We start from the raw sequence: 213,648 nt of genomic DNA on the forward strand, positions 1-213,648 counted from the left end.
TGGTGCTGCATATCTGATGTTTGTCAGTTCAAAATCATAAAATAGTTAGTGTTGGAAAGGACCTTAAGATCATCTAGTTCCATCTGCCCTGCCATGGGCAGGGACACCACACACTAAACTGTGTCGCCCAAGACTCCATCCAGCCTGGCCTAGAACGCTGTCAGGGATGGAGCATTCACAACTTCCTTGAGCAACCCATTCCAGTGTTTCACCACCCTCACAGTAAAGAACTTCTTCCTTATATCTAACCTGAACTTCCCCTGTTTAAGTTTGAATCCATTACCCCTTGTGCTGTCACTACAGTCCCTAGTGACCAATCTAAGAAAATAAAAGCTGTCCCCTTTATTAATAATTTAGTGCTGTTGTAAAGCAGTTTTTTTGTTTGTTTTTGGTTGTTTTTTTTTTTTTAACAAATGCAGGTGATAAAATGATCTTTCAAGCAGGAAGGGATGGTAAGGGGCTTTGCACTGCCAGAACATGAAAACGGATCTTGTGGTCCTTAGAGAGTGGAATATCCTGATGGTGTGCTCTTTGAAGAAACCTGTGTCTAATAATGCTGTCCTGCCTCTTCCTAGGGGGAAAACTTAGGATGTTTATTGGACGGTTAAGTTCCTGGTATAAATAATGCTGTCTTTAGAGTAGAGGCAGCTGGCAGCTTTTTCATTCTTCCTCCAGACTTATTTGTTCAGCTTATGGGCCTCTAATACACAAAGTGCTTGCAGTTACAAGATTGATTTCTAGCCTCGTTTTTACAAATTGCCAGTGAAAAGAACTGGTCAGCATCTCCAAGGAAGCATTTTCTTTTAGGGTGAAAATTGTGTTTGCTGCTTTAAATTCTCCCTTGTCTGCTTTGGATGTAAGTTGTACTTTTATACAGAGAGAAGTGAACTGTTTTGCTTTTACACATCAATAGCAGATGTCAGGAGTCTGACAGCTGATTTCCCACTGGAAGGAAAATTGGTGACACAGACCATAGGAATCATCTTTTTAGTAGACTTTTATGTTAAATGTGCAAGGCTTTGAACAGATGTAGAAACCAATGGTAATGCAGGTAAAAGAATCCCATCTCCAGAGATGTCAGTCTGGAAACCAGTGTTTCACTTGCAGAAAGCAACACTTTATTGAAGTTTATAGCAACTTAACTAAAGACACAGTGTCACAGGGCTACTAACACCTCATTTCTCAACGTCTATATCCTGCTTACATCCAAAGGAAAGTAATTGGTGAGACTTGTGTGCGGGAAGCATTGTAATTATGTGACTGTGGTTCTCAGAAATGCACAGTAAATGAACACAGTGCTGTCTTAGAGCATGAGCTTCCTCAATTATCTTGTATGTGTTGTGTGCTATAGATGTACCCTTTGTAAAAGTACTGTTTGAATGATTCAAGAGCGATTCAACTTGTTTAGTCTTTCCTCCTCATTGTCTTTGAAGGTATGTGGTGGAATTCCTTGTTTCAAGTGTTCTTTGTTTTTCTTTTTAAGGAAAAGGGAATGAAAGTTTTATGAGATAAGAATTCTTCCTTCTGAATCCTCTGTCAGGGAGAATGCAGCAGGAGCAGTAGGAAGAAGCTCAGCCCAGTGTATGCAGAGACTAGTGTGGGAGCCTTCCTGTTATTAAGGTGTAAAAGTATTGAGAGTAAGTTTCTTTGGAGGTCTTTCAGGAGCAGACCCTGAAGGAGAAAATGTGAGAGAAGGGAAAGTTACCATGGGAAAGCAGTCTCCATATTCCAGTACATTCCGTAGAGGGTACTTGTGGGTTCTTTGCTTTGATGGCAGGGGAAAGGGTTTGAAGGGAAGTTAAAAAGATGCCAACCGACAGATACATAGTCTCATAATGATACCGCATGTCATCAACTCATGTCTTGGTTACTATTTATATACTGTTTCATATTCTGGATACTTCCAGATGTATCATTGTGGCCGTAGCCTTAAATTTTACTGTTAGACTACTGGGCTTTTGCATATGTATATTGATATTTATGATGGACCTTGGCATTGCCTGCCACTGGAATGCCTGTTTTACATCTTGTGGATGGCACCATAGACTCTCTGCTTCATGGAGCCTTTCTAGGACCTGTTATACTCACTACTTGTTTTCTGTGCACTGAATAGAAGCCAGGACAGTGAACTGTGGACAGTTATAATTACCAGCATAGACATCACCCTGTAGATTTCAGTTCATGTGCCTAGGTGCAAAAGTCTGCCTATAGGAATAGCACTACAAGTTCTGTCCTGAATAGAATCATAGGATCATAGAATAGTTAGGGTTGGAAAGGACCTTAAGATCATCTAGTTCCAACCCCCCTGCCATGGGCAGGGACACCTCGCACTAAACCATGTCACCCAAGGCTCTGTCCAACCTGGCCTTGAACACCACCAGGGATGGAGCATTTACAACTTCCTCGGGCAACTCATTACAGTGCCTCACCCCCCTCACAGTAAAGAACTTCATCCTTATATCCAAACTAAACTTCCCCTGCTTAAGTTTTAACCTCTTACCCCTTGTCCTATTACTATAGTCCCTAATGAAGAGTCTCACCCCAGCATTCTTATAAGCCCCCTTCAGATACTGGAAGGCTGTATCTATAAATTAATAAAATTAACTTTCTGCACAGTTTATGATCTATCATTTATTTGTAGCTGTGGAAAAAAAGCTGTAATAAAAAGGTATTTTAGACCAAGACATACAACACTTACATACAAAACAGTTAACTCTTTCTGGAAAGAGATATTAGATAAATCACTAAATTAAAACAAAACTGCCAATACGGTAGTCTTATTCTTAGCAGTATTTTGTAAGGTCTTCAAAAGTCTAAAGATAACTGTAACTGCTCATGTACTTTGTGGAACTGAAGCAGTAACTGTAGCCTATAAAATTTAATACATCCTCAAAACATCCAAACAGTACCAGCCGACTAAATGTTAGCTTTCAGCTTAATTGGGTGGATGTCAAAAAAGAGGTAGGATATAGAAGATGGGTTTTGGGCTTGGTTGAGCTATCATTTCCCTGAGCAAAGCCCTTTCTGATCAGGAGCTGGAAATCTCTGCAGGTCCCAAGGAAAGAAGAATAACGGAAGTAACTGTCTGTAGGATAATGCAAATACCATACTATAACCTTGTGGGAAATGAGGAAGGGATGTGAGAACTCTGTATGAAATGGTTAACAGCTTCCAGAGGCTCTAAGGGGCTACCAGACCATGGGGTTTAAGCACTATTAATTACCCAGCAAGGTGGAATTGTGTGTGCTGTGTAGTTTTATTTTTTTATTCCATCCCTCCCCCACCAACAACTGAGTGTAAGTCGACTAATAGCATTTAACTTGTTTTCTTTATAAAACATGCCTGCTTTCATAAACCTAACAGACAGTGCAATTATGTCAGCTGGTAGGAGCATCCTCACCTTCAGTATTGAATCTATTGTATCACCTTTGTTCAGACTGTCAAGTGTGAAAGAAAAGGAAAATACAGATGATCACCAAGTGTGTGTAAGGTCAAGGTCTAGGAGAACTGTGACAGAAGTGATATTAAATGGAGGGCATTGCAAAGTGATAAGTCAGTGAAGTAAAACTGCTCCTAAAAGTTCTGGATAAAATTAAAATAGCAGATTAATGTCTTTATAGAGTGTAGCTCTACATGTATTCTGTGTCCGACAGAGAAGTACTTCTGACTTGAGGAGATTGTCCTTGTTCTTGACTGATAATAAGTAGTTCAAAGACTGAAGTTATATATGCAAAGTTAGGATTGTTTAATGTGTCACTTTGTCACACATTTTACTTGCCGTTTAATGTCTTATGAGTCAGTTTCTCAATCTCTTACTCCATCCCTTCCCCCTCATCTTCTGAAAACCTCCAAAACAAAAAATGGGCAAGGTGACTCCTGCTGAGTTCAGTTATGTGGGAAGAATAAAGTTCAGTTCCCAGGCTTCTCTGCAAGTCAATTGGAAATTGTCACCAAGAGCCTCTACCACCGTACAATGCCTTTTCAATAGGTGACCTGAAGGGAGCTTGCATCCCTTGGAAAAAATCCATTACTTCAAGGTTCCCATTTCTAGTTCTGATAGAACAACTTGGAATGCTCTAGAAATGTAATATGACTGATACTAAATGGTTGCAGGCTTTCTGCATCAGTGCCAAATGGTTTGGTGAAAAGAAAAAGTGTCACTGGAAAGACACGTCCCTGATTTCTTTCTGACTGTTGCTGGTAGTGGCAAGCAGTGCTACAGGAACTGGAGATGTTATTAAAAGTTTTGCATGCAGCACATCCACAAAGAATGTGGCTGTCCCTTAAGAGGATAAGAACTTGTCACTTGCAGGTAAAAATAATGTATTTAGGCTTAGCTAATGCTGCAGAATGTGGGGTTTGTTATGCTGCTGGCCTGCAGTGAGCTGCAGGCTGCAAGGTGTGGTGCAGGAGAAATTTCCGATTGCTTGCTGACTGTGTGCCATAAATACATTCTATGAGTTGTCACAGTGGATATAATCTAAGGATATAAGCAGTGCCATAAAGATATTGTTTTATCTAAACTGTACTAGTCTTAACATGTTGGGTGTATCCTATGCATTAAGAGGAATGAACTAATAAATGTTCCAATTTAAAGTCGCCTCCATAGTATTTCTTAAAACATTAATAAGTTTATGCTGGCTTGTGAAATCAGCTGTTTCCTCTTTCATTTTCTAAGTTCATACACCTGACTGTCATTTATGTTGTGTTTGCATGGCAGCTTTGAGATGATGGCACCAGGGTCGCTAAGGAAGGGGTAGCTAAGTCATCATCAGCTTCTGGCTGCATAACTGGCATGGCCATATCTGCATGGAACACTGTCAGAGACAATAAATCCTGTTTGATAGCTAAGGAGCTCCTTTCTTGTGCTGTGTTATTTGCAGCTTTGTTCACCTGTCAAGTTTATAGTGAGCATGATGCTTGGCCAGTGGAGTTTGTTGTGGTAACTTGGCACAGCTTGCTCTGGTGGCCAAGCAAACAAGCTGTAGACAGCTCCAGATTTGACGTGCGTCATGGTGTAGCTAAAGAGTAGGCAAGATTGGCCATAGAGGAGGAAGACACACCCTGATAGATCTGATGCAAAGCCTATTTAATTCTCTAGAATTATTTTTTATGGCATGGGGATTAGGTGCTAAATCCTCAAATGGCATTTAAAGGTTTCTTAGATAAGAACATTTAAATCTCCCAAGACATACAAAGTGCACCTCTTCAGCTTGTTTTGCTGAACCAAAACAAATTCGTTGACTTTAAAGTATCAAAATAATATGCATGGTAGGGCTTTTGGTAGTTTATAGGTATTCTGGGTCAGACATGTGACTACCTAAATTAATCTGGAGGATTAATCAGGCACTGTCTTGTTATTTTGGGGTGTAGTAACTTGACTGTCCTTTAATATTCCTGATGTTAATGAGAAAATTACCAGACTTCATTTATTTGTCTTTTTCACTGCATTTTGTTTCAACCTGCCACACCACAAAGAGGAGAAGACTCTTTGCATGTCCATCCCTTTCCATGGATGGTGTTCTGGGTTGGTTACTGCCGCTGGCTTTTTGTCATCCTACCCTGCTGCCCATTGGTGGCTGGTTCTGGTGTGAAGGGCTGGGAAGGCATTAGCTCTGTATCCTTGGACAGCAGAAGTGTCCAGCCTAGCTTCTAAAATGCTTGAGAGCAGTGCCAGATGAGTTAATGCCAAAGCCAGTGACAAACTCTCACCAGGTTATCCTTTCCACAGGGCAGTCCTTCAGGCTGTGTCCACCTCAGTAGAAGCTGGTCTAAGTGGAAGGACTTGAGATGTTGAGATTGCTAAAGAAGCTGGTGGGGTTCTTGTTTGTTTGTGTTTGTTTTTTTCCTGAAGGCAATTGTTTGGGCTGTTTTGTTTACCCTTTGTTATTGGAGGAAGAGGTTTTTATAGTCTGGGGGTGAGTGGGGAAGGCAGCATTAACTGATTATGTTCTTATTTTTTCTACTTTAAGGACAAATCTGGAAAGGACATCTTTAAAGACATCTTTAAGGACATCTTTAAGGACAAATGGCTGGAAACAGTGCCTTAAAGTATGGAATTTTAAAATAAGAAGTATTGGATCTTGAAATCACAAGTTTGCATTTGTCAAGGGTTTCCACTGGCTGATATTGGTGTTTTTGGCTTTTTTTTTTTGGGGGGGGGGGGAGGGGGGGAAGGGTTACAAACTGAGTAACGCTTTCTATATTTATGAAAGAAATTGGTTTAAATACTGTAACTGTCTGCTTTGCGATACAAGACTTCAACTAAGTAAGTGTCTTGTAAGCTGCTTTGGCTCTATGGGCTGTGACTAGCAAGTCCCATGGTATTTGAGAGACAAACATAGTAAATCCTGAGTGACCCTGTCTACAGGTTGTAAATCTTTCTTTGATCATTGTATGGTGAAAAATTCAAACTTTACAGAGACGTGTACGGATTTTCATTGTTCTCTTACCTGATTTGTCCTCATTAAAAATTTTGGCATGAAAATGCTATCTTCTGTGTAGGTGTTTTGTTCTTCACCTGAAGCATCATCATCATCCCTGTAAAATCAGAGTTGGCTGCTGTATGAATAATTAGTGTTACAAACAGAACTATGATTTCAAGTGAACAGAGCTGGAGCAGATAAAATACTTCAAGAACTGGCTTTCAAAGGAGTATATCTACACTAGTAGAGATAAATTAAAACTAATAATGCTGTGTCTATAGCACTGATTATTTTGGTTTTTAAATTGTTTTCAGCTCTAGTTTTGAGATTGTCCCAAGGCTTCCAGCCTGACTTCAAAGGTTAAACGATACTCTGCAGTCTGTGTTCACGCTTGTGTGTGCATGCCTAAATGCTGGAGAGGGACTCTGTGTGTGTGTGTGTGTGTGTGTGTGCGTGTGTGTGCACGCATACAAAGAATGGTCAAAACAGAAGTCTTGGGGTGTAACCTCTTTGTCCTGGTACCCGTAGTTGCTGTTCTGGGGAAAAGCTATATAGAGATAGAAGACCATGTATATGATATGATAAAAAATAAATGTACCATTAAGGTTGCAAAGTCAAGCCTTCAAAAAAAAATAAAATAATAATTTAGACAATGCCAGAAGAAAGGTTTTCCTCAGAGGTTTAATTCGGCTCCTTTACGTGCACTGCATTAAGAAACAGTTTTCAGTTGCAGGGCTGCATCCATTTTCTCTCCCCTCTGCCCAGCGTACATCAGCAGAGGAAACCCAGAGGCTGGCAGTGTTGGTGGTCCCTCCCTGCTACCTGGTGCAACAGTAACTTCTGGATGAGGAACAAATACTGCAAGGATACAGATGAAAACTGGGGGATTGCATTGCTGCATTCCAGCAGGTTTCTGATGGTATCTTTCATGGCTTGAGGAGTTGTGGATGGTTTTTTTTACACAGAAAATTTGTAAAGCTACGCACTTGACACCAAATTCACTGAGTGGTTTGTATTTCAAAGCTATAGGTATACAGTCGCTGAACTGTATTATTGTTAAATGTAAGGTACCTTGTTTACTCTCACTGTTGGAAATGCTTAAGTTGTTCAAATGCCAAAACTTATCAACTCCTTTACCTCATTTCCCCTCTACCAGCCCTGTTTAAAGCCAAACCACCTGCCCTAAACCCCACCAAGCCTTCTCTCAGTGAAGCCTTTGGGCTGGAAGGCCCGGGGTAGAAAGACATGTGCCTTTCACTGATGGCCAGCTGGGTGAGGCTCCCACCCGTGTCACACCACACAGAAGGTGATGGATGCCCAACCCTGGGGAGGTTTTCCATGTATGGGAGAGCTTGGGAAGGCAATTTGCTGTGGGCAAACACCTGAATGCAGAGCAATGGAGAATTATATTATTCTGCAGATATATAATGTTCTTCTGAAGGTATAGCGTTCTTCTAAAGACCATTATACCTGGTACAGCTGAAAGGGAGCGTTGTTGTGCGAGTGTGCGGTTTTTTTACTCATTCATTTGGTTTTAACTCCGATGAGGAGCTTTAATAGTTCATGCAGGGCCGCGGCCGACCGGCAGGGGGCGACACAGCGCCAGGCCCCGCCGCAGGTGAGCCGGGTCGGTGGGCGCTTGTAGGGGAGTGTGAAGCCGGAGGGGTTTCTGTGGCCTTAAACCATCGTCCCCAGAGGTGGTCACTGTGCATAAAACACATGGAGTTCAGTTCTGACAAGCGCACTGGTGGTGTATATCTGGGGAGTCAGCACATAAATGAAGCAATTGCTGGGTAGTAGAAGGATTATGTGTGTGCTGCTGTGTTCGGGGTATCTTTTTCTTATTAAGACCAGCTTTCATAAAGAAATACCATATATGCAGGTGAAATTCTGCACTTATGGATATAAAGAAATGCTAGTCCTTTTCAGGCCAGAACTTCTTAACTTTTAACCCTGACTTTAGATAGTACCAGTTTATCTGCTGGGTTGGTCTTATGAGAACAGTACATGAAAATGTGCACGGAAGACTTCAGTGGCAGCATGCATGTGTTTTAAAACCTCTGTATAAACGTAGATGATGTTCTGCTTTAGTTTACACCACTATAAATGCAGAATAAATCTTACTGGAAGTATAAACTGGATTTGATTGTGACAATGTTGGACAACCCTTTTCCCTGTTGAAGTCAGCTTTGGCAGAACCAAGCCTTTGGGTTAGAATTGCATATTACAGATGGGCACAGAACCTGACTGGCAGGGTTTTCTTCTGTTTGTTTTTGACATCTGTAGCCCAAACATTCACCTTAAGGACACTAAAGCTAGGCCCCTGAATCCAATAACTCCCAGAGTTACCAGACAGGAAACACTAGACACAGTGACCCATATGGAATTTATGCTGTGTGAATCTAGGCTTACACAGCTATATTGCAGCACTCAAAAATATTCTATTTTGCTTTTTTAAAGTCTCTTACAGTTAAGGGCCCTTTGCCCTTAGTGATTCTGCATTAGCTATATAATCCTACTCTGATTCTAGATACATTCTTTACAATATCCAAGTCCCAGCATCCATTGCTTCCTAAACTGTTTTCCAGACCTGTCACATACCTGTGTTGCTTCTCTTCCCAGTCTTGTTTCCACAAGGTATTTAATAGCAGAGCTTGTCTTTAGCAAATTAATGGTATCAATGATTAGGCATAGACAGATGTTTTAGTGTCTTGCTGAACTAGGGTCTGCTTTTCTTGATATGATATTTGAAAACAGTGTAGGGCTTCCATAAGCCTTTAAGCAGAGGTATTAGGATATTTGTATAAGAATATGGTCTGGAAATAAAGCTTTGCAGGTGGGTTAGAATATATATTTGGGGGTAAAGGGGGAAGGAATATGCAGTGACTGCAAAATAAATGCCTATTGTCCCAGCATTCTTGATATTATGCTAACAAGCAGGCCAGACTTGGATGTCCTCAGCAGTCCAGTTTGGAATAGCGCCCAGCTTTGGACTATAACATGCTTACGTTTGTATCTGGAATACAAGTGGGATTCTCATGTTCAATAATCAGAAGGAGGGAGTGTGAGTGAGGGAAACAGCTGCATGTCACTGGCATTGCGTACTGACCCTTGTTGTGTAACCTCCGTGCTTCAGAAGTTTGAATCCATTTCAGGAGGTGGGCGTTTATTTAGCTGGGAAAAGTGTTAGCTAGTGAATTATTCCAAGTATATAAATAGAGTAAGGGAATCCATCACTTGTCTGATACGGGAGTGATATTAAGCAATAAGCACCTCTCACCCACAGCAAATGCAAGTACATTTCAAACAATTCTATGCTATCTTTCCTCTTCCCCCTAAGTGGATTTGGCCAATGCCTATGCCTAGAAGAATGGTGCGAGTGGATAGTTGTGATTGCTGGGAGAAATTATTACTGTGTGGGGAGAGAAAAGGTTTTAATCAAAAGAACTTGGAGAAAAACTAGCCAAAGGCTAGGAAAGAGTAAGAAGCTGTTGCAGGGCCAAAGGGGAGTGCAAAAGAATGTGGGGCAGTTATGCTTGCTGGTACCATTTCTGAAGAGTTGTAAACTGAGTAAAGATCAATTGTAAGGCTTTATTTTGTGGACACTGGCTGCATAAAGTTCCTGAATGCTGGCTTCCCACTGCTTTCCTTTACAGTGAGATGCTGATGCTTGCAGGAGCTAGGAAGGGAGGATCTCCCCTAAGAAAATAGTTTGTTCAGCTATTCTGTTTTGTGCAAGATGGAGCATTGCAGCAGCAGCTGCAATATTGTTCTTTGTAAACATTTTTATTCTATCAAAGTTGTTCTTATGCCTTTAAATCGTATTTCATAAGGGCTTTAGCCATAGACACCAGATGGGAGGAAGCATTCTGCTGTGTGTGAGATGGGCAAGCCTTTTGGGTTTTGCAAGTGAGTGCAGAATTCATCACATACAGTCACCTGTTAAGGACAGTGACTTAACAGGTAACTGGTCTTGCGCTCAGTTTTATGAAGCTCTGCTCAGTTTAAAACGTGTAGTGCTTGGTCATTACTGAGCATGACAGGTGCCAAAACATGCTAAATGCTATGAAGTTTCCTCAGGTATCTTTAATGGGAGTTTTTCTGATGTTGAAGATGCCTGTGTCTTCTTTTTTGAATGTCCAGGCTGGCATGGTCCTAGCTGGCTGTTGACCTTTAAAACAAACAAAACCCATCACAAACAGGCACTGGAAGGAATAGAGAGGTAGGGAACTTGGAGTTTCTGCATGTGGCACAGTTGGCATGATGGAAGTGTGAGCTTTATGTGACAGTGTTGCATTTAGATTTGTACTCTGCTTTCAGCTCTTGGGTAGCAATCCTTTCTGTCCTGGCAGCCCGAGATCTGAAGTGTGTGGTATATGAGAGTGCTGCCTGTAGCAATGTAGGGGGAAGAGTGTGTAGTTCATGACTGATAAGAAGCCTGAGCCTCTGTGGCCTGCTTGAGCTTCTGTGGTCTGCTGGAGCCCACTGGTAACAAGTGTTGTGTGGGGTTTGGATAAATCTACTCTTTTCAGGTAAAAAACAGCAGTCTTGGGCTAAATAGTAGCAGTAGCAGAGCTGAAGTCAGTAGGCCCATACTAGTAGTACACATGAAAGATGTGAACCTGGCCCTAAGTATATGCCTGGTAAAGACTGCCTAGTGCAGAATAATAATAAGCAGCATCAGTGGTAGTGAAAATACGGGCCTTGCATCAGACACTATCCCATCAGCCTTTTTCTTTGCTTGGAACTTCCTAATAAACTTTGACAAGCTCTTAGTTGTTTTCTGTTGAGGCAGCACAGAGTAACGGTGTCAGGAAAGGCCTGTCAACTCCAGCAAAAGCCTGAGCTTTTGTAGAAGGCTTGACACAAAGGCTTAGATATGAGAAAAATAATGGCTGGGGCAAGAGTTACACAGCAGAGCTTCTTACTGGAGGGGTGGCTTCTTCATTAGAAGGAGGTGTCCTGACAGCAAGGCTGCTCCTCCCTTGCTTAAAACAACAATCAAGAACACAAATGGAAACCCCCCAACAAATAATGCACCACCCTTGGCAAGGTTGTGTCTGTATAAGGGATGTTATCAGTGTGGCTATCTCTGTTAAAAAGCATCAGGGACATTATTCTGAAGGGGAGAATTCTGGCCTGAGAGCCTGTTTGGATTGGGGAAATATGTATCAGATTATGTCCACAGGTGCAACTGTTGAGGAGATTTGGGGTAAGTAAATCAGGGCTGGCTCCATTGTGACATTGACTGCAATAACTTTCTCTAATAGATTCCCAGGATCAGTTTTGTGTTACACCAGTACTGCACGTGTCCACTGAAATTTGCAGTTGTCAAGCTTTAAAGTTAGGCTTGACCTGATTTTTTAGGCAGGTCAGTCCATACCTTTCCGTTGTTTTCTTCCTCTACCAAAGTAAAGTTGGATGGCAAATGGAAAAACAATTTCATGACACTTTTAAAGCTGTTTGTTTGTTTGTATTTAGCAGGATTCAAAGCACAGCTAAACAAAAGGAGACTTATTTCCCCTTACTTGCATTTTCCTGTGGTGTTTGACCAATCAATGCAATAAAATGAGCTAGTGCCTTCTTATCCCCTTACTAATTCCAAACTGCTGTTTATGTGGATGTTTTGCTTTCCACCAAAACAATCTTGTCAGGTTTTATTTTTCTTAATCTGAACTTTTACAAAGTGGAAAATATTTTTAAGTTACAGATTGTTTTGAAAATAATAGAACAAAACAGAGAGAAAAAAATTAATACTGCAATACTCTGATTCTTTTGTATTTATATGGAAGAGGGGGTGAAACCATTGAAGGTGTTATTAAAATAATAAAATATTGAAAATAAAATTACAAATAATATTAAACTACAAAAAGGCAGGTGAGATTTTCTGGCTAAATCAAATTTTCAGTGTAGTTAAGAAAAAAAAGGCTGGTTTTGTTGTAAGCTGTATAACTTTTTTATGAACTACAAAAGTAGCCTACTTACAATAGTGTTTGTTCCAAAGACCAAAATATACTTTATAAACAAGGAAGCTCAAATATTGAAAGAAAACAAGTCGTTACTCTCAAGCTGTGTCTGGGCAGCTCACTTATGCATGCTCTATTAAAAAATATTATCCGTAATGGAGTCATCAGATAGTCACAGTGAAATACTCATTCATTTCTTTGAGGTGGTCTCATTGGTAATGAAGGAACTCTGAAGCTGTTCAAATCCACAGCAAAAGTTGAAGTTAGCACTCTCTTTGGATGAATGTGGCAGTTTATGTTTTTCTCAGCTGTTAATTTTCTCCAGTAGAGAGCTATTCATTATGTTCAACCCAAATGTTAAACCTATCTTAGAATTGTAATTACGGTGTGTGCTTTGTGCTTATTAGAGATAAGATTGATTAGCAAGGTATTACATTCTGTTTTCTACTCATGGGCAAGAGGAACTCATGCTGCAGCACTCTTAGGCCACATTTGAAATCTGTGTTTAAAGGTGGTTAATACTGTAGGTAGGCAGAATCCCCAGACTCCATCCACAGTGGTGATGAGGAACTTTTCCAGTGGGTCAAATCTGTCCAGGTAATTATGTCCTAATCTACACAGTCTCCTCCCTCCAAGATTTAAGGCACTTCTGAAACTCCCTTTCAGCCCCACGCTAGGAATAGATAGAGATGGCACACACAGCATTATCTCAGATGAATTAGGATACCACTCCTATATTCCATTCATGGATGTAGATGCAGAAATACTTTGTCCTGTCTTTAATGCAGGAAACAGTGAAAAGGAGTCCTAAAGGATTCACTTTTTTCTTTTTTTCCCAGCTCAGGCAGACCTGTGACTCTGGACATGTAAATCTTGTCCTTTGTGATGGGAAAAAAATGTTGCTATAGCTATAGAGGGGAAATTTTGCTTAAAAATGAAACCAACCAAACAAAACCAACTAAATTTTAAGTCAGCTTTTAAGAATGCGATTCCCCAAGTTGCAAAGAATGAATCGTTGGTGCCAGTTTTTATGCTGTGTAGCTCCATAGTTATCTTTGTTATGCTGATTGTGTAAAATTTTTGGTGATGTGGCTGTCGAGTGTTGAGTCTGCAACACTGACACTGATATCTTTCCCTCCCCTTTCAGCTCACCAACTATTGGTAAAGATCAAAGAAAGTGAGGAGTAGGGCTGACAAGAAACAGGGTATGAGAGATGTCTGCACAGCTTTAAATAAAAAGCGGTTAAGACTTCAAATCTGTTGCAAGGTATTTGTGTATGTGGGGCCCTGTTTTGCTGTAACAAGCTACATTCCAGCACACAGAGCATGCTGTCATTTGTTAGACCTGGTCCTTGGAATAGTAATGTATTTGAAGAAAATGAAGTTGCATATCAATGAAAATACCTGGGAATAACAAAGCTGAGAAGGACATGTGGCTCCTGGTAGACTAACAGCTGTTTGTCCTGTAGGTTTCCCTCCATAGCAGAATTAGATTTGTGGCTTTCAATGTCAGTGTCTAGTTTGTTTCACTTTCCAGTTTAAAAGAGCTGAGGAACGTGTAAGTAAAACCTAACTTTCCCTCCTTCAAATGAACAATTCTACATTAAAACTTAGCAATGTAAAAAGGAAAGCAGGAGACAATAAATACCGGGTAAAAACTCTTTCACAGTGAAAGCTTCTCAGCTGTGTGTTTGTAGCTGAGTGTGTTTCAGATGTGTTGGTCTTGTTGGGTGTAAAACAACGGTTACACTCTTGATCAGTGACTTACTGAAATCCAAAGAAAAATTAATCTAAAGATTTGGTTCCTAAATGATTGGTTGATGGTAGACTGGGATATATATGAAAATGGAGGTAACCATGGTGTGGCATAAAGTTTTTATTAACATAGGTTTGTGATGGTCCCTTTACTTGCAAACAGTGAATAAGTTATGCAGTTCATTACAGCCACTCAGTGCTCCACGCCTCTTTTCCAGCTAAAATGGTAATCTAATTTGTGGAATTCTACATGAAGCACACTATAGGAAAACTATATGGATACCTGAGCAAAGCCTGGCGGATGTTTTTGTTACCATGGGCGAGTCTTCCCACAGCTTTGTCCTTGGGCGTCCTGGATGCTTCTTTGAGGGAGGCAGTGCTGTTGACTGGTTCTCCTGGCCAATAACTTGCCCGTCTGGCTGCGAAAAGGGCTATCAGCCACCCAAGGTCATCTGTGGCTGTTCTCCCTGCTTGTTGCTCTTGCTGGTAGCTGATAAAGGCCCAACATCTGAAAAACAGGAGCAGCCGGGGAAGCACATACAGCTTAATCCCATTTTTGCAATACAGTCCCTGCCAAGCAGCACCAAGAGCTCTTTGCCGCAGAGCAAGAATGGGCCTATATATCCAACAAACAGGACTAGAGGGACTTATTAAACTCCTAAAAATGACCTCAATCATTTTTTTTTTTTAATTCTCCGAAAATGTCACCAGTTCGCATTAGAGTATCTCAAGGCTTTCTAGAACTTGGCTGAATTTTGGTGCCTTCTCTCAGAAGCACAAATCTGTCTCCAGTTCTGCAATGTGGCACAGACCTAGGCTATCTTTTTTTCTTTTGTGTGGATCAAAGTTGCTATCCCAGGAATATTGCCTGTCCTAGGATAAATGCTAAAATTTGGTTGATGTTTGTTTTTAATATTGTGGCAGTAAGGACAGTCAAAACAGAAAACCTTGTTGTAGTGAGTTATGATACAGGTCGCTAGTTCAGGGTCACCAGTTCAGGTGCATGCAAAGGCGTTTCTTCCTTTGCTGCATGAACATCAGCTGTGTGCTTGTGAAAATGTGGCAGTTTGTGGTTAGCTTTTCCTGTGAACAGTGAGTGAGAGAGCACTGAGCAAGAGGGTCTTAAGTCACACTCAATGTCACCTGGGCTACTACCATATTAAATAATATAATGTAATATGATAATGGAAACATTCTTAAAGATTGCTTCCCAGAAGCAATGTTTTGGGATAGATCTCAGCATCCTGGCAACTCTCCAGCTGACAGAAAGCTTATTTCTTCTGAGCAGTGCCTGTAACCAAATGGCTTAGATTGCTTTGATGGAAGAGCTGATTCCCTCCAGGGATACATGCTTGGCACAGTACCCAGGCTGACCAAGTAGCTGGAGCAGGCAATGTTTTGGAAAGAGGGACCCTAGGCAGATCTTAGAAAGTTTAACTTCTTTCAGATTTCTGATGTATCTTTGTTGAATGGGAAGCTGCTGCATTGCTCTCCCATCTTTACTGTGGGTAATAATTTCTCTTTCTGTTCTTTTTGTTTTTCTGCCCCAGTATTAGGAAGTTTTATTTTGTCAAGCAGTTGAGAGAGATGTTTTGGTTGTCTTTGCCTTTGCCTAGTTCAGCCCACTAGCTTGGGAAGATTGCTATTTCTCCTTCTGTTAGCACCTCAATATCTCACAGACATCATTACTTCCATTTTTTGATTCATTAAGTTGTGAATTAAGTTGGTTCTGTAGTCTCTTTTACTGTTTTGATGTCTGTGCATTTTAACTGTCTTTAGCTGATTTCTTCTGATTATATTAACGCAAAGAATGGAGGAGCAAGCTTGGTTTTGGTGATGGTTGTTGATGTGTTTTTTAAAAGGGATAGAGGATGCCTGAAGGGAGGCAAGACCTTTTAGAGAGAGAGAAGTGTAAGACGACAAAGCTTAAGGTAGTATCAGACAAGAAGAAAACTTCTTGGTTTGATTCTGCTCTCGTTAGACCTAATTTACACTGGTGTAATTTTGCGAACTTCAGTGGGTTTACTTCTGAGAGTGAGATCAGGATTGACAGCCTCTTAGATCACTTGGGTCACGCTCCATAATTAATTTGCAAGTCCTTTAATGATTGCAGGTAAGCCTGGGCTTCTGGAGTTTGCTGCCTCCCCAGCCATGGGCTCTGCCTGCGCCCTCCGCGCTCTCGGGGTCCAGCCTCCCGCTCTCCGCGGGGCTACACGTCTGGTGGAGTGCGGCTCAGGGTTCACGCCACTCTCCTTGTGCCGCAAGCCGAGGGTACGGCTCCGGCCGCGCCAGAAGTTGCTGTATGGCGGAGCCTGTCGCTTGTCACTCGGTCGGTCCGGCCGCCGTGCGTTATGTAAGGGCGCAGGGGCTGCGGGCAGGGATGACGGACAGGGCGAGGGAAATTCCTGGGGGAGGGGGAGCGGGAGCGGAGCTGCCCTGGAGCCGCTGCCAGCGCCGGCGGCTTCTGGAGACCTGGAGGGGAGCGCGGCTCTGGAGGAGGGGAAAGCAGACGGGGGAGCACGCTGCCGTGCAGCGTGAGGAGCGAGCGGGGCAGCGCGGCTCGGTTCCTCGCGGGGCACGGCGCCTGGGGAGCCAGGGGCAGCGGTGCGCAGGGGCAAGGAGAGAGCCCGGCTTTGCCTCTCCCGGTACGTTACATTGCAGCCGCAGCCGCGGAGCTGCGGGCCCGTCTCCCTCTGCCCGCCTTCGTCCCCCCCCCCGCCCCGGGCTCGGCGGCAGCCCCGGCTATGGGCGCTGCCCCTTTAAGACCTGCTCGCCGCCAGCCCCGCGGAGAGGGAGTGACCTCTGGGCTTTGACAGCTCCCCTAATAACTAGAAGAGCCCCGGCCCCGCCCGCGGCGCCGGATTGGTCGGCGGGCCGGTATGCCGCGCTCTGATTGGCTGGCCGCTTCCCCTGAGCGAACCTTTAGAACTCCGAGACACAATATTCTGTTACATTGTAGCAAAATGGCGACTGTCATTCACAACCCCCTGAAAGCGTGAGTACGGATCAGAAATGAACATATTCCGCGTGGTTTCAATATGAAAAAAGGCGCCTTTCCGGCGGCGCTGACAGCGCCCGCCGCCTCCCGGCAGCCTCCCGCCGCCGCCCTCCCCCCGCTCTCCTTTCCGCCCCGGCGGCGCGCTCCGCCGCCTTGTGTGCAACACATCCCCGCGGCTCGCGCCGGAATTAACGAGCAGAAGCGGTTCGGTTCGAGCGCCCGTTAATTAGCGCCCGGGCGGGGAGCGGGGGGGAGGCGGCGGCGCGGGGCTGCCCGCCCGGTGCTCCCGGAGCAGCGGCGCCGTGGTGCGCGCACTTGACAGCGTCCTGCCCGCGTTCCGGCGCGGAAGGCGGCGGGGACACATACACGTATCGCGGACCGGCCCGGGGCACGGGTGAAGGGTGTCTGTGCGCGGCGCCCCCGAGCTCCGGCCGCGGCGTGGAGGAGCCGCCGCTGCTGGAAGAGTTTGGATGTCCTGACGAGCCGGGAGGGAAGCGGCCCCCTCGCTTCTCGGCGGGGAGGTGGTGGTGGTGGTGCTGGGGGGGGGGGGGGGGACGACGACACTGCCGGCGCCCCTCGGTGTTTGCAGGGAGAGAGGGAGCGAGAAGGGAGGGAGGTGAAACAGACTTGGGCGAAATGAATGACTCGGGAGTGCCGGTCGTGGATTTGGGCAGGAAGTCCGGAGATCTGTTTTGCATATGACAGGCTTTCGCTTTTGGAAGCGGCGAGAAGAGTTGATGGTGTTTCCATCCTGAGAGCGGGCACCCGCAGCCACGGGCTGCTCCGACGGGACCTGCCCCGCTGCTACAGAGCCCGTGAGGCGGGAGCCGGGAGTGCGCTGGGGGAAAGAGGGAGACAGGAGCTTCTGCGGCGAGGGTCCTGTCCCGGTCCGAAATCCGGCCGGTCTAAGAGGGGGACCACGGGAGCTGGTTGTCGACTTCTGGATCGCGTCCTTTATTTTCCTTGTGGTCGGCAGCGCACGCCGCTAATCCCTGAAGGCATTAGGGAGAGTGGGATTTGGCACCGCGCGTGGGGAGAGGAGCTGTCTTAACCTTTGTAAAACGACTGCTCTGCTAACGCGGGCAGCGCTCTCGCTATTAAAGTGGGGAAGCAGAGTACCTGGCGGTGACGCTTCGTCTGCACTTTCTGGCTGCGCTGAGTGGGTGTTTTTATACCCTTGAGTTTTCAGAGATGAAATTAGGGCTGCGAGGGTTTGGGTTTTTCTTTTCATTCTTTTTTTTTTTTGTTGTTTTTTCTTTTTCTTTTTTTTTTTTTTTTTTTTCCGCCTCGACTCGAGTCTCTCCAGCTGGAGTTGGAAAAACACTTGAAGGTTTTTCCAGGGATTCCTGCCGCTGTCTCTCAGCGATCCGGAGAGAAAGGGAAGCCTCGAGCTGGGAAGGGGTGCTGACATGTTTATCTCTTTCCTGCTCCGTCCTGACAGAGAACCTTTGCTTTCATATATCTGTCCTGTCTGTAGCACCTTATGAAAATCCGCGGGGAGAGCGGAGCGCAGTTGCCAGGGGGTTAATCAAAGAAGCCCGAGTATCCTCGGCGGGGGGGGGAGAGGGGCTGAACACACTCTGGAAGCAGCCCGTTTGACGGCAGGTTTAATGCTTGTGCAGGCCAGAGCAACTTCTCCCCGTGCCCCTCCCGGGCGCTGCGCTGGCTCGGGCTCAGGCAGCGCACCCCGGGGACCGGGCAGCGCGCCCACAGCGCCCGCCGCGCAGCGCTCCTCACCTGGGCTGGGCTAAGCCACGTACGGTTGTGCTATCCGCGGGCAATGCCGGCTTCGGGGACCCCGGGCTTGGTGGCCTCTGTGGCTGGCGGGCGGGAGGCGGGAGCGGCGGGCAGGGCACGGAGGAGGACGGGACCTCGTCTCCTCGCCTCGCACTTGGTGGCACCGCGGGGCTCCCGGCAGCCGCGGCGGATCGCGGTGAGGGCGAATCCTGTGCCGAAATGATCCGGGGGCCCGATCCCGCTGCCGCTGAAGTCGGGGGGGTGGGGGTGGACGGGACAGGATTAGGCCATTTATAATTAGCTCCCTTCTCCTCCCCTCGCCCCTGGGGGGTGTGAGAGGAGGAAACAATAGACATCAAGTGCTGGATTCGCTTTTCTCTGCGTACCTTTTAAAGTACTAATGCTATCTGGAGGAAACAGAATTGGTGCTGGCCGTCTGACACTCAGCATTTTTTATTGACTACTTGTTTAATAAAATATTTTAGAATTTTCACTTATTCTTGAAAGTTGCTGATCGGGAAACAATACACGTGTAAATAAATTATGCATGGGATAAATTAGGACAAAAGCAGTAGGACACATAATAGGGGAAGGGATGCAGTGCACAGTATTTTATCCTCATGTGTCCTTCCTGACAATGAAAAGGAGCTGAATGACATTTGCATTTCCTCTGTCTGCGTTTTGATTGTATCTCAAAACCCACAAACGCCCCCTACAGAAACTGGCCACACAAAGGTTTTGCTCTGAGATGGGGACAATGTGGAGCCTGAGAAATCCTAGCTCAGGTATCAAGCAGCTCCTTGTGTGTGCTTGTGCATTTAAGTGCATCCACTACTCGGTTTATCTCTGGCACTTGGACACACACATGCTAGACTAGTCTCTCGGGATAATGTATTCCAGAGTACCTGAGCATCTGTGGGAATACATTGTATAGAGTAGTATAAACATACAGTATGTGGAGTCCCGTATTAATGATTGGCAGCTCCTCGCACTCAGCTTGTGTCTGTCTCCATCTAGTGCACTCTTCTCACATTCTAGTTCTCTTGTGGTGCTTTCATCCCTTTGCTCTTCTACCCTTCTCTTCCTCTGATGAGCAAATCTACCTGGCATGACCGCCCATTATTTCTGCCATTTAATATCCTGTTTACCAAGATGGTGCTACAGGCAGAAATACCAGACCCAAGTTTAACAGATCTGCAGGGGAAAGGTGGCAGGTGTCTTGGTAAATACATTCTTCATCCGCAGGAAAGTCATTATTTGGGTAGCTTTGGTGCGGCAGCGGTGGATTTGAACTGCTGGATTTGTTGGGTTGGGTTTTTTTTCCATTAGTCTGTGTACCTATCTCCATACTTTCTTTTTTTTCCCATGTTCTTCTTTTTTGGATATGTTAATATGGAGACATTTGAGCAGTGCAGTAGAAGAAACAAATGCAGTTAAAAAGTATTCTGAATTACCTCAAATGTCAGACAGAAATCTCAGTGGAGTTTGTAAACATTAATTAATTAAACCTCTCAACACCCCTATGAAGAAATGATTATTGCCTTTGTTTTATGGATGGCTAAGCTAGGACAAAGTGGTTCAGAAACTTCTTGGTTTGAAGATGAAGTCTAGAATGCAGCCATTCAACTTCCAGTGTTAGGCATCTAGTCCCATTTCCTCCATCCTTATTAGCCATGTGCATATGGTACCATAATACATTTAATGTAATTAAGATCTTGCAATTTGCAAAGTCTTGTCTAAAAGCAGAGCTGGTTTCCCCTCACCCCTTCTCTGTCTTTGCTCCTACATATGACTTTTATTTCAGGTTGTCAATTAAATGTACTCATAGTCACATATGTTAAGCTATTGTCTTTTCTGCATGTGAGATTCCTGCTGCCATACAGTGCTCTGCTCGAATGCTCACTGATGAAGCTGTTGCCTTCCAGTAGTTTGGCCTTGGAGTAGCAGTGCTGGTGCTCTCCCTTTCTTTTCCTCAAGGCAACTTCTAGGACAAAAGAGACTAACTCAGGCTCAGCTCCTAGGCTAAGTCACTCGCATGCTAACTGTATTGTCGGATAACTTTGATGTGCTTGGGGACGCTTATTCCCTGCCAGGTGTTTGGGGACCAGATCATTGGAGACTTGTGTGTGCAGTGCTAGAGCTGACCTTATAAACCCTACCAGGCCTGTTCTGTCTCTGTGTTCCTGCTGCAAACACACAGCAGCGGTCGGTTTTCCAATTGCTGTACCTTCTCAGAGAAAATTGCCTTGACATCCAGCTCCGACCCCTGGGCTGCCAAACGGCCGTCCTTGTACTGATGAATTCTGTGGTATGAGACACCTGTGAAGGAATGATCTGTGCTCACATCCCTGTTTCATGTTGGCAACAGACCAGCATGGGTCTTGGGGTCTTGTGCGGCAAGAGTATTTCATTAGTGATACTCTGGCTTGAATTCAGTCTGGGGAATCTTTACGGGAAGGTCCTGTATCACATTACACATCCCTGAAACACCACTATGTCATGATTAAGTGCTTATGAAGACTCACTTTTTCTAGGGGGATGTTGTTGCTGATTTTTAATATTAAAGTGAAAGTATAGTGTGCAGTGCTGCTTTCAGCAGGTGGAAGCAATAAAATAGATAGTTAGGTTGCCAGTTCAGTGTTTACAAGTGATGTGGAGGTGATTTTAATGTGGCTTTGCAGAAGGGAATTTTCTTCTGCTTGACAGAGCAGGGTTGTTGGGCACATTAATTCGTGTACCAAAATCTCTACAGCATTTCCAGAGTGGCTCTGATGTCATTTAGAACCATAAATGAGCCCTAGTGTGACACATTTCAAACCAAAACTGTTGTCCACATGAAACCTATGTTTTCTGTATCTCAGTACCATCCCTCAGAGAAAATGAGGGATGAATGTTACTGTATTTATGCAAGGATATATAAGCATGAACCGAAGTCACTGGGGGGCAGAGAAGCCAAGTTAAGAAGACCTGGGGATATGCTGGTTTGAATATGGGTGAGTCTGATAAAAGGTACATTACCAGTTACAGTGTTACGTCTGGTTTCATGAGTCTTTTGAGCATGATTAGTTGTTGCAGTGCTTTTGTAGTTCTGTTTTGTTGTTGTTCCAGCCTTTCACAGTGCTTTTGTAGTTTTGTTCTGTTGGTGTTCCAGCCTTTAACAGTCTGTCCAGTTGTGTGGATGGATGGATGGATGGATGGATGGATGGATGGATTGTATCACAGAACTGTCGCTGAAGAAAAAGTTTTTAAAGCTGACTGTTTGTGGTGTGTGAAAGCAATATTGAACCATCTGGGTTGTCCCACAAAGGCCCAAAGGTATGATTTTTTTTTGGAGGCTGTAATAATTTCAAGGTAAGCACATGTCCAACGGGCTGTGTGCATAATGCCTATTAGATAGGATTCTCAGTGTCTAAATGGGAATAGTTTACCCAGACCTTGCAGAAGCACAGTACACAAAGCAAAATGGGGCTCTGTCTTCAGTCTGAGTCATGGTGAAGGTAATGTGGCTCATCCTTTGTGTAGCCTAATGAAAATTGATTTCCTCTCTGCTTTCTTAAAACTGAAAGTGTAGTATTTGGAACTTGCTCTCAAGAGCAGACTTTGTCCATCTTGCATATCTGTCTTCAGCAATTTATGACACTTGGCTGTACCTCTGCAGTCCCCAAATGAGGAATTCCAATGCCCCCATTGGCTGTGAAGAAACCATCACCATCTTTTAAGATTATAATTTGCTAAGTCTAGTGCTTTCTCACTGTGGTTTTCTTTCATGTCAAAGCTGAATTTCTTTGCTTGGTAGATCAATTTTACAATCTTGGTATTTATTCTGAACTCATCACTGTGTTGTCTGTATGTGATGTTGCCTTGAGCAAGAACCATCCCTGTACTGTTTATCCCCGAGGACTTGTAGGAGCGGAATGAATCTGTTTCTGGAGTTGACGTTTTTCTCCCTTGGACAGACCGACCTCTGATCTGAGGATTCCCTGTCTGGGGTGACCAAGGCAACATTGCTTAAGGCCTGTTCCAAGGGCTTCATTAGGATTGTACTGCTCTTCTGGTTTTGCCTGGCAGTTTTGCCCAGGATGCAGTGACTGAGGTGTGTTAATCACTTCCTTTGCAGGTCCCAGTTTTAACACTAGTTTGTTTCTTTCAAGAAAAGTTATCAACATAATCTAAAAAAACCCATACTTTTAAAATCCTTTTTATTTTTAAAAATTTTCAGATGAAAATGCTTCTTTCTTGTCTTTAACAACTTCTCTACAATTTGTGGAAAAAAAATGAAATACACTGGACTAGTGCGTGAGAAGCAGAAAGTGGTTTTCCTTTCTTCTTTCTTCTTTCAAAAGAACAGAATTGCCCAATTTATTTTCACTGTCTAAACTGACTGACATGTAACATAAATATCATAAGTGAGTGCTTGAATACTAAATGTTTAAAATTCATACTTATCGTTAACAGCCTAAATTATTAGAAGCATGATATTATTGTTTTTAATTGTTATATATGTTTTATTTCCCAGCAGAGCATATTTTAACCACAGATTCCCAGCAGATGTCTCAGAAAAGAATAATGCAGTGTCTCAACGGCTGCTGGCAGATATTCTTCTCACACCCCCGTCCCCTCCAGTATTGGAATAGCAGGAGTATGTCAGCGTGTGTCTCAGTTTTCAGGTTACCTGCCTGAGCCGGGTGCGGTCCAAGAGTTGCAATTCCAGCCACATGGAAGGTTTTACTGGCCCCAGCACTGAGGGGAGGCTTCACTGGGAGTCAGTGGAGCAGAGGGAGCAGGGCAGGGACAGGTACTGATGAGTGTGCGCTAGGTAGCTGTGATCAGCAGTGTGTGCTTGCCAAGTCCTGATTCATTGGTTTTGTGTTCTGCTGAGCTGTAGCCAGGAGAGAGTCCCCTGCTCAGGTGTTGATGGGGACACTGACTACATCAGTGTTATTCTTCTGGTGAGAAAGCCTGGAAGTGGTATTTAATATTGCAGTCCCTTGTGACAGAACTGATCCAACCTAACTGAGGATCATCTCTCCATTCATATGAGACTGTGAGTTGTATCAGTCTTTGACATCTGATAATGCTGTCTTTGTTTTTTGATAATTTTAATAAATGAATATAAAATGCTAACTATAAGATGCATTGCAATCTTAGTATGGAAAAGAAAGGAATCCTATGTAACTTAGGTGCTCCCCCTTGTTTCTTCTCAGATTCCATGACAGACTTGTGACACACGATACTTGGCCTTGGTTAAGACGTGCTAAATTATCTACAAGCACATGGCTAAATGCTTCCTGCCTTTTAGGTCTCAAAAATCTAAATAGGATGGATAGTGCAAATAAAATCAGGTGCAGTGCAGTGAAATAAGGCCATGCCCTGAGTTGGTTAATTCCAGTCTGCCCTACCGCATCAGCTGGCAGAGCTGATTTGATCTGATCAGATGTGGGCATGCTACTTCTGCCAAAACACAAAGTACAGTGCTTATGCTGCTTTTATGCTTTGACTTGGCTTCATGCTAGCCACGGGAAGATAGATTATGCCTGCTGGAACAGAATTTCCCTTTGAAAATGTTTTGGGTGCTTTTCACGTTTTGGAAGAGTAAGTGAACGCCAGCTCAGTGCTTTGTGTCATGTGGCTGTGAAATTTTTGGTCTGGTTCTAGGAATTTTGCAGTTTCTAATGTGATTAGTCACAAAGTTGGGAGAAAAAAAATGAAATGGCTGGAGTTATAGCCCAGATAGTTCACTATCCATTGAACAGTACTATGGGGAAACTTAAAATGGAGACACAAAGTTAGTATTATTTCTTCAAGGGAAAAGTAATGTCCATTTTTCCATTTTCTTCAAGCGCAGTTCTGAAGAACATAATCCATGGATTTGTGACTGTTCAAGTATTTTGGTCTCAGTATTGCCTCCTGTGAGGTTGTGTTTAGTCAATGACAGGGACAAATATATTTTATGTTTAAAAAACGCATGCAATCTGAGTAAGGAATAAAGGGAACAGTGGTTCAGAAGGCTGTTTTACTGCTAAACTCCTCTTGTCCTGACCATGAATAAAAACTGCATCATGTTTGGAGCTGCTCTTCTCCTGGGTGTTTGATAAATCACTTACCAGTGTCCAATATCGGAAATTATGACATGAACTCACTTGCATCTACAAGCTTACCCTGATTAGTTTTGTAGTTTTTTTTAAATTTTCTATGGATTCTTTATCCTTGGAGTTTCCAAATCATTAGCATGATGTGAAATGTAGAGTAAATCAGGAGCATAATTTTAATGCAGAGCTTAGTACCTTGTGTAGTTGGGGTACTGCAAGTTAAGAGGCATGTGGGGTGTGATGGGTGAGGGTTGGTAATGGGAAGACTCTGCAGTGGGCTCTTTCTTCACAGGTGTGGAGAAGCCCTCTTAACTGCAGCACTGAGATACTACTTCTGCTGCTTCATCCTATCTGACTGACCCTTTAATTTTTAGGAGCTGCTTCTCCAGAATGGATGTGTCCATCTGTTAATTTTGGTGATGTTAGTCCTTACTGACCAAATGGCGTGTGGATGAAAGTGACGTTAATACCTCTGCAGGTAGAATAGGGCCCCAAAGACTTCTCCTTTCTCCTCTCCCATGCTGATACATATGAATGGCAACTTGGTCAGGTTAGTTGGTGTTATGTTGATGGCAAGCAGGCATTCCTAAGGTTGAAATCTAACCAAAAAATGTTGATGGGAGAAATATGTGGAAACCCCTTCTCCATTTCCTGTCACCAGATCTGGTTTGTTTTTGTCGATAGTCTCAGCTAAATGTTTTGTCTTCTCCTAGCTTTCCTCTCCCCTGCCTCCCAATCTCTTTCCCCCATTGACCTCTACAAGTGCAGTCCTAGCTGTTGATTTATCAGGCCAGGCTGGCTCAGCACTGTGTGGAGATTGCTTTTAATTAACTCTCTTCGTTTTTCTAACCTTCAGGGAGCAGCAACCCTTTAATGATTTTAATATTTTATCTGGATTTATATCCACCTTATGTATTGTTTGTTGCTCTGCTTCCTCACATATTCTTCCTGAGTCATTTCCCCAAATGAAATGTTTGTTTCAGACCCCTCATACAGGATGAGGAGGAGAGATTTTAATGGCTTCTGGACTGGGACAATGGACAAGGATCTACCCTGGTGTGTTGAAAGAGGATGGGAAATATGAGGTGGTACATTGTGGTGCGCTCACTTCAGCATTCCGCCTTCATGCACGGGGAGAGGCAGCTTTGTTTCATGGTTGCAGAGTGGCAGATCAGAGCCTACTGAATTAAATCTGACCCTTGACTTGTTGTATGGTATAGGTAAGTCATGAGCTTATTTTCACAGACAGGTACGACTCTCATGCTAGTCAGGGTGAGTAGAGGAGGCATTAATGTAATTACTTGTTGCTAAAATGTAGTTTACTTTGCACGAATACAGGTCTAAGGGAGAGTCCCTCTTTGCTTGCAAAGGTTTACCTTTGCCTGCTGAGAGTAGCTCTACCAAGTGAGATTTCTTCAGACTGAGCAGAAAGCAGCTATACAAAATTTCTCCCACCTGGAATTTTCCCTTTTCATATCCTGCAGTGAGGATTTTAGGAGTTTCAAGCATGAATCAGGAAAAATATATGTTACGTATAGTGTAAAGTATGTGGCACTTTCATGCCAGAGCAGGAAAATACTTCATAATGGTGCTTAAAGTAAACATCACAGTCACTGTCATGGGATTATTTTCTCCATTGTTTTGATGGGAGGGATGGCGTGCACTGACTGACTGGGTGATGGTCACACTAGGCACACCATCAACCATTGACAAAATTGGAGGTTTAGAAGCCACATTGCTTTGCTTTTGGTGTTTAGTGTTAGCATATGACTTACGTGTTGAAAGTTAATGGGAATCCTCCTTCTTAGCACTTCCAGGGCCAAGTTGAAATTAGGGGAACAGAGAAAGAATGGGAAACTGAGTTAAGATTGTCTGCCTGGTTCTGATGGAAGAAGTTCACCAATAAATATCACTAAAGCATCCTTAATGGCAGTGATTTATGCCTAGAGCTGATAAAAGCACCATTTGCGTGCAAGGATTTTACCACAGAAATGAACCAAGGGGCAAGTAGTTTTGCATTTCAAAACATACATGCTGCACAAGAGACAGTCTGTCCAGTACAGTTGGTTCATAGAATTCAAAGTCACTGGTGTGAGAACAGTTTGACTTAATTTATTTTACAAGGCTACTTGTATATGTAAGTGTATTTAAAGTTGCTTTGTTAAAATGGCAGAAGAAATGAAGTTCCCTAGTCCTGCCTTACTGAGGAAAGGGACTCTGAGACACTAGCTGAAAGGAACACAGTTGTGGGTGCTACTTGCCAAAATACTGGCAGCAGATCACTGCATAAGATCGTCTATGTCATCTGGTCCGTGGTTTCTGTTTGTGCCTTTCCTATCTTCCTCTGCAATATGCTTTAATTAAAAAAAAAAAAATACTTGTCCGGGTGCATTTTTTCCATGTTATTGCTGTGATTCCAGAGTAACTAACTCCTGGCATTCTCATCTGACCAGACTGCGAATGTATCTGGTTCAGGTATTCATTCTGCTGAGTTGATATGAAAGCAAATTCCCTCCTCTACTATTATTAACTTTCTAGTTTTGTTTCCACAACTAACTTATCCACAAAGTGCTATGGTTAGGAGAGGCTGTCTCTCCTGACACGTCTTCCAAATTCCTCACTGCTAAACACACACCATGCAAAGTTGAAACCTGGCTGGTCCTCAAAGGGCAGTCTATTTCCCAGGCTGCTGTTTCCAGCTACCTTCTCCTCCATGCAGCCCTTGGAGCGGAAGAGGAGGAACAGATGAGGGATGAGCACTCTGCCTTTGGGAAAGGCTCTGACCTGAAAGTGGATTGCAATTCCAGCCGAATGGTTCCTTCCCTTGGTAACAGAATTGCACGCCTGGGCTCTGAGCTCTTTGCATTAATTCCATCTCTGCTAAACTTTCCCAGTCAATTAACCATGTCCATCTCCTGCTCTAGCAGCCACATGTGCCTTTTCTGCCACAGCAGGGTTTTGGAGCAGTGACTCCCTGCAGCCTTAGCTGCAGCAGTTTTCCTCTAGCAGCTTCCTTCAAGCATGGTTATCAATCAGGACCTGTCAGGTTTTTCCCTCCGACACATCTATTTTCAGGGCTGTAGGACTTTGACCTTTTGCTTTTGTCTTTATAAGTACTATTTTTTTCCAATAGGGGCCAGTTCAAATGCTGAGCATTAGGTCTTTACACTGATACAAAAGCAGCATGAAAATTTCAGTCTGTGAGGAGGTTCTGCTAAACCTGGAGATTTCTTTTGGTTTCTGTCATTTTGCCTCCTTTGAGTTTTAATTTTGCTGGTCAAAAAGGCCTCATTAAGCTGGCCAGTAGTTCTTGTGAGGTGTTGCAGGCAGCATCTGCAGTGCAGCGGTCTCCTCTGAGTAGCCAACAGGACTGGATGAAAGAGTAGTGAGTTCTTGGAGGCTGAAGTGTCTGGGAGATGCTCACCCATGGGGTTTGATAAAGACTACCTTTGAAGGGAATTTGGCACACACCTCTGGAAGAACGGTTTGAATGCTGGCACTAGTGGTCCCTTGGCAAAGCCATGACAGTGCTTTGAACATGATTTTTTTGCATGTGCTACCATCAGACGTCAGGTTGGGCTAGAGTGCCTATTAAAGCAAGAAACTGTGCTTAATATCTTGAGTGTGTGGGTAAGTCTGGTCCTGTTTCTAGTGGGTAAGTACCTATATCATAAAGACTGCCATCCCAGTTGGCACTAACTGGTTCCTGTGTGGATACTTTCAGATGAGATGACAAAGACTAAATTGGCCTCAGAGGCTCAATTAATAGAAGTGTAGGTTTAAAAGAGGGTTCCTAGGTCTTATGTCCAGTTCCCTGGTACCATGTCAGATAATCCCTTTCATAAACTGAAAAGTCCTCGTCTTAAATCCCCACTTAGACTGTTTGTTCCCTTTACTCCTCTTGGGAGAGTTCCAGAACCCACTGCTCTGATGGCTGGAAATAGCATTTTAATCCCTAGCCTAGCCTACTTGTGACCAGTTTATACCCATTTGTTCTGGTGCCAGCACGGAGTTGTTAGTTTAAATATGCCTGCTCCCTCCATGTCTTCCTCTCCACTGTCTTGCCTTTGTATGATGTTATTATAAGCCTTCTCAGACTTTGTTTTGATATACTAAACTGTCTGTGCTATCTTTTCCTTTCCTTTGATCGCTGGAGTATTTATTGTCTTTGCCTTCTCTGCTCCAGCTTAGATTACTCACATTCAACTTTCTTGAGTGTGAGTAGACAGAATTTTACACTGCTCCAGGTGAGGTTTTGCCCTCTAAAATAACTGTATATTTCACCTCTTTCGGAAGCACCTTGCTTTTGCATTTGCTTGTGGTTGTATTGTGCTGGCAGTTCATAGTCATCTTGTTACATAATGTTTCTTCTCCCATACTTCCAGCTGTTGCTGTTAAGACGATGACCTCCAGGGTATTAAGTGAAACTTACACCTTATTCATTCCATCTAATTCTTCTTGTGTGATCTTCTTAATATTTTTGATGTGCCTTCAACTTTTGTGTCTGTTTTTTATCAGCAAACATACTTTTGGTGACAATATCATCAGTGGAAATACCGATGTCAGTCTCCAGACCAGTCCTTTCTAGAACTCCAGAGGTAACCTCCCGTCAGCCAGTTACTGTCTCTGTTAGGAGTTTACCTGCGTCCAACTCTTTTAGTGGTTTTTCAGTCACATCACCATTCTTCTATACATCCTCATTGTCTCCATGTTCACAAATTTCTCATAGAGCACTGTATGAAACGTCTTCTGAAAGTCCAAATAGCTAACAAGATGTCTGGAATTTCAGTGTCTTATGAAAGCAGGATGACAAGATGCTCTGGCCCAAAGTATGGATCTTGCATCTTAGTCTTTCCTTGTTCAAGAGTGTCTGTGATCATTTTGCACTTAAAAACTGCATGTGAGTAAACTCTGACCCAGTTAACTTTACTGCAGTAATTTGCAAGGCTTGTGTTCTAAAACAGTTAACAAAGAGAATTTAATTTTGCTTGCAAATTACTTCAATAGTATGGTAGAAACCATGATTTTCAGTGTCTGTTTAAATAACTTGCTGGTAGATGCATGGTTTCATGTCACAGTTCTTGGGCAGAGATTATTCAGAATTGATGCTGGAACTGCACAAATGTCTTTGTGACTTCCACCTCAGTCATCCCACTGAAGCACAGCATTCTTTTAGTTTTTGGCCTGTTCCTGCATTATATTTAATCTATGTACCATTCTAGCTGCAAAACAGCAGAACTTTCTTTGATCACGTTTATTTTTATGTTTGAAGAATATTACTGTTTTTCAATAGCTTTTTCAAGTCCCAACTCTTGACTTTGGCAATTCTCCCTATACTTCCTGACCTTTAAGATCTGATTTTTTCTTCTGTTACTGCTATTCTCTGTTCCTGAAAGGTGTCTGTTTAATTCTGATGTCCCTTTCCAAACTAATTATTCAGCCCATAATTTCTCCAGTCTTTCCTATGAGTTTCAAACAATTCTTTCATTTTAATGTTAAAGAAATTCCCCAAATTCTTTTGTATTCCACTCCTCCTGTGCTTACAGAGCAGGTTTGAAGCACTCAGGCACAGGTTTGAAGTAATTTGTGATGGTGATGGGAATTGTACAATTTTGTACCTATTCTTGGACAGCAGAAGACTTTCGCCATGTTGATCTAAGGCAAGCAGGGGCAATTCTGCTTAATGTTGTTTTCCTTAATTAGATCATTCCTAAATGTGGCTTTCAAAGGTTTATCAATGTAAAATAATAGTACATTTTGCACCAGAGCTGCAACCATTAGCTTAAAGTCCAAATGAGCAACATACCTTTTTTCTTAAATCACCTCGTTCTGTTTTTCTCTGATGTTATTAGTTTGTTATTACTTAGAGAAAACTGTGTGCATGCACACTATTTGTATAGGCATATTTGTGTGTGTGTGTGGCCAATATAGGAAAGAAAGAATGTGTTTACAGATGGTGTTTAGGAAATCATGTTATTGTTCGTTAATCAGTGTCTTGCCATTTTAAACGTTTCCATGTACTTCTTACTGATTTATAGCAGTATATAATTGAAGTCTTCCCTACTGCTCAGTTTTACAGACTCATATAAATAGGAAAAATAAAGAGACATATATACTTTTTTTTTTTTTTAATCTTTCTAGGGGGCTTTAGTAACTTTTAAAATATAAGAGCAGTCTATGGATCAATGCATATCCCAGCAATCCCTTGCATAAGTGACCTAAAATCGTGTGATCAAACCTCTTCTCCCCTCCCCATCCCTAGAGAGATATTTGTAATTAGATAAAATGAGGACAGAATATGCATAAGTATCTGTTATGCTGGGATTCCTGCCCAGAAAGGAAACTAATGGCCTGAGCTGGCCATAATCTTTTGCACCCCGTGTACTATTGACAAGTACAGAGATATGTACTGTGGCTTGAGATGTTGGGAGTTCAGGAGCAGATTTTTGCTGCTGTCTTATGGTAACCTTTCTAAATCGACTGTTTTCCAAAACGAGTGTAATCATACAACCTATATTTTACCCGTCATTTATTGTTGGGAACATTTTGCCTGTAAGAGAGGGCCTGATCCTTCAGTGTCATGCCTAATGCAGTGGAATTGAGTGTAAATTACTGCTTCTGTGGTTTGGAAGTGTTTCACGTTGACTCTGCCCAGATGTAAATGACCACATGAAGTGCAAGACAGTGGAGAACTGGGAGTGGAGTTGTTGGTTATTTTTTTCCATTTCATCTAGGAATTACTGCTTGTCTGGTTCTTCAGAGGAAGGGACAGTGGGGTTCTGCGGGCAGATTCATCTGTCTCTAATTAAAGTAAGAAGCCCCTTTGAAGTCTATGTGACAGGTTGTGTAGCACTGCAATACTACACAATGCAAGAGGATCAGATAGGTAGTACTTCAGAAATCTGGAGGCTGTTTTATGTACTGTTGCTGGTTTCTTTCTCCCAATGTGTATGGTAGGTGTCAGCTCACCCCTCACACAATTGTCGATTTTAGTCCTCTGCTAGATTTGTGGGTTTTGTCTTGTGGCTTGGCAACAGTGAAACACAAACCCTGGGCACTTATGAATCTGTCAGCCTTCCTCAGATATCCCAGTCGTTGATAAATCCATCGATGAAAAGCTTTTCTTAGAGCAGGCGGGCAGACTGTATGCACATCTTCCTCTCTTGCTTTGCTTCAATGTCCTTGGAAGTAAATGTCAGTGAAAGTAAGAGAAGTGCTTTGATAAAAGGCGGGGCAAGGTCAGGTAAAAGCATGCCCTCATGCACGTTCCCGGGGGAGGTATCTATCCATCATTGCCATTGCTCTGCCCAGTGTAGCTAAATCAGGAAGTAAGAGATCCAAAGCCACGCTGAAATGTGATTCTTTTTTTTTTTGAAATTATGTCCAGTTTGGCATCTTTTTGAGCTGAGAAAGTTTGGCTTGCTTTCCTGCCTCACTCAGTAATTTGTGGAGTGGGACATTTGGGGTGAATCTCTGTTTTCTGTGCTTACAAGGCAGCAGGAGTTTCTATGGCTGGGCTGGAATGTGTTGTTTCAACACACTGAAAGTGAAAAAAAAACTTTAGCTTTATACAGACTGTGGTTTTTGTTTGTACTCAGTCAGTGTGATTTCACTGAAGTCCAAAAAGCTATGCCAGTGTGAGAAACAAACCAAGTCTATGTTATTTCAAGACAACTGTACTACCAGAGAAAAATTCCTCTTAGTCCCCCACTTAACCTTTCAGAATCTCCCTCCACCTCAGATGTTCAGTAGCGCCCGATGCTTATAATTTGGCAGCAAATGTTGACATCAGCAGCCACGTATGAGATCCTCACCAGAAGTCTATGGCTTAATGTGCAGGACAGGCAGCAGATGACTTCTTAGCAACAGAGATGGGTCAGAATAAAATCCTGGATCTCAGCACTTCTTGCGAGCTTTGAAGATTGAACCTGGATCTGAAGTTAAATGTCTTTAATGGACAGGATCCAAACACCCACTTGCTTTGGCAGAGCTCAGATCCAAATTTTGTCTACCTAAAGAACCAAGGTTCTGTTTTCATGTAGATTCTTTTACTAGTGAGAAGCAAGGGAAGGGATAAGACAGAAAATATGACACATTGGCAAAATTGTTTTTCAATACTATGTTTTCCAAAGTTTTTTCCATGAGTCGTCAGCAGCTCTTAAAAATCACAGGGAGAGCTACAGCTGTCAATGAGCCAGAACGGTTAAATGCTTTTAAATATTTGAGTTGGGTTATTCCTTCACCTTTCTTTCTCACAAACATGTCTGGTAAAACTCCAGTAATGAAAACACTTGCTTGAGAAGAGGGATAAAATCCTTTTCAGCAAATTATGACTGTGACATTTTAATCACATCATAACAACATGGTTAGCAATGGTTTAGGTTTGGCATTGAACATATACACAATGTTTGTTCTTTTATGCACTATTGGTATTACATAGTAAAAATAACAATTGCAAAACTAATTTCTTACCCTTGTGCCAACTTTGTTCATCTGACAGTTGCTGTTTGAACTTTTAAAGCAGTGTTTCATCAATACGTTAATAGTGACTGCATGATTAATTCTCTCTGCTTTTCCTGTGTCCTACAGACCTGCACAGCAGCTACTTCCCAGTTTGAGATACCTGCAAAACCACTTCTGTCAGATAAACTGTGCTCATCCTGAGTGGGTCCATATTTCAAGAGGGTAAAGAAGAGCCACTGCCTTTAAATTTCCCAGTACTTTCCTGCACAGAAGTTTGTTATAGGTGCTTCACTTCACTGAGGCATTTCAGGATGGTGCTATTCAGAAATATTCATCTTTCTAGTGAGAGATTTGGAGCTACTCTTTGGAGCTACTCTGCAGTGTTTTGGATGCTAGATATTCTCTGATTATTTGCTGTCTGTGAAGGATGCGTATGATTTCTCGAGTTACTTAAATAACAAGGTTTTGATTTTAAAAATGAAAGAAACAAAAGAGGGCAAACCAAGGCTAAGAGCATCCATAGGTGAGCATTACAAGTGGTGTTGTATAATAACAGGTGGGAAGCTGTCATGATGTCTCCACTGGATCACACTTAAACTAGTTTCAGATTAATAAAGTCAAAAAATGCTGGTATATGGGAAGTGGGAAGAACTGTCCGCAGGTGGAATGGTACTCCCATGGCAAGTTACTAGCTGGAAACAGGTTGACATACAGATAGACCTGCTGTGGCATCCTTCTGGAAAGTTAGAATTCAACTGAAGAAGGCATAAGTAGATTTTATTTTAAAAACTTTGAATTCTACCTTGTTCCTACTGTTACAGTAAACCCACACTTATTTTAGGAAGGTCGTTGTTGTTTTCTGCATTTACTTAACAGTTTCTTGGTTGGGGAACTTAAAATGGGTAAGAAAGAATCAATATGCAAGAGTTTGTATGTAGACTAGAATCTGATCCCAGAGAGAGAAGTCAATGGGCTTTCACACTAGGAAGGCATCAGAAGGGGTACATTTAGAGAGATCAGAGGGGAGCCAAAAGTGATGTTGGTCCTTAAGAAGTACCTCTTACCTAGGAGTTACGTGGAGAGATTTTGTTTTCTGACATGCCTGCTCAGTTTCACTCAGTGTTTCCTTTTATGTATTTATAAACTTATCAAATGTTTACAGATGACAGTGAACTTGATTGTTATGACTGATATTAGACCCAATCTTTATTTTGTCCAAAGATACCACTAAAGACTCCTGGAGCAGGTAGACCTTTGCTTAGTTGGAGGTTGTTTGATGGTTACTTCATAATAAAACTGTAGCTCGACTGTAGGGAGCAGTGCTTGTGTGAGATGTTTGTTTTTCTGCTTTAAGTTGGCAGCACACTTATACAGCAATAATTCTTGCAAAATCACTCTTCAGCATGTTTATGCAAGGTATCACCTGCTCTAGTTGCAGCAGTGCTCCCAGGGACTGCAGATGCTTACGCTCTGAAGAGTCTTGGGGCTTCCCAGCAGTGGAGACAAAGCTGCATTTTACTTTTCTAAGATGAGGGACAAGGCCACTGCTATTCCATCTATGGGGAAGGAAGAAGTAGGAAGATCTGGAATGGAGAATGGGGGAGGACAAGGCTTGCTTCTCCTTTTCTTGATGGAAGGGTACAAAAGATGGGAATGGCACCTGCAGCTCTGGAGCAGAGCTTTCCTCCAGCAGCAGCAACTCCCACTCAGCAGCCACCGCAACACTCAGCCTGGTTTCCTAATAGCTTTGACAATGTTTTTCTCTAGAAGCTTTTAAAGAAACTAAAGTGCCTTGGGAAGTCCTCTGGAGGCACAGTTGTTTAAAAGCCTGGAAGCATAGGCTAGGAAGAACTGGTTGGGTCACCTGTGGAGACCCAGCTGGATCAGTGATTGGGCCTGTGACAACTGATATTTGCAAATGATCTAGAAAAGAAAGTTGAGAGAGAGATGGCAAACTTAGCTGATCATACTAAGTATATTCCAGGTGGGAAAAACACAAGGTTGCTGCAAAGTGTTGAAGAAGGACCTCATGAAACTGAATGATTTGGCTCATTCAAGTGGCTGATTATGTTTGATTTAATTAAATGTAAATTAGGACATGTGGGGAAAACCGATCCAAAATTAATGTATACAGCAGCAGGGACAGAACTTGTTACTGACACTGAAGAGAGAAGTTGTAATAGATCTACCAAAATATGAGCTTTGTGCTCAGTAACACTAAAGATAATAAGTAATACGAAGAAAGAGAGACAGACAGGAAGAGACATAGGCTGAATGATAGGAGTTACTATGAAAGGAAAGAAAACAAATGTCAGTGCTGTGACAGTATATTTGACATGTTATTGATCTTAAAGGTCTTTTCGAACCTAAAGGATTCTATGATTCTATACAAATCCAGGGTTTGCTGCTTGTTGAATACTGGGAGAAGTTTGGTCTCCTTCTCATGAAAAGGATACAAAAAGCTCAAAGGTGCACTGAGAAGAAAACAAGGATAATCAAAAGGAACAACCTCCATAAGAGGAATTATTAAATTGATTTGGGTTTTCAAGTCTGTAAGAAGATTTGTGACTCTCTGCATGAGAGAGGTTCATGAGAACACGGGCATCAGAGAAGGGGCAAATAGGGGATGAATGTTCATTCTCTCTCTTGAAGCCAGAAGTTAGGACATCAAACAAGATTACCAAGAGGTTAGTTCAAAAGGAACAAAAGGGGATGTTTTTTCACTAAATATTAAATAAAGCTGTGGAACTCTACAGTGGGATGTACGAGGTATTAAAGTTTACCTGGGTTCAGAAATCATCAGCTTCACAGAAGGAAAATCCTTCAATGGCTATTGAATACCAAGGCATCAGAACTACAGTTTGCCAGCTGTAGAGAGGATATACCAGTAAATTTCCTGCAGAATATCACTATATTGTGTCTATATTTTGTGCACCTCCGTCGGGATTCCTTATCGGCTGAAGTTTGAGACAGAGTCCTGTGTTAGACGGACCTTCGGTCTGACCTGGTATAGCCGTTTTTCTGTTTCAAGGGCCCTGGCAATCACATAGTACTGAGCAGTGTTGCAAGAAAGGCCTCAACGTTTCAAAATAAGAGACCCAGAAATGCAAGATGGAATTACGATTGCTGGCTGGGTAACCAGAACTTTATTTCGTTCTTTGCAACGTTTGCTCCTTCATGTCAACCCTAGGGGGAAATCTGTGTGCCAGTTCACCCAGGTCTTGCAACAACCTGAGACAACCTGTTTATTAAACATACACTTTGGCTGCTGTACAGAGGAAATGGCATGATCCAGGCTGGTAATGCAGAGACTTGCATTTAGTTTCTGCCTACACCGTTGACTTTCTGTATATTTCCAGCCAAGTCCTGTACCTTATTGTCCCTCTGTTTCCCTATGCAAAGAATAGATAAAATCCTTTGTATTTCTCCTCAAAGAGCAGTTTGAGATTAATGGTTGTAAAGTGCTAAATAAATGCTAAAGGTTGTGAGTAAATGTGAAGTGTTTGATGCTGATTTGTTTAATGGACATTGCAGTTGAGAGACTTGCTATCTTCAGTGTCTGTTCATAGGCCCCTCATGCAGACTGGCTAAGAAACCTATATTCAGATTCATTCTAGAGGGAAAAAAATCAGAATTACTTGTTTCTATAATTAGTTACTCATTGGTTTGGGGTGTATATGTCAGAACTGGCAGGGTGAACCCCTGGGAAATCTGATCTGACTAGGGAAAGCGTGATTTTTTTTGTCCTTTCTGTCCTGTTGCAGTTTCTTTTTGTGTTTGTGCTCCCACTAGGTCACCGTTGATGGGATGAAGTTTCTAGTCATGTCTCAGATTCACAACCACATGTGACCTTTGCTCTTTCATGTTGCTCCCTTTCTGCTCCTCTGGTCATTTGCAGCCATGCCTTATAAGTTATTATTTATAATGAAAGGCAGCTGATGGCACTTGCACACAAGATGGTTGTCCTCTGCTCATGCTGTGTAGTAGCATCCTGACTAGAAGACAAAGAGATGCTCTTGTTCAAAATTAAAATTATCAGAGGCCCCAGAATTTGCCTTAGCATTTGGTGCTGAGCTAGATGATACCACATTTCACTGCAATCTGCAAAAAATTCTTGTGGTCCAGCTGTTGTGTCGCAGGTACTTGCCATTTGCTTAAATCAGGTTTCAGCAGGGAGGTAGATACATAGCCATGAACATAACAAATGCTGTTCCTAACCTTCTTTACACATGTTGCAAAAATTGAATGCATTATTTAAGGCTTTCACTCCTTTGGACTGACTAAAATCTGTCAGGAGAGGTGACTTGAATCTGCTCAATTTCTGAATTTCTGAGGAGTGGTTTGATTCCTGGCTCTCTCTGCTATTACATCTGATCGCTGTGGTCCTTATGCTCCTCTGGTATAGTTGGGGTATGTGGGTATTTCAGCTCTGCCTTGACTCTTTCCCTACCCACAAGCCCTTGTTTCACTCCCTTTTCTAGGGGAGGAGGCCTTCTAATTTGCTGCATTGCCACACTGGGGTTCATCTGCAGGAGACCTGTCTTTTCACAGGAGCGGCTGCTGCAGTAGGTTGGCAACTGATAAAGAGTTGCATATGAGACACTTGATCAGGCATCTGTAGATGTTTCCCGGATACTGTACGTACTGGGTAAAAGGCATTTAAAAATCCATCTTTTCCAGTGCACTGGCTAGGTATTAACACAGATTTCTACAGTCAGGAGGAAGCTCTGATGTTCTCCTTTTATGTATCAGCATTTGAGTTCTTAGACCCGATGTTTTTGAGAAACCTTTGGAGATGAAACACAAACTTTGGCAGCATGACCCACAAGACCTACATGATTGCCTTTACTACTGGGATTTAAATACTGGGATTGCATCAGTCTTCTCCCTCGGAGCTGTTATGGGTCAGGAAATATGGGAGAGGACCCAGGTGGTTGTGCAAACCTCCTCTAAGTTTCACTAATAAACTTCCACATACTTTTCACATGAAACAGCTGGGACTGTGACTTTCCTATGGAGAACCTTGTTGCAGCAACAGGAATTAGGAGCTCCTGTTATATCTGCTTGGTTCTCGTATGTGGAATAGTCCTATTGGGTATGGGGAGAGTCACAATGTGAATGTGAACCTGTATTGTAGATATGAAGGTAAAAGATGTGGAATTGCTTCTTGATATTATTGCATGTTTCCAATGCTTGCTGATGGGTTCACAGGGCCACTAAAGACTGCGGTAGTAAGCTGTCCAGATTTAATGCAACACCCGTCCCCATACATCTCATTTCATTCATGCTGCTCACCCTGGAAATCATTTCCACTTACCCTCTAAGAGACTTGTGTGCCAGTTGCAGCTACTTTTTAACTTGGAAAGAAAATGATTTGTCTCTTTAAATTTTATGTAGTTTCCTGATCCCTGCATGTAAATTCTGTGTGAAGGCCACCATGCCCTCTTGCTCTTTGCATAAGTGTAGAGAGGTACCTAAACGTGACTTAGCAAACAGTTATTCTATGCTATGCAAACAGCAACTCTGAGCAAAGGGCATTTACCCCAGCCTATGCTGCCAGTCATGATGCTCAAATGGTGGTCTGTCTCAGGCTTTCCTTGTTAACTTTATGTCTGATGGTCTGTGTCCATTGCACTGCTTCACCATCTGTCTGGAGACCAAAGGCATCCTGTTATGAAGTACAATAACTGATTAAAAAAAAACCAACAAAACAAACACACAAAAACCAGTCTAGTTTAAGATATGCTGCCTTTTTAGCCCAGTACTAGGGTGTGCATTGAACAGTTGAAACAGCCACGAAAATGGAGTGAAATGCATGAAACTAAAATAGAAGCATGAACTCTAATTCAATATCAATATGTCAGTTTATAGGGGTACTGTACCTTAGTTTCACTTTATACCTTTCTCTGTGTGTAATCCCAGTTATAGTTCAACATTTTCTGTACTTTCTGGGTGCCTGAAAACTATCTTCTGGCACATTTAAGGTAGTTGATAACACTGTGAACGTGTTAACTTTGAAAGTCCACTCCTCCACTTTAACCCTTCTTTTTGAGGGGCCCAGGGACACTCTTCTTGCTGGTTTTCCAAGATCTATCCATTTTTTTTCCCTTTTTCCTCACCTGCTGTTATTTTTGAAGAAAATAGAAATATTTCTAGGTGCTAGGGCTTTCTATTTCTCTAATTCCTAGAAAGGCCAAAGTGAGATGGGAGAAGCTAAGCAAACCCCCAACAAAGGGAAGTGATGAGTTACCGCTGTTGAAGCAGGGCGAGAGGTCAGGATTGAAGGAAGGATTGGAAAGAAAACATATGCATTTGTGTGCATACATGTCTGTGCTGCTTTGCTTTGAGAACAAGTCTGAGGGAAGGACTGCAGGTATGAAGACATCCCATCCTTCAAAAAGTTTGCAACATTTTGATTTGAAGAAACTGATATTCCCATGGGCAAAGGGATATGTGCTGTTTTTTCCCATCACTAAACTCTTGGCTTTGCTCTAATTGCAGTAGGGACACTTCCAAAATGTAACTTCATGAGTCAGCGCTCTCCTCATATGCTAACAAAAAGTAAGTTGGTAGTGGTTGGGGCAAACTTTCAGCTCCTGTGGAGGGTGTGAAAGCAGATATAAAGGCTTGCTACAAAGTGTGGTGACACAGTAAGACTTAGAGAGAGCCATCGTCTGAGTTCTCAGGAAGAAGTGTTTTAGTGGAGGAGGGCTGATAGGGAAGGTTCTACATGGGGAAGTGACTGGCAAAAGCACATTGGGGAATAAATAGGAAGCATGGTAAGATAGGAAAAGAGGTTTTGTGGGCCAGCAGGGAAAATGAAGACACAAAAATACAGACTGTAATGAAAATTAAAGCCATTTCTTAAATTAATTCCTTCAAAAATACTATTAACTAGAAATCAGTATTGTAAGTGGCTCCCACTAGGCTGTGATTTCATTGGACTAATTGAAGAGTTTGTGACCCAAAGAACGTACAGCTGGCAGTTACCATTGCTCCTTGCCCCTGCTAAGTAATGGGGTGGGCATATATTAGCAGATGAACAACATGAGAGCCCTTAGCTATCCACAGTGCTCCTTGGAAATGTTAGCTTGTGGGGCCTGCTGTGATATCCTATGTGCAATGTTGGGATTTTGGATTAGAAGGCTGGGATTTGGAAGAACAACAAGACCTCTTTTCCAGGTCCAATGTGAAAAAACAGCAAGAAGGAGTTTGGGAAGGTTTGCAATGTGAACAGCGGGAGGGCATTCTTGGCAAAGGGGAGGAAAACAGCTTCATCAGTACGTACCAAAGCTACTGATTGATAATTGTATTCCTGTTCCTGAGCGGAGGTGTGAGGCAGAGACCCTTCTGTGCATTTGGGTTTGAGAGACTACATGGGTACCACAACTCAAAGAATCTGATCACTCTTCCTTCCACTGGTAATGGAAGGAGATCCCTGTTCCTCCTACTCCTGCCACTGAAGAAAAGAGGCAGGGCATACGGTGGCAGCCTTTCTGGGAAGGGCAAGAGGCAGTGTCAGGGATACCTCTGCACCAGTCCATTGCAGCGTGGAAGAAAAATGCACCACTGTCACATTGAAGCTTTGGGGTTATTGTTCTGGGAGGAAGCAGAAGCAAGGATCCTTTTGCTGCAGCTCATAGGCTTAACCCTTGAGTTGCTAAGCAGGATTTGTCATACCAGATCAGACCTGTTATCTGCCTCATCCAGAATCTTCTTCTGGCAATAGTTTTCTAAGCTGGATTTTTAGTGTCTTCTGGGGGTCTTCAGTGAAAGCTTTACCATGACAGCCCAGCTGCTTAGGCTAAAGAGAAAGTGTATGCTGTCTTCAGAGGTGCTGTTTGCTTAAACAGATGCCTTCTCCTGTGCTGTTTCCACTCCCTTCTATTGGGAATTTATGGGGACTGGGAAATGTAATCCCATTATTTATTTTGCTCATGGGTACAGAACGGGTTCTGTGCCTGCTGAATTCAGCAAGGAGGTCCCGAGGGGAAGCCTGTGAGAGTAACTCCCTTGGGGCCTGCCTGCATGTGGGTGGTTAAACTGATCTGACCACCTCTTCCCTCTTTCCTCCTCTTGGACAAACTTTCTCCTAAACCTCCTTCAGCCTTTGTGTGGCCTGAAATCATTTAGTCATAAGTGTCCAACAACAGCTCTCAACATACAGCATCACCAAATACAACAGAGGCAGTTTCCCACCCTTACCATCAATCTGTGCTAGAGTCATCTGAGTAGTTCCCTATTTTGTGCCTTTTTTTTTTTTTTTCCCCTGACTTGATCAGTATAAATCAGGATTTGGTAAGTGAGCTTCAGCCTTTGTTGTTTTCCTGATACAGTGGTTTGTCCACCAAGGGCATGTAAAATACTTCAGTTTGAAACCTGTCACATTTTAACCAGGTGTCAACAGCAGTGCAAGGTGTGCCAAGATGGGTGAGATGGGCCTCAGGCTCTGTTAGTATATAAAATTGGCTTAAGAATCAACTCTCTTCTGTCCTAAATGACTGTTTCACCTTTGCATTCTCATTTTTGAGGCAGTGAATAGCACACACAAACATATTCTTTCCTCTCACATCATAGATATGAGACTAAGGGATACAAAGTCCAGCCCAAGATGCACACATAAAGGTGGAGTGATGGCATCATGCCATTCATCTTCAGAAGACAAATAAAAACAGTTCAGTGTCAGGAAGGGTTTTCTGGAAGGTTGGCATTTGCAAAAGATGTTGCAGTGGTCCTAAAGACACCCTCTTCCAGTTATGGTTTGGATTGGTGCTTGTCTATTGCGTACAAAAAAAAACATACAAGAAAGTGCTACGTAGTTTCTTGTATAAGTTTGGTAGATGTCTTTATTGCCTTGCTTTGTTCTGTCCTCTGTCCAGGACAGGGCTTCAAAACTGGCACTGGACATTGTGCTGATGGCCAGGGCAGTTCTACAATAGGAACCTCTCCATCCTGTGCCATGAGCTTCAGAGACTCTTTTCTCTACCCTAACATACTTCCTTGAGAAAGGAGCCACAACCTGCCCTATATTTGCTTCTGTTCATTACAGACTCAATGGTAGGGAGACACACCTCCTTACACTCACTGCTTAAATACTACTGGGAGTTGCGCTACATGCACTCAGAACTACTGGTGGGATTTTAGTTTCATGTAGTTTCTATTTTCAACAACTGTGCAGCCAGTAAAGATACTTCACAGGCTTTATACTGAATCCAGTGTGTGCTGGGCAGGATTTTGCATGTTTAATCATTGCTGTGTGACTGTGCGTGTAGTGCAGAAATAGTCCAAAAAGTGTGTAATTATGATACACCTCATTGTCCACTCTTCATGACTTGAATTAAGGAGCTCAGAGTAGCAGTTCACATCTTCAAAGCACCGCACCAGCTCTAATACATGAAATTCCTGTGACTAGGCCAAGCGATGCTATTCCCATTTTTAAAATGAGGGAATTGAAAGAGTAGAGATGGGAGAGAAAGAGGGAGAGAGTGGTGAAGTCAGAAGCTTGGGACTGTAGGAAGATTTAGTAACATTTAGAAGTTTCTTGCCCCTATGCTTGTCCTGAGCATGACAAAACATGTCTCTGTCTGGATATTATTTATATAATCTTATATGTGTATTACAATTCCTTATGAGTGTCAGTCATCTTGGAGACACGGCTTGTTAAGTGCCATACTAAAGTGTTCTGATACAGGTTCACCTGCTTGCATCATTTCATCAGACCCCCTCTGTGACCCTTGTCAGAGCTGGCTGCTCTTCCCTTAATGTGCAAGCTAGGAAATAAATACAAGAGTGTACTATAGTCTGAAAGGTGACATTATTGACGTTCCATCTCTTCAGTTTCTTTTGCATAAATGCTGAACATGAGAATTAAAATAACTTTTTCTTAATATTCCGAAAAATCACAATCTAATGCCATTAGATTGGAGACATTAGGAAGACCTTTTCCTGTGAGGAGTGGCTGAGGGAAATGGGCAAGTTCAGGCTGGAGAAGAGGCATCTTTGCGGGAAACTAACAGCAGCCATCCAGTACTCACAGAGAGGTCATCAGCGAGATGTAGCCAGGCTCTTCGCAAAGCTGCGTGGTGGGAGGATGAAAAACAATGAGTATAAGTTGAAATAAGCAATTCAGAATGCATGAAAGGAAAAGCTCTTTCACCCTGAGGACAGTCAAGTAGTGAGAGAGGCTGCCCAGAGAGGTTGTGCAACCTCTATCCTTTGAGTTTTTCAAGACCGAACTGGAAAAAGCTCTGAGAAACTTGGTCTGACCTCACTGCTGACCCTTGTTTGAGCAGGAGGTTGGAGTGGAGACTTGGAGATCAATTCCAACCTGAATAATCCTTAGATTGTTATACAGTACTTTGCTTTGTGTGCTACAAACAAACCAGTGTTCATACCAAATTTCCAGAAGGCTGTGATGGTAGAGTAAAATGCTTCCCATTTCTGAAAAGTTTCTGGGTCTCCTTTTTTGTAATGGAGGTGCTTGAACACAAGAATTTGATGGAGAGGCTTGGTGACAGTCTTGTGCCTTGGAACTAGCAGAGTGAAGAGCTCCTTTAAGCTTTCTGCAGCTATAAAGTAGTACTCTGTTTCAGATGGTGCATATAATTCCTGCTAACATTAAAGGTCTGTAGCTCATTCTTTCCCCTTCTCTCTCCTTCCCACCAGAAGCATTGCCTTGGGGTGACTCTTTTACGGTTGATGGCTGTGAGAAGAGGTGGAGGAAAATCCTCACAGCTCTTTTCTCTGGGTGGAGCACAGCAGTGTTTACTTACAACCCCTGTTACCTCCAGTGACCATTGTTTGTGGTGTATGACATACACATTTTCAAGGAATAATTTCTTTCCTAAATTGTATTTTTGACTAGGGTAAATGAAGACTGTCTAGGCCACAAGTGTTTGCTTTGGAGAATTTATATATACGCTCTGGAGAGAGATTTAATGAAAAAAAAAGTAGTTTTTGCAAATACTACATTTTGGGAACAGACTAATATTAATCACTTAATACCCTTTCCTTAGAAAGAAGAACGCAGGCAGTATGTTTAATTTGGTTAGCTTTCTTTTGCTCAAAACTGTTGATTTATTTGCACCTCACTATGTCAATAGAGCTACTTTAAGTGAGTGCTGGAAGCGGTAGGTTTTGCGTGGGATAGGATGCTGTATTTTTCATTTTTGATCATGTATTCTGATGTGCCAAGACTTGAGTTCAAAACAGCTATCCTGCACGGTGTGGAGAAATAAAAAGTCATCATCAAAGAAGAACATAGTGCCAGACAAAAAAGGTACAGCTATGGAGTAATCATTGTTGAGCTGGATACACTGTAGGGAGCAGCACAATGATCATGGCTTCTGCCTGGAGCTCCTGATCTGAAAAGGGCTCTATGAAGTCTTTGCCACACTTTACCCTTCTCTACCTCATTTGGTGTCACTTTTTGGACATGTTGCCTAACTGTTCTTACTTTCTGTGAAAGCCAGGCTTTTACATTGAAACAGAACCTCTGAGTCTCTCACCTGACACCCAGTAAAGGTAGATAGCATGAGACTCTCCACTTATCATTGAACATCTGAAGCTGTAAGAGCTCCTTTGCTCTCCTTTGCTACGTTGAGGCTCCAAAAAGCTTAGCGACCTGTTTCTCTTTTCTCTTGAACTCCAAGAATACCATTAGGATAGGAAAATTGAAGCTGATATAAGTATAAAAAAGAAGAGTCTCATTCCTTCTCTCTAGCCAAGTTGGGCAGGAAAATCCCTTTGACAGTTCAGATAATGTGTTTCCTGAAAAAGTTAATGAGCTCTGTGAGCTGCCTGGAGAAACTAGCATGAGAAGCATGCCTAGCAGTTAGATTTCAAGCACAATGAGTCAGAACACCCAACTTGTGTTTGTTGCATCCTTAGTATCCTTGGACAGGTTGTTTAACTACTCAGCGACTCAGTTTCGCTTCCTTTATAAGGAGAACAATAAACCTCACATGCACTAAAGTGTTTAAGGATTAGTTGATGCATACTTGTAAAAAGCCTTAAAAGGGCATATTGAGAGGCAAACTGTAATTATCATGTGCATCATGATTACTTGAGACTGCTTCTGTGTGTGTACATGTATGTGTATGCACACAATTGATTCAGGTATACAGTCTGCTGAGGGCACCTGATCAGTAGAGATTCAAAAAGGGGTTCTTAGACTTGAAAGATGGAGAACTCTTCTGCTGAAGTTAAATTATTTGCTTCAGTGGGAGTTGACATTTACTGAAGTATTAAATTTAGGCAAGGAGGGGGTGATGAAGGAGGAAAATAAGTGCTCCCTATATTTTGGTGGTTGCAGGTTCTTTCCTTTATCTACAGCAGGCTTGCAGGCAAGATCTTACAAGACTCCTTCATCTTGCCTTAAAAAGATCAAGGGATCCTTCATTCAAAGGAATGAGAAGATATTTTATGCTCCACAACCCTTTTAAGCCTATGGCTTCTCTCCAAGGGAGGTAATTCTAATGGTGTTTCTAGTGATGTGCCTGCTTGTCCACAGGAAATTAAATCAAACTACTTCTCCCCCCAAGTTCACAAAGCCATGCACACCATCCATGTAAGAGTAGGTCACTGCCAGAAAGAGCTGTGTGGAAAAGGCAAAGATGAATTTTGGTGACTGTGCTTTTATAATAGATGTTTAACAGAGAAGTGTTGATCTCAGGTGGGAGAGACAAGAAGTACAAAGAAATGAAAGGTGTGGTTGGAGGTGGAGTCTTTTAGTAGGGCAGCTCTTCCTCCTCTTGATCTCCCATGTATTTTTAGTTTTCTTGCTTCTGAGACCTTGAAAAGAAATAGAAGCCTTCAAAGAAATACTGCTTTATTTTTTAACCAAAATCTTTAGATATTCACATGTCTATAATCAAGGAATGCCTAAGGCCCATATAATACAGGACTGGCCCTCCTAGTTGGGGGTGCTACCTGAACTCTCTTTAAGTTGTTGCTCAAGAGTAGAATGCCGTGTGCTCAACTTGTGAGGTGGGTAGAGAGAGCAGGGAGTTTCTGGAGCAATACTTTGAAAACTAGAGAAGGCTGGGCAATTTTTTCACTGACTGTTTTGAAGTATGCCAATTCATCAAAACCGGTCTGGTTCACAGACCACAGCTGATTTTTGATTCATTTCTTAAATCAACGAATTAAAGTTGTTTTTCAGAAAAGTTTTAGAACATGTAGAAACATTTCATTTTGATGTTTTCCGATTTATTTCTTTTAAAGTGGAAATTACTTAATAATTTAAAAGGCCCTAAAGGTTAAAATCAAAGTGAAGCACTGTAATTGACTTAAAGACTTTTTTAATGTATTTGCAGTTTATGCACTTTTCTGAGATTTTAAGTTTTTGTGCTGTTGTGGGAGGGGGCAATGAATTTCCTCCAGACCACCAAAGGTGAGAAAATAATGTCACAATCAGATTTAGTAAACTAATCATAGTTCTCTGAATGTCCGTGCTGTGTTGAACGAACTGGGACTACTGCTGCTTAGTTTCAAGGTGTAGGGTTGCAGTACTGCTAATGCGAAAACTGCGACACAGACAGATGCTTTTCTCTTTATTCCTAAAATTATGGGGTTTGAGTATTTAAGGTGCAAGTCCAAGGTACTCTGTGCAAATCCAAGAGTTGGAAACACTTTTATATCTATGAAAGCTATGATTGTGTAAATCATATGGTTCTGGAGTTGAAATTTGAGGAACAAAGTCACATTACACAAAATGTGAAATCAGTCCATGGGAACTGGTAAGAGTTGCTTTATACTTTTTGTGATATTGCAAGTGAGCTGTGAACTGATGGCAGCTTCCGAGAACCAAGCTAGGAACTTGACTATCCCTGATTCCTATTTATGGGCTGACTGACTACACAGCAGGCATGTGGAAATGCATTCTTGTTTATAAAGTTCCCTGAAGTTGCAAAGAGAACGTGATTTGTGCAGATTTTATTAGCTTTCATTTTCCTGTGATGACAGCCTATTTCAAACTGGAACAAAGTGAGGCTCTTTCTTGTTTGCCAGGATATATTTAATTTTCCATAACTTATTCACCTGGTTTGGAAGCTAGCTTGTTTGTTTTTTTCAGGAAAGGTGCCTGCTTTTGCCCACTATGATGGGTAAACAAAAATGCAAAGAAGATGAGTGGCTGATACAAGGTCACCCACTGAATTATCTGCTTAGCTGATTTTAGAGCTGTAGACCAGTCTGACTCATGGTCAGGCCTGAGGACCAGAAGTATGTATGCTCTTCTTCCTCCATTTCCAATTCCTCACATGCAAATCAGTCCCCTCCATAGTCAGGGATGACTTGCTTAGATTTGGGTGTTTTGTCCAAAAGGCACCAGAATGGGGCATTAATTCATGGGGTGTTTCCTGACATTTGTGGTAGGCTGTCCTGGGTTCAGCAGTAGCAGTCATTTTTCTCCTTCTTAATAGCTGGTGCAGTGCTGTGTTTTTGACTTTCAGCCTGGGAACAGCGCTGATAACACCGATGTTTTTAGTTGCTGCTCAGTAATGTTTACTCTGACCAAGGACTTTGTGAGTCTCATGCTCTGCCAGGGAGGAGGGGAAGCTGGGAGGAAGGAGAGACAAGACACCTGACCCAAACTAACCAAAGAGGTATTTCATACCACAGCACGTCATGCCCAGTATAGAAACTGGGGGCAGTTACCCAGAAGGGCTAGATCACTGTTTGGGTCGGACTGGGTACTGGTCGGTGGGTGATGAGCAGTTGTATTCTCTTCCCTTGTTATTTCCTTTATCATTATTATTATTGGTGGCAGCAGCAGTGATTTGTGTTATACCTTAGTTACTGGGCTGTTCCTATCTCAATCCATGGGAGTTACATTCTTTTGATTCTCCTCCCCATCCCTCCAGGAGCTGGGGGAGGAAGGCGGGGGAGTGAGCGAGTGGCTGCGTGGTTTTCTGGGTTGCCGGGTGGGCTTAAACCATGACACAGGCCTACCTCCAAACTCAAACAGGTTCTCTTTAAAGCATATATACTCCATTGTGTGCAACTTGGTTTACAGAGTGACTGTTAAAAGATTAGGTTCACTATAGAGGCTGAGGTGAGGAACTGTTGTTGATGCAGGGTGAATAATGCCCTTGTGCCCTTTGGAGGAGCAGTTTCAATCTCCTCACTTGGCGCTTTTGCAGCGTTGTGCTGGAATGGCATTTGCCTGGCTGCTGCTGTCCTAGCCTGATCCCTGCTCCTTCAGCTAGGTCACCCTTTCAGCTGGTGTTTTCTGTTGGGCAGATCAAACAGTATCCTGTTTTATCTGCTGTGCTTTATCTCCTGTCATGAAAATCAATTCTCCCATCCCTGTCTGAGAATAGACTATTCCCCTGTGAAATGTCTCATGTCTTTCTCCCTCAAACTCTTACTTTAACTTGTTCATGGTTTGACCAGGTAGTTTTTTATATTGCCACATGCGGTTTATACAGCTGGGCCTCTGAGAGGGAAAAGAACACCCCTCAAACCTGCAACTTACATCTCTTTTTCTCCACCTCCTCTTCCTTCTCTCCTCCCTCCCCCCATACCGGAAAAATATTCAACTAATCAACCGTTGCATCTATTAAAATATTAGTCTGTGGGATACTACATGCAAGAGCAAATCCTACAGAAACTTCTTGCACCTGCAGGGGAAATGTTCCATATACGGTATGGAGGCTGGCAGACTCTTGATTCAGAATAAAATCTAAATGATTCTGGTCGTTTTGCCACATCCTGTTTCTCTCATTTATGCATGCACTATTTTGATAATCAGCCAAAAGTTCACAGTTTGCTAGAGCTAAAGATAGCCTTGCATTGTAGCACTAGTATCCTGCTTCTTCAGAAGTGCTTAGGTTCTCTCCCCTTGGGGCCAGCCTTAAAAACTGGGGCAAGCCTGAAGTTTCCTTTCAGGCCTTTCTTTAGGTATAGCACAATTTCATAATTGTTTTTAAAGTGTTTCAGAGTAACCCAGACATGACAAGCTGCAGAGTTTCATTCTCTGGTTAGTCAAATGACCAGTATCATCTCTCTCTTTGTTTCTTGTGATCCTTTGTTTTGTGTGAGATATGAAGTAGCAGGAGAAAAGCAGTTGGTATGCTTCAATTTCCTGACTCTGCCTGGGGGCCTCCCCCAGTTAACTCTGTTTCTAACAGTAGGTCTTTTTTGGCACGTAAACCGTTCTGTAGATCCCTTGGCTGATTTTGGCACATCTTGTTTTTACATCCTGTTTTATTCCTCTCAGACCATACGTGTTTTAATGCCAGAGAGAAAATTTGATCTTAAGAACACTGTTAGAAGCCGCAGGAGAAATCTTGATGTGGACCCCCTGACTAACATGGCAGCTATGCCACTTTAGCAGTTTCCTGCTGCTATCCCTTAGTACTGCATCTCGCCCTGTAACAAACCATGGTGGTTCAGGGTGTTCCTTCAGTCTTCAGCTATGTTTGAATGTCCATGTTGTCTCCTTCACCTCTTCTGCAGACTCAAACAGTAGTTGGATTTAGAATCCAAAAAGCCAAGCCACGTATGTAGGATTGGATAAATCCACCTACATCTTTCAAATTTGCAATGAAGAAGGGAACATGTCAAGAAGACGCATCAAGGCCCATTGCTTGCATGTACTTTTATTTATTTAACTTCCAAAATTGTTTGGTCTATTTTGTATTGAAACATTTTTCAATACAAAATAGACCAAAAAACTTTGAAGTCTTTGGAAATCATGCAGTCTGTGGAAAAAGCAATGGTGCTGTTGGAAAGAGTGATGCAGTTTTACTTTCAGTTAGTAAACCCATACAGAGCTCAAATATGAGAGAAAATCTTTATGAAAATGTGGGGTTTTCTAGCCCGTTAGCTGTTCAAGTGAAGCGGTGAGTAGAACTTAGAATTTACCTTGATCTGTTAACGCATTAATAGTGTAAATGCTTTGTCTTGGAATAGTGTTTTCCTAATGAAGAAAAGAGGTAGATTACAGAAGTTAAATATCTGGCAGGGATTAAAGTGGGAATTTGATAGTTTAACGGTGCCCCCCTGCTGGAAAATCCCAGTATGGGCTCCACACACCATGCAGTTGATGTGTGTGCTCAGGAGCTTACATGTGCTGTTGGATCCAGCCTTTATGGATATAGGCCTTCGCTTGAAACTGAAATCTAGTCAAAATCAGTATTTGGTTACTCTCAAATCTGAAGAATGAGCAGGCTGGTATTCTGTGCAGTTCCATCACACTTTTAGAAAACAGAGTTCGTCCTGATATTTGTCACTTTCTGGGCTTTTCACTTAACGTATGTTAAACTGAATCAGGCTTCTATGCAGGCTGTTGTGCTTCCTCAGAGAGATAGAAAAGGTGTATATTTTAACTAGATATTTATGGAAGATTTCAGAGGACAAAAATGGTAAGCAGCTCCTTCTACAGGCTTATTAACTTCTTCATGTTTCTTTTCCCTGATCTATTTGGAGATGCTAACTTAATACACTACAGTCATTTAAAGCTGCACACAAAAATACTTGACTGTCCAATGCCCAATAGCGAGAACGCTGCAGCTCCCGTGTGGCAGATGGGAGCCCAGCACAGGGCCCACCAACCATTATCATCAGTTATTTACTATTTGTAGGTAAGTAGCATCCAGTATAAGGATGAAGTCAGTAAGACCTCTCAGGTGAGCAAGACTCGTACTTTGGGGTGCCTCATGCTCATCAGCAACCCTGGAACTACTCAGCTGTGTGAGGCTAGTAGCATTTCACTGTGTGTGCAGAGAGTTGTGTTCTTTCCATTAAACAAAACGTGACCTCTACAGGTTCTCCTTTTCTGGTGTAAGCATGATGTCTACACCGTCTGGGCATCCTCTGTACTAGTGCTGCAGATTCCAAATAAAGTAATGGTGACAGGACCCTACCCAGGAACTTACTCTGCCAAATTCATAATGCAGCAGTACAAGAAGATGAACTCATTGGACCAGATCCTCACAACTGTGTAAATCTCAGTCGCCTTACGGACTTTGCTGGAAGTGTGCCAGTGTACACAAGGAAACAAATGGGGTCATTCTCCTTAATAGAATTCCCTAACACCACCATGTATATTTTATTTTACTTTTAATACCTGTATGTGACTGATGCTCTTTCTTGCAGGAAGTCCTTTGCTTGCTTATTGTTTTCTTCAGTGGTACAGATGTGGTTTGTTACCAAGTTTCAGTGTGTGTTGCCCACCCCTTCCCCTTTTGCCTCCTTTGCTGCATTTTGGAGCAGATGGTGCTAATTCCCATGGTGGCTCTTGATGCAGCTGAGGTCTCTTTCCTGTTGCCTCTACTGTATCATGGAAACTCCCTATGGTCTTTTTGAAGAGGAGAACACACAGTTGATTATTGTCTTTTGTTTATGACTTTTAAGATACTATTAGCATTATATTTCTTTACGCTACTCTCTTCTACCTCCCCTTCCAACCTCTCCCAAAGTTCTTCTGTGTGAAACTCCCTACATCTTGGGGAATATTGCTTTTCATTACTGTTGTTTGTTATGTTATTTTGCATTCTTACAGACACCCATCCACCACGTGTACCTTTGTAAGCATTTTCCCTTTTTGATTGTGTTTACACTTATTTTCAAGCAGAAATGCTGACTCTTTACATATAACAAAGGTCATTCTAATGTTTTGTGTTTCAATTTAGAGGCTGAAAACCCACTAATTGCCATTTTTAATTAGCCCTTTCTTTAGTGACCCTTTTCTCATCCTTTGGGACTCTCCCTCTCTTGTATTATACAACAGGATGAGTGCCAAAACCCATCTTCCTCTCCACTGGGCTGCCAGTGTATTCTGCCCACACCTCTTGGACTCTTGGCTATGATTTTTGGTCTCCTTATCCGATTCTAATACCACATCCCTGTCTTGAGCGCATGGCATTGCTCTCTCCAGACCTTTGTGATTCTTTTAAACTATATTCTTTCTTCTCTGTAATTAAGTCAGTGGTTTTATATTGGTGAAATGAGGAATAGAATTTCACCTTGTATATCTGATTGCTTTATTTCTTGTGCAGCTTCTCCTAATTCAGCTTGCTGCTGCTCCAGCATTTTCGTGACACATCTCTGTGCATTTTCATGTATCATATAATGATGCCTCCCTGACTCTGTGCATTGTGCTACTCAACTTTCTTTCAAAGCACTCACAGAATCCACTTCATTTAAGTTAGCCTTCCCTTGCTGTTCTCCACCCTTGCCTTTTATGCCAGATATGAAGCCAAATCCTGACGCTACTGAAGTCATTTGAAATGGTGCCATTTGCTTCCCTGAGATGATGACTGAGTTCACTGTCTGCAGATTTAAATATTATGAATGAGGGGAAGTGGGGAATGAAGCGACACAAGAAAAAGAATCATCAAGTTTGTTACACCCGCCGAACAGATCCTGTGAGCTCTCACTGTTGTGGTATGTGTCCTCCTGTGCTGCTGTTTTTTGTCACCCTTGCTGTGCTATGCTTAGTTTAGACTCTAAATTCCTCACATCAGACTTTCTGTTCCATTTCTCCTTGATGTAGCATGCCCATCTATGGCACTGTGCCAATGTAGCAACACAAGGAGAAGATGTAGTCTTCTGAGAATTTTTCCCACTTTAAGCAATTTAAAAAAATAATAATAAATAAATCACCTTCTCATAGTACCAAACAGGAAACCTCTGAGCAGTGGTCAGGATCTCAATGGAAAGTCTAGCTTCACTGTGTGACAGGACATGCAGTGACCACAGTAAGGGGCAGGAGAGAGGCCTGTGGAGGAACATTTTGTTCATCAGCTTTGTATCTGTGGCAGGCTGAGCTGTATTAATCCTTAAAATTCTTTGTATGGGCAGAAGTACTCTTCTTTTGAAAGTATGCTCACAGAAATTATCTCGTTAGAGTCCTCAGCAGGCATTCACCCTGGTGCTGTGTTATGAGAGAGGACAAGCAGGGATCTTGTGTTTTCTGTTACGGTAGTGTGTATGGTCTGCTAAACTCCATCAGCCTTTCAGGTGAATCCTTAAAGGCCTGAGCAGTCCCAGTGACAGAATGTTTTAGAGTAGCTGTTGTATTGTAGAAGCCATTGGGCTTGGTCCAGGCGGTGCTAATGATGTGCTGAGTGGAGGTCATGTCCAAAAAGCAGGCAAGAAGTGCTCTGTACAGCTGGAGCTCACACTGGCGGTGGGGGAGCGAAGCAGACTGTTTCTGGGGAGCTGCATGACTCTGCTGGTCACCTTCTTGTTCATTAGTAAGTGGCCCATGGCCTTTGTGAGATACAGAGCCATGTATTCTAGTTAGATACAACTCTGATACTGCCTAATAGCCAATGGCACAATGGATTTGACTTTATTTTGCAGATGTCAAAAGCTAATTTCATTCTTACTGAAGTCACTGGCTAAACAAAGCCAACATTCCTCTCTGATGTGTCTGAGATTACTTCCCTCCCCACCCCCCCCTTCTTCTTTCTGTGCTTAAAGTCCACTTTAAAACACAGAAGACCTGATTCTCCTCTTGCTCCAGGATTTCACTGGTTCAATTCCTACAGCTTGCACTGCTCTTAGTTTAGAGAGGTGATAAAAGAAAACCAGAGTCTCTTTTATGTCATGTGACAAGCCAGTGGTGGCGTGGTGCACTGGGAGAGCTGCTCTGAGCATTGGCTAGCAGTGAGGGTCTGTCTGTCTTGCTGCATCTGTTTCTTTGATGTTTGAATAGGACTCTTTTGAGGCCCTGTCACTCCTTAATTAACCTGTTACTCCGGGGAGCAGAAAAAACTCAACAGAAAAAACCTGGGATGGGAATCTAATCTGGCTTTCCTGAATGACAGGGCACAGCACAAGGCTGGCCAAAGGAATACGTATTTAAACAAAACGCTTCACATTTACATGTTAAACCTCAAGTGAGTGTCTTGTGTTCCTTAAGAATCTATTTTGTAATTGACTACTTTCCCATATTTTGCTAAGGAAAGTGAAAGAGCATATATGGGAGAGTACAATCATTCATGTGTTTCTGCAATTATTCCTTCTATCCTGTCTTTTCTGTGCTAGAAATCCTCCTCTATCTCACTCCCAGACAAGTATCTCAGAGTAGAAACCTTCTGTTCTGACCATTCTTAGTGTCCTGTAGTCTAAGAAGTAATGGTGGGAAGTGGTTTTAGGCAGGAATTTCAGAACATCTCCTGTAAGCATAAAGATGCTCATGAGAATAGTGGCGAAGGGAGACTGTGGTCAGAGATCTACAGCAGGAAGACTCTCTGCCTCACACTGTCCTCTAAGAATGATGGTTAAAGTTTTGGATGGCTGATTTGGAATTCATGTTTCTCCATAAGATGGGCTCACCTGTACCTGAGAAACAGCCTCACTCACTGTCCTTAGGATCTCCACTAGAGCAAAAGGTATCACAGGAGTAAGTGAAGATTTTAAACCAGGCTGGGATGTCCTGCTGTGTGCAAGATAAGTTTTAGTGAGAGCCAGTTACAAGCTTCAGAACATGTTTGAGCCAAGGATAAGAAAGGCCGCTGTGGGAGTTACAGTAAATGCAAAACACAGGCTTGCTCATTGTTTCAGTCACTTATGAACGGTGAGTAGTCCATTCATTTAACTCTCTTAACAGGTGTCTCTTTTCTTGCAAGAGATGAGAATTCATGTTTTCAAGTACATAGCTCTCTTACAGTGCTTTCAGCTAGTATTTTAGCTAATACAAGTACAACTACTCTGCTACTCTGCAAAACATGTGATGAAGTCTTGTACCTTGATTTTTTTCCTAAGGTCATCTGCCACTTTAATTTCTCTACAACTTTATCTTTCCTGCGAGAAAAGATACCTAACAGTTTCACTGTGTGAAACCTCTTTGTTTTATTGCTATAAAATGGTGTTTTCTCCAAACTGTGTTTAACCAGAGTGTTCATCTTTGTCGTAACTCTGACTTCACTGGAATTACAGCAGAAACAAATTTTGTCTCTAGAAACCAAATAATGGATCAAAGATTTATAGTTATATCTTGTACCCTGTGGTCCTGTAAAAGTTTTCCACATCAGAGGCAAGGTCTTCATTAGGATAAATGTGATAATACACTTCAGGCTTGTAGTAGCCATATAGGCTTTTTTGTCTCCCCATTTAAACAGATTTAAGTGAAGTCAGTTCTTGCTGCTGGATTTTCAGATTGTTGACTTAAATCTCCTTCCTGATGAGCCTGTCCAATATTGTCAGTAGGAATGGAAACTTTCCCACGGGCTGTCCTGCTAATCTGCACCAATACTAGGCCTTGAACATGTGAGGTAACTGAATCCTTCTTATTCTTTCAGTTAGAAAGTAAAATGGTAAGCAGTTGGTTTAAGGTAAATCAATGTATTACCTATCTAAAGCAAAATAAAGCCATATAGAATGACACTGTGTTAAACACCATCTCAACTGAACTTAACAGCCCATGCATGGGAGCTGTGGCACTCCAGCCGGATGGCAAGGGAGGAAGGAAACCTGCTCTTAAAGCTTCAGTGGTCCCTGTTCTTGTCTCCTTAACAGGAGAAGGTAAGGGGCAGGAAGGCTCTGGGTCGTGTCAGTGGTATTTGCATCTATCAAGACAAAAAGGTCTGGTGCAACCTGAAGACATCAGAGGAAGGAGCTGCCCACAGGTACCCAGAGGGTCTCTCTGTCTGCATTGGGAAAACCGAGGGCAGAATTGGGTGATATGGTTTAGTGTAAGGTGTCCCTGCCCATGGCAGGGGGTTGGAACTTGATGATCTTAAGGTCCTTTCCAACCCTAACTATTCTATGATTCTATGTTTTAGCCAGCACAGTTAGTTTAGAGATGGACAACTTTTAATGAGTGACATTGAAATGACAAGCTGTTTGTGACTTCCTTGCTCCCAGAAATTACTGCTGTCCCAGCCTCCTAGGAGAGCAGTTTGTGTGCAACAGCTTTCATCTTACATGAAAACAGTTGGTTTGGTTCTGACCACCAATTTAAACTATTTAAGCTAACCCAGTTTCTTTTGCTTGACGCAAATGAGGAACCTCCTTCAACAAAACTGAGTCAGTAACCTCTGATATGGTGCTGTAACCATTGCAGCTGGAGCCAGATGAGGACTTCTGTGCACAGCAGAAATTAGTACAATTTCCTGGATAACTTGTTCTTCAGAAATGCTTTTGGCACATGTGGTCCTGAAGAAATAGGCTCGTTGTGGTACAGGTGCTCATGGTATCATTATCTGACCACTACTAACTGATTCTAGACTCCCAAGACACTATGTGAGGATGCAAGTTTCATGAAATTGTCTCAAAGTATTTCTCTCTGTTTTTTCCCAAATCCCTTTTATTTCAAAATGTGGCTGATGAGCACCGCAAATTTTGTTAATCTTCATTACAGATCTATATATCTCAGAATTTGGGCTTTTCATATGTCACAAGGAGGGTATTACTTGCCAGTAACACTTTTTGTTGTTGGATCTTCATAGTTATCTATGAACCATATCAAGAAAAATATGATGCTCAGAGTGTATGTTGACTTACACCAGCTGATGGTACTCTAGCATCTAACAGATGAAGTGTAACTCTGTGTTCACTCCTCACTTATCCCACTATTATAAAGAACAAACATAGAGAGGCAGTTGTGGAAATTATCATTCTTGTACTCTATGTCAGGAGAAGACTTAGTAAGAATAGTGCAAACAAGTTCAGATTTAATAAGAAGCAACTTGAGCTTTTACCAGAATAGACCCATCTTGGATGACAAATTTCTGAAAAGTAAAAATTTCCTCCTGTATTGCTTTCACATTCCAGCTTGCAAAAGTAAGTAGAAAAGCCAAAATAGAGTGAAAGTGCTCTGTGGGTTAGTGAGCCTGCCGGGAAGGGAGACATTTCTCCTGTCCCAGAGGAAGGCTGTGCTCAAGTGGAATCTTAGCTCAGTTGTGCCAGACCAGGCAGTTTGTGTCCAAATCACAACTGAACCGGTTTGCTAGTGAGATTCCAAGGTGGTTGGCTAGAGAGATGCAGTAAAGCTTCCCAAAGCAGGGCATCAGTCCTGAAACAATTAGCCACCTTTGTGTGTCTGCCCCAAATGCAGGTGTTTGAGAAGATGTTGTTTATTTTAGTTCACAGAGATATCTATAGACTAAAATTTAGTTATGGATATCCTATATAGGGCTTATTCAAGTATGAGTGTATGTACATGATGAAATATTTATAAGGATGGTTACAACATGGAAACATGTTGTCTGTTTCTGGCTGTACAAGTTTTGGAGGAAGAAGATGGAAAACTACTCTGAATTGGAGGAATTAAAGGGACTACTAACATGAAACTCAAATTTAGTAGAAGACTTGGACATTAGATTTGCCTTATACTTGTTTTTAATTGTTTTTCTATTTTTCATGTACTTTTTTCTCGTCTGTTCTGTATGAAAGATGTGAAAAATGGTGATATCTGTATATGAGTAAGGCATTGTCAAAACTGCAGAGTAGGCAAATGGAGGAGCATTAGTTTTTCTTTTTTTTTCCCTAATGTCTTCCTTACAGTGACCTTCAATATGACTTATGTTAACAGGAGGTTAAAAACCTTCTGGTAGGAATGAGACTTTGAAATTGGCCATGTTCCATTTACTGAAGTCTTTGTTACAAGAAACCCTCAGCCTTCCTGCTCCACTGTTGAGAGGCCTGGCACTGCTGTGAGGTTTTTCTTGTGGATGGAACAGAAGGTGAGTGCTTTCCCCAGGAGAGTTCACAGCCCATTGTGAGTATTACAAAATCACTACACTAGTCCTCTTCCTTCACCCCATAGGAGTAAGTTTGTACTCTGTGTTCAGAAGGTCAAAGTCACTGTTGAGTTTTAGTGGAGTGTGGTCCATCTTAGTATGCATTTGACTTCTATGATAAAGTCTGTAGGATCTCTAGAAATCATGGTGTGTCAGGATCTACACCTCTGCTGATTTGGGCATCTGCTCAGTGTTCCATTAAGTTTGGGCTTTGATTCAGTAGTGATTCACTGATTACAGAGCATTGCTTCATGAAGTACCAGCTATGCGCTCTGTACTGCCTGAGGTTTCAAACCAACCCATAGAAACACTGCCTTTGAAATGTGTGCCCAAGCAGTTCATAATACAGTGATGTAAGGAGGGTAAATACTGGGAACCAGTAGCCATACTGGTGAGAAATCTTTTATAATTGCAGACCATCTCAGGACATTCTGATTTCTTCTGGAGCCAATATGGCTTTGGCAGTTAGGGGCTAGTTCTGAGAACCCCCTCCCTACCAGTGACATACTTGAGACATCACTGGCAGTTCTTTGGGGTTGTATTGGATGTAGTGTGAAATGATCCCGAAGAAGCAAAGGTTCAGTCTATTTGTTTGTTTTAATGTATCAGAGAAGATTGTTGAGGCTACCAAGAGCATTGGAGAGGAATATTTATTTATTTATAGACACACTGTTTACATATTATAACTTGATGAAAGGCTGAACTCATTACACTTGAACTGAACATGTGACTGTAGTTATCTGCATCACACTGGGTGGCTGTAGGCCAAGTCGATACATGTATGTGTTATGAGCTGCAGTCGTGCAGCTTGTCTTTGCCTCTCTGCTGAAAGTTAACACCCCCTTGGTGTGCCACCTAAGCTCCCCCTTTTAGATATCTCTTTAAAAGATAATTTAGTTTAGCATGAATAATTTAAGCAGTAGATCTGTTTACTTGGGTTTATCTCAACTGGTGAAGGTTAGGGTATGCTTGCACAGGCCCTTTGACTAGCAACAAGGGTGGTAACTTCTGGCTGAGGCCTTGGGGATTAAGTGGGGAGCAGCAGACTCTCCATGTATTATGGTGGCACTTAGAGACATGTGACAAAGGCATTTCCCTTCATAGTTCTTTATTTAAATCCTGCTTTGCCTAAGTAATCTCCACTGGCAGCAACAGTAATTGAAATGGAATACACTGTTCATAAAGGTTTCTTTCTGAATCACCAACTGTGATTTAGTATAATGGGTTTCTGTAGTATGCAATGGAGGAGAGAGTGGGTAAAAAGACAAAGTAGATTTCTGCTTCTAAGCAGAGTGAAGCTGCACCATATTCTGATATGGTGCATCCAGCTTGAATAATACCACAGGGGTTACGGCTGCTTCTTACGAACAGGCTTTTTTGAAAGAGAGACACTTTATTGTGGATATGTTATGTTGACAAATGCACAAGAGTAATTGTGCTTCCTGTTGACAAGGTAGCTTATGAGTAGCACATAGACTATATATTTGGAAAGAATTTCTGTGCAGTCTTACTAAACACTACCTCTTCCTTCTTTGGAGGCTTTTCTATTGGTGTGCCTTCACAATATCATCTAAATGAGCAGGGAACCACATTTGGGCTTGTGTAATCTCTTAATGAGAGGTCTAGCCATGTTTTTTATTATCTTTGCACTTGCAAGTACGTTAATGACTTGCATACCAAACAGAGAAACTGGACAGAGTGGATAGAACAATATATGGTTGACAGCACAGCATAGGAGAAGAAAGTGGGCTGCAAGAAGAAATAGCACGAAAGTTGAACTTTGCAGCCTCATGGAAAGCCCAAGGTGGCAGGCACATTAATATTGACTAGTCTGTTCCTGGGAAAACTGTCTTGTCTGCTTCAGCGGGTCTGTATGATCACACTTCATTTGCAACATGGATGGCAGAAACTTTGAAGGTGCTAACAGAGGAAAATGGGACTGAAATAACAAATTCATGACTTCTGAGGGTGAGAGTGAAGTTCCTGCAGGTACGCTGAAACAACAGGGACAACTCCTATAGCCTTCTTGCTCCCATCTTTTTTGAAATGTGAAAAAAAAGTTACTGGATCAGTAATTTGAAGGATGTGTAAGACTTGCTGACTGAAGGTGTAGGTTCATAATTGGTTTAAGCCAGTGCTGCAGTCTGTCCTCCTACTGTCCCTGACTATATGTCCCAACCCCAAAACTACTTTTTCTTGTATCAGCCAAGGAGTAGTTCAGGCCAGAGAATCAATTGCACTTAAAACATATACTTTCTTTTTACATCATTGCTTTGCATTTAGTAATTATGCAAGACCTTGTGCTGGCATAATGGGGAAAGCAGTGGGAACACTGGCAAGAGAAGGGTAGAGGACATTTATTTTGAGGTCAGTGCTAGCTATTGCTGGCTTAAACTGATTGTGGAACTATGGCATAGAGTGGTCATGTAGTAGGCAGGGAAGGAGATAAAGAATGCGTGGTTGATTAAAATAGTGCAGGTGTTAAAGCTAATGTAGCAGGTCCTGTGCTTGGAGATGGTTCATGTCCTCCCTGTGCCTTTAGTTACTCTATCAGCAAAAGTGCAGATAACTCCCTCAAGGGGCTCCTGTGGGGTTTAATGCAGTAAAGCATTCCTCAGGAAGGGAGGTCTATAGAGATAGGCAGTGTTTGTAGATTGTAACCAGGTGCCTGTGCTGACCAAGAAAGTTTGCAGCATTTACACTTCGTTGGAAGTGTGCAGGTTTCTCAGGCCTGGCTGGTGTAGACTTTCCTTCAGAAATGGGGATATCAGCTTTGTAATGCTGATGTTGTGCTGCATATTCTGGCCTACAGCCTTCAGTGATGAGAAACAGGGCGAAGGCAGTGTATGTTCAGAGGGACAATGCTTGCAGGGAACAAGTGCCACCTTGTCCTCGGTGATGTTTGCTGATTGCAAATTTGTCCCTACGTAAGTAGCAGAGCATTGACTTTCACTGAGACTCTACCCTTAAGTAGATTATATCAGGTAACACCTGCATGATAGAGGAGATGGTGCAAAGCAATTATCTAGCAGCCTCTCAGCTGGGAGAGCAAGAGCAGGATATTGTTTGAAAGGTCTTTAGTAGTGAAATTTGCTTCCTTTTGGTATATTGTCGTAGCTCTGTCTTATCTCCAGACCCTCCAGAAAGGGAAGAATAAGCCACAGTGACAGCAGGGAAAATTTGTTGATGATGCTGAAGCGTATGAAGAGGTGGTGTTTCTTTTTATTTTGAATGGGGACTATTGTAACACTAATGAAAGTGCACAGAGGTCTGGAGAAGGAGCCTACCTGTTTTCACCTGATTTCTTGTCACCCTGCTAAGCAGACATCTTTCTGGTTACTCTTGGTTTTCCCCACTAAAAGGTCACATGTACAATAATTTTGTTTAAATCTGTTTCTGTCAAGGAGGGCAAAGAAAGAGACATCATTAGGTCTCATAGAACCTGCTAGGTTTAGAGCAAAATCTGAGGTCTAGGTTTTACAAGAAGATTGATTCCTCAGTTTGTTTCTGTGTATTTCCAATACTTCTGCTCATTTATATGTCTCAACTCATGTATCATTTACTATTTTAACATAGTCTCAGGTCAAACACTGCTTTTGAATATAATATTGACTGTCATAGAGTCATAGAATCATTTAGGTTGGAAAAGACCTCTACGAATGAGTCCACTGTAAACCTAACACTACTAAGTCCACCACTAAACTGTATCCCAAAGCATGATGTCTACACACCTTTTAAATACCTCCAGGGATGGTTACTCAACCACTTCCCTGGGCATCTTGTTCCAATGTTTGACAATTCTTTAAATTTACCTCTTCAGTGAAGAAGTTCTTCCTAATATCCAATCTAAACCTCCCCTGGCGCAACTTGAGGTCATTTCCACTTACCTATTACTTGTTACTTGGGAGAAAAGACCAACACCATAAACTTGCTTCCTCATGGAAGATTCCCCTTCTCTCCTTTTATCTACCTGTCATATAACAAATGCGCTTTTACCTTCCCTTGGTCAAATAGACGGGCCACAATATTGTAAGCATGAAATTGTGTTACTTTGCCCAAATGTCCTGCTCTCTGCATAACTTGAGGGAGCTCTGGTTTTGTATCTGCAGCTCTTTTGTTCTGGAGATGTTGCCAACTTCCAGCAATACAAATGTGTGAGTGGAGGGGACGTCAAATACCATAGTATTTGGTGTACTTTTATATCTGGCTGTTCTTTGACTCTGCCTTCTACTACGTTTTCTTTAATGTTCTGATTCCTAGAAGAACATCATTCAAGTCATAATTTGGTCTCAGAACAGTTTGTTACCCCTATTTTAAAATATCTCCCAAGATGGTATCAGGAAAAACTATTTTAGTATTTTTTTCCCCAAAAGTTGTTAATCTAACAGCCCTTAACAGCACTTACTGAGTGTGTGCAGGAACGGTGGGTGAGAAGCAAACATACAAAAGTTCTTGCAAGAGGCGATGGCATGGAAAGTGTGGAGCATCCTGCATGAGGAGCCTGCCTGGGCTCTGCTGGACTTCCTGTGCCTTACTGTGCTTCTCAGCCAAGCCTGCCTGGGCCCCCAGTTCAGTGGGAATGATGAGCAGTTGGTCAGCACTTGATTCCTCAAGGTTTTCCACATGAGAAAGCCTGTGGTGCTTCTGGGTTGGCTTCCTCCCTGGTTCTCATCTGAGTTAAGTCAAAAAAGGATATAGGGACAGAGTGATTTCTGCTGAAAAAATGGAAAGCATGAGAATTAACCTACCAGACATTGCTTTGGCCAAAGCCAGAATAGGGGAAACAGGAGGGAAATTACTACTTCTTCTAGGAAATCAGAAGACATTCATCAAAAGGCAGTCCTGTGTATCCACCTGGCAGGAACACATAAGTTTATTTTTGTCTTGGGGAGCTGGTTTTGGATCTTTGAAATATAACCCTTGTTATGGCAAGTTTGAGAAGTTTGCAGAGTATTGGACTGCTGAGGAATTTGCTTTGTTACATTTTTGTCTCCTTCCTTCTGCTCCTCCCCAAGGAAGATAACTTTTCAAGCTTCTGCCCCCTCCCAAATACCGTAGTAACCACCAACTTTGCCAGAAAATGCTTAGCACATTAGCGGGTTTAAGTGTCATAGTTGTAATCACTCAGAAGGCCACAGAGCTGCATAGATTTCATTCCAGTGTCCTTTCCAGCTTTTTGACAACACCCGGTGGGCAGAGTTACAAACTCACGAAGCCTGTGGTACAGATGAAATACGAGTTGCTGCACTGCGCAGGGAGGATAGTCGTGTATGTGTGGATGTGGCAGAGGGAGGAGTGTTATGAGATCAGCTGGGTGTCTGTAGTGAGAGAAGTGTGAATGGGAAGGGTAAGTTTTCCATTGCGGAGTGTCCAAATAAAAATGGTTGTTATTACTGAGATTATCTGTTCTAGAGTTAAACAAAAAAGGGTCAGCACTGCCCTATCCAGCATTCTCTGTAAATAAGCTGTATTTATGCCCTATTGTTTTGGCTCTTTGGCTCTCTTGGATAATCCTTGCCTCCTGTAACTTACTTCTGCAATTGCCTGTGTGCCAGATTCTGCTCACAGCTTCAGGAGCATCACATCAGGAACCATTTTTTGTTTTAACCTGGGGCAACTGAGAGCACTTCTTGGTCACTGTCTGTATTAATACCTGTTAGCCAGAACAGAGAGGGCCCCATGCTGCTGAATGGAGCCAGACAGCTGCTTATCTCTCTTGCAGATGTTCCTCCCTTTTTGTCTGCTCAGTGTGAGAAGGGATGATGGAGCTCAGGAATGTGTCATATCCTTTCCATTCCCCTCCCTGCTGGTTTGGGGCAGCCAAAAATGAGAGGGGACTAGGGATCCATTAGCAAAGTGAGTGAGCGAATGCTTAATAAGTCTATTTTCTTGAACATGGGATTTGACTTTTTGGCTGCAGGCAGGGCTGCAAGTGGGGATATGTACAAAGAGGATGGGTACCTCTACATTCTTTTCCCCACATTAAGATACTGCAGGTTTTTGGTGTGCTTTCAGACTGTCTGCTGGGTTCAGGCAAAGCCCTGCTCTCACATCCCCTTGCAGGACCTTGCAGCAGGCTGGCTTAGGATTTCAGAGTGCTGATGTTCGCACATTTGATGGGCAGAACCTCACTTCTTCAGAGCCAGTGGTCCTGTCCCAAGTTGTTTCCAGCCTGGGAGCTCCTCCCTTGACCAGGGCAAACTGAACTTTTGCCTCCATGCAAAACAGTCTCTTCCAGCTCCCTTTGCCTTTTGAGCTCCGATGGAACCTGGATTTCTTCTCCTACAAAGGTGAGATATTGCTGGTCATTCTTGCACTCAGCAGTGCCACACATTTCTTGCTAAGTTCAGCACTCACCCCAGCCTGTATCAGCTGTTTCTGGGCCTACACAAACTTAGCAACAGCTCTGCACTCTCCCACAGAGGTCAAACGCTACCAGAGGTATCCTGCTTTGTGTAAAGCAGAGGCTTCTGGATTCCCTTTCCAACTCTGAACACTAGATGAGATCTGAATCCCATTAGGGAACAGCACTCTGAGTGCTAGGCTGCAACAGAGTCTGTTCACTACTGGGCCATAAATACCTTTAATAACTTTTCATTTTGGCATTTCATAGCTACAGAGCACAACCAGCTCAGTACCTCTGAGGATGTGTGTCTGGCCTGGCAGGGAAGGCAGGGAAACTTTACTAGGAACACTCAGGCTGCACAAAAATGACATGGCAGGGTCCCACATGGGGTAATCTTTGTTTTGTTAGGAGCTAGGTGCAGTGTTCTGGAGGGAACAGGTCTCAATCTGTCATGTTTGTAGGGAGGAGCAGAGTCCACCTAGAAAGAGCAAAAGAAGAGGTGCTTATCCTAGTCTGCTTTTTTGCATGCTCCTACATGGTCTAACCTGCGGAGCAAGTGATAGAGTTGCTTACACCAGGTTGTCATATTTACCCACTTTCTATACATTAAAAATCAAAAAAATCAAGGAGGAACATCAAGATTTTTTAGAATTGATAGGCCACTCCAGTCTTTTTCTGTTACTCTGGGACAAAAGCAGTGTTTAATGCAACATGCCATCTCTTAAAACAAAGAGCAGAAGCAAAACCCCACAATTCCAAGTCTTTCTTCCAGTATTTCCCCAACATTGCATAACACTACAAATGTGTGTGTTAAACAGGTGTAGAGGTGTGCCTCACTGCTTCCTGTATTTCAGTACCTGCTATCTGATTGGAACGAGAGTGCAGGTATTGAGTGCCTGTGTGCCCTGTGTCTTGGTAACAGTTGATTATGCATTCACTGAATCACCAGCTGCTTGGTTTTCTTTGTCCAGAGCTGGAGTACATTTTGGAGTACATCTCCATCCACCTTTCTCATCTCCCACTGCTTATACACATGGTGCAGCCATGCACTGGGCAGAGCTCCTGCTTGTGCCAAATCCACCATGCTGTCGAAGGAGGATGTTACAGTGCTGGAACCAATTGCAGCATAAAGAAGCCAAGAAATGCATGAAAAAGGGAATTGTGTTTAAATCATCACATCAAATAAAAGAAAAACCCAAATAAATGTGAAGAGAACATGAAATTTCCTCTTTGATGTTCTGTGCTGGGAAGGTTTCAATCTCTTTTTAAAGCTCCACCTCCACTCCCTTTCTTCTTATGGGATTGTATCCAATATTCCAATGTTCATGTAATGCCTTGACTTTGCTATCATTCTTCTTGGGATAATTATAGGTTAGTATAATGTACCTATTGTTCTGCTCCACAAAGCAGCACTGTCATACGGATGGCAGGGGTGGGGTGGGGGGGATCTCTGTGTGTTCCCCTGCATCCACACTATGTCTTTAATTAGTGTTCTCCCTTCTCTTTCTTTTTTTTATTTTAAACGTTTTTACTTCCCCTGGTGAATGCCAAGCACTTCCTTTCTCTGACTGTTGGTCTCATTTTCCAGTTACACTGGTGCCCTGTTTTTTGGTTTTGGCTGAGTTCATCATAACAGGTTTGCCTTTCAGATGAAAATGACATGAAACCCAAGTAATGAGCTATTGGTATTTACAGAGAAAGCAGATAAATGATTCTTTCCCAAACCTCATTAGTTGAGTCTCGTATATTATCTTGCTTGATTTTTCCTAAATTCAGGAAGAAGAAGAAACCTACCCTGTGCCCAGGGGCTCCACTCTGCATTTGGGCCCTGCTGCACAAGGCACTGCATAAACATGTACTAACACAGTCCCTGACTATGAGTGCTCACACGATTTTCTATAACAGCATTTGTCTTTGCCCTCCAGGTGCAGGTGTGGGAGACTGCTGTTGAGTGCTGTAAAGTGTTTCTGGTGCTGGGGCTTTGCTTGTGTTCACTAGAGAAGGTGCTGAGTATATTACTGGTTGCTTGAGATATATTAAGGCTGAAGAACCCAGTTAAATCGCCGTTGTTGTCCACAGGAGATAAAAGTTGGTTCATAATCGGTGGAGAAGCTGTGTAATCAGTTGCTCGCATTCTGTTGTTGCCACCTCCAAGATAAACAATATCCAGGGCTGGTGCTGTATTTTAGCCATTAAGGCTATGTAAGCAAATAAGTTCATCTTGATGAGCTGCTGTTTATTTCACTGTAAACTACTTTTTGCCTTTGAGTCAAACAAGTGGTCTGGAGAGATGGTTCCTGACTAGCCCATCAAAAGAGAACAGTAGTGGGGTGGTTTTTTAGTTTTCAGGACTTCACACAACTTCCTCCACTTTGAATGTGGGTTTACCAGAATGATGAAATGGGAAACCTCCAAACCATTGCATTTTTAAAACCTATTGTTTTGAAGGAGGAGTTATAGATTTTGGGAGAATTTGGATTAAAATCCTTCTGCTAGCAATGAACATGCCTCAAGTGCAACTTTCCTGCTACAGAAGTAGACAAAAGTGTGTTCAGAGGTCAGAACTCTGTCTCCTCTTCTCTTGAACATCTCTTGTAAAATGCCCGACATGAGTCTTGGAAAGATAGGAAGGTTCATCCAACACTGTCATTGCTAGGCTGTTCTGTCACAGGGAATGACTTCTAGTGTAAAGCCTTTGAATTTGTCAAAGCCTCTGTACACCTTTGCAGATTTAAAAATCTGAACAAGTTTAGTGTCCATTTGTGAGTGTGTGGAATGGAGGAAAAGGGACTTGGGCGATGGAAGTGGACTTCTTCTTGTGCCCTGAGAATGTGATCTTTCTAAAACAAAAATTAATCTCTTTCATAATGATAATTTATAGAATTGTGTCTCCAAAACAAAAGAACCAACACAGATGCACAATTTGGCAAGCTGCAAATATTAAACAGCCGACCTCTTTCTCCCTGGTGTAATTCCGTGGACTTCAAGGGAATTACACCAGTGACAGTGAATCTGGCCTAAAATGCCTTTGACTAAAATTTGTTGGTTGTTTTTCCCAAGTAATGCTGGATGAGATCTGATGTTTTAGAAATGGATGAAATCTCATGTGTTCGGTGGGGCATGCTGAGAAGCACACTATGTGTGAGCACACACATGTCCATGCATGTGTACACATGTGATTGCTTTCTGTGGATGTTCCCAGAACTAGCCAGGACATGCTAGCCAGGTGTGTTTGCAAGTCAGCTCTGGCTGTGTTGCATGTGTTGGAGACGCACAAGGATGCTCTTTACAACTGCTGCTTGGCTTCTGCTTATTGTATTTCTCCTTTGTATCCTGAAGTGGAAACCATAGGTTAATCCCAGTCAAATCTTGTAAATGATTGCCCCTGTTGGACCAGACACAGAAAAATTCCTTCCCCTGGCTTAAGCGTATTTACATACCACAGGTCATTACAAGTTGGCGCTCACCTTTGTATTCATTCCCACGTGTCAAAGAACAGATATTGGTTCCTTTTTCTTTTTTCTCTCCAATATATCTTCTATTTTCTAGGTTACCTTTTTTTGAAGGAATAAGAAAGCCCAAGGCGTGATCCTCACGGGTCCTGACATCTGCTGCAGTTCATTCTTACTGACTCAAAGGAGACCTAGGGAAGGAGAGGGAGCAGTCTGGCTGCAGTCTCTTATTGTTTCTCTTGCGTGGGCCCCCACCCTGCACCCTCCTGGGCCTGCAATCCACTAACTAGCTCCTCCTGACTCCAGCTGTCATTTTTCCTTTTTATCTACTCCTCTCTCAAAGAACCAAATGTCATCTCTTGTTGTTCCCTTAGCTGGGGTCAGAGACTCCTTTATGTGCTTTGCGCTGATCAAGGGTTTTAAACTGGGAATGAGAGCGGTAATCAACTGCATGGTTGGGGAAGGAGAGAGATTAAATCTGAGAATTGCCAGTGATTGCCCCACATGAAAAACAGCAGCTAGCAAAACACATGCTATCATTATGCTCTTATGATTATTTTATTCCCTTAGTGACAGTAAAATGCTATCTGTAGCAGAAAGGTAGGACAAAGTCCATCCTTGCTTAGCCCTGTGGTATTCAGTGGATTTTCAGTGGGGTAGAATTGGCAAAAATTTAGTTTTTACAGTGAGGAGTGACTCATATTTTCAGCCCCTCTCCCTGAGAGATTTTAAGAAAGAGAGAAGGCTAATCAAAGACATATTTGTGTTCTGAATTGAGGACCCACTTTTGTTGAAAAAAGGGCAGCCATTTTTATTTCCAGTCTTGACTCTACAGCTACAGGGAAGTCATTGGAAGGTGTAGTGGAATGTGACTTCTGCTGCATCCTGACACTTCCACTTCATCAGCCAGTTTTGGGGCATGCTGGCTTGAATAAATGTGGGGACAGGAAGGGTTCCTGGCACTGTTTCAGTCTCTGCCCATGGTTTATTTGTCTGGTTTATTCAAGACAAAAATCAGGTTCCAGGGACCGCAAGAAATTGCAAAATGTAAGTTGCATAGTCAAACCTAGCAAGGCGAAATAGTTAACAAATGGGCAAAATGATGAGAATTATCTTTGGATTGATTAATTTCTTCAACTTTAGTAGTCTAAACTGTTTCATTCAATAGTCTCTTTTTAAAGTCTTGCCAGTCCCTCTAAAATGTCTTCTGCTGTTACAGAGCTATAGGAAGAATAGTACAAAGTGTCCTGATTCTCCTTTTGCACTGATGGAAGTCAAAAGTACTCTGAAGTATGCAGGAACTGAGTCAGCCGTCTTCCAGAAAAACGTTTTCTGCACAAGAGAAAATCAGGCTGTATTTAGAGTTTGTTTAATTAAAGGAGACCTGGCCTGGTGGAGGAAGAGGTTTCACTGAACTCAGATTGGCAACTTTTGCCAAGAAGTGTTAGGGACTAACACTCTAGTATCATTCTGTGTTTATTCTCTAGGCATTTGACAGTGATTTTTGTTAATGCTTTCAAAACTTGTTACTTTCTTAGCAACACCAGCTCCTAGAACTGATCAAAAATTTCAGTTTTATAGCTGAAATTTCTCGTTCTGCTTGCTGTAGAAATATCTACATCTAAAAAAATCTACCAGTTCAGGAACAGGACCCAACTCATGATACTTTGAGTGGTTTGATTTGGAAATACCGTAAGTACCAGGTGCAGGTGGTAGCTGGAATAAGGAGAAAAAATGGGAATATCATGGTAAAAAAATGCTTGTTTACTGGAAGTCCCGGGTTAAGCTTCTTGAACTTGGGCTTCACCGCCTTCCTGTCTGTTTGTCCAGTTAAAACAGGAGATGTGCCTGAATCTCAAGTTTAAGATGGAACCTATTAGTGAAATTTCAGTCAAATGCTACATTTTAAAGCTCCCAAATCTGGGCAGGTGTGGAGTTGTGTCTGACCTGACTTTTCATCCATCCCTCTACCAGGATGTTTCAGCTGTAGCCTTTGGAATGGGCCTTTATATATGGTTTTGAGGCCTGATCACCCCTTTTATGCCCTGTGATATGAAAAAAAGGATGGATGAGAGGAGTCCACAGCCCTAGAGATGCTTGTCAACTGTATTCTTGGTCTCCTCCTTTGCCTTTCTCTGTAGCATGGGATATGAATCACCTCCTAGAACCTTCTAAGCACATGCATCCCATGAATGCCTTGGAATTGTGCATGCCCTAGAACACTAATGATGCCCTTTTTTTTGTCTTTCTGGGGCAGATTGTAGTACTTGAGAATACTGGTCTTTTTTACTATAGACTTTAAGGTTGTTTTAGAATACTTTGAATTTGTACCCAGTTTTTTGTAGGCCTCTCTGTGCCAAATACCTTGCACATTATTTTCTGGAGTTGCTGGAGACTGGTCTCCATCTTTCAGTTTGTAATTTCCAGTCCTTTGTTGTTCAAAGCCACACAAGTCCCTGCTGTGTGCTGTTCCATTTACTGCTCCCTTTTCAGTCTTTCCTTGCCATCATTCCTTCCTAATTCAAATTTTTCATTCCCAGTGGTATTGCTGTTTTGTTCAGTGGGAGCCATGATTAACAGTTTCCCCATTGGACTGATTTGGATTGACACCTGTCTTTACAACCTAGCAGTCTTTGAACAAATCCCTCAGTACACAGGCAAAAGCCAGCACCAAAACTGCAGCCTCTTTCTTCTATCTTGTGTGTCTCTTTACCTCAGCAAAGTGGGTATAAAATAATAGGAGAAATAAGGATGGAGAGCTCAGCATTTGCAAGCTTTAATAGCAGCCAGGCGTACAATTGCATGGAAATGATGTTTCTGAAGTTCAGATTCAGACCTTGTACCCAGAGTGACGTTAAAACATTATTTGTTGTAATTTACCTGCAATATTAAATGTTTTAGAAAGTGAAGTTCTATTTTTTCTGCTTCCATATTTCTTTTTTTTCTGTGCTGTTGATGTACTCAAATGTATTGACAGTTGTAATCACATGGAAATATTCTACTACAGTAGCCAGTTTGGTTCTTCATTGGCATATCATAAACATGTTTTTCAAGTGACTACAGACCATACAACCCTGAAGGAAGCAAATAACTGCAGAAACAACATACAGTATTTTTACTGCCATTTTTTGAACACTAACAACTCTCAAAGAAGTGGATATTGCTAGAAATTGTCCTCTTCCTTCAGCAGAAACACATGCTCTGGGATTCTTCTCCAGTATTTTATCAAGATTTTCTCTTTTCTGTAGGTAGAATTAACAGAAAACAGAGAATCAAACAAACCAAAGAAGTGGTAAATGCTCCATCCCTGGCAGTGTTCAAGGCCAGGTTGCCCAGAGCCTTGGATGGCATGGTCTAGTGGGAGGTGTCCCTGCCTGTGACAGAGGGGTTGGAACTTTGGAACTAGATGATCTTAAGGTCTTTTCCAAGCTAAACCATTCTGTGATTCTGTGATAAAAGCATGCGGAATAAAGATTCTGAAAAGTGTTTGTTTCTGTATTTAAAAACAATCTCAAAAACAAGTCAGCCTATACTAAATTATAACCATACATGCTACCACCTTGAATCCTTCAGGAATTTTTGCCACAGATGCTTGCCAGATGCTGCAGCAGTTTCCATCTGTTTCTCCACTTTTGGATGCACCAGGCAAAACTGAGAAACCTCACCAGCTAATGGACAAACTTATGGAGGGTAAAGTGATGTAGGAGCTGCTTAGTAGGAACAGACAGAATTTCATCTAAAATGATGCTGACTGAAGACACAAATGCCAGCTGTTTATCAGCTGGCTTCATACTGAAAGTTCATTTAACTTTAGCATGCTCTGTACTTGTACTTTCCCTCCTTCCTTCAGTCTTTTGCTTTGCTAGGAGTATAAGAGAGTGAGATATGAAGTTATTCATATAAGTGTATAATTTGCTTATAATTGAACTACTTACTTTCAAGAAGTCACATGGAAAGCAAGAGAAGAGGTGTCTTAGCTCTTCATTACCCCTGCAGCAAGAATGACCTGTAAGGGATTGTATCTAAACACATAAAATGTCAAATAAACCTCAGTTATTCTTTGCATTCAAAAGCCAAGCATAAATTCCTACGGCTCCTTCAGAGTAAAACGTTAAGTCATTCATGGCAGCCTTAAAAAAAAAAATCAGTGTGTCAGTGATTCATTTTTAAGTATATGCAATCTGTCTGTGTATAGGCAACATTATAGATCTGTGATAGTCAAACCCGAAAAGTTTGATTTTTGAATGGACCAAGAGGAAGCAACATAATCAGCAGGGTGTGGTGACCTGACGCTGTGCTTGCTGGCTCTGATGATTTGTCGTCATTGTTGCGTATTGATGGTAACCTGTGAGCAGATGCCTTGGTGCAGTGTCATATCCTCACACCATGATTAGGTTGTAGAACTCTGCAATTGTGTTTTCTTCCTGACTGTTGGTTAAAGTGTTGCTTCCCATCTCTCCATTTTCCTGCCTCTCTTTGACTACATCAAAGAGTGAAGAACAATCTCTAGTGCTTTGAAATATTAGCCAAGCCTTCTTGTTTGTTGAGCAAAGAGAGGTTCTGATTAAGCCTACAGTTTCCTCCAGAACCCATGTGTGATGGCTTAAGGAATTCAAGTTGAGCATTGTTTATATTACATAGATTACAATCTATGTAATACATTAGATTATTTACTGACTTCTGCAAAAATGTCCCATATTTCACTTAGTGACATGGTGCTATGTCCTAGTCTTTCTCTTTATAAGATGCAATGTGTAGCTGTTTAGTGTACGTTACACAGAAACTCCAAAGAAAGACTATCTGCATGGCTTTACTCTCGTACCTCTAACCAAATGATGAGAGTTTTTACTGTTCAGTGCATATGGCTTGTAGTTCTTTTTGGAGAGAAGTGGGGAGAGTGTACCCTTGGAGAGACAGGAGATAGTCATTCTGTTGTGCATATGATAAAGCCAGCAATGTTGCTGTCAAATACTAGTGGTTCCTAATGTAACTACAATGGAGAACCTCTGGTTGAGGACTGAGGAGACATTATGTCTGCTTTGTGCTCAGTGGCAGTTACACCAAGATGATTTATCTGTGTATGATGGTCCTCAGAAGGAGAAGACTTCTGTGCCCTCCTTGTGTTGTGACCTTTTTGCAAATCCTTCTACTTTCTTCCCTTCCCAGCTCCTGCCCATGGAGGCACTCTTCCCTTCCCCCTTCCATTGCCTTGGAGCTGTTTTGCTTCTCCTGATGAATGTCAAGTGCTTTGGGCTTGCAGCCCTAATGGGTGGGGGTTAAGACTTGGATCTACCCCTGAGACAGAGTGGAGCCAGCAAAGACGGGTTACTTTAAATTGTGTGGTGACAAGCCTTTTTTTTCCTTCCCTTTTTGTTCCCAGAGGATAGCTGGGGAAGTTTGTTGTGCCAAATGCTTGGAATGTGGTTTTTCTCCTCTTCTTCCCCTTCAAAACAGAAAGAGAAAACTTTATGCTGTGAATTATGTTAATTGGGGAACATAAATCCCAACTGTAGTGCAGCACTGCTGGGCCTAGGCACCTACTGAAATTTAATGAGGGAAGGGCAGCTTTCTCTTGCCCTCTGTTCTTATGCTCTCCCCACATCAAACTCTTTCTTGTTCATATGGGAGCATGGGAATGCCACGGACAGCATGTACATTGGTCCAAAGTTCTCACAGGTCTGAATGCAGTATGTGACTCCTTTAAAATAATGCAGACAGAGTAAGGCATGGATGTTCTCCCAGGCCAAAGTTAGTTGTGTAGCCAGAGTAGGAAAAAAGAAAGAGAGATTCACCTGGGTACATGACTGAAGTGTTTGCAAGCCTGTGTAAGGCTCATCCATGCCACAACAGAGATTTGATGATGTGTGTGCCCTGACCATACACTTCTGGACTGATGACAGCATCCATGTAACATGTTACATGACTGATAGTTTCTCAGAACTTTATGTTGAAGTATTTTTCTCATGGTTACTGACTGGCCGAAGAGATGTCTCGTTATATTTACAATGGAAAATAAGAATCCTTCTTCCTATCCCAGCCACAGTACTGGGAATAAGTTGGTGCCCATCAGCTTATACAGGATGTAATGGAGTCTTATGCAAAAAGCCAGCCTAGAAGGGCCTTGATCATAGCATGAATTTGAGTATAATTACACAGAGTGTATTAATGTATACTTTAACGGAGATGGACAAGTCCATCTGAAATGGCTCTGGAGCAAATGCCAAAAGAGAAAGTTTCCCTTTGGCACCAATGTTTCAAGAAGAAAAGCAATTCATAAGTGGAAGAAAGGTAGATTGGGAGGGTAACAGTAAGAGAGCTTAGAGGGCCCTGGAAGTCCCAAAATTTAGTAAAACCAATACTGACTGGCTCTGAGGTCTGCTGCAATAAAACAGTAAAATTTGCTCTCAGGTAAAAATGCTTCTTATGGTGGTGCAAGACCAGTATTCATCCCTCAGTTCTGGATAATATAACGTTACTGCAGGTGGTATTTTACCTGCTGGTAATATTGCACTGCTTTTGCCCACAAGCTCATCAATGTTTGTGTAGCATTAAGCATTAAAAGTCTTATTTTCATTAGCTTCACCAGCCCTTGCTGATGCAGCACTGGAGGTCTGGGAAGAACTGCTTGCTTTTGCTTTGAGAGATGGGATGAAAGGTTAGAGGGGGTGGATGGTGATTGCATGAGCAATGCAGGTCAGGTTACTGGTGGATTCCTCTTGCAAGATAACTGAGAGCTCTCTGAAAGGTAATTATTGGAAAGCATAAATTCCTGAGATAACCTGTCCAAGAAGAAATACTGACAGGAGCAGAGGCCATGTGCTAAAGGCTAGCCATTACTCCAGGGCAATGGGCTAACCTCTCTCTCTTGATTTTTCTGTAACCTCTCCTTGCTCTAATAGTTGACTCCCTCAGTTCTTTTCCTTCAGTTACTTGTCAGTCTTTTCCTGGTTTTTGTTATGGACCACTGTGATACTTGTCTCCATTCTGTATTAATTGGGGTGCAGACAAGTGAAGCCTCAGTATGAAGTTTAGTTCCAAGTCCAAATCCTTGTTTAGTCATTGTCTTTGCTTGTCATTATCACTGCAGTGTTCAGGTAGCTTTTACAACATATCTAGAAAAAAGGAAAGGTTGTTTTTGTATTTCTTTTCCTGATTTTTGTATAGAAGAGCTTCAACTAGCTTTCAGGGATGACATGGAGTCAGCTTTGCTTCTGAATGAAGAAAATTGCTGGATTGCAGTTGGAGAAGGATGTCTTGAAGACAGAAAAAATTCAGAACAAAAGACAGCAAAACTGGGAAATAAGAAAAGAGCCTTCTCTTTCTCTATGGCTTTGTTATGTAAACTCTCTGTGTTTTGTCTGTAATGTAGAGATAATGATATTTATCCAGCTCCTTTTTCCACTGGTTGATTGATTATTGACTGTCTCATGATCCCTAGATTACACTTTTGTGACCTACAGCTTTAACTAGTGCAGTGTATTAGATCCCAGAAAAAAATGGAAGCAATGCATTAGCTGTGGCTACTTCCAGCTGGGAAAACATGATAAACTGACCTGAACAGGCTTGCCTACGTGTACCTGCTTCTAAGACCTCATTCTAAAAGTGCACTGAAGCATATGCTGTCTGTTCAACTGCCATCTCTGTTCAGCAAGGCATTCAAGTATCTGCCTAACTTTGAATTGAAGTGGACCTGCATACTCAGTGAGGTGCTTTGCTAAACTGGGACCTAATGCTTAGTCACAGCCAGGGTTTCATCTTGAGTCTTTGAAGACATCAGTGAACAAAGAAGACCGAAGAGGAATCTGAGATCTCCTCTAGCATAATTGGGATATGCATTGAACAACTGAAGTCCTTAAGAATGGTGACACTTGACAAAAGAGTAAGTTGTCTGAGCAGAAGAGAGGATCTTTATTGTGCAGTGGTAATTGCAGGAGCACACTTCTGCAAGCTTTGCTAATTGCTAAGTGAATTACAAGGCTTTTCTATTTTCTTTAGTTGTTCTACAGTAATCACCACCTCAATCTGATACTTAAGGTGGTGCTGAGAACACGAGGCAAGCTGGAGGAAGAGCATATGCAAGGAAAGTTGGTGTATAGGGGAACAACCATCAGATATTTGACTTTCTGAAAGCTAGTTGTGGCAAGTGCTTTTTCTTGACTTTAATAAAGAGTTCCTCTTATATGCTGCATAAGTATCTACAGAAACAAAGGCACAGGTGTTTGAAACATGCCTCCTCAGAGTTAAGCAGTGTGTGTATTTGCAATGATAGTTTTCTGTGCTTCAATTGGATGTGCTCCAGGTGCAGAAGATCCTGTACCTAGTCGTTTGACTTGGTTCAAGTGTGCTCTTAAGGCAGGACATTCTTTATTCTGAGGCAATCGTGAGATGATGTGTTGGAAGACACAGTGCATCTGTTTCACCTCTTCTAACTTTCATTGTTTCTTTTTGAGGAGCAATAACGATCCTTCAGCAGAGGAATGCCCGTAATCTGCCCTACTTGCATTTGTGGGTGGAGCTGGGGGGAGGTGAGAAAAGGAAATCTAATTCACAGTGCTCTTGGGAATTCCCCTATGTAGCATGAGTCAAGTATATCCCTGCTGTACGTCTGCTGAGGTCAGTAGATTTATAGAAGTGATTGTTCCTGTGTATTCAAGAGAAATAATGACTCAGAGAAACATAACTTTAATTATGTAGGCTTAAGATGACTTTGGAGAGAGCAGAAAGTATGATTTCCCGTTGTGTTTTGTGTGGTTAATAATTATTGACTGGGTAGAGTAGACTTTTGTGTTTTCTTACATGTGTATTCTATTTGTCTTATGTATCTTGACTGAGGAACTGAAAGTGCTACCCATTCAAGACTGGTAACTTTAAAGTATTTGTTATAGCTGATCATTTTTTTCCAAGCCTGGCCTCAGAGGCAAAGTAAACCCTAATAATTATTATTTTAGATCTATATAAATCTCTGCTTTGCTTGTGTGATCATTTCACCTGAGCAAAATGGATTGTTTCCTGTAGTGGGATTTCCGTTGCAGCAGGAGATACAAAGTTCCTGCAAAGGAGGCAAATCAGCAGAAGAAAGTGAGCTCACGAACTCTTTCTAGTCAAAGGATAAGAATAACATAAAATATTAATGTTATTACAGTTCTGTGTGATAGGGAAGCTTGCCTGTCATTTAGGAACATTTCTACTACTATCCGCATGTTTATTTCGATCTCTTCTAAATTCTGCCATCTGGATTGACTGGCACTGTGTACCTGTCTACTCAATAACTACACAAGGTGCAGAGGAAATCCCAGACTGGGAATTTCCAAGAGGGCTAACAGATATCATTTTAGAGCAGGACTGTGCTGTAGAGCTTGGACAGTTGTGACTCTGACATGGGTAAAAGCATGCAAAACCCTCATGCTCTCTGCTGGCACCTCACTGTCTGTTGAGATCTGATGGAGATACATGGCTTCGTGAAAGATGAGATACGTATCGGCACATGAAAAGAAATGCTCGTCAGCTTAGCTGTTGTCATTTTGGCCGATGATGTAACTGTGGTGGGAGGGAAAAACTCCTTCCATTTGTATATGCTGTGTCTCCCAGGACAGCTGTGCTGACTGAGTGAGGTAGCTGTCACCACTGGCAGCATGGACAGGCTTTTTCCCATTGCAAACAAACAAGTGTACTACATGAAGACTAACCCTAGCTGTACTGCTGGACACTACCTTTGGTGGCAGAAGGGGGTTTGTGAGTTCACCCTCAGCTCCCCCAGGCAATGCCAGCTGGGTTTGCTCAAACAGATCAAGCAGCCTTTCCTGAAGTAGATCAGGGAGCACTGGCAGGAAGTGTGGGAGAAGTAAGCTTTAGGAGACAAGCAGTGAAATTGTGACAGAATAGGAGGGAAGAGGTAACATTTTTAGCCAGCACAACTAGGGTTAGGAGAACATGTCCGTTTATGATCTGAGAATCTTTTTGCATAGATAGTGCCTAAAGTGATGCACATGATTTATTAGCGAGGTAAATGGAGGATGTTACTTGCTGTCTACAGGGGAACTGTTAAAGCTACAAAGGAAGTTATGGCAGAGTAATTTGCAGAACTCTGGTTTGCTGGCTTCCCAGTGCCAGCTTGAGTAATAAATTGTTTTTTACTAGTCTCCCTTTCTCCTGGATGTGGGCATGCAAAAGATAGGTCCACTCTGGGAAATCAGGACTGAGGGAGTTGAATGGATAGATTTTGTCTTTGACTACCTCTGTCCCCTAAGGTGGTGGCTGCACTAAACCAAACAGACTTCTGGTGACCCCAAACCCCAGCAGCTTGAGATGCTTCTTTAAAAACACATATAAAAAAATATCTCTTGAATGTTGTCCTGTCTGATCTAATACTGTTGCTGAAGTTTTCATTAGCTCATTCCTTTAGTAATTGGAGAGATTTTTTGACCTTTTGGTGGAGGTTAGGACCAAGCTGAATTCTGACTGCTGTCTTCAGATGCAGAAGAGGTCTAGGTTATTACCTTTCACACCTGTTGTTCATTTAATTGGATGATGCTGCATCTCTTTAATAAAAACAGAAACCCTGGCCTGAGAAAAAAGAGGTGCTCTGAGATATCCCCAAGGAGTCTGCCTCTGAGATTAACCTAATTGGTCACTGTGCTGAGTCTAATAGAGATTGTATGCAAGTCTGTCTCTGGAAACAGCTGAGATAGCCCAGTATATGGCATGGAAACTGTTGCTGTTACTTCTCCATGGAAATGGAAGAAAAGAGGAGAAGTGGGCAAATTACTACAAGCACTGTAGTATAATTGTTCACAGTCCACTATATCTGAATGGGCCTGAGCAATTAATCTTCTAAAATACCTCAGCTAAGTACACATCATCTTGTACTATACAGAGATATCCCTTGTATCTAGCCATTAACTCGCATACTAACTGCTGAGTAAGATGGGCATACTCAGCAGTTAGAAGCAATCCCACTTTTTTGGCTTTGGGAGCTGGGAATGTTGCTGCAGACTTTGCGTGAGGCCATGAACAACTGCAGGAACACCTCCAGCTCTGGTCCTTCCTGCACAAAGCTGCAGCATCTCCTGAGCCTGAAAGCCAGATTCGGCCTGCAGGCTGCTGTCAGCAAAATGCCGATGCACAACACTCTTCTTGGCAGTATTAACTTGTGCTGCTGTTTCTTTTCTTTAGATGGAAGTGCTGGCAGAGTTGTCATACTTTCACAATACTTGTGAGGATGGGGGTAGTCAGATCCATTTTCCCTCAATGTAAGTTATGCCTACCTTTTGTCGTTTTTCCTTCACAGATGGGTTTTGTTTTTTTTTTTGCGTGAGATGATACCTGTAGTTTCACACTGGATTAATTTACAGTCTGAGGCTGTTTCCGGGGTAGTGAATTTAGCTCATTCTATAAGGTTGGGTTCTGTTATGATTCAGCATCACACCAAGATTCAGGCAGTGATAAGCCTGTTGATTCTGCCACAAATAGCCAGTAGGGATTTCCAACCTACTGAGGGAAGTCTGCTGATAAATGCCTGGCAAAAGGGGATCCCTCTGCCCTTCTGCACATAGGGTATAGGATAATACTAGGTGCTCAGAGGAGGGTACTGGAAAATCTCACATTACTCTTTCACTGATGTAGGATTCAACCTAGAATTGTAGCTCAGAGCACCTCCTTGACTGTTGTAAAGTCTGGGCTGTGCCAGTGCTGACCTAGGAACTTGTCATCAGTTCTCTGATGGCTCCTAATCTCTTGCACCACATACAGACTATGCACCTGGCACAGTACTTTTGAACAAGTGCTTGAAAGCTTGTCTATTTTGACCTGGCTGTATGAGTTCTTCCAAGGAAAGGCATTAAACTCTCCTTGAAAGCCTTTCCTTTCATTTACCCTTCAATCACTGGTGCTCCAGCAACACTGTGTCTGCTTGCAGCTGTATACTGCTTTGTTGTCTGATACGTGTACTCTGTCTACTACTGAAATAGTTCTACTAGCCATGTTTTTTCTCTGACTCCCATGGTGGGAAAAATTGTACAGGCCTCTTCTTTCGTCCATCAGGTGAAATTATTCAATCTGTATAAAAATGAAATAGATGTCTCAATGACTGGCTCTTGAAGAGTCTGGGATAGATGTGTGTTTGTGGGTCTTTACAAAGCTGCCAAGTTTATGTAAAAAACCTGAAAGCCCAGAATGTTTGAGTCATCCTGTAGCACATCTGGAAATCCTATTTTGCCTTTACTTATATTCACACCCTTTACAGTATCAGAAGATGTCGTGCAGGGACAGACGCAACTGACCATTATGAGAAAACTGATTCTGCACATTCCTGCACTACCTGCTTTGCCCTCAGAGTTTGTAGTAGATTCTGAGCAATCTGTTACACTTCACCTAATATCAGGAAAGCCATTCTGTATTTCTGTTGAGTCTCAGTGTCCTACCTCTCTGCGGTTGCAAAGGGTCCATAATTGTAGCATGCAGGAGCTGCCTACACGCTAGAAGTTCAGCCAGAGGAGGGGGCCAGCCAGGCTTTGGTGGTCTAACACTCTTGAATATGTCATATTTTCTTTAGCTTGGATCTTTTGATGAATGTTGTGTTAGCATCTTGCAATGTAATGTGAGGATGAGCAGAGCGGAATACTTCATCTCCTCTGGGAAGATGCTCTGGAACTGGGGGTCTGCTGTCCAAACGTGTTGCAGGAGGCTGGTGATACTGGGCTCTGCTAAGCACAGATTTCCAGTTGCAGCTGCTCTTCTGGGTCTAGAAAGAAGAAGCAGCTGTTGAAGCAGTTTGAAATTAGTCCGCTGTGCCCTTTGTGAAAACTGGTGTTCAGAGCATATGAAGAAAATGCATGAGGACAGGCTGGGGACTACTCATCTCTGGCCTGCTCTGCAATAGAGTAGGTACCACAGTTTTGCAACTAATTCTGTCTTCATTGCTTATCTGCTTTAAGGTAGGGAATCATAGTAGCCCAGCCCACATGTGAAAAACCCACATGAGCATAACCAGACCACTGCATGAAACAGAATTATGCTGACTGGGGGGGAAGGCCCTTTTAATGATTGTGTCTATTAGATTGTCCACATTAGGGTCTGCCTCTGAATCATAAGCAATGTTAGCTCATAGTTTGTAACATTTCCCACTTCCAGGCAGCCTCACTACTACCTCTTCTGACTCTGGGAGCTATGCTACCCTTGCTTTCAACACTGAGAAATCTGGGAGCCAGCAGTCTGCATGAAGCAGGGGGAAAGATACATAAAGCTGTGTGTCATCAACATAATGGCTGGCATTGCTGCCTATATTCTTCATCATATTCCCTAGAGGTTTTGCACAGATATTAAATAGAAGTGGTGGAAGAATTAAGCCCTGTGGCATTCTTCAAGTCAAGGCTCAGGGAGAGGGGGAGCAGTCTCCTCTCAGGGGCCTCCTGGGATCTAGTGGAAGGAGCAAGTGTAGCCAGCTCAGCGCAGCTTTTCAGCACTTGCCAAGACATGTGGTTGGTCAAGTTGTACCTTTGGTCTGCAGTGTTGTGGGCAGCTGACAGCTCAAGCAGGGTCTGCATGATATCTTAGTCTCTGTCCATCTGTGTGAGAAGGCCCCATTGGTGCTTCATTTACAGACTCACTCATGGATGTCTCCAAAGGGAGAGTGCAGAGTACTTTCTGAAGCTGCATTGCATCACTTGTTTCCTACCACTTCTCAGACCTTGCCCAGTTTGAAACTGGATGGCAGTGCTGCTGAAGAACAAAGTCTGATTTAAAATGTCTTTTTCAGTTGTCCTCAGTGTTCCTCACAGTATCACATGATCTAAAATACAAGACTAGAGGCTAAAAGTATAGTAAATGAAAACTACATGGTCTTGAGGAGAGCAAGTCCCATATTTTTGATCATGGCTGAGGACCACTGCAAACTGTGGAAGGAAAAGCCTGTTGCTTTCTGTTACATGATTAGTCATTTCTTTCTGTGCTATCAGCTCTTTACTTGCCTAGTCATGTAGTGAGCATGGTTTTAGAGGGAAATGACTAGAAAGGGGCCTGGCCTCAGGAACTGGAGACAATCTGGATTCATACTCAAAGAATATGTTGAAAATTTAAGAGCTGCACTTACGGAGGACTGCTGCTTTGTTATACAAATTCTCCAGGGGTGATGTGGGCCAGTAATCATTGCTGAGCTTGGCTGGTTTTATGTCTTCAGTGAGTGCTCTCCTCTCGATCCTAACCTGAAACATGAAACTTGGATAGCTGTGACTTTGCGGGATGGGCAGGAAAGCAGTGGTGGAGAGCTGCTTTGCTGCTTTCAGGGCCCATCAGGATCCCTTGTCATCAGGGAAATAAATGTCCTGGAGCAGCTGGAGTGAAGCCAGGCTCTTGGCCCTTGTTGCTCACTTACAGGTTTATAAGCCAGGCCAGTTCTTATTGGTTTTTGGTGTTTTTTTTTTTTTTTTGTTTAAGGCATGCCTAGACAGAGGAGTACAGGAGGTACTGTACAGAACAGTGGTATGACAGAGTTTGATCAGAAAACTTCTGGTCTAGTTAAAGCAGGTAGGCGAAGGTTGAGAGAAGGGAAGGGTTGTTCTTTGCCAACTTTGTTATTAGGTGACCTGATTCTATCACAGAAAACCTCAGTCTCTCAATGCTTAAAAGGACAGTGACCTCATGAAAGTCACAGGGGACGACCCTCCATCCCCGTGCATGCTCTCATGCCAGTGACAACCTGTAAGGCTGCATGGAATTGCACCAGTCTCACATCGCTGTCCCAGGACCCTTGGAGCTGGTGGTGCTTTCAGAGTGCTCACCTCCCTGTACACACTACATTTCTGGTGCTCCAAGCCTGCTGTTTAGTTTCAGTCCCCTCCTTTTTCACATAAAAAGAGCCACTAACTACTAGTAGACATATACCTCCCCCATGCAGCCTTGCAGAGATTCCGGGTGTACAGGTTGTTCTTTCCAAGCCAGGGAGCTTTTCATAGTCATCCAGAACCAGGTTATTTTAGCGTCCTTGGGCTGGAATGTCAATGCAAAGCCTGTGTGTGTGCCAGCGGTGTCATCCTCCCACCTGCCCCAAGCATCTGGGATTTCATCTGTGGCCTTGCACTGAAGGGCTCTGTGCTTTTAGTAGTGTGCTGACAACTGTACTCTGCGTTTCCAGTTGTGCTCTTTTCAGGATGATTTGCCTTCCTAGACATGCAGTTGTTCATGTCTGCTCCTTAATTTTGTTTTCCCCAGCGTCTTTGAAATCTATGCGTATGCTGATGATTTTGTGTCATTAATATCAATCTAGGCAAGTCTGTGTGACCTTTCACTCCCGTGTCCAAAGGGAAGGATCGACCCTTGCAGTCAATCACAGCACAGCACTGACTCATACATACTTTTCATAAAAATAATGCAGAAATTCCCCATAGCCTTTAGATATTTTTTTCAGGAGATGAAGTGTAAGTGTTCCATAGCAACACAGCTTGGGAAAACTATGAAGCATGTAACATCAGATAATTAATCTTTCTGACATATCATACACTTTTTTACTATTCATATTGTCTGTTTATTTTTCTTTTTTGTTTTGTGTATCTTGCTTGCTCAAACTCAGTTGATCCGTTTGAGTTTGATTTGAGCTCTTGTACTCTCAAGTCTTATTCCCGTCCTTGTTCTCCAGCTCCATTGTAAGCCTCCTGGGAGGGCACTGGTATTTGTCCCACCTCCAGGAATTCACAATGATGAGCACAATTGGACTGTACTTTCCCTCTTTTAACCCAATTCTAATAATACTTTTTGCTTTTCCTGCGTAAGGCCAAATATACTCTGTTTAGATATGTAGCACAGAAAGTAAAGAAAACAAATCTTGAAGTTTAAAGTTCCTAAAAGAAAAAAACCTAACTGAAATTTGGAATGAGTGGGAGTCACTCCAGTGAAGTCTAATGGTAAAACAAAACAACCAGCTACCCAGAAGTAATTTCAGAGAAGCTGTTTTCCACTGAGATATGACTGTCATAAGGAAATATTGTTCCTTTATTTTCCTATATTTGATTATTTGTCACCCTTTAAAAGTTCCATTTATAATTAAAGTCAGGGCAAATCCTCAATGTCCCAGTATCTGAATACGTTTCCAGTGAATACTATAGGTCTGGGGGTTTTGATCATGCTTGCTGTAGTGGAGCCAAGGCAAGCTTTCTTAAAGTGTGGAGATGACTAAATGCTTCCCCTAAACTATTTTTCTTTAAGGCAAAAGATGCATATTTAATATCTTTAACATAAATGTAATGAAACAGCTAGATTACAAGACTGTGTCAAGACTGAATGTGACCTGTTAACTGGGCAGTTTCTCTCCCATTATGGTTAAAAAAAAAATCCTTTCTCTCTCTAATACAAATCTGAAATTTGATTTTACAACCACTTGAGTGTGCCATTTAAAGCCAAATATTTAACATTCTAAGATTTACGGTTATTTTCAGTCTTAGAAGAATGTGGAAGCTGAGGTCAACTCCAGCCAGATCCTGTATCTGGGCTGCTGAGACATACTGGTTTTGTTAATATGGATGCTTTGTGGTGCAGTTACATTCTGATGAGTGGAGTGAGTTTTAGCATAAAGAACACCTCTGCAGGGGTGTCATTTTGTTGTCCCACACCAGTGCTCATCCTTCCAGTAAACTCCTTGGAGTTAGTGAGCATCTCTGGCCTATTACAGGGGGAATATGACATAGCTCTGTGGAAGCTCAAGTGTTTCTGGAAAGAGCTGTTAATCTTTGATCAACTGGAGTCTCCTTGTTACTGACTTTGATTACACAAGTGTACAACTTTAATTACAGCTTTTAATAAGCTTTCATTTCTTCCTAGTCACATTCTTTGTGTAGTAGGGCAGCTTATCTTTTCCTTTCTCCTGCACTTCCCTTTCATCCCCCCTGCCTTTTTATGGAAAAAGGGGTTTGAGGCCACTGTGGGGGATTCAGTGTCCAGAGGGATCCCACTGTGCTCGCCCATGGCTCTGCCCTCTGCATGTTAGACCAGAGAGCTCTCTCCTTCACCTGCCCTGCAAAGATCCCTGCACTGGCTGCTCCCCAGGAGCTGGTGGTCAGCAGTAGGGGGACAGGTCTGTGAGGCACCACATACACACATTCGCTACTGCACAAACCCACTGAACAACCCTTAGAAAGTCTCTGTAGCCAAGGGACATACCGACTCCTGAGTGTAATTCCTGCTCCCTTCTCTCCCTTGAGGACGCTTTGAAATGCAGCAGGTGAAGTCAGAATAGCAGAAGGCAGCAGGAAGCTGGTGGGCTTTAGCATGCAGACATGGTATTCATTCCACATCCAGGGGCTCAGTGTGCTGGATACCCTCTGCTCATTAGAGAAATGACCTGGTGGAAGCTTTGTGAGAGACTTATGGACTTGTAATTATACATAATTGAGATATGGCTTAAAATAAGCATAAGAAAGTGGGTTTTTCACATGAATCATTTCAGCTGTGGAACTCATCACCCTGCAACATTTTAGGTATGAAAAAGTTAAGTGGTTTGAAGAGCTGGTTGGATAAATTCAAGGACAAAAGAATCACCGAAGTATTAAACGTAATATTGCCACCATTGGGTAACCTGAGACTTGGGGAAGCTAAGTTCTGATCATTAGACATGAGAACGGGGAACTAGAGGTGCCTCCCTCTGTATTTGCCCTGGTCTTGCACTCTTCCCTGAGCCTCTGCTGTTGGCCCCTCTCAGCAAGAGGGTATTGGGCTAGTACAGCCTAGGGGAAAAGAAGATGGCTTCCACGGAAGTCAAAAGGTGCAACCAAGGAGTGACTTAGAAGGTGTGAGTCAGAAAAAAGACACAGAGGGTAAAACAGAGCAAGTTGCCGTGATTTGACGTTCAGAGGTGTGCAAAGGGAGTATACTTTTAAAATACCAATTGTGCCTGTGGAAGAGGATAGTGGGGAAAACAGCTAATAAACCAGGAAAGGGAGCCTCTTTTATCTCTGTGCATGCATCCCTTTGGCTCCCTTGCTGTGCGTGCTATACTCTTTTTGCACACTAATGAATATCAGAGTCAGAGCAAGTTATGCTATGTATCACTCTACTCCTATTTTCTAATGAACTTACCCCTAATGGGTACCTTTCCTAGCTATTTCATGTCACGACTCAATTTCACCTTGACAACAGATCAAGAATGAGGTTCAGTAGTGTGGCCCACCTACTTTGCAATACTCCAGCATGACAGCTGCTTTGTGTCCTCAGGGTAGCTTTACTTTGATGCTTTTCCCTGTTTAGAAACATTTGGAGGGAGGATTTTGGTAATCTCCAGCAAGCAGAGTTTTTAAACCTTTCTCAAGGGAAGATGAAGATTCTATGGAATTTTTGAACAAATAGTTATTTACAAAATAAGTGACATTGTCTTTAGAACTGTCCGTCCCACTGGGCCTCAGAGGAAAGCAGCATTTGCCAAGCTGGATCTTACTGGTCATTGTTGTAGCCTGCTGCTGCTGGTGCCTCAGGCTTGAGTGTGGCAAACTCTGGAAGGGTTATGACCAAATGTCTAGTCTGACCACTGCAGACATGGCCCTAGTTGTTTTCATACCTCAGAAGCACTCAGTATGAGGACTATGCCCTTTCCTTTTATGGGCTCTCTGACACCAGAAATGCTGGAGTAAAGTTCTGAGCTTGGCTGGCTTTCTGGTTGCTCAAAATATAGTGCAGGAGTTGCTGTTAACATGGGGTTGAAATGACTGGTTTGCTGCATTGGCTGGACAAACCACAGGGGAAGAGAAACAATAGAATGAGCTCCCTGTGGTGTATGTGTTGCCTTACCCAGGGTCATGGGCCAGTGTGGTTGCATCATTGGCTCATTTGGTAGCTGTGCCACTGCTGAAAAGATCTGTGTCCAGTTCCTGAGTGTCTGATCTTTTGTTGGCACGTTCTGCATGATCTGCTCCTCCAGTGTCTCGTGTCAGCAAGCTTTGCATGTCATCAGGGAAATTTTTTCTGCTTGTGCACTTATAAACCAACCTGATGTCCTCTTTTTCCTCATCTTGTTTGAGGGGACGGTGCAGTCTCTCTTACTCTCTGCCCTGTCTCTTTTGGCAGACTCGGGGACCAGTTCTACAAAGAAGCAATCGAGCACTGTCGCAGCTACAACTCTCGGCTGTGTGCTGAGCGCAGCGTCCGCCTTCCCTTCCTGGATTCACAAACGGGGGTAGCTCAGAACAACTGCTACATCTGGATGGAGAAGAGACACAGGGGACCAGGTCGGCAGCATTGTGTGTGTGTATGCATGTGTGTATGGGGGGCTGGCCACCGAGCCCTCATGGGGTTTAATTAATAGGAGCTCAAACCTGCTGCAGGCCACACAGAAGAGAAGCTGCCTAAACCTCTGTGCCTGCAGGGGATTTCCTTTGGTAACTGCAGAGAGCTCATCCTGATTATTCTCCCTCTACCCAAAGAAGTGCCTGGCATGGTAGTTTCTAAGGCTGCATTGTCACTCTATTCATGCTATTGATCCCAGTCTGTAGCAGAAGACACAATGCTTTGCTCTAGGTCAGACTGGAATTGTCTTCAGGGTGGGGAGGTGGAGGTGGGAGTTTCTCAGGTGAATGCTGAAAATAAGGAATTATATAGGGAAGGATATAAGGCTGATGTAAAATAGAGGAGAGTTCAGTTATTGGAATGAATGTTTTTTTGGTGGTTACAAACATATCTATAACTCCTGGTTTATGTATGTCCTTAAAGAGCTTTGGCTAATGCCTGTTCCAAAGCTCAGTGAAGCCCAAGGGAAAAGACCACTGTTATTTTTTTAGACTTTGGTCAGTCTTTCCTATGTTAGAGTAAGTTCTTCTGAAATCCGTGTTTGAAAGGCAAAGGACAGTCATCAGTTCAAAGGCTGTAGGTGTTAGTCAGAAGTCCTCCTGAGCCACAGGAGAAATTTTTGCAGAGTATGGCTCAGTGTCTGACGCACCATTAGCTCAAGGAACAGTTTTTTTTGACAACACCAAACTGGGGTTCTATTATTTTGGTTGTTTTTTTTCAGGGGCAGACCAGAGAATGCAGGCAGGGAGGGTGGTAGGGTGCATGGGCACTGGGAGCATGACTTGCACATATGCACGTGTACACATGCCAGTTCCTATAAATCATACTGAAAAAACTCCCAAAACTCCAGATCTGGAATTACAGGAAGGTACAGCCTGCTCTTACCTCTTCCACTGGACAGTTTGCAGGAATGGCAGGAATACATAGGATATTTCCCACCCCTCCTGGGGCTAACAAAGCAATTGCTGCTTCTGAAGAGTGCTTAGCTGAAGCTTTCCCTCTCCCTTTCCTAGGATATACTGAGGGAACAATCCTTGCACTGCTTCAATTGCTGAAATATCCGAAGTAGGTTTAGTATTGCCTTGCAGTATTATCAGAAAGCTTTTTCTATAGTAAAACGCAGCCAGTTCTGGTGCAGGAGGCAACAGGTGTTTTACCAGTGTTAAAAATACCCGAAACATGTCTCAGCTGCCAAATCTACTGGGGTAATCTGGGACTGCTGAATGTGGTTTACAAGCTGGGAGTTGTCTGAGGTTCTGGGCTAACCCTTCATTTGTAGGTTGCTTCATGACCACAGCTGGGTTTTTATTTCAGCCGAAAATTCCCCATTCCTAAGAGATTATGCCTTGGCAAAACTAGCTTTCCTTTTTTTCTTTTTTTTTTTTTATTTGCTAATCTATTTACCCAAGGAACTTCTGTTCTTTTAGCATCTCGTTGAGTAAGGGGCTGCTATTTTTACCATTTTGAGCACAGTCATAAGTAGGTGTACATCCACTGTATCCACAAAGTAATGTTTTGGCAAGAGCATCTGCTAAAAGATAGACACAGGTAGACTTGTATGGGTCTCACTGGTGTCTCCACACTTACAGAAGAAATCATCATAACAGCATTATGGCATCACATCAGGAACCAAGAGGTCTTAACACTTTGCCTTTCTCAGCCACAAGCTGTCTGGACTACCTTGAGAAAATTCACTGTGCAAATCTTTCATTCCTCACTTCTGATAGTGAGCTATCAGTTTACCCTGCCAAAGGGGATCACTGGCATTTCTCCTGCAGGTCTGCAGTGGAGACAATGGAACATTCTTCACAGAGAGTCAGTGTGAAACATGCCTCCCACATCTGCACTGGCTACCAGATCTGTGCCTTTGTTATTTAGAATTAGAATAATCAGTGCGAAATGAAGCAGCCCTCCTCCCCCATGTACACTTTCCTCTTTCTTGTTTTTTATTAGCCCATTTAGTGCTCCCTTGGGTGTCTTTGCATCATCTATTTCTTGCAATATTATGGTGGGTCAAAGCATCCCTCTACAGCTTTAGCATGCCTGTTTTCAGGCTGTACAAAGGCATTTATGTCCATACTGAAGGGCTCTGGAAAGTCTCTGCCAACCACCCTGTATGTATCTGTCTTGTGTATTGTGTTCAATGCCATTTACTATCCCTAATCTGAAAAACTGTACAAAGACAAATGGTAAAACTCCAGGACCTCTTTTCACTTAGGCTTGAAAAACAGAGAGAAGAGTCAGGATATCAGCATATTAACCTGGGTTCTTGCTGTCCTGTTTGTTAAAGGAGTCAGAAAACTGCATTTCATGATAAAGAGTTCAGGGTTAATTTCACACAATACTGCACATAACTCCCTCCTTTTCCCCTCCTCCCCCAGCCTTTCACACCAGCTTTGAGTTATGACTCTCCTACACTAATGAGATAAACAACATAGCTCACTGTAGGTTCTGCTATTCCATCTATACGCAAATGGCTGGAACCTTCTTTGGTTGCCCTATAAGGCACCGGAAGGAGAGACATCTGAACCAGTACTGAAGACAGTAAGACCTGTATATGCATCATTTCCATATGCACTGCAAGATCAACTGTGGATGGGCTAGATTCAAAGTATTCAGAACTGACCTTTTCCTCCTTGATCCTCCTTTGTGTAAAGAATCACAGATCCACACGTCATGTGAGCCAGCACAGTGGAGGTCAAGGTGGAAAACCGAAGGTAGCATTTTATGGGTTTTGATCAAGCAAAAGCTAGATATGTTTTTAAGTTCACTGAATGGCTGTGTATTAATGAGCAAGGGTATTGTGAATAGAAACTGAGATCTTGCCTCAAGGGTTGCAGAAATGGATGTTGGATCGTCCATCTCTTAGTGATCTGTCTGCCACCTGGAGTAGGTTGTAGGTCCTCTAGGGAAGAGGCTTTCCCACCTCTGCTTTTTCAAGGCTACTTGCTTTGTTTCTTGTTGGGCTTTCAGTATTTGTGGTTGACTTTCACTGCCCTGCCTGAATCCAAACTGCTCTTTCATGTATGCGCACTCAGTAATTGAACATGAACAGATACTCCCCAAAAACCGCATAGATCCTTGTTCCTCCCTGTCTGGGACTAGTGCTCAATGCTGTGGTGCTTATTTCATTCAGATGACTTCTCTGTGGAGGCTTCTGCAATGGAGAGCTGGTTCTCTGTCCTATTCTTTGGTCTAGCAACTGCCATTTCAATGTTGTGAGCAAGTTCTTGCAGAGGACCTGCTGGGAAAGGGTGAGGCTTCTTGCCTCCACCTCTCTAACGACTCACATCAGAGCCAGGCACAATTCACCTCATCATAATAGCAATTGTTTGCAGTGGTTAATGTTTGCAAAGTGCCATGAAGAAGTGTGTCTAAACACTGCAGAAGTGCTAGTTATTCACAATTTTTATTTCCCAAACCAGTCCTAAGTGCCCTGCTCTGAAATCTATCTTTCTTAGGGTGGGCATAATGCCCAGCAAGCTGTGCAGCAATGAAAGAAGGGTGTGAAACCCCACCATTTGGTAGCATTGTGTGTCCTGGAACAGCCAGGATCTCATTTGGCCATAACAGGCAGTGTCCTGTAGATGCTTAGTTTATGCACCACAGCCTTAGAGGTAGGTGCGAAGTGCTGGGGTCTGAACTGGTATTTCCAACAGTTGAAATATTTCAAACCAGGAGCTTAGGCTTCACTTGCAGAATTTGATTGGCCCATTCTCTTGAGGTGAATAATTTTGTTGTGTCTTTTCCCCAAGTAACAGGATATTGTTGTTTTCATTATCCTCATTTGGTTTGGTGGATCAGTTTTGTTCTCAATCTGGTCCACTCTCCTGACTGTTTCAGAAGAATGAGAGAACACTTCAGCCATCATGTTGCCCTTGAGCTGTTCTACTTCACTGGCACCCAGCTGTTCATTGTTGGTGCAGTCTTGATAGGTAACACCAATCCTGTCCTTTCTTATGCGATCTTACCTGTTTTCTACCAGCAATGAGTCTGAAATTGCAGTCACACTGTAGCCCCTTCAAGACAAAGCAACAGCAGAAGGACAGAAGAGCCAAAGCAGAATTGGTGGATGGAAAGGGTAGGCGGAGCAGGGAGAGAATTAAATTCTTCCAACTTTTCTGTGTCTTACTGGGTATTTCTCTGTGTCATGAGTATCTGGGGCAGTTGAGGACACTTTGAAGCACTTGGCAGTGTGCTTCTGTGTCCCTAGTAGCATTCACGAAGCCCTGCTGTGTTCTGAATACAAGAGAGCAAAGCATAGCTTGAATGTTGGCTAAGGGGTGTCTGTCAGGAGAACCAGGGCAGCTCAGAAGCCAGTGATGCCAAATGTGATTCAATGGAGCATGCAGTAATATAAACATTACTGCTGTATCTCCTCCCACATCCAGGATGTTGGCATGAGGAGGTAATAACTAGAATGAGGTATCTGTCTTCAAGCAGAAATCCAGAATTCAAGCAAAAATACAGAGTCCAAATAGAAGGACCTCATGGATATTGATTTGTTCCCACTTGGAAGATGAAAATTTCCAGAGCTGCTCTGTGCATCAGGGCCTTATGATTTGCATGTCAGAACTTCATCTCTTCCCTCCCAGGGGGTTTTCTCTGCCAGTGGAGGAAGCATCACCCCTGTAACCCAGGAGAGTCTGAAATTCTATTTACCCTCAAGAAATCACAAATTATTTATGTGCAGCTCTGGTTTCAGTGAGCTGAGTGAAGTGTCTAAGTGAGACCTAGATTCTCGGTAGGCCTGATCCCAAGAGGTGCTGAGGAGCCTCAGGAGCACTGGATGCCTTGAGTGTGTAGTTCTGCCTCATGATGTGCAAGATTGAACCCTCCAACAAACGATATGCTGGAAGGGCAAAAACAAAGATGCTGGAGACAGCGCTTGTGGTTTGCAAACTGAGATGTGATTATATTTATCTTTTGCCTTTTACCTTCAGGCCTGGCCCCAGGTCAGCTGTACACGTACCCAGCACGTTGCTGGCGCAAAAAGAGGCGTTTGCATCCCCCTGAGGATTCCAGGCTGAAGCTGCTGGAAATTAAACCTGGTAAGTATTTGTTTGCCTCTCTCCCTCTCTCTCTCCTGTGCTGCAGAGCAGCTGGTATACGTGCAAACTTGGCATTTAGACCTTGGACTGTATCTTTTTGCCCCTCTCCAACCATTTCTCTGTACATCTGTTGCGTCTTACTTGATTTGGTGTAACAATATACACTAAACTCTCTGCATGCAACTTATCCCTTACAGAAATGTGTGCAACTTGTATTCAATGCATTGGGAGCTGAATTTACCTTCCACAGGGGTGAATCCTGGCCTTTATTAGCAAATTCATAAGGATGTAAAGGATCAATGTATTTCTAATTATTTCCTCAGTGCGTTATTAATACAAAATCTCAGTCTGGCATCTGCTGCCTCATCTCTGTGAAAAAGACTGCTGTGTGTGTGGAACACTCTGGTAAGATTTTTCATAATGGGGCTGGGGACCACGGGTGTGACCAGATTATAAACAGAAAATAATAAAAATTACTGAGCATATGCCACATTTGTATATGCGTGTATGGCTGTATGTGTACCTTAGTCCATTCTTCTTTAATTCTTATAGTTCTTGGTACTCTTCTCCTACAATTAAACTACGTGAAGTGATGAGTCTGAATCCTGAATGAGTGACTGTAAAGCAGATGTGAAGGAGGTACAGCTGTGTCAGAGCATGGTGTTGTGCATTCTTCCCTGCAGTTAGTAATAAAGGCTTGCTGTCATTGGGGTCAGCTATTACAAGAAAGAGAGAACACACATACTCACAGCTGCATGTGGATTTTAAGAGATGAGACACTGCCAGTATGGAAAGGATGGGATAAAAAATACCCCAAAATACAAATTAAGAATATTTAAAAAACCTGTCTGTCTGACAGAAGAAGGTGTCTGGGAATGGAGCAATGCTCAGCAATACTGATGGCTTTGCTTCTATGCAGTAGTTGGTGAAAAGAAAGGAAGGCAAGTTCTAAACCCAGTAAAATCAGAGGCAAAATTCATCTTGATTTTGGCAGAAACAGTTTTTGAAGGCTTTCTATCTTCAATATAGAAGATGTCAGCAGGGAAATGGACAAGAGGAAGAAATGCCCGTAACTGCTCAGCAGAGCCCCTCAGAAAGAAATGGTGAAATCAGTCAGGTACACTGATGGAAATGGGACTGGACTCTAGGAAGAGGATGATATTGTACCATAGAAATGTCTATCTTGGACTTTGTGATAATGCAAATGCTGCTGTGTCTTGGCAATTTAGTAAAGTGGTAGTGTAGAGTTTGACTCTTCTTTGTTTGCATTATGCTTCTTTGCTGTATTCACTGAATGCCAAATTAGCGCATCCTACATGCCACGGGGCACGAAAGGCAATTACCACAAAGTTATCAGATAAAGAGACCTCAGCATGTCTGTGTCTGTGTTGTTTTCCCTGCTATAAACATTTCTTCTGCATCTCAGGAGTGCTACTTCTGTTGCATTGCCGGTGGCAGCCGAATAAGGCAAGTTCTATTGCTCTGCCATTTAAATCTGTTTTCCAACCAATTTCTATCTAGCGATTAACTTTCCTTATCAGGTACACCACAAAATAATTTCATTCCATTTGTGCATATCCAGAATAAACTCACTAGCCAAAAATGTGGTTTTTCCCTTCTCTGATTTGAAAGTGTAAAACTTATGGGAAGCATTGGATCTCTATTTAAAGATATCTTTTGACAATTTGAGAATAAGATAGTTTAAATGATTTTCAACATGGACAACAGAAATACTGTTTGGTTCAGAGGGGGACATTGTGGGAAAACCTAATGGTGAACTTAGGAAGCTACCTTGTGCTAGCCTCTCTCTTCCTCAGTCAAACGTTAGATGACTGTGGGGCAAAGATTTCACAATTTAAGATCCCCTAAAAAGCACAGAGATGAGAATTGTAGGACATTTAAAATAAATTTGGAAGAAGTCTAATCTAAATGTTCCACAGTTTCACTCCTCCTATGGCTTGGATATCCTAGTCATGGCCTAGAGCTGTTCTCTGCAACCAGAGAGGGCTTGTGCTCGATTTTATGTAGGAGTCTGTTGAATTGGTTACATACTATATAACATACACAAGCAGTGCAATTCTACATCAAACTAGGGCTAAACCTCACTTCTATTATCTTTTATATTTATTGTTTAGTACTTCTCATAAGACTGCTGCTGTAGCAAACACAGAATGGGATCTTAGTTCCAAAAGTTGCCAATCCAGCGGTCGGTGGGATCAGCACTAGGGCAGTGAACACTTGCTTGGACTGCATCTGGGCTTTTGAAGGAGGCTTATTGTAGTAGCAAGCTGTATCCAGAATGTCAAGACTTCTGCATACTTCAGGAGATACGTAGACCTAGGTTTTTTGTTTTGATAAGTCATAGCTAGTCATCAGCTGGTAGAAACTAGAAGCAAACCATTATCTTGCTAGCAGTTCAAGGGTATAATAAATCACTTATTAATTATATAGTATTTATATTTACAGCTTTTGTAGTCTTGGTACCTCACAGGTTTAGGTAGTACATGAGACAGCTTAGTGAGTGAGAGTTTCATATTTGGTAATACCAAAACCTGATGAAGAAAATAATCAGGCTCTAATGGTCTCCTGATTTTTTCTAAAATGCAAGTGCACTATAATGTTTTTCTTGGGGTCAGTTGCTACATGCTTCTTAACAGAACATGGTGTTTTTATTGTCCTGGTCAGTTGCTTTTATTTGAAGTGGAAGTGTTTGGTTTTAAGAATAGTTACAGCCACAGTTGTAAAGATCAGAACACTGGAATAGGTGTTACTGATGCAGCCTTTAGAGGTCTGTTTTCCTCTGCCACTGTACTCAGTTACATGTGTGGATTGCCCTAGTAGAGTTATTTGATCAAATATCTAGCAATGTTCATGTTAATGCTATTTCTAAGCATGATCCATTCCACTCAGTAGCCTATCCAATAGATAGGAAGTAGAAATAAAGTATTGCCAAAACTTACTTATGATAACTGCTTCAGTGACAATACACTCAATATTATTACCAGACCTTTAGGAATTACACAAAGTATTCCTGACATTTACTTTCACATGGGCTGGTCTTCATCTTTCAGTGGTATATTCATATCATCAGAACCAAGTGTTATGGCTCTAATGCAGCCAAGTTTTCATTGTTGTAATGGATATGATCTGTTATATTAGTCATTATAGTGTAGCAGTCAAGATTCCTTTGAGCAGTGGCATATATTTGAAACAAATCCCCAGTCATGGCAATATTGACATGCTGCAAATATTGTGATTTTCTAGGTAGAGTGCTAAAGTTATTTGATGTTAATACTCTCATAATACTCATGATACTAGATTTCTGTTCAACCAGGTATTAGCAAATCTGATTCTCTGCAGAAAAGGCACTTTCCAATTTCCAGCTCTCCTCCCACCACCTTGAACTGCAAATGCTGTGAAGGCAAATAATAGAGTTCTGGCCCTCGTTAATATCAGAATGGCAAGAAAGATGAGGGTTAGAAATGGAAGAGATCACCAATTACCCTCAAGGACCCTTGAAATCTTAATTGGTCTTTGTCCTATATGCTCAGTGGTTTTGTGGTGCTGGGTGCTATCACAATTCTGTGTTGGGTTACATACCAATATTGTGGAAGTGGTATTACCTACAGTAAACCCTGCTGACAATCAGGTATTACTGAAGCTTTGCAGCTATGTGGATGATAACAGATAGGGTGTGTATGGCCAAAAACTCCGGTGGAATTTAAATTGGTAGTATCCTACTTCAGTTTTACATGATGGCTAAATATGGATGTGTACGTACATGCACAACAGAGCTTTTATTTCGCGTAGTATGTAAGTGTAAAGAAAGTGACTGGGAAGCTTTTGTCTCAATTCACTGCCATCCTTTGGTTTTGGACTGAAAGCCAACAGTGAGGTCTCACAACGGGCAGCTTTCCCACCCACTTGGAGGGTATGGAGTAGAGTTTCTACCATGGTGAGAATGAGCTGGTGTCCTGTGCTAGTGTCTGTCCTATTACTTATCTCTGGGCAGTCTAGTGTTCAGTTGAGCTACAGAGATGGCTTTTTTTCATTACCAGCTGTTGATGAAGTGACAGTAAACAAAAGTATTTTTCATTTGCTATTATGAGCCATGGTAGAGTAGTTTGAGGCGAGTACTGATAACAGATTTTTAGATGCCACTTAAGCAATACCCGATCTCTTTTTAATCTGACATGTGGGATATACCTATGTGAGTGTGCTTGTGAATGAATGAATGGAATGCTTACAGATTAGCTATTATCTCTGTCAACCATCTCAATTTGCCCTGTAAAGCCTGTGTCTGTTTGTACAAGACACTTTGTTTCTCCTGGGAAGTGATGAGTGCCCTCAACTCTTACGGGAGATGTTCAGCATGTCTGCGGAGGCCCATGCTCTTTAAGATGGAGCACTTCACCAGGACAAAGTTAAGATGAAATAAAAAAGCAAAGGACAGAATTTGCATTACTGTCACATATGTGATAGTTTTAGAGACTCAAGCAGCATGTTAGATCATCGTCCTGAGAGTTGTCGTAAAGGCTTCTTACAGTCTGCTACAGTCACTTACTAAAGTAGATTTTAGCCAAATATACAAAATATAGTAAAGGAAGGACTTTGATTCCAAAATGGAGAAATGAGCAACAAAGCCGATAAACTACTTCTTTGAAGATTTAACTTTAGGTTTGTGTCAGAGCTGGAAATCAAACCCAAGAACACAGAAAAATCTCAGCTCTCCTGAATTCCCTATTCTTTTTTCTTTCCTTGGTTGCTTTGTCCACTATCAATGATATTAGATCCTAAAAAAGAATTCAAAACACTAATGAGAATTTCCTTGTATCATTTTTCTCAGATAAGCCAATTATTATTGACTACTTTCACTTTTCATTTCAGCAATTTACACACATGTTGGTTCTTGTTCAGTGCTACAAGGCAGCAGTGTTGTTTCGCTATGAACACTGTAAGGAGTGGTGCATCCTAACAAAAAGTTTTGCTTCTATTTAATATATGGGGAAACTTCTCTGTGATTAAAGGTTAGGTTCCTGTTATATTATAAAACTTGCCTGTACCTCCTCTTTAAATCTATTAAGACTGTGTTAGGATCAAATCTGGCAGAATAATAGCGCTGCCAAATAGAACACATTTGTAAAATACAGATGAGTTGGATATGCTATTCCTGAAGGGGGCTAATAATATCAATGTACTGATTGTTCAGACTTCTGACAGGTGTCTGCACATGTGAATTTACCAAAGATACTTTTGTGTAGAGGTTATTTTTTAATTGTTCGTGGCTTTTATAAACACTTGCTGCCATGAAACCTAAATTTGGGGTGGAGATAATATGATGACAGAGAGAAGCAACTTTTATCCTTTGGTGACTTGGTCTAGATTCCTCATGTAAGATGGATTTTAACAGCCTGTTATCATCTTCTGTGACTTTTGCTGTCTGCCCTCCAAAATATTGAAATTATTGTTATTATTATTATTATTATTATTATTATAGTAAGGGAAGTTGTGGATGCTCCATCCCTGGCAGTGTTCAAGGCCAGGCTGGACAGAGCCTTAGGTGACATGGTTTAGTGGGAGGTGTCCCTGCCCATGGCAGGGGGGTTGGAACTAGATGATCTTAAGGTCCATTCCAACCCTAACTATTCTATGATTCTATGATTATTAGTTTTAAATCTGCTTTTTATTCAAGTACTCCTGCATTCTGAAGTGCTTTGGCTTTTAACATAACTCTCCTCATTCTTTAACAACGTATTCTTCCCTATTTTAAAATATCACTGATTTTAGGAGTTTGTTTCCCCTTTATCCTCGTTTTCCCCGGTTTTCCCAGTCCCTATCCAGCGTTTGGCTGCTGTGGGACCGACGATGGGCAGCCGGGGAGCTGCGGGCCAGCAGAGGGCGCAGCGGACGGCGAGCGCTCTCGGCAGGGGCAAGGCCCGTCCCCGGGTCACCCCCGCGGGGTCAGTCACGGGCTCCTTCGGGAGTGGAGCCGTGAAAGCAGGGATGGGACGGAGCGAGCTCGGTAACACACCTCCTTCCTGTTCCTGCTGAGGCGGGAATGGCCTCCTTTAGCGTTATTATGTGTTAGAGACTGGCCTTGGTTTTGGTAGGTGGTGCCAGAGCAGCAATCCTGCAGTGCGTTCGGGTCAAGTGTTCGGTCAGACATCAAATAACATCAGCGTGGACAACGATGAGCTTCATGATTGAAGAATCTGAGTGACCCACGTCAAAGAATCTTACTGAGCAATTCCACATGTATCCTGTACTTTCCGGTTGAGCTAGAGCAGATCTTATTTTCACCCATTCCCAAGAAGCTTTATATTTGGCACCTCACATAGAAGAAAACAAAAGAAATCCTTAGCTTTTTGTGACAGGGAGAGTGGATAATTTTCACTCCTCGTTTGGTGATTTGATCATCATTTGATGTGTTCCAGTGCACATCTGCACGATGTCCGTGCTGAATCCTGACATTGGTCTATCATGTACCTGTATGTGTCACATTTTTGTAGCACTTTGAAATAACGTGAAGTTTTATATTGTGAATCCAAGACCGGGAGCCACAATGCTGGGTGGTGGTTTTGGTTTGGTTTCTTGTTTGTTTGGGGTTTTTTTAGATCTAGATAAGAAATTTCAATGTATGAGAAAAAGGAAACATTCATAATGGCTGCAGGAATTCCTAAGCACCCCAACTGTCTTTTTCCGATTGTTAGTAAATTTGGAACCTCTCATGCAGATGGAGGGAAAATTAATTTTTATCAACTCTAGCTTTTATTTAAGCCAAACATAATACTGATTTCTCCTAGGCCTTCTCTTCTGGGTGTCTTATCCAGCAAAGTACCTAAATATTGGCCTAGATTTAGGTAGGTGTTTATTCATCAGCTAAGCCTGCAGCTTACAGATGAGTCCATCAGTGCTACTGAATTAAAACAGTAGGCTCCAATTCCCCACTAATCTTGCCTTCGCAGCAGAATGTGGCACGACAGGCAGGAGCTGCTGCTCTATGGCCCTTATACATCTAGCTATGTCTCGGGTTAGAAAAAGTGACTTTCTGTCACTGAGAGAGAACTCATAAGTGTGCGACCTCCTTGCAAAGCAGCTTCTTTTTACACACATTTAACCAGACTCCATGCCATCTCCTCCACCACCTTTAAATTCTTCCTACAGTGGGGACCTTCGCTGGACCAAATCTTTGGCCAGATTAAGTCTGCTTTCCTTTTCTTACGTAGCACTAAGAATACCAGAGAGCCTGTCTCTGCATGTATTCACGGACACTGAATCATGATGTCGAAGTCCTGCAGTGAAATATCTTTGTCCCATTGCCAGTCTGCAGTAGAGGTGCCAACCTCTGCCTTTAATGTCCTGCCCCACTATCACATGCTTGCATCACCTGCATCCCATACAGGAATACACAGCACCAGGGACACTGGGATATCTTTTCTCTCAGCTTCTTGGAGTATAACATGGAGGTGCTAAAACATTGACCTCATTGGTCTATTTCAGAGAAGTGCCTAACAGATAGTTAATAAATCCTTTTAGAGAGTTTGGGAGGGGTACGGGAAAACTTTAAATAAAAAGGAATGTATGAATAAAGCATGCCACTTGCCAAGCCTTTTAAGTGCCAGTATTAAATGTTTTAACCATCAGCATGAAGCCTTGCAAAACTGGTATGAAAGTGTACCAGCTCTGGTGCAAAACCTGGGCTTATGTGTACAGGGATGGTGATGAAAAGAGCAATTTGTTACACACCCTTAAATACAAATAGAGAGACTCACCGTAGACAAATTGTTGAGTCAGTTTTTGCAAGGCTGGCTGTGCAGGGTAAATGTTAGAAAGATATCTCAAGGTTTGCACAGTGTAACTCTTCTTGCTTCAGTTTGGCCACCGATAAGCTGGCCTTCTACATGTCACAGGCCTGTGATTACTTCTTCAGATCACGCACTGTTCTTCCTGGGTATTGTTACATGATAAGCCGCAAATTCTCAGACTAATTCAGCTCAGTGAGTGTGAGTGAATACATGTTTTCCCCAAATGGGATTTCATGATTTTGCAGGTATGGAAATAAAAGACACTCATTTCTAGAAAAGCAAATACTGTTCTATAAATAGTCCAGTCAAGAAAACAAAAACATTGTTGCTGCTGCTTGGCTCTACAGTCATGCTGCTAGAATTTACAAGCTTAAATTTGTGTAAATAGTTTCTCTTTCATTTGTGGGATCTGGAACAGGTCACTACAAGTATTTTATATGCACAGTTTTACCAAGAGAACTGTGTTAGCCAGCTAAGATTGCTCCTATGAATCACCTGAGATTACTCCTGGTTCTGGTTTGGCTGAGCCAGTTTGCCACGCTGCCAGAAAGCTGTGTGAAGAAGCCATTGGGCTTTGGAACCTCTCTGGGCTTTTATCAAAAGCCCATTGAATCCAGACCCCTCTGGCTCTGGTCATCAGGCTAAGGCAGAAGTAGCAACTGAACAAGATAAGGCAATTCTGGAAACTTAAATCTCTGAGTTCTCTGGGTCTCATCTCTGAGAGTGGGAATGTAGGCTGCATGTGCAGCAACCTGCAGACACAAGGCTGTTGTTATTTCAGAAACAGCACAGCCACTTAGCAGTGATTTTCCCACCTGTGTGTAGACTCAGCTGTATTAAGTATATCTGTGAAAGTAGAGTTACGATGACTTTGGGGCTAGGCTGTTTTGGTCACTACAGTAGGCCATTAAAGCTGAAGGAATGGGTTGTGCTCTTCAGAGCCTCTGCAGTGTGACTGCAGGTCATCTCAGGGCTCAGTGTGTGGAAAGCTTGGATGGCTCAGGCAGCTGAAACGTCATTGGCTTGAAATACCTAGGCTGCTTGAGAGGGACCTTACTTGTAGTGCTGCCACCCTTTCTGTGTTATCCAGCCCATTGTTTTGCTTGTTTGCTTTTCTTGGCTACCGTGTGTTTGACCTACATCTGGCTGCTAGCGTGCATCTTTGGAAAGAGGTTTTACAGCATGTGCCTCTTGAGCTGCCAAGGCCTGATCATGGATGCTGTGTCTCTAGGAGACATATTATTCCTCCTGTAGAGGGAAAATGCTGTGGGATTTATCCCCTTACTATAAAGTTAACATTGATGTTTTTTAGTAACTATAAGGATTATTTATTTCTGAAATAAACAGATTTAAACTTAAAAAGAGGGGAGTGTGGTTAGGCTGAGGATGAGATTCTCTTCTTAGATAAAAAGTGGCTTTGGAAGAGTGTTTCAAGCAGATCCCTAGAGGCTTCTCAGAAGGAAGGGGTGTGGGAATCCCTGGGGAAGCGCCAGGGTATAGCACCTGAGGAGGTGCTGGAACCCGGCAGATTTGTTTCCCTCAGGCTCAAATCATCAGCTCTCCAGCACAGGGGAGGGGTGGCTGGAAAGCCATCTGCCCTGTAGGAGTCTTGCAGCTAGAGCTGAACCTGAACAGCTTTGCTGGCAAACCTCCTTGCCACTGTTCTTAGTACAGCTGATACCAATGCCTGGAAAAGAATAAGTGGCACCTGAAAAAGGATTTTTGTAAAGAACAGAATAGTTTAGGTGCAAGTACTGGACACAGGATCCTACAACATGGGTATCTTCTAATTCACTGCGTCTATTTTATATGTCCTTGTGGGTAATTATGGGAGCTCTCCAGTAATCACATGAAAAAAGGTTTATAGGATCAAGTCCTCTGGGTTTAGTCTTATAAAATGCCAAGCTGTCTAACCCCAGACAAGGGAAGCACCTGAGCTTGGGCTTTAAGAACATAAGTGATCTTTTTGGAATTAATGGCACTTGCCACATGCTTAGAATTAAATCCACATGTAAAGTACCAGGTTGGACTAGACTTGCAGGTTTGGTACTTGGCATCCTGCAAGGCAGAGCCCAATAAAGGCACTGGGCTACTAGGTCAACTGTAAAGTAGCACTTGTGCACTATTCTATTTTGTAGAAGAAAATGTTAACAAAAAATAGCAAAGATATAATAGAATATCATTACATTCAAAGTATTATTTAAAAAAATCTTTGATTCAGTTTTATTGTTTTCCTGACACACAGAGAATGAAATTGGTTTATTGTACAAAATATAAAATTTATAGCAGGTGGTATTTTTTCTGGTGTGTAATATAAACGAATGAGCAGTAAGTGTTAATATAAAGTCCAGTTTGAAATCTTACAAGACAAGCTTTAGAGATCTGTTGAGAATACAATAGTGAGTGTGATGGCTTCCCATCCCACACCCCACCACCTCCCTTGGTGTAAGCCTTCAGTCTGTCATTCCATTCTTTGGAGTAAACATTTTACAACCTCATAATCATCTTGTACCTGAGAGATACTAAGTATGTTTTTACTAAGTTACAAGTAATTTCAATATTCCCTACATTTTCCATTTGATTGCCCAATAGTTTATTACAGGTATTTTATGCTTCAGGACTCTGACACCATTGGTGTTTGCCATGGCATCCATTCCCAATAAGGAACTCCATGGGGGAAGGAGGGTTTATGCAATGTACATTTGGAGAGGAATTAAGAATGGTGTAGATGGATATGGCTTTTCTGTGCAATGTCTTTCAGACCAGAGATCTCACTTAGGATGCACTTTGAGCATGGCTCCCCCTAAACAAACAAGGTAATTTAGGGTCAGGACCTTAGGTGTAGGAAGGTACAGTTCTGTTAAAGACTACAGGGAGCAGTGATTTTCATCAGCTAAAGCTATCGTTCTTGATGTAGGAGAAAGGGTGAAAACTTTACTCCTCTTGATGGAAATGATGCATTTCTGAATGCATGTGATTGCCCTCGGGAAGTATGGGGTTGATGTCTTAGGGACACATATGGTCATGATTAATATCCTGTGCATGTCTTACAGAGCTGTAGTGAAAATCCCTTTGTTGTTGGCTTAAAATAAACAGCATTGCATGATGAGAATAAAGCTGGCTCAGATAGAATGCTAAAACTACGTTTAAACGCTTCAAATAAGTGACTCACTTCTTCGTGTTTTTGAGAGATAGTGAATGCTTCTATCTTCTCATGATTTCCTTGGTGCAATGTCTGTGAATGACACGGTTACAGATCTGTGCTACTCTGACAAAGTGAGCTTCATAGCTGTAGGAATTTCTGGAGTGATGTTATATTTGTAAATGATGCTATGGATACATCTGCCATGTAATGCTCATTGCCTATGTGAGGTAGCAGTACAACAGAACTGGAAACACAGAGGTTGTATTTATCTGTGAGCAATGCTATCCACCAGGACAGTATCAACAAACAAAGACACTATTAGCTAAATACAAAGGAGTCAGGATTAAGTGCTTTGTGCTTCTGAAGCTGCTATACCAGGATTTGCACTATAAATATACTTGCAGTATATTCTTCCAGGGAGCTTTTTGTTACTATCTATCTGGATGGTCAAAATAAAAAAAATTAACCTCACTCTGCTAAAGATGATGCCCCAAGTATATCTGAACTCTCAGCAAGTTGTGCAGATGGAACCAGAGTGCATCCAACTTTTTTGTTTTGCCTTTCAATCCTGAATCTTAATTAGTTCCCTACTGCTTTAGTACATGCACAACATTTTAATAGTCATAAGGACTTACTCCAATTCACGTTGCCATTTTCACAATTCACTCTTTCATACCAGTAGCAATGCTCCCCCCCCTGCCCTGCATTAAGGAATAGTGTAAAGAAAACTAAATAGCCAAGCGTGTAGCTGTAGATTGATGAGGTTGTCACACCATTCTCTTCACCGTTTTCTTCCAACATGCACTGTGCTCTAATAGATGGATGATTGCTGGGGGAGGGAGAGAGTTAGCAAATCCCACAGCCAGATGTTCAGGGATGGACAGAGCAACCTTCTCAAGGAAGCCAGAGGACTATAACTGTGTCCTTCTGCGGGAGAAGGACACTCAGGTGCCTCCGGCTGCCTGTGTTTATCTCTCTTTTCAAGAGGAGCACAAATGGGCTCAGCATGGCTGCAAGGATGGATGTTTCTCAGTGCATCGCGGGAAATGACCAGTCATCCGTCTCTTCTCTGTGGAGTCTGCCTGCAGCCATCAATCTTGTAGCCCAGCACGGCAGCTCCTTTGGCTTAGTTTGGCTCAACATTAGATGAACAAAGGGAAATGAAAGCTGAGCAGGGGGAAAGGAGAGAAGAGCAACTGTTCTCTATTTCACTTTGTTTTCCCCTTGCATGGCTATCTCTCCCTCTTACCCATTATCATCTATTTTCACTGTGTTTTGTAAGGTGTGGAAAGGGCCCAGAATGTATATTTTCAAGATCAGCTTACAGCTTTCCTCTGATAACAGAGAGGAGAAAGGAGAGAGATACTGCAAAGGCATAATTCAAGGTCCAGAGCTTTCATTTTTCAGACTTTTCTGTGGCAGTTTTCAGAACAAGCCTGCCATGGTTTAGTTGCAGTAGGCAAGGAGAAGGAATATAGTAGCTTTCCTCCATCTTGCTGTTTTTCTCTCTTGTTCATCCTGATTCCTTCCTCAGTACCACTTTAGTGTTTTCAGGTGTGTACATCATCTCTCCATTCCTCTTCTATTCAGGAAACCATCAACAGAGCCACATGATGGGGTTTCCTGGAGAAAGATATGTACTGATGTCCAGAGCCATGATAGCAGCTCCTGTCAGCCATCGCAAGCTCCCTTGAGCCAAGCCTGCTTGATGCAGCAGTGGTGGGGCTGCACAGGCTTTGCACAAGGTGCTTGAACTCATCCAGCACCTGTGGTTCCCACTGTGAAAGTGGATGGTCAGTATCTTCATTGCGGTTGATTTGCAGCCCATCAGAATAAAAACTATTTGGATATGTCTGTTCGTACACTTAGCATGGAATTAACTGATTCAAGCACTGAATTCAGATTGACCAGCTTTTGCCTGAAATACTCAGACTTTATGTACTTTGAGACAGGCTGGAAGGAAGAGAGGTATGTAAATTTACTACGTGTTGGACTCCCACAGCTGAGGTCTGCTATTTTTTATAATGAGCAGCAATGTGGCTGCTTATTCTGTTTTCCCCTAAAATTCTTGCTTCTGGACATTACAGCAGAACATGTTTGGCTTATTTTGTAGAAGGGTTATTTGAAGATAGCATTGTTCCCCTTAGCACTGCCCCACTCTGGTGCTTGGCTGATGTATTTAAAAAAATGTGTGACTGCATTTACTTCTTAATTTTCCTCAGTGATCTAAGCATCAAGTCTGAAAGAGCCAGGCTTCCCTGCAGGACTTTTGTAGGAGATTTCTCTCCGCCATGTTTTACTCTAGGCAAAGAACTGAACTTCAGGTTCTTTCCAACCCTAACTATTCTATGACCTCCTGGGCACTTTTGGGAATATTCAAGATCCAACTAAGCACTGAGATGGAGCAAGGTAACTCTGTAAAGGCAGATATTGGACATAGAGATGTCTGAGCAATCTTCACCTGCTTTCAATCCAAATGTGCCATCTGAAGTGAATAGACTTATGCCAAGATAGGGAAAACTTACACCATCATCAGTTAAAAGAGCTGCTTTGCAGTTTGTGCTGAGTTGGGTTTTTTTTTCTTCTTTTTACCATAAACCTAAAGCATAAACCCTCCAAGAAAACATTTGTTTTCTCTTCCCCCACACGTTGCATGAGTGGGCACAAGATGGGGATGTTCAGGGAATGTTCAGGGAATGTTCAGAGAATGCGAGGATGTTCAGGGGATTTTTTCATATTTTCCTTAGTGGGGATGTTCAGGGAATTCTTTCATATTTTCCTTAAAAAATAGGCAGCACACTTTTCCAGCCTCGCATTTAGTTGTGCCTCTTCTGCATGAATGGTCATATTTCCTGTTGCAACCCATTTTGCCTCCCTGCAAATTCTGAAGAAGACAAATCTTGTTCATGTTGTCATGAGACAGCCTACCCCAGATGGCACATCTGTGTCTCAGGATGCCCTCTGGCTGGCCTGTTGGCAGGCATTCCCGTGGCTTTGAAGGTCACCCTGTTTACACCTTGCCTTTCCCCCCCCCATTCAGTGTCTTGCTGAGCCTGCAGGCTGGGCTTCACCATCTGCATTTTCTCTGGTGCCATTAATCTTCCTGTTTACCATTCTGTTATTAATTCTGGAGTTCACCTTTTTTGTCTAAACACTTTATAGGCCTCTTGGAGTTTCTTGCCTTTTTGTGGCAGGAGATCTGAGCAACTCAGTAGATGATTTGCTTTGTTCTTTCCCATTTCTGAAAGGATAACTACTAGCATGTCATGCCATTTTTCTATTACAAATCTTCCTTCTTATAATAACATTTTTTAATTATATAGCTTCATCTGTCAGATGCATCTTGCCGTATGAGTAAATATTATCCTCATTCCTTGAAATTTGTGAATTGGCCACTGAAATCTGTTATCTGTGGAAATAGTCTTGTTTTTCAGTGTTGTTCATGGCTGTAAGAAAAATGTGTTTAAACCTGGTTTGCGAGAGCCTGTAAGAACACCTTGCATTTTTGGTGCATTTTATTTGAGTGCCTAAATGCCTGTGAATATTAAACAAGCCCTACCAAACCCCAGAGGGTGGATGAAGACTATCTCCATTTGACAGATGATGGAAAAGCAGAGGGTACCGTTGCTGAGTTTGGCCCAAGATCACATAGGGAGGCAGCAGCAATGCCAAGAGCAGCATCTAGCCTGATTGTTCCCTATCCCATCCTAAAATCATTGCCACTTTGCTGTGGTCTTTCTGTTCTTCAGTGGTTTATGCAGGTTTGGTATTTACTGGGCCAGGGTTGTTGAACCAGCTCTTCTTGGTGTGGCTGACTTCTTCAGACAGGGCACCATACGAATGTGGCTATCCTGCTTCCCAAGCCTGCCTGGCTTGCAGAGCACTGTCTTCCTGCAAGTGGGAGCTTTGCAGACAGATGCAGGATCAGGACTGGGAGGCCTGTAATCTGGCTAGTTGGTGCTAATAAGCTCTGGTGCATCCTTGCTGATGCCTTCAGAGCTGACAGGGTGTCTCTGCCTGCACCCCAGCACTTCAGGTTTTAGAAGGGCCTCATTAGTGGAGTTGCCGCATCACCTGGATATGTGGAGCGAGCCAGAGCCAGAGCATGAGAAGGCGCAGAGCAGGCTCCCCAGGAATCACTGCAGGACTCAGATTGGCTTTGGCAGGTTTATCAGCTCTGGCTTAGTGCCGGCTCTGCTAGGCCCAGACTGAATTAATTGGGATGCTTGTGCACTGCAGTTGAGAGATAACTGCATTACAGAGATTTATCTGTTACTAAAGGTATCCCCTCCACTGTCCTCGATAAGAAAGACGAGAAGCTATTCAACATCTCACAGAATTTGCAGTAAGGTTACAGCATGGCTGGTTTTATGCATGGTTTATGTATGAGTTTACCTCCAGCATGAGTGGTTTTATTCAGTGTTGTCACATATGGAAATAGTACAGTTGATTGCAGTGGAGGCCCCCACTCCCTGTTACCATTTGCAGAGTGTGCAGTGTGAGGGTGCCTGGTGTTTGCTGGTAGCTGTGTGGTTACTGGACAACAATCACATTCTGGTTATTCTGGTGGATCAAAAGGCCGGCCCATCTATCTCTGTGAGTGTATCTATGTGGCCACTTGCAGATAGGTAGGCCAAGTTATTCTATTACTCCAAACAGGCCAGAAGCCCTATTAGGGTAGGGCAAAGCCCAAAGGAATAGAGTTTGTACTCAGGAATTTTCTCTAAATCATAGCAGTTACCTAGCCTCTGTCCCTTGATATTGCCTACGGTGTTGCCTGATGCTGCAAAAGTCCTGGTACAGTGTGAGTCCATCTAGAACTCTAATGCAAGAGTGACCAGAACACAAATGAGTGCTAGAATAATGTTATTGATGGTGATATTTCTTTATGATTTGAGCCCTGAGGGCAGTTACCCAATCCAACATTTAGCTTGATATTGTAATTTGGCAGTCTTTGAGAAGCAGGTACGGTATATTATATGCGACAATGATTTATATCTACGCTGAGAAATAAATCTGTAAAGAACTTCCAAGAGACAACTGACAGGATGGTATTTTTTTACTGAGAGATTTTATAGAGGCATTCCAGTCTGCCAAAGAAATACAGCTGCTTATAAAGTCCAAGTTTTGATGGTGGGTCAAACTAAACAATGTTTAACCTTATCTTTTCTGCAGCCTTATTTCTCCCTCCTGTTGTGTTGTAGCCTCTGGGACATATTTTATCTAGGGGCTGATAGCAACTTTCCATTGGATCCTGGTCTTAAAACTGAAACTTGTATTCTGATTTTTCTGCAGCTGACATCCAGGCTGAAGAGTGAAAGAGTACAATCCCTCCATGTCATAGCTTCCTCTGTCTTCTTCCATCTCTTCATCTTCTCCTCCTGATCCCCCCTCAGCCTCACCATGAGAGTAGCAGCTTTGCAGGAAGAGGTGTTATGGAGGAATGGGGATGTTCCAGTCTCCCAGTGCTCCCTAGAGCAAACCTCAGTGGCACCTAAAACTTGGAACAAGTGTTTACTGAGATTCATTTTTGAGCTTTACAGGGCACCAAGGCTCCATCCTGCAGAGGAGTTTTCACTTAATGGCAGATCGTCCTGTCAACTATTCTTTCCACATAAAATGGTTTGTTTCTGAGGAAGCAAATGCTCTTTTGTTTACTCTCTTGTCTTGCTTCTAAAACCAGTTTATCATTCTCTTTGACTGGATTCTTGTTCTCATCATGGCTCTGTTTACCTTGAGAATACAATAATATAGATGAGGTTTGAGGGTGGAATTGGCAGTGGAAAGCAGTTACTGGTGTAGCCTTACAATCTCCAGTACAGCCATGGCTTTATTGTGTCTGGCTTGGATTAAAAATAAAGTGAGTTGGATGTTTACTAGTCTCTAGGGGCATTTGTTTGGCTTTATGGACTCATTGTGAGAGTCTGTGTTATCAACAGTCTAATCTCAGGGGAGGCCCAGCGCTGGGCTGGCCAGAGGTCCTATGGACCAGGATTGGAGAGGATTGTTAAGTGTAGAACTGGCACTGGCAAATTTGCTACAGATGGGTGCTGAATTGAAGTAGTGTTGGGAGAGCAGGCTGGGTTAACAGGGACTGGGGAACATCAGGATTAAAACATAACACTAATAACATGAGCATTTGCTCCTGGGATAGCAGGAGATGGTGCAATGAAAGTAAGGTTTTGGAGATCCAGATCTGCAGGAGCAGTGAAGATCCATGCCGTCCTGCGCTGGCAGAGGCATGCTTACGAAAACAAGCTTACAGAGCCCTGCCTTTAGTATACCTGGTTCTGGTCACTGCTGTGAATGCATCAATTCTAAGTATGCTAACAAATCACTGTATTGGTCATGAATGTAACAGGCAAGTGAGCAAACAAGCTAAGGAGAGTCTAGTTGCACACACACAGCATAGCTACAAAATCCAGCTATTCACGTAAGGCATTGTCTTGTCTTTCTTTCTTAAGGGATTCCATTCCCCCTGCCCCCACCCTTTGCACTCTAATGCTGTATTTGTGCCTTGGAGATGTGGAGATGAGCATATGATGGATGGATGGATGCTGCTTGTCTGGGTTTTTCACCACCATTTCCCCTGGGGCACTCTGTCTGCTGGCAGAGAGCACCATCCCAAAAGATGGTATCTTTTGCAAACTCGACAGCTAACAGACAGCTTCTCTCTCTGCATATTTCCCAAAAGAAGAGCAGGCTTAATCTGGTTTTTATATGGCATATTTCATTATAATCTTTTTGACTTCCCATGTTCCCAATACACTATCATAAATAAAACGCTGGGGGTGGGAACAGCAGAGATGCTGAGGCTTCACACTCTTGTGACACTGATAGATTCTCATTTTAAACTGTCATGGGATTTAATTGCTTGCTGAGCCACTGCACTGCACTTTCAGACACATCCTGCCACATCCTCTTAATGAGCTTAGTGGCTGCATTCACTCAGCAGTGGTTCTGTTTGCTGTGAATTAGGTGGCTTTTTTAGACCACCTATACAATTTTAAAGAGGTAGTGGTTATTTAGTTAATATCCTTGGTTTTATCAGTCTTAAACAGCAGTTCATGGACTCGTAATATATAGTTTCCTCTGACGCTTTTTATGTTCCAAAAAGCCAGAACCAAGAAACAAAAATGCAAGAATCTATGTGCAAAGTCAGTGTTTGTCTAAAAGGGGTTTTGGAAGCCGGATTGCTTTGGTTTGCATAGTAGCTGTCTCTGGCGTGATAGATCATGCTGGAACTCACCCAATAAGTATCTCTGGTCCCAATTAGAACTGGAAATGGAGCTGCTTACGAGTGCACAGAGATGATGGCTTGGGTGGCAGCTGCTACTGTGGAGATGGAAATGATCCATTGTAAAACAAATACATTGCACTGTATAGAAAAAGAGATGGTTGTTTTTAATTTATGTTTCAAAGAGACACTGAAAAGTTGCTTAGCCCCCAATGCGTTGTAAACCAAATGTAGGATATTTAAGGACAGGAATTTGCAGCTATTTTGGTGAATCAAAACTTGAAAAAGCCCACCATTTTGTAGGATTTGAAAATGTGCTTCTTTTGGAGTCAGCAGTTCAATAGAAACCAGATACAGGAATGATGCTGGCATGGGTGCTCGTTCAGATTCTACCACTGCACTCTAAGGACCTTGATAAATAGAGAGGTTGCTGCTCTGAGCTGGTAAGCAGAAATAACCATGTTAATTTAATCACTATGAAAGGGACTCTGCCAAGTTAAGAAACATAAATCTTAATTATATGCAGAACATGTTTGAATTATAATATACGCACAATATTTAGCTGTGACACCAGTAATACTGTGATTTATAAAAACTGGAAGAATTCTTAAATTACATTGTATTTTTCATTGATGATTTTTGTTGATTTGATACTTCCATTCTGCATAGTTTTGACTATTTCCTGTATCTACCACACCAACCAGGTGCTACTACATTTGCAATACTTATCAAAAGGAATTTCATCTACAAACCTTCTTAAAATTTTTATACAAAGAGTAGGCTTTGAGTTATAGTGCTTTTACTAGTTGTTATTACTTGTAATAAAGATTATCTTCTCTGAAATTACAATGTCTGAAGAACAGTTTGTGATACAAGCTAGGAGTTCAATAGAAAGAATTTAAAACAATTAGTGGGTAGGAAAGGTTATTACCTGTATTTAAAAAGGATTTGGATGTGACTCAAGGATTTAAAGACCCATAAATTCTATATGAACATTTGAGAAAAGTGATTGAAGCAGTAATTAGGTGGAAGCAGTAAAGCACCTGGGAAATTATGATAAAATAGCATATCACTACTTTCTTAAAATTCTTCATATGATCTGTAAAGGACTAATCAATAACAGGGTTAACAACTAACTTTGACTTTCTGAACACCTTTGGTGCATTATAGACATCCAAAGAGAAACAAGCCATTGGATAAAAACTGTTAGAATAGAATATGAAACAACAGAATGAAACTAAGAACTTTCATTATAGAAAACAGCTAACAGCCAGTGCTTGAAGGTTTGGCGTTTGGTCCCGTGCTGTGTAATATAGTAATGACCAAGCCAGAGAGATGGAATATCTTGTAAACTATAAAGGTTTGCACATAGTACAAAACAATGTAGAGTCATCATGGCCAGAGCAGTCTGCAGGCCTCCTTAGAAGATCTGAATGTGCTTGGTGAATGGGTGGTGGAATGGATGTTTTAACTGATCTGTGTGCTTGAATGTATGACTTATGGGAAGTTCTTCTCCCTATTACAAGGTTTCTAATTCTGCTTGGTATGCAGCTTGGACACTGCCTGAGGACTAATATAACAAATACTGTAGTGCATTTATTTAAATACGAGTTGAAGTTTCATCTGAAAATATTGTGTGCAGTATTGGTCCATGTTGGGAAGATTATTGAGGAATAAGAGGAAGTTCAGAGAACTATAACAGGACCAAGCCATATGGAAAACTTCCCACAGCAGAGTAATAGAAATGATTGTGGCTGTTTATCCTCAAAAGGAGGGGAATAAAAAGAAATGACAAAAAAGTTTGGTCAGGAACTTCTATTTTACAGAACTCATAGCAAGAACAAGGGGGCAGGCAATAAAAAAGGTGAAACACCCCTCCTTTCAAACCATAGTTTAACTAACTGTTGAATGTTCTTAGGTAGGAAAATATTGAGTATACCAAAATTCAGAAAGGGTTGGGCTATTCTGTGTATTTCCAGAAAAGCTAGGTTTAGGATAACAGGAGCTGCTGTATTAGTCCTTCAGGGTTGACTTGTTAGAGAACAGAATGAAACACAGCATTGGGGTATATGATTTTCTTTGCATTTCTCTCCTGACAGACACTCATACCTTCTTTCGCAGCATCCAATGTGACTGCATAATGTAGCACAACAAATATTAAAGCAAACAGAGGCAAGTGTGGGGTCATGGTTTCTCAAGCCTATAATGGTCCCTCTCTGGCCTTGTTTGAAGCTTCTGACACTGGCTGGTACTTTCATAAGCAGGACAGTGGGTGGAATGGACCCCACATTGCTTCCAAACAGCAGTTCCCAAAGCCTGGGGGAAGCACGTTCTTCCACATGAAAACTACATTTCAGGTGTTGAGTTGGCTTCTCAGTTTTCTTCAGGGTACAGGCATAAGAGAAAAATACACTTTTCCAGCTTTTGTGAGAAATCCTGGAGAGTTAAAAAGGAAGGAGGAAATTAGGGATTTAGTAAAATGAATTTAATGACCCCCTAGTAGTGTTTACCTATTTCTCTAGGTTAACTGAACTATCTTTTAGATTTTTTGAAGATTTTTACCTCTGAGGATTCAAAAAGTGGTTTGGAAACATAATTTCCTTCTTCATTACTGTGTCCTTTACAGACTAGCCATCTTCCAGGAAGGATTGAATTCATTACAAAGATTGAATTCATTACGAAGAGGTTGTCTTTGAGCCTCTGAAGATTTTTATATTGTAAACTTTACATTCCAGATAAGATAAAGTCTGTCATTTCCCACTTTCAGAGCTCCTTAAGCATGAAAATGGACACCTAGAAGCTACTAGAGAAGAAAATGGAGTTGCATAGGACTCAGCTTGTTGTGCAGCTGGGAGGCAGCTGTCCTGAGTTTCTTTTCACCAGATTTCCTGCTCACTAGGTTAAGTTTTTGGTGACTCAATCTGCCCATCAGTGAGATGGGAACAGAAGTATTACCTCACACCGCCTTGCCAGTGGGATGTTAAATTTAATAATTAAAAAATGCTGTAAGAGCACTGGATGAAAAGCCTCCTGGAGTGTTGCTGGTGGGAATTAGTAGCTCCACACAAAACAAACATGACTATTAAAGACAGCTGCTGGTTTTGACCTTAAAGCCTACCTTTTCCTCTGACTTAATGTTCAGTATGTCTGGAACAAACAGGGGGTAGTTTTACTTTCATATATGTTCTACTTATCCCTCACTCCTTCCTTACTAATTCCCTTTCCTAATGCATTAATTTGCTGAGTGTATTGGCATCCAGAGACAGACATAGCTCATCACAGTGCAGACATGCTTGTTTCCGATGCCCTTGAGCTTGTTTGAAGCTTCTCTTCCTGACTGTAGGATGACCCCTTGGGTTTTGCAGTCCCACAAAGTTCTAAATACAGAGCAAATGCCCTTTTGCACCTAAGCACAGGACTTTGAAACCAAGCCAAGCCCACAGCCAGACATGATTACAGAGGTTCCTCAGTGGCTTTAGATTCAAGTGTTGGCATTTGCACGTAAATAAATTCTAAAATCCCCTCTTTCTATTGAAATGTCTGGACTTAACACCCAGAGGGAGAAGTTCATACAGGGAAATTCAATCTGTATGACTGTTGATTTTTCTGTCATTTTTATAGCTCAAGTAAGGAAGAAGTTGGGGAAGGTGGCATAATGGGGTGGGTAGGCAGAGCTTAATGCTGAAAACAGAAGCCTGATTGAATAGACCTCCTTGTGATGAGAAAGGGGTTCAATTCACAGTTGACCCCATCCCATTGTGTGGGCTGTCCTGGGAGTTTCCTTTGAAAATCCCAGTGGTCTTGGTTTTCTGGATGTACTCAGCCTTTCCCTCCATGAATAGAATAGCTTTTTCTGGAATTCTTGCTGGATTTTCTATGGTTGTTGGCTGGGCAATGCTCTCTCACTTCAGAAGCAAGCAAGTTATGGAAGCGCTGATTAGGGACCCTGAATCATTTGCTGGCTTAGAGTTTTTCATATATACAATAAACATATTCCTGGGACACAATTGGCCTCCGGAAACAGATTATACTTTACTGTCCCAGGTGGAAGTGTTCATTCATTATTTGGATTGCAGGAGTGATTTGGGACTTCATAAACACATGAATTTCTGCTCTGCAGTGTTTACAGCTCATGGTGGGTGATAGAAAGGCAGGGAGCTTCAGGAACACAACACGGTCCTAAAAGATGAGAAGTGAACTGAGCTCTGAAATAAGGACACCAGGTGCTGATTTGTGAGCATCAGTCCTGTACATTACTACTTTATATTGGCCTAGATGAAGGAATTAATTTCAGAAGGGAGGGAGTACTTGAACCTCTGCACGAGTGAAGTAGAGGCAAGGATATATGAGGAAAAACGGAATTCTTCCCTAGGTGTATTTTAGCATCTTGCTAAAATTAACATCCTGTATTTGCCTGTCTGCTGCACCACCTCATAATCTAGTAGCAGCATTTGGAATGGGAATAGGGCTTTTTTCCTTCACTTGTGTGGCAAGTTGTATCAAGCTTCCTCATAAACCTGCGCTGTTTTTGGAGTTCCATGCCAGCCTTTGGCTCTTACTGCAGTGACTGGGGGTTGTCCTGTTTTATGGGCTATATTCTGCACTCATAGCTGTGCTGACTGGTTTCTTTATTGGTATAGACCCATTTAAATGAAACTGAAGATTTTATCTAGTCAATATTACATAAAAATTCAAGACACATCCCTTTGTTTTTTTCAGTTTAAGTTCTCAGCACTGGCCCCACACTTTAGCTTTCTGTTTTTTCACATGTGGAATATGCTCTGGTGTAGGAGAATGCTGCTTGAAGCTGTGCTGTATAAACTATGCCAGATGCTAAATTACATTAAGCTACTTTTCTGCTTCAGGAGATCAGATTTTCATATTTGTTATTTCAGTATCTTAGAAAGTGCTGGTTTTATTCTTTATTTGAAGCATAGGGAGTTTACATATGAGAAGGAATTTTATTTCCTCTTCATACAATACAGCCAGCCTTTTTTTCCTGTAAGCAATCACAGTGATTTAAAAGATATCAGGTTTTCAGTAAGATAGAAATGAATCCTATATGGAGATCCTTAGTGGTTAGGAGAAGATCTTGAAGAACTGCAAGAAAGAAACAAGCTTGAAGATCTGTCATTCTTCTGCTTGTCATCTCTGTCCTGCTTGTTGGTTGTCTGGGGAGACACATACAGTTGGTGTGTTTTGTTTTTCAGAAGTTGATCTGCCTCTGAAAAAGGATGGGTTCACCTCAGAGAGTACTACTCTGGAAGCCTTGCTGCGTGGAGAGGGAATAGAGAAAAAAACAGACACTAAAGAGGAAGACACTATACAAGAAATCCAGGTAAAGGAGATCCCCATGCCCTGACAGCAGGGCTGGATGTCACAATTTGTCTCTAAGCCTAGCAGACTTTTGTCCTGTGGCAGAGCCATCTGTTGATAGTTGTGTCATTTGACTGTCAAAATGTTATCAAACCTTTGTGCTACACTGTGATGCTCAAAATGAACTCGGGATCTCACACACTTCTCCTGTCACAAGAATCTCAGTCGCTTGGCTGTGTTCTGCACAGCTCCTGTGTTAGAATTTGTTTTGCAGCACTATGAGATGATTATATATAAAACTGGCAAGCAGAGATGGGTCCCAACCAGAAACTGAATTTTAGTGCCTCATATTTAAAGTGAATTTGGACATGGATTTGAATTTGGACTTACAGCTGCTGACTATAGACAAAAATGTGTCATTGCCTTGCCTGTCTTTTTTTATACTGAGCAACCTTTACAAAGTATACAAAAGAAGTATACAAGCAAAATAATTAAAAACATTCTAATCTTAATTATCTCAATTATTATTAGTGATGCAGGTATGAGAAATATTACTTCACATGTATTATGGTTTGAAAGTTTTCAGGATTCTATTTAATCCTGAAATACATTTAATTTAAAAATTAAAAGTAGAAACACATTTGTGGGTCTGCCGTGGAAGGAATTCAGCTAGTATGAAGGGTTCTTATAGAAAAGCATGTCACTTTATAAAGGCATCTTAAATTGTTAAGAAAGGGGGCCTCTCTCACAGCAGCACATCTTTGGTGATGTTAAAACACCATTGTGCTGTTAGTGTGTTAGTGATTTTTAGTGAGAGCCGTAGGCAGTATGTCAAACTTGGTAACTTTGGCTGAGATGCAACATGTTGCATCTATACGTACAGTTAGTAAAAATCTGAGTGGTCAGCCTCATGCCAAATGAAACAGAAGAGTGTGGGCATCAAATCTGTATTACTTGGAGTTCAGTTCTATTTGCCTGTTTGCTAGAAATTTCACACATGTTAGGGCAGAAAAATGAGGTCTGCTATTCCCAGTTATACAGATAAAGGAGCCCCATCTAAGATGAAGCATCCCATGCTCATGAAGTGGGGAAAGCTTGTCATGAGGCCCTATCTGTTCTTCCTTCTTTAGTAGTGTATCCGAGTCTATTAAGCTGAGAACCCTAAAACTTTGTTTATACCTGCTTCCAAAGCAAAAGAAGTCGTGGTGCTGCATCCTTAGAAGATCAACAAGTGCTTTTGGACGTTGTTGTGCAATCTGAGCTCCCAAATTATCCTCATCAGCTGTTCAAGGAGAGAAACTTCAGAGACGATGGAAATGGCACAAGTCTGGGCATTGCAGAGCAGGGAGGGAGTGCAAAAATATACAGAAATTTTTCAGCTAAACTGCTGTAGCTGTGACCTGTCACCTGGATGCTAGTTTCACTGGAAAAGGCATGTCTTGCCGTTGTTTCTTATGCAAACACAGCTTATCTGGATTCAGTCTATACAGCAATGATTGCTGAAGCCTTTAGTAGTAGCCAGCTTTCAGTGTGTACTTCAGCACCTGGCAGCTAGGCTGTACCAATCAAAATCTTGATCAGTGCCTTTTATCCCTATGACAAATAAGAGAATGCAAATCTCTCTTTTGTTCCTTTGCATGCTCCTCTATGCTGTAACTTGAAAGGGCCCAACCTCAGTGCAGGGCAGAGTGAGCAGGTGGGATGGTCATAATTGTAATTCCTACCTCAGTCCCAGCCACTTTAACACCCTCTCTAACTCAGAGTATCTGTCAGGAAGAGAAGACTTGGTGCTTAGCTGCACTGAAATACATCAGGCTGGGAAACTGTCTTTGAAAGACAGAATATAAAAGAAAAGTTACTTTGCTAGAAAGGGTAAGAGTTCCCCCTGCTAAATAGATGCAGACATTGGGATCTGCTGTACAGCTGGTATTTAACAGGGTTGAGGATTTTGCCCTACAATAAATTGGTATTGAATGTGTGTCGGAGAAGGCTTAGAATAGCCTTTTGATCATGCATCAGAAAGGCTATGCCCCTTCTATCAAGGACTAAAGTCATTACCCTGCCAGTGTCACCAAATTCACACTTGCTTGCTTATTATCTTTTTCCTAAATAGGTGCTGCAATTTTAAAGAAAGTTGTTTTTAATATTTCTCTTAACTTTTCTTATGTAGTAGTATTGCCATAAACTAGCTCCTTTCCCATATATGATATGGTTGCAACCTTATCTGTTTTTTGGAGATATATTCAAATATGAAGCAATGTGAAAATATAAACTCATATCAGTAAGTTTGCTTATTTTCTTACATACAACTAGTATGTAACGTTTTCCAAGTGTTTCAGTTTCCTAAGATCAAGTCAATTAATATGCAACTGCATGAATTTTGAGGAAACATTTTACGTATGCAGAGCTGGAACTTGCTTAACTTTTACACCCTCTAGTATTTAGACTCTAGTATTATGTGAAATTACATTTCATGATGGTCTCACCTCGTTAATAGCCTCCTGAGATTAAAATATAGAAGGAGAAAGAACCAGATGAAGACTTGATCCTCTACCACATTCTAAAAGTTCTTAGTACTTTTTAAAATGGACACTGTCCAATATTACTCTTAAATATTTAGCTGATAAAATAAAAATAAACTTGTGTAGTTGGTCTTCCAAATCCAGGCTGTTTTAAAAGTGAAATTTTTGATGTATCCTTTCCCACAAATTCAGAATTTGGTGCTTGAGGTATGAAGGAAGGAGAGAAACAACTGTCATTTGCTCCTGTTCTCCCTCTGCTGGCTCTCAATTAGCTGTTAAATAGAAATTACAGGGAAGAAAAAAATACAGAAAGACTGAAAAAACTTCCCATCAGTTTAATGTCACTGATTTGAATCTGTATCGTGGTTGCATATTGTAATTTAAATGTATGGTGGCATGGCAAACATAAGTTAGTTATTCCAGATTAGTCCCTTGTGAAATGGTACCACCCCATGAATGGCAGGAGAGACTGGAGCCCATTTCTGTATTTCTAGCAGACATGCCAAGGGTCGAGGGGACTTCAGTGGGAATTCTTTCCACATCATTGTAGTGATGATTTATCATCTTGCCTTTGTCTGTGCAATGTCTGACTTGTGCATGTTTCCAGGGTGGCCGGCCTGTGTTTGATTCTATAGGGGTTACCTTCGAAAAGATCAGTATTAAAGGATTTAAATTTGCTGGCCTGGGAATCTCACAGTTACGTGAGATGATAAATTATTGCTCCTATTAACTGATTGAAGGAACTATTGCTATTTTTCCTATTAACCTCAGTGATATCTGTACTTCCCCAGCATTCTCATGCAGCAAGATCCCTTCCAGTTTACAGGGTTGTATGCGTGGTGTAAACTCCAAAAGATGTTACTTTCTAGATGCATTAAACATGCTGGAATATATGGAGGAATTTTCTCTATTTTTGCTAAACAAAGGAAACTGTGAGGAGAACCACTGATTTCTGTCACCTTCAACTGCATTGTCAATATTAGAGGAAAACAAAATAAGTAAAGGTGCAAGAAACCAAAACAAAAAACATCATGCAAGCAATACCCCAAACATGGCCTGCAGTTATGCATACTAACACTTGTGTTGACTTGGGATATCGGTGCTCAGTGATGCCACTTTTATTTCTTAGGAACTTTTTTTATAGTTGACTGATATCAGTGGTATTTTTTAAATAAGAACTCCTTGGAGAACTGAGGGTGGAAGGGAAAGCAAGTTTTGCTTTAGTGGAATGAAGTAGGAATCCTGGGATCTGATTTGGCATTAAACCATTAATCAACTGTAATTTAATAACCTGTAGTCTCTGTGGTAAAGAGCAGAAGTTGGTTGATTATGTCATCTTCTTCTAACCATTCTTTTCTATTGTTCAACCACAGAGGGTTTTAGAAAATGATGAAAATGCAGATGAAGTGAATGAGGAAGAGGATTTGGAAGAAGATATTCCAAAACGAAAGAACAGGCCTAGAGGACGGGTAGGTGGAGAATTTACTGGAAGGAAAGGAAGGAAGCAAACATCTGCTTTCTCATGTATATGTCACGTATATTGTATATGCAAAGTGTATATCCATGGATACATGATCGTGATAACACTATAGGTAATTTTCAGTCATATGGTCAAAGATTTGAAATACTTTTTTCAGTTTATTTTTGTGACTATTTGGAGAGTAAAAAGTTGGGATAAATTTATTATAGTGTTGTGTTTACAATTGTAATGTAAGGTCTAATACTTACGATGACATCCTGCTATTACAATGCTTTTACTTTAAAACAACATTTACTAATTACAGAAAAGCAACAAGTTCAGTCATGACACACCAAAAATATTCAATATTAATAAAAGTAACTTGAACTGTGTTAATACATTTTGCAGCTTTCCCCAAGGTAGCACTCTGTGGCTGACAGTGGCCCTCTTGAGACCCTGGCAAATCTTCCATTTGCTTAAAATGGGCAGTATTTTCTCCTTAGGGGAGTCTGTGTCCATTCTCTTACCTAAGATATCTTTTCACAATTTCCGCAGGGCACCAGTTAAGTAATGAGGCCAACATTTTAAAACTTGGAATCAACATTTCGAATTGTGGCCCTGCAAGCTAGGCATCTCAGTAAGTGTGAGCACAACTCTCAGAAGTTTCAAGCATTTTCATCTCTCTTTGGCTCCAGTGGATGCTGCTGGGGCACAGGAGCTCTAGAAGTACTTTTTGATGTGTTTGTAGGAGTCAAGCAAGAAGGGCCACATTTTAGGCCAAATAAGCAGGATATAATAGCTTTTGAATAAGAGGGAGACATGAAAACTACACTGAATACTTGCAATGTACTTATGCATCAGACCGTCTCTTTTAGTTTCTTCTGTTATTGTGTTTCAGTTTTCTGCTCCTCATTGTTTTGGAGCTTAAGTCTTTTAATATAAGATCAAAGCACTTTAATAATTGGATAAGTATTATTTCACCTTCCTTATTCTCAAAATCACCTGAACCAGTTTCTTTCTTTCTTTCTTTCTTAGCCAAAGACCCCCACCTGGAAAAAAATTTTCCAGAAAAATGTAAGTTTCAGAAAATTTGTATGAACCAGTAACCAAAACCAGGAGTTAGAATCGACACATGCGCATAGGCTTGACTGTAGCAACCAACTAATATTCCAGGCTAATAACTCTTTTCTAATAAGTTGCTGTCACATAAATTACACATGCTGGTCAGGGTGAGTGAAAGGGAGTGAAGAGCTGAAAAAGATACACTGCTCAGGAGAAGGGGATTTCCTATATTCATATATCCTAGGCCTACATAAAGTCCTGAAGTTACTGTTAATGTGTAAAGTTTTACTCCCCTGATAAGGAAACTGTTTCAGAATAACTCTTATTACTTTTTCTCTGCTGCTGCAGGGAAAGGAGTTGCAGTACATGTCCCATTCATTTTTAAAGCATAGATTTACGTTATATTTTCTGCCCTAGAACTGGCCCCCTATAAAGTACAGGAGCAGCAGGATCTCTTGCTTTTTTTCTGGCAACTAACCCCTGCTCTGCTAGTGCCCTGGCTTCATTCAGTGCAAAAAAAAGAGAAGTCTGAAGACTGCCAAATACTTTGAGCAATTTTTGGTTTTATTTGATGGCATCAATAACCAAAGCAAAATGTGGTATAAATTAGGATTTCAAAATTAGGGCCAGATTTTCTTGCTGTTGAAAACTGGTAAGCCTGAATTGTGTCTGGTCATGAGTGTTTTGTTACTGTTCAAGCAGCCCTTTTCTAATGTGAGCCTGACCCAGTGTAGGGAATTGAGGTTAAGGATTTGAAATTAGAGGACGTGAAACCTGGGCAGCACTTTTTTTCTGGGAAGGAATTGGTTAGGGTATTTTTAGAGGACAGAAGAGAGGAAGGACATGCATAGGAAACTAGATCCACCAGAGTGTGGCCTTTGGGGATTCAGAGAAGGAGTGAGAAGGGCTGAGAGCACCGATGCAGGATTAAAGTGACAGAATTACTGCTCTGGACTTTCCAAATTGCACATGACCCTTCCTTTCCCTACAGCATGATTTTATTTTTAATCCTGGACTCTCCATCTGTCCCTCTGGCTACTCTCTGTGGCTGCTTCAGTGCTGCTTGAAGGCTGCTATGCCTTAGCTTCCAGGCCTCACACATCAAGTCTTATAGACTCTGCTGCATCCCTTCAGGAGAATGAATGCAGTCGTGGATGACTGAATTCAACAGACCTGAGTGCCAACAGTAAGCATGAGGCACTCAGTTTAGTGCCTCTGGGGCAGCTGCTCAGTTTACTAACCCCTCAAGGCTAGCCCTGAAATTGTGGGAGCATTAGGAAGGACACTGAAGGTCAAAGAGATGGATTTTCTGAAGGAGTTGTGGAATATCTTTGGTGGACAAGGAGAATGTGATAGGAGCTGGGAAGGACAGTTTGCTAGGAGATAAGAGAGGAATGAAGCTGCACCTGTACAGATTGTCTGCTCGTCAGCTGGATATCCCATGGGACAATTTCAAAGGAACTAGAGACATTTAAGAGCTCAAGTTCCACTGAAAGTTATTGACTTGAAAAATTCCTCCACGTGTGTTCAGTGTATGAAAAAGCATACCTGACATCTGGTCACGACGTGAACCCTTACCTTTGCCTTTCTGTAGAAAACAGTTTGAAGGGAAACAGCTGGCTGTAAGACTAGCGAAACTCTGAGCAACGGACCTGAAATTACCATTCTCTTCTGGAAGGTGCCTATATAAAAATAGTACTTTCTTACTCAACAGATCTATTCTCAGTGTGTAAAAAGTCAGACCTACTGACTAGTGAAAGGAAAAGAGTTTACAGGTTTTTTTCACAGCCATGAAAAGCCAATGCATCTGGGAGGATAGAGAAATTAGATCATAATCCAGGTACCAGCAGAAATATTCATGTAGGGCCAATCACTTGTCTCTTTGAGGACTCTCTGATGAGCTGAGGGTTGTATGGGAGCTGCCATGGACTAAAATTCAGATTGCAGCACATTTTGCAGTAGTGAGGGAAGAAAGGAACTAGCCTGGGATTGATTTCATAGCCCAGAGGGAGTTTACAGAGCTGGCAGTCAGAATGAAAATATTGCAGACTAGTAAAATGCTTTTATGTGATATGGTCAGTAAAGTAGCTTCCACCAAACAATTGTTGCTGGAGCCTTTTCCAGGGTGAAACTGCTTTTCAGTCCACCCTTACAAGTCTCACTTCACATGTGCTGATCTGCACAGAAGTCTTTGCAGAAGGCAGAACTCTATTTGTCATACTAATAGTATTTACCCCATCCAGACAGCTGCAAATCCATGTCTTTCCTTCAGGACTCTGTTAAGAGTTAGACCTGAGCAATCCCAGAGAAATAATGTGTGAAGTTTTTGCAAATCCCTGTTTTGACAGATTTTGGCAGGCCAATGTAAACTGTTCCTTGTTCCTTCTCTTTAGATGTCCCATGGAATGCAGCTTGAATAGTGCTAGTTCAGTCCTAACTCCATAGAAGAGGGGCAGAGCTTCTATGACCCCTTTGTGTCTGGGGTACTAATATTTTCAGAATTTTTACATCTTCTCCAGCTTTACTTGACAAAGCTCTGTCCATTTCTTATTTTTACATACAAAAGCTTGAAGGATTTGAGTCAGGCAGCCTTGTCTAGTGTGAGAAACATGATTGGTTTAGTAAGAGGAGCAGCAGAAACAATTTTGTTGCTTTTACACAGGAATAGAGTAGTTGGCAGAACTAATAAAGGGCTGTCTAGCCATCTACCTGCAGATCACTTCCTCTAATAAAGATCAAGTCTAAAATTATTGTCATCTACACACTGTACATTAGTGAACAGGAAAGTATTGAAGGCCTTGGCTCAGTTCCCAGTTACACCTCACAGCCTCTACTTCTGGAAGGATATGAGCTGTCCCCTTGTTGGCATCTCAGCTGAGAAGTGTCAAGACCAAATAGCTTTGATGCTGGAATTCCACTCTTACCACTGGAGCTCAGGACAGGGCAGTCTGTGCTGGGGAGAAACAAGAGCTTTTCCATTTCCAGGGCAGCCAACTTGGTATGTTGTAGGAACACAGAACAGTGAGACTTTCTGGGTAATTCCCATTCTCTGTTATTGCAGGTAGCTATGTTTCCTAATCTTCTCCACTAACTGACCAAAGCTCCATTTTAGAATTAGCCATGGTATCTTTGTCACAGAAGGCCATTTCAAAACATTGCTTTTCAGCTAGAAAACAGAACAAAACAACCCACCCCCCATTTGAAAATATTAAAGGAAATAATTTTACCACTGTTCTATTTGGGGCCTATTTTCTGGCTGATTGAATAGCTGCATTTGTCCTCTAACACCTGTTTATCTATTCATTGAACATCTTCAGAAATGAATGTGTGATGATACTCGACTGAATATGTGCTGTCAGTAACCTATTGCTATGGATGAACAATCTGGGGTACCTGTGAAGGGGATCTCCACTGCATTACAAGGTCCACTAACATAGTGCATATCTTAGGAGGTGAAGGGTCAAGCCCACCCTTGACAGCCCTATATGGCAGCTGAGGAATTGTTTAGTTTATATTGCACGTTTTTCATAGGAGGGTGAGGGGCACAAGGATACCCAAGGGGTGATGGAATAATGTTAACGTTCCTCTTGTCCTTGCAGGCTCGGGGATCTGGAGGAGGCAGGAGACGGAATGATGCTGCCTCCCAGGATGATCATGACAAACCCTATGTTTGTGACAGTAAGTAGCACCAAGACAGCTGATTCTGCTTCCAGCTTGGTCCTACCAGCTTGGTGTACTCAGGGCTTCGTCTTTTCTCTTCCAGCAAAATATTCTGCTGCTCTCTGACTTGCATGTTTGCCACCTGCTGCTGCTTCATGCTCTTAGTGTTTTTGCATGAAGGAAATAAAATTAAGTCCTCGGCAAGACTCCAGTTCCCTTTGCCCTGTAATAAATCATCCCTTATATTTTCTTTCTCTTCTCTTTTTCTGGCTTCTCTGCCTTTTGTCTTCCTTCCCCCATGTAAGATTCACCCTCTATTTCTTTCTCTGTTTCAGATAGTTACAAACAAAAGCATAACTCAAAAATCTCGGACAAAGGTACTTCACCCTTGTTGTATCTCTTCATATATTTGGTGATTCTCTTTCCTTCAAATCTCACTGGGCTGAATTTGGAGGTCTTATTCTCATCCATCACTCAGAAAGTACTCTTGTGGCATCAGCAGAAGTTGAGCCCTCCTAAGAAACAAACACAACCAGAATGCTTTGTTTTGAAACATATTCCCTTTGAATATGGCCATGCTGTTTGACATGTTGCAGTGGGACTGCAGGTGAAGTAAGGCATTGCCCTACTGAGAAATTATACCAGAGGCCAAAGCTCAAACTGAAGAAGGATACCAGAGTCCTACTATATTTGATACACAATATATTTTTTTAAATAGTCTAGTCCTTGGTGCTCTCCTTCTTCTTTTGATATTCTTTTTTGCTTCACTGTGTCATTTCTGTGAAGGGCAGTTATTTTACCCATATGCTTTTGAGGTCTTCCATCTTAAGGCTTACTGTAGTGTACATGCAATGGTAATTTGTGCTACTGGCTGCTTTTTATCCTATAAACCAAAAACCTAAGAAAAGTTAACAGGAGAATAGTGGGAGGTCTTCACTTCTGTGATCCAAAAATGTTTGGTGGTTTTAAGGATGATTAGAAACCCCCTTTCTCCACTATCTACCTATCTTGCAATGTTACTGACTTAAAAGACCAACTGTTCAGATGTTGATCTATGGGATATTTTTAAAAACATAAGAATATATGTTATATATTTTTATATATAATACATATAAAAACTACATTCCATGTGATCAAATACTCTTTTATGGTGAGACCAGGTGACTCTGCACAGTACAGTGAGGGACATGTTGGGTATTTTGCTTCAGCAAGGTGAATATTCTAAGGGCAATGAGCAGAAATGGAAAGACTTGCACATGAATGGGACTGTCTGAACACATGATCAAGGGGGAAGAGCTCTTTACTATATGAAGAGTCAGGAGATTTCTACTGTGGTTAAATAGCTGTCCTTGTGTGTTAGAAGAACTGAAATGTGACTTCTAAAACTTCTCTGGGAGCCCAGTATGTATCTTGCTGAAATCCACATCTATCTTCTATTGGTATATGCATAACTGTCTTTAACCTTTTTCTGGAACATCCTTCTAAATCCAAGGACACTTGTCAGTGCTAGTCATTTTGAACATAATGTCACTAATTGTCTGATACTGTTTTCCTTTTGTATTTTTCAGAGAAATCAAAACATGCATAGTAGTGATTTGCACACAGTAGATAAAACATACAAGATATCAGAGTAGGCAGCAGAAATCTGGACTCAAGTCAAGGCTTTAGCACATTGTTGTACTGATGGAATTTTGCCTTGGCTTACATTTTGGAGCATAAATTTCCTCTTTGGTTTTGGAAATATAAACTTTCCTATTTCATTTGGCTGATACCTTTCATTTTTAGGAAACTTATAGTTAGAGGTGAGTCATAAGGAATCTTGGAATCCAAACTTTACACAGTGATGACTCCTTTTCCATTGTAAATAGCTGAGAAAGGGGTTATGTGGCAGCAAAACTCTTTTACCTGACTGTGGAGTGGAAGGAAAGAACTGTCCCAGTTGTCATTCCATTGTCCTGAAGTAATATCCTACCCTTGTTAACTTTCTGTAGAAATATTACATGCAATTCATTGTGAATAATTGGCTTAAGTTGAGGCCTCTCATGCTTGGGTGGATTTATTGAATCAGTTCTTTTTTTAAAATTATTTACTAAATATTTTTATAAATAAACCTCAATCTAGTTGTTGTAGGTTTGAAATTGGTTTGCAGTACTCCATGTGCATATGTTTTGGGCAGACAGATTTGTTTTACATGGAAACACGCAAGTCAAAAACAGTGAAGCTGTTTCCTGTTTGGGAAAACATGATTCCCACAATCACACTATTGGTATAAATAATAATGGTAAACACTTTACCTTTTCTGTATATTATTGCTTTTTGTGCAAGTGTTCTGATATTTGAGTTTGGAAACTGACCACAAAGAAGAAAGTATAAGCATATCTAAACTAAATTAATTCTCTTATTTAGAATCATAGAATAGTTAGGGTTGGAAAGGACCTTAAGATCATAAAGTTTCAACCCCCATGCCATGGGCAGGGACACCTCCCACTAAACCATGTCACCCAAGGCTCTGTCCAGCCTGGCCTTGAACACTGCCAGGGATGGAGCATTCACAACTACCTTCGGCAACCCATTCCAGTGCCTCACCTCCCTCACAGTAAAGAGCTTCTTCCTTATACCCAATCTAAACTTCCCCTGTTTAAGTTTGAACCCATTACCCCTTGTCCTATCACTACAGTCCCTAATGAAGAGTCTCTCTCCAGCATCCTTATAAGCCCCCTTCAGATACCGGAAGGCTTCTATGAGGTCTCCACACAGCCTTCTCTTCTCCAGCCCCAACTTTCTCAGCCTGTCTTCATACAGGAGGTGCTCCAGTCCCCTGATCAACCTCGTGGCCCTTCTCTGGACTTGTTCCAACAGTTCCAGGTCCTTTTTATGTTGAGGACACCAGAACTGCACACAATACTCCAGGTGAGGTCTCACAAGAGCAGAGTAGAGGGGCAGGATCACCTCCTTCGACCTGCTGGTCATGCTCCTTTTGATGCAGCCCAGGATACGGTTGGCTTTCTGGACTGCGAGCACACACTGAAGCCGCCCCATGTTCATTTTCTCATCGACCAACACCCCCAAGTCCTTCTCCGCAGGGCTGCTCTGAATCTCTTCTCTGCCCAACCTGTAGCTGTGCCTGAGATTGCTCCGACCCAGGTGTAGGATCTTGCACTTGTCATGGTTAAACTTCATAGGATTGGCATCAGCCCACCTCACAAGCGTGTCAAGGTCCCTCTGGATGGCATTCCTTCCCTCCAGCATATCAACCAAACCGCACAGCTTGGTGTCATCTGCAAACTTGCTGAGGGTGCACTCAATCCCTCCATGTCCATGTCACTGACAGATGCTAAACAAGACCAGTCCCAACACTGATCCCTGAGGGACACCACTCGTTACTGGTCTACAGCTGGACATTGAACCATTGACCACAACTCTTTGCATGCGGCCATCCAGGCAGTTCTTTATCCACCGAGCGGTCCACCTATCAAATTGATGTCTCTCCAATTTAGAGACAAGGATGTCATGCAGGACAGTGTTGAACGCTTTGCACAAGTCCAGGTAGATGATGACAGCTGCTCTGCCCCTGTCCATCAGTTCTGTAGCCCCATCATAGAAGGCCACCAGATTGGTCAGGCAGAATTTCCCCTTAGTAAAGCCATGATGGATGCCACCAAGCACCTTGTTGTTTTTCATGTGCCTTTGCATGCCATCCAGGAGAATCTGCTCCAAGATTTTGCCAGGCACAGAGGTGAGACTGACTAATCTGTAGTTCTCTGAGTCGTCCATTTTCCTCTTCTTGAAAATGGGGGTTATATTTCCCTTTTTCCTGTCATTGAGAACTTCACGTGACTGCCATGATTTTTCAAATATGATGGACAAAAATATTTTTCAAATATGATGAACTGCATGAGTACTACTCCTTTGCTCTTTTTTCATAGTTGCACATTCATATTTATGGGAAACAAGAACATATTACCAGCTCTCATCAGTAATGAACAGGTTATGGGAGAAAAGTAATCTGTGGGCCAGTAAGATGAAGTACCCAGTTGACACTGCCCCTTGTGCTTGAAGATAGCAATGTTATTGCTGAATAGGCGTGCTTGTTTGGAAGAGGCATTCAGCTATACACCAATATTAAAACTGATTAGAAATATGGAATTTCTGTCTGAAGGGCAGTTTTCAAATCTAAAATGTTTCATATTCCTGTGTTTTTAGGTAAAGGTGGTTGGTCGCTTGTTTTGTGGAATGAAATATTCTGAAATACTTCCATTGGCTTTATTGAGCATATACTGGATCAGAAGTTCAGAATGAAAAGCTTGACCATTCTAAGCATTGATAAAATTGCTAACATAATCATGAAATGCCTTGTTTCATCAAATCAGGAAGTTCATCAAATATGGAAACCTCTATTCTGGCTTAAAAGTTGCCATCAATTGTAGCAACTGAGCTTCATGACTCCCGATTCCCTAGCCAGAGTGATTAATTTGTGCTGAATCTCTGAAGATATTAACTTTCCTGCTGTCCATACTTACTGGTCTGCTCTCATTCTTTTCATGTTCCCATGGAGGCTTACCTGCATACATACTTCCACCTTTGTTTTCTGTCATTCTATCTATTGAAAATTTCCCTCGCCCATCTCTAAAAGGAATTGTTTCTTTCTTTTCCTTTTACCAATATGTCCTTGTTTCCTTTTAGCTTAATTCATGTATAAACTGCTATTTTAGCATAACAATTTATGTTTGTATCGTATCCTTTATTCATAGCCCCTCTGAGGTTGAGATATGAATTCAGATTCATTCCTTGTGCAAAATGAGAATTGACTGAAACCTTCCTGTGATCTCTGCTGGATCAGTGACTAATGCAACCTTGCATGTATCCAGAGACACCAATCCTGTAGTGTTTTGTAGAAGCTGATTCTTTGTCAAAAATGTCATTTACAGGTTTTTCTAGTTATTTAACTTGAATTTTCTCTGTTACAGTCTAAGACCAGCAGTCCTTCCTTTGTTCATAGTGGATAACAATGTCCTCTGTCTGTTTCTGTAAACAGTTACTCAGGCTTCTTTCAGCTGTGTTTTCTTCAGGAATTTAACTAAACTTGTTTCTTTTCTCTGAAAAATCTCCAAAGGGTCTTATTTAAGTAGCAGTGGCCAGAATGAAGTTGAACGTGCTGTTCTGAGGATGAAATTAGTTCAGAAAAGGAATGGTTGATACATTTACATGTAACTTAAATTCACTTCTAGAACTTTGATTTATGCAACTTGCTCTGTTATGTATCTGTGAAAGGTTCAGGCTGACCTAACAGGTTGTTTAGTAAACCTTTCTTCAGTGCAAGACACTCCTCTCCAGTGCTGCGTCATGTTTCAGTGGCAAAGGAGTTCTCATCCTTGTCCACCATGTGAGTTCGTATTTAATATACCATTTGCTATAGTTTCTTGATCCTTCCCTCTTTCACCTGTTTCTACTCAGACAGATTATCTACCATCTTTAGTTTCCTTATTATGCTGCTTTGTCCTGTTTATACTGTGTTTTTTCTATGGATAGTAGATTTCATATTAATATTTACTAATTAGACTGTGAAAGAATTCTTAGATTCATGAAACTCATACATTTTTATTATTATTCCAATATTTTTGCCAACAATCGGTTCTCTGTATGTTTGATACTTTCATTTTCCATTCCACCCTCCAAAATAATGATAAAAAACACAGGCAAGCACTGGGTCCAGGTGCCTTGTGAAGTTTACAATAAGATTAGACTCCTAATCCACACTGATTTCAACTGAAGGTAGGCTCCTAAACTGTAGATTTAGATCAGACATTAGGCAGCAATTCTTACTATGAGGTGGGAAGGCACTGGCATAGGTCGCCCAGAGAAGCTGTGGATGCCCCATTCCTGGCAGTGCTCAAGGCCAAATTAGATGGGGATGGGGCTTCGAGCAACCTGGTCTAGTGGAAGGTGTCCGTTCTGTGATTCTATGTGTATCCCACTAAGTGCCTATCTCTTTGTATTGTGCCCACAGATCATATAAGGCTTGGTCCCTAAGTGGACACTTTGAACTTGATTTTAAACTACCAGTAATTATTCAAAACATGGTCTTGTTTTTAAAAGTATTTCACCCTACATCCACATTCTCCTCCTTTTTCTCTAAATTCAGCAGCAGAAGGGTATTGAAATTTCATTATTTTGAGGTTAAATTTTTTCTTCCCTCTTTTCTTTCTTCACTAAACATATTGTAGGTGCTGCCGACAGAAGGCTAGAGGCTTCAGGTAGTTTAAGCGGCATATATAAGATGAACAGATTCCACTGAGTTTCAGTCGGTACCAAGGATCTCTCTCTTTCAGTTTCCTTAGAAAATTCCAGTTAAATGTCATATTGCTCCAGCATGATTTGCCAAATGCAATTCCTTGAGGCCTATTCTTTAGGAAATATTTGATTGCTCACAAAGTGATGGCTCTAGTAATTACCTTGCTAACTTCACCTGCCTTCTTTCTCATCTCCTTGAAATGGACCTGTTCCTGTCATACTCGTTTTAACAAACATCTCATTGACTCCCTGGAAAGTTTTCTGTAGTGCAAAAAGCCTACAAGATAAATCATGATTTAGCTTTACTTTTACCAGTTCTCTGGCACTTAATCTGTTGTCTTAATTCTTACAGATACTATGAATGAATCCAGCACTACTAACTGCTGCTTCTTAGGACAGACCTTTGCTTAAATATCACAGTGACAAGTAGATTTGAAAAAGCTTTGATTATAGCATTATGTTTTTATATGCTTCTCATCAATCTCCATCATGACTTCAGCTTCCCTGTAAACAATTAGTAGTTCAAGCCCTAAATCATCTTCTGGTATTATCCTTTCTGGTGAATCCTTAAGTAGTTAATAGGCAGTAAGATCTAAAATAAGATGATTGTTCAGTTGAAGCCAACAAATAACTCTCCCACCATAGCTGCTGTACTGGACATTCATTGACTCATTATTGGTAAAATCCCCAAGATTATAGTGGCAAGGACACTTTTTTTTTTTTTTTTTTTAATAATATTGAATAATATATGTCTGGAGTAGAGCCTGTGGTAAGACGGGAACAGAGGTGACTCATAGGCTACCTGTTTTCTCCTTTGCTCCTGCTAGCAATTCATTTATTGAAATGTGGACATATATATTGTTGGTCTGTGCACGTTTTGCGCTGGAGTTCAGCATTCCTATACAGCAGGTAGACTTGTCCTCTGGGGGCACTGGAACAAGGACGATTTACTATCACAGAAACCCCCCAGTGAAATGGGTTGCTAAATAGCTGCTCTAATACTAGAGGTGAATAGCATGACAGTACTGATCAGAAGGATGAACGTAATGTCTTCCCACCAGTGGAGGTCAAAATGCATACACTGTTAGCATGTGAGATCTCTACATGTGCCAGAGTGTGGACATAACTGTAACAGGGGAGATTATATTACCAAATCAGTGCAAAACAAGGAATGTTTTTTTTGGAGTGAATGGTGGGACTGGAAGGTAACTTTGAGGAATGACTGCTTGCCAGCAGTTAACTTAAGGTTTAGTGTTTGACAGCCCAGCTGAGAATTAAAAACAGGAGGCAAAGAAGAAAAGCAAAGAAAGACAAGGAGGGGAGCAAGATTCAGTGACAAAAAAAAAAAAAAAAAAGCATGCACTCCCCCAATTTCCTGGTTCCACTAAAAACATGGATTGTTTCCTTCTGTCTCATACTGGTGACAGATTGTGCAAAATGTATGTGGAGAACTGGCTGGAACATAGCTCACAGCCTGCCAAGGACCAAATGTGTAACAATTTCAAAATGACAGCAACACAGCCATTAAATATTTGATGAGGAAGTCTTTCAAGTCATGGATTTCAAATTCCCTTTTAAAGCAGGGGAAGTATTTTGTATTAATTTTAGTTATTGAGAAATGTAAACAAGGTGAAAATTTGCTTATCCGAAGAGTTGCAGGCTGCTACAGGTCAGAATTTAGAACTGAGCTCTCTCTTATGAAACACTTAATGCTTGTGATTAAACTGTCTGCAAATTGTGTTTTTTGCCAATAACTCAGTTGTGTAATGTCTTCATTTCAGTCTTCAAATTGGAGGGAAAGTGAGGTTCATCATAGAGTGTCTAGTGGCCTAATAAAATCTTTCCCTCTTTCCCATTTGTGGCATTTGATCTGCACTGCTGTATTACTGCTTACTTACCCAGCTTGTTCCTAAGATGGCATTCACATCAGGGTATAGCAAAAATATATCTTTTGAATGCAGGAGGAATTGGAATGGGTTACGTTCTTCAAACTCCCGCTGTTTTCATTGGGCTTGGCTACCTAATTAAAGATCCAGTCAACTTCCCAGTGTTGAAATTCAGGATGAAATCTACCACATGCAAGGATGATGAGCCTATCCAGCAAGGAAAATTAAAGATGATAAAAGTCAAAGCTGCTGAAAGAAAGGCAAGGCCACCTGGCAAAGTTTATGAAAGGCACACTCTCACTTGCTATGTGTGAGCTGCATAGCTTTAAAAACTAATCAGCAGTGTACATTTCAGACTGGGAGAACCAGTTCTCATTATGCTTTTGTCAGCTTGGAGAATGAGAAAGATGCGGTGTAAGCACTGGTGTGGATGCTGGAACTCATGAATTCCAGTCCTGGTAATGACAAAAGATCACTGTGTGGGCAAGTCATTTAACCCCTCTGTGGTTCTCTTTTTTCAGAAGTGAAATGAGAATAGTATTTCCCACTCAGAAATTCAGAGGAAGATTAATTAATGTTTGAAAAGCCAGTCTTGCAGTGGGAAGAGTTACATAAGAGCTAAGTGTTTATTAATGATCACCCTTTTATAGAAACTACTTCCTACCACAGTGATATGGTAGATTAATAAAATGTGCTCTATCTGGAAAATAAGAGATATGGTGAATTCAGGAAGATTCAGTCTGTTGGAGAAACCATGAATTTCTGACTTAGCTTTTATTTTAGCAGTCTCAACTGAAGCCACTGGTTCTTTTGCTCAACTAATATCATGATACCGTTTTCCCCCTGCAGAAGTCTAATTTGCTTGGGGAATAGGAAACCTCTGCAGTTTCAACTCATAGTATCACTTCAGACTTTTTCAGTGACAGAACATGAATTTGAAAGGCATAGAAGTCTAGACACCAAGAAAAAAAATGCTACTGGAAGCTGCAGGTCTTTGGTCCTACAAAGGATCTTTGGGGCCTGTGTAAACTCCTTTGCCTGCACTCTGGTTATAAGGTCCTCCAAGGTTTCCTTTTAGCTAGGCATGTCTCAGCTTATCGCCAACCTCAAAGGCCATCTGAAAGTTTTGGCATTGGGAAGGGCTCAGCTGCAGAATTACTACTGCCTCAGCTTATATTGACGCTTGCTTCTTTATTAGTGGTGAACTGATATTTTTTGCTGCAGAAGGGCAAGTCTACAGATCCATCTTATGCCATCCTGAACTCTGCAGCTAAAATCCCTGCAGGATCCTGTAGGGAAATGAGGCAAGGCCACTGCCTTGGGACTTCATGCAGGGAATGCAAGCTTTCTTCTGTGCACTGAGGGAGAAAGATCCTTGGAAGCTACATTCAAGGACATGGTGCTCTTGTATGGTAACAAGAGTAGAGTTAGAACCTTGGGTATGTTTTCAGGTAGACCTTAGTGAAATGAAGTCTGGTAGAATTTCTAGAAATATTTTTATTTTGAAATTTTAAATGCCCTCTAATAGCTAAATGGGACTGGGGTTTAGACCGTATCCGGTTTTACATCTAGGTTAGCACTGACACAAGGTTAAGCTATATAAGAGCAAAACAGAGTTAGAATGCAAATCTGTCTCTCCGTTCTAAGAAATGCTGTAATATTTGGGTAATTAGAGGAGTTATCTTTCTGAAATAATTTAAAGAGTGAGTATTTTGTTGGTCTCTCCAGGTTGATGGTTACTTTTGTGTTACAGTTTTTTTGCTGTTCAAAAAGTGGAGACAAAGTCATACAGAAGTGTGGATATCTTGTTGTTTGATTCTGCCAGCATCTGTTCCACTGCTTGTCCTTTGCTCTGTAGAGCTGCAGAGGAGGAGAGGGAGTAGTTTCCATCTCCAGAGCGCATTAGAAGAATACATGGTTGGTACTAGGAGAAGAGAGACTGAACTGATGTTCTCCAGAGAACATGCATGTAGCAGCAGTCTAGTTGTTCAAAATGTCTGTCAGAAGAGTTAGGTTTAGATATGAAACAAAGACAGATGCTTCAAAGAATGGATGTGCATATATATCTGGGCATTTTATTTCTCCCCCTCCTCCCTCCTGCGTGAGTTCTCATTTCTAAATCAAGAGCATTCAAAGTCTTTAAAAATCTGTCGCTAAGGACACATTACATTTGGAAAAAACTTTAGTCCTGTTATGATGACTCTGTGATCATCACCTTGCAGAACAGAGAAAACTGGATAAAAGGACCTAATATTCCAGATCACTCACCTTATTCATATCATGAGGTTCTTTTACACGTTTCTAATAAGGCAAAATATTTTCCTTGAGGGAGTCTGCAAATCAGAGATCTCTGCAAGAGATGCAGAATGGATTAGGTTATCATGCTAGGCTTTGTTTTACAATTTTCTGTCATCTGCTCCGGAATGTGGACCATCAATTGGCTTTTTTTGTGAGTAGTACCATTAAAGTATAATAATGGAAATTTTACTTATATGTAAATGAATAATTTGGGGGTGGGTCTTTTTTGTTTGTTTTGTCTGATTCATGGAGTCTTATGACATTCCCAGGCTTAGGTGTCTGGGGAATAGGAATTAAGTATCTATATACATTTCAGGATACATTTTCAGTCTCAGGGCTGAATGAAGTTTTTAAGAGTGAATGCTGACTTTCCCCTTGGAGAATTTTTCAAGGGGTCTAAAATCAAGACAGAGAACTAGACACTGCTGGGTTCCATTCTCTCTTCTTGCACCACTTCCTTTGCCTTTCTAAGCAAGATATGCAGGATAAACTACTAGGCATGACATTTATTCCTGTGTGAAATCCTTAAGGTTAATGAAGCTAATGAAGTGCCTGGAAATGTGGCTGGGAGTAAAAATGTACAAGATTGGCACTAAGCTTTTTTGCCTTTGTTTCCTAATCTCTGAAAATGGTAGTAATTGCATTTGGTAGACAAAATAGTTGTATAAAAGAAAATGGACAGTCAGAGACTGCTTTAAAGATGAAAAAAGATAACTTTTAGAGACAATAACATGAACTAAAACCTTTATAGAAGCTGAATTTGTATGTAAGGAATCTTATGATGAAGCCCACCCTTGTGGTGAGCTCCCTGTGAAAACATAGACCTTTCAACATCCTGAATTGTTTGATCTTGTCCTCTGTATCAATTGACTTTGTCCTAGAATAAATAAAGTTCAGAAGGATCATCCTCTGTCACATGTATTATTTATTGCGATTCTGAATATGAAGTTTACCTGGGCAAATAAGTGTCACTGATATGTGTTCTTTTAGCAAGAAACTGTGGATGATTTCCATGTCCTCGTCTTGACTAGGAACCTGCGAATAAAGCTGTTAACCTTTAACACAAAGTCTTCTCTTAAAAACAAACAAAAAAAAGTTTCCTCTTCTCAGAGATCAGTAATGAAGAAAATAATGTCCTTTCTTCTCAGTTCAGTTCTCATTGCTGTGCATTGTGCAGCACCAACATCAGAACTGGCATTTCATTTAATTTTATGTGTAATCTTCTTAGTAATCTTAGCAGAGAGGATTAGAGCTGTATGAGCTGCAGAGACTCAATGTGCATTTGCCCAGGCTGTAGGAAGGACTGCTGGCAGCACCATGGGAAAAAATCTTGTCCAGGGACCTGCAGCTTCAGGGCTGCCCTTCTGTCAACTTTCAGTCTCTTGGTTGGAAGAGTTTTGGGCAGGCGGTGGAGTCTGCAGTGCTGCTCGTGGTGGGGAGAATGGAGCATTATTTGAGAGGTTGCTGCCCTTGTTGCAGATTACACTGATGTTTCTGTTCTCTCTTCCCCTCCCTTGTATCTTCTTTCCTTCCAGTCTGTGGCAAGCGTTACAAGAACAGGCCTGGGCTGAGCTACCACTATGCTCACACCCATCTTGCCAGTGAAGAGGGTGATGAAGCCCGCGAGCAGGAGACCCGCTCTTCCCCTGTCCACAGAAATGAAAACCATAAGCGTGAGTAGTTTTTTCCCTTTGCCTTTGAGATCCTTTTCAGGGATGTTGCCTCCACTTTGTCTTTCCCTTGTGGATGCTGGCATGATTGCCTGGCTCTATTGTGAGTGATTGGGACCTGGATGCTTGGAGCTAATCAGCCACAGCTCACACGGGTGCTGGCTGAGCTAGTCAGAAATTCATTTCAAACCCAGCATTATCTCTGCAGCAAGTCACTTTTCCATTACTGATCCTGAGAGGAGGAGGTGGCAAGGAGAGGGGGGGAAAAGAAGAAATACCCAACCTGCCCATCCTCAAGCAGTCTCTCAGTGGCTGTTAGCAGGGATGTCAAGGAAATACACATCCAGTAGTTTGAGGGGGCTGCCTTTGTTTTGCTTTTGAATAAAAGACATTTATGCATGTCTTAATATTTCAGGTATGAAATTCATAGCACCTGTCCCCCTCATCCTTGCATCTCCTCCCCAGACAGCTTACCCTCAATTTTACCAAAAGCCACTTCTTAGTTAAAGTTTGGGAAAATCTATGAAAAGCATCAGTACTGATCTGCAAACAGGAGAGCTGGAACACAGAAGAGTTATGTGCCTCGATTCCCCACACTGGAACAGGGATGACAGCAATCTTAGTAGCGAGGATGGCTCTACTTGACTCTCCTTCCTCTGATTCTTTTGTGCAGAACTGCGAGTCAAAGAGACTTTGTTTTATTGCTGATTGTTTTGATTGCAAGTCTCTGAGCTGCTATTTCTCAGTTTTTCAGTGTGCAATACTATGTGGTGTTTGCTTTCACCTTGGGGTTTGTGTTGATAGCTTCGTTCACTTTCAGAAAGTTCTTTCAGATCAATGTAATGAACAAGGTGGACAAAGTGATAAAAATGCTTATGGAGAAAAATATCCAGGCAAACACTTTCTAATACATTAAGAACTGGAAGAAATATGGAAGTAGAAAAATGTTTTCTTTCTAAGCAGGATAATTGATACTTATCCCCAGGGAGGTGTGGGAGGGGGTTTCATTCCTCCAAAGCATCTGCTACTAGCCACTGTCTGAGCTTGAAGGGCCGTTTAGTATGATCCCATTTGGCAGTCCCTATGTTTCTGTCACTTTTATGCTCTACCTTTTAGTTATTAACATGTTTTGTAGATTCACAGCAAAAGTAGTTTTGACTCCTCCAGCTGTTGATAAACTTGAGCTGTCAATGCACTAAGAGTGACTGCTTGAGTAGGCTGGAGAATGTCAGTGTTAAGCCAATGGCTTTTGTTTACTTAGCATTTAGATCATCTCTGTTGTTTTTGTTTTTTTTTCCTGTGCTTGTACTAGTCAGTAATAGTTGCATATCTGAGAGGCATATTGCAAATCTATTTTGAATTAATATTGATAATGGCCTGGTACAGGTGCCCAAACAAAGAAGGGTAGTGTCCCCTGCCTTTCAGCTTGTTACAGAGGCCAAAGACAGTTTCAGTCCTTAGGTTTCTGGTGCTTAGGAAATGATACAAGTTAGAAAGAAGAGGAGCTAGAAAAGCTGTGGTAAGGTTAGGAGCAGCCAGCCTTAGCCTATGGAAAGAAAGGTGCAATCTACTCTATGAGAAAAGTGGGAGCTGCTCAGGCTTACGTTCCCCCAGAGTTCCTGTGTGATGCTTGTGGCAGAGGGAAGCTGCTGATGCACAGATCCCCAAACAGGCAGAAGTTTAAAGCCAGTGGGGTAAACTGCTCTGAGACCCAGATTCCTGAGCAGAAAGAATCTGCTTAACAACCAGCCACGAGCCAGTGAGGTATGGGCAACAGCCATGTGAATATGAAGATCACCCCTGGGGAAAGTCCCAGCCACCAGAAGGTAACTCTCCCAGATGGCTTAGCTGTTGCAGTGGCTGTTTGTTCCTGTTTGCCTGTTTGTTTGTTTACAGCCTTGAGCTCAGATCTTGCATCTTTGCTCTTTCACTTGGCGATATTTAATTTATGCTGCCATTTATCTTCCATGTGAATGCTAATTGTCCACATTGCTAATGTGCAGTCATTAAATGGTCCCTTTGTACAGGGGATGGTGGGGAGCCAGGGCATCAGATCCTTCCTCTCCCCTAAGAACTGCTAGGCATGTGTTATGAATTAGATTTGACAGGTCTGCAGCATTGCAGGGCTTGGGCTTCAAGAATCCTCCCTGCATGGGCTTGGGGGGCAGGAGGGAGGGATGAATGGAGGGAGGGAGGAAGGGAAGGCAGGGGGGATGTTAATCCAAACAGCTAATCCTCAACCTATTGAACAGGAGGAACAGAGATACGGTATAGAGCAGGGTCTGGTTATTTGCTTAGCAGTGTGTCAGAGAGATATGAGCAGCCTGATTTAGAAAAGGCAAGGAAAATTCAAACCAGCCATTTGGAATTTGCTGTGCTGTGGGAGGTGAGCACTGGGTCAGCAAAGTTCAGGCGGGTGGCTGCAGTATGAACTTCCTTCCATTGTACCCGTGTCTCTGCAGCCTCCACTCCTCACAGTAGTTGTGGCAACAGCAGCTGTGCTGATGCAGGAGGGAGCTTTCTGGAGCACCGCTTCTGCTGGATTCAGCTATTGATGCCCTGGCTGGTGCCAGCTCAACAGCTGATGTCTTCTTATCTTTCTACACACCCAGTCCCCTTTATCTTTACTCCTCTCATGCACAGAACAATTTGGGTAGTTCAGTAAATTATCCAGGGACTGGAAAATTGCTGTAGATAGGAGGAACCTACCTGAAACCGAGAACCACTGAACAGATGTGTATCAAAGAACAGGGACTGGCCGAAGCCCCAAGCCTCGCCTTCTTGGCACATGTCACTGTCCTTGACTGTCATAGAAGGTTTGTTTATTTACATCTCTCCTTCTGTCCTTCTTCCTCATCTGTAGCTTACCTTTTGCAATGTGGAAGATAGTTTAACAGTCTTCCTTGGCCTTTGTCTTTCCTACAGCATCTTAGCCTGTGCTTTGTTCGAGCTTTAGTTGCTTTGTTTGTATGTCTTATCTAGCCCTTTGACACAGATAAATAGACCTTCCTCAGTGCCTAGTCTTGCCTCTGTCTACACATGCATTTATTTTTTACCTACTCTGATTTTTCTTACGGGAGTATGGAACTGTGAAAAGGATGTTATAGAAAACCCTTACAAAAGTCAATTTCCCCAGCTCCACTGATAAAAAGAAATGATCCCCCCCCCCCCCCCCCCCCCCGGTGTTTTTTCTGCTTGCTTTTCCTCCACATGTTGGCACTGAGAGCGTGAGATTTGTGAGCCCAAAGTGCATCCAAGCCTGCCACAAAACACCTGCTGTTTTATTCCATCTCACTCCATGGGTACTGGCCAGCTATGGGGGCAGCTGGTGCTCACAAATTTTGAGACACTTCTGATAAAGGAATTACATTAGACTTCCATCTATTGAATGTGTGTGTGAATGAGTGTACTGGTATAAATGCTCTTCCTTAATTCCTGGGAGAATAGGATAGTGTGTCTACATGGAGAAAAACTTCCTCTCCTTTAAAGGAGAATACTTTTCAGTGGCTTTTTGATGTGTGAAACATTGGTTACAGGCAGCTGTGTAGTAAACAGCAACTGAACGGATCTTATGCCCACAAGCACTTTGGCCAAAGACAATCCTAAATAAAGGACACTGAGGGCTGTCACTGGCCAAGCTACTGTGTGCAGGTTGGTCCATGCAGTTAATGAGAATGCAGTCCTGTGCCCTCCTGTAACTCTGCTAGCTTACACATCTGACCTGCAAACCCCCCCGTGTATGTTATTTCATGGCATCAGCCAGTTGTGCCCAGTTCCATCACAGGTTTTATTATGTGGATAAATCTCTAGTGGAGAGACCAGCCAAAGTTGTTTGTGTACTCTAAGCATAATTGGATACCCAGTCTCCAGAGATAAAAAATTAATGTGCTAACCTTAGTGTGCCTCCAAGCTGTCCTCCAGCTCCCCCACACAGTCATCTCTGAAACATTTTTATTTCCATCCAGGCAGGGGGCTGCCCATGAATAAATGACAAGAGTCAGCCCCTCAGTTGGAGACGAGCTGTTTGTTCCTCTCCACAAGCAGCATCAATTTGAAAAGCTACATCAGGCCTACTTTTTCTGTGCCTAGTGCTAATGCTCGCTGGGGCCATGATGGGAGCTACTTCTGAATGCAAGGATGCATCAGTGCCCACCTTGCGACAAGATACCCTGCAGCAGGTGTCTTTTCAGTGAAAATATGTACATTACCTTGGGTTGACTTCTCATTAGTTTAATCTGGCTGTGTTTTTCTGTTTTCCAGAGTTTGTTTTCATAAAGAAAAGGAGAATACTAAAAGAAATAGTAGCAAATGCAGAGCTTGGAGCTGTGTAATGATTTCCACTCAAACCCTGTCTGCAGCTGTGAATTCTCAGACTTTTGTGCCTGTGTTTTGGGGTGCTGAGTCAAAAATAGATCAGTTTGAAAAGCTGCATCGGGGTAGTTTTGGAATAGTGGAAAATCACAAGCTCATTTCCTACATACAGGAACCCCCAGGGGACTTTTTATTGTTTTTGTTTAGAGTTGCGGGGGTTTGTTTTTGGTAGTTTGGGGGTTTTGTTTTTACATACTGCCTGGCCAGGACCTGAAATGTTTTTGTCAATATGCAGCTACATTGAAGAGAAACACCTAATGCTTCTCAGTGGTTTATGGTAAAACATTTCCAATTTAACTAATTGGTTTTTGAAAACCCTGTGTTGCTTCAAGAACATGTCAGCCATTGACATTATAGTGAGATATTGGGACATTATAGTGTCATTTATGTATTTATATTTATTTTTCCTTTCTTGCTATCTCCTTGCTTTTCTCCCCTGTGTAGAATTTGAAGGAAGTAAACCCCAAAGTTTTGACTGAATTTAAACTTAGATGCTTGCCTTCTCATACTCCTCCAGTGAGTAATTTCCAGACTCAAAGTCTACATACTGCAGAGACCCATTTCATGACACTGGCTGTTCTTACCTGAACCCTAAGGGATGTTGCCAGATGAGGCTGTATATTGGGCACTATAATCACTCCATGAGTTCCCAGAGCTGATGGGAATGATGCTTTTCAGTGGCTGATGCTTTTCAGTGGCCAGATGCCAAGTCCCAGGACAGGTACCCCTCAAAATCAGGAAAAGTATATGTTAACATGTCAGACTCTTTGTTTGCCTTTCTATTTTTTACTGTCTTTTTTTTTATTGTCATGAGGCACTAGACAGTCACAATGATTTACTGTGGGATTTTGGCTCATGCTTTACATGTTCCTGCAGAAGACTCTGTAAGATCAGCCCACGGACATTTCTACAAAGTGCTATCTTATGATGCAGGAATGCTGGCTCTCCAAATCTACAATATCTGATCAGTTGATGCTGTGTTTTCCTAGCTGTACCTTCCACTGCCCACCTCCCAGCTCATTCATTAGCTGTTAAACCCAAGGGCCGTATTGATTCCTGTAAAAGACATGATCAAATGTTCTTCCTTTCCCCACATTCAAAGGCTTCCTCTGACTTGTACAAATGTACCTCCTTTTCATAGCACTTCCTGTAGCTTGTAGTGCTCCTTGGCCATGCCTGAGCAGAGCCTGTAAGAAAGGCAGACTTGTCAGACCTGCTAAAAGCTGCACAGGCAACAACTCCTTCTATCCCCACAGCACCCAGAGAGGAGATAAAATTCAGTTACTAGGGAGAACTGGCAATACTTTGAGTGGGTGGTTTTCAGCACCTTTTGGTAGCATAGCCTGCTTCTCTGGCTGCCAGCAAAGGGCATGGCCATGCTGTGAGGGGGAGTGCAGCACGGAGAGCCTGAGCTAGCAATGGCCCATGGGGCTGCACTGTCTGATTAGCTTGGCTTGGGAACAGAACAGCAGCCATTTCCCAGTGCTACACCCAAGTTCACAGCTTATTTAGTTGAAAACTGTGCCACAGCCACACAAATGCGTTGCTACCAACCTAAGCTGTGCTTAGTGCCTGACAGAGGGTTTCTGTATCAAGTGCCTCAACACTTCCCAGTTTGGGGCTAGCCAAGGTGCTTATCTCTGGTGTTAAGGACAGAGTAAACATGCCCAGAGAGACCAGCCATTTCCTCTCATTCAGTTTGATTTACATTTCTTCCTGGAAAACTGCAATGAAAAAACCCTGCACTCAATTCATGGCGAGGGGGCTGCAGAAATGACTGTGCACATCTTTGCCTGGCTGCACACACACAAAACACCAAGAACCTTGAATGCATTTCAGCTATACCAGGCCTGTTCCTCACCAGGAGTTACAGATATGATGTTCCTTTATTGTTCCTTTCCAGGACAGGGTCTAGCCTGAGCAGATGCCTCTCCACAACCCGCCTCTCTGACCCTCACCACCGCTCATTATACCCAGGCAATGACTGGGGCCCAGCCAGGCATCTCCCTCCTCTTCCTTCAGGAAAAGCCATAGTCCTAGTGCCGCTTTTCTCTTCTCCACAAAGCCATTTTTGCATTTAATTCTCACGTTATAATGTCTTGCACAAGCCTGCCTATCCTCTGCTGATGCATTCTGAGCAGCAAATGAAGGGGCTTATTCCTTACACTTGAGAGATGAAGCACTAACAGGTGGCAAGGCCGGAGGCAGCCCTGACCAGGCACTGTGGTCACCATGGAGACAGGCCAGGCCTGCCATGGATGAGCACTGGCAGGGGGATAAGTGAACGCACATGGGAGAACTTTGGCTGTAGGTTGGGATTATATGTCATCAAGTCCTCCAAGGGGCTTGACGATCCACGATGGGCTCTGGATCTTGGCTGGTGTTTTGCTGCACAGGCCTCCAAATATTGGGCTTGCACTTCAACAGTGAGAAAAAGGGAGGAGTCAGGAAGGAAAACCTGCCCCACGTAACACAAAGAGTCTTGTAGTTTAAAAAAAAAATCCACCCAAACCAAAAAACTCAACAAAAACCAAATCCAACCCTTTTCCTACATTGCAAAGTGCATTGACTTGATTCAGACCTACACGCAGGTTACTGTGGTCTCTATTGTGCTCTGCAAATTTTTGTTGCAAACAGAGTAAATGGCCTGATTCAAAGCCTTTTGAATTGAATTGAAAACCTTCTGTGGACTTTATTGGTTTTGGACCAAGCTCAGAAGAAACAGGTAGGAGCTGGACAAAATGTGCTCAGAAAAATCCCTTTGGGAGTGCATACATGTCCAACTGTAACCGATTTACTGTAATCATTTAAAGAAAAGATGCACCACCCACAATCCAACCACAAGGCATGGACTCTACTCCTCATTCTCTACTGCCTTTCTAGTAGTGTGGATATGACCAACATAGGGATAAAATGCTACCAAACCCAAATGCACAGCTTAAAATATGATTAAATATTATGCTGTATTACCTACAGGATGAAGAAATGTATGTGACTGTGATTCGGTACCAAAGAATAGGGAAATCAGTTTTTCTTTTAAGCACTGATTCCAGCTCCAGGTTTTTAAATTATTATATTTATATTTTAAATCATAATCCAAATCATCAAAATAACTTCACTTAGAAATCAGAAAATTGAGCAACTACAAGGTTCTAGTTATTTGAGGTTTTGCTTGTATGTATTTAAGGAAAACTATTTAAAATATCTGTATTTTGAATTTTCTCATTAAAACCAAGGACAAGAATTGCTTCTTCTGAACTTGCCTTTCATTCAAGGTACTCTCTGCAGCTACAAAAGCTAGAAAACTGAGATTCTTATTGAGTCATGTGGCTTTAGGAAATGATGTTCAACATCTTTGTCGGTGACATGGACATGGAGGGATTGACAGCACCCTCAGCAAGTTTGATGATGACACCAAGCTGTGTGGTTCGGTTGATACGCTGGAGGGAAGGAATGCCATCCAGAGGGACCTTGACATGCTTGTGAGGTGGGCTGATGCCAACCTCATGAAGTTTAACCATGCCAAGTGCAAGGTCCTACACCTGGGTGGGAGCAATCCCAGGCACAGCTACAGGTTGGGCAGAGAAGAGATTCAGAGCAGCCCTGCGGAGAAGGACTTGGGGGTGTTGGTCGATGAGAAACTGAACATGAGCCAGCTTCAGTGTGCGCTTGCAGCCCAGAAAGCCAACCGTATCCTGGGCTGCATCAAAAGGAGCGTGACCAGCAGGTCGAAGGAGGTGATCCTGCCCCTCTACTCTGCTCTCATGAGACCTCACCTGGAGTATTGTGTGCAGTTCTGGTGTCCTCAGCATAAAACCAACATTTTAGTGTGAGGTGCCCCTGCCCATGGCAAGGGGGTTGGAACTATTCTATGTAGGAAAAAAGTCCTCATGTCTTGATGTTATTTCTCTAGAAGCAGCTTTCTTTTCTTATTAAACTGAAACCATGAGGAAAAGAACTTCCAGATTTTTTATAAAATCATAGAATGATAGAATAGTTAGGGTTGGAAAGGACCTTAAGATCATCTAGTTCCAACCTCCCTGCCATGGGCAGGGACACCTCACACATTTTTTAATTACTTGGGGACCGGAGAAGGGAAACTAGAACTCTCTTTAGAGCCCCTGCCTTCAAAATCAAGAAGGCATAGAAGTTATTTTAAACCTATAAACTCAGTCAGTTACAGTTTGTTACAGAACAAAGTTACTGTGTGATATACTACAGAATTTATTTAATATGAAGTACTTACTTTTCAAGAAGACTCTTGTGAATGATGGCACTATATTTTAACTAGGGCTTTATTCTGCTTAGCTTGTTACAGTTTGAAATTAACTTGATTAGGCTAAGAAGAAAAAAAAAGTCTGAATAAGCATATATCTAAGTTATTTGGAAATACTGACTTCATTTTCAGTCTGCATCCTGTCTTCACATGAATCAGCTTTCTGGTACAGAGAAACTAGCAATTGAACTGTGCAGATCTGTGGCTCTTCTTAAACTATTTTCAAAAGTATTCTATAAAACTGTACACTCTATTTATTTTGGAGGAAGTGTACAGGAACACAGGGCCTTTAAAACTAGGAAGCAAGACTGAGTTGACAAGGCAAGAGGGACTGATTTAAATCCACCCCCTATGAGCACACCTTAGCTCAGGTGGCACTCCTCAAAGCTTTTCATCTGTTGTTGTAGTTTGTAATGTACAAGAAAATCAGAGGAGTTTTGAGTAAGTTAGGATGAGACCATGGCTGGTTTTCAAGGCTTTGCTTTAGAACAGTTTCTGATTCTGGGTGAACTTTTTTTAGACAAAATCCTTGATTATAGTCACACGATCCCAACGATTGAGCTCACTACTACTGAGTTACTTCTCATTAGCTGAGCTATTGTCTGACTTAAGATAGTGCCTTCTACTTTGTGATTAACATGTGCAAAATTGTATACCTGGTTAATTAGTATATGTATATTATAAGCAGCAACACATTAGTCCCTCACAATTTAATTGCTTTCACTTCTGCATTCCCATACTTACTTTGGTAAATAATTTTATTGATTAAGGGGTGGGATTAGGGTTGGGCTTTTGTTACGCGATATCCTTCTCATGAATATTGCACATCATATTTTGCTATCATTTCTTTGTTCCTGAATTCCCTCATTATTTCTGGACTACAGTAAAATAGAACTAAAAACTCCAAGGACATACACAAAAAAAATAAAATAAAAAATCCTTTGAAAGTAAGAACTCTGCTTACTATCATTTGGAAATCTCTTTATTTTCAAACCTTCTGTGATTTAGCCTGGGGCTTAATTCACTGTACAGTAGTGATCAAGAAAATAAGCTTGAGTCAGGTTTGATTCTAGTTTTTACACCTGTTAGAACAAAAAAATCATTGACGAGAATAACATTGCCTGGCTGATTTGGCTCTAGAGATATATCATTTAAGACATCTTTGATGTAACTTCAGGAACTTCTCATCTGTGTATGACTTTTCAGGCCTAATATCTCTATTACACTCAACTGAGCCAGGTACATATTAAAAATTAAATTAATTTGGAAGCAAAATAAAAAGGAGAGGAAGAGAGAAGAGAAAGGAGGTGATCAAACCCCATGCTTTTTCCCTTGCCAGTAGTCTAGGAGAATCTCTTTGGCTTTATTGCAGTCAGTAAATACCCTGCATCTGTCTCAGACACCACAGACCAGTTGATCAAGTATACGTATTTTCACAGGGTCCTCCATCCCATTTCCAGTTTGACAGTCAGTGGATCTTACTTAAGTGTCATAAGCTGCAATGGAAAAAATTAAGTCAGTATACGCGGAGTATTAAATCAATGATACTCTTCTGAGTGGTTGTAGAAGTGGAGTTCTTTCTTAAGGCTGTTGTCTGGCACCTTGAATGCTTGTTTTGATTTGTGGCCTCACCACAGAATTGTTGTGCGTTTGTGAGTAAGCCAGTTCAACACTCTACCATCAAATCTTTTCACTGTAAAATGCAATGTGGCCTCCTCACCACGAGACTTAACCAGGGCCCAGCAACACTTCAGTTAGAGTCGATGGCAGAAGAGGCTTCTGACCTCACTAAAGGCTAATATTAGGATCTTGCTATCTGTAAGGCTCTTTAAGAAACTCAGATGAAAGGTGAAGTATAATAAGGGACAAAAAAAATTAAAAATGACTGAACATTGAGCTTGCTGAGTTTGCACTGCACATGGTCTGTCTGTAGATGCAGCACAATATAAAGAAGTAATTACTTAACTTTTTCAGAATGGGGCCGTAGTGGGAAAATAAATGCTAGGGAGTTCTGCTTTTTATACACAAAATATATACAAGTAGCAACTTTATGATCATTTTGTTACAGCTCTTAAAATGAGCCAGTGTGCCAGTCTTCCACCTGGTTCCTGTTCTTTTTTTGCTTATCTTGCATGCAAGTATTAAATGCCTCACAGTGAAGAGGCAAAATGCTAACCTAACACTGGAAGTTTCTCTCTAGTTTGGGGAAAATGGGGTATCTGCTAACCAGGGCTATTTCACAGCAAACTCCATTGTTCAGTAGATACTATCAGGGACTTGGCGACCATGCAGGAAGATACTGATGTATTTGCAGCCTTATGGGTTTTCATTTTTTTCTTAATGTTACTTTACTGCAATCTTTCAGTTCCCAATCTCCAAAAAGCTCAGCTAATCAACAACTGGAAGTAAATGAATAGCTAGATGCACCCAAACCAAAAAAGCAGATTGAACTCAAAGGAAATTTTAATTTTAAGTGTATGTCTTGGACTGCTACCAGAAGCCCTTTAGAATGTCATTGTTCTTTGGGGGAAATTTGGATGTGGACAAAAAGATCATTAATAAAGGCTGTCAAAACATCTGTTAAAAATCTGCAAGTTACAAAATATGCATTAAAAAGATAATTAAATATAGATGGTGCTGTTTAATGGTCTTCATTTTCTAGTTTGTAGACATCTTCATGGGGTAGTCTTAGGTCAGGTATACCACTGGAATTTTTAAGTTAAAAAAGGATAAACAAAGATGAAGACCAGCTATTCCCTCTCCCTTCTGCCTTTCCCAGTTCATACTAAGAGTGTACAGGAACAAGAAGTTTTCCCTCTCTGGAGAGCAGAGGAGGAAAATGGTAGTTGTGAGTGAGGGAAAAAGAGCACATTGCTCTTCTGCTCAACTAAGAGGAATGCAGAAGACCTCTGCCCTTCTTTCCAGGGGAGCTGCCTCCTCCTCTGCTTAAGGCCCAGTGTGTGTCTGGTGTGTGTCTGCTTTCCAACTGTTACTATCTGGAAAATAAGAATGTAATTTCCCTCCTTTTTTTCTTGGCTTAAAATAGTTTGTATCTCTACCAGCTGGCACATCTGTTCCAGGATGAGTACACCTGCGCTGGGTGCTCAGGTAGACCTGCTTACCTCCCCACTCCTCCTGGGGACATGCATTTAGCTTAAACTTAGGGTGAACCACTTACAAATGGCTTTGCCTGTGAATATTCATGGCCATTTGTATCAACTTCTTGACTAAGGGCACCCTGCCCCTTGACATGTAATCCCCCAAAAAGCTACTTGAAAGAAAACCAGTTAAGGTACCTATCCCTTCCATGTCCCTGCTGCTGGCTTTTGAGTTTTGGGGTATGTATTTTTCCTTACTGAACTTGTGTTTTGTGGTTTTGCAACTGTGACTGCTATCTGGAAAAACAGGCTTGGCTTACTGACAGTGTAGGCCAGATTCTGCATTAGGGATTGTTTCTATTTTGGTCCGTGCTACCAAGTCCCTGAACTGTACAAGGATATCTGGCAGCAGCACCTTGTGAGGGACCAGCCTGGCTGGCTTTATAAAGGAAATGGTGAAGTGCATTTCAGGCAAAATAGATACAATGCAGGGTGTACTTAAAATGGAGTGATTTATACAGTTCACTTTTTGTTCTGATTGACAGTATGTTGGGAAGACTGTAGCCTGAGGACTCAGAGCTATCATGTAAGGAGAAGGGGCAAATGTCCACACTGAATGCTCTTTAAGTAAATCTGATTTCTAACCCAACTGCAGCCCAGAAAGGACCAGACGGGGTCATCATTCCCAATAACTACTGTGACTTCTGCCTTGGAGGCTCCAATATGAACAAAAAGACTGGTCGGCCAGAGGAACTTGTATCATGCTCAGACTGTGGGCGCTCTGGTAGGTGGCTCCTTCTTGCATCTTTCTTGTACAAAGGCATTTGTGTGATTTGTTTTTTTGCTCCTTCTGAAGATTTTGAAGATAGGCAGCACATACGGGAGGGGATAGAAGATGAAGTCATACCTCTTGTGTGTGTTTGTGGGAAAGGGTGACTGGGAAATTTTCTATCATAAAACCCATTGTTGGATTCATATTTTTAAGCTAATGGGGTCTTGCAAGATAATGAAGGTTTAATATATTTATTGGCTTCTGTGAACATTGGTACATGTACTAGTTGTTCTTCAAATGGAAGGAGAAAATCCTATGACAATGTTAAAAAATGGTCTCTGTCTTCAAATGGTGCAATTACAACTATAAATTACTTACAAGATTTATTAAAGTTGCATGACAAGCATTTCCATTGATTGCACATTTCATGCATTTCTTCATCCAAAAAAAAAAAAAGGAGGAAATTACAGGGTAGGGATGGGGGTAGCTGTCAAGGATTATCCTCTTAGAAGATGACTATCATTAATTTTGTTTAAAGAGGTTTTTTATTTCTCCATTTTCTTCCCTTCTCTCTATTTAAATGTAGGCAATTGTGCCTTTCCCATTCTCAGTTGTCTCTATTTCTGGACTGTTGTTTTCTTCCTTCCTTTTTTTTTTTTCCTTTACCTTTTTCCTTGTTTCCTTTTTTCTTTTTTTTGGCTTTGTTTTGTTTTCTTAAATTTTATCCCAGCTGAGCAGTTATTTATACCTTACATGGAAGCTGGTGGTGGGAATGAGAGACCTTTAACAACTGCATGTTCCAGTTTTGATCTAAGTTTCCAGTTGTGATATTTCTAGGCAATGGTGATGTAAGTGGTGGTAAGACCATCAGATGGAAATCTGAAAACCAGAGAGACCTTGACATTCAGTACTGCTGCTGCTCCTTCTGTACTGTAGTCACTGAAATATGTCTGTTGCTTGATCGCTGAAATGCAATGTGAAGTGTTCTTGTGCCAAGGGAATGGCCTTCTTATGCTCCTGCTGAAATTCATAGTAAGCCTCTTACCACATTCAGTGGGAGCAGGGCAAGACTCTCACTGACAAATTGCCTTCTGCAGTTGTTGTGACCTCTGAAGATACTCTAATACGATACTGACTTGCCACCAGAGGACTGATGGCAACCCCTTTGGTATTCTTCAGGGGGGTCCTTATTAATGCTGTGCAGTCAGGGACATGAACCTTTTAGTATATACGTGTTTGCTTCTTAATAACTGAAGGGGGATACGCACGGGGTCTGTGGTGCCATCTTGGGAGGTCATTGCCCTTCCCCTTGATTGATATAGTTCAATATAACTCATTTCAGCATTGTCCTGATACGGCACTATAAGATGGATCCATTTTACTTTTTTTTTTCTGCTGTTTAAACATTGCCATGGTGATTATATCCAAATGAAACACAAATACTTAATTTCCTTGATTCCTTAGTGTGATAGAACAAGAAGCATGTAACCTAAATTGTGCAAAACCAGTTCCATTAAATGCTATCCTTGTACAAATTCTGACCTATCTGGATCATTCATAGGGGTGTGCAATGATGTGACTGATGTGTGATGAAAGTGATAAAGGTACAACCACACTAATCTCTAAACTAAAGCAATGAAACCTCTTTGGTGGCTGCCATCTTTCTCTTTCTTGATAATGGAGAACATTTTCATTATACTGAAAGAGAGGTTGTGGAAATGATACCGTTTCTTCTGTTCACAGTCAGTAAAATCACATCTCTACAAGGTGGTTCATCTGCCAATTATTTTGTTATATCCATTTTCTTTTTGTAAGCAGGATTTAATTATTTGTGTCTCAAGCAATGCAGTGTACTTGTTATATGACTGATTCCTGTAGCTGGAGTGGGGACCAAACAGTTGGTTACTTAATACCATGCTACTGTTTCTGAACGCTAAAATAGCCATTTCCTAAAATCTCACACTCTCATTTTGCTGGGGTGCAAGAGACATCTTTTTCTCTTTCTTTCCTGAAGAGGGAAGTTGAAGGCTGTACTATTAATCACATAACATGTTTGTTTGAGGGAGAAAATAAGCCTCAGTTTCACATATTTCAGTACATGACTTCTCTTTTTAATAGTTGTCTTGTTATTGTTGTTGTGGGTGCTATGGATGTCCTGTGTGAAGAATTTCCTGTTCTATTGAAAGTTGGATTGACTCACACACATTTGAACTTTTCAGTGTTCCCCAAGATAGGTCACTTTGTATCTTAGTTGTTCTAGTTGTTGAAATCTATATATTTGTTTCGGTTTTTGTTTTTTATTTGTTAAGGAGATGCCATGAAATCAGAATAAAAGCATTTCTTTAGGTTACTTTCACTTAGTCTTCAAATTGTATTTCATTTTGTTGATAGAGGATGCTCTTTAGAATCAGGTGAAGGACAGGGACAAAAAGTAGTCCTGAGGTTGATGAGCTATCTAATGGGTTACATTTCTATAGCGGCAAACTTGTGATAGTTGATGCCAGTCTGAAGGACAATCATTGTGCTTAGAGCTAACAGTGTCTAATTACTTTTATGGTGTATAAGTCTTTTAAAATTGATCTAAGTAATCACAAGGAAATATGTTAATGTCTATTGAAGAGAGGAAAACTTGATTAACCCTTTCGCTGCCATAGCTGTGGGCACCTGTTGTTTGTAGACTTTTTTCCCTTGAAACTGATCCTTTTTTATTTTACTTACTGGAGTTCTACTGAGCTATGTTGTTGAGTTGTGGGCACAGACAAGCACATGCCTATGAGCTCAATAGTCTGTATTGTTTAATAGTAATGATGATTAAAAGAATGATGATGATGATGATGCCTGTTGCTTAACCCATGTGCTGATATATTCATCATACATGTCAGCTCATTTGGGAAGAGAAGGCAGGAGGGACGAAGCAGCGCCAGCACGCACTACGGAGGACTTGTTCGGTTCCACGTCAGAAAGCGACACCTCGACCTTTCATGGCTTTGACGAGGATGATGCAGAAGAGCCTCTCTCAAACCGAGGAGGTGGCTGTGGTGGCAGCTCTCCCTCTGCAGACAAAAAGGGCGGCTGCTAAAATAACTAAAAAGACACACAAACTTTGAAAGATTTGCTGTCCTTTTTACTACTAGGATTATTATCACCTTTTATTTTTATTTTTATTTTAATTTTAGGTCTTTTTTTTGTTTGTTTTTTTGTTATTATTATTTTTGTTGTTTTTCCTGTGGGGTGTACACTGAAAGCACAAGCGTTTAAAGCTCTTGACAACTACTTTGAAGAGACAGAAGGTTTTGATTTTCCCGTTATGTTTTTCATTTTTATTTGCTTTTCTCCCACCTCCCCCCTTCTTTTTCTCTCTGGAGATGTAAAAGGTGGATTTAATATTTTTTTTAATAGTGAGCAGAGTTGATTTTCTTGTCTTTTAATATATATATCGGCAAACCACAAAAATTACAGATGGGCTGGGGAGCAGAGAGCAAACCCAAATAGTTTTTTTTAATTATTATTATTTATATATTCTATATATTATTAGAAAAACTACTTTTTAAATAAAAATAGAAAAAACCCACAAAAACAAAAAAGCAATGGATGTCTACTTGATAATAGAACTGTTCCTAGAGAACCAATGTGGGCGGACTCTATTGCGGGACAAAGAAACCCTTGATGTGATGGCTTCTGCATTTTGAGATTTTGCACTTACTGTAGCATGTGGAGTTTGGCTACACTTGTCTTTAACAGTCTGAAAACATAAGCAGCACCACTGAAAACCATAACCTTGGGGAACACATTTCCATCCCTCCTTTGGACACCTTTGCACTCAATAGATCTCTTCCTCCCTGAACCCCTTCATGTCTTCCTCACTCCGTTCTACTTTTTATTTTTTCCTTTTCCTCCACCTTTCACTTCATGGACAGCAATTTCCAAGCATAGGGATGGAATATGAATGGCAAATCGTAAACGTCAAAGACAAAACAGATGGAAGAGCAGAATCATGGAAGAAATTACATGGAAAAATACCTCACCTGTACTTTTCTTTCCATTTTTAAATTTCAATTCACAGCATTTTTTCCTGTGTCGCCCAGTTTTTTCTCTCTTGTAGTGTCTTGTGGGACACTTTGTTTGCTTTTCAATAGCTTCTTTGAAATAAACCAAAGCAATACTAATTAAAGTTCCAAGGGCAATGGAGAAGAGTGGCTCCCTTCCCAGCGACTTTCCCAGAAAGGAGGAAACATGCAGCAGGATTTGAAAGGTATGTCCAAGCTGAAATGTCTTTTACTGAATTGTGAAATCTCTATGCCCTGGATTTTCAACAGACCCATGACTGGGCTTTGTTGTAGGACTAAATCCCACGGATTAAATTGAGTTACGAGTATGTGCCACATTCACACCTCTTGTGAAGTTAATTGAAGTTCTGTGGGAGCAGGATCCAGCCTGATTGTACAGTCAGAAGTGATTCAAAATGGATTAGTGTGTAGGTTGCATTTTGCTGTCCTAATGCAGTCAAAAATCTCCCTGAAGTGGGGGCAAGATTAGGTTCCAAATAAATATTTTTACTAATGTGTATAATACCAAAAATCATGACTTTATTTAAATTGAAGGCATCTATCTGGACAATGCCTAATCCTTAATCTGGAGCTGTGCTGTTTTAATGCCAGAATAAAAATCTCAGCCTTGCAATAAAGACTTTGAGTATATACTGTTTTAGTGCATGAATGATGCCTATCCAAATGGATTAAATTTCTCCTGTTTCTTTTGGTGGGGTAGCACAATACTGTCTGTGAGAGCTCTTCTAATACTCAGCCCCGAAACCTTAAAAAAAAGAGAAAGGATCTAGTCTCTTAATTTTTTTATTGTTCACTTAGGACATGGAATAAACAGTGGTCAGATTCTGCTTTTAGGTACATGGCTGTAAATCCAGAATACATGCTAAGTGATGTCTAGATTATGCTAATAATCTGCCTTCAGAATGCTATCACAAACAGTTATAAAATACCTCTGTGTGTTTATACCTTAGGACAGGACAAGCCAGAGCCATGCACACCTGCTGGGAGAAAGCCTTCTTTAAACTTTCCTCATATTGATAATCCTATTCTGCTGCTATTCTGTTCCTGCTGGTGTATTATAATTGATCAGGTGTCAAATCAATGATATTTTGACCTAATGCTGTCAACAAGAAGTGTATTTTAACTGATAAAAACATTAATTCATTCCACAGCCAGTCCTTTTTCCTCAAAAATAACATAAGATGAATTCATAATATTCTGCCACTCTTCTGTATTTCCTAAAGCTTCAAAGTTAAGATGGTTTCCAGGGGTGAGGCACAGGTATACAGGCATCAGCTTTTGCAAAATCCTTGAAAGAGCTAGGGCTTAGTTTGCATATCTGTATCACTTTATATATGTATATGTTTGTGTAGGTAACCATCTATCAGAAATATATGTACACAGACACATACACACATATAGGTAATGCAAACATTAAAATAAAGAGCAACAGAAGTCAAGACGGAAAACACTTCCCAACCAAGAATGGGTGGAACCAGCACTTGTATGAGGCACTGTGGGCTCACTCGTTCCATCCTGACCCTACTGTAATTGAAGAGTATCAGTAAAGTCCAGTGGATTTTGTCTGAATTTATGCTAATGTAACTGAGAGCAGAATCTGGCCCAGAATTAGAGTTACTCCCAGATCTGAAAGAAACACCACAAACCAGAAATGTTACAGATTTTAAAAGTGCAGTTCAATTTGATCTCTCTTGCTACTCCTGCCCTTCAATCCCTGCACTTATATTTGTGGCATTAGTATTATATACTCTCCCTTTAAAAAGAAAAAAATATGTTTTTTCTTTCTCTTGCCACTCTATGACATGTCCCTGTGAACAACAGGGAATATAGAATGGGAGCAAGTACCTAGAAATGTTCCAAATCCACAGTAAATAAACAACATGATTTCGTGCATCCATCCTGCATCTACCTCTTGTATCCATATACTGGTCATGTCACATAGATTAGAAGGTTAAGAAAAGAGTTTATATTTTACCCAGTGTTTTTCAAAATACTCTGAGTATACTTTCACAGGGAAAGGCTCACAGGAATAATGGAGGCTTGAATTATCAAGGACTTGAAGAGACCTCAGTTTTCATTTGTCTACCTTTTTCTGCCTCACAGGTGTAGGCTTGACACATTGGAAACAGAGATTTGCAACTGACCATGGTGCAGGGATGGCAGCACACAACTCAGCATTTACTAGGCACTGCTTCTTGCATGCTGCTGCAGCCCATCCTGAGCTCCATGCTGTTGTGCTGAGTGTAGTCCTCACAGCACCTGAGCTAGCTAGCTGAAGCCTCCTCAGGTACATCTGGCTGAAGAACTCCACTCGCTGCATGAATTGCAGAATAGGCATACTCTTAACTCTACTTTTTTTCAAGTGGAGTTCTTAACTATTGTCTTTAGTGAACCATGCCTAACACATTCTGGGCTCTTCTAGAATACAAACAATAATCAGACGCCCATAATTCATTAAGTCTTGGTTTAGTTTCACAAATGCAGTTACAATAACAATGCATACAGACTTAATCCTTTCGCAACTTAACCGCCCATCTTTGTGACAACTGAGTAGCACAGTACCCTCAGAAAGAAGCCACAACAGCTCACAGACTGCATAAAAGTATTGCCAGCTGACATTTGTTACAGATAGCATAGAAAAATATCCATCACCCTTATTTATACCATTAATGTGTAATGAACAGTCACTGGTTCAACCTAGTCCTGAGAGAGGAAGGAAGGTAAACTAAATTCATTGCTTTGGAGAGCAGAGTAATTCTTGAATTCCTCAAGATGTCTTAATTAGGTGGAGAAAACTGACATGAGTTTAGTTCAGCAGGCTGAGAAGTGTGGTACTGACCATAGGAGGGCATTGATCATAACGAGGAAATTAAAATGTAGAGGTGGAAGCTAAAAGAGTTCTTGTTTAAGATAGGCTGTAAAGTACTGTTAATGGCGAATACTGAATGGAATGTTGATATGGAAATGAAATATTCTCAGGGCAGGTATTACGAGAGTGAAGGCTGGGAACAGGGAAAGAAGGTTGGTATCTTGTAAGTTAAAGGTGAAAGCAAAGCAAAGGGGCTGCTACATGAGACCCTCTCAGACTGTTAAGGGGAAGGTGATAATGAGGCAGAAAATATACAGGAGGAGATTTCATCAATTAAAAAAAAAACAAAAAAACAAACCCAACAGAAAAAGAAAATCCTGGCACTAGCATAGCTAGGTCAAAAATGAGGGAACTACACAGTATCAATTGTATCATCAAAGACACATAAGTCCCAAAGCAAACTAAGAAGGCATGAAGAGAGTTTTCATGTGAATTCTGGGTTGTACCTGAAAAAAAGAGTCATCTTTGAAATCAGAAAGAAATGTGATGCTCTGTATTCCTCAGTGATTTCAGCAGTTCAATAAGACCTGCTGTTCTGAGCTTCATAGGAAAATCACTGAAGGTGCAGTCCTTCAACTTATCACAAGCCTAGCTCTTCCAGTCCTCTTCCAAAGATGTCCTTCTTATTAGAGGAAGGTTAGCATAAGGCTGTCCAAAGATTCTCCTGAAACATATGCTCCCACACAAATCATGTACCAAAATGACAGTGCCAATGTGAAATGTGAATAAAGGGATGTTTCATTTCAGGCCCTAAATTCAGACTTTTCTGTGTTTAATCATGGGAGTTGTCTTCTCAGGCACCTTTCTACTACTCCATACTAAAAGACCTTAGAAAAGACACATAATTTCCTGAGCCATCCTATGCAAACTCTGATTCACAGATGAGAGCAGGAGAAATAAGGAAGTGACGTGCTGCTTGAGCAGCTGATTAGGGAGAAGAAAGGCTATGTAGAGTATGCACTGATCGTTAGCATATTCCCTTTTGTGGCACTTAATTAGTTGACATTTTAGCAGGGACAGACCTCAGCTCCTGCATGAAAACAGTATAAAATTTTAAGCACGATAATATATATTGAGAAACTTTGAAGAAAATGTGGGATTCTGAGATAGCAGTTAAAAAGTAAAAGGAGACCATGAAGCATGTTGCAAAACAGGCATGGAAATGAAATCTGGTTTGCTTTACTTTGCACCTCTTCCGTACACCCAGGCACCCCCCTTTTTTGTGGGTTGGGTATTTATTTCTTTTATATGTAATGGTGTTTGGAATAACATTGTATATATATGGCAAGGTTATTTACGATGAGCCTAGGTTGCTGAAACAAGGGCCAGAGAGAACTTTGCCATTGGCTTCAGAAGGGTTAGCTCTGGGCTTTCTTAGTTGTTGCTTTTATTGAATGAAACCTCACTGTTAATACTTGCTAGTATGGTGTAGACAAGCTCTGAGATGGCCGTTTGTTTCAGCGGAATGTGTTATTAGAATCCCCTCCCCACATTGTTTTGCCTTTGAGCTTTTACATTATTCATTTTGAGTTTGCCATTTTACAGACTCAGCTTAGGCTCTTGATTGAAGACAGGGACTCAGTTTGCTGCCTGCTGATGCACGGAGCAAATGAGAACTGCACCCGGGGAGTCACTGAGTCTGGACTGTGCTGAGGCACTGCTGTGTTCTCTCCTTCCTGCTTTGTGTTTCTTTGGTTAATTCTTGCATTGATATTTTGAGATGGGCCCTAAAATTATAATTTAAATACCATCAAACTATGGAGCTTTCAAAGCCTGGCTCCTCATGCAACTTGCCTCTTCCCTGTGGCAAGCAGTTTTACCAAACCAGTTCCTCAAGTAAACATTGTATTGACCCCACTGGGAATTGTCTTCTTATAAAAACGGCAAATTCTGCCCAATGTGCTTTGTGCTGCAACATATGTAGATGTTTCCAATAAACACCCATTTCTTATTCTCTGTGATTTTTTTCTATTTCTATAAAATTTGTAGCTACAAGTATACGTAGAATATGAGGCACATGCATTTGTTCATGCTGGCATGGGGTTGTTTTGACACACCCTTACAGTGCAGGAATGTACCCAGGCTGAATTTTTGCTGACTGAGCCATTACAATAAAATCTATCAACCTTTGTTCTCTTTGCCAGGTATCTACCAGGGCTGAAAAAAACCCAACCTCTATAAATGCCACAGAATACTGAAATTGGGTCAGAACTATTTTCATGTCCCTGTCTGTATTTCCACAAGTGTTAAGTTACCAATTTCAGAGCAGACAAGTTGTAATAACATTTAGGAAAAAAAAAAACAGTTGTGATTTCAAGTCCCGATAGCCCTGTTAAGCCCAGTTCATATGTTTGAGTTATTCTTTTGGGCAATGGCAGCTCCTAAGTTTTTGAACCTTTGTGTCATCCAGAACTGATATCAGAGGTGTGGGGAAGACTTGTGGGGAGGCACTTGCATGTTGTGGAAATAAAGAGATTATTTTATCTCATCCTGCTCAGGACCTTACAAGCATGTAACTTAGTCAATTAATGGATTAAATGCAATGCAATATGCAGTCTTTTTTTTATTTCCGGAAGTTACCATGTTGCTGCCACCCTATGCGTGTCATTCAGACTTCTAAAGATGTCTTCTGTGCAGCACTGCATACACTTGCATCTCTATACAAATAATTAGTTATATAGCAAGGTAATTAGAGCAGGATTTCATAAGCAAAGGCCTTAACTTACAGTGAAGAGACAGTTACCTAAGCTGAATGATGGTGGTTTAATGATGTTCACAGTAAAAAAACCTGAAAGCGTTTGGTGCCTTTCTTTTGGATATGCTCCTTCATATCCTATTGTTTGCTTTACGTTCACTTGTGGCTCCCACAGTCAGTTAAACTGAGTCTGTCAATCTAGATTTTCAGAGAAGTAGAATGCAAGCAGTATCAGAAGGTTGTTCTGTGCTGCCTCTGGTTTGGTTTGGTTTTGGGTTGGTTTTTTTTGTTGTTTTTTTTTTTTTTTGTGAACACTTGTTTTTCTTGTCTGTTTGAGTTTGTTTAGTTTTACTTTGTGTTGCCTTTCCCTCTGCAGTCAGCCGTGCCCTCATGGACTCCATCATCCTTCAAGCAAGACATTTCAGAAGAAGGCCGAGAGAAGCCAAGATGCTTTGATACTTCTCCTCTCCTTGCCCTGACCTTCCATACCCGTGTTTCATCTGGCACAGGAGCCTGGACTGTGGGAAGTTGACTGCCAACAGCTGAGAGAAGTTCTGGGGATGCCCTAAGCTGGTGCAATACAAAGAAGTTTTTTAAAGTCTTGATTTCACTTTCTTTTAAGTGTGTGTATAAACCCAGGTCAAACTGGAATTGATCTACAGTAGAACTGACTGAAAAACAAACAAACTGAAAAAAGACTTAACTATTTTATTTATTTCGATATTTAAGAAAGAAAAGAAGTGCTGAAGTTGCACAGTATTTTTGTTTTAAATACATTTTACTTCAAATTTTAGATGCAATTTTGTGAAGACATGAAATTTTAAAAAGCACTTAATGTAAAATAAAGACTGAATATTTACTTTAAGGAAAAAACTTTTTAAAATAATGAAAATAAAGATCAACTCTGCTCTCTCTCTTACTTTAAAGAAGCCATTCATACATGTGCTGGGTATCTTTGTTTTTTGCAAATTGGATGTGGTAAGTGATGATTGTTCTGGTTTACTTTCTCCTTAATCATAATATCCTGTTAGATGCTTAAAACTTACTTTGCTGTACTGTGTTAGGCACAAATCTGAACAAAAAACCTGTTGAAATAGCGAAGATCAGGCTCAGTGGCTGGATTTTTTTGTTACCAGATTTTGTGTCCCATTTTAAGGACTGTCTTCTCCCGGTAGGATTGATGTATCTCTTCTGCACAGTAAGAGAGGTTTGCTCTTCAGCAACTTTGAAATACTTCTGCTGAAAGAGGGGTTTAAAAAAGGAGAACAACTCTCTTAATTTTAGGTTTGCTTTCTTCTTTTTTGGTAATTCCACAGCTGATTGTGAGTTGGTTATAATAAGGAAAGTATCTAAATGTTCAGGTGCTCTTGGCATGGATCTTCCTATTGAAGTCAAGGATGATGCCATCTGTAGAAGCCTTGTGTATTTTAGCTCTTTCTGAATTGGTAGTGGACTTTTAAAAGTGTACAGGTGCACCCATATGTCAGCAGTGAGCAACAGGGTGACAGTTACTCAGCAGAAGAATGTGAGTTCCCATAGCTACAATCTTAAATTGTCCTATGAGGAAGTGGTGAGGGATGTTCTCATCCCAAATCCTAAGTTGTTAGCCATCTTCTCAGTGAAATAAGGAGTTCTTTTCTTACAAGCACTGGATGATTTTGTTGGCTGCCAAATCTCACAGTGGAAAGCACAGAATCGTTCACTGTCACGTGTGATACAGTCTCGTAAGATTGCAGGATAGCCTTGTGTTCTAGGAGAAGGGTATTGTACTTGGCTCTGAGATTAGCTTCTCCTCTGTAACAGGGGTGCCAGACATACCTATTGGTATACACTCAGGGTATAGGTAGAAAAAGTGATTTTGCTAATGTGGCTTGTGTTGGGTTTGGAATGAAAAAAACTATTTCTAATAGTGGTGAAGCTAGGTGAAGCTTCTAGAGAACCTCATCCTGCATTGTGTTTCTTGCACACCTGAAACTCAAGCTCACCTTATTGAGAGGTTTCCATGTGTCAGTAGCAACAGATTTTGTCCTCTTCTCCCTTCCCCTTCTCCTTCTTCTTCCCAGATTAACATACAGGGCCAGAAATAACTGTGTAAGAAGTCTGGTAGACCTGAGTCCTGCTCCCACTAAGTTAAATGACAAAATTTATGTCCTAATTGGGCTCTTCGGCAGGATTATTTTGTTTTGTCATTTGCTGGTTTCTAAACTTGCAGTGGTGAACTGCCTCCAGAGAAAAAAAGAAATCAAATTTTATCTTGTCAAAATATAATAAGACACACAACTGTAATGAAGACTTACAAACTGTAGGGTCTTGTGTTCATGTTGTGTAATATTCCTTCCAAATAAAAGTTCTGCTTCCAACGTCCCTACTGTATATTCCTCTGTAAATATTATCAAACCAATTCCACAAGGTCTTTTTTAGTGCAAATAATCTTTTTTAAAAAGACATTGTTGAATAACCTACTTGTACATATACTTTTCTAAGGCCTCCATTGTTTATAATACTCTCTTTGAAGCGTAAAATAAAACTTCCTCCTCTATTGGTTTTGTTTCCCTTTTCCATTTTGTAACTTATGACTTTTGTCCCTGGATTTTGTTTTGTATTTCTTAATGAAGCATGACGTTAACCAAGAATTCTTTTTTACTTTCTCTTCTCCATTCATTGGACTACAGAAACTGGTCCTGTTGCTTGCTATAGTGGAGGCAGGCAGGAAATAAAATACTGTTTTTCTGTAGGACTCATTTTAAGAGTATGATAATAGAGGATATCCCCAAGTGTGTTTGTATTTTAATAACTTTCTCCATGAAATTCATAGAGTTGCATTAAGCTGATTTTGATTTAAAGGTGGAGTTTAAATTATATGAGAGCTTTTTGTATAGATTTTAGTGACACTGCCTTAAGGAGTTCTGACCATTTCTAATCTAGTCACCGGACTAACTGAAAGTGGTGGTCCCTTTGTTGCATTTCACAGTGCAGGCACAAACTCTCCCTTTCCCTTTTGGAATCACATTAGCTTAGTAGTATGGTTGTACAGGATGGAAAGAGAAAATACTCTTTTGGGATAGATGCCATCTTACTAGGAAACTGTCCCTTCTTCGCCAGTAGACTTGATGTCATTTTTATGGAGCTCTGTTGCCTTTCCTCTGCCTTCCCATTAATTTTTCTGCTACCAGTAGAGACTATAGATGGCCTTTTTACTTTGGCAGCTGCATTCAAAAATAGCAGCTAAGGTGTTTTTAGGTGATCTTCTGATGTGGGCACAGATATTTTAGGTTAGTGAACTGCCCCCTTCCCCCCCCAGCAGATTAAATGGCAAAACTGTCCTAAAGAACACATCAGAAATTAATCCAGTCAGACAATATAAGAATTGTACAGAATTGTACCAATGGGCTCCTACCTGCCTAATTTTTAAGTTGTGTGTCTGTGACTTTGCAGCAGAGAATGAACTATTCTTGCTCTTGTCATCTTCTTTCTCTATAGTTTTATTTTTCCTTAAAGTTTTATTTTTCACATGTGTATTTTTGATTTCCATTAGTGTTTTGTTTCTCCATTTTTTCTTCAGATGAATATGACTCGACGACTTCATTGCTTGACTTCAGACCTGAAGGCCTTTGCCTAGTTCATTGGAGGAAGGAGGAAACCAAAAGGCAGTTTCAGCTACCTTTGCTGTCCTCAGTCCCTACGGCTCTTGGGAACCCGTTTGGGGTCTGATAGAGCAGCTCGTGGACTCCTTTCTGGATTGTCCTCAGCTGTTCTGTGGCTAAAAATTGTCTCTCCTTCCTTTTCACCTGCTGGGCACTGGGGACCAGAGGCAGCTGAAAAGGTGAGGTAAGGTGCTAACTATTTCTGAGCCATACTGAGAAGGTAGATATGAAGCTCTCCTTAGAGCACATACTGAGTGACAGGATTGCTGGTTTTAAAGCCCCTCCTAGCAACTTCCAAATTCTTTTCTGTGATTTGCTCTCAGATATTCTTACAGCAGTCTGAATTGCAGGGCTACAAAACTACTTTTCCATAGGGATTTCTCAGGGGGCAAATAATCTTCTTTTCCTGCCCTGTAACAGAGAGGAAGGAGGATATGCGATGACAGATCCAAAGCCCCTGGCCATCGCTGCTCTTGTTCTTCTCCTAGCTCCTCTGGAGCTTTCTGCTGTGCTGCGTAGCATAGAGACCCAGATAGAAGTTGGACCGAGGGCAAAGCTGAATGCTGACAAATCAAAGAAAGGGAAGTTGAAGAAAGGAAGGAAAGAAACTGCTTGTGGCATCAGTGCACTTTTTTTTTTTAATAGGTCACCTCCCATTCTAACTCAGTTGTCATTTTCATTGTCCCAAGTGTGATGGATGCAGAGAGCAGAGCTAGACATTTCTGCTAAGGTAACCAGGAGTGAAAGTGTATGTTGAAATTGACCTTTATGGATGACTGTCAACACCCTGTTTAGATGAATGGGATGCTTTCTACCACAGCAGAGCTATTGTTACAGGCTGTCAGACTCTAGAGAACAACTCTGCATAAGTTTTCTTCCTTTGAACATTTCTGTGCCTTTTTTATTGTTGTTTTGGTTTAGGATTTTTGGTTGGGTTTGGTTTTGGTTTTTTTTTTTTTTTTTAGGACATAGTAATGTTCTAAAGGAAAGTTTTAATTTTGCAGAAATTATCTAAACAGGGAAAAAATCCCACTGTTTCCTAAGTCCCAGAGCAGGTTTCTGTAGGAAGGTGTCTTGTTTTCCTGTCTGGAGAATTGTTCTTGCTTGTGAGAGCTGGACATGGTAGGAGGAGGAAGTACAAATGTCTACCAGCATTGTGGCACCTAACAGGTGCCCCCAAAGCCAGGTTTCCTTGGGCTGAGTCTGAGTTGAATGATGGCAAAGCTGAGGGTTGGAGTAGGACCTCAACTACATAAAGCACCCATAGCAGAGCATGGAGGCAGTAACTATCCTCTTAGCTTTGGCTTGGCTTGTCCAAATTTGGCTTGATGTATTTCCCTTGGAAATTACTATAAAATTGTATTTCCTTTGCTGCATCAAAGCTGGACATTTGCCACAGTTTAGTCCTATCTTTGGTTTTAGTGATTTAAGATGATACGCATCCATCTGTGTCACTTAATTTCACCACTATGTATTTTAGGACCTGAATGCATGTTTTGCTGTTTCAACAAATGCTCTTGCTGTGTGAGTTTGAAACTTGTAATGTATCGTCTGTTGTTTGATGACACTTTGTTTTTGCAACGTGTAATTCTTCATGATTCCAAGGTGTGTGCACCATGATGGGAGAAGGATGACATTTACCTTTAAAAAAGCACAGATTTCTGGAGCATGGTGTTGTGGCTATTATTGCCTTCCAGGATATAATTACAAGCAGTTTTGTTTAATGTTGTCTAGAAGAGCTGTGGCACCTCAGAAAGGCCTACAAACCAACTATGGCACTGCTATAGAAAAGGCAATACTCTTTGAATGTCGAAGCTGAGTGGTGGTCTGAAGCTCGTGGAACTACTGCTGTCTGCCTGAGAGAAGCTTCTATTGTGTGGAACTTGGAGAGGGGCATTCCTTCTTTGGATTCACAGCTGATGGATGGAACCTCTTGAGCAGAAACAGATGTAGTCACCCTTCAATGTCTTATTCTGAGTGGTTTTTTTTTTGGAGTAGAGTTTCATTTCTCAGTGCTGATCATCTTCCATAACTGATTCTCAGTAAGACCTTCTAGTTTAGCTCTAGCTTTGCACAGGTATTAAGGGTCATTTTTTGCTTGGGCCAAAGTCCCTTCTCATTATGATTTTTGTCTTTGCTGTTAGTGTCTCTGTGTCAGTGGCTTCATTGTGGACTGCAGGAAGAGAATGAACATGATCAAATCTTTCAGATACAGCCTTCTTTTCTTGGAGCAGATTAGAGATGTTAAATAATGATGGAGAGAGTTTTGTCAAGTGTTGCTGAAGACTTAGCTTGTTAATTTGGATTTCTTTCATTAGCCAACAGCCATTAACTTCTTCATATAATGATTTCAGGAGTCAGTATTGAGGCCAGCTCTCTAAGGTGAGAGGAAGTCATTGGATGGAAAATAGTTGAAAGCTGTGCTGTAAATAAAGAGGTAGTTTTATTTTAGTGTCACATAGCCAGTTAGACATAGCTTTCATGTTCATGTAGTATGGTGGAGTTTACATGGGGTGGTTTTAAGCCTATGTTTGAGAAATCAGTTCTCCACTACTGGTACAAATGATAGTTGCTTCACATCAATGCTCTGCTGGGAGTGACTTGAGTGTGTTATACAACGCCAAGTCTTTCCAGCTCTTCCCTCAGGCTCAACAACTTGATTTATGGTGCAGTGGATCCTGCAGCTGGATCTTGGCTCAGAAGTCTCATCCATTCTGGGGTATCTGGGCTTGGGCTTTATAAAGGTTAGGTCTTTCCCCAACAACTGTGTCTCTGAATGTATCCATCAGCCTGGAGGCTTAAGAGAGTTTCTAACGATTCACAAACTCTCTCTAAATTGAATTCATATTTCTATTGTACTTTTCAGACATCCATATGGTCCAGAGCTAGATATTCCTTCACCTGGAAAAAAGAACCTTCTGTGGGTTAGGGAGTTTCATTTCCCTTGCCAGGACAGGTCAGCCTCTTCATTAATTTGCTCTCCAAGACCTCTCCTCATTTCCCAGATACGAGATTTTACATCTGCAGCCATTAGATTCCTCTGTGACTGTTTACATATCTACATGTCTGGCATTATGTGAAGAAGAATCAGTCCCCATAAGGCTCAGTGCAGCCATCATTGAGAATTGCCAAACATCTCATGGGTGATGGGATCCCACCTAACAGCAAACATTGCAGGTGATGAATGCCCTCAACAGTTGTTAGAGGTGAGAGAACTTCGAATGCCCAGAACCTGGTCAGACCAGCCTGGAGGGGAGGACTTTCCAAACTCTGCCATTAACAGACCCACCGAGCAACACTCCCACTAACCAGCGTAGCAGCCACCTAAGAGCAGGGTCAGAAGACTACAGTTCCCTGTAGTACTGTGGAAGATCATTTTCTGGCATTAAATATGATAATATTCTACTTTTGTATAGGTTCTGTTAAGCAATTCCTCTGGTGCTGAAAAATAGAAGGACTAGCAAACTGTTCAATGAGGGATGTTGTCCATTGCTGGGGAACTAGTTAATTTCTTGTTTCATCTGATGTGATGTCTGGCAGCTATGAAGTATTGATTATGTAGGTTAAAGCATCCAAATTAATAAGGCTACTCACTTATTACAGGTTAAAGAATAGCCTGCACTTTGACTTGGCTAATCTTAGCTGAAAGTTCTGGTGAGCTCTGGGAAACTAGATCACAGATTTAAATCTGGTGTTTTTCCAGTGAAAAACAAACAAAAAAATCCTACTGTTACGGTGTCTCTGGCAGCATTTTGTTGGACAGTTACTCAGAAAGGCTGTTCAAATAACTGAACTGAAAAATACCATGGTGAGGAGAAAAGATCTGGGTTTGATTTGAAACAAAACACATTCTCTTTTTCTCAATGAAATGACCCTTTCTTACCGCCAAGTGTGTGCAGGCTTGAATGAAACATTTAATCTGTGAGTATTTCTTCCTTCTTTTAAAAACAATTCCATCAAGCTCACTTCTGAAGCAAGGTATTTCTCCAAACTGAAATTCCAACTTCTTGTTTGTGAAACACTGGCACAAAATGTCTTAACTCTTGCTGAAAATCAGTTTCTCCCAGAAAGCCACCTCCTAACCCTTTCTCCCTTCCTGCTTGTTTTTAACTGAATATTTCATTCAAATTCACTCCTTCACTCAGATGCTTAGATCACCCTGAAATTGCATTTTTTTACAGAGTAAACTGAGCCATTTCACTCCTCCCTATGGAGCTTGTGCTGATGCTCTGCAGAGTGCAGTTATGGCTCTTACTTCCCTCTAGATATTGATGTTGCTGCGACTTTGATGGAGAAGTGAAAACTGGCTGCCTTATTGATGAAATCTCGATTGGCAGTTAGAAGTTCCAAACCAAACAAGGAGTTTAACTAATGGAGAAGGGAAAAAAATCGGTAGATGATGGGATTTTTCCAGCTTCTGGCACTGTATTACAAACAATGGAGAGTGTGCATGGAGAACACTGCCCATTCGGCAGCTGAAAAGGGTTTTTTTTTAAATCAATGAGGGACTGAAGTAACTTGCTCCAAATTGTTTTTGTTTGTGTTTAGTTGAGTGAGGCACTTCTACTTATGTCTGAATATACAATCACATTAGCAACAGTGTAAATTATGCTTGTGTGGGAAATTCAGACCCCTTGCATTTACAGCATGTCCGCATCGGTTATCAACCATTTACCCATCATGCGCTGAATATCTTTATCTCAGTGACATGTGCTTACCTCATGTAACAGCAATGAGGTCACTGCCTATGCAATGGCATTGTGTCTTCTGCATAGTTCAGTTTATTTAGTATTAAAATGATGACATTTAAATAATTTCTCTGGAGTTTGACATTTGATTTGAAACTGATGGTACCTTGCTGGCAGGGAATTAGTCTAGAGTCATTCCTTAATCTTTCTAGAAAGTAAGTTTGTCCAAAGAAAGATTTGTAATACTCTCTCATTTTTCACTTTCCTGTCCCCTAATTCATCAGCATAACCCCAGCCTACCCTGTTTTCAATTACTTTTATGGTGGCTGTTTCTTGGCTAGTGGGTGAAAACAGCTCTGAAGTTCTCCCTGAAGCCCTCAGTGCTTGAGGAGGACCGCAGTGGTGGTTGTCTTGATGCTCACTGAACTGACTGGGTGAACATGGCCTGGTTTTAGTGAAGAGGTGTCCATGTCATGAAGCATTGCCTCCATCACGCTCTCCCATGTAATCCCAATGGAGAAGCCCTGGTCGGAGTGCCCTGGGGAAACAACAGTGCTGTCGCCAGCTTGGGTTAGATGTGAAAACGCTGGAGCTGGTCTTTTTGATCACTACCTTGATAACATGGGTATGCTGGGCAGCACTGGGTGTCCCTGCAGGCATGCTGCTGTCTGTCCGGCTATGTTAGTAGGGCTGTTTAACACTAGGGAAGGGCCAGGTATGTGGACAGCAGCCATGGATTCAAGCAGATAGTAGAGTTGTTCAGATTAAAGGGAAGGGAGGAAGGACAGAACTGGAATCTTGGTTTATAGGGGCTTTTAACAAGGGTAATGCTCCCATGGAAAGCTATACAGGCTGCCATTTCCCCAGCATTTTAAATACCACCCCCCTCCTCTCATTAAACCTGGGATTTTGGCTCTCCCAGGGGGGAGGAGATGTTCTAAATGGGCTGCCAGGGAGGTGGATTTAATGCACTAGGAAGAACTGGCTTCACCAAGTTAAAAAGCAAAACAAAACCCAATCCTACATTCCTATTTTTAGTGTTTATGACCAAGTATTTTTGCTTGGTTGCTCGTTTTGAAAGGGTTTAGTGAGCCTGCCAGTTGATTGAAAGCTCTGTGGTGTGTGAGCTGGCCTCGCTGGGGAGCCTGCAGTGCATAGCGACGAGGTCGGAGCTGCGCTGGGGTTTTTTTTCCACTGCAGTTTGTTGAAGGGTAACAAAAGTGTCCCCCGGGCAAAGGGGATGTTGGCTTTCCAGGTTGTGGTGATTCATCTTGTCTGGATAAGCAGTCTTCCTCCCACTGCCGCATTTTCATCTCTCCCTCACCCCTACTTCACTGTTCAACCAAATGCGAAACCTGCCCTGCACTGCATGGATGGAATTGCTTGGGGGGGTTTTACAGAGCTGACCCCTGTGAGGGGTACCCGATGGGCAGCATTAGCATTCGGTGTCCGTCCTGGCCAGTTCCTGCTCTATAAATGGGTTTATTCTCGTTATTAGGATCTATGTCCCCGGCATATGGAGTCTGTGTGGTGCCTGCAGGCAGGTTTCCTTCCTGTTGGTGTTGGTAAGCAGCCCAAGTGCCTCCTGGCAATTAGCAGATCGTTACCCATAATGCTGTGCACAGGGATGCAGCCTGGTGGGTATTCTGGAGGTCACTCTGACCTAATTCACCCCCAGGAATTGTACAGTGCTGGCATGGCTCGCCAGTGCATTAACAAGCTGATGCTTCAGTAAGAGGTCATTTGAGTGCTTCCACAGTATTTTTCTTAGGCAAGAAATAGCCATTTTGTCTAGCGGCCAACAGCAGCTAACAGGGGCTGGTCTGGAAGAGGAGGGAGCAGAGTTCTGTCTGGTTTTGAGATGGGACATCGTGGGCATGCGACATTTCCTTGGATTTAAAGCTGTGGGTCATTTCTGATCCCCCAGGCTGCACATGTGCAGAGCTCAGCTTGTCACCTTTGCACTCTCACAGCATCTTTGCAGTGAACTGAGTGGCATGTGTCAGGCATGTGCCTGAATCCCCACTGCTCAGCCTCAGAAGGGGAGGACAGAGGAGCAGGACTATGCCCCAGACCTGCCCTAGCCTAAATGTGTGGGAGATACGAAATAGGGGTGCCAGTATCAGCTTGTCCCAGATAGGTTTGGAGGGGTAGGTGTGCCTGGGCAGAGAGGGACTCCCACAAAAGAGCGGTCATCCCACAGGCCTTCTCCCTCTGACAAACCTGAGCCCAGCATCACCAACCCAAATCAGGGTGCTCTCCCAGAGCGGTGATTTGTATGTGCCAAAGTTAGCTGTCAGCAGTTTTTAGAGGCTTTTAAAATCTGTAACTTCTGTTTTCCATTTCTCCCTGTAAAGGTATGTGTGGCTGGACTCCGCATGCTGAGGAAGGGGGGCTGTGCCGGGAAAGGCACACACAACCCCATTGCAGTAAAACTTTTAAAACATTTCTCAAGTAGTTTTCCTGTAAGACTAGTGGTGTCTGCTACGAAGGGAACGGTGTGTGGGGAGGGAGTGATTTGACTGACAAACCGTTAGGCTGCCCAGAATTACCTGCTCCTGGCTTCTCTCTTTGCATGCTCTGGAGGTCACCCCTGAATCCCACCCGGCTCCTCCCACCACCCTGTGCCAGACGGAGTTACTCTGCCTTGTCTGCAGCTAATCCCTCTGGGTGCACACGAGTCTGTGTGTGCACATATCCTTCATTTTGTTTATGCACGTGAGCAGCCTTTGAGCCAAGCTTTGGTTTTGATGTGCCCTCTGTAGCCCTCACTCTTTGTCCTAGCTGGTGCTTTTGATGCTTAAAAACATTTCAGAGGAAATTATGCAGCATTGTAGAGTCAAAGCTGTGACCCAGTTGAGCTGGTGGGCAGACTTTCCTCAGGCAACAAGATTTTCCAGGGAGTGCCTCGAGATGAAGGGTATTTTGGTAGGAGCTCACTCCCCTTCCGTGCCCTTTGGTGTTTGCATGTCTGAATCAACAGAGAGTGTCATCTTCCACACAGCACCATTTTATAGCTTCCTTCAGATCTTTTGCTGTTGATTGCTTTCAAACACAGATCTGTCCTGCCTTCAGTTCCCATTGACTCCAATTACACCTGCCTAACTGCAACTGGGACTGAACCACTATCTTTTGGACCGGTGTTATATTTGTCCCTTGAGTAATGAGCTGCAGCAGACTCTTTTCTATTGGTGCCGAATATTTGAGCAATTGCTTGTGATTTATGTCTCTTTTTCCACTGGAACTGGCACTACTGAGGAGCAAACCAGCAACTCCAGAGTGCAGCTGGCTGCCAGACCCGGATGCTAATGCAGTAGGGCATCTCTTCCCTTTCTGTGGACCCGGTTTAAGCTCTGTCCATGCTGGCCAGAATGACTATAGGGCCAGAAAATGAAATAATAGGAACTATAAGCTCTTCTACAGCTGAATGGTTTCAGAGGTCCATCAATTATTAAAAGTGCTAATTCTTCAACAATTACTGGCACATTGTGGCATATGAGATTGGAGGAAGCTGGTCTCTGACCAAATCAGACTAACCAGCTTGTTCACCGAGGCTCCCAAGTCCTTTCAGACTCACTTCTGTAGCAGAGTTGGTGGTGCTGGAACACAGTGCCTTGGACACTGAGAAAAACATCCAAGTTTTCTTATTCTTTAAGGTCCTTTCCAACCCAAACCATACTATGATTCAATGATTTTCATCAGGATATAGAAAATTGCACTGGTATTATTTCTTTTCCTTCTCTTCTGTCTAGTAGCAGTAAAACCCAATGGTGCCTATGAGTGAGACTTCCTTCTTTGCTTGTTTTTCTTAAGAAGCTGGGTTCAGCAGGGCTCTGTGCCAAAGGGGGTGAGACAAGAGCTCTTCACCTGCAGCTTCTCACCCTTACCCTTTCCCTGGCCTTAAGAAAAGCTGTTGATAATTCTATAATGAAATACGCCTGCTTTCCCTGTTACCACAGAGGTATTTGGCAGGTGGTGACTTGGATCCTAACCCCACAAACACTTTTGAAGGCTTCTGTTTATGAGTATCTCCATTTGAGTGGGCAGGCATATATCCCTGCATTGTAACACCTTAACGCTGCAAGGTGGGAAGGGCCAGGAAAATGCCAAGAGCTCCCCATCCTCATGCCTTAGTAATGTTTGGTCTTTTCCTGAGAGTTGCAGCTGCTCAAGCCCTGGGATTATGGCAGAGCCAAGCCTTTTGGTGTGCTTGGATGGTTTCCATTTTAAGGGCCCTTTCTAACCCGTATATTGTATACATATCTATAAGCATGCCTTTGTAGACAGACAAATGAGGGCTAAACTTTTATACCATAACCATAAAATCATATCCTACATTAGAACCGCAAGTTACTTTTCCCTTATTTTGTGCTAATAATGCTAATAATTTTGTCCAATGATGACAGTGGTCCTTATTCAATCTTAGCAGGAGGAAATTTTACAGCTTCTTTGCATGTAAAGCTTCCATTATTTGGATGAGGTTCTTGTGACATAGGTCATTTTATCTGTAATATGTGTTTATAGTTTTTTAAAACCTGAATAGTTTATGGAATAAATTCTGATGTGACATAGCCAGGAGCCCTGTGGGTTTTCATTATGCTATTGATTAAAAAGCCCAACACTATACAGTGAAGACAGGGGAAAGAATTGGAAAGTGAGTAAAAATTCCTTTTACTCTGTGTAAATAATTTCACATTTGTTTTAAAAAAGGAGTCTTTGCTTATTTTTTTTTCCTCAAGATAATCTCTGCCTTTGTTTGAAAAAGGTTATTGATTGGATTGTTAACTTAAATAGTCTGTGGCGGGTGTGACAGAGCACATGGCTGCAATTAATCTTGCGATGCAGAATCCATTATTGAAAAAGCACTAATGAGCCATTCTAAGGCCTTCACTGGTCACAGAGCGCCTGGGAGCAGCAGATTGCTCCTGCCCTATAATGTCAGTTTTGGTCTTTAGTGTTATACAGCTGGTGTAAGCAGAAGAGATTTTTAGATAGGTTTTCCTTTTAGGGTATTTATGTTAAAATTCCCCTTACCATCAGTCTGCCGTTGCAGTGGGTGTGGGAGACAAGAGTGTGTTTGCCCCCCACTCCCCTGACCAGATGTCTGGTGGACATAGTGTACAATTAAAGCCAGTGGCATGTGAAAAATGGATGTCACTATAAAATATGGTCTCAGTTGCAGGGTTCAGATCCAGAGGAGAGTTTTGACAGATATGAGGGAGCTTTCAGACCTGATCTATACTTTAAAATACTGCTTTAAGACAAAGGGATGAGCTGTTGGAAACCTTCTTACTGCAAGTTTTATTGTCTATGTTGTTTATAGCTATTGCAGCAGAGCAAAAGTTTAGGTAGAGAATAGTTACGGTAGATTAGAAACTGTCGATGTTAACATATCACCTTCTCCTTCAACAGAATTGCTGCTGGGGTGTATTTTAGAGGTCTGTCTATTGACTTCGGTGACACCATAAATATGTGTTACTTATTCTCCCTGCTAGAGCTGCTGAGCTGATACAGATGTGTGAGAGTGATCCAGGGTTTGCCAGGGCTGAGCCACTAGCTGAATTATTAACTGAGTTCCAGCTGCAGGCTCTTTGCTGCACGCCTTTGCCATAGCAAATGCTGTTTATCACAAAATGAGCAAAATAAGACTGTTTCTTCATCCTGACCACATTAAGTGATGCCATTAAGCCAGAAAGACTTTCAGGTCTGTGGCTCATATAGTACCACAGTGTCTATAACTTGAACCACATTTTGGACTGTTCTTTGTGTAAAACAAAATTGTTTGTGAGCTGAACTTTAAAAAGAAAAGCAATTTTCAATCTACCTGCCATACACAGCTACAGGGTTTTGTTTTCAGGTACTCTGCTAGAAAGGGAATGCCAAGAAGTGCTGTGATATGGAGCAGGGATGATGTTCACTGACACTGCGCCAGGGAGTCTTGGACGTGTGAATTTTCTCATTGACCATGAAAAGCACTGGCTTTTGAACCAAAGTAGCAGGAAAATAGAGAGATTGTGAAGAAGGAGAGCTGAGAGGGCAGGAAAAAGAATTTCAGTGTTTTGTTTATCTATTGACATGCTTACTGGACGCTACAGTGGCCTCATCACGCTGCTGGCATAAGTAAAAATAGTCTTTCCAGCAACGTTAGGTTGGGGTCATGGTACCACAAGGCACGCTGTTTTATGTGAAAGAGGATCTGACTTAGAGGCTCAAGGAAGACATGTCCACAAGATATTTTTTTTCCCTTAGACATGCTGTAAGCCCTGGGCTAACAGAGAGCGATCTGCAGCCATGCAGATATGGCTGTAGGCATTTGTTGGACTCTTTTGTAGTCACAGAACCCAATGGACTGAACAAATTGATATATTTCTGCAAAATATTTCTACACTGCTACTGAAAAGAAGCCACCATGGCCCTTACTCCACTATTAATATTTCCTAAGCAAAACTCAGCTCACAAGAACCAGTTGCTTTTAGGTTTGTGGTGGATTTGGTTCTTAAGAAGGGCCCTGTAAGATAGGATGGATCACTCAAAGGATGAGGCACCATCAATACGAGATGCAGCACAGAAAATCTGCAGAGGTGTTTTGGGGGCAAATGAGGAATGAGACAGTCAAGACTGATAGCTGGAAGAGAGCAGGAATGGCTGTGGTGGGACAGAGATAAAGTAGTGAACAGAACCTGACCTTCATGTCATTTGAGAAAGGGAGTCTTTAGCTGGAGTCTCTGCAATGAGCAATGTGTGTACACAGACAAGTGAGCACGTGAATTCGTATATGCATTTAGCTGTGATTTATTTCTGCAAGTTTGATTCCATTCTTTCTGTTTCTTTTCAAATGTGACTGAAGCTATTTAACTGTCTGATTAACTCACCTCCCTGTATGAGTTGCTTTCTGTGATATATTCCAGCACTGTACAACTTTTCTGGAAGCTGACACTCTGCTGTTGGGATGAATTCCTCCCTGATGTGTAGTGTGGCACATTTGTTCTATTTACTGGTGTTGGAATGAGGTTCTGCACTTGCTGTAAATCAGATCTGGAGGAACATTTCAGTGTCATGTCAGGTTCTGCTTGTTTGGTAGTATTAGAAATTATATGAGGTCTTTTCAGCAGGAAAAGGTATCATGTCACATCTACTTCTGCACAGTTGCAGTTTCAAGGACCCCAGAACTTTAGATTGAACTTGGTCCACTGTACATCTCAGTAAAATCTGACTCTTGTTTTGTGCTGACATTTCAAGGGCTCCAAAACCCATATGAGCTCATCAGTACTGTCAAAACATTTATTTGTTCAAAGGCTTAAGAGTGATATGAGCAATGTCACTGATCCCTCCTCCCTTAAATATCTCCTTCATTTTCTATTCTATTTTGATAACAACTTAGGTACACACATTTCCTTGTTGGACAGGCTTAGTTTTCGTATCATAACCATGCGAATATAACCAGAGAACAAAAATCATTACAGCATTTGGTAGTATCATGGGCACATAAAGGAAATAGATTCCTTACAGTATTATTGCCCCACCCAGCAATTCTCAGGAATTTTGTTTGCTTCACTATCTAGAAAATAGAGACGCTTCTTGTAGGGTGGTAATGACTGATGTGACGACACAGCAAAACACCACTGATAAATCTAGTAATGAAGATAGCACTTCTGTGCCCACATCTACAGTTAGCAGTGCCTTATTTCCTTATTGGAGAAGGAGCCTTTCGTTCTCTCTTAAAAGCATACTTAGGCTGGCAGAAGTGGAAAGCTTGTTTTCCTACCTGCTGGCTGCATTCTAAGAACAGCACGTCAGCAGCAGGGGAAAAAGCCCTGCGCACGTGATGGTGCAAGTTTCTAGCAGTAGCATGCAGTAGTGTTGGGTGTGTGTACCAGTAGTTCTAGTTTTTGTGTAGATGAGCAACTGGTTATCCCTGCCCCGTGCCCCTCAGCCCTGACTATCCGCAGTGTTAATGCTTAATGCGTGTCAGAGAGGGATGCTAAATACAGGGCTTTCCAAGAAGGCAAGCGGTAGCTTATTGTGGGTGATTTAGGGACTGCCCCAGTCTGATAGGGGTGGTTTGGGAGTACAGTGCTTTATTTCAGTGGTGTGTTTTTCTTGTTTTGTTTTGCAGAAGGAACACTGCTCCTACCTTTGGTTTGTTTGTTTGCTTGTATTTTCCCCTCCAGAAAGCCCATTGCTGACCCTGCTACTGTGATACTGCTGTTTTGCAAAGCTGGAGTCGACACGCATGTAGGGGCGGGGGTTGTAACTCTGGCAATTTGTCCTTCCCGATTAGATGTGACTGTTCTGCTAGCTTTCCCTTCTTTATTCTTTTCATTTAGTTCATTGTGGGAGTTGGCTTGGGTTTTTTCCTTTCGGTTTCTTGTTTTGATCCTGGAAAGTTAGCTGTGCAATTTGGTTTCTTCTGTGCCAATCAACTTTAGTGGCAGAGCTCTTAAAAAAATTAAAAGCTTGTCCCTCCATTCTGTCTTGCTTCTTCTCTGTATGCTACTGCTTCCATTTGAGCAAAGTTTACAGAATTGCTTGCTCCACCTATTTGGAAGGGAAGCTCTGAAATGGAGAATAACCTCATTTCCACCAGGTCCTTCAGCCCGGTTGAAGCGCTAATGAAACTGTAGTCCAATTTCTATTAAGATGGATGGGCTGTTTCTGAAATTTGGTTTGTGTCTGATTTCATCCCTTCTTTTGTTTTCTTTCCCAGAAAAGCCCACAAAAAACCAAACCCAAAGCCAAACCATTTTTAAGAGCTCTGAATAAAACTGCTTTGCCAATGGGGAATGAGTGGGGATGACTCTGATTTTCTCTTGTGCCCGGCAGCGAAAGGGTTAATGCCTGCTTTCCTCTTCAGTATCTGTTAGTTGCAGCCCATGTTGTGATCAGTCCACGTCCATGTATGTTTTGTTCCCAAATTTAATACCAGTTAATGAACAAGCTATAAGTGAGCCCTAACAATGACAGTTGTTTCCAATCTTCCTCAGGACACCCGACCTGCCTGCAGTTCACCACAAACATGACTGAGGCTGTTAAAACCTATCAGTGGCAGTGCATTGAGTGCAAATCCTGCAGCCTTTGTGGGACCTCTGAGAATGATGTGAGTTCATTTACCTTTTCATGCAAATAAACATCACTGCAAAATACTGTCACACCTGCCCTTGAGGAGCATGTAGCAATGGTGTGGGTCATAGCTTTATTGCTGCTTCCATACATCTCCAAGGAAGAGCTACTGCTGAGAGTAGAGATGGGCTTCGCCCCAGTGCCCCTGTTCTTCTGAAATTATCACTGGTATCATACAGGACCACTTAAGATGGTGGTACTTGTTGTTTGTATGCTTGCCCAGTAGAAGCAGAAGTTAGCTGGAGCCCACAAACATGTGTTGCGAGGAGCTGCCAGAGAGTAGTATTTTCAATATAGTTTTCAGGAGCAGATGTGATGGGTGATAACCTGAGAGATGGCAGGTGTGTTTCTTCTGTCCCTGATTTTGCTTACTTTCTTGGCATGACTTTGTAGTCTTAATTACAAGACTTGGGAAACATGAAAGCATTTGAACTGGGATGGTGAGGCTTCTCTCTAGACACTTAATCACCTATCCCAGTGATTTCCAAATTGTGTTCCAGATCCTGCAGCTGGACAGTGTCCTCTCTGTAGGGTTTTCAGTTAAAATCTAATCCTAAGGGTCCTTGGCAGTCTGTGAGAAACTTGGAGAATTGTCAGTTGCTGGGCAATTTTGGAGGTGATTAGCTAACATTCCATTCCCTATAGCAGAACAAACTTGAAGCCTGGGATTTTGTTTTGCTTTAGCAATAAATAAGGAAATCTGAAAACAGGGATCTGTTCTGTGTTAGGAACCTTGGGATACTTCAGAGCAGCCTTTTTCCCACCAGATATATGAAAGGCTGCAGACCCCACGGTGGGATTTCCATCTGTTTCACAGAGCATTTACTTAGTTTAGTTTTGGAGAACTGGCTAAGTCCAGGCTTTTGATGAGGAAGGTTTTCTCTGAAGGGATGAGATCCAGCATGAGGTCACATTGGAGCCCAGTAAAGCCTGTCCTCTTCTCTCAGTACAGCATATCCCCAGCTTAACAGCTGTTACTCCTGCATCATGAAGCCACCTTGGAGAGGAATTCCTCCACCCCCCATAGAGATTTTTCCGCTAGACACTGAAATGCCTTTGTGATGAGAAGGGCTCTCTGCAGCCTCTCAGGAATATGATGCAAAGAGGTGATGCCTATAGCCTTTTACATTCTCAGTATTAGTCTCTATGTTGCAGCTTTGTGTTCCTGGCTAGGAACTGCTAGGTACTATGTTTTTATGTTTTCATCTTGGCAAGAGACTAATTTACACCATTTTCTCTCTTCTCCCCTCCTTCTCTCCATTTCCCTACTGTCTTCCCAACAACCCTGCCTCAGGACCAGCTGCTCTTCTGTGATGACTGTGACCGTGGCTATCACATGTATTGCTTGAATCCACCAGTCTTTGAGCCCCCAGAAGGTAACATATGTTAGAGTCTGCTTTGAAAGTCCTTATGGAAAAGGGAGGAATTTCAGAAAGGTGGAAAGGCTGTGCAGGATTAAGAAGGCTGTAGCAAAGCAGAAGCAGATGGCTTTGGAAATAAAATGAATAGACATGGACGTCTAGTGCGATCTGAGATGTCTTGTTCAATCTTACCTGGTCTCTACCTCCTCTTCCAGGACACGGGCCTTTTGCAGGTCATGGGTACCTGTGGATGTCCCACTTGGCACTGGACACCTCAATTTAGACAACTGAACTGAGCTTCTCTGAATTGTGACTTTGGACTTCCTAAGAAGTCAAAGTCCCAGAGAGAAACCCCCATACAGGAGGGTCCTCTCTGGAATAGCTGAGTCTGTTGTCATCAGGAGCCTGGATTAAGAGGAATGACCTTCCTTGTTCTTTGGTCTGTCTGTGCCTCACAAGGGTGAGAGTTTTACTGTCTGTATTACATTCAGTATGTAGTTATGTCCTCTGCAGGGTATTGAATGTGACTATACTACAAACGGTTGTAGTTTGTCCCTTGGTTGTGGAGCAGAGGAACTACTCCCTTGCCGTTATTGATTCTCTGACTAAAATCTGCAGAGAGCAGTAGAATTGGAGAAGGAGACATGTGAGTGTGAATGACTGCAGTTTACATGAGGGGCGAGACAAGAATAATTACAGATCAATCATGCATTCAGGAGCTAAATGTTTGTAACTCTGATAAAGGCAAAGCTAAATCAGGAGGAGAAAACTTTGAAATGAAACTAATAATTAGCTAAAGGTTTCTGTTTGACTGGGAAGTGGTGTATTGAAAGTATGAAAATATAAAACACGTAGTGGCAAAGGACACCCCAGCTATGTTGTAACTTGGGTAACTTGGGTATAAAGCCTACACACACAATACCAAGGGCGGCAGAGCCTGCTTCAGAAAAATACAGGCAATTCCAATGTAAGGAATACTTGTTATCTCATTCAGGCAGATCTTGACATAAACTCAGTGCCTAGATTTGATGTCATTCCTACCAGAAGGATTTCTTCATTTGCAGGGAGCTGGAGTTGTCATTTGTGCCGGGAGCTGCTCAGAGAGAGAGCATCAGCTTTCGGCTTCCAGGCCTGAGGAGCTCCAGCAGTCAAGAAACACTTTGCTCCTGGTGTTGCCATACCAGCACAAATTTCCCATCCAGAGCACAAAGACACAACCCACATCAAAATGAATGGACACTTATATACAGGAAGAGGTATCTGTGGTATTCACTGTCATTAATGCCATACCTCCTGGGCTCTACTAGAAGGATCATGTACTTTCTCGATGCTCCGGATGAAATCTCTTCACTGCTATGCATGGTTGCTGCTTCCTGTTATGGGCTCACATGCATTTTACAAAGGGGAGGGCTGTTATATCCACAGAGTCGTCAATTTTGTGTGGCCTTGTGCTTTCTGTTTAGTCTTTTTTTCAAGGAAGTAGTAAGATACCTCCCAAGGAATTATTGGTGAGTACTTTGGCTGGGAGCAGCACCAGTTGTTTCTCTTCACACACTTGACTGGAAATCTCTTTACTCTGTATTTGTAGGGGTGCTTTGAGAGCTGCGTTAGTTCAATACTTCCCAGGTCATGAACAACATATTGCCACTGAAAGAAGCCCTGATCAAAAATTTTTGGGGTTACACTTTTTCCCTTGGATCAAATGCTTTGATTTGGCAGATCTTCATAAATCTGGTTTTAGTATCTCTGAAGGAAGAACAGTACCGGTATGTACACACACAAATGCTTAGGAAATCCCACTGCCTTTGGTTTTTCAGTGTATTCAGGCACCCTGCCCCACTCCAGTGCCAGCATACAGTCCAGAGTCTTCATTTAATTTTGTACAGAAAGTTGTGAATGGTCGTGTATGCAACCGACTTGCTGTTTAGCTCAGAAAACTGAACAAAACAAAACCAGCATCTTAAGTTGAACATAGAAAGTAAACCTGTCAGTTTTCTGAGCAAAGTAAGCTGCAAAAAGCAAAAACTTTGGCTTATGATCAAATGAAGCACTTTTAGTAATTTTTTTTGAAATTTCTAAACTAAAATGTTCCACAACTTAAAGTTGCATTTTATTCCAGGAATTGCTTTATCAAGACTTCCAACATTTCCAGACTTAACTGTTCTTTAGTGAAGTAATTATCAAGATCTATCTGAATTTTCAAAAAATTTTGCCCCCAAATTCTCCACCAAACTGCATTTTTGGCGAATGTGATAATTTGTCAAAAAGCTTTCCCCAGCTCTAAAGTAGGGAATAATTTACTGAACCTAATAAGAAAAGAAAAATTTCAAATTTATTTTAACATTTAAATAGAAAGAATTGTATTTTATTTATGCAAACCTCTACATGTGAAATGAAGAAACATTAAGCAAGAGCATCAGTTGAAAAAATATTAGTTCAGTTGAGTCTCTTTGAATACAGATATCACTAGGAGGACAAGTGAGTACATTAAAGAATTTCTACCAGATACATTTTAAGGTTAAAAACCTGCAACTCCTTGAACTGCCAAGTAGCCCAGAATGACCATTTTCTTGGGCATGATGTATATTAATTTCTATGCATAGATTTAAGTGGGTTTATAATATACATTTATGAGAGTCTCAAGCAGCATGTGACTCAGGTTGCTTGTACAAGTAGGTAAGGACACTGAAGATTATATTTGGCATATTCATACTAATTGAAACTTTTCCACAAAATTAAATGTTCCCGAACACTTGAAAGAACGTTGTTAAAGAATATCGGTGAGCTAATTTTTCTTCCTTCTCTTGCTAATTACACATAGTTAGAATGAGTTATACTGACCTAATGCACTTTCCCTCATTATTTAGGTAGTTTCTTCACCTTTTGCTAGAATTGACAGTGTCAGCTGCTGGATTCTCCCATGTACTCTCACAGCCTCTTCTCAGGCAGCAGAAGTATTTTAACCTGTTAGAAAGAAGATTTAGGAAGTATTTATCCTGGTTGTACTGGACCAAGTCTCTCCTGGGTTAGGTGCACTGGCTACCTAGGGAATTCATTCAGTACCTTAGGCTTTTCATGTGATGACCCCTCAGATGAGCCAAGAGTGCCAAGAGTACAAGGAAATTTGAGCATCAGCTGTGGGGAGCATAAAGTGGGAGCTCATGGACCTGTGTTAGGTCTCTGGTACCTGCTGGGACAAAACTCTAGAAAAAATGTAAAATGAAGCGTTTTCTTCCTAGTCTGCATCTACCCTGATCCTGCGAAGCACCTGGAGGCCACAGCTCATCCACATGAGCGTTTGCACCCATCTTTTGGTGTGGTCAAACCCTGCTGACTGGGCACTTTGGGACCATTGCAGGGTTTAGGCTCAAACAAAGTCCTGTTGCTGCTGTGACCAGGACCACAAGTATGTATTCTCCAGAGAAGCCACTGAGCTCTTTCATGGGTAGTGCATAGTTTGGCTAGAGGGACTGGAGCTGAGAAGTGTGTGTGCTGGAGGAAAGTTTTATGGTGGTGCTGGTGGTGGGAACAGCAGAGGTGGGTTGGTGTTTGGGCTGGTGCTCAGCTACCAAGGCCTGCTGGGCTTAGGGATCTCCATCATAAAAACGGCCATTGCCTCCCAGTTTCCTGGTATTTGCATTGACCCTGGGAGAGGAGTGGGACAATGTCTGCTCTATCAAAAGGAGAGTGAAATACATATGGTTTAGGCCTTTGTTTTACACAGACAGTGGGCAGTTCATCATGTAAGTCTCAGATATCCCTGTTTCTGGGACTGGCTGGTGCAGAAAATCAGTGCTCTCCATCCCTGTGACAGACATTGCTAAATGAGCTGTGCTTGGCACACACCTGTTTCCTGCTTTGTAGTTTTGATCCACATTGCTGGCTGTTTTCTCTTCCCACAAGCATTCTGCAGTGAACAGTGTCTTTCAGTTTGGAAATATTCCTTTGTGGCCTTGCTGAAGTTTCACCACTAATGAGGTATGATGGCAGGAAAGACTGCTAGATCTTCAATGGCAAAATATTATTTGCCATTTGAGATCAGTGTCATAGGGTACTTACCTGCAGTGGTCTGTCTGCATTTCATCTTTCCAGCTTTGTGCTGTGTTGCTGTGCAGCCAAGCAGCTCGAGGTAGCTTTGGCAGCAGATAAGATGCAAGCTCTCCCATGCTGAGAACTTCTTCCAGCTACAGTCTCCCTTCTTCACTAGCTCGATCTAAGATAAGGGGCTATGATGGATCTCTCAGTGATGTTTTTATCATGCATTCAGAGCCATATGTCTTGGCACACTTCAGAAATATTAATTGATCCACCAAGCAAACAATGCTGTAACTGCTTTACTGAGATGTGGAGAGGTTGTGGTACAGCCTTGGAGGTGAGGAAGAGGAGTTCAGAAATTCTGATAATTGACTCCCTGTCATGTGGTACCCTTTGGGGACAGTGTTCCTGCATGACTGCTGGGATGAATAACTTGGGTGGCACCATCCATGGTCAGGCAGATCTTGAGACCACTCATAACGGTGATCTGTTCTGGGCAGTAAACAATGTGAGGACACTGGCTCTGTCTGTTTCTGTCTCTCTTGCTATGGCAGGACATGCAGGTTTGTTGGCAGTCTCTGATGTGATCGAGCTCTGGCGTATTTCAGAACTCTTGTGTAGGCAAGGCAAGCAGTATTTTAGCACAAATCAGGGCAACTACCATGGGAGATGGTAGATCCTGCATCTCTTGAAGTCTCTGAATCAAGAATGGGTGGCTTCCCTGAAGACATATTTTAATTAAATTCAATTTTATTTAATCACATGAATGTCTGACTGAAAAAAGTCTGGTGTTATAGAGGAAGTCAGGCTGGATGATGTAATTGTTCTTCCTGTCCTTATTATAAAAACAGATGTTTACTGTGGCAGAGGATGTATTTAAATACAAGCTGTGTCTGCATAACGGCCTTAAAGTACATTAGTCAAACATACTGATGTAATTCTTCTAATTTTTAACCTCTTTTGGGTAACCTAAAAAAGGTCAGTTAAAGAAAATCAGCCTTATAAAGAAAATCAGCCTTATAGATGCAGTTAATTTTGTATTACATTGTTCATGTGTATGATAGCAGCTACATTAGTGTTAGCTACCTCAGAACTTGATAATTATGACTATATTGTGTGAAAACATGGCTTGATTCTGGCTCTCCCTCCATAACATTTGTGTTCTGTGTTGCCCAGTTTTCTGCCCCATGGTGGGAAAACTGGCTGGGGAGGGAAGCTGCTGCAGTGGCAGCCTCAGAAACCAGGGCAGTATTTTCAATATGGTAGTCAAGAGTAGATGTGATGGGTGATAACCTGAGAGATGGCAGGAGTGTTTCTTCTGTCCCTGATTTTGCTTACTTTCTTGGCATGACTTTGTAGTCTGAATTACAACACTTGGGAAGCATGAATATTTAGACTTTGATGGTGAGACTTCTCTCTAGACACCTGATCACCTATCCCAACAATTTTCAGACTGTGTTCCAGATCCTGCAGCTGGACAGTATCCTCTGTGCAGGGTTTTCAGTTAAATCTGATGCTAAGGGTGGAGAAATAAAAAAGGGGTTCATCCACGTCATGCCACTGAGGAGGTGAGCTCATGTTACTTAACCATCACAGAGCCTCAGGTCTAGCTTGGAAAAGGCAATCTATTTAAGGAACATGAGATGGGTTCCATTCTGCCTCCAAACTGTATTTCCATAGAGATGTCTTTGAGTTTACAGCATTTCTATAAACATACCTTAGGTCAGTCCTTGCACTAGGAAAGCTACCATTAAGTGTGTTCTTCTGAAGCAAACGTTGCTGTAGATAACTTTGAAATAATAATTTCTCAGCTTTCTGTAAAAGGGGCTTAGTAAATTCTGCCCCAAAGGAGGACTTGCACACTGTGCAGTGTTATGGGGCTGTTGCACGTTCTTCACGCCTACAGCATGTGTTTTGACACTGGTCATTTGGGAAGTGAGGAGTGGATAGGGTTAGAGAGTTATATTAATTAAGCTTGTCACTGTTGGAGGGATAATGTGTGTTGTGCACAAGGAAATTCCAGGTAGAGCTGGGCATGATTTTTCTGTGTGGAATTACTAATTTCAAAAAATGTGCTTTTGAGAGAACCACGATTATTCACTTATTCAAGTTCAATCTGGCAAATTATTTCATACAAAACAATAGAGAATATCAGAAAAGTTGAAAATGATTGTTTCAATCTTTCTAGAATGAATCACTTCAATATTTGAATTTCACAGTTAATTTAACTTCAAAATAAATAAATACTTCTCATTTGACACAAAACTTTTAATGTGGGGCTCAAAAGTATTTCAGGTCTATCTGAATTGAAATTTTCCAAATGTTCTTATTTATTGTCATATCCACCACTGTGTATCTGGTTAATTCAGTTCCACCATGTCAAGAAATTTCACTACAGAAAACTCTACAGTATCTACTTAAAAGGAAAGAAAGCAAGCTATGGAGGAATAGGGATCTTTAACACGATGCAACTGGTTCATCCAAAAATAAAAGATAGTAATTAAAATTGAGAGAAAAAAGTAATTTTGAATGCTAGGAGCACTTTCTTAGAGTGAGACATCTTGGTTGATCTTACTTGTTTGTCTGTCTATCTAATCAGCTGGAAATGCCAACTGTTAGTCTATAAAACTGTCTTTCAGAGCGGAAGGGGGAAATGCTTTATGTTTTCCCAATACATCAAAAAAAATGGACAAAGCACAGAAGACTGTATTGAGAAAAATTTGGCACCAGTCTGGGAGGGCAGAAAATGCAGTTCTTATAGAGGAGATGATTAGAAGATGGATTGTCTTGTCAATTTTGTTATGGGAGACTGCAGGTTGGACAGGAGGTGATCTTCACCTGAGATTTTAGCAGTCAACCAGATCTATGAGAGAGCTGCTTGAGTCACTATCCCTGGAGGTATTTAAAAGACATATAGATGTGGTGCTTAGGGACATGGTTTAGTTGTGGACATGGCAGTGCCAGGTGAACAGTTGAACTCAATGATCTTAAAGATCTTTTCAAGCCTGAACGATTCTCTGGTTCTATATATTTTATGGAAATAAGTTGTGTGGAGAAGAGCAGGCAGACAGGACAAGAAAGCTCTCTTCTCTAGCCAGTTTTAGGTTTATGATCTTAGCATATCTCAGTTTTTGTAAAGCACTTAGAGCCCACTAACTGCATGCAAGCAGAGTGCTTCCATTTACTACAGCGATGCAGAGCCAGGCTGTGGCAGGGCAAGCAGAGCCAACCCTCCCATGCTGCTCCTCACACCATTTATTCCTGCCCTGGGAGGTGGGAGCAGGTGACAAGCCAGGAGTTAGATGCTGAAGGTCCAAGACCCTGTGGAGGAAATGAAAAGTTCTAGTTACTATGGCTGTGCTTCTCTTCTGGTCAAAGAGGGCAGGAGTGGGGACTGGCAGGCAGCCAGATCCATCTGCAATGGTGATTTAATTACTAACAACGACCTCCAGCCCTGGCAGTAGTTAAATGCCTTTTGAGGGCAGGCACCAAACCTGGTCTGGTTTACATAAGATAAACTCAGTTTTGCTGGAGGGAAAGGGAGAGGAGGGGGTGTCTCTGGTCTGAAGGGAACTGATTTATAAGTGCAGCTTCCCAGCCCGCTTCCAGTCACATTCCATGGCAGTGCAGGCTCCAGCAGCCTCCTCTCTGCCAGTGCTGCTGCCATTGAGCAGGGCCAGAACACCAAGTCCCTGCTCCTTAGTTTTTGCAGAGAGAGAACTGGCGCTGTCCCAGCTCTATCCCCTGAGGTGCTGGCTGGGTCTCACTGCACTGCAGACAAGGACAGGAGTGACCGATGCTGCCAGCCAGTGTTGGAGGCCCCTGGGGGACAGTGGTTCTCTTGAAGGATGTGCAAGTACAATTCATCTGTCCTGATGGCTGAGTCTTAGCATGGGGCAGAGGAGAGCTGTTACTCTCTTGCCTCTCCAGCTGCACTGCTGGGGTGTTTGCTGAGTGCCACCACCACTGTGCATCGAGACACTTAACCAGGGAAGGGAGGAGAGAAAGGTAAACAACAGCAATTACTTCTGGGGGACACAAGGGGTTTTAGGGCTTACCCTCATATTGCAGAAATGTCAGTGAGAATGCCAGGCATTTTACAGCCTGGAAGTCAAGCCAATAGCTTATTAATGTTTGGTCTGTGTTTCTGCCATGCTGGATGAATATGTAAAGTATTATTCTAGTGTTCACCTCTGCAATTAAAATACACGCTCTTGCTGCTGTTTTGAAATGAGGGAACCACTATTTCCAGATCAGCTTACCTCCCTTTGCTTGCATGAAGTTAACAATAAAACACTTCATAGGTAAAAGTTGCTGATTTTTCAGGTATTGATATTTTCCTTCAGACTGCCATCAGTCTAGTCATCCGATTCAGTTCACTGTAACAAACCATAGGTTTGACCTCCACAGTGACTTAGGAAATGTTCCCTCTCTCCCCACTTTTCAGAAGACAAGGAAAGAGAAGGTCAGGTTTTATTCTTTGTATTCTGAAAGAGTGATAAAGAATGACAAGTCCATTTCATGTTCATCTCCTTTCCATGTCTTGAATGATTGAATTTGTTGGCTGGAAGAGTTCTCCTTTTTGTAGCAGTCTGAAGCGTCTTTTCTAGCATGTTTCACCTGGGCATGAGATACCACAGCCTGGAGTTTTGTCTCTTTGAGTAGGACTTTTCCTACTGTTGCCATATAAGACCTTGAAACTGGTAAGTCACATCAAGGAGCCATGTGCCTACAGACCTGAAAATCAAGATAAGGATTTCCCTTAGGTTTCTCAAGATTTTCTGCCTGGAAGGCCAAACCCCCCACTGCCCATGAACTCTGCTGGAGCATAGACCCAGACATCTGTTGCTGCTGGATTCAGGACTGCATTTTTATGTCTGCTATGCATGGCCAGTGCAAACTGCCAACAACATTAAAAGGGAAGTATCTGCTGAAAATAGAAGGATGAGACATGAATATTATGCCTAATGTGCTCTTCCTTTGTAGCTCTCCTAGGAGTAGTACACACGAGGTGTGCCTCTACATCCTTTTGGGAAAGCTATAGTACATGAGGGAATTCCAAGTGTCCTCTCCTTTAAACTTCATGACAGAATATCCATTCTCATCTTTTTTTCTTCTTTTACAACACACTCTTGGATTTCACGGACACTGTGTACCACAGCTGATTGGAAGGGTCTAGAACAATTTGGAAAAATAGAGAGGTCCAAACCGAACCATCAGCTTTTATCTCCCGCTTAGATGTGTTCAGCAAACCCTTGATCATTGCAGGAAATCAAACTCCTGGTCTGACTTAATCCCAGCTCAGCACTAGGGTCACACAACAGTTCATACAGACTCTTTTGTAGTCATAAAATGTTCTTTAAAAATGCAGGGAGAAATGTTTCCTCTTTACCTTTTTGGCTTTCCAATTTTTGTGCTACAGCAGAGATCGACAGTCCTCCTGTTTATTCTGACTTTCTTCCAGCAGCTCAGCTGGGTCAGAAGTGATGGTGACAGGTGGGGGAACAATTAATTTTATTGAGTTGCAGATGTAAAAAGAGGCTCAAGAGCGTTCAAGTAAATTGCCATTTGTGTTAGTCAGATCTCCTAAGAACCAGAAGTTTGTGTACATGTTAAGTCACTGCTTCACTTTTTCTTATGCTATTTCAGACTGAGTGTACCATTGGTATACACATGCTTTTTTTCACTGGACACGGTTGAAAGAAAACCATCAACAACAAAAATTGGGAAGGGGTGGGGTGGAGAAGTTGAGGAGAGAAGATAGATACTTTACTTGACTTTCGGATGTTGTCCCCATTATTCAAAATGGGAATAGATGGAGGATAAATCTGTGACTGCTAGTGGACCACTTGGATAAAAACTGTGGCATCATCAGCTTCTAAGGGCACTTTTAAAATTCTCAAGTAATGATCCCAAAATAGTGACATTCCCATAAATACATTGGTATTGAATTTTAATTAGAAGGAAACCTAGATAGGTATATAAATATATATGTATTTGTGTATCATATTAATTTTATTTACTGTAAATATTGGTCACCTAGCAGGAGTAGATCTAGTGTCCTATAATAAGTGTTATTCGCCTTGATTGAGAAGGAGGAGGAGGGAGACAATCTTATTTGTTTTGCAGAGGTATGTCAGCATTCTAACAATGTAAGGCAAAACATTATCCTTTGCAACTCAACCTTAATTCTATTTGGAGCATGATTTATCAGCACATGAAAGAACACCAGTACTTTAAAAGATAGGTCAGATTCTCAGCTGCCGTCAATCAACAGCAGCTCCTCCACTCTCAATTCTTCCACTGACTTGAAGCCAAGAGGTTGGCTTGGGGTCTTAAAAAGGCCCACTCCAAGTGGTCTTGGACTTCACTCTTCATTAAAAGATGTATGCTGCTTAATAGTTAAGCACACCCAACACATGTAAGAAAACAGCTATTTCTGAACTGTTCTGGTTCAGCCTGGTTCTGGTGATGCTCTCTCACAGGCTCCAAAGTGAAAAATCTCAGAAAAGACAATGATGGAGCAGTCAGCAACCTGGGCAAATTTCTAACTCCATGGAGTTTGGACTTGATTAATCAGTTTTCAGTGTATTGCCTTTTGATTTTCTGTAAACCACCCTTTACTGCCATATCAGGAAACCGGACAGCAGTGCATGATTTTCATCTCTGTATCAGACCTTCCTTCACTCAGCTGTAACCTCCCCTCTCTTACCTATTTCTAATCTGTTCTAGTCTTTTTGATCTCTCTCTCTCCTTATGGGGAGATCTTTTCCAGCTTCTATCATTTTTAGCATCTGTCCCTGAAGTCAGTTCTCTCCAGCATCATTTGTTCTAAAACAGGCTGAAGGGATAGTTTGCATGACCAGGATTTGTGATAGGTTTGCTGAGTGATGCTTAAACCTTCTAAGCCTTATTTCTCTCCCAATGGTATGTCCTGAGAGCATCTGCTTTTTAGCCACCCTGTGAAAGGGCCCATGAACACCTCTGCGATGTTTTTCCTCTGTGGTTACAGCTCATCTCAAAGGAACCTGTTTTACAGCCAGTGAAAAGCCATGCAGCCTTGCTGCCGGCACACACTCGCCCTCCTTTCCCCGGTGCCAGCTGGGGATGTGGTCAGGCTGCTGGCACATGAGATCACATCCAGCACGGCTACTCCCTGGAAGCCAAAGTGTTGCTTAGTAACCTACTCATGGAAGTACCAGAAGCATTTTTCAATCTGTCACATTGGCAAAAAAACACTGGCTTCTTGATTTAGAGGCATTCTGCTGTGCATAGCAGGGCTGTGCTCCATTACCTTGCATCCAGCACTCTCTGCAAGTGAAGAAATGAACCTCCCATTTAATGGAGGGGCTATGGGGGAAAGGAGGATGAGGCACAGAAAATATTTGCCCAGGATTGCATGTGAAGCCTTTAGCTGGTTCTTCCGGCATCTAGTCCATATCTTAACTCCCTTCCTGTGGGAGATATTTCCTCCTTATGAAAGTACACTCCAGGGTCCTACAGCAATTGACCAAACAGGACTCTGCAACACCTTCATCTATTATGAGACATTGCTGCAATAAAACATGGTGTGGCATTCAGAAACTGGATGAGGTATTGCAATATTTATGTTGTAAGCCTCAGTGTCATGGACAATTGCTACAGAATAATGTATGTCCTTTTTTAACGCAATGGAGTCACAGCAGCTTCACAAATGCACACAGAACAGAGACCATCTGGGATTACATGGTTTCCTCAGTTATTTTCAAATGACTTTGTTACAGAGAGTTAAATGAAAAACATCCTCTCATGTAAAAATGGACTGTAAAGGCTTTTAGCTTACTCCCTTCCTCTTTTAAAAATAATTAAATTCAGGAGCAAAAATTCCAAGAACTTTGGAGCCTCGCACCTTTATCTGGAACTGGTTTATCCTTAAAAATGGCTTCAAAAAGTAACTTGAGGTCTTTTATTTGAGGCACCTTCTTGATTTTACTATCAAATCTCCTCAGTTTGGAAGTGAAAAGGTATTTTAAGAAATGTCTAGGTTTGAGCTCCGGGTCCAGCTGGGCTCTTCCCGTCCTACTTCTTGTCATCAGAGAGAGTAGAGCTGTAATCTGTGTCTAACCACAGTATCACCCATTTCTTGTTGTCAGACTGTGTCATGGAAGCCCTCTGCAAAAATATGAAGGGATTTTATAAAAGTCATGGAAGGTCCAGACGGGTCTGAAGACAAGGTTGTTAGACAAGTGTTCCAGAGAGGCCCTTCTGGTCTCCAGAGAGTCTTCTACCTGGGACAATGCTCAATGCCACGGTGAAGAAATCAGCAAAGTTTGTTTCTTGTGCAAAGCCTTTTCAGTGCAAGGTCAGTGACACACAAAACAGTTGTGAGCTAAAGCTGGACTCAGCATAAAGATGTAAAAACATCCCCAAACTTGAGCTCCCCACTTGATTTCTGAGGACTTTCTGAGGAAGTGAGTACATTTCTGTGGTCCCAGTCTAATAGATAAATTTGAGTATGGGACAAAGAATCTTTCAATTTTATTGCATGTAGTTGCATTTTTATTGCAAATGGTTTAAGAACTACAGAAAGTCATCAAAAAGTGTTCCTGATGACTGGTGTGTGGCCAGCATAAGAGCAAGTGATGACCCGCTATGGGTCCAAGTGCAGAAGTGTCTACATTGCACTCAATCAGGGAGTACAATCAGAGAGCATATTTGGCAGGGGAGACAAAGGCTGTGGCGGCCTAATCTACATTTTAATTCTTAGAACTAGCTGTGCCAGCTCAGCTGGTGGAAATCTTGCCCTTGCGACGCTTTGCTCTGTGGAAAGAAGACTCAGAGAAGCAGTAAGTTTACAATGGATCATTTGTTTTAGAAGTAGCAGGGTATCTATTTCCAGTCTTCTAATACATTAACCTTGAAGTTTGTTTGTAATTAAATAGTCTTGTCTTACCAGTTAGCCATTGAAGCAAAAGAACTGTTGTTGCAAAGAGAGTGGGCTAGGGAAGAGTAGTTGGGCTGGGTAACTTCTGGGCAACACTGAGCATCCGCTCCCTGCATTCACAGGGGAGAAGCACCTCTTTCCTTGTACATTCTGTGTGATAAAATTATTTGAGCTCAAAGAGATTTTAGAGGAACTTAGTGACAAAGCAGGGCTATCCTAATGATGATTCTTCTTTAGTTTTTGAGGTTACTATCTGCTCATATACTCACAGCTTTCTTTTTGACATTGGGAATGCTCTAGGTTATCTCTGTCTCACCTGACTGGGATCTGCCTGCCCTTATGGAAACAGCAAAATGTGGGTTGGACGCTGCCCCACTTCCTGGCTGTACACACCCCCTCCTATACATGGTATATGTGTATGTTGAGTGACTGTGTCATAGGACTTTTGTAATGCAATAACTGTGGTGTCAAGACAATGTGGTTGGAAAAAAAAAGAAAAAAGGAATACCAGTCAATGAATAGACAATGCAGATGAAATTTTCATACTCTGAACCACCACCATGTTTTCTACAATATGCCAACTTCTGTATCCTCTAAATAGCCTTTTGTCTTCTTTGCAGCAGAAGAGGACTTGACTTTTGTGTCTTTACTTTGAGCTGGAGCCATTGGTGTTCAGTCTTTTCAAAATGTGCTGATAAATTAAAAATCTAACCCTGTCATGGGTTTGCCAACTTCCATAGCTTCCCATCAAAATAATCTAATACCAGTTAGTGAGTAGCCTGGCAGAGTTTGGGTGCCATTGAAATATTGCTCTTCAGGGCAATAGTGATAAGGAGGTTTTATATGGATGCTTGTGAGGAAAACCCAGCAGTCTCAGATGAAACCAATTGTCCTATTAGCCACTTGGTAAGTACAGAGGTGAGCCAGAACAACTGAGTGAGGAAAAAAATTAAGGACTCCTGCCTGAAGAATACCCCAAATATCACTCTCACTTTAGAGGAGAAACCCTTCTGTGACCAAATCTGGTGTGACAAGTAGGTGGGCTCACAAGGCTGGAGAGACATATCCCTATAGCGTGTTTGTCACCATGTCTTCAATTATGTAAAGATACCAGAATAGGAGAAAAATGACTGTCATTTCTTTCAAATTCCTTTTCAGCTATGTACACTATCTCCAGGTTGCTAGTTTCTACCCCCTGTGAAGTCTCACTGGCGTTCACACTATGCTGCTTGGTCTTCATTTACTTTTGGTGGCCACAGACTAAGGTTAGAGGTTGGGAACCAGTACATAATTATAAGGACAGCTTCTTGTGTTGTTTTATTTCCCTTTCCCTCCTCTGTAACATGTGAACCTTTCTTTTGAACTCTGAAGTGACTGTATTGTTACAATGTGTGTTTGTAGAGATTTGTTTTGACATGGCTTGTGTGGAGGACCTTTGCTTCTCTTACTCATACTCAGTTTTATTAAGTGCTTGATAGCTTTGCCAGCCTTTTGTGGGGGAGGAGAGGTGATGGGGTGGGTTCTTACACTTCAAAACTTGGTGTTTTTTGAGGGAAATTTGCCCAGCTTTCCATAGAGAGGTATGAGAATCCAGGGTGCTCCTGACTGTTCTTCTGTCGTCCTGATCTGACTTCTTCCAGGATAAAGAAATCGGTCTTGAAACCCTCAGAAAAATATGTTGCTTAATGCTAGAAGCCAGCACTGACCAAGGGTGCCCATCAGTTTGATGTGCATGGAAACTTCCATGATGTTTCACCCCTGTCTGAAGGTGTCCATCTGAGCACAGAGTGAATTGCACCCTTTCCTCATGACAAGTGATACTGCTCCATGGACGCTAGTGGAGCTACCACAGCTTGCACCAGCCAAGGATCAGACCTGTGCTTTTGTGGTTAGGAAACCTGTGAGTGAAATCCTACTGGGACTTGAGAGAAGAGGGCAATGTGTGTTGAAAGCCTCTCAACTTTGCAGGATTTCTTTGGTATTCATACACATTTTCAAGAATGTATTCCAAGCATCTTGTACTGTTATTAGTAACTTGTACTGTAGTTTGTTAGCAGTGTTGACTGCCTACGTAGCTAATATTCTGTTGCAACTTAGAAAAAGTGTAAATGATTGCAGAAAACAGGAGTTTAGAACTTGTATGTATTTTTTTTTTTTTTATATATTAAAGCACTTCAATTAAAGCTACAAGGAAAAATGCTCCTGTAGCCTTTGTTGTACAACCAAACAAATGTGTGGAAAGAGGAGGGAGAGCTCTCTTCCTGAGATCTTCCCTGTTAGCTTTCGTAATACCAAAAAGAGGTGGTCAAACTCTGGGGAAGTACTCTGAGTATTAAAGTTTGTTTGGCAAGCAGAAGGCATCAGCAACCTATTCCAACATATACTATGAACTAATGGAATCCCTGCAACCAAAGCCGAAGCATCTGAGGGATCACCAAGCCATTACTAAGTGGTGAGTCACACAGACGTGAGTTGGTACAAAAGGAGTGGTAACTGGGAAGGAGTTAATGAATGAGTCTACTGTGTAATATGTTAGATTTCCTTTATTTTTACCACAAAGTACATCAGAGGTCACTGTGAGTCTGTTAATGTAAAAGTGGAGGTAAAGCATCTATAGTTATGGGTTATTTCAGGAGTACTAGAAAGTTATGGGTTTGAGTACTAAAGGAGGGATATTGGAAAACAGCAGCACATGGAGGCAGCAAATGATCCTTACCGCACATCCAAGAAATGGTTTTTCTCCCCCCCTGCCTCCCTGCTCCTGAACTGTACATATCCAAATACTTCTCTGGGTCACATCAGTGTGGGATCAGTGTGCATAAACAGGCATCTCCAAAGCGGCTTGTGATTTGGTGATGTCAGCCCAGCTCTTAGTAGCCAGATGCCCATAATATGAAAACAACCATCAGAACTGTCTCTTTTGCTGGCACTATTTAATCAAAGGGACAATGGGAGAGAATGGCAGTCTTATTTCTACAAAGAGCCCTTCAATGTCAAATTTGCCATACAGTAGAGTAGCATTCACCTCTGTGGCACAGACCACAGCCACTCTGGAGAAGAACAAAAGCTCTCAGACAGCACGCAATTAATCCAGCATCTATTAAACCAAGCACGGGTAATTTTGAAGGAACGTAACAGATTTCTGCTTTAAATTATTCTAAGAACTTTTTTTTTTTGTTTTGTTTAACTCTACATGGTACACACGGCTCAAAGTACAAAACAGAAGGCTGTGTTTCTGGCAGCTGTTATCTTCCTGGTAGCTGTTTTACATCCCCAGCATCTCATAATCCTGAGACAAAAATCAAGTAAAGCACAGCAGAGGAACTACATTAAAATGCCACTGGCTTTCCTGCTGCCCACAGGCATGATCAGGTGCCCAAAGCAGGAGCAAACAATTAGTTCCATGACCAAGAGAACTAATGAAATCTGGTTTCCTATGGATTTATGACAATATGTTGCCTTGGTGCCAGAGATTTGAGGAGTTAGTCTTTCTGCTAGTATCTTGAATCCAGATGAGGGTTTTTATTATCTATAGTCTCTCAAATGGCTTAATGAACTTTGAAGTGGTGATGTATTTTGAAAAAAAGGATGTATTACATGCTGCATACAGTGAGAGATGAAATTTAGTGGTGGGAATTTACAAGATAGATAACTTAAAATCACAGATCAAAACAAATATAGCTTGTCTGCTAAGTCCTAAAACTGGGACTGCTGCTGGTTCTATTTCTGTAATGTCTGTCTGCACTTTTGCCAGTGCAACTCCATTGAATAATGGTGTGATTGCCAAGGGGGTGGTTCCAATAAAAGACACAGAGTAGTTGCAGCAGTAGAGTATAAAGGTGTAAATAAAGAATACGTTTTCTCAGAGGAGGAAAATTACCCAGAGATCTAAGCTGGATGTCTATTTTTTAATCTATTCACAAGTGATTTGGAAAAGAAGATGAAAAATGAGGTGAGAAGTTTACTGAGTTGTAAAAGTGTTCTGGGCAGTCAAAACAAGAGTTGACTGTGAAGAGCTGCAGAAATTTTTCATGATAATGAGGGACTGGGCTGTAAAATGACAGATGAAATCTGCTGTCGATAAATGCACAGTAATGTTTCTGGGGGAAAAAAAAACCACCCTAATTATACATGCCTAATGAGGGGCTCTAAATCAGCCATCACTGCACAGGAAAATGATCTCGGCGGCGTTGCTAATTCTGAGAAAATGACAGGTCAAGGCTGAGCAGGTGTCAAAAAAGCGAGTAAAATGTTAGGAATTACCAGGAGGGGAGAAAAAGAGGAGAAAACAGAAAACACCATTATGTCTCTGCGTAAATCTGTGGCGTGGTTCTGTGCTGGGTAGCGTTTGCAGCTTCTCTGTGCCTCCACCCTCATGTCCCCACAGCCCAGCGCACATCTGAGAAGCCTGCAAGGAGAGCCAGCAGAGGCATAGGGGGCAGCCAGAGAGCATTGGTATTACAGGGCAGCTTCCATGCGATGAGAGAACAAATGCGCTGGGACTCGCTGGCTGTCAAGAGAGATGGCAAAAGAGAGACAGGTTTGCAGATTTGCCAGGAACCAGCCACCACAGCAAATTTGCTGCACGTCAAGCCCCAGATATCCCAAAGCATCTGGCTTCCTGCAGCAAGGTGAACACAGCCCAGCTGTGGGGTCCACTGTCTATATGCACCTTGCTTCTTGTATTTTTGGCCCCCAAGCTTCCTTTAGAGGTCATTGTTAGGGAAGGTTATTTCCCCAGCCAGGCTGGTACTTTGGTTGTCACATTTTATATTAGTGGAGTTAATTTCTGTTCCTAGACATGTTTTCCTTCCACTTCAGTATGAGCCCATACTGGGAGAGGAAAGTCTGTTTGACACTTTAACTGTAGTCCTTCTCAAGCAAGTTACATTGTGTGTGCTTATTTCATTCAGTGCAGTTGATAAAAGGGTATCAAAAAGCTTGTGGTTGAAGCTTTCAGCATTTTTCTGGCACAAAGCCTGTATGAAACAGTAAGTTCAAACTCAGTAAGCCAAAGCTAAACTCAAGCAGCACAACTCTAGCACCATGTAAGCAGAGGGTGAACCTACCATCCTCTTCTGTGGGCCCAGGATTTCATCTCTAAGTGTAGGAGCTTCCAACAAAGTTACAACAGTGATCACAAAGACTGAAGGTGGCCTTTTGCAACAGTAGAAAACAATTTAATGGCTTTTTATTATGTGCTCCCAAAAGGCCCTAGCGCAGCTTCCTGTTTTGATCCCACAATAGCTCACTGCCATGCAGTCTCTGTATAGTGCTTTCTTTAACATGCCTACCTAATTCCTGGGGAATAAGAATCCATAGGAATTGAAAGAGCCTCCTCCCAAGGCTGCCTGACTGTGCTGAATGGAAGAAAGACCTATCAGTCTTGAGGAAGAGCTATGGGGAGCAAAAGTACCTCCCCGGCAGCCTGACCTTGGCAAGGAGACAGGGGCCTCAACATTCCTGACAGGCGGCAGATCCCTTTAATAAATATTTCACGGCAGAGAATGGCAGACTTGGGGAGAAAATGGAGGGCAGGGTTCAGCCTGTGACGCAAGGTGATGTGACCGGACCTTGTCTAGCAGGGCTGGAGGCCACCTAATTGGCATTCCTGCGCCATGCTTACGAAGAGCATTCTGTAGTCCTCTGGGAATGCAAAAATAATTAAAAGGCCCCTCAGCACGCAGAGTTGCTAATGGGCTATTGCCTGCCATGTGATGTTTTTGTGCTCAATTAAAGCTGAGCAACACAGACTGCTAAAAATTCATGTCTCTCTCCAAGAGACACCTAGGTGGACCAAGCCTCCTCTTCTGCTGCATGATGTCCCTTGTCGCGCATTGCCCTGCAGCGTTGTTGATAAGGAGCTGACGGTAGAGGTGACAGCTGAGCTTCGTGCAGCAGAGTACACATCACTCTATTTACTGTGCTGCAAACTGAGCTCCGGCACTGGGAGCCTGAGCGAGTGAAGCTGGTGAGTTCAGATCAGTCCTCCCAGCACACCCAGGCACCTCTGCGGTGACCTTGAGCTGCAGAATGACTGTGCATATGGTGTGAAGCAAAGGCCCTGGATCTTTTCCAGGCAAGAGCTCGCTCGCGCGTTGTATGTCTGTGTGGACTTCTGGCTTCTCCTAGAGCAGTGCAAGGCTTAGTTGGTGCCAGCTGCGGCTGCCTGGCAGAAGAATTCCTCCAATAACCCCCCCTTTTCTCTGCACAGATCCTGTATGAGATGATTCTGAGAGACCTATCAACACCTTTCGCATTTTCTCAGGAGGGATTTGGCCACCTCAAGGCAATTTCTCTCTGCAATCTCAGATTTGCCTTCTGCCCAGGCACCTCTTGTATTTTACCAGTTCTGCTGTGGAGGCTGCCTTGCCAGGTCTGTGTGCCTCATGCCTTGTGTCTGATGCTCTCACAAGCCTCAATTCACTTTGCAAGCCATTGGTGCTTCGTTTGGGCCAAAACAACAATTCATTTCCAAGGTACGGTCAGTTGAGTATTCATGGGCTAAACTTCAGGTAATTAGCATTGTTAATGTTCTCTGTGTGATATTACAGCTGTGGGCCTCATTAAAATGTTCTCCTGGGAGAAGTCAGGTGAAGAGTCAGGTGTCAGCTTTGCTTCGTGTGGAAAAGCCTGCCTGTTATTCTGAAAGAATTATTTGTTTAAACACCGGATTTACACATGATGGTGTATTTAATCCCCAGTGCTTCTGGCAGCCTGAGAGGTGGGCTTGCTGGGCAGCATCTGATATGTCTCAGGTGGCCAGACCCTGGCAGGCTTTCTTCCAAAAGGATACCTGTTCAGAGGGAGGAACTTGCAGTGAGAATCTCCATTTCTTCTGCACAGGAAAGCCTCGGGCCCCTGGGTTCCTCTCCAAAACACAGGCAGCAGGCAGAGCCTGCAGGCTGGCCTCCCCCGGTGCCCACTGTCTCACCCCATCAGACATCCCTGCCAGGTCTTACCCACTGCCTGGCCAGCCCTAGTCCCCACAGCTGCACTGAGCAGTGGGAGACTAATGAGTGCTTTTAAAAGAAAGGAGGAAGACAGAAGGCTGCAGAGGAGATCAAGCTGATGAGAACCAGGGCAGTTCAGATGGCGAGAAAAGAAGTAGAGGTTGCATTTCAGTCCCCAGGGGAAATTTCCTGTTCTTGCTACCTGGGAGGCTCCAATGTGGAGACGGGAGAAGGTGGTGGTGGTTCCTCCCACCATGGACTAACCTCCCTCAGCATAGGTCTCCTTACAAGTCACCTTTGAGGCAAGTGGCGTGCTGTCCTTCAGCATCTTCCTGGGGCAGTACCAGTCCCTGCTCCTCAGGGCAGCCTTCCTTCGGCACCATCAGGAGCAGTGCTGATCATCCCAGCCTGCCTCCGTATTTTATAAAAGGAATAGGAGAGGTGAGCACGTTTAACTACCCTTGGATGTGGAGGTATGCCCCAGTAAGAGACCTGGAGGAGTTAGTATGCCCCAGATATTGGGCATGACACATCTGTGCTATACAGGAGGCTCTGCATTTGCTCCGTGACCTTCCTGAGTCCTTTTCCCCAGGCCTGGCAGCAGCTGGTCAGGCAATTATTTATGAACACAAGTTGAGCTGCTTCATCTGAAGGTGGTAGCTGTGGACAGATGTCAGTGTAACACATGGGCTCATACCAGCTGTTTGCAGGCTCTGAGCACAGGCAGGCAGAGATGCCCATTACCAGAGGCAGAGATGTGCAGAGATGCGTGCTGGCTCCAGACCTGTCCTGCAGTAACTGAACAGAATTTAAAGCATAAACGCTGGTGCTGTTGTTATTTCATTTTTTTCATTATTTTTTAAAGTTTCACCCAGTATGGCCCCAGTATCACTTACTGGTGTGCCTTCAGGGGAGCTGTGCTTGTGCCTGGGGAGAACAGCCACGTATGTGGCTAGCTTGAGTGCTCAGGCTAATCCTTGTGTTTTGAGATGCCGCGTGTAACTATCATCTTGCCACCTTCTGAAATGACGGCTTCAGCTTCTAGGTAAGTTTCTCCAGCAACACATTTTTTGTTGCTATTTCCCTTGGGGGGGGGTGGGGGGGTTGTAGGCAGCTCAGATGGGTAATGACCGTGTCTGGAAGTCTCTTCCTTCCTTTCCATTTTAGCTAGTTAAATGTCCTCACTTCCCATGGATCTTCTTTCTGTCAGTGGGAGTGGTAGGTAGGTGGATGGAAGATCAGAGAGATGGAGAGATGTAAGGGAGATATCAGGTTCCTCATGTGAAGACAAGCTGAGGGCCTGGGCGGGAATGAGGGATGGTGATGGGTGAGTAGGAGGAAGCCTAACAGGATGGAAAGTGGGAGAGAAAAGACACAGGGTGGGGATGAAGATTACCTGAGTGCAGGGAGAGGATTTGTACAGTGGGATGCTGCTTTGCATCAGTTATGCAAATCACCTCTATGTCTTGTGCAATGTTTGCTTGGTTTTGCTGTTTTGGTAGAGGAAGGCTGGCTGCTCCCTGTGCTGCCAATGCAGTCACCATCAAAGGAGACTGTACTTCCTACAGCTCTGCTGACAGCATCAGCAAACTCTGAAGCAAATGAACAGAGTTCTTTGATGTCTGCTGAGTTTAAAAAATCATGATAAAAAAACAACAAACCAAAACCCTACAAAAAGAAACCCCTAAGGGGGAAGAGGAAATGGGGCTTTGTCTGGTGAAGACCTGTGGTTCAAAATCTTTCCCCAGCACCAGAGACAGTCCAGAAACTCACCCTTTAAACACATCATTTACATGTTCCTATGGCAGGGCAGAGTAAAAGCAAAGACCCCCATCTCTCTGGAAGCAAATGTGGTGATGGGGGTGTTAATGGCCATCTGTCTGTCTTACCAGTGCTATTTAATAACTTCTGTTCCATTTCCTGCCTTGTTTTAGCGCAGCTTCCAAAGGATAGAAGACTAGTGCTGCCATGAAATCATCTTCAACATAATGCTTTCTAAACTCCTTTTGGCCAAGTATGATAAAACCATGTAGCTGTTAGTGTCTTCTAAATCCGATGGAAACATGTGGATGAGCAGGGGAGGGAGGGACAGGCAGTGTGAAACATCTTGTTAGTCCCTTCTGAAGGAAAGGACGCAGCATGACATTATACCATATTAAACACTAGGGAATGAGAGAGAAAGATTATGAATGCCCCAGCTGAATGGAAAATTGCAATTGGAGCCTTCTTCTTAAAGGCATTGGGGAATCCCATGCAAAGCAACAGAAAACAATGTGTCATTTCTTCTCTGCTCATGGAGCATCATCTCTTACACTGTGGTTGAAAGATAAAAATGTCATTGGAAATTTCACAGTGAACAGCACCAGGCCAAGAGCACAGGAGGATAAATGCAATTGCCTTGGTCAGCTCTTCTGGTAAACACCTCAGCTGGGTTTTGCTGGAGTACCTCCACTGGGTCTGCTGTGCTGTTTTACACCTGCAGGAAATCTGACCCATCACATTTTGTGCTGAGGGAAGTCTTTAGTTCTTCTTTCACTAATAAAAGTGCAAAACATCAGCCAAATCACCTGTTATACAAGGCTACACTTGTTCTTTTAGAAACATTTCACTAGAGCTAAATCCAGTCAATGTCCCTGTTGCTCTGGACCTTTTCAGAGCTGGGAGGAGCCTCCCGGGGTTCCTGGGCTGGAGGGATGATGCAACATGAATCTTAAGAGTATCCAGCTTTTTTTCTTGGGCCTGTCCAAATACCCATAGTCCATCCATACCCAAGCCTTCAGTGTTTCCAGAGGTGGCCTGCATTTCAGCAACAGGACTTGTGGAAAGGGATGTCCTTCCTCAGGAAGGGAGTTCTGCACAACACTGCCTGCCCTTGCTCCCCAAGAATGGCTCTTGGGAAAATGTGACCCTTTCTGTGGCCAGGGTGTGCAGCCAAATCAACTGCAAAATATGGGTCCAGACTTTGGCCAGTGTCACTTAAGGGTAGTCAGAGTAGACCTTTATTATGCCTCACGGGCTGCAGGCAAATAGCAGAATTCAAAGGCAGGACCACTTGCTGCAAAGCCTGTGACTTACCTTCATACACACGGAGCAGAAGACATGGACAGAAACTCCATGTAAGAATGGGAATCAAGTAAGAAAACCAATTTTGTTTCACGAGAATTCAGAGCAGGTTTTTATCTGGTGTAGAGGCCAGAACAGTGCGATATCTTTAAAATCTTTACTAATAACACTAACTTTAGAGAATCTCTGGGCACAGGGATTTTATCCAATTTAAATGTAGCTCTCCTGTGTTTCTTTTGCTGTGAACTTGCACAGATGAAAGGAGGAATAACTCTCTCGCAGATAAGCAGTTCCACGTACCAGAGATTAGCAGAGGCACCGGCGAGGCACAGGGCTCCTGCCGGGTGCTGACAATCCCGCGGCGCTGAGCAGAGCCTGCATTCAAATTACTCTGAGGAGAGCCGGGTCTTCTGCAGGAGCAGCACAAGGAATGCGTCAGGGACCAGGCAAAGGGGTGCTCATTACTCACAGCTCACCAAGTGCAGGGGTACCCACCTGTTATCTGCCCAACAGACTGCTGTGCGCTTCCTTTCCTCATGTCCTGGTGCGCGTGTGCCTTGCTGTGTGCATCTGTGTATCTGTTTCAGGGCTGACATGTTCATCTAAAGGTACATATTTAAATAATATAAATAATTGACATGTGATAAGGAAATGTGCTTTATCAAATGAAGTGAGACCAGGCAAGGCCCAGCTTCAATTCATATTCATATGCTGTGCATTTCCTCCCTGTTTAATCTGTGTTTTAAAGGAACCTGTCCCTACTGGGAATTCCACTGCCAGCCCTCACTGGCCTCATTTTGTGCATAGGATGCCTTCAAAACTAATCCGTCCTCAAAGCCAGAGGCTCATGTCAGCTTCATTTTGAGAGTGAGCATTTAATTTCTGCTTGCTCCTGTCCTTTAGAAAAAAACCCAACATTTAAGATAATAAAGGGGAAAGAGCAAGGAGGGAGTAGAGAAACAAGAACCTGACTCTCCATCAATCCATCCATCACAGCTAAAGGCAGCATTTTATTATGAAGATGGATTTCTCCTTGCCCTCTCTGCATCTTGCATTGACATTAGGAGTCTGTGTAAGGCTCTTGAAGCCTGTTTCTCCTGGGTTTAAATTCAATGCCCCTGCACTTCATTCTCTTGCCTTTAAAAGTCTATTCTCCTCACTGCTTATTTTGTACTGGCAGCATAAAGTTCTGAATGACCAAACAGGAACTTCAGTCTGTAGTACCCGGTGATCCTGGTGACAAGCACGGGCTGAGCAGTACAAATCTTCCCTAAATCCAGCTCGCCTTTGATCCATCCGTGTGTGTACCCTTTTCAGCCTCTGTGCCTCAAAACGTTTGCAGCGTTCCTTCTTTGTTTTTGGGAATCTGTGGAGCGTTGCTTTTATTAATTGTGTGCCACAGCCTGTGAACAAATTAGCATGTGTGCACAAAGGTGCTTTCCTGGCCACCCTATCCATGCAGCTATGCTTAATTGGTGTGAGCATGGCAAGGGAGAAGCCATCAGGCAGGCAGGCACTGCATTTGGCATCACTCTTTCTTCCCCTCTCACTCAGGAATTCATCTACATTAGATTTGGAGTCTCCAGGCATCCTGTTTAATTTATGCTGCAACTTTCTTATCAGCCCCTAAATGCAATTGGAAAGAAAAAATCCATGCAGAGGATCTTTAGGAGAGGACGAGGGAAGCTGCCGATGGTGATTATGCAGTGAGACAATCAGCATGAGGAGCAGCTACTGCCTCTGAACAAACAAGTTATCGGTAAAAAATGGCAGTTTTGATCAATCTGTGTTTTCATTTGCTCCATGCGAGGCTGTAACCCTTTAACTTCAAGTCCAGCCATTAAACTCAGGCTGCTCTTCCCTAGAAAAGAACTTCCATGGAAAAATATTTTCTTCCTCTCCGTATCCCTGTTTCAGGCATTTAGGATTAGCACAGCATCACCAAGCTTATGCCTGGTGTTTCTTCACCTGGGCTTTTGTCTTTGGCCTGTACTGCTTTCCTGTGCTTTGTCCTGTTTTCACTCACACACAGACCATGAAGAACTTGCATGTCTTCAGTGTTTTTTGTGGGGGGCAATGAATGCACTGCTGGCTGGAGAATATGCCCTGAGGAAACTGGCTGGAGCAGGACCAGAGCTCTTCAAAACAGGGTGAGGGAGCATTTTTGTGCACTTCGCCTCGGGCATTTGCAAAGCTGCAATCTGGAGGGAGAGCTGCTGCCACTGTGCTGGGAATGTCGCCCTGGCCTCTGCCTCCTGTGGGGGTCCGGGGAGAGAAGTCTGCAGCCATCCCTCAGCCAGGGCATCCCCCAGCACGTCCACAGCTGGAAATCCTGCTGCAGCTGGTGGCCCTGTCACCCAGCCCCTTGCAGGGGCAGCTGGTGGTGGCACAGCACCATCCTTTCCCAGCAGCACTGCTTGACAGTCAATGGCTCAGCAGCACTCCGTGATGGCCTGTAGGGCTGCAGGAGAAAGGAGAAATTAGCATGCATGTCCGTGTGCCACTTGGGCCCACAGCATCCAGGTCTCATAACTCTCCGTTTACTCTGTGCTGTCCTGATGCCTCTATTGTTTCTCATCAGCTCTCATTATGTTGATTTAACATCTTCTGCCTTCCTGGGGCAGAAAGAGCACTTGTTCTTCCCCTGCATCTTCAAGACAACGCTATGCAGCTACGAAGAGTCCTTGAGAGTGCATTAGTGGTGGCTCTGACCCAGAGACATCTCTTATGCTCCAGACATAAGATTGAATTCCCTAGTCCTACAGACCATAATGAAAAAATGAATGGAAGACCAGGGTCATTACCTGAGTAAAGCAGAGCTGTCATGCTCTCTGAAGAAGCACTGATTCCTCTCCCCCTTGGCATTCCCACTCAGGTATGTCAACAGCAGGTAGGATTGCTGGTTTTGGTACTGTCAGAACAGGGCCAGTTACCTGTTTGGACCAGAAGTAAAGGAGCAGGATCTCCACAGGGCACAGAATCCTAGGAGGTGCAAGGTTTGGCTTCTGCATACTGCCTGCTTTTCTACAGCTTCATGTGTGCAAGGTGGGGTGTACTGCCCTGGCACTCAGGGGAGAGACAAGCTGAGGCACATTATAGTGTGCCTCAAGACAAGGTGCAGGAGCAGCAGGTGCTGAAATGCTCCAAACATGCACCTCAAGGCCATTACTGTAATGAAGGATTCATTCAACACAAAGCTTTGGCTCACTTGAAGTGAAGGACTTGCTGCGAAACACTGTCCCCAAAGTCAAAGATATTGCTGGACTCAACACCTCCTGTAGAGTAGTTCATAAGGTAACAACAAGCTTACTTGAAATGTGGCCTGAAGCTTCCTTGGAACCTAGCTGCAGGCTGAGAAGTCTGCTTTGCCTACCAACACCCTGGGCCAGTGCAGATTGCAGCCTGCCTCCACACGAGCTTACTTGCTTGTAGGGCAGCCCCAGGCTCCCTGCAAACCCAGCACCCCTGTGAAACATTCATCAGCCCTAGAAAGCCTGCAGCTGAGCCCAAGCTTAGCTTTGTGTCTTGCAGAAACTGAAAAGCCCAATAGACTTCCCTTGATTTCACAACACCTCCTGTTCTTGGTCTTTGCCTCTCATATGCAATGTCACTGCTGTTTATTTTCTTCAAGGGATGAGTCAGACTGGCAGCACCATCTTGTCCTGCCGTTTCTGAACCCCAAAGTCTTCAGTAGTTTTTTTACAGAGATGATTCCAGCTCCTTTGGTTTGTGGTTTTGTGCATCAGCTTCCCCTTCCACCTCCTGATTCTGGGCAGCCTTAGGCAGGAGGGACAATTTTGTGTGGTACTGGGAAGCTGATGGGGAACCCAGTGTAGGAAATGGAAGCTGGCTGTTTCTGTAAGTGCTGGGCAGCTGGGCATTCTGGCCTCAGATGAAGGCCACCTTGGTTCCTTGCCAGCAGCTCTGCCTCCTCCCTCCCCTTGCTGGAGGGGAGGCAGGTAAGTTGTGATCTTAAGGAGTTGGCATGGGCACAGATCCAGGGGAGACCAAAGGCAAGCAGATGATGATGGGAGGTGTCATGAGAGTAGGTCAAAGACAGGAGAAAAGAGAAAAGAGTGAGGAAATTTTAGAATAACCGTTCTGCTGCAGTTTCCAGGGAAGACAGCCGTATTTTCAGCAATGAAAAGGTTAATTAATTCTCTTGACAACTTCTCCCCCTCCTTACAGAAGTCTATCTCAGAAATAATCAAAGTATTAAATGAATATTGCACTAGTCCAAATAAGTACAATCATCTTCCAGGAGTATTTACATGTTGGGCTATAATTAGCAGCCTCCTTGGCACCAGCCCACATGAGTTGACAGGTCACCGTTTCCATTACATACTACATTTTTCCGTATCATTGCTCAGTCTTGAGTGATTATGAAATGAATGATTTCATGAGTTAACCAGACTCAGCAAAGATGAGGGATTGAGTGAGACATGGTGGAGACCAGAAGAGGAGCAAGTGATTTTTCTCACCAGGAACTTCCTGAGAATCATCAACACCTCAGTTAAGTGACTACCTCCGAAACTGTGCTTTTTTAAAGTATGGTTTTCAAGTAGTCTGAGAAGTGGAATTTCAAGATTTTTGTGATTCCTAGTGATGATGAAACATTTCTTCCCTAACTAAGCTTCTTCCTCCTATTGAGGTAGAGGGCAGGGCTATGTCCAAACTAGTAGAAGATATCTCACGTGGTACTTAAAAACTCAAAGATGTTCTTGAATGCCTTTTCTTCCTAGACCTTGCTGTTAGCTGCTCAGATATGACAGGACATCTAAGGAAGCACAGTGAAGCTTCAGACCAAAAATGAACAGCCTGTGAAGGAAAGTTACTTAGGATCAGAGACGCAGGAGGATGAGTCCTTAGAACTGGTTTCCCCCACTGCATTTGCTGAGACTTTCCAGTTGTCCCCCACGCATTGCAGCCATGTCCCATACATTCCAGTCAGACAACGGCTGGACTATGCTAATGCTGCAACTGAGATGAAGCCTTACACAACTTTAATACCAACACCCCCCTTGGCCTGACCCCATAAAATGAGGCTTAATTAACTTAAATAAACAACTTAAATTAACTTAATTAAATTCTGCAACTATAGTCAAGACCAGCTTCACAAATTCACAATATTGTTTTTTTCCCCTCAGGAAAGACATCACAAGCTTTACAGTGAAACTGGGTTAGGATTTTATTTATCTTTTCAATAATCTATTGCTTTTTTTTTAATATTTCTGGCTTTCTCCCTTATTTAAAGGAAACTGTTGCTATAGATAATCTATACATATTCAAAGAAGTAACTAACAGCTTTTATGAAAATGCCTTGTTACAGATTGAAAAGCAGTGCAAGTCATTAGAATAAAGTCAAAATTTTCAGTGAGGAAGTGAGATAAATGGACATTTCCCTGTGGAAAGGGATCTTTTTCCTGTCAGAAAATGCTAATTCATCTAATTTGAAATGTTCCACAGAAAGATGACAACACAGTTGATCACAAATTCTTGTGAAACAAACCAGCAAACAAACAAACAAAAACCGTGATAAAAAAAACCATTTCAACTTGAAAGGTTCAATTTCGATCATCTTTAATGTCACACTTCAAACGACTTTCTCTTAATTATGCTAATGTCAAATTTAATTGTATAATAAAAAACGAAATGTAGAAAGGAATAATTTTCTTTCACCTAAGTCCAACACTTGAATCAAAATGAAAGTAATTTGTTTTCCTAACTTAATTCAGAATTACTCGGCATTTCTGTTTCATTGCATTCTGCAACAGAAGAATGTTTACATCACGAAAGTCCCACTCTCAAGTGAAAATATTCATCTGCTACATAGCTCCTGGAAGCAAGGATAACACCTAAAAGATTTCTTGTGAAAGCATGAGATCGTTGCCTTGCCTCTAGATGCACCCAACTGGCATTTGATTGGTTTGTGATGTTGGAATAAAAGATAGGGGAAATGAAGGTTTGATGATGGAATAACATGGAGTATAGAAACACAGGCTTTATTACTATTTTTGTTATTTTACTGAACAATGTTACTCATAAATGTTCAAAATAGATGTATGCATAAATCTAGAAAAAATAACAATGAGGACATTCTCACCTTTTCTCTTTCAAAACTGTTACCATCCTTACTTTGTCATTCAGATATGCAGGTTGCCTATTTGCAAGAGCAGCTGGGTGGGCAGAGGGCCAGTGAGGTGGGCACCCACACCAGAGTCCTCCGGTCTCCCTGGATGGCTTTTTACCTTCTAGCTGGAAAATCAGCCCTACATAATATAAGGGTTTTGCAGAAATGATGGCTCTTGGTTTGGTACCATGTTGACTCCTCATTTAACTGGGTTTCTGCTTGGATGTGAGCTCCAAAAACTCCTATTCTGCATTCCTTCTCACTAGCCCCCTCAGAAGAAGATCCATGCTGCAGTTTTGGTGGGATTGTAAAAGTGGTATTGAAGGGGGAGGAGGGAAATGAAAGATAAAGCATTTAAGATGCACACAGATTTCAAGCTGATGTCCTGCCTGGCTGCTGTGAGGAGAAAGGAACATTAATGCTGGCCCACACCTACAGGCTCTCCTGCAGTTGCAACTGGACAAAGATGCCAAGAAGGAGAAGTGCCTCCTTCAGCCAGGAGAAAGCAATGAGTAGCTAGGTGCTGCAACAGGTAAGGAAGCAAATCAGATGTTTTTACACTGAAGTTTTCCTGCTGAACCTCTTCTCCAGGCACCAGTGCCTCACACATGGCTGCCACTCGTCCCCCATGCTGGTGGCAGTGAGCTGCCCTTCATGCCTTGGAGCTCACAGGGCTCTATTAGGCACTCACATGCCTCCCTCAAAATTGGCACCATCTGCACTACCACCTGAATGTCATTTTTCCCTGCACAGCTTCTCACATGATTTGCCAGCTTGTGTTTGTGATTTGGAGGGGGAGAGTGTGAAAGGTGCTGAGATCTGGCACAGTTTTTTTGCATAAGCAGTGCTGCTGATGGAACTTTTCTTTAGGATTTACTTGATCTCTGCACCTCTTTGGAAAGCTGTACTACTTATTTAGAGGTGCTCCCTTAATCTGTGTCCCTCAGCCTAAAACAAGGAGCAAGTGGAGTGCTGTGATCCCTCTAAAAGAATAAACACATTGATCAGCCTAAGGACAACCTCAGCGGTAATAAGCAGCTTTTAATTTGCAGTGCTTTTACAGGGGAGGGAAAGCATGATGGGACAGGGCTTGGAGAGGCCAGCATGTGGTGGGTGGGTGGCTGGTGCTACAGGCACCCACTCAGCATCCTATGGATCAGCTCTCACTAACAACCTGCTCCAGGATGCTCAGGTGACACAGATATTGCTCCATCATCTACAGTGCAGTTGCAGTTCTGTTTATACAAAACTGGGTCTCTGTAACTACCTGAAAGGAGGATGGAAAGAGGAGGTGGCTGCTCTCTTTTCCCTGGTAACAAGTGGTAGGACAAGAGAAAAACGCCTCAAGCTGTGCCGGGGAGGTTTAGATTGGATAATAGGAAATATTTCTTACCCTGAAAGTGTGGTCAGGCATTGGAACAGGCTGCCCAGGAAAGTGGTGTAATCACCATCCCTGGAAGTGTTCACACACTATGTAGGCAAAGCCCTTAGCAACATGGTTTAGTGGCGGTCTTGGCAGTCTTGGGATAAAGGTTGGGACTGTGGCAAGTCGTTCAACGCTCTGGGGTAAAGAGAACTTCAGAAAGATGCGTTGCCTCCACTGGTAAGGAAATTCTTTACCATACATCATTCACCATTAACTTCATCACATTATCTGCTGCCTAGCTTCATTTTTTCTATGTGAGGGTATCACACTGCTGCCTCCCCACCTGCCCAGGTCCATCCCGAGAGAGGGGTCTGCTTATGTACTTCTTGATTTTGGGGAACTGGTCACTGTAGGTCTGCTGGCTCTGCTCCTCATTTTCCAGCCAGTGAGGCTGTATCATCAGATGTACTATCTGTATCCTCCTTATTTACAAACAAGCCAAATCCACCATGTGAAAGCGTGTAGCCCAGTGGCCTTTTGGTGGAGACTCTGTGAAAGCTCTCCTAGTTTGCAGACAGCATACATACTTTAGAGACCAAGACAAAGAATATACCCATTCCTAATTACAGGGAGGAGAAAAGGATACGCTGGGCCGCTCACAGCTGACCATAGATAAGTGGGGTAGGGCTGTAGGTCTGTACTAACCAAAGGATTTTCCATGGCCTTCTGGGAACCAAGCAGGTCTAGGTCAGCCAGTAGAGGGTCTGCCAGGGAAGGGCCATGGGTCTCAGCCTTTTATTTGAGACTTAAGTTCATTGCAGTGTCAAAAGCTCAGCTGCTGCTTCAAGACAACTCTTATTAAAACTGTATCTTACGTCCCTTTAGTGAATGGTGTGACAAATGGGAACAGGAACTGATCGCATACCAGAAGTCAGTTAGTTCTGGCTGCATCTCCAGAAAAAAACATGAGCAGTACCTGCACGTAGCTTCAGAATAGCTCTTAGCCTAACACACAAATGGATAGAGACATACGCACTCACAGAATTAACTCCAAAGAAACTTAAGGAAAAACATGCTTTTGATCAAGATGCTGGGAGAAGAGATCCTTTTACTTCCTAAGTGCTTGTCCTAAGTTTGAGTAGAGGATGGATGTGTGGATGGATGGATGGAGGGAGGGAAACAAAAGAAATGACTGAACTTTCTGTCATGTTACTTGTTTTTAACAGAAGGAATGGGTTGTTCAGGGTTTTTTTTTAGGTAATCAACCACATCTTCCATGAAGTCCAGGGGGGCAACAATTGCTCTTTTTCTCCTAAAAATTGAGTCTTGAAGTGGTACCAACTCTCAGAGAAATAAAGTGCTACCCAGTGGCAAGAAAATGCAGTTTGATTTATTGTATACCTTTAAAGTGACTGGTAGGCCTTTTCTATGTACATTAAAACCAGCAGCCTTTTAATTATGGATTGGTTATTTCTAGTAGCCTTAAGATACAATTATTATCTGTCCAAATGAAAAAACAGCTGGGTGGCAAGGCTGGAGTACAGGCTGCCTGGTTTTGCCTGAACAAGGAGATTTTAACAACTTTCATGGAAGTTTTAGCTGCATATATACTGCAGGCATCTACCCTGCAGCTGGATACAACCCTGCACATCATCTGTGTCCAGAGCACAGAGAATAACACTGACCACAATTTTTCAGCAAATAAACAAACAATGATTTAGGTTTGACTGTGTTCACACCCCTTTTCTTTCCAGGAATGTTCTGGGTTAGAACTTGACTTAGAGGAATCATTATGGAAACAGTCAAATTAAAACTAGTAGCAGAGAGAGGTTGAGCAAACCCCACTGTAACAGTTGGTGGTAGAGACAATACCAGGTAACCTGCATGTCTGAGCACAACTAAACAAAGCTCCCTGAATTTCAGCTATCCAATGCCAGTACAAACTGCTTTGTAAATAAGCTTCAGATCAAGAATTTCTCCAGGAATAACTCTCTGGCAAGTAAATATTTAGCAACTATATTCAAATAGTGAATAAATCTTGGAGACACTGCAATGTACTTGCAGGCAATTTGTTAACACAAAAAGAGATGGAATTCATCAAAGACATCTTTTGCCCAGGAATGACAGGCTCATAGGCTAATAGAAATTAGTTTTCCGTCTCTAATATTGGGCACTACTTCTGCCTGGTATCACAGAACTTGATACTTCTTTGACGTGATGTTGAAAACAGCCAGTTGCAATTTGTATTTGCTTTTAAATTTACAGTTTAGCCGAGGGGTAGAGAAATGCTTCCTGTTGGGAGCAAATTCACCCCTCCGGTGGGCCCACACAGAGTCTGCACCGTGCTTTGAAGTGCCCTGTAAAACCGTGTAAGCAGTATATGGCCACCCCTGGCCCTGGAGGGAGGTGTGTCACCTGGTTATGTGACCTCCCAGGATGTGGCTGGGGCAGGCACAGGTTGCCTTCAGCATGTTTGAGGTTAACACCTTGTGTTCTGCCTGCATTTTCAAGTCTCCCATCATCACTGCTGTGTAGTGGTAATGAGCCCAGTATATGATGGTACCCCACGCCATGATACTCATAAATTGCATCCCTGATATAAGTGCTATCTGAAATAAATGATCGTGTATTCCAGACCATTATCCAAGCATGCCAGAGAGGCAGGATTTGATGGCCAAGATTATGCACGCAGGAGCTCATCAACCTCAGGGGAGATGAGAAAGCTAGGAAGATCAAAGGACTGTCTGAGTCACCAGCTCATCCACTTGGTTCTTGCCCCCAAGGATGAGGATGGAGAGAGGGTGAAGGGGACTTGCTGGGAACTCCTTCTCAACCTCCTCTCCTGCAGGGGTCTTTCATCAGCCTAAATGGATCACCTACCTCTGCCCTGCTGAGATGAAGCCCACTGAACCAGGTCAAGCTCTGCTCCCCACTGCAGCAGGTGCTCCTGTGGTGTTTCAGGGGAACAGTAAAACTGGATCATTTCAAGTACACTCCCACACAAATGCTCAGCTAGGCTGAGTCACCAGGAGCAGGCTGGTAATCTCAGCAGGGTCTCATGCCTGGCTGCAGTGCCAGTACAGCCCTGAGGGGAGCACACATTATCTCCAGAGAAGAGCTCCTGGAGGGTATACTGTAGGAAAAAAACACTTTTGACTCATTTTATGAGGAACTTGTGCATAGAAAGCCCTACTTGACTTTGGAAATACCTGATTGCATGTGTAATGTTGGTACAGTGTTGCATAAAGCTTTCTCTAACATGATTGCAGGATGGTTGTATTACATGCAAACAAAACCACTCTGTGGATATTATACGATATGGATATTATATATTTTCTGTGGAAAAACAATTCCAGGACTGATCTAGGTGGCTTTAACACATTTTTTGGAACTGTTTTCAAAAAGACCCTCACTTGTTGCAGCCAGCTGTGTTAGTTTCTGTGAGGACAAACATACAGGGTTTTGAGAATATCATGCATATCGATAATTGAATTATTTTCTGATCCTACAGACATTGCAGTTTTAAAGCCCTTGAGGATCTGCTCTTCCTGGGCTGGACACAACTGCTGATTCCTCTTGCAGTGCTGGGCACAACCCCTTTCTGATGGAAGTCAGCTCCCCTTTTCAGCTGCAGTGACAGAATTGAAAATGTGCCCAACAGGAAAGCTGGAGCGGGTTTGGTATTGACTCTGTCTCCCCTTGGCACTCTTGCTAGGGTAAATTTGCAACTGAAATTCCAGATTTGGCAAGAAAAAGAAGAACCATTTTCCTGGCAGCCCTCCCTAGGTACTCAGGAGAGTAGATGGGGGGTGGTAGCCACAGAACAGATGGCAGCGTGGGTTGAAGGTAGGTAAAGTGGTCAAAGATGTGCAATAAATAGATTTAACAAATATGTTACACCACAACATGTGTGACACATGCATGTAGTTTGCCACGAAGAGCAGGATGCCAGGGTGATACCTCACTTACGCAAATGACTGGGTATTTGTGCTGTATGGATGAGCACAGCCCTTCTGTCTTCACATTATTATGTTTTTCAAGAGCGATATTTTAAAGAAAGAGAAAGGCAGCAAAGTTGATAGCAACCTTTGAGAAACCAGCTTATGCAAAGAGCCTCAGCCAATGTAGTCTGAGATGGGGATAAGGCTGAAAAGAGAGATGAATGTCCATAAATATCGAAACTGTGTCATGATGTAGAGTGGGTGTTGATGCAAAGTGCAACAGAATCAAGACAATACATAAAAAATACATGAAGGGAAATACTTCGGTAAAAAAATCCATAGTGCTGAACACCTCTGCTATCTCTGGCCTACAGATGGCTCTCACTGTTTTTAAACTCACTCAGAGATGGCTTTTTAGGTTATAGATCAGAAGTTTGGGGTTTTTTTTCCTTCCAGTAAGAAGGCTTCAAGTAGTGAAAAATGTGTTCCTGAGGGCATCTGCTGAGGTCCCATCCCTGGAGATTTCAGAGGCATGCTAGATAAAGTAGCCTTGGTGAATATTCAGTAGGGAAAATCCTGCTGATTACAGGGAGCAACGGAAGATGAGCTGCCAGGTCTTTTGTTATCTATGACTCCCTGACTATTGGTGGTGAAGAGAGTTCTTGCACAAAAGCTTTATTTATATCAAGGCTGCTACCAGAAAGGGGGAATCCATCATGTCAGAGATAAATGCAAACATGGAGCTTCCGCTCTTGCCCTCCCTCTCATTTTGGGCTGTCCTTTTGTCTGACACAGAGACTGTCATGCTCTCTGTATAGTTTGCAACTTGATTTGCTTAAGACTCCCCAGAAACAAAGAGGTGCTGAAGGCTGGATAACCTTAATATAATATAGCAACTAGACTGTTTTTTGGGAACTGCTGGCTTGGTTAGAAGAGAAAGCCAGGGAAGGAAGCCCATGAGAGTGGGCTCCAGCAATGCCCTGATGGCAAGGCAGGGAGCCAAGAGAAGGACGCTGATCCAGGTCCCTTCACTTGCAGCCAGGGCACATCATTCCTGTGACCCATTAAAGCTCTCAAAGACCTGGCAGATGATTCAAAAGGTCATACTCAAACCACTGTTACAGTGGTAGAAAATTGCTGCCATATTCATCAGGTCATTAATAACCAAAGTGAGAAAGAAAAAGCCCACACAACCAATTTCATTTCCTTTTTGGTGCCAGTAGCTCTAACACTGCCTCTTGCTGTTGCTTCCCCATTTCAGAAGCCTGTGGCTTGCTGCTTTCCATAAGGCTCTGACAACTCTCAAAGTATGGCAGAAGGCAGCTAAGCTCTGCCTGGCTTTGGCTGTGAGGGCTGTTTTGCAGAGGGGAAGGCAGCGTGCAGCAGAGAAGTCTGGCATCATGGTAGGGCACCTCAGTGTCCAGAGGCAGGTCACCACAGGAGCATTTTGGGTAGGGTAGCTACCTAATCAAAATGCATGACATGCAGAAGCTCAGGAGTTTGGCTACAGGATAGGGCTTGCAGTTTGCAGGTGGCCCACAGCAGATGATCCATCACACTAAGCACATAAAGATGTTATTTTTTTCCCATGTATTGGATGTGTGTGTGTACGAGCAGGGCTGGCTGAGGGTCCTGGCAAGGCAAGCCTTTTCTAGACTGTGGAAAGCTCTACTTATCTTGAATTG

General features: G+C 42.2%; 1 protein-coding gene and 1 long non-coding RNA gene across 9 annotated transcripts; both read left to right on the forward strand.

Moving 5' to 3' along the window:
- The first annotated feature begins 17,031 nt into the window (after nucleotides 1-17,031).
- DPF3 (double PHD fingers 3) lies at nucleotides 17,032-187,264 on the forward strand. Of its 8 annotated transcripts, XM_062630852.1 has the most exons (13): nucleotides 17,032-17,141; nucleotides 86,971-87,131; nucleotides 92,133-92,240; nucleotides 115,638-115,765; nucleotides 119,639-119,734; nucleotides 120,760-120,798; nucleotides 124,386-124,464; nucleotides 124,782-124,823; nucleotides 136,457-136,594; nucleotides 148,992-149,120; nucleotides 176,056-176,168; nucleotides 177,486-177,567; nucleotides 178,617-187,264. In XM_062630852.1, the coding sequence occupies exons 1-13, from the start codon at nucleotides 17,110-17,112 to the stop codon at nucleotides 178,685-178,687; spliced, it is 1,218 nt and encodes a 405-aa protein (XP_062486836.1). In that variant the 5' UTR covers nucleotides 17,032-17,109; the 3' UTR covers nucleotides 178,688-187,264. The 8 variants fall into 8 exon arrangements, 5 of the variants coding, with proteins under 5 accessions (XP_062486836.1, XP_062486839.1, XP_062486838.1 ...); XR_009967061.1 differs by lacking the exons at nucleotides 176,056-176,168; nucleotides 177,486-177,567; nucleotides 178,617-187,264 and adding exons at nucleotides 151,991-153,360; nucleotides 159,116-161,278 and having other exon boundaries at nucleotides 17,050-17,141; XM_062630855.1 differs by lacking the exon at nucleotides 124,782-124,823 and having other exon boundaries at nucleotides 17,050-17,141.
- Nucleotides 187,265-204,483: 17,219 nt separating this feature from the next.
- On the forward strand, nucleotides 204,484-212,270 carry LOC134169902 (uncharacterized). The gene is made up of 3 exons (XR_009967064.1): nucleotides 204,484-207,188; nucleotides 209,886-210,021; nucleotides 210,658-212,270. It is a non-coding gene; the product is annotated as an uncharacterized LOC134169902 (long non-coding RNA).
- Nucleotides 212,271-213,648: the final 1,378 nt, after the last annotated feature.

Source organism: Pezoporus occidentalis, unplaced genomic scaffold (genome assembly GCF_034315485.1).
Source record: "Pezoporus occidentalis ecotype Australia unplaced genomic scaffold, CSIRO_AGI_Poc_V1 ctg36, whole genome shotgun sequence".
Taxonomy (NCBI): domain Eukaryota; kingdom Metazoa; phylum Chordata; class Aves; order Psittaciformes; family Psittacidae; genus Pezoporus; species Pezoporus occidentalis.

Bases quoted from the DNA above. Each gene is read 5' to 3' on its own strand.
- DPF3 (XM_062630852.1), top strand. From the start codon at position 17,110: ATGGCGACTGTCATTCACAACCCCCTGAAAGC. The intron at 92,241-115,637 runs GTAAGTATTTGT...TTTGTTTTTCAG, and splicing joins GCTGCTGGAAATTAAACCTG to AAGTTGATCTGCCTCTGAAA. The intron at 124,824-136,456 runs GTACTTCACCCT...CTTTCCTTCCAG, and splicing joins CTCAAAAATCTCGGACAAAG to TCTGTGGCAAGCGTTACAAG.